Source organism: Lissotriton vulgaris, chromosome 6, assembly GCF_964263255.1.
Source record: "Lissotriton vulgaris chromosome 6, aLisVul1.2, whole genome shotgun sequence".
In the NCBI taxonomy this organism is placed as follows: domain Eukaryota; kingdom Metazoa; phylum Chordata; class Amphibia; order Caudata; family Salamandridae; genus Lissotriton; species Lissotriton vulgaris.
The window spans coordinates 1,257,394,264-1,257,682,621 of NC_141694.1; the positions used below are offsets into that span (position 1 = coordinate 1,257,394,264).

At 46.0% G+C, this 288,358-nt stretch overlaps 1 protein-coding gene across 1 annotated transcript; it reads left to right on the forward strand.

The window, feature by feature from the left end:
• Nucleotides 1-7,754: 7,754 nt before the first annotated feature.
• On the forward strand, nucleotides 7,755-223,538 carry LOC147708722 (uncharacterized). The gene is made up of 17 exons (XM_086925768.1): nucleotides 7,755-7,878; nucleotides 9,291-9,389; nucleotides 9,839-9,969; nucleotides 22,911-23,057; nucleotides 31,548-31,634; nucleotides 34,563-34,638; nucleotides 36,613-36,665; nucleotides 42,313-42,384; nucleotides 52,604-52,693; nucleotides 60,349-60,438; nucleotides 90,893-90,964; nucleotides 133,352-133,423; nucleotides 135,275-135,364; nucleotides 184,810-184,881; nucleotides 218,361-218,450; nucleotides 221,665-221,754; nucleotides 223,446-223,538. Exons 1-17 carry the CDS (start codon nucleotides 7,755-7,757, stop codon nucleotides 223,536-223,538), a joined length of 1,548 nt encoding a protein of 515 aa, XP_086781894.1.
• Nucleotides 223,539-288,358: the final 64,820 nt, after the last annotated feature.

Below are 288,358 nucleotides of genomic sequence, written 5' to 3' on the forward strand. Positions count from 1 at the left end.
TGGTGACGGAACGGTTCCGTCACGGCCTAGCCCGCTCAATAGAACGCGCCGCACAGGCGCGAAATCAGCGCAGCGCTGGCGCGGCGAGCGGGCCGTGTCGGAACGGTTCCGTCACCAGCACAGCCCACCCGAGGGGCGTGACGGAACGGTTCCGTCACAAGCGTGGGAGGGGTTAAATCACCATAAGGGTTGTCTGGAATGGTGCAGGGTGCCCACTTACATAAGTGGACATCATATACCAGGCCAGCTTCTCACACTGTGGGATTCTAGACATTGGCTGGAGTCCCTTGGGACCCTGCCCACCCTGTCTCCTCTGGTGAAAAATCTGGGCATTTTCAAGGATATTAAACTCCCCATGAAATCAGGACTAGAGTCACTCCTATGTGCTTTGCAGTTCTCAGATGGCTGAAAAAGATTCTTTGGCTGATCCCTTTAGCAGCGCAAAGAACCAATCCAGGCCCTATTCGTATCCAGACTATTGTAATATGTTGTACCTAGGCGCTAACATTATTTCTGGTTCAGCGACCTTCAGGTGGTGCAAAATGCTGCAGATAGGCTGCTCTTCCACTTACCAAAATCTGCCTCAGTCTCCCATCTGCTTCGGGAATTGCATTGGTTGAGGATCATCAAGCGCATTGAGTTTAAAGCATTGTGCTTTATGTTTAAAGCAAAACATGGCCAGGCCCGGACCGGGAACGCAAACCAGCCCTGGCAATTATGTCGGACCAGCCTGGGGTGGGGAGGGGGTGCTGGTGGGAAACACTGGTGCTGTGCTTTTGTTACAGGGGGTGATTTTGCAGCACTGCTGCAAAACTGGCTCCCAGTAACAAAAAAGACCCTCACCGGTCCAAAACCAGCCCAAACCTCTCCAGCTCACTAGGAAAATGGCCGCTACGGCTAGTCGGCCCTGGACATGGCTTAGGACCTCAATACATCCCTACCAGCCGACTCGTTCCTTAAGATCTTCAAATCAAACACTGTTCTCTGTACTGAGGTTTCGTCTAACCCACATGAAAGTCCGCTCCTTTGCATATCTAGGCCCTAAACCAGAGGTCTTCAACCTTTTGGATGCCGAGACCCCCCTGTCATAATTTTCAGGCGTAAGGACCCCCTCCTGACAAAACTTTCGAAACTTGTAGGCGGGGCTACTGGAAATATGAGGCAGGTGAGGACCATATTATGCAACAGGCTTGACGAAATTGTGTGGAATGGAAATGTAAATAATGTTCTATGATGCCGCGTATTTTGGGATAGCATTGCTTTATTATTTTGAAATTTTTTAAACACATTAACACTGAGGAAAGATTTTACCCCATCATTACCACTTTATAACCAAAATACAGCAATTAACATCAGAAAGATGTCAAGTCAACCTTTGTGAAGGGCCTCCCACTCCGCAAGGAATACGTGCTGCCACATTAGAAGCTCACCTGGCCCTGGCCAGGAGCAGCAAGGGTCCCTTCAAACCTTGGCGGTCTTATGCAGAGTTAAGCAGTTTACCCATGCCCCTTTCCTCTCACCCCCTACCCTCCATCCCTCTCTTCTCTCCTCTCCCAACCCCAGATCCCTCTCCCACTTTGCAGGCCATTTTCTTTCACCCCTTTTTACAACTTCTGAACTCTCCCCATTCAACCTCTCACTTCACCTTTTATCACCTCTTGCCATTCTGTTTTTTCACTGCCCTCATCTCTAACAGCCTTTCGCATTTATCTCATGGCCTCTCTAGCCCGTCACCTCCCATGCACCTCAGCACTTCTCATTCACCTCAAGTCTCTCCATTCAAATTTTTGTCTATTTGTATCTTACACCTCTCCAGTCCCCCCATTCATCTTTCACATCTCCCCTTTGTTCTTCCACACCTTCTTGAACCAATGTCCCTCTCCCCTGTTACCTCAGCACCAGTGCCTAATTTGAGCAGGTGGTTTCCAGTGCTCCACACACTGGCACACTGTGTGCTCCGCACACTGGCACTATGAAAGTCTTCCACTTGGTGGCTCTGTCTGTGTAATTTAGAGATGAGCAGAACAGCTGTTTATTAATTCAATATACACTAAAATTGATAAACTCCTGACACTCATGCTTAAGCTTTGGGGGCTTGAAATAGTCTCAATAGCCACACTTGTACAAGTGTTAGGGCTGGTAGTTTCATAGGTTTTGTCCTTGACTGTGCAGGCAAGGCACAGGGTGGGTGTTTAAAATGCAATGGCCTACTGGTGAGGGCCATGGTGTATGTTGTATTACAAATTAATCACTGCTCAGCTCCCACCCCAGTACTCCCTCTCTTCCCCTATCACTGCTGTCCCTCACCCATGTCGCATCAAATTATCTTTTTCGGTTACAGATCATCCCTCAGCTATCTTATCTCACAGTCTAACAGTAGCCCTTACCTTTTGCTCACACTCATTTCTTGCGTGTCCACACTTCCCTTCGGCACTTCACATTTCAACTCATCCCTGACCTCTTCAATCAAATTCTCTCACTCCCTTGCTGTCCTCTCATCTCTCCTCACTGAGCATACGGGTCGGACTCGTATACGGGACTCGTATGTTCCTCTCGGCCTGTGTCACTCTGCTCCTTGTTCCCTAATTCAGGAAGGCATGAATTGTCTATCTCGCAGTTTTGGTGAGGGCAACGCAGTTATGGAACTTGCACCCTCCTTGGCTTTGCTCCACCAAGAATCTATTATCTTTTAGGAAGATATAAAAACCTGGCTCTTTGCTCTGTAGGTTACCCAAATTGTCTGGCTCTCCTTCCCCTTCTGTGTGTTTCTCATTTGCCTTCTGCAGCAGATGGTTATTAGCCTCAGGACACCTTTTGGTAACAGTAGCGCATTACAAATGTAAATATTAATAGGCAGAAGAAAGGGATCCACTAGACCCGAACTGCGAGGGGGGGTGCTAACACTCCAGGCCAGGGCTGGCCCTAGCACTGGTCGCACACGGTGCCACAGGCTTTTTTGGTGCTCCCCCGTTTCCTCCTCGATGAATTCCCTCACTACTTTTCACCAACAATACACCTCATCTCTCTATAGCACCCTTCTGACCAACATTTCATTTTTTTTAGTGCTACTCATAGTTTACTCACACTCCATGTGAGCGCACGGTGAGCGATGCAACAGTGTGAAAGTAGGGTAAAAGGAGTGATTACGGGGTGAGTGAGGTGACCATATCAATTTGGGTGCGGATGTAAGTGCAGAGTGGGACGAATTAATGCATGGTTAGTGATGGCCTTGTTTGAGTGAGCTACAGATTGAGTAGTGAGGGGGTACAGGTGAGTAAAGTGTCACATGAGTGCAGCGTGAGTAGTCTGCTCGTGTGCCTGCAGGGTGAGGTACAGGGTGAACAACGCAAGCGCATTGCTAGTGCAGAGTGATCACTGTGAGTGCAGGGTGAGCGGGTGAATGGTGTGAGTGCATGGTGATCAGTGTGAGTACATTGTGATCGCTGTGAGTGCAGGATGAGCGTGAAAGTGAAGGGTGAGAATGAGGAGTGAGTTGTCTGAATGCAGGGTGCATTCCCAGACACCTGAAGCGTAGTGCTTCAGATGTAAGTTAAACTATTGCTATTATGGCATTAATCAGGGATCGAGGGTGGAGAAAATAAATAATGTGCTGATCCTGCAACAAACTTCCAGTCTTATGATTAAGGTTATCTGCTCATTATTTTGAAGGCCCAGACGGTACAAAAATAAGCAGTCACCTAAAGCTGTATTTTTAGCACTTATCTGTCCATACGTAGAACAGCACATATGAATAGAAAGCACTTTTAATTGTGTTCTAGGGCTGCCTGAATGATCCATGACTGATAATTAAAGTCTAGAAAGACAGAAAGTCACATTACAAATCAATACATACTCTATTTATAACCCTATTTGGTGCCAAGACTTTAAACAATACACAGCAGGCATTTTTCTTTTGGCAACCCAACTTTATATTCCTTTTCATTAAATGCATTCTCACACTACAGCAGTAAATGAAAAAATACAAATGCAAGGAATAGGCAGAGGGCCCAGGGGGTACTGGAACCAGAAAAAAAGCTAAGCCTCGGTAACAAGTTTACAAAGGCATGTAAATATGCAACTGGTCTTTAACCCCTTCGATGCGTGTGACAAGGTCAACTCGTCATGGGCGTTACCTGCGCTGTGCGTGTGACGAGTTGACCTTGTCACGTAACGTGGGATTTTTGAAATCGCTGCGCTCAGCTGGAAAACCGCTAGCGCGCATGCAGTTAAAGACCTGTGAACAACTCTGGCGTGCTGTAGATAAGACTCCTGAAACTGTCCAGCCGAGCCCCGAGCAGCTCGAGCTGCACTGCAGCAGCCCGGGCTGAGACACAAGAAGGGGGAGGAGGGGGGCTGAAGCCCCGTAGGCCTGGGCAGAAGTGTGACTGGGAATGCGTGACCCCCTTCACATCCCTCCATGGCCCCCTGGGGGTCGCGCCCCATAGTTTGAAGACTCCTGCCCTAAACTGCGGAGCTCTCTCCCCTCCACTTTAAGGAATTGTAATCCTCTCCTGAGCTTTCATAAGGGTCTGAAAACCTGGTTATTTTAGCTTATCACATCAGACCTGTGCATTATCCTGTGCCTGTAAACACTCTCGAGGTAGCTGCATGCATTACAAATTGCATAATAATAATAAGGATTGGAAGGATAATATAGGAAGATTCATTTAACCAAGTTTCTGTGATGAATGTGATGTCAGGGTTGTTGTTCAGGATGGTTTCTGCCAGCCCTGTGCATGCTTGATGGCCGATCTACAGTTTATGAGCATGCAGTTTGAATTGCTGCTGCTTTTGGGCTTCTGGGAGAGGGGTACCATAGGTATTTTGATGTACTGTGCTGATGGCCTGGCAAACTGAGGAGGGTTAAGGTCTCATTCTACACCAGAAATCACCTGTATCTTGAAGGTGGGGGTGTCCAGAGATGTTGTAGGGTTGTATGTTTTTGCTAGATCCATCGTCTCCCTTAGAAACATCATACGGCTTGATATTTCGGCCTGTGAAATTGGTTATTGAGGGGAATTGTGTGCCAGCTGTTCATCTGGGTCTGAGGTAAACATAGGGGTTGCCTGGTGATGTTGGAGAATGGTCGGTTTGATTGTCAATCATATGCAGGGTGGGTTTTAAGAATCTTACTGATGTTGTTGATACCCTTTGATACTGTAGCGAGTTGACTCTCCAAGTGAATTAAACGATCAGTTATGCCGATTGTGGATATATAGTTCGATGGAGATAGTATTTCGAGTTGACTTTCCATGCCGAGTTAGGCATTTTTTCATGTCTCTTGAGGGCGTACGTTTCAGTGGCGAGAGTAGGGAGCTGTTGAGGGTCGAATTGCCATCTCTGTGGGGATCTAGGCTCTAATTCCCTTAGAAGCACAAGGGGCAAGAGATAAGTGCTATTTTCAGATGTTTCAGAATATGGTTTGACCCCTACACTGATAACACATGTTTATCTGCATATAAGTTGGCAGGACTAGTTCTCCACCATATAATGTAATTATTTTTATGGAGTCAGAGAAGTAGATGCTTCTAAATAACACATTTGCAAACATTGTGATAGTCTCTACCCGATTATCTAAATTCTGGAACTTTCTGACTTTAAACATTCTTTTCAGAGATACGGGGCATTTAGCTCACCACAGGAGCACCATGAGTTAGACATGATTAGGACTACCTAGACGAGAGATGTGCGGCAGTTCTCATTAGTTTCAATTACGGTCGAAAGTTACTGCTGATTATTCATACATCCATGTTTCAGTGGTCAGAGCATTTATTAATGCATTGATAGGGTATAAAACATATCTAAAGTAGGCTAGCTGCATAAAAGATTGTATGAAATATTAACTACAGAAATATTTGCTACTAGAATATCATAGCAAAAATATAAAAAAAAGCAAATATTGTGGAAGTATAAATTGGTAAGTGCGGATTTACCATTAATTCAACATTCATGTACAGTAAAGATACAACTGTCATAGGTACGTGTATGTGGAGTTTAACAAAGCTGAAATAATCTATAGTTATACCTTTATATACTTGTGAATGTTCTGGCTGTCAATTCGTGCAACAAGTTTGCAATGCATAGAAATGGTCAGGTAGACGTTTTGCAGGCTCACCTACATCTAGACCTGTGTCAGCCACTTTGAGGTTCCCCTCGTCAAGGAAATTATAGATAATAAGCTTCACTGTCTAGGATAAGTGAACTAACTTACTACTCTTAAAAAGAGACAAACAAAAAACCCAGAAACAACTGCTCAAGTCGTTTCTGCAATCCTTCAGGTGACAAGATACCTTCCCCCAAAACTATCCCTCCTCCACACCCCAGACGCTGCAGTGGGCTCATTGATCACTTGTTTGACGAGCATCCCCTTTTCGAGGTGTAGCAAGGAGAGATGAGGAGTGAGGAGGAGTGTAGTGAGGAGTAGCAATCCTGACCATCTCAATCTTGTTTACAGGATTCTTTCCCTCATAAAGAATAAGCCCACTGAATTAGTAAAAAAGGCAAATGTCTTGATTCTCAGGTAGATTATATAATATTCCTAGATTTTATGATGTTCCTTCCTCACCACTCAGGCACATAGCATTTACTAAGTGATGTGTGAACACTTGATCTGAGTAATTTTGTGGTATGCTTTGAGTGCACCTGTGAAACATCTGATTAAATAATACCCTAAGTGCTCATCGCTGCAATGCGTTACTCCATGCAACATACACATAAATGGTATGTGCTTTGGTCTGCATAGACCATCTATCTTCAAAGACACACTGCACTCATTTCAGTATTGCAGTGCAGATACTCCATGCAGCACACACATGCATGCATTGGGCCTTGGGCTACTCAGGCCTTCTACCTTCTGACACTGTATTCAAGGTTTACTGATGATGGTCTCCCAACTGTAGTCATAGACATCATATTCAGGGATTTTTGGCACCGCAGTTAGGGAGAGATTTTTAAAAAGTCATGCAGCGCAGCCCCCAGCGAGGCTGTTCTACGTTGCGTGACAGAGAGGGAGCAGGAGAGGGGCTCTCTCCCCCCTTTCCCTTGTGCCGGCGCTAATTTCAGCAGCTGTGCACCATGCACACACCTTAGCGCTGCAGCGCTAGGGTGCGTGCATGAGTGTAGCATAGGTTTTGTACAGAAAGGGTACCCTTCCTGTACAAAATACTATGCTAGGCATGATGCAAAGCTTTTCCCACTTTGCATATGTGCAGCATGCATGGAAAGTTGGAAAAGCACAGAGAAATGAAAGCATGTCTCCTGTTAGCGCCTCCTTTGATGGGGTGTTAACTTTTGGTGCAAAACCATGTTTCCAAATCTTTGTAAATATGGTTTTGCATCAGAAGGCTTGAGTGGTTGCATGGGAATGCCCATGTACCACTCATGTAATGCCCCCTCAGTGCAAAGTAACGCAAAGCGGAGCTTTGCGCTGATTTGCGCTACTTATAGGGTGCTTTCCAGCACAAATCAAGTTTTGCGGTGGAAAGAAAATAGCAAAAAAAAGTATTCACGCTAGTTAGCACCTCTTTTGTGACGCAAAAGGTTTGAAATTCTCCCTCTTAGTATTTGACAACAGCTATGTTCCCAGCCTCAAGTTTAGATATTACATTCTACAGAATTAAAGATTATGGTCTGCCGGTTTGATACTAGGGATTGTTTTTTTTTAAAAAGTAGTCGGTCTTCATTGCTAACTGATCTCCCATAATCTTGAACAGCTGTCTGAGTTCACAGACGTGGAGAAAGTCGGATGCAGAGTGATGGTGGAGCTTGCTCGCTGGCTTCCCAGCGCGGTACTTAGGAACATCCTGGATCTTTTTGAGATGGAGGCCATCCCACATCCATATGTTGCGTTGTGCCTCAAACAAGTCATTCACGGTTACGGTAAGTTGCCTGGCATTTGAGAGATCCTTGCATCAGGGAAGACCATGCTAAGTGAAGTGGGAAATGGATTAAGTTCTGTTGGACACTATTGGTACAATGATCACACAATCCAAGATAGACAATATTCAAAGCACAATGGGGTAGTGATAGCTACAGACATGGGTCTCCGGTTAGGAGAGTACAGCACTGTGAAATTTCAACATCAGTAGTTCTGGCAGTTAAGCTTAGAACCATAGGGTTTAACAGCAGATAAAGACTGTTGGGCCGTCAGCCTGCTTACTGCCTGCTTCTCGGAAATGTATAATCCAATCTGGTTCTCAGCTTCAGCTTTTCCACTTAGTACTTTTCTTTACTTGTCTCACTTGAACATTTTAGATTAAGTTACTGATCCATACAATTTCTGGCAGAATTTTACTCCGCATATTTGGTACTCTCTCTGTGATATCATTGTTACTCGTCACCCCTCCCCCTTCCACTTCAGTTTTACTTTCTGACTCTAGTTTTGGGGAAATTGATGCTCCCAGGTTCAGGGCCTAGGGAATTCATGAGCAACCCTTCTAACAAGTATGGCCTCTTATACTTGAAATACTAGTAGCCAGATACTACTGTGAGATCACAGAATAAAAAGATACTCCTTTTAGACTTTGACTCTCAGGGAATTGGCTGTCTTTTTCCCAGAATCTCCTACAAGGAAACACAGCCAGTCTCCAGAAAGGACCTAAGCAAATACTCTTCTAAATCTTTGTGTGCCGCCTGTGTCAGATCAAAGGAAGCCCAAAGGCTGCACCGTCTCTCTGTTGGGCCACCCATCTCACTTCAATGTACACCCCAAGGCTCTCCCTTTATATTGTGCCACCCATGTCAGTTCAAAGTACATATATTGGATCCAAATGGGGAAGGACCGTAGCACTCCCATGTACTTATGTTATTTCAATTGGTGTTATGGTCGTTGGTGCAAATTGGTAAATCCTCCTGAGTATGAGGATGATTTCAATGAATGGTTGCCGTTGCTCCCTGGGCGGGAGGGGGTCACCAATTGCACTCCTTTGGGCATGATAAGGCATTAAAGTATAAAAAGAACACATCTTTGTATTACTGACGAAAGTAGTATGACACAATGGAATAAAAAGCAGCAAATAATAAAATTGATTTGGAAAATAATTTAAAAGAGTGAATAATTTATTGAAATGTAAAAGAGTGCAATTTGAGACTTCCTTCCGCCCAGGGAGCAACGCAAACCATTCAGTTCAAAGTACATCCCAGTCCTAAGGTCTATTTGTGGTATGTTTCAGTTTGAAGGGCACTACAGGACTCCCATCTCCGCTGTGGCACCTGTGTACACCCGGGCACCACCGGCTTTTGCCTCCTCTATGCAACCAGTCTGAGCTGTGTTTTTTGTTATCACCTCACAGTGTCCACAATGAAGTTTTCTGAGGGTTTAATCCTTGAACGCTTTCTACCCATCATGAAGAAAGCAAGAACTTTCACTCACTGTTGGTATTTCTGCCGTGGTAAGTATAAACTAGTATTAGGAAGCTTCTCAGAAACTGGATGGAGTGAGTACCCACTACAAGAATACTTGCAATTTTTCAGAAAAAGCCAGGGATAATTGTATATAATTGTATGTTTCATTTTAATCAACAGCTGCAGAGTTTGTCTGAGAATTTTTCCAAAATCTTCTGGGTGTTGAATTTATCTCTGAGAAATTATTTCGCTTTTCTTCATAAAATGAACAGATTCTGTACATTGTATGTAAAATTGATATGCTCTGTATTATTTTGAGCAACAGCTGAGGTATTAGAGTGTGTTAAAAGTCATTAAAAACTGCCCACCCTCCCCTTGATTTTTATGAACCACAAGCATGTATTCTGGGGAAGGGGAAAGTTGGTAGGGTTAAGGGTGTATATAGAGAGAGCATAAGTGGGCTTTTGGACAGAACTGGTTTGTATTTTCTCTGCAGCCTTTGAATCCTTAACTTGGGCATTTGCCCAGAGCACAGACGCAAAGCTTGTTCCACAATATTTGAAGGGCTATGTTATCTGCAAGGTCTATCTTGACATACCATGCATGAACACCAAGGAAAAGTGCAAGGTAAGTTTTCAAGTCAGAATGGATTCTTGAGAGAGACAAAGCATGCTACTATTATCTACTGAGACACCAGTACCACATACTTTACAAAAATATGCAAAAGTGCCAAATGTAATATTCCTTTTATCACTGTGGATCATTTGAGGAAGGGGCCATGATTCACAAAAGACTGAGCTATGTGAGGATCAAGATGCCCCTCTCTCTGCATGAACAGTGGTTATAAATGTTATGTAGCTGTCACTGAGTGAGCATCTATGGTACTTCACTGAGAAACACTAAACAGGTCTGGGCTGCTACTACTGGAAGATGGCTCAGACTGATACCATGCGGTTGGTTACTGTCTGTCTTTAGTAGTAAAGTCAACAAAAGACTTTGGACTTGAATTCAATCCCAATTAATTACCAATGGTTTAGATTAAACCTAGCACTCCATTCATCACTTTTTTTCTAAGTGAGACGGCCTAAGTGCTTATCATGATGGCTGCATAAAAATGGGGACGCCCTAGTCCATTGTGCCATAGGCCATATTCAGAGCGGCACTAATGAGGCCCAGTCAGTCATACATTGGTCTGAATTTTCATATACTGACATTCAGTGCAAACATACTAGCTTCAAATGAAATGTTCCTATTGTAGAAGGACCGAGAATGATTTGCAAACTGTTGATCATTATCTGTAGTGGCAAACTGAGCAAAAGAGTGATGGATTAGAATGCAACCAAAAGTACAAATGATTTAGGTTAATCCATTCTACCCATCACATCTGAATTTACTCATAGGCATATGCCATGCTGTCTTTCTTGTGTAGAAGTTGTCAAAATACTATTTAACCATACCAGAAAGTAAGACTTTAACTGGCACATGCATCAAGGTAGGCTTTTGCGATTCCTTAATTGCGATTATTAAGGAATCGCAATTAAGGAATCGCAAAAGCCTATGCATGTAGGAATTGCTATAAAAATAGCGATTCCTAAACATTCCTCAATTACTACTCGCAAATTGCGAGTCGCAATTAAGGAATGGTTTCCCATTCATTCCTATGGGCCTACAGGCCCATGGGAATGAATGGGAAATTGCGCATGCAATTACAAGGGTGCAAGGGTTTCAAAAGGACACGCTGTTGCACCCCTGAAGTTGATCTGTGCACACATGTTGCGCACACACATGCCCCAAGGACATGTGTGTGTGTAACCTACAACTTTGAAAAATGCACTTTAGTGCATTTTTCAAAGTTTTCGCTATTTACCATCTGGTATAATTTCTCTGTAACTAGCGGACCCAAATAGCTAAATCGCTATTTTGGGCCAAAAAGGGGGGCAGCATAGACCACAGACTAGCTTGTTGGTGTGAAAAAGGCCGCTTTATTGGAAACAGGTGCACCTTACATACAAGTTCCCTTGGCCTGTGCCGTACAAAACTAAACCTCACTTCCTACTTTACCCCCACCCACTCCCCTAAACATGTTCCCCCCTGCAACAATTATAAACATAACTTGCAATTTATTAACCTTTCTACAACTACCTAACTAGGTAAACATCTTATGTTCTTTGATAACTGTAACTATACATCATTACACCACAACTGACCTAGGAAAAACGCCCCAAAGAAACATAGCGCACCACACCAGCACCTGTTCCAGCGACAACCCCAATACAAACTTCCCCCGTTGCACCTGCTCCCAAGAAAACTACCTAGCTGAAAAAGTAATGAGCTATCCAACAACAAACCCTGCAAAAACCAGCTGGAAGCTCGTTCCCTAGGGAGGGAGGGCGGGACAAAGCTAAACTGCCCAGTGTCCTCCCTGACCGGCTGATGTGTCACAAAAACCAAAATGGAGGCTAGTGACACAAGATGGCCGGTTATAAAACTCCAAAGCCCAAAACTAGCCCAACCCAAGCCCAACAAGCCCAACGCCAGGTCAATGGAGCCCAACCAGCCCAATGGGCTCTGGCTGCCCCCCGGCCCAAAACCCCCCGGGGGGACAGGCCTCCCGCTGGTTGGACACCACCCCAAAGCCCTATTGGGCCAAAAAGGGGGGCAGCACAGACCACAGACCAGCTTGATGGTGTGAAAAATGCAGCTTTATTGGAAACAGGTGCACCTTACATACAAGTTCCCTTGGCCTGTGCCGTACAAACCTAAACCTAACTAAATATTGTCTTCCTACTTTATCCCCCACCCCCTCCCATAAACGTGTTCCCCCTGCAACAATTATAAACACAACTTGCAATTTCCTATCCTTTCTACAACTACCTAACTAGGTAAACTTCTTATGTTCTTTCATAACTGTAACTATACATCTTTATACCACAACTGACCAGAAAAAAAGCCACCCGGAAAGTCGACCCCGGCGGCTTTCCGACCCCCCCACTAGGACTCTGATGCTTCGGGTATCTGCACACCCCTATCGCTCTGTCCAAAGCCTTCTTCAACTGCACTATATACAATTCCATGCCATAGCGGGACATATGCAACCCATCTTCCTTGAAGAAATACACTGCCGCATAGCGCAGCTCTGGATGTTCCCTCCTTCCAAACCCTTCTTTGTCACAAAAAACTCTCATGACCTTATAAATCTTTCTTCACGCCCGTTCAGCCTCTCTCCAACATCTCTTCGGTATAAACTCAGACCATATCACATGGCAACCAGACCATTGCAGCTGAATCTCCAGCAAATCCTGCTTCATTTGTTTCAGCAACGCCAAGCCTTTTCCTCTAAATGAATAACCAGAACATACGGGCAAACTCCCCCCTTAACTACCTTACTCAGCGCTGGAATTAACTCATGCCACCTCATGCCCCTCTTCCCTTGCCAGTAACAACCAAAAGCCTAGGATCCAATGCTAGATTCAAATTCCTGGTCTTGTCCCATTCATATCGCTCCGCTTGTTTCATGAAAGAGTGTCCTAAGATGAGGATGGACAATCCTGCTATGGTCGGTCCCGCCTCCGCATCTGAAAAGACACATATGTGAGACAAGCAACAACAAATCAAGCCTTCTCCTCCCTGAAACCCCACATCCTGATGTATGTCTTATAATAGTCCGATTTCCAGCACCCCAGTTGCATCAAATCCTCCCTCCCCACCCCTTCTTTGCCGCGTCTGTTTCTATTTTCTATTTAGGGGGTTTTATAGAGCGCATGGTGACGCACAACGGCGTGTCCCCGCGCTAAGGAGCTAATACCTGCCAGAACTTACAAATACAGAAAAACTACTGTGTGAATAAAGCAGTCTTCAGCTTGGCTCTAAAGATTGTTTCTGAAGGTTCTAATCGCAGCGCCATAGGTAACTTGTTCCATCTGGATGCTGCGAGGTGCCTAAAAGATCTTCCACCCATCCGGGCTCTGGACACCTTAGGAATTGCCAGAAGTCCTGAGCCGGAAGATCTCAGAGAGCGAGACGGCTCATATGGTGTCAGCAATCCTTTCAAAGGGAGCGGAGCTCTCCCGTTGATAATCCGGTGGCACGTGCACAGGGCTTTGAATTCCACCCTGCTACGGATCGGGAGCCAGTGCAGAGACCGGAGGGCCGCTGTGGAGCCTGCTCTTCTGGGTAGTCTAAGCACTAGTCTGGCCGCGGCATTCTGGAGAACCTGAAGACGGCTCAAATTCTTCTCCAGGGTTCCCAAATAAAGGAGATTGCCGTAATCCATCTTAGACGTGACTAGTGCATGCACCAGGGTTTGGCGGGCTCTGATAGGTAAGAATTTTAATACCTTCCTGAGACTTTTGAGGGTCCCAAAGCAGGAACCAACCACCTGATTGATCTGGGGACCAAAGGTAAGGTCAGAATCAAACCAAATGCCCAAGTTCTTTGCTTTCTGGCAAGGGGTGGGTGCTGGACCCAAGCACGTCGGCCACCAAGCCGACGTCCACGCCGATTGGCCTCCCCCCACCACCAGTACCTCGGTCTTGCCTCCGTTGAGCTTGAGGCAATTGGCGGACATCCAGGCCGCGAGGTCTTGCATGCAAGCTCTGAAGATGTCCGCCGAGGGACCGGGCGCGCGTGATAGGGAGATGACCAACTGCGTGTCGTCGGCATATGACACCATTTGGAGGCCGTAGCTTTCTACCAAGGAAGCGATCGGGGCAACATAAAGATTAAAAAGAGTTGGGCTCAGGGACGAGCCCTGCGGCACCCCTTGATCCAATGAGATGCGCTCCGAATAATGATCGCCCTGCCTTACTTGGAAGCCTCGGCCATCAAGAAATGAGTGAATCCATTTCAGTGCTGCCCCTCTCACCCCACCTTTGCTCAGACACTGTAGCAGGATGGAGTGTGCTACAGTGTCGAACGCCGCACTGAGGTCCAGGAGGATTAAGGCCATGGTTTGTCCCTCATCAGCGCCTTGCCTGAGGATTTCGGTCGCCCTGAGGAGGGCAGACTCCGTAGAGTGACGCGGCCGGAACCCGAATTGCGTAGGGTGAAGGAGGTTGCTGTCTTCCACGAATTTCATTAGCTGCTTGTTTACCACCTTCTCCGCTACCTTAGAAAAGTAAGGCAGCAAGGAGATGGGGCGAAGATTATCTAACTTCTCAAAGCTAATGTTGGGCTTCTTACGTAGGGGGAGCACCACAGCCTGTTTCCAGTCCTCTGGTATGGAGCTGGATAAAAAAGAGATATCTAACAAGTGTCTAATATAGGGTTCTAGTGTTTCCAGACTGTTGTTGCGCCTATACAAAAGGAGTGCGCCCCAAACAGTCTGGTGTTCTCCCCCATAGCGCGAAGGGCATGCTGCAGAACCCAAAGCAGTTGCGCCGCTGACATTGGCACAATGGAAAGCTTGGGTCTCACACAAAGAGTCAGGGGCCCCACTCATCGTGCAGGCCACTTTCTTGACCTAATCTTTACTAGTAGTCCTAAAATTCATATGGAAGATCCCCTCCCCATGATCTGGACGGACCATTATCTCTTAAAGTTTAGCTTTTCATATAATATTTTAATTCCCCCCGTGAACAATGTCAGAGTGCGGATTCGTCCATGGCATAGACTTACACCGCAAGTATTCCAAGCCCATTTTAAACCTGAAGATTGCCCTTTTTCTTCTTTAGAGCAAATGGTAACTAAGTTGGAGTCCTCTATTCTACAAGCCTTAGACCAAGCCATTCCGGAAACTACTGTTAAAGTAAAATCGACAGCATCTCCATGGTTTACGGCCAGTTTAAAAAACGAAAAACTGGCTAGTAGAGCTGCTGAACGACACTGGCGGACTTCTAGAATGGAAACGGACAAAGCAAAGTACAAGCGGCTCCATCTTAGCTATATGAAAAATATAAAAATGGCGAAGAAGAATTACCTGACGCAGCGAATAAACACTGCGGCAAGTTCTAGTAAGGAGCTATATAAGATATTAAAGGAATTTACGTCCCCCCGCGTTGAGAATCTTCGTTTAGCCCTTCCATAGAATGGGTTGAGTCAATGGCGAATTTCTTCAAGAATAAAATCAAAAAAATATATTCTGCATTCCCTATTTCAGACTCGAATCAACCCCCGTTACATAGGAATCCAGTAACGTCCTCGCCGGAGGGGGCTTGCAGCCAAGCCTTCCATTTAACTGAATTTGCCCCCATCACCGTTGATGAAACCCTGAAAGGTTTAAGTAAAATAAAGTCAGGATCGCCTATGGACCCATTCCCTCCCGCCGTGGTACAAAAATAATGCCTCTGCTTGCAGAACCCCTTACAGCCATATTCAATGCTTCCCTTGAGCAAGCGCACGACCCCACTAAATGGAAGCACGCCCAAGTAAAGCCCATTTTGAAGAAACCCTCGGATGATCCCACTCTACCATCCCATTATTGGCCAATATCGCTGTTACCTTTCTTTGGCAAAGTGTTGGAGCTTCTTATTAACAACCGACTGACGGCCTATATAGAAGCGTGTGGTGCTCTTGACCCTTCTCAGTCCGGTTTTCGGGCCGCCCATAGTACTGAGACGGTTGTCGTTGAGATAGTGGATAACATCAGACTTGCGGTGGATGGGGGTGATTCGGCCATCCTCATCCTCCTGGATCTCTCTGCGGCCTTTGACACCATTTCCCACGGCATTTTGAAACATCGGCTCTGGGAGATAGGTGTCAGAGGGGGGGCCTTGGGGTGGATTGAGGACTACCTTACTGATCGCCTCACCACCGTTCGAGTCGATTCCCTGGTCTCCGGCAGTCGCTCTGTGACTGTGGGGGTGCCCCAAGGGTCGATTTTGAGCCCGCTGCTCTTCAACCTATACCTGACTCCTCTGGCTAAAATCATTAAATCATTTGGCTTTAAAACTGTGTCATATGCTTATGACACCCAGCTGCTGATCACGTGCGGTGCAGATTCTATAGACACCTGCACTCGCTTTAAAAACTGCATGGGTGAGATCAGCAGCTGGATGCGAGATAACAAGCTCCAACTAAACGTTGATAAGACAGAAATCATCCTGTTTGGCAAGGCTTAGAAGTGCTGGACCCGGGAATGGTGGCCCGCCGAATTGGGGATATGTCCCACCCCCAAGACGGCTGTCCGCAAACTGGGAATAATTATTGACAGCACTCTGTCTATGAAAAATCATGTAGCCAAGATGACGGGCACCTGCTAGGGAATAATGCGTCGCCTCAGGAAAATCTTTAGTTGGCTCCCCATTGAGGCAAGAAAACCTTTGGTGCAGGGCCTTATCATTAGTCGTCTTGACTATGGTAATGCCCTGTACCATGGCCTGAATGGGGATTTACTGGCAAAGCTGCAGATTCTGCAGAATACTGCCGCCAGACTAGTGTTGGACATGCCACCTAGGATGGCTTTTTCGCCGTGTCTGGAAAAATTGCACTGGCTTCCCATCCAGCAAAGAAGCCAATTTAAGATCTTTAGCTTGGCCCACAACGCACTATACAGTAAAGGGCCTCGCTACCTTAAAAAAAAACTTACTTGGTATGTTCCGAAAAGACCTTTAAGGTCTGGCAATAAGTTTCTTCTGACACAACCCCGTGTGCGCTCTTCCAGGTACGGCCAACGCTCGTTCTCCTACCTTGACCCCACACTCTGGAACAAACTGCCTACTCACCTACTTTCCATCGTGGAGCACCAGAAATTCCATAAAGCACTGAAAACCTGGCATTTCCCAAGTAGGACCCCCTGTGCTGTTTAATCTCTTTTTTCTTCTGTTTGTCATCTTCTTTCCGGTTCCTTGTGCTGCAAGCGCCTTGAGACCTTACGGTGATAAGCTGCGCTATATAAGAAACTCTGACATTGACATTGACATTGACACCCACCTACCCTCGGCCCATTCAAAAACCTCACCCGCCTCATCACTCGCCCTGGACGCCAGCATCTCACCCCGCACCGCGGGGCACACCGCCCGATCCGCCACACGTCCCATGACAACCCACTTCCCCACTCCCCGTTGATCAGTTTTCGAGCGCCGCAATTAAACCGCCACCTCCGTGGTCCGCAACTCCACCTCCCCCCACCGTACCCCCTGTTTCCCTCTTGTCCCCAGGGGCTTTGACACCCGAAAAGCCTCAAAATACATCCACAACATTAGCATGGAAAACAGAATAGCTTCCTCTCTGTTGCGGCAAATCTCCGGTATGAGCCTTATCAAGCTGACAAGAATCCCTGCCGTAACGGGCGGCGCTGTGAGGCATTAGCGCCTCGTTCCCGCGCCAATCCTTCCAATAAACATGCACCCAGTTCACCCGCCGACGGTGCATAGCCTCACCACAATTTTCCCATGAATGCTATGGCCGACTGCTTGCCCGCGATCGTCACCTTGGACATTCCTTTATCCATCATTGCCAAAATGAAGTGCACCACCTGCTCACCACTCACCCCATGACTGTCTAGCCGCGTCGCCCCACTGTCCAAAAAGTCCCGCCAAGCCTGCTCGTACGCCCTCCGCGTTGAAACGGCCACTGACCCTTTTACCAGTTGAGCAACTCTTTCTCTCCTACTGATAACATCCCTGTCGGCACCGGCATCTTGCATTCGTCCGCCTCCGTGGCTAGCCCATGGAACCTCTGCCACTGTGAACAAGACAAAGCATCCGCTATGTTATTGTCCCCCCCCGGCACATGCCGGGCTTGAATCAAAATGTCATATTCCAAACATTGCAGCACAAATACCCTAAACAACTTGAGCATCTGTGGGTCCCTGGCCGACTGCTTATTCACGACATGTACCACTGACATGTTATCCACCTTAAAAATCACCTTTTTGTGTGCCAGCTCCCCTGCCAACACCGTCACCGCCATTATCAGGGGAAACTGTTCCAAAAATGCAATGCTCCTTCCCCCGTTCTGCCACTGTGGGGGCCAAACCTCAGCGCACCACTTCCCCTGCCAATACAGTCCAAAACCACCCACCCCGCCGCATCCAAGGAGATGGTCGCGTCCGATTCCCACTCCTCTGGGGGGGCCAAGGGAATACCATTAAATCATTCCAAGAACTCACGCCACATGCGCAGGTCTTCCTTCATACCCACCGACAGGCGCAGATGATGGTGCGGTAGTGTCAAAGCAGACAGGGACACGCCTAGACGTCTGCAAAAGGTTTGCCCCGCTCGCACCACCCGGCAAGCAAAGTTCAAGTGCCCTAAGATAACCTGCACTTCCCGTACCGTTACCTTCTGCTTGGTCAACATGGTGTCAATCAACAACAGCATATGCACCTTCTTATCTCCCAGCAAACGGGTCTCCATGGCTACAGAGTCTAGTTCTATACCCAGAAATGACAGCCCCGTGCTTGGACCTTGAGTCTTCTCTGGTACCAGGGGCACACCCAGGTAGCCCATGAGCTCTGCAAAACTGTCCAGCTGCTGCTGGCAGTCCACCGAACCAGGCAGTCCCACCAGGAAAAGTCATCCAGGTAGTGCGTCACCGTCTCTTTGCCCATGTGCCACGAAAAAAGCCATAGGCATAGCCATTCTTGGGGAGCCGCCTCTCTCCCCATGTCCCCCCATACCCCCTCCCCTGCCCCTTCCCCCTCCTCCGTGCTGTCAATAAGCAAGGGGGAAAACCCCCCACTGTTCACCATGGCGGGCGCGTCCCCCCCACCGTTCCACCCCTGTTCTGGGACCACACCACCTCTCTTATTGCCACGTTTCCTCTTGTGGGAGCCACCCCCCCTCGCCCACTTCACCGCCGCGTCCCCTGCCTCTTCCTGGGCCGTGTCGCCCCCTCCCTAAACACCAAGGTAGGCCGCGCAACAGCGCCCCGCTTCCCACGCCGCGGGCATTTGACAGGCGATTGCCACCCGCTGTGCTCCTAGAGGGTCTCACCATCACGTCGGGCCGCAGCATGTCAGTGCGGTCCGCATCCTCTAAGAGGTGGATGGCCTCTAGGACACGTGGATCCTCCAAGCGCGCTATCCCTCTCTGTCAATGGGCCCCGTACAGAGACGCTCCTCAGATCTCCTAGCTGAAACCATTCACCGTCCCTCACAGCTGGTGACCAACGGCTCCCGCTGCCACCATCACGAGAAACGCACAACAAAACGCCACCACACCCACCACACCCACCACAAAGCTAAACAAAGCTAAAGTCAACAAAGCTAAACTGCCCAGTGTCCTCCGTGACCGGCTGTTCAATCAGTCATTTGTTACATGCATTACATACCCGCAAGGGTCTGAAAGGTGCTGGGGAGGAGGTGGGGGCCGCTACTGATTGAACAGCCAGGTCTTTAGTGTCCTCCTGAAGGTCAGAAGGTCTTGGGTCTGTCGTAGGCTCAGTGGGAGGGTGTTCCATGTCTTGGCGGCGAGGTGGGAGAAGGATCTCTCGCCGATGGTTGTTCTTCAGATGCGCGGGACAGTGGCGAGTGAGAGGTCGGCTGAGCGCAGCTGGCGGTTGAGGGTGTAGAAGGAGAGTCATCTGTTGAGGTAGGCTGGGCCGGTCTTGTGGAGGGCCTTGTGTGCGTGGATGAGGCGCTTGAAGGATATCCTCTTGTTGACAAGGATCCAGTGCAGGTTTCTCAGGTGGGGGTATGTGGTGAAGTGGCAACTACCCAACCATGCCCCCTCACTAAACCTTCACATTCACTCCGTATCATATCCTTACCACGGCATCACGCCTCACCACCTCTGCGTAGAATATTAGAACTTGGATCACCTGCACGTGCCATTCCTATCCTAAAGACTGCCGCCGCCAAAAAGCTGTTAAAACATTGAATGTTCACATAATGTTCATCTCTACAGCAGCATGATTCTCAAAAGGATTGCACAGAATGCCCACGCCTTATGGCTACACCTCTCACTGCGATTCCGAATACTGTAATTGAAAAGCGAGTGCTGACTATTACCTGCTTTATGTCTAAATTGACTACACGTATGTCTTTGTTTTCTCCCTTGCTTTTTTTCTAAACAGGCGTTTAAAAAGCTCTATTCAGGCAAAATTATTTTCAAGTCCTGAAGATGATCCCTTTATAACCGAGCTTGGGATCGAAACGTCGACTCCTTTTTGAGTAATTCATACATGTGACCCTACTATATTATTGTATGTATGAGTAACTCCAGGATACACTGCCAATTTAAATCCATATCAGTGACCTGCAAGCTCACTCTGTTTGCCTGATATTTCTTTCACTTACTGTCCCTTTCACTTCCTCCCCACGTACGGCACAGGACTGTGCCCTACTGTAACCCTATTGTTTTGTTTATGTGCTGTATCTTTACATCAAACAACCTACCAAATCAATAAAAATTCCCTGTCCGGCTGGACAAGGGATTGTGAACTATATAGTAGCCCATTGTGGTCTATACAATATCTTTGTTTTCTCTTATTCTTATATGCTAAGGACCACTTGTTACTTTGATAAATACGTTCAGGTCTCAGAGGAGGATGTAGTCGGTGGAGGTCAGGGTGGAGGTGGTTGAGGTCTTTCATGCCGGGTGGTTCGTTGGCTCTGTGGCTGGTGTAGCTGCAGTTCCGGCAGGTGAAGGGACCGTGTGTGCGTTTTGGGGCGGCCTTGAAGCAGTTGTGGGTCCGTCTGGGGTTGAGAGCGTGCAGAGTGCTGGCATCGTAGTGGTGGCGGTCGTCATGGCGGGTACGGGGGCCAGGGGTTCAGGCACTGGGCGCGGTCCAGGCACGAACAGGTGCAGCAAGTCAGTGGCATCTATGGAGAGGTGGAAGTGAAGCAGCTTGGAGGCAGGGCAGCGAATAGGCAGTCATGGGGGCGGAGCCGCAGGGGACGCAGCAGCGGGGCGGTGAGGGGTGACAAAGGAAACAGAAGGCAAAAGGGCACAACAAGTGAGGGGGAAACGAGTGGCACAGAGGGCAGAAAGGTCACAAAAAGGGCAAAAAGGTCACAAGAATACAGGGGGAAACGAGTGGCTCAGCAGGCAAAAGGTCACAAGAAGGGCAAAAAGGTCACAGAAAAAGAGGGGAAGCAAGTGGCACAGAAGGCAGAAAGGTCACAGAAATGCAGGGGTAGCTAAGCAACAGAAGGCAAAAACTGGCAGAGAGACACGGGGGCCGCGAGGGGAGCAGAAGGAAAAACCGGGCAGAGAGACACGGGGGCAGTGAGGGGAGCAGAAGGGAAACCAGGGAGAGAGACACCGGGGCAGCGAGGGGAACAGAGGGAGAGAATGGGCACAGACCACATACAGGCAGCGGGGGAGACAGACAACAGCAGTCACAGACAACAATGAAAATGCAGTCACTACAACGGGAGCAATGAAAGAAAATACAGGCAATACAATGGAGGATGAGCAAACCTTCGGCCTACCACTGGTCACCAGGGATCAGGCTCAAGTGGTAGCCTGCGGGTGGAGAAGGGCCTCAAACTTCTTCAGCAGCGGCAGCTGGGCAGGGAGGCACAAGCTGTGCTGTGCGGAGGGGGAGCGACCTACCTGGAAGGGTCAAGGGTCGCTCTCCTCACCGCGCAGCGGGCGGCCTATATTGGGAGGTTCGGAGGGAGGAGCAGCTGGGTGGCGGGAGGTGGAGACAGCGAATGGGCAGCTCGGGGGGAAGGGGGCCGCAGGGGATGCAGCTGCGAGGGGCGACAAAGGAAACAGAAGGCAAAAGGGGACAACAATTGAGGGGAAACGAGTGGCATAGAAGGCAAAAGCTCACAAAAAGGGCAAAAGGTCACAAATATACAGGGGGAAACGTGTGGCACAGAGGCACAAAGGTCACAACGAAAGGGCAGAAAGGTCAGAAAAATCGGGGGAAACGATTGACACAGAGGGTACAAAGGTCCCCAGAAAGGGCAGAAAGGTCACAAAAAACGGGGGAAACGAGTGGCACACAGGCACAAAGGTCACAAGAAAGGGCAGAAAGGTCACAAAAACGGGGGGAAACGAGTGGCACAGAGGCACAAAGGTCACAAGAGGGGCAAAAAGGTCACAGAAAAACGGGGGGAAACAAGTGGCACAGAAGGCATAAGGTCACAAGAAAGGGCAGAAAGGTCACAAAAAACGGGCGAAAAGAGTGGCACAGAAGGCAGAAAGGTCACAGAAATGCAGGGGCAGCTAAGCAACAGAAGGAAAAAACTGGCAGAGAGACACGGGGCAGCGAGGGGTGCAGAAGGGAAACCGGGGAGAGAGATGATGCATCCCAAATGCAAAAATAACGGGCGCAAAGGGGCAGATTCTGAGATCTGCCCGTTTGCAACCGGGTTTTCCTTTGATGGATGTGGGCCTAAATCCGGACATGGGAGCAAATCAAATTGCGTGGGTCTTGTAAGTATGGGGCAACCTGGCTTCCTCTGCAAAGTGATTGTAACATGGGATAAATAAAACAAGAAACTGTGACTTCTTCAATTAGGAAATAAATGTTACATTCTGACTATGGTAAGAACTTCCTGAATGCAGGCATATGAGTACAAGTTAACCCATGCCATGACTTTTTTTTAATGACAATGCATAAACATGCATCTCCACCACAAGTATTTTGCCATACAAAAACAATCAGTGTCCCCTTGCTTCACATATACAGAGGTCAGAGGCATGTACTCTCTTCTGTGTTACTTCCTGTAGATCCGTGAACAGGTGTTACTGACACTTGGCCCAATGGCGACTCTGCTTCCCCCAGACCAGCTGGCTTTGGAACTACCAGGGGTGTTCCGAGAGATATTATACCTCCAGGCAAGCCTGCCGAAAGAGAACACCTTTGGCCTGATAAAGGTACGTCTGGGGCAAATGTACCCCTCAGAAATAACTACTGTATGTTTGAATGAATTATGTCCATGGTGTATCGAAGAGAATCATAAGGGGGTGTCTAGTGAGAAAATGTTGTGTTTGGTCGTATTCTCTGCTTGTCTTTCAGATCTCTGCTGGATTTTTCTGTAGCTTTCAACACATCTGACCTAGAGCCCAGATCTGAGTGGTCATTATCTGGGTCTTCTCTTTTTTTCACCAGGGATATCATAGTTGGGCCTTCATTACAAGTGACACAATACTTCTGATGGTACAGGTCTCATTGGAATCATGACGTTTGGAGGAATATGGCAGCTCTGCTGTGTTTCCTCAAAAGCCCGGGGAAAAAAAAGTACAGTAAATGAAATGTGACGCCCATATGTTATTGCTCCCAAAATTTGAGTCCTTGTTATTTGCCCTTCCTGGACTCACAGTGAAATAGCAGATTATGATAGGTCACTCATAATGAGGGTCACAGTAATGCAGATGGAATATAAGGAACTACAGAAATTATTTACACTGGTGCATTATTTTTTAAAACCCTTTCATTTTCAATTTTCTTGGGAGAAACTGCCTTTTTGTGTGGTCAGTGCACCACTACATAGAAGAAAGTAATGCTTTTGGAGATTCATTGTGTCAAAAAAGTAAAACTTTGAATCAAGACCATGTCATTTTTTCTTCCTTCACTTTATTAACCTTCCTGCCTCACTAGGAGTTAAAAACAAACTTGTTCACAACTTTTTTTTTGTAAAATTTTTATTTTGCATACAGAGAAAAAAATAACAATTAACAAAAGACATCACAGTGGGCGCATGGAAGGTCCCACACAGTGGGAAGGCTGAAAAGGAAGATGAGGCAGGACATGAAAACAAAAGGTCATCAGTGCTGGTAATGTCGGCAGTCCCGCAGCAATCCCCCGCCAAGGGGTAGCTCAAATAGTGCAGCCAGCGAATAGTCCAAGAGCGCTCCAGTGTTCAAGTAAGCCTCATCTCGGCGATGTAACTGTCCCAATGTAACACCCCACCCCTCCCCCCAAGAACTCCCCCCCCCCCCCGTGACGGCGCCTCCCGCAAATCACATTCATTCACCAAGCACACTCTAAAGCTGAAATAAGTGTAAGTTCCTTAAAGATGCCGGGCACACAGCCGAGGGCAAGCCCGCAGAAAGAAAGGTTACCAAAGGGCCCCACTCGTGCTTGAAGTTTTTGTATTTGCCTATAAATATATCCGCCATTCTCTCGAGACTCAAAAGTCTCCACAGTCTGGAGTGCCAAAGGGAAACCGCCGGGGCCTCCTTACGTTTCCAGGCCGAGGCCAGCGTGAGCTTGGCCGCACCGAGGCACAGCCACAAGATCTTTTTGTCGGCTCGCGATTGGTGTTCCAGGCCAGGGTCTCTCAAACCCAGTAGAACGAATTCGGGGGAGTCATCGATAGGGTACTGCAGAATGTCCTTAATATGGGACAAGATCTCGGCCCAGAAGGGCTTAATGATCGGGCAATCCCACCAAATGTGGCGGAAATCCCCCAGAAGGCCACAACCCCTCCAACACCTGTCCGTGGCCGCCGGGAAAATGCGATGCAGTCGAGCCGGGACCATGTACCATTGCGTTAGAGTTTTGAAATGCGCTTCCCTCAGGAGTATGGAGTGGTTAAACTGCGTCATGTCCTTCCAAAGCGCCGACTATTCTCCGTCAGTGATATCCCTCCCCACCATCTCCTCCCATTGCTCCATGTAGCGCGGTCTAGGGGAAAGGGCCGAGCGGAGCAGCAGCCGATATAGAAAGGAGATAGCCCCCTTCATGGCAGAGGTCTTCAGGAGAAAGGCCTCAAAATCGGATAAAGGTCTCGTCGCCGCTTCTCGCACCGCGGGCGAAGTGGCCCAATGTAGCAGTTGCAAATGCCGGTACCTTTCCCCTGGCGGCACTTGATAGTCCCGCATGCAGTTCTCAAACGTCAAGGGGTCGGGGCCATGGAACAGGTGAAGCAATGCCCGGCATCCCCCCTCCCTCCAACCATCGAAGGGGCCCTCGGCGAGCGCCGGGGGAAACTCTGGATTAAAATGCAAAGGGGTGAATGGGGATGGAAAGGTCGTCCATCTCTCGTCGCCGGCCAGTGTGTCCCAAACTTTCAGCGTAGTCCCCGTGGGGGTACTAATGTACGCGTTTACCGGGCGGTCTCGCTTCGGCTTCCAAGCTAGGTCCCAGATGGACCGGCCTGCCACACTCCGGTCCATATGTAGCCAGTGTTTGTCAGAGAACTGCTGCGACCACTCTACCATAACTCTAAGTTGGGCCGCCTTGTAGTAGAGGTTGAAGTCCGGAAGGCCTACCCCCCCTTCATTCCGCAGGCGACGCAGGAGTGTGAACGAAAGCCGCGCCCGACCACCTTGCCAGACAAATTTCAACATCATCGATTTGAGGTGGCTAAAAAAGGCAGAGGGCAGTGGGATTGGTAGGGCCTGGAACAGGTATAGATATTTGGGGAGAATTACCATTTTGACAGCATGTACCCGTCCTAGCCAGGACAGGAATCTAGGCTTCCATTTCTCCAGGTCCGCGCGCGATCTGGCCATGAGGGACGGGAAATTGGCCGCATAGAGGCCGCCTACTGTAGGAGTGAGGTGAACCCCCAGGTATAGTAGGGAGCCCGAGGCCCAGGCCAACGGTGTCGTCGCCTTCACCCGAGCCACCTCGGCCTGAGATAGGGTCAGGTTCAGGACATGCGACTTGCCATAGTTAACCTTGAAGCCGGCCACCGCCTCAAATTCCAGCAATATATCACGCACACACGGGAGGGAGTTAGCGGGGTCGGCCACCGACAAGAGGACATCGTCGGCAAACAGGGTGATCTTGTGCTGTTCCCCAGTGAACGGGATGCCCTTCACCCCTTCATGCTCCCGGACTGCCAACGCCAGAGGTTCTATGCTGAGTGCAAACAGCAAGGGCGAGAGGGGACATCCCTGCCTAGTGCCCCGCGAGTGCTGGAAGAAGGCCGACAAATGGCCGTTCACCGCCACCCGGGATCGCGGGCTGCAGAAGTTAGCTCTCACCATCGCGATGAAGCGATCAGAAAAGCCAAATGCCCGTAACGTATGGAATAGAAAGCCCCAGTCCACTCGGTCGAAGGCCTTCTCCGCATCCAGCCCCACCAATACCGCCGGGATGCGGAACCTGTCCGCCTTCTCTATAAGGTGGATGACCCTCCTGGTGTTATCATGCGTCTGGTGGCCTTTGATGAAGCCCGATTGGTCCGCATGGATAATCGACGGCAGCAGGTCTTGCAGGCGGCTCGCTAATATAGCCGAGTAGAGCTTAGCGTCGATGTTGAGCAAGGCTATGGGGCGGTATGAGGCACACTGCTCTGGGTCCTTCCCCGGCTTCGGCAGGACCGTGATCACAGCCTCCGCAAGGGTCCCAGAATTCACCCCAGATCCAGCCATGTCGTTAAAGAGGGCGACCAGGAAGTCACACACCTCAGTTGCATAGGTCTGATAAAAGACAGCGGTGAACCCGTCGGGGCTGGGGGCTTTGTGTAGTTTCAGGTTTTTAATAGCAGAGAGGACCTCCTCCCTTGTGACCGGAGCCTCAAGTAAATCGTTCCAGGCCCCTGGTACCTGCGGAAGCGATAAGCGCTGTAGGAATGCACGCTGTGCAGCCGCGTCCAGCTCTTCCCCCGCGTACAACGCGGCGTAGAAGCGGCCAAAGATATCAGCCTTCGACCCGTCATTGTGCTGGAGCAATCCCGCCGAGTCTCTAATCCCACCTACGTATTCACGCTCCCTCCTATCTTTCAATTGCCGGGCAAGGTGTCTGCCAATCTTGTTACCCCCAGAGTAGGAGAGCCGGCCCAGCCGCAATAGGGTGATTTCAGCCCTATTCGTATAGTGCGCCTTCAATTTGCCCCGCACTGCCGTCAGGGGACGCAGTGTCACCCTCGAAGGATTAGCTTTGTGTTCCCTCTCGAGCGCGAGCACCTCTGCCTCCAGCGCTTCCCTCTCCTTCCTACGTAAGGCGTTCAATTGCGAGTTGAGGCCTAGGCATGTCCCCCTGATCGTCGCCTTGAAGGCGTCCCAGGTGGTCGTTAGGGACGTGTCCGAGGGGGGGTTGCTATCAAAAAAATCCCGGATGGCCTGACGCAAGGCCTGATGGGATACTTCATCCCGAACCACCGAGGCCGGGAAGTACCACTTCCGGTTCGCGGTGTCCGGAGGCGACCACCGAAGCGTGAGCACCAGGAGACTGTGATCCGAAACAGAAATCGGGAGAATGGCGGCATCTAAGACGTTCCCTCTAAGTGACTGGCTAAGGAAGACGTAGTCCAGACGGGAGTAGGAGTGATGTACATGGGAAAAGAACGTATAGTCCTTCACATCAGGGTGAAAAAACCTCCAACCATCAACCAGACCCATCTCTTCCACCCCCCTCTGCGTACTCCCCGAGAAGACCCCCGTGTCCGCCCTCCGTCCCCCCGAGCTATCCATCTCCCCATCCCAAACCAAGTTATAATCACCCATCATGAACACAAGCCCTTCCGCAAAGTCCCCCACCTTCTCCAGCAGCTCCTGCAAGTACTTATTTTGGCCCGAGTTAGGCAAGTAGAGCACCACAAATGTACATAACCTGCCCTGGACGTGCCCCTTGACCATCAACCACCGCCCTTCTCTATCGTTGCGGACCCCCACAGGCTGAAAATGCAACGCCGCCTTAAACATTAAAGCCACCCCCCGGTGTTTCGTGACAGCTGAGGACCTGTACACAATGGGGTACGCCCTGTGGCGGAGCCGCAGTTCATCCTTACGAGCTAAATGGGTTTCCTGCAGCCCCACAACATCAAGGTGATGGTCTACAAGATATTTCAGGACCTTCTGTCTCTTCTGAGGGGAGTTCAAGCCCTTAACATTCCAAGTGCCTATACTAATCGGCATAGTAGACACCACACAGAGAGCTTGCTATCAGAAATACAAATGGCGCCCAACCCTCATTCCACCCCTCCCCCCAACCACGTGCTCCCAAACGTTTCCAGAACAGTCGTAGGATCAGCCCCTCTACAGCATGGCGCGCATTCCACCACTCACTCCCTGCATTCATCCCCAAAGGCCCGCCGTCACGGCCCCCCCTCCCCCACCCCAACAGTCCCCCAACCAAAACCCCCCCGAACCAACACAGAACATTGTACAGAAATGGACAAAAAAGTGCAAAAACCATACTCAACAAGATCAGCAGGCCGAAGTCCGTAGGAAGCCCCTAATCAAGTGACAGGCTAGAGGAATGAAACCACTATTCCTCCTGGCCGTAATCGAGGTCGTCTCCCACCAGAGTACTTGCAAACCCTCGATCAGAAGGCCCGAGCCTTCCCGGCGCCGATCCGCCATTTTGGGGGTTACGCCGCCCCAGAGCTGAGCTGAGAAGCGGCTAACGTGGCCGAGGCCACCGAAGCGACTGCTGCCCCTCGTTCCTGCAGGCTGGTAGAAAGGTCCGGACGTTGTCTAGTAGGGGAACCGGCGGGGGAGCGCCCCACCCTGTGCCACGAGTTCGAACGGCGGCGCCGTCGAGATGGAGAGGCCGCCGTGGCCTGCGATGAAGGAACATCTGCCAATCCCAATAGTTCTTTTGCCGCCTGAAGTGTGCGCACTTGGGCCAGGCGGTTCTGCCATCTGAAAATTATTCTGAAAGGGTGCCCCCAGGAGTAGGCGATCCCCCTCTCTTTCAGGAACGCTGTGATAGGTCGGAAGTCCCTTCGTTTTTGTAATGTAGAGGCGGCCAAGTCCTGGAATAGCTGTGGCCGATGGCCCCGAAATTGCAAAGTGTCGATGGCCCTGGCCTTTCGCAGTATCCTCTCCTTGAGTTGAAAATCGTGGACGCACACCAATATGTCGGGGGGAGGGCCCCCCCCTCGCCGTGGCAGGCCCACCCGGTGCACTCTGTCCATCCGTATCTCCGTCGTGTCCGCCTCATCTAGGACCTGGAGAAACAGCTCCCGTACGTAACCCCGGAGGTCTCCCGCCTCACCGTCCCAGGGCACCGCCCGTATACGGATGTTGTTCCTACGGGAGCGGTTTTTAAGGTCTTCCGTATGCAGTTGGAGGTCCAAATTCTGCTCGGTGAGGCGGATTATATCTTGCTGGAGCATATGAACGTCCGTGGCCACGCTCAGGTCCCTGTCCTCCAGGGTCGCCACCCTCTCACCTATGCCGTCCACGTCCCTCCGCACTTCCCGTAGGTCGGAGGCGAGTTGCGTCCTGAGTTCCGAAATATCGTCTTTGATAGAGGCAAACAGCTCCGACATGAAGGCCTTCGTCGCCGGGGCGTCTTCATCAGAGTGCCTTGAGGACCCACTCGCTCCAGGGGAGGCCGGTTGTTGGGAGGCCTTGTCCTTCCCCTGGTTTCGTTTGCGCTGCACTGTAGACATGGCGGTACACCTCGCCCTGTGCCGGCTCCACGTGGCCAAGGAAAGTAGCGGGGCCTGCTGTGAGCGTCTCCTGTATCCCAGGCGGGAGTCCCCGGAAGCTGCCGATCTGCCGCCTCGGTCCTCCGAGCCTCCGCCACCACAAGCGATAAATTGTAAATTGTTGTAAATTGTTGTGTCTTGTAAAGCGCACTGCTACCCGCAGGCCTCGTAGCGCTATAGACCGCTGGGGAACCCGTCCTGGCTTTCCCTGTGAGATAGTCCCTCCTGGGGGTCTCCAAGGTGAAACCAGGCATCCCCGGCGTTTGTGTGGGGCCGTTGTGGAGATGAGGCAAGCTAATGCCCAGAGTTGCCGAGTGTGATCCCTGGTCAGAGTAGGCACCGATGCGAGAATTATCAGTCCGCTGACCCTGGTCCAAGACCCTGCCGCGTCGGGAATCGAACCCTGGTCCCGGGCCGTTCTCTGCTCTCGGGTCTGCCGCCTCTAACCAGTGAGCCACACCTCTCCTGAAAATCGTGGACGCACACCAATATGTCGGGGGGAGGGCCCCCCCCTCGCCGTGGCAGGCCCACCCGGTGCACTAGAGTCTCTCCTGTGCCCCGTCGCCGTCCGGCTCCGTGCAGCAGCCCGGCCTGAGGCCCCGAAAGTTCAAGCAGGCCGCTGGCGCCACCCGCGAGGGGAGGGCCAGTCGATGGCGGTAGCAAGGAGCCACCGGTTGTTCAAGTGTCACTGCTTGGCCAGGGGTCGGTGCCCCACCTCTCCCAGGCGCGGTGGGGTATGAGCCGGGTCCCGTCGATAGGACCTCCTTCGTCCAAGCTCCGGTCCGATCAGCCGTCCGTCTGCTCCAGTGCCTGCAGGCGGATCTAGGCCCTCGACCACGCCGGGCCGCGATGGCTGGAAAGCCCGGGGTCTCACAGGCCGCGGGTTGCGGACGCTCTCGCAGGTGCTCCGGGGGTCACACCGCTCCGGGGACCCCGCCAACGTCCGCCGCTCTGCTAGGTGAACGTCTCCGCCACCGTAGGGGCTCGTGTGCGCCCCCAAAATCGTGCTGTTAGATGCTATGTTGGATCAGCGCCGGAGCGGCACGAAAAGGCGTCCTACTCCGCCGCCATCTTGGCCACGCCCCCCGTTCACAACTTTTTAATGTATAACTTATTTTTACTTTTTCTATAACCCCCATATTCAGACAGAAACATTATACATCTGGTTTTATTGTTACAATTGTACTTGATACCACCCATAAGAATTGTAATCATTGGCCCCTTCTAGGGATCCGGATCACTTCTTCCCTTTAACCTCCATCGTTGGACCAACACCTACCTTATTTTTCATGAGTTGGTTTATATACTTTGGAAAAGGTTTTCACATTTTTTTTAAATCTGTCCTTGTATGTTTTCTTAATAGCTATAGTTCACATGTGCCTCATAAATGTCCTATAGAAAACATCTAAAAGCTTGGGAACTTACCATATACACTTTGTAACATCCAATGTCACCCTCCCCCCAAGAGCAGCCTCATCAACAACTTCTATCTTAAGATTCTTATCAACTCTCCCCTCTGAGAATTCTGATCACCTTTCCTCTCCCTTTTGGGTATTTGCATCAAATCTCTTGGGATCCTGAACTTCACTTGCAACAGAAGATAATACTCTCCTACCTCTTGAGGATTCTCACCCTGTAAAGCTTCTGATCACGTCTTCCTTTGTGGTGATAATGATCACCTCTCCCCAGTCAACCACTGACCCCCTTGAGAAAGTGGATCGCCTGTCCAACACAAGGATCTAGATCACTTCAATCCCCTTGACTGCCTTGAACTTCTTTGCTGAAGATGGATCTTGATCCTGTCCTCTAATTTTTAAAGTGATGCTTATTCATCACTAGGAAGGGCCATGTCCCAAGTGGTGTCAGATGGCTGTGATTTTGTTGCTTAGTTGGTCAAGATCTGTTGTTTATGTGCAGTAATCATTTAATATAGTTGGAAATGAATGTGATAAATGAAATTGAAAGCCATATGGATGAGTGATCTCTTTCTAAAGGCTTCTCCCTTACTAATTTCATGTTCTTTTCCATTCAGCCTCTCGAACATTTCCTTAGAGCTGGTGTCACAAAAGCTTGCAAGGAGGCTTCTTTACCGGAAGGGTTTGCAGCACTGCACAATATGGTAGGGGATTTTTTGAGTAGACTCTTCTATCATGAAAACACTGTATCTTCTGAACAATAAAGATGAGCAGTTGGTGTGATGGACACAAATCCTGATTAGATAGTAGAGATGTGGATTCCACTCCTGCCCATTCACTGACACCTCTCATGAGAGAGCACTAAAAAAAAGTACCCTGTTATCTTTATCACAGACGGCTGACAATGCCACCCATTGTCTTTAAAAACCAAAGGAAATGAAGGACGGAGCATTGACAATACAAGCACTCACCCCCAGTCAACAGATCTGGGTTTAATCCATCACCGTTCTTTAGCCCACTCTGCCACCCCAGTTCAGACATGGCCATGTGCAAATCAGTCTGACCCTGTGCCTCATGGGAACAGTCCAGCCCGAACTGCCAAACCATGCCTTCCCTGGACCGGAAACAAGCTTCCGAGGACGGGTTTCTGGCATTTCAGTCGTCTTCAGCCCGACTTGCTTGAATCCAGTGGCAAAGTGAGCAAGGTACTCACGTCTGAGCATACCCTGCCAACTTATGGCGAACAAAGCGGTACAAAAGGGGGTGGTGATGGACGGAGCATTGACAATACTCAGTCAACTGATCTGGGTTTAATCCATCACCGTTCTTTAGCCCACTCTGTCACCCCAGTTCAGAACTGGGGTGGCAGAGTGGGCTAAAGAACGGTGATGGATCAAACCCAGATCTGTGGACTGGGTGTGAGTGTTTGATTGGTTCAGATGCATGATTCAAGGGTACAACAGGGTGTCAATGTGACACCCTGCTACCCTTGAATATGCTCCCACTATTACAGGTCCATAGGAATGAATGGGAAGGTATTTCTTATTACCAAATCGGTATTACCGAATCAGTAATAAGAAATATTAGCAAATCGGTACATTTTACCGATTTATTACCTACATCATATTTACTGATTCCTAAATACCGAATCGGTAAAATTCTGTATTTAGGAATCGGTAAAATGAGATTACCTACATCTAGCCCTGAGTTCCCAATTTATAATCATAATATCCTGTACAGTCTTTGTAATGATTGCTGTCACTGTAATATTAATTGTTGACTTTCAATAAAGATCTATTCCTTTCTAACTGGAAAAAGGCCAGTATTATCATAAAGAAGGGGACGTGAGTACTGATACTTCTGGAAACACTGTTCACAATTTGCAGTCTGCGATTCACTCTCATAAGAAGTGATGGGTTAATATTGTGCTAATGGCTAGGATCTGAACACTCATCCACTTGCCAGATTTGTATGGCCATTACCATACTGTTCACAATCAATATCTGATCCCAATCACTATAAGATGATGACAAGAAGGGGAACTTAAAAAAGGCATGAACACATGAATATTTAAATTCTCAGTGTTCATATTGAAAGCTTTTGCCTAAAACCGGTTTGCCTACAAGTTTAAGGTTAGTTTTTTTTTATAGAAGTTGCAAACCCAAATGTGCTAATGAGACTGGGTCAACAGCTTGGTGTGCAGAAGGAAAGATCTTGATAATCATGTCATATAGTCTGCCTCGATGTCTTACTTGCTGAGGAAGTTGACAACAAGGGCAAAAACTCAATTTTGCTAGCAGAGGTGTTAGACTTCTGCATAAATTAGCTTTATCGGGGGATCGCCTATGTATGTTGCTGAGGAATGCTCCTAATGGTGGTCAAGTCACTCAGGGTAGAGACTGACCTGTGTTCTATGCCAAGCAGATGAACAATAGTTTGTACTGTGAAATGACAGATGGAGGGTAACTTACCGAGGTGAAAAAAGCAAGTGTTTACACAGAAAGGTAAGTGCACACCTGGCAGAGTTAGCACTCAGTCCACCCGTACGAGGAGGTTGATCATGGGCAGTCTCAGCAAAGAGGTAAAAATACTTTTTTTTCATATTCTGGGGCAGCTTGTCTGAACTCCTTGGGCTGTCGGGTATTTCCATGAATAGAAGGTCTGCAGCAGCATGGTAGAGCAGGAGAGCTCATCAGTTGGCCTCAGCTCTACATTCACAAAGGTACTAACACCAGGCGCGACCGGCACAGGTAAGTGCGGTGGGACGGGCAGGTAAGGGGGGAAGTGGGCAGATGATGGGATAGAGAAAATAAAATAAATAAATAAATAAAACCACCTCGACGAGGCGATGCGGCGAGCGCAAGGTAAGCAGTTTTATTTATTTATTTATTTATTAATTTTACTATCACTATCCCGTCGTCTGTCCACTTTCCCTCTCGACCACCTGCTTCCACACCACTGCCCCACCACCCCACCACGGTTAACTGTGCCGGCTGCACCTCAATAACACAGCCTTGTTGAGGTGCGACTCTTGAGATGGAGGGAGCCTCCATAATATAAGCACATTCAATGTCAATTGCACAGCAGCATTTGTAACATTAAAAGTATTTACTCTGCCATTGCCTGAGACCAGCTTTTAAAAAACAGTGGCACACACACATCAAACTCACAGATGTATTTTCACCAAAATGCTCAGGGGTAGTGTTTTTGATATCTCAAACCCTTTGATCGCCCAACGTAATGATTGGGTTGCTCATTTGTTTAAGCATCAGCCCTTCAGCTGCTTTCTATTTTCCACGGTGGCCTCATTATGAGCTGGCTGCAAATTGGTTTGAGGACACCGGGTCCTGGAATCTATAATTCTTGAATGTTATCCCGCTTCAAATGCTGTCTATCCTGAGTTTTCCCTAGAATGAGAATAACAACTTGGACCCAGAGTTACCAAAATATTTGGGATAATAAATACGCATTTCGGCTCCTGAAAGAGAGCTGGGATTGTGAGGAAGGTCTTAACTACACACAGCTCTGTTATCCACAGTATCAGAGATCCTCTTGCTCTGCCGATTACAGTATGTGAAATCATAAATGATAATCCCCCCCCTCACTAAATATTGTCTTCTTTTCTTTGGCAGATCTCTGCCCAGGAACCTCTATCTCACAAAGGGCAAGCAGCTAAACAGACAGCAAATGAGCTACTCCTTCTGCTTGGTGAGTACAGGATTGGTAAATCCTCAAACCCCAATTATTTTTTAGTCTAAAAATGTAACTGTAATTGAAAGAGTGAACTTGTTCATTGGTTATTGTCTATTACTATTCTCCTTTGCTTCTGGCTGTGCCCTCCCCACATATCTCTATATTGCCTCCTTTGCCAATGCTTGTGCATTGCTAGTTCCACCTATGCCCTTATCACTGCTATTGCCAGTTTCTATCCATGCCTTGCTGATAAATCACATGAATGCATCTCCACTGTCCATGGATCCTCTGAACATTACCTTTGCTCTTGTCTCCAGGCTCATTCTGTTACTCATAACTTTCCTCAGAACCTTGCAAATGCTTTCTCTGTCGATGCATCTTCTACTCACGCTGCTGTAGTTCCTTTCTGTCTCTGCTTCCTCTGCCATGCCTCATCAGTAAACACTAATCACCTCCTCACACCCTGTGGCCATACATATTCCTTTTTTCTCATCCCTTCTTTCCTCTTGCCTGCAAACTGTCCATGCTCCTACACAATCCCTACAACAATGGCTGTTTATAGACACCTCCTTTGTTCATGTCTCCTCTCCTCATGCATGTGCCCATACATTCTCTGCTATTGCCTCCACTGCCTTACTCTTTACTATATCTGTTCAGTTGTATTTTTTAACAAGTATGATTTCCATCACAACTAGATTTTGAGGCTAAACAGGAAAGAGATTGCCAAAATTCAGTGCAATACAAACAAGTAAATCTTTATTTGTAGTACTTTGTCAAATGTGATGATGGTGAACATATTCTCAAACACTTATGACAAGGGAGGGCTTTGGACTGCTATGGTTTATCAGCCTGCATTTAGAGACCAAAATCTGATCTTTTTTGGCAGTCTGGTATATATCTGGGAAGCCTAAATTTGCAATCTTTATTCTCTACCTCTAGCCTTGTCGATCCAGTCTTTGGATTCCTATTTACCTGCACCTCAGTTTAAATCTAGATTTTACCCTGCCAACGAGCATCCTGGTTACAGGCCTCAATATTCATGGTTTGCATCTTGGCAATATATTTGTGACCATCAAGCAATAGGCTTAGGCTATGTTATGTTAATATGATTTATTATCGCGCATAAGTCATCCCACGGCTTCATCATCATTGAATTATTCTTTCCATATTGAGTGCCCAATGTTTTTGAAACTTTTGGAACCATAGAATAGGCATAGACTACCAAGCAGGAAATGATCTAGATTTGAATACCAGAAAACTGACTAACAGCATGTTTTTCAGTTCCAACAGTTGCTAAAAAATTTCTGTAGGTCTAGGTCCAGTCGTCCTAGCGAGAGGTTGTCTCTAGAATGTACCTTAGGTTCTCGACTTTGAGAACTGAAAGAAATCTTGCTATGTATGGATATTCCCTTGCTGGTATGATGTTCCTGAAAGGATGGCTTCTTGTTTACAAACTGATTTCCGATGCAGTCTCTTGGCATGAAGACCACTCGGTGCCCTTGTGTTTCCAACTCCTGTTGGTTAGCATTCTGGCCCTCCTCTTTTCTTTTTGAGGGTTTCTTATCATGCTACTGATCTCTACCTCTAGGTTTGTTTGGCCAGCAAATATGCTCTTTATAATATTCCGACTGAGAATTGGGCTGTGATCTCCTTAAAAAGACTAGGGTGCAATAGGGAGAAGACACTTCTCTGGATGCATGCCGCATCTTTATGACACTCATCTTGCTGCACTGCTATTCCAGGTCCCAATAGCTACTGTGTCTTATAGTAAACACAGAAGACATTTATATAGTATGAATATTAAAGTTATTGTGAACAGGTGAGAAACATTTCCATGTATTGTTCATAGATTGTTTTACATTAAACCCTATAATTGGTGATGATCTGAAACCAAAGACAATAATTCAATCAAACAGTCTGATAGATGAAGGGCCTACCATCTGGTTAGAAAAGTAATTGCTAATTTTAAATATGTTTGCCTCTCTCTAGAGACAACTCAAAGTAAACTACTGGATGCAGGAGCTCAAGCGTCTGGTATTGAGGTAAGTAGCATAAGGCTGTGTCTCACCAGAGAGCCTTTGCCACAGGGAAGGGGCAGCAGTTTACAACATGTTTATCAGGATCTAAGATGCCTAATTTGTTTTATTTAGAGTGCTAATTTCCCGGTTAGCAGAAGGGTTATGTAGAGAGACAAACTGAATAGTTTGTTAGAGTTTCTATGGTGTATTAATGTTATGGAAAAAGCTCTAGAGCGTGAGTGTGAAATGCTTTTATGAGTACTCTCTTGACCATGCAGGTATTACAAGGCAGGTTTCTTTGTGTTTGAGATACCAACTGATACATGGACGAAAGCAGAAAGGAGTAACAATGTCAACACACCATGTGGCAACTAAAGAGGGATTCTGGGACTGCCCTTTGCCTGTGTGGGAGAGCTTCCTTTAAGTATTGGCCTGATGAAACACTTGTCATGTTTTGGTATCAGTCCAATGTATTTTGTGGTTATGTATATTTCTTGCTGTTCGAAATTGTTTTGGAGAGTGTTTAAAAAAAAAAAATCTTTTGTTTTGCTCCTTTACTGCTGCCATCATTATGGAGTGCATAAAGCTGCACTAGATCTTGTGAGTGATTGATTGAGGGGTAAAGTGTCAATTGCTTTGCTCAGTAATTTTTTTAAACTGCAAACACTTGCAGTGTTCAGAGTTTGGATTTTCTATTCTGACTTTATTATATGGCTTTTGAGAGCCCTCTTTTCAGGAGGGGCTGCTTTAGGGAACCTAAGGCCCCTCCATACATGACTGTGATGTTTCGGTGCAGAACCAAGCGCCTTTTTAATGCATTGCCAATGTTTCAACTTGGCCATGTGCCTATTGCATTATATTGTAACTGCATTTGTATAGCGCTTACTACCCTGATGAGGCGTCAAAGCGCTTTTTTGACGAGTAGCACGCTACTCCTGGACCCATAGGGGATTAGTGTTGAATTAGTATCGTGAAACATGCATGTAAATTTTAAGTGGTGGATAGGTTAAGCAGTTATTTGTTTTCGGAAGAATAGCAGAAGGATAGAAGAGGAAAAAGGGGTTTATATTTATATAGCGCTTGTTACCCCTGATGGGGTGTTGAAGCATGCTACTTCTGAAACCCATAAAGGATTAGTGGTGAATTAGTATTGTGAAATATGAAAGTAATTTGAGTGGTGGATATTACTCAGTTATTTGCTGTGTGAAGGATAGCTGAGGGATAGAAGGGGTAGAAAGGTTTTCATTCATATAGCACCTGTTACCCCTGATGCGGTTTTGAAGCACTTTTTTGGCAAGTGGCATGCTACTCTGGAACCCATAAGGATTAGTGTTGAAAGTTAGTATGGTGAAACAGGAAATTAATTTGAGTGGTGGATATGTTAGTCAGTTATTTGGATTGAGAAGGGTTGGGGAGGGGTTAAAAAGGGGAAAAGGTTTGCATTTTTATAGCACGTGTAACCCTGATGGGGTGATGATACGCCTTATTGCCAAGTAGCACACTATTCTAGAACCCATAAAGGATTAGTGGTGAATTAGTAAAGTGGATATGAAATTTGAGCAGTGAACATGTTAGTCTGTTATTTTGATTGAAAAGGATAGTGGAGGGATAGAAGAGTGAAGGATTTTTTTCTTTTTCTTTTGTTTTAGGTCATAGCAGTAGGAGGAGGCTTTGGGTTGAGTAAAAAGGGTTTTGGAGGGGAAGAGTCAGAGGGAAGAGTTTAGAAAGGTTTGTTTTGGGGATCGGTATAGTAAAAGAGGTGTCAGATGATGCAAGAAGGGGTAGAGTAGGAGAGAGTCTAGAAAGGGTTATTTTGGGGATCATAGTAGTGGTATGGGGTTTGGGATAAATGGGAGAGTGGATGTAGAGGATATATTGATAGATTTATAGGTTAGAGATAAGGTAGTGCATTGGAAAGAGTAGTAGAAAGAAGTTTGAGATGAGTCAGAAAGTTGGGCTAGAAGATATATTGAGAGAAGTGTAGGCTGAGATATAGGGTAGTGCATAGGAAATACTAAATTCGAAGAAAGTGATAAATATATAGATCCATAAGTACATTGAAAGTATATAGATGCATAAAGGAGGTAAGTATATGTAGATTAAAGCTATTGATAGAGGTACAGGATGAGAAATAGGGTAGTGCATTGGAGATGCTTTTTCAGGAGAAAAGTCAGACACACAGATCCAAGTACACGGAGGTACATCGATGCACAATTGAAGTAAGTACGTGTAGACCAAAGATAATTTTTTTAACAACAAAATTATTCTACATGTTTATACAGAACAATACACAAAGATAGGTACATACCTACAGTGAACATAAATGTTTATATACAGAGGGATATACTGTAAATTTCTGTTTGCTTATGGTGCTCATGTGGCTAAGACTCAATTCTTGAGTAGTTTTCTGAAGATAAGATGGTTGTGGGTGGATCTTATGTTGGGGGGTAATGAGTTCCATAGCTTGGCTGGTTAAACACAGAAGAATGTGCCACCTATGCTTTTTCTTTCTTGTATCTTGGGATTTTGAGGCGAGATGCCTCTTTAGAGAGGAGGTTCCTTTGTTGAAAGTGTTTGGTGATTATATTCCTGATGAAAAGTGGTCCCGTTCCATGTATTGCTTTGTGAGTGATACTAAGTAGCTTGAACATGGATCTTCGGGCAACTGGTAACCAATGCAGGTCTTTCAAGGCAGGTGAGATGTGGTCTCGCAGTTTGATATGCAAGAGTAGCCTGGCAGCCGAGTTCTGAATCAGTTGTAGTCTTTTCATGGTCGTTAAAGGTGATCCGTGGTAGAGGCTATTGGCTTAATCGAGTTTCCACAGAAAAAGGGAGACAGTAGCTCGGATTTTGTGTGGAAATCCCAAATGAGGGAAAATTTGTCGCAGGGTTTTTCTAGTGACAAAGCTTGATCTTGCTAGTTTGTCCACTTGGGCATTCATCGATAGTATAGAGTCCTTGGTAATTCCTAGGTTTCTTACTTCCTTTAATACTTTAGGCGGTGATCCTAGTTCATCAGGCCAGGCGACTATGTATTCTTCCAAGTCTTCATATACTTTTCAGACAGCACAGCTCAGAAACTGAAAGGTGTAACCTCTGCTCACTGCCAACTATAAATTATGCTGTGAGAAATGCTGAGTTATTGATATACATTGTACACAGTGCAAAATGCATATAAGCAGACACATGGTTCTCCGTTGTATTTTTATGACAACTATATTCATGTACAAACATAGCATAATTGGTTGTTCTACAGTGTTGAATTTCCTTTGATTCCCAACATGTATGATTCTGTTACATGACAACCCTGAAAAAACATGACATGGTATTTAAAAAGTTAACATATTTGTGTAGTGCCTATTTGCTTAGTAAAGTATATAACAAAACGTAACATAACATTACATTGGATTGACATTTAGGAGATATACACTCATGGGAGCTTACAACTTAGGGGGCTTAAAAACCACATGTTCTACCTGGCCCAGGGTGCTGATAGGTATGACTGCTGCATGCTTTATGGGGTCATATATTGCCTACGTGATGTAGCCATTATACTTCTCACATGTGCCACTGTCTCCAATAAGGCTGTTTGGGCCAAAAGGGGGGCAGCACAGACCACAGACTAGCTTGTTCGTGTGAAACAGGCTGCTTTATTGGAAACAGGCTCACCTAGCATACAAGTTCCCTTGGCCTGTGACGTACAAAACAAAACCTCACTAAATATTGTCTTCCTACTTTACCCCCCACCCCCTCCCCTAAACATGTTCCCCCTGCAACAATTATAAAAACAACTTGCAATTTCCTAACCTTTCTACAACTAACTAGGTAAACTTCTTATGTTCTTTCATAACTGTAACTATACATCATTATACCAAAACTGACCTAGGAAAAACGCCCCAAAGAAATATAGCGTACCAATCCAGCACTTGTTCCAGCGACAACACCAATACAAAATCCCCCCCCCCCCCGATGCACCTGCTCCCAAGAAAACTACCTTGCTGAAAAAGTAATGAGATTTCCAACAACAAACCCCGCAAAAACCAACCAGAAGTTCGTTCCCTAGGGAGGGGGGGCGGGACAAAGCTAAACTGTCCAGTGTCCTCCCTGACCGGCTATTGTGTCACAAACACCAAAATGGTGGCTTGTGACACAAGATGACCGGTTATAAAACCCCCAAGCGCAAAACTAGCCCAACCCAAGCCCAACATGCTGAAAGCAAGCCCAATGGAGCCCAACCAGCCCAATGGGCTCTGGCTGCCAAGCCCAAATCTAGCCCAGCCCCAAGCCCAACAAGCCCAACGCCAGCCCAATGGAGCCCAACCAACCCAGTGGGCTCTGGCAGCCCCCGCCCCAAAAACCCCTGGGTGGGGGGGGCAGGCCTCCCGCTGGTCGGCCACCCCCCCAAAGCCCAATTCTCTGATGTGGCTATTCATACTGGTCCTGCCTCCTTATAGCTGCATTGTTACATGCTGCTAACCGCACAAGGCCATTGTTTCCCTATGCTGCCTAAGTGTTGCCACTGCCACATTTCTGTCGTTGTTTGATTTGTGATGGACAACACAAAGCTCTGTTTACTGGCCATCTTCAGATACCGTATTGTTTTTAGACATTTCTTATCCTCATTTGTTTGAATTTGTATACATCTGTAAAATCTGCTTGACTCTCACATGTTTATCTCCCTGGATTTGCTTTCAGCACTTTAAATTGGCTGCTTGGAGCAAGCTCTTTTTATTAGGGAATGGTTGAAACTGCAGCTGTTTGTAATACCTATTATTACCAATGTTTCAAAATATACATAGAGCAGATGTTGGCTTCACCCAATAGAGTACTTCTCTTACACCTCAGAGTACAGTTGTTTAGTGTATTATTCTGCTTCCTATGCAGTGTTGAGTGTTTTACATATCAAACATGCACTATATCATGCAGTGGCAGCCGGCATGGATTGGGGGAAGAAGGAAGGGGAATGTAAAAAAATGTAAATAAAAACCAGTAACCTTATCGCCGCATCCCACCTCTCTGCTCTGTATCTGTCTGTTGGAACAGGAACCAGGAAGCACACCCAGGCTTTCCTGACCAATCAAAATGCAGCATTGCAGCATTGTGATTGGTAAGCACCCAGGCTCCCCTGACCAATCACAACGCTGCAATGCAGAGTTGCGATTGGTCTGAGTGCCGTGGTTCGGCACTCAGACAGGGACTGGTGGCCTGGGCATGTTCTCCGTCCAGGCTGTAATGCTTTTAAAAGCAGTGGGGTGGAACTCCTCTGCCTTGGCAGAGCAGCTCCCACTGAACTCATGATACATTGAATTCTTTATCACATAAATCCATTGAATATCAAAGCAGGCTTTTAAAAAATATTTTAGTCAGGATTCAAAATGCAAGCCAAACCTAATGGCTATATCATTGTTCGTTTAGCTTCCGTAACAAAACTATATTCAAATGGGCTGGAAAAATAAACATTGCTATTAAATGCATCATTCCTAATGACTATGATGAATATCCATAGTCTGTGATCAACTTAATCCTCGGGTAGAGTATCCATGGGACTCTAGAACAAGTATAAGAGATTAATTTTCTGTCTTGCGGAAGGGAGTGTGGTATATGGTGGTCCCTCGATTGAATCCGCCAGTGTTGAATGATTGACTGATGCCCTCTTTTGGTATCCTCACAGAAGCCGCTGGGATCTGCACAGGATAAAATCCAAAATAGATGTCTTGTACCTTATGGTGGCCAACCTGAAAGGGTAAGTGGAAGGGGGTGTGAGTAAATGGGGGATGCAAGTAATTAACAAACTGTCACTATTGTCCTCTGCTAGTAGACCCACTATAAGCACAATGTCATCCTTAGTCCCTGGGTCATGCTTCATAACAAAAGACCCTAGTTTCCAAAGTTATCATTTGCATGCATCGTCAACATGGCTTCAATGCCTTTTTATTATCAAATCAAATTTAAATTTAAAAAACATTCTTTTTCCCAGATCATCCTCCTATCTACTAGCACATTCCCTGCAGATGTCACATTGATCCTTCCTAACCATATAGGCGTGCTTCATACTTAGGCCATGCCTCCCACTGCTCCTTGTTAGCCAACTACTACCTTTTCCTGTTTTTTCTCGTCATTTCTGAATGTAAGGTACAGTTATCCCTCTCCAAATCCTCTCCCATCTACTGCGCCTTATTCCTCACATCTTCACCGAAATCGATATAGAATAGAACAGATTAATCAAACAGCAACTATTGGTGATGGTGACTCTGAGGTCCATTTTACCATCAAGAGAGGATATTTGTACCATAAATCTACAGAATGTATATTTGGAAAACTAGGCTCCTGAGCACTCAAGAGGATTTCTCAGATCTAGATTGGTCATAGAGCATTAATTGAAAGTTCTCTCTTTTGGCCTGTGATTGATGCTTACAGTCCTCTTGATAGAGACAGTGCATGTACTTGTGAAGGGATACCTTATCTACAATGTCAAAATGGCTGTCTATTTTGAGAAAGATCAAGCAAAACGTTCTAGTGCACCCTAATGTGCCTGGGTTGTCATTGACTTGTGATCTCTAATAATACCACCACCATTTGAAGCGCTGTTAAAGATGTTGATTTTGAAAACATTACAATTGCATATGAATCAACAGTTTAAAAGATAATGAAGCATAGTGCCATAGATATAATAACCCTCGTAGGACCCTATTAGAGAGAGGGCACTCTTTTCCTTTCAATAGGTGTGCCGTGCGCAAACAGGAAAAGTGTGCCCTTTTATGAAGGGACAACGGTGAACTTGTGGTGCAGTGGGGGTAGCACATTCAAGTGAAATACAGAGTAGCTGTTTAAATGTTGCTCCCTGTTTCACTATGCAGGTGGCAACCCACCTGCACTTTTAAGAGGGATTATATATCCCTTTGTAGAGAGCCCCTTAAAGGCGGGTGCCGTGAGGGGTTGACTGGGAGGGGCCCATAGGAGAGTGCGCCACTGTTTTGTGGCGTACTTTCAGTGTGCCTCCTGACAGCTTCTTTGCCTTTGCGTCTGTGTACATAATGCGGCATCGGTGCAAAGATAAAGAGATTCCCTCATTTGCATGGGGTCCACACCCCAAAACACATGAGGGATCGCCCTCTAGAGATAGCACTGCCGCTACATGTACGCAGGCACTATCGGTATTATGGAAGGAGCCGAACAAGCATCTGCACCCCCTTATGAAATACCAAATTGCCCTGGGGGTGCACAAAGTGTGTGAGCAAGCCTGTTGCACCAAGGGGCTGCTTTATGTAACACGGCTCATGGTAGCAATAATCCACAACCGATAAATATATATGCAGATAAGCATTTAGTTTCCCACAATTGAATTAAGCTGCTAAATTAAGTTAAAAAACACAGAGTAGTCAAATTCAGAGAGCATGGAACACAGCAAAGACCTGAGGTTGACAGAACAGCACAAACGAAATATAAGTATTTATTGCAAAGGCCCCAAAGTGTTTAACAATGAAAAATTCTGATTGAGCATATGTAAGTAAAGTATTAACAATTGTGGAGGAGAAAGAACTGTATCTTTGCCCAAAACTGAGGTAAAATGTTGGTAGGATGTATATGGGAGGACTATTGAGGGGGACAGGAGGGAAGGAAAGAAAAGGATAGAATAGGTGTGAACAGGGCTTCAAGTGGGACGAAAAAGCTGGGGGATCTCTCATAGAGGCGTGATTGCTGTAATTAAGGTTGTGGCTTAAAACACTTAAGCTAAAAATCTGTGCTCAGCATAGTGTGCTGCCCCACTGGTATTTTGCTGCTTCTGTCCATTCATCCAGATATATAACACAACAAGTAGCATTACACCTACAACAAGCCAGGACTATTGACATTGTCAATGGTTGTAAATTGCATAAGATAAATCACCAACAACTATGACTTTGTTGTATATAATATTGAAAATGCTACTGATCTTGTGTGTGAGGTTGTGGCGTAAGTCTAGAGCTGCCGACTTTAGAGCTGAGAAAGTGGGTTCGAGCCTGACATTGGCACAATATCCTTTGATTCAACAAATGAATATGTCCTTGTGTAATGTAACTGGTACTCATGTAAAGCGCCCCACGTTTGTGCTGTATACAACTGAAAACTTAGTTTCCTTGTAGTTACATTAAAAGCAGAGATGGCTAGTAATATTGCAGAGTTAAGTTATTTTTTTTCACCCTGAGGGTAAAAATGGAGAGCCCGATAGGGACCTGTCTTGGCACTTGCTATTAAGAACTGTCAGTGCTGAGCACTAGCAGGACCCAGCCCACTTAAAGTCCTGGGTGTGAAGGAGGGTGGGAGGAGTGATGTAGGAAGGCCAGGCGGTGGAGATGCGAATGGGTGGCAAGATCTTGTGGTAGCACATGCATCTCACTAGAGTTAGCAGTCGTGTTAGCAGTGGTGTTAGCTGTGGTGATTTTAATGTTAGCAATCACGGAGCCAGTGCTCTCTTCGACGCGTTTCGCTCCACAGGCGGAGCTTGGTCACATGACGCGCCAAAAGTAGGTGTTGCATTATAAAGTGTTTTAAAAGCACAATCACCCATAAAAAAGGATGAAATGCAAAAATAAACATAATGTCATAGTAGCCGCTGTACAAACAATCATGACAAGTTGTATAAAATACAGACAAGATAAAGTGCAAAACAGCAGTGAGAGCGAAGTGCTCCTATCTCAGTTTGATAGTGTGGCCAAAAAGAATTCTCGCATGATGGCAAGTGCACGATCGCAGAGATTAACAAAAGCGAAATTATCAATAACAGGTTAATAGCAGTACAAACAAATTATCACCAGAATACAGTGCAAGTGCATCATTCACTGAAAAAATATACAGAGGATACACTAAAAACAGAGTTCATAAAAAGGTAAAGTGCAAATGCATTCAATATGGCCACGAAACCTCAAATCTGAATTGCCAGATAGAGAACAATGCACAGAAGCTGCTACATGCCACTTCAATTAAAGTGCTAGTGTCTAATGGGTGAAAAAATAATTAACTATAAAAAAAAGTGACTTAGGCGGCTGAGACACAAAATTATTCGACCTACCAATTCGTAGCAGAATGTGTGCGCCTAACAATCAACAATTTCAAGGAACTTTCATTTTCAAGTAGGACCAACAAAAGGAAATTACACTACAGAAATATATATATATATTCCTCCAACAGTAAATAAAACGATCATTCCGACGTATTTAACGCCACCAGATGCCACAGCACGTTATATATGTGGATATATGTATAGGTATAGGTACCTATATATATACACACACACACACCCACACACACCCACACACACACACACACACATATATATATAATATATATATATATATATATATATATATATATATATATATATATATATATATATATATATATATATATTTATGAGGTACGTGGCGCTCCTTAGGCAACACACAGCAAATCAGCCGATTAGTACACACAGGAACCAGCAAGACCCGTAGTTTGGTGCAAATGTTTTTATTTTAGTTTGTAGCCCAGCACCAGTCCGCCATGACGCGTTTCGGCTAGAGATAGCATTGATCACATGATTGACACATGAGCTAGAGCCACTGGAGACCAGTCTTAGAAAGGTCACGTTGCCTTTCCCTCTCTAGCTCCTCAGGGTCTATTTCAGCATTTATAGAAGGGTCATAAGCAGAGAAAGGGAAAAGGAAAAGAGATAAAGGTTATGGAAAGAGCACAGACGGAAAGACTTTGGAGAGAAATTAAAGTGGGTGGGTACAGAGAAGACAAAAAAATGGAGATGGAAGGAAAGAGAGGAAGAGGAGAGGAACCGGGCTAGTCTGAAAATATTTGCCTGTGCAGCTTTTAATTTCCAATCCAATCATGCGACCGGTGCCAGTAAGCTGTGATATGTTAAGGATTGTGGCAGAGATCAAGAGAGCAAAATGTTCAATGGAGTAAATTGCTCCTATATTGGCCATACATTTTCCATCCTAGCAGTTCCACATGCATTGTTTGCTCCCTATAATCAAAACATGCTGATGAAACACAAGGGGAAAAGTTGTCTCTAACTCTATTGTCTCTCATCGCAGGGGCACGGTCCTTTGAACTATAGTTGTCTGGCATGAAGAGTGTGAAAAGTATAAGACAAGTAAAACAAGAGCAATATTAGGCATGATTGAAATGGAGAATTGTTATTATTGCATGCAAATAAGATAGTGCTCTAAACAGACTAGAAACCTATGGGATTAAAACCTGGACATTGTTCCTTGGTTAGTCATCCATCATATGCCTTAGGTGAGCAAACCCTTCCAAGATATTCGGGCATGGATTGGCAAATTTTGTGGCACAATCATGGAAATTGTTTGGCACATTTTGCAGCATCCTATTTTGTTATTCTGCATATAATAATACCCCCCTTGGCCTGTTGTTTGCCCCTTGGGTGGTGGGCCCTAGATTGCAATCGGTAAGTACTGAATTCTGCTCCATTTTAGATGTGATAATAAGGAATCTATCAAAAGTAGAGAGGGAGGACGAGGAATAACTAGATTCGCCGTCCTTAATTATACAATTTTAGCAAAACAAAGAACCCAGTAAATTCAGAAAGGATAGCGATGGACATACCCTCCACAATAAGAGAAAAACCCTGTTTTTCTTAAAGACCCCTCACCCACCAGGGTTGCTCCTTGGTGGCATGCTTCGTCCTTGGGGATCTTCCCGATCCGCTGCGGATCGAGGCGTGCTTCAACCAGACGGAATACGTAGGAAGCACTTTTTTGGTTTTTGTTTATGATGAAAACAATGTTGTGGGAGGGGAGGAGAGTGCAGGTGCTAAACAAATTTAAAAACACCTGACTAGTAGGGCACCATTATTTTATTCCCACCTCTAGTCGGTAAGATTTAAAATCAAGGGAAAAGAAAAAGAAGGAAACGGATATCAATGAATCTATTTCTTGCTTCTCTGGTCAACATGTTTCGAGCCTTGCCCCTATTGGCTCTTCATCAGGACCTAAGGAACCTAGTTATTATCGGTACCACAGCTCTAAAAGTTTCTTAATAGGAACGTATCAAGTTACAAAACCGGCAAATCACACAACCTACATATGATTTTATTCCCAGGATAATGTCACTGCATTACCATAAAAACGAGAAAGAGGGTAGAGTTTCAAAACATTAGCTGTGGCTGACACAAAATAAAGTTCAAAGCAGTGAATATACGAAACACCCAGGTGTATTTGTGCGTCCAAAATGCACAAAAATCAGTGGTTATACTGTAGGTAGTGCGGAACAACCTTTAGCCTAAATGACTAACGAAAATACTTAACATTAAGATGAACACACTGAAAAAACATATGAAAAAAACATACATTTTAAACGCCGTTCTCTGGCCTCATGATCCCACTGGGGAGGACGATGCCTGTAGTCAAACCCTGCAAGACAGGAGGTAAAATGGCATTGAAACATTTAACGTGTATTTCCAAACAAAGGAGGCTGGGTCTGTTTGAGCTGTTGACCCTGTTGTGCAGTGTCCTAACAGGGAGCTAACCTGCTACACTTCATCAAGGCTGCCCTTTGCCACTGCATCTGAATCGGCTCACCGGGGACCGCATCCTGCCGGTGTGCATTCCAGAAAGGGTGTTTTGTGCCGGCAGGTAGCTGAGGACTTCCACATACGTGTTTGAATTGCGGAACACTATACCGCTTGTGTTACTTTAAAACTGCACGTCAACTTTGGATCAGAATCAGAGCCATGTTGGAAAACTTAAGTGCTCATACACTTTTCTATATTCTCAAAAGCTACAAAACAGGCCATCTTGGGATAAATAATTGGCTACCAGCATTGCGAAAACATGAAAAAGATTCAGTGGACAAATAGTCAAAGAGTGAGATTTTGTGCATTAAAGAAATCTTCAAAACAAAAAGGGGGGCGGAAGGTTGGGGAGACAGTCCATGGGGGGGGGGGGGGGGGGGAGAGAATTGAATAAAAAAAAACCTTGTGAAAGTCTTATTACCAGGTTACAAAAAAGGTCTTTATTGATCTAAATAGAGGATATTTCATCAACGGTCTCAAAGAAGAAATGAGCTTATGGGTAAGGTGTTTAAAAAAAAAATTCTACTTTGGTTCTATGTATCTTCATTGTACACCAATAGCTTAGGGAAGGTAAAAGTTGAGCTACACTTCTAGAGGAATTGGCCCCATGAGATGTTATCGTTGAGGTGCCGGGTGTCTGTATTGAGTTTGAACATCCATCTCTGTTCCTTTTGGGGGAGTCTCCTTTCCAGAATGTCTGTGTCTTTTATACATTCCGTCACTATCCATTTCAAATCACTGGGTGTGTGTTTTAGTTCGAGATAGTGTGATTAGATTTTGGTAGTAATCCGTTGGCATCGTAAGTTGCTGCAGTGTTCGCAGATCCTTTTTCTGACTTTTTGAGTGGTCATGCCCAGGTAGTACAAATTGCAAGGGCAAGTAATCAGGTAGACCACCCTAGAAGTATGGCAATTTGTTAAGTTTCAGAGTTGCCCAATCATTATATTGTTAAAAGGTACTGTTTTAGTTGCCTCAGTGAAACAGCAAACAATGCAATTCCCATGGGTAATGGCCCATGGGTAACATCGAAGGGATGTTATTTACTGTACATTTATAGAGAAAGTCTTTGGCCCGCACTCCTTGTTTCTATTCCTTTTTATCAATGGTAATCTCTTTGGGGGAGCAATCCTGCTTTGCGCTACGTCCTGAAGCGCTGGGTAAACAACATCGCCATCGCTGATATGGGTAATATCAGTCCCAGGATGCATCTCGCCATGTAAGATGAAAGAATCATCGTAAGCCAATTTAATCAATGTTCCATGATTTTTATTGTTCGTGAGTTCAGTTGCAGAATGAGGTAATTTCAATTTTCAAATGCGTGAGTTGTGCTCAAGCGCCTTGAATACAGCATGTCGAAATTCCCAGTACATTTAGCAACTGTGAAAAAGCTTGACCCAATGCATTTCGGGCCTGACCGGCCCTTCGTCATGGGTTCTTTTCTAAAAATGTTAAACATCAAAAGAATTGTCATTAGTATGCTGTGAAGTTATTTCAACAGACAATGTTAAACACCTTCTATATCTGTCATGTTAAATGTCCCATAAACAACGCTTTCCCTCTAAAAGCGTAAAAGAACGCTTTCGAAATGTGCTACTAAGTAACCTGATCTACAATGACACTCTTGGGATTTTTTTAGATAATCCTCTGCCCAATAAGATATTCCACTATAAACACTGCCATTGCACTAAGGCAAAAAAACAGGAACTTTCATACCTCTGTTTTCCGTTCAAATGTGTGCATAGTGCTTCTCGCGTTTCTCCTCTAATGCTGGTTTTTCACCCTCCCATGTGCTAGGGGCCTTTATAACAACATGACCACTCCCACGTCATTATTCAATTGTTTAAACAATCATGTTTGAACTTCAACTCCCATAAATCTCCATTTTCTGACTATTAAACTCCGTCATGTTGCCTGACTGTTCCCCTGTTTGAACTGACGTGCCTCCCTTGGTAACTCAGAATACCCCGCCCTTCCCTAGATTGTATTAAATATGCGTCATTTACACAACACCTTATGAAACATGTCAATAGTTAAAATATATAAACCAGTGTAAAAACATACACTTGTTGTAAATAGATGCTCTGTCCGAGCACCCAAAACGAACAGTATCATGAAAATATGTGACAAAACACGGACATTAACCTTGTTAATTATTCAAAGTTTGGTTATATCTATTTACAGATAGGTTGTGATTCTTGATTTTTCTGTATAGAGTGTGTTTCCAGCAGCGCATCTCTATGGTTGTTTAATGCTAATTTTTTAGCTTGGGCCACAATTCATCTGAGTAGTTCCTGGCTATCAATTTTTCAGTTAGTTGTTCTGCTTGTTTCCTGCAGTCTTTTTGTTCGGTACAATACCTGATCCTCAGGAACTGTCCGAATGGTAGATTCTCTTTTAAATGCATGGGGTGAAAGCTATCAAATCAAAGGAAGCAGTTTTTTGTTGTGGTTTTCAAATGTGCATTGGTATTCAAATATTCAGCTCCAAAAATACCAACTCCTTTTTTTCCGATGGTGTGTGTGAACTTCAGAAAAGTATTTTGATCATTTAGCCATAATAGGAAAGCCTTGGCTGTAGTCGGGTTGCCTTCCCAAATTAGTAAAATGTCATCAATAAAGCTCTTCCAAAGTTTGATATGTTGAAGAAAGGGGTTGCTTGATTGAGGTTTCTATGAGTTTCGAGATGATGTACAAAGAGGCCTGCTACACTGGGGACGAAGATCTCCCCATACTGGTTCCATGCTGTTGGAGGAATAGAATATCCTTGAAACGAACTTATGAGAAAGATTCAACTAACTGCACCTTGTTATAACCTGTCAGTGGCATAACGCAAAATGAAGGGCCCCCTGCAGAATGTGATGAAGGGCCCGGAGTCTCCCTTATCCCACCAATATTAATTGCTCTTTGGCTGAATGGAGGAAGGCAGAAGGCCTGGGGCCTCCTGCATCGCATGGGCCGTCGGGGCCTGTGCTTTGGCCCTGGCTGTGGCTGAGAATGAATGAAAGTAGGAGTACACTTATGATGTCCACACTACAAAAACTGATCTCTTCGAGAAATTACTCCACACAGGTTAATGCAATTCTCACAACACTAATGATGCTTAGCAGTCAGCTCAGTGGTGGCCAACCAAATAAACCTCACTCGCTATGGCCACTAAACGAGGACTCTAAATTGTCCAGAGGACACCCAAATCACTCCTGGAGCCTTTAATCTCCACTTCCTGACTTCTAGCACATTAACTCTCTTCCCGAGATGCTGCTCATTTCACTTTCCCTTCGTTTTAATTCCTTTCTCTTTAAAAAAGTACGACCTACTGTTCACCTATGAACTTTATAATGGAAATATTTTGAAAACAATTACCATCCCTGGCCACAAGATGTCCTAGTTTCCAAAAAGTTGGGAATTGAGAGACGAAAATATCTGTAAGTTATGTTTTCACGACCCTTTCAATTATGTTTTCACAACCTTTTGTCAGCCTCTTCACTCAAAAAAAACATCAGATCACATTCCCCAAATGTAGTGGGCACTTTTGTAAAAAGAACAGCCTTTTTAAAAAACTGCAGATTTTGCGACTTTTTTGCGTAACACGAAATCCTGGAGGGTCTTGTTGAGTATTTCAAAAGTTTTTAAACTTCAAATATTCTTTCAGCAAGGAAGCAAAAGCCACTGCTCCATCCTTTACATAGAGGAATATTTACAAGCATATTTTACAAGATAGTCTTCCTATTAGAGGTCACTTCAGGAAGATCATTTGAAGAGATTGATTAGTGACAACATCAGAAACACAAATAGAGTGTGGACAGACTATTTTGTCAAAAATATTGAAGACAAGAATATCGAGTAGGTAAGTGCAAGTAGGTAAATGTAAATTTACTATTCTTAACTCCAGATCTACGTACCTTGAAGATTTATAGATATATCGTCAAGGTACATATATGAGGAGTTATATGTAGCAAAACTTTACTTACCCTTAGAAACTGATGTACATGATATTCTTGTCCTCTATATTTTTGACATGATATTCTGTCCCACAATATTTGTGTTTCCGATATTTTGTCCAAATACCGAAGAGATGCGAGCACTTTCTAGGGTCAGGCCTGTACAAAGAAGTGCCATATGAACATAACTCTGTGTATAGGTACCGTAGTGATATCTACATCTTAAAGGAGTGTAGGTGTTAGAATGATAATAAGTCATCCAAATTAAATGTTATATACTTAATTATCAATATTTTAGTTAATAGTTTTTCTACAATAATATGGTAGTGCAATATTAAAATTGTTATATTCTGACAAACAAAGTTAAGGGTGTTTCTTTGTGGGTATAGAGGAAGTGTGGGTCTCATTACTAAAGGCTGGGCTTGGCCTTGATCTTGTCTGACATCCTTTTTGTCTTCTTGTCAGCTTCCTGTATTGCCTTCTGGAACCACCATGAGACAGAGAAGCTTCTCACTGTTATACAACCCCACACACCATATTGCTGGGAGAAGATTGGTAAGAGTAAGGGTATTTTAATGGATATAAAGGAGCTGTGTATCTGAGCCTTTCAGTAGCCATCCTTGAATGTTATTTGCAGTTCTCTTACATTGAATCTTTATTTGTTTTTTAGATAACTTTATTTCGGTCAAAGACCATAAAAGTGCAAGTAAAATACATACAAAAGAGCACGAGTCAGTAAAACAATAAATAGAAGACAGGTCAATATTAAAAATAGATTAAACTAGATAGTTATCAAGACCTGAAAGTTTAAAATTCAAAATTGGACACAATTAAACACAAGAATTTATCCAAAACTTTTCCTTCTATGCCACATGCCAAATACAAAACGAGATACAGCAAAAACAATGGGGGGGGGGGGGCAGGGGGGGGGGTGAGTATCATACGTTAAGACCCTACATGCCTGAATACAATATCTGAACCCTGGATTCCTACATAACGGAATCAGCCAGCATTTCCTTATAGTTTCATATGAAGGGCAAAAAACATAACATGGCAAACATCTTCGCACTTATAATTACATGCCGGGCAGGCTATATTTTCCGATTTTGCCCATTTACAGGTGAATGCTCTGAGTGGTAGACTGCCATGCCTTAACTGGATGTAAAGCTTCCTCGCAAGGGGTGGATAGATTACATCTAAGAATTCCTCCGCTCACAATTCAGTTTTCACCAGGAGGAACTCTGCTGACAGTCTTCCTAGGGAACCTGATCTCTGTAAGGCTAATGAGTTCTGCTGCCTCAGCTGACTTTTGAGTTCCAATTTGGATATCCCCAGGCAACACACCTCTGGGGTCTCCCAGAGCTCAGACAGACCAATCTGGATGCTAAGTGTCTTGATGTGGTGCAGCCACAGAATCTTCTTGCCTTTTAGAAGAGCCCAGACCTCTAAAAATTCCTCTATATGGAGCCAGTTCAGGCACTGACCAAAGTCTCTTCCAGTAGAGCATGGGCCGTGCTGTTACTAGTTCTTCAATTGATTCCAGCCCCAGGTCAAGTTGTAGAGGAATGAGTGGTGTGCTTGGTGGCAAGCCCAAAAGGCTCCTCTTAAAGCACTGCTCGACCCTCAGGAGATTAGATGTATTTTTATGGCCCCAAAGTTCTGCATCATACAGGGCCTTGTTAGGTAATAGTCTTGCTGTTGCAGACTCAACCTCCTTCAGAGTAATTTCTTCAGGCCGTTCTAGATGATACACGTCCCCAACAAGCCTGGAATCCTGCCTCCGATCACCATCCTAGGACCCCACCAGTCGATACTCGTGGCTGGGCCCCGGGACGGCCAACAGGGGACATGCCACAGCTTCCCTTAAGACCAAATCTTTCGTCCCCACAGGTGTATGCTCCTGGAGAGGATCGGGATTGGGAGGGAGTATGGTCTCTTCGCCCGAATTGGCATATAGCGGACCGAAGTGCCATTCCCACACTGCGGGTGCTATATTCGGGGTTGTAGCCATTCCTCCCCCGCTCACACCAGAACTCACAATAGTCCAAAACGACTTGGAGTCCTTTCGTGAGAGTGCAGATCTAAGCTCCTCCCATCTGTTCTCCTCCCATTGCTTCTTTCCCCTGATAATGGCCTTTTTATTGTCCAGGCGGAATTTCTTAATGTTAATTCTATCTTTATTATTTATTGCAGAAAGCAAATCTTTTTTTGCTTTCCTACAGGGTGCGTCATACCAGGGATGCGTCCTGGCCTGGTGGGATTTTTCCCTTCCCACGGGAATAAACACATCTACAAGCCTGACAGCCAGCTGTTTGTGAATCTCCACAGCTCTACCCTGGGAGTCTAGATCCAAATTGTCAATGCCTATATCCCCATATCTGTTAGCAGCGGTATTGCTATCTGGTATATTTCAGCGAGTTTCATGGGGGAGTCCTGGAGGTAGGGCCATTTAACCCTCCGCCTGTTGTTAGAAATCAAAAGTGGCAACAGCGGACTGTTAGAATCAGGAGCATGGTTTGTTAGCCCAAAACTCCCAGGTTTGAGTGTTAAGACAAGGGCATTGTGGTCACTATCTTGTCGTGGGTAGACCCTAAATTCCAACAATTTATCCCAATGTCTGGCTTCCATCATTATATAGTCGATGATAGAAGTTTGCCCCAGTCTGTTAAACGTGACTGATCCCGGTCTGTCGGGCTCTAATCTCCCATTACACGCCCGCAGAGACGTTGAGAGGGAGAAAGACATAATTTGAAGGACCAATGGGGTCCATGCTCTGACAGTAGGGATCTGCAGATTGGGAACATGCCAGAACCGGTCTTCATCATCCAGCTCTCCCATATCTGAAATCACGAGGGGCTCAAACTGGCAGTTGAAGTCGCCTCCAACTATTAGGGCGACTAAAGGGTCGAGTGAATGTATAACCTGCTTTAATGTTTCAATAGTATCGGATTCTTGACCACTCTTAAGAGGTCTTGAATAGATGTTTAATATGGCCACCTGGGGCCTATCTTGAGGTGTTAAAGAATGCATTGGACATCAAGCGAGTTAGTTGATATTTGAACTGCCTGGACACCCAAATGCGTGCCCATCCACATTGACAGGCCACCCGAGGGTCTCCCCCTACCCCTAGTTGTCGCCAGGATATCAAAAGTGGCAAAGCCGGCCCTTACACTCTCCTCCAGTGCCCATGTTTCATGCATAAGGCAAATGTCGTGCATTGCCATAAAAGAGCCCATTCAGGTAAAGCCAGTTTCTTTTTCATACCGGCCACATTCCAGGACAATATTTATATACCTCTATCAACTGGCCTGATGTTAATTGATGGTTCACCCTTACTTTGGTCAGGCCCAGTACTACACAATAAGATCTTGGGCTCTGGTGTCTTTTCCCTTGCCTCACCTCTTAGCATTTCCTCGGAGGAAGGACAGACCCCCACATTTGTAGTACCTTCCCCCGATTCCATCCCACCCTCTGTGATGTTGTTATATGTTGTTAGGTTCTCAGGGATACTACTGTCACCATTACCCACCAATATCGCTGTTTGGATGCCCAGACTGCCACGTATTTGGGGTAAGGGACTCTGCCTCACAGGGCGTCAGTCGACCTGTTCCAACATGCTAAACCTATTTCTTTGAGGGAATAGTGAACGTAAGGGATATACGTCTGACAGCCCTCCCAGGATGTTATTCCCTGTTGGATTCTGGGTGGTAAGAGGTTCTGGCCCCCCTCTTGTCGCATACCTCTATTCTGTCCAGTTCTCCGCTGGGGAGTGGGATAGAAATAGGACAAGTGTAGGGGGAAAATGTGGGTGTTAGACCAGGATGGCGACCTGCTGCAGATGTATTCTACAGAGCGTGTGTTCCTAAAGTTAATCACAACACAGTTTCCCGCAATAGTTTTAGGTCCAGTCCCAATCCAGTCTACTCTTCTAACACACAATATTTCTCCAGAAACGTTAGGGGGGAGAGGCCTGTTGGAGTTAAGCCATTGTATACATTTGTTTTTTAATTCAAAATGATCCTCACTTTTTCCCTGGCTTAAAGGAGGAACCCCAGCAAGGACCACAACATATGGTAGAGACTCAGGAGGGAGATCAAGGGAGGGCAGGACAGCTGGAGGCCCCTCCTCTGAAGTATTTCTACTAGCTTGGGCTTGTTGGTCCAATAAGTTTGCTCTGACTTCAGTGGCCCCCCTCAGCACTGTTGTATTTCCAGTGTCTACTTTTCCAACCCTGGGCAGAGGTAGAATAGTGTCAGGGGTAGAATTGCCAGTTACCCGAGCTGGTACAGCTGGTATATTTTTACTGGCTGGTAGAATTTTAGGGTTGGAAGTGGAAGTGGGCTTAATAGTTCTAGGATTCTCCGATGGACTAATCGGCTGGGTTCTCCCTAGACCTATATTGTTGATGGTGGAAACTAATCTATCAAGCCTAGATGTCAGTGATTTAAAATGTGAACCAATAATCTGTTCCATATGAGCTTCGAAATTAGATAATAGATGAGTGACCCAAACAGGAGTTCCCACAGAGGACAGAGAAGGACCAGCAGCAACCTGTGCACAGTCCGGTAGGGTCGTCGATCTTTTAGCTAAGTTTTTTACAAGTTTAATTTTCTTACTTCTCAGGCGGGGTTTGGGGGCCTTTCTGGCTACAGGGTGTGGAAGGGAATTGGCAACCTCTGGGGTATCATTTACATCAATAACAATCTGTGCACAGGGCAGCTCTGCAAAAGAGCACATAAGGGAAGAACTGAAGTCAGGGGGATTAACAGTAACAGCTGAAAAATCCCCTACAGACTGGAGAGGGGGGATGGCCGGAGTAATTGATAATCGCCTCTCAGTATTCTCTATGGCAGATGCCACTACCCCTATCGTCTTCTGTAGCATCTTATCAATGGCAGTGAGGCTTGGGAGAGGTTGTGCCATGGCAGCCTGGTGCCTAGTCATGGGGCGAGAGGTAGCAGGATTAGTATTTTTACCCTTGTCGCTCATTCTTACAACCGGGTGAACAAATCCCACAATGCACAATACTTAATACTTCCGCCCCACGATATTCAAAAAGGACTGATAGCAAGAAAAAATATTTGCATTGACGGTCCTGCGGCAAAAAGTTTTAGAGTAATTAAATGAAACGTCCAAGATGGAGTGATTTTTAAAAGTACCTTTGGGTATGAATCAATTCCAGGGAAAATAGTAGAGATGTTAAGGGGGTGGCCCAGCCCAGCCTCCTCTGGCCTCTGACGGCCGCAGATGGCCCCGCCCTTATCTCGGGCTTCCCCCGGCGCGTCCCGAGCGCGTCTCCCGTGGCGAGGATCCAAATTCTCCTTTATACGCCTCCTGGCGCTTGGTACTGTCATTTTGAGAGATTGCTGGGAGGTGTAGTCAGAGTGTTTGGCGGAGCCAGGCCCGGCCAGTTGGACAGCGGAGCAAAGCCCGGCCCGGAATACAGCCCCAAACCAGGATGCAGTCACTCGGCGGAGCCAAGCCCAGCCAGGGAAGCAGCGGAGCGAGACCCAGCCCAGAGCACAATCCCCAAGCAGAATACAATGCACAGGGGACTCGGCGGAGCCAGGCCCTGCCAGAAGCAGTAGTGAAGCAGTGTCCAGCCCGCGGCTCAGCCCCAAAGAAAATAGCAGGTACACAGGGAACTCGCCCCCAAATTCTCCTTTATACGGCTCCTGGCGCTCGGTACTGGCGTTTTGCGAGATTGCTGGGAGGTGTAGTCAGAGTGTTTGGTGGAGCCAGGCCCGGCCAGTTGGAGAGCGGAGCAAAGCCCGGCCCGGAATACAGCCCCCAACCAGGATGCAGTCACTCAGCGGAGCCAAGCCCGGCCAGGGAAGCAGCGGAGCGAGACCCAGCCCAGAGCACAATCCCCAAGCAGAATACAATGCACATGGGGCTCGGCGGAGCCAGGCCCGGCCAGAGCAGTAGTGAAGCAGTGTCCAGCCCGCGGATCAGCCCCAAAGAAAATAGCAGGTACACAGGGAACTCGGCCCCAAATTCCCCTTTATACGCCTCCTGGCTCTTGGTACTAGCGTTTTGCGAGATTGCTGGGAGGTGTAGTCAGAGTGTTTGGCGGAGCCAGGCCCGGCCAGTTGGAGAGCGGAGCAAAGCCCGGCCTGGAATACAGCCCCCAACCAGGATGCAGTCACTCGGCGGAGCCAAGCCCGGCCAGGGAAGCAGCGGAGCGAGACCCAGCCCAGAGCACAATCCCCAAGCAGAATACAATGCACAGGGGACTCGGCGGAGCCAGGCCCGGCCAGAAGCAGTAGTGAAGAGGTGTCCAGCCCGCGGCTCAGCCCCAAAGAAAATAGCAGGTATACAGGGAACTCGGCCCCAAATTCTCCTTTATACACCTCCTGGTGCTTGGTACTGGCGTTTTGCGAGATTGCTGGGAGGTGTAGTCAGAGTGTTTGGCGGAGCCAGGCCCGGCCAGTTGGAGAGCGGAGCAAAGCCCGGCCCGGAATACAGCCCCCAACCAGGATGCAGTCACTCGGCGGAGCCAAGCCCGGCCAGGAAAGCAGCGGAGCGAGACCCAGCCCAAAGCACAATCCCCAAGCAGAATACAATGCACAGGGACTCGGCGGAGCCAGGCCTGGCCAGAAGCAGTAGTGAAGTAGTGTCCAGCCTGCGGCTAGCCCAAAGAAAATAGCAGGTACACCCCCTGCAGAATGTGATGAAGGGCCCCTGAGTCTCACTTATCCCACCAATAATAATTGCTCTTTGGCTGAATGGAGAAAGGCAGAAGGCCTGGGGCCTCCTGCACCGCATGGGCCGTCGGGCCTGTGTTTTGGCCCTGGCTATGGCTGAGAATGAATGAACGTGGGAGTACACTTATGATGTCCACACCTACAGAAAACTGATCTCTTCGAGAAATTACTCCACACAGGTTCATGCAAATCTCACAACACTAATGATGCTTAGCTCAGTGGTGGCCAAACAAATAAACCTCACTCGCTATGGCCACTAAATGAAGAGTGTAAATTGTCCAGAGGACACCCAAATCACTCCTGGAGCCTTTAATCTCCACTTCCTGACTTCTAGCACATCTCTTCCAGAGACGCATGCTCATTTCACTTTCCCTTCGTTTTGATTCCTTTCTCTTTAAAAAAGTACGACCTACTGTTCACCTTTGAACTTTATAATGGAGATATTTTGAAAACAATTACCATCCCTGGCCACAAGATGTCCTAGTTTCCAAAAAGTTGGGAATTGAGAGACGAAAATATCTGTAAGTTTTGTTTTCATGACCCTTTCAATTATGTTTTCACAACCTTTTGTCAGACTCTTCACTCAAAAAAAATATCAGATCACATTCCCCAAATGTATTGGGCACTTTTGTAATAAGAACAGCCTTTTTACAAAACTGCAGATTTTGCGACTTTTTTTCAAAACGCAAAATCCTGGAGGGTCTTGTTGAGTATTTCAAAAGTTTATAAACTTCAAATATTCTTTCAGCAAGGTAGCAAAAGCCACTGCTCCATCCTTTACATAGAGGAATATTTACAATGCATATTTTACAAAATAGTCTTCCTATTAGAAGTCACTTCAGGAAGAACATTTGAAGAGATTGATTAGTGACAAAATCAGAAACACAAATAGGGTGTGGACAGACTATTGTGTCAAAAATATCGAGGACAAGAATATAGAGTAGGTAAGTGCAACTAGGTAAATGTAAATTTACTGTTCTTAACTCCAGCTCTACGTACCTTGAAGATTTATAGATATATCGTCAAGGTACATATATGAGGAGTTATATGTAGCAAAACTTTACTTACCCCTAGAAACTGACATACATGATATTCTTGTCCTCTATATTTTTGACATGATTTTCTGTCCCACAATATTTGTGTTTCCGATATTTTGTCCAAATACCGAAGAGATGCGAGCACTTTCTAGGGTCAGGCCTGTACAAAGAAGTGCCATATGAACATAACTCCGTGTATAGGTACCGTAGTGATAGCTACATCTTAAAGGAGTGTAGATGTTAGAATAATAATAAGTCATCTAAATTAAATTTTATATACTTAATTATCAATATTTTAGTTAATAGTTTTTCTACAATAATATGGTAGCGCAATATTAAAATTGTTATATTCTGACAAACAAAGTTAAGGGTGTTTATTTGTGGGCATAGAGGAAGTGTGGGTCTCATTACTAAAGGCTGGGCTTGGCCTTGATCTTGTCTGAAATCCTTTTTGTCTTCTTGTCAGCTTCCTGTATTGCCTTCTGGAACCACCATGAGACAGAGAAGCTTCTCACTGTTATACAACCCCACACACCATATTGCTGGGAGAAGATTGGTAAGAGAACGGGTATTTTAATGGATATAAAGGAGCTGTGTATCTGAGCCTTTCAGTAGCCATCCTTGAATGTTATTTGCAGTTCTCTTACATTGAGTCTTTTTTTTTAGATAACTTTATTTCGGTCAAAGACCATAAAAGTGCAAGTAAAATACATACAAAAGAGCACAAGTCAATAAAACAATAAATAGAAGACAGGTCAATATTAAAAAGAGATTAAACTAGATAGTTATCAAGACCTGAAAGTTTAAAATTCATAATTGGACACAATTAAACACAAGAGTTTATCCCAAACATTTCCTTCTACGCCACATGCCAAATAGAAAACGAGATACAGCAAAAACAATGGGGGGGGTGGGGGGTGAGTATCATACGTTAAGACCCTACATGCCTGAATACAATACCTGAAAGCTGGATTCCTACATAACGGAATCAGCCAGCATTTCCTTATAGTTTCATATGCAGGGCAAAAAACATAACATGGCAAACATCTTTGCACTTATAGTTACATGCCGGGCAGGCTATATTTTCTGATTTTGCCGATTTACAGGTGAATGCTCTGAGTGGTAGACTGCCATGCCTTAACTGGATGTAAAGCTTCCTCGCAAGGGGTGGATAGATTACATCTAAGAATTCCTCCGCTCGCAATTCAGTTTTCACCAGGAGGAACTCTGCTGACAGTCTTCTTAGCGAACCTGATCTCTGTAAGGCTAATGAGTTCTGCTGCCTCAGCTGACTTTTGAGTTCCAATTTGGATACCCCTGGGCAACACACCTCTGGGGTCTCCCACAGCTCAGACAGACCAATCCGGATGCTAAGAGTCTTGATGTTGTTGTGTTTCTATCTAGGACCCTAATTCGATATTCCCGATTCATGCCCTTATGTGATTATAACAAATAATATCCTTATAAAGGCATAAGAATCATATCCATATTTAGTAATAGCCCATGCAGTCCAAATACGGCAAGGCTACTCCCATAGACTCCTAGAAAGTACAACGCGTTCTTTAAACAAACCAAGCCTCCAGCAGCCCGGGTAAACCCCTGCTTTTGTTTTGATTTGCACAAGAACTCCTGGAGTCCAGAAAGAACTGTTAGTTCTTAGTGACGTCTTATGTCCAAACCTTAGGTCAAACCCGGCACCTTTCAGGTATAAATATACCAACCTTGCCTTAAGCAAACACACAGTGGTTGGGAGCAGAGCGACGTTCTACTTGTCCGGGAGCACCAGCTGTTGCGAGAGCTGAAGGAAACCGCCCCTCCCTTTGACGCACTGAGAGAGACGCTGTCTTTTTCTCCAGCCGAGAAAATCCAGCTCCGGTGTTCCCAAGTCGCCCTCACGGATTGCTGGGAGATCGAGTCCTGAGAAATGAGATACAAGACCTCCTTCATTCTATAACCAAGGTACGGAGCTGATTAACACCTTAGAGAGAATTCTTGAATCAGATTCTTGGCAAAAAACCTAACTTAACTTAAAACTGAAACTTACTTACTCCTTCCCACGTATTAGGCTTAGGTCAGGTACACCGGGGTAGGCGTATCTTAGAAGCCCCAGTTGAGTTCGTTAGTCAATGTTTTTATGTATGTATATATTTTATCCATTTTAAAGTATCATATGGCTAAGAAACCATATCAATGCTTTTACAGTATTATTTCATAATACTACTTTTACTGTACGTACATTACTTTATGATAAGTATTGCAATTGTGGCAATTCATTTCTCTTGCATGAGAAAGAAGACTGCTCAATAAAATAACACCTTTTATTGAAAATGCCTGTCTCTCTATTTCTCTGCACTCTGGTGAAATTAAGCATGCACGATTGACTGAGCGAAATAGTTGTCTATTGTTTTTACACGACTCTGGAGATATACTCTTTATTCTGAGGGAGCAAAGTTGTCATGTTATATGGTTGTCAGAAGCTAATCCCTGCTTGTCTAAATCAGGCAAGTTAACTCCTCCCTAATTATTCGAGAAAGTTTCTAGTGACCTCTGAGCTAGCTTGCAAAACTAATTAAGTCTAACATAGTCAGTAGAGACCTAGATGACCTCAGTCCTACGTCTACACTGCTGTTTATGTTATTCCAATGCGCAGAGCCTATTGGGAATATAGGAACTACACTACAATGTGGTGCAGCCACGGAATGTTCTTGCCTTTTAGAAGAGCCCAGACCTCTAAAAATTCCTCTGTATGGAGCCAGTTCAGGCACTGACCAAAGTCTCTTCGAGTAGAGCATGGGTTGTGCTGCTACTAGTTCTTCTATTGATTCCAGCCCCAGGTCAAGTCGTAGAGGAATGAGTGGTGTGCTTGGTGGCAAGCCCAAAAGGCTCCTCATAAAGCCCTGCTTGACCCTCAGGAGATTGGATGTATTTTTATGGCCCCAAAGTTCTGCACCATATGTCGAGGCCATTCTAGCCTGGAGTCGATATATTTCAATGACCGGGGCTGCCGGCTTGAAATCCGAAAATTTGGGGACTTTGCTAATGCCCCTCATTACTTGGGATAACCTAAGAGCTGATTTGGAAATTTGGTAACCCCAGTCAAAATTTTCCTTCAAGGTAATGCCCAGATAGACAAAAGTCTTAACTCTTTCTAAGGCAGAACCATTGAGAATGGGGTTCGGCCGGGTCTGCTTTGGGGGATTCAAAATCATAAACTTGGTCTTGTCCAAGTTTATCTCCAATCCTCGTGAAGCACAGAATGCTGCAAAGCCGTCCAGGGTGCTCTGGATGCCCGATGATGTTTTAGATAGCAACAAGGTGTCAGCCTAGGGGCGTCATTGTCAATTACACCAATTAAATGGTCCACAAGGCCATTGATGTAAAGACAAAATAACGTTGGCGCCAAGACGCACCCCTGGCGTACACCCTTCGAAACGGGGAAACGTGCCGAGAGATCTCCGTGCCTCCCACACCGAACTTGGGCATAGTTTCTAGTGTGAAGCCTAATTAGGATGTTCAATAGATAGGATGGGAGACCCAGTTCTGCTAAGACTTTCCATAATTTTTCCCTTGGAACTAGGTCGAAAGCGGCCCGCAGGTCAACAAAGATGAGATAGAGGCTGCCACCCTCCACTCTCACCGTTTTCCAAAATAAGACCTGCAGCCAAAATATTTGATCCAAAGTTGAAATACCCGTCCTAAGCCCGGCCTGGAGTGTGGTCAGTATCTAATTTTCTTCCATCCACCCCTGGGTCCTCTCTAGATTGATCCTGCCCATTAGTTTCTGTGCGGTGTCTATGAGACTAATAGGCCTATAGTTTGATGGGGTTAATGGGCAGCCTTTCTTAAAGATAGGGGCGATCTCGGCTCCAAGCCAAGTATCTGGCGGGTCAATACCCCTAAGAATTGCATTATACAAAACCACCAGATACGGTGCTCATATTTTGGGTTGGGATCGGAATAAATCCCCGGGGATTTTATCTAGGCCGGGGGCCTTGTTAGGTAATAGTCTTGCTATTGCAGACTCAACCTCCTTCAGAGTAATTTCTTCAGGCCGTTCTAGATGATACACGTCCCCAACAAGCCGGGAATCCTGCCTCCGATCACCATCCAAGGACCCCACCAGTCGATACTTGTGACTGGGCCCCGGGACGGCCAACAGGGGACATGCCACAGTTTCCCTTAAGACCAAATCTTCCGTCCCCACCGGTGTATGCTCCTGGAGAGGATCAGGATTGGGAGGGAGTATGGTCTCTTCGCCCGAATTGGCATATAGCGCACCGAAGTGCGCTTCCCACACTGCGGGTGCTATATTCGGGGTTGTAGCCATTCCTCCCCCGCTCACATCAGAACTCACAATAGTCCAAAACGACTTGGAGTCCTTTCGTGAGATTGCAGATCTAAGCTCCTCCCATGTGTTCTCCTCCCATTGCTTCTTTCCCCTGATAATGGCCTTTTTATAGTCGAGGCTGAATTTCTTAATGTTAATTCTATCTTTATTATTTATTGCAGAAAGCAAATCTTTTTTTGCTTTCCTACAGGCGGCGTCATACCAGGGATGTGTCCTGGCCTGGTAGGATTTTTCCGTTCCTACAGGACTAAACCCATCCACAAGCCTGACAGCCAGCTGTTGGTGAATTTCCACAGCTCTACCCTGGGAGTCTAGATCCAAATTGTCAATGCCTATGTCCCCCATATCTGTTAGCAGCGGTATTGCTATCTGGTATATTTCAGCAAGTTTCATGGGGGAGTCCTGGAGGTAGGGCCATTTAACCCTCCGCCTGTGGCAACAGCGGACCGTTAGAATCAGGAGCAGGGTTTGTTAGCCCAAAACTCCCAGGTTTGAGTGTTAAGACAAGGGCATTGTGGTCACTATCTTGTCGTGGGTAGACCCTAAATTCCAACAATTTATCCCTATATTGAAGAAACCTAACGCAGATCCTTCAATACTCTGCAACTATAGGCCCATTTCTCTCCTACCTTACCTGGGAAAGATTTTGGAGACCTTTGTTACTCGCTGCTTGAGCTCTTTTATAGAGAAATCGTCCTTCCTAGACCCCCAACAAGCTGGATTTAGACCCCTCCACTCCACCGAGGCGGTCATAGTGGCTGTCATGGACACCCTTAGGAAAGGGGCGGACAAAAACACTTCTCAAGCCCTCGTCCTATTAGATCTTTCGGCGGCTTTCGACACGGTCGATCGTGCTCTTCTGATCGACCGTGTCCACAACGCCGGCATCCAGGGAGTGGCCCTTGACTGGCTTAGATCTTTTCTCCATCAACGTTCGCAGTCTGTTCATCTTTCCACCTTCTCCGCCTCTTACACTTCCCTTCCCTGCGGTGTTCCACAGGGCCCTGCACTTTCTCCTCTCCTTTTTAATTTGTACCTCCAACCTCTTTTAGCCTCCCTCCGCAACTCTCCGGTCACAATATACAATTACGCGGACGATCTTCAGTTAATTTTCCCCATCGACTCCCTCCCTTCCTCCCGTACCAATTTCCAGAGTATCATGCTGACCATTGCGGAGTGGATGCATCACAGCCATTTAAAGCTGAACCCTACAAAAACCGAGCTCGTTTTGATAGGAGGCCCCAATCATCCATGGAATGCCACGTTTTGGCCTACTTCCTTGGGGCTGGCTCCCTCTCCCGTGAGATCAGTCAAAAGCCTGGGGGTGATCATCTCTGAAGACCTATCAATGCGACCCCACATCAACGCGGTCACATCTGCCTGTTTCTTCCATCTCAGGCGGATCCGTAAGATCAGCAGGTATTTCAATAAAGAAGCCTTGACCCAAGTTGTCATTGCGCTAATCACCTCTAGACTTGATTATGCGAATATTCTCTATGCTGGCATTCCTGCATGCCATCTTCAACGACTGCAGCTGGTGCAGAACCAGGCTGCTCGCCTGATTTTCCACCAGCCCAAGATCAGCATGTCACTCCCCTTCTTCGCAGTCTACACTGGCTCCCGGTATCCAAACGCTGCATTTTCAAACTGGCATGCACCACCTTTAAGGCCCTATCAGACGCAGCTCCCGTTTTTATCTCTTCGGCCTTGTCCCGTCATATCCCCACAAGAGCTCTTCGCTCAGCTTCATTAAACTTCCTCGAGGTCCCTAGATTCAAAAGGAAAAAGCACGGTGGCTTGAGCTTTTCCGTCCTGGCCCCTTCTACGTGGAACTCCCTTCCACTTTCGCTCCGTCTCTGCCCTAAGTATGACTGCTTCCGCAGACTCCTAAAAACCCTGCTCTTCCAAGCCGCATACGACTAAACCTCCTGCTTCTGGGTCACGCCACCTGTCAATGAGCGCCAAGAAACCGATGGTGATAGTGCGCGTTATAAATGTTTTTTAAAGTAAAGTAAAGTAAAGTAAATGTCTGGCTTCCATCATTATATAGTCGATGATAGAAGTTTGCCCCAGTCTGTTAAAAGAGACTGATCCCGGCCTGTCAGGCTCCACTCTCCCATTACACGCCCGCAGAGACGTTGAGAGGGAGAAAGACTTAATTTGAATGACCAATGGGGTCCATGCTCTGACAGTAGGGATCTGCGGATCGGGAACATGCCAGAACCGGTCCTCATCATCCAGCTCTCCCATATCTGAAATCACGAGGGGCTCAAACTGGCAGTTGAAGTCGCCTCCAACTATTAGGGCGACTAAAGGGTTGAGTGAATGTATAACCTGCTTTAATGTTTCAATAGTATCGGATTCTTGACCACTCTTAAGAGGTCTTGAATAGATGTTTAATATGGCCACCTGGGGCCTATCTTGAGGTGTTAAAAGAACGCATTGGACATCAAGCGAGTTAGTTGATATTTGAACTGCCTGGACACCCAAATGCGTGCCCACCCATATTGACAGGCCACCCGAGGGTCTCCCCTACCCCTAGTTGTCGCCAGGATATCAAAAGTGGCAAAGCCGGCCCTTACACTCTCCTCCAGTGCCCATGTTTCATGCATCAGGCAAATGTCGTGCATTGAAATAAAAGAGCCCCATTCAGGTAAAGCCAGTTTCTTTTTCATCCCGGCCACATTCCAGGACAATATTTGTATATCTCTATCAACTGGCCTGATGTTAATTGATGGTTCACCCTTTGGTCAGGCCCAGAACTACACAATAAGACCTTGGGCTCTGGTGTCTTTTCCCTTGCCTCACCTCTTAGCATTTCCTCGGAGGAAGGACAGACCCCCACATGCATAGTACCTGCCCCCGATTCCATCCCACCCTCTGTGATGTTGTTATATGTTGTTAGGTTCTCAGGGATACTACTGTCACCATTACCCACCAATATCGCTGTTTGGATGCCCAGACTGCTACGTATTTGGGGTTAGGGACTCTGCCTCACATGGCGTCAGTCGACCTGTTCCAACATGCTAAACCTATTTCTTTGAGGGAATAGTTAAAAAAAGGGAATATCCGTCTGACAGCCCTCCCAGGATGTTATTCCCTGTTGGATTCTGGGTGGTAAGATGTTCTGGCCCCCCTCTTGTCGCATACCTCTATTCTGTCCAGTTCCCCGCTGGGGAGTGGGATAGAAATATGACAAGTGTAGGGGGAAAATTTGGGTGTTAGACCAGGATGGCGACCTACTGCAGATGTATTCTACAGAGCGTGTGTTCCTAAAGTTAATCACAACACAGTTTCCCGCAATAGTTTTTGGTCCAGTCCCAATCCAGTCTACTCTTCTAACACACAATATTTCTTCAGAGACATTAGGCGGGAGAGGCCTGTTAGAGTTAAGCCATTGTATACTGTAGGACAGTAGGGTCTGCTATCCTATGGTCACCCCAAATTTTTGCTTTTTGCTTCACTGGTATTCGCCTGCTAATCAGACCCACAGCCTGCTGTTCTCTCTCTAAATTCACATACATGTACTATAGGTACATAACCCAATTGGAACTGGACACCTTGTCAGCCCATGTACCATGCACTATAGGTGCTCAGGGCATAGGTGCCACCAAGGCCTACCAGGGGCTGCAGCATATCTTTTGCCACCCCTGGCTGGTACTTAAATCGACACAACTGGCTGATCACTCAGCTGGGGCAAGGTGGTGTAATCACCCCTTGCTTAGATATAGTATACCTATATCTAAACCTAAAACTGGACACATATATACCTATTAGTCACTCCTATGGCAGGCCTTAACAATCCTGGAGGCAGAGTGCTTGGTTTTATGTGAGATGGTGCTCTAGCATGAGCTGAGCCTGTCTGCAGCTGTCGGGACCAACTCCCTTAGCTGTTCCGGGATAATGCCATACCATATACTCTTAAGTGCATTATAATCCTCGCGGTTATGTGCTAACTTTGGTTTGGCTTTATCAAAACATGTCGTTTCGGTGTCATACAACTTGGAATCCTACCCCCTCGCCAGTCTTGGCGACGAGGGTAGCATTCCACCCTTCTAGAGGGAGAAGACATGTTACTTTACTAAAACGCGGTTAATCCTGACCAGAGCCCCAGCATCACAAAATGAATGCTGCTGCCACAGACATGAGTCTGACCTCCTGCTGCTGACCGAAACTTGACAGAGGAAGCCTGGACAAAGGGTTTCCTGTCACAGGGAGGTGTCACACCACCCCAGACAGGAGATAGTGGATTGTAGCAGGGAGGGTTAAAAGAAACTAGACACTGCCTGGGGAGCACAAGGCTTCCCCTTGCATAATCCGGTCAAACCGGTTCAGGGGCACACCAGCCCCAGTCCCAGCGCAACTCTGGACAAAGGGAAAGGGGTGTAACCCCCCCCCCCCCCTTCCTGGGTCCAACCCATAGGAGGGACCTAGCAGGTAATCCAGCCACCCAGTTTGGAATAAAGGTGGGAGCAGTGCCCAAGCACTCAGATTATCCTGACTGAAACTTATGAAACGAAACTCTGGACCCTTCGACATCCTACTCGACGTAGAAGACTGAAGAATCTCCCTTGTGGTCAAGGAGTGACCACCCTGTGCAAACAGGCACCATCCAGCACCTCAATGTTTGCTTTGTTGCAGTTCCCGCCAGAACTCGAGCAACAGAGATCAACAAAACCCAGTGTGCCTGCCTTCTAGCAGCTCGATCCACAGTCCCTGCAGAGCTGAGACCCGTGGAGGCGACCTGAAGCGTGGAGCCGGCAAACTTGGAAAAACTACGAAGCGCTGACCGTGCAGCTCCCGAGGCTCCCTTGAAGCTGTGCATTGAGGTTTGAGAAGCCCCAGCCCCGAGCAGCTCTTGCATCAAAGCTCACCCCTCCACACTCTCCGAGTGTTGCGTGGGGCCCTTCTGCATTTTCCTGCTCAACGCGTTGGTCCGGTCGCTTGCCCTTTGGCTTGTGGCCCCAGTACCAATGAACCTTTGAATTTACACTGCTAGTCTGGTTGCTCCAGACTGGCCCTCACTCCCCTGAAAAGGAGCACCCGCTCAGACCTTGCTGGTCCGAGTAAGAAGCGATCTTGGAATCCTGCGTGGGTTACTTTTGCCAAGGCTTGTTAGCTCCAATCCGGAAGCCGACACCGCCGACAGCGAGAGCCTTTGTGGGACAGCTCGTGATCTACTCCAAGACATCCTCGGTGCCCCAGAGTTCACGTGGCAGCGGAGACAAGCTTCTTGACAACCACCTGATTGCGCCCGACATCGCCTGGTTCCTTCTTGGTTCCTTCCTGGCCACTGGCTAGTGACCCAGACTCTGTCCCCTCTGCTTTCAGGTACTCTACATCTTCAATCCACCCTTGGATCACACCGGACACTTCCCTCCTAGACGCCTGCAGCATCTTCATCTCCAGGCACCATCGAACTGCGTGACGAAACCCGACACACTTTGGCATCTATGCACCCGCTTCCTGTGGGTGAGGTAACTTATGAACGCCGGTGTTCTTACACTGGTACACACCTCTAGTGTCTAAGTCTAAAGTTTGGTAATCCTAGTCCAGTCGGAAGACTCCTACAACAGTAACTTTATAACTTTCACGCGGTATACAACCGTTTCAACGCAACTTTTACAACGCATACGTTTTCAACGCACACCATTACAACGCAGGATCCTTTACAATGAATGCCTTTACAACGCAAGACATTACATAGCAGATGCTATTGCAACGCATGCCATTACAACGTAAGTATATCATTTTATTTAAACATTTTTTTCATTCCAAATTTTTTTTAATTAATTTTAAAAATATAAAAAATAAATTAAATACATTAATTTAAGTAATTTTATATATATAGTATTGGGTTATGGGGTACAGGGGTATTTTTAGGGTCCATGGCTGGGTGTGGGTTATGGGGTACAGGGGTATTTTTAGGGTTCAGGTCTGGGTTTGGGTTATGGGGTACAGGGGTATTTTTAGGGTTCAGGGCTGGGTTTGGGTTATGGGGTACAGGGGTATTTTTAGGGTTCAGGGCTAGGTTTGGGTTATGGGGTACAGGGGTATTTTTAGGGTTCAGGGCTAGGTTTGGGTCATGGGGTACAGGGGTATTTTTAGGGTTCAGGGCTGGGTGTGAGTTATGGGGTACAGGGGTATTTTTAGGGTTCAGGGCTAGGTTTGGGTTATGGGGTACAGGGGTATTTTTAGGGTTCAGGGCTGGGTGTGGGTTATGGGGTACAGGGGTATTTTTAGGGTTCAGGGCTAGGATTGGGTTATGGGGTACAGGGGTATTTTTAGGCTTCAGGGCTAGGTTTGGGTTATGGAGTACAGGGGTATTTTTAGGGTTCAGGGCTGGGTGTGGGTTATGGGGTACAGGGGTATTTTTAGGGTTCAGGGCTAGGTTTGGGTTATGGGGTACAGGGGTATTTTTAGGGTTCAGGGCTAGGTTTGGGTTATGGGGTACAGGGGTATTTTTAGGGTTCAGGGCCAGGTTTGGGTTATGGGGTACAGGGGTATTTTTAGGGTTCAGGGCTAGGTTTGGGTCATGGGGTACAGGGGTACTTTTAGGGTTCAGGGCTGGGTTTGGGTTTTACACTAACTGAATTTTGTATATTATTTGTAAACACCTACACTATTTTTAAAAAATATATAAATATATGAACAAATATATTAATAAAAAATGTATTTAATAAATAAAATTAAGTAAATATTTATTAATTATATTTGTTAAAAAAAATAATATACTTACCTAGACTTACGTTGTAATGACATGCGTTGTAATAGCATCTGCTATGTAATGTCATGCGTTGTAAAGGCTTTCGTTGTAAAGGATCCTGCGTTGTAAAAAATGCGTTGTAATGGTGTGCGTTGAAAAAGTATGCGTTGTAACGTCATACATCCCTTTTACGCACCATTGACTTTGCATTGGTGCATGCGTGTGCTTTTAGCGCTGCACCCGAGTCCCGCGGGCTTCTCCCGACTTCATCACTGCTAGTCCCGAGTAGTCCCAGCGATTCCCCAGGCCCTAGGCCTGACCACTGTTCGTAAAGGGGTACTTGTACCACTTTTTTGATATATGGTTTGAGTGGCCACCCGGCCTCATCCTTAATTGTGCAACTTTCATATGTTTTACTGTGCTTTTGTTTAAACACTTGTGCTTCTTTACTCATAAAGAGTACTGAGGATTATTCTGAGAATAAATACATATATTTTTTATAATATATAACTTGTGTGGTGTCCTTTCATTTAATATTACAGGATTGCATATGGTAAAACAGCTGGCTTCACATGCCCTCTTGAGTTAAGCCTATAAGGCTGCTTCTTCCATGCTACCCCTAGGATAGCTTGTCTATAAGGTTGACTTACAACCACCACCATAAGGGATTGTTTGGACTGATACAAGGTGCCCCCAGAATTGGAAACATCATACATCAAGCCAACTTCTCACATTGGTGTGCAGCGGTGCGGATTTGAGCTTGCTGTTGTTTTACCATTGCAATCTTTTTATCAAATTGAAAGATCACATTAAGTACCTAGGTACATATAAACAAAGCTTACATATTTAAGTTCAACTGAACTTAGTAGTTGTAGATCAAAGGGCTTAGCACACCCTGCCTACAACTCACTAGCAAGGTACAGTAGGAAAACACTTAGTGTAGGTAAGTGCACCACTTACACCTCACTAGCAGTCATGTCTGGCACAGGTGAAGCTTCCAGCTCTCTGCCTGTGTTAGTTGACCTTACCAAGGCACCTTCCAGCTATGACAACCTCAGCCATAAGGACTTGAGTGCCTTGTGCACTTCAAGGGGGCTGAGAAAGGGTCACAACCCTACCATTCCCATCCTGATAGCCATCCTGGAGAAGGATGATCTAGAGAAGGCGAGTGCAGCTCCCTTAGATACAGGAGATGGAGTGAACCCCCCAGATACTGAGAACACCCCAGAGATAGAGGAGGAACCTGAATCAGATGCTAATGAAGATTCAGATCAGGATCAAGGGACCAACCAGATACAAATCGGTAGGCATAACCAGGCCAACTTGGACCTACATGGGAATGGAGAGGGCCGGCACCTCCCCAGATCCTATAACATAATTCCACCCGGTAATAGAAGCGTGAGATCTCCCTCCAGGGACTCTCATATTTCTAGTGCATCAAGGTAATCTCAAAGGGGAATGACTTCCCCCCAGAGAAAAGAGCATAGGGCCAGAATGAGGGCTGTCCAACTCCAGATAGAGAGGGAAGAGGTAGCCCTGACTCAAGCTAAACTTGCTTTAGCAAGAGAAAAAAAGTTGTGTGGATTAGATTCCACTGTAGGTAGGCAGCAATATTCCTAGAGAGAAAGACAGGTCCTATGATACTAGAAACCTGACAAAGATTGTAGCCCCGTACAAGGGAGGGGACGACATCCACAAATGGATGACTGCTCTGGAGAGAGCCTGCATGGTACAGCAGGTTCTTCAAGAACAGTGGGCTGCAATTTTATGGTACTCCTTTTCTGAGAAAGGGAGGGATAGGCTCCTCACAGTTAGACCTGAGGATGCCAAAAACTACTTTATCCTGAAGAGTGCTCTTATTGAGGGGTTTGGCCTAACTACTGAGCAATACAGGTTGTTGTTCAGAGATACCCAAAAAGCTCATACTCAGGACTGGACTGATTTTGTTGATTGTGCCACTAAGGCTCTGGAGGGTTGGCTGCAGGGAAGTAAAGTCTCAGACTATACAGGATTGTACAATCTTATAATGAGAGAACAGATCCTTAATAATTGTCAGAACCAGCTATTGCATCAATACCTTATTGACTCAGATCTGACCTCTCCCCAAGAATTGGGAAAGAAGGCAGACAAGTGGGTCAGAACAAGGATTAAGCAGAAACCCCAGAACCATGGAGGTGATCAGAAGAAAGCAGGCCATAAGGGTGGGGATAAGAAAGAAAAAGAAAAAGACCAGAAGTCTTCAGGCCCCCAAAATAATTCTAATAAGGAGGGTGGTTCCCAAAATGGAAACAAGAAAAAGAAGAATGATAGCCCAAAGAAACCTCGGTGTAATACCTGCAAATCAGTTTCACACTGGGGCAGTGAATGCACTAAGAAAAATCCAGTCCCTACCACTGCAGCTCCTAAAGCAACTGCAGCCCCTAGTACAGTCAGCAGTGGTAATACACAGCCAAAGGGTTTAGTAGGGTTGACCCTGGGTACTGAGATGGAGTCTGGCTTAGTCAGAATCCCTATTCAGGCAGTTCTGCTCTATGATGTGGACATAGCCATGGCCACTACTAAAAGTCCCAATACTTTGGGCAAGTATAGGCAGACGCCTTTCATTAATGAGAAACTGGCTCAGGCCTACAGGGACACATGTGCCAGTGTCACTATGGTGACACCTAACTTTGTGGACCCTGGACAAATCATACTAGGTGAGAACTACCTAGTGACCAATGCTAGCAATGCCACTACTACACATAGTGTGGCTGTTGTTAAATTCTCCTGGGGAGGGGTAACTGGCCTCAAAAGAGTTGTTGTGAGTGCAGACCTCCCAGTTGACTGTCTTTTGGGCAATGATCTTGAGGAATCCTTATGGTCAGAAGTGGAGTACAGGACTCATGCAGAAATGCTTGGGATATCAGCACATGTCCTTGCTGTAACCAGGACACAGGCCAAGAAGTGCCTACCTGATCCTGTGGTGGATCTTGAAACAATAGACCAACCACAACCCAAGAAGAAAAGCAAGAGGGTTAAGGCAGTGCCTTCCCACTTGCCCAAGGTTGAGGATCAGATCTCACAGGAGGCTGATTCTGAGATCCAAGAGGAGACTGTCCTTGAAGAGCTTGAACCTAATCAGGTTGAGTTTCTGGGGACAGGGGGGCCCTCAAGGGCAGACCTGTGGCAGGCTCAGTTAACTTGCCCTTCTCTTGAACCCCTCAGATAGCAGGCTGCTGGGAATGCTCAAGGTACCCATAGAGTGTATTGGGATGATGGGCTCCTTAATTCAGAGGCTAGGTACCCCAAGCCTGGTGCTACCAGGAGGTTGGTCATACCTCTGCAATTTAGGGACTTCCTTCTTACCTTGGCCCATGATATTCCCCTTGCAGGACACTTAGGCCAGAACAAGACTTGGGACAGGCTTGTCCCTCACTTTCACTGGCCTCATATGTCAGAAGATACCAAGGAGTTTTGTCTCTCCTGCGTCACTTGCCAAGCCAGTGGTAAGTCAGGTGGCACAACAAAGGTCCCCCTGATACCACTACCTGTGGTGGGGGTACCCTTTGAGAGAGTTGGAATCGACATTGTGGGTCCCATGGATCCACAAACAGCATCTGGGCACAGATTTATACTGGTGGTAGTGGATCATGCCACCAGGTATCCAGAGGCAATTCCCCTGAGGACCACAACAACTCCTGTTGTGGCAAGGGCCCTTCTTGCAGTATTCTCAAGAGTGGGCTTTCCAAAGGAGGTTCTTTTAGACAGAGGCACCAACTTCATGTCTGGATACTTAAAAGCAAGGTGGAAGGAGTGTGGAGTAAACTACAAGTTTACCACACCCTATCATCCACAGTGCAATGGGCTTGTTGAAAGGTTCAACAAGACCCTAAAGGGAATGATAAAAGGGTTACCAGAAAAGCTTAGGTGAAGATGGGACATCCGTTTACCCTGCTTGCTCTTTGCCTACAGAGAGGTCCCACAGAAGGGGGTTGGCTACAGCCATTTTGAACTTTTGTTTGGCCACCCTGTAAGGGGTCCATTGTGTTTTGTGAAGGAAGGATGGGAGTTACCTCTCAAAAAGCCTAAGCTTGATATTGTGGACTATGTACTTGGTCTCCGCTCCAGGATGGCAGAGTACATGGAGAGAGCATCCAAAAACCTGGACGCCAGCCAAGAATTACAGAAAGCTTGGCATGACCAAAAGGCTGTTCTGGTTGAGTACCAGCCAGGGCAGAAGGTGTGGGTGTTGGAGCCAGTGGCCCCAGCAGCTCTCCAGGACAAATGGACTGGACCCTACCCTATTGTTGAGAAAAACGGAGAAGTCACCTATGTGGTTGCCTTTGGAACCCCTAGGAGCCCCCACAGGGTGCTCCATGTAAACAGATTGAAAGCATTTGTTGACAAGGAAGATATGGGTTTACTCATGGCTACAGATGGGGAACAGGAGGAAGAGAGTGACCCTCTCCCAGACCTGCTTTCCCCAAACCCTGATGATGGCTCAGTTGATAGAGTAGCCTTGGCAGGCAGCCTCACTGGCCAGCAACAGATGGACTGCAGACAGGTGTTGCAGGCCCATAGACACATGTTTTCACTCACACCCAGTCAAACTAACTGGTGCACCCATGAGATGGACACCGGTGACAGTCTGCCTGTGAAGAATAAAATCTACAGGCAACCTGACTATGTCAGGGATTGTATAAAGGCTGAGGTGCAGACAATGCTTGAACTTGGAGTTATTGAGCCATCAGAGAGCCAATGGGCCAGCCCAGTAGTCCTTGTGCCAAAACCCCATACCCAAGATGGAAAGAGAGAAATGAGGTTTTGTGTGGACTACAGAGGTCTCAATGCTGTCACTAGGACAGATGCTCATCCCATTCCAAGGGCAGGTGAGCTCATAGATAAATTGGCTTCTGCCAAGTTTCTGAGCACATTTGATTTGACAGCTGGCTATTGGCAAATCAGGTTAGCTGAGGAGTCTAAAGCCAAAACAGCATTCTCTACCCCCAGTGGGCATTATCAGTTTGTGGTGATGCCCTTTGGTTTGAAGAATGCACCTGCCACTTCCCAAAGGTTGGTGAATCAAGTCCTTGCTAGGTTGGATGACTTTTGTGCAGCATATCTAGATGGTATTGCTGTCTTTAGCTCCACCTGGGAGGATCACCTGTTCCACCTGAAGAAAGTTCTGGAGGCCCTGCAAAAGGCAGGCCTGACTATCAAGGCTACCACGTGCCAGATAGGGCAGAGCAAGGTTGTGTACCTGGGCCACCTAGTAGGTGGGGGTCAGGTTCAACCACTGGAGAGCAAGATCCAGACCATACAGGACTGGGCTCCTCCAACTACCCAGACACAAGTCAGAGCCTTCTTGGGCCTGACTGGGTATTACAGGAAATTTGTAAAGAACTATGGGTCCATTGTGACACCATAAAATGACTTGACATCCAAGAAGATGCTAAAAAAGGTTCAGTGGACAGTTAGCTGTCAAAAGGCATTTGATGACCTGAAGAAGGCCATGTGATCTCCACCTATCCTGAAGAGTCCTGACTACTCCAAACAGTTCATTGTTCAAACAGATGCTTCTGAGTTGGGGGTGGGAGCTGTGCTTTCACAACTTAATGTAGATGGTCAAGACCAGCCCATTGCTTTTATTAGCAGAAGGCTGACCCCCAGGGAGAAACGTTGGTCAGCTATTGAGAGAGAGGCCTTTGCTGTGGTTTGGGCCCTGAAGAAGTTGAGACCATACTTGTTTGCCACTCACTTCCTAATTCAGACAGACCATAAGCCCCTCTTGTGGCTAAATCAGATGAAGGGTGAAAATCCCAAACTGTTCAGGTGGCCCATTTCCCTACAGGGGATGGACTTTACAGTGGAGCACAGACCAGGGACTGACCATGGCAATGCAGATGGTCTCTCCAGGTATTTCCACTTAGAACATGAAGACTTATCTGGTCAAGGTTAAGTTTAATGTCCCTGCGTTGGGGGGGGGGGGGGGGGCATGTGTAGGAGAATAGGGTCTGCTATCCTATGGTCACCCCCAAATGTTTGCTTTTTGCTTCACTGGTTTTCGACTTAATGTGGCTGTGGGCCTGCTAATCAGACCCACAGCCTGCTGTTCTCTCTCTAAATTCACATACATGTACTATAGGTACATAACCCAATTGGAACTGGACACCTTGTCAGCCCCTGTACCATGCACTATAGGTGCTCAGGGCATAGGTGCCACCAAGGCCTACCAGGGCTGCAGCATATCTTTTGCCACCCCTGGCTGGTACTTAAATCGACACAACTGGCTGATCACTCAGCTGGGGCAAGGTAGTGTAATCACCCCTTGCTTAGATATAGTATACCTATATCTAAACCTAAAACTGGACACATATATAACTATCAGTCACTCCTATGGCAGGCCTTAACAATCCTGGAGGCAGAGTGCTTGGTTTTATGTGAGATGGTGCTCTAGCATGAGCTGAGCCTGTCTGCAGCTGTCGGGACCAACTCCTTTAGCTGTTCCGGGATAATGCCGTACCATATACTCTTAAGTGCATTATAATCCTCGCGGTTATGTGCTAACTTTGGTTTGGCTTTATCAAAACATGTCATGTTTGGTGTCATACAACTTGGAATACTACCCCCTCGCCAGTCCTTGTGACGGGGGTAGCATTCCACCCTTCTAGAGGGAGAAGACATGTTACTTTACTAAAACGTGGTTAATCCTAACCAGAGCCCCAGCATCACAAAATGGATGCTGCTGCCACAGACACGAGTCTGACCTCCTGCTGCTGACTGAAACTTGGCAGAGGAAGCCTGTACAAAGGGTTTCCTGTCACAGGGAGGTGTCACACCACCCCAGACAGGAGATAATGGATTGTAGCAGGGAGGGTTGAAAGAAACTAGACACTGCCTGGGGAGCACAAGGCTTCCCCTTGCATAATCCGGTCAAACCGGTTCTGGGGCACACCAGCCCCAGTCCCAGCGCGACTCTGGACAAAAGGAAAGGAGTGTAACCACCCCCTTCCTGGGTCCCACCCATAGGAGGGACCTAGCAGGTAATCCAGCCCCGCAGTTTGGAATAAAGGTGGGAGCAGTGCCCAAGCACTCAGATTATCCTGACTGAAACTTATGAAACAAAATTCTGGACCCTTTGACATCCTACTCGACATAGAAGGCTGAAGAATCTCCCTTGTGGTCAAGGTATGACGACCCTGTGCAAACAGGCACCATCCAGCACCTCAACGTTGCTTTGTTGCAGTTCCCGCCAGAACTCGAGCAACAGAGATCAACAAGACCCAGCGTGCCTGCCTTCTAACAGCCCGATCCACAGTCCCTGCAGAGCTGAGACCCGTGGAGGCGACCTGAAGTGTGGGGCCGGCCATCTTGGAAAAACTACGAAGCGCTGACCGTGCAGCTCCCAAGGCTCCCTCGAAGCTCTGCATTGAGGTTTGAGAAGCCCCAGCCCCGAGCAGCTTTTGCATCAAAGCTCACCCCTCCACACTCTCCGAGTGCTGCGTGGGGCCATTCTGTATTTTCCTGCTCGACGCGTTGGTCCGGTCGCTTGCCCGTTGGCTTGTGGCCCCAGTACCAACGAACCTTTGAATTTACACTGCTAGTCTGGTTGCTCCAGACTGGCCCTCACTCCCCTGAAAAGGAGCACCCGCTCAGACCTTGCTGGTCCGAGTAAGAAGCGATCTTTGAATCCTGCATGGGTTGCCTTTGCCAAGGCTTGTTAGCTCCAATCCGGAAGCCGACACCGTCGACAGCGAGAACCTTTGTGGGACAGCTCGTGATCCAACACAGGATATCCTCGGTGCTCCAGAGTCCACGTGGCAATGGAGACAAGCTTCTTGACAACCACCTGATTGCGCCTGACATCGCCTGGTTCCTTCCTGGTTCCTTCCTGGTCACTGGCTAGTGACCCAGACTCTGTCCCCTCTGCTTTCAGGTACTCTACATCTTTGATCCACCCTTGGATCACACCGGACACTTCCCTCCTGGACGCCTGCAGCATCTTCATCTCCAGGCACCATCGAACTGCGTGACGAAACCCGACACACTTTGGCACCTATGCACCCGCTTCCTGTGGGTGAGGTAACTTATGAATGCCGGTGTTCTTACACTGGTACACACCTCTAGTGTCTAAGTCTAAAGTTTGGTAATCCTAGTCCAGTCGGAAGACTCCTAAAACAGTAACTTTATAACTTTTACGCACCATTGACTTTGCATTGGTGCATGCTTGTGCTTTTAGCGCTGCACCCGAGCTTCTCCCGACTTCATCACTGCTAGTCCCGAGTAGTCCCAGCGACTCCCCAGGCCCTAGGCCTGACCACTGTTCGTAAAGGGGTACTTTTAACACTTTTTTGATATATGGTTTGAGTGGCCACCCGGCCTCATCCATAATTGTGCAACTTTCATATGTTTTACTGTGGTTTTCTTTAAACGCTTGTGCTTCTTTACTCATAAAGAGTACTGAGGATTATTCTGAGAATAAATACATATATTTGTATAATATATAACTTGTGTGGTGTCCTTTCATTTGATATTACAGGATTGCATATGGTAAAACAGCTGGCTTCACATGCCCTCTTGAGCTAAGCCTATAAGGCTGCTTAGACCATGCTACCTCTAGGATAGCTTCTCCATAAGGTTGACTTACAACCACCACCATAAGGGATTGTTTGGACTGATACAAGGTGCCCCCAGAATTGGAGACATCATATATCAGGCCAACTTCTCACATATACATTTATTTTTTAATTCAAAATGATCCTCACTTTTTCCCTGGCTTAAAGGAGGAACCCCAGCAAGGACCACAACATATAGTAGAGACTCAGGAGGGAGATCAAGAAAGGGCAGGACAGCTGGAGACCCTCCTCTGAAGTATTTTTGCTAGCTTGGGCTTGTTGGTCCAATAAGTTTGCTCTGACTTCAGTGGCCCCCCTCGGCACTGTTGTATTTCCAGAGTCTACTTTTCCAACCCTGGGCAGAGGTAGAATAGTGTCAGGGGTAGAATTGCCAGTTACCCGAGCCGGTACAGCTGGTATATTTTTACTGGCTGGTAGAATTTTAGGGTTGGAAGTGGAAGTGGGCTTAATAGTTCTAGGATTCTCCGATGGACTAATCGGCTGGGTTCTCCCTAGACCTATATTGTTGATGCTGGAAACTAATCTATCAAGCCTAGATGTCAGTGATTTAAAATGTGAACCAACAATCTGTTCCATATGAGCTTCGAAATCAGATAATAGATGAGTGACCCAAACAGGAGTTCCCACAGAGGACAGAGAAGGACCAGCAGCAACCTGTGCACAGTCAGGTAGGGTCGTGGATCTTTTAGCTAAGTTTTTTACAAGTTTAATTTTCTTACTTCTCAGGCGCGGTTTGGGGACTTTTCTGGCTACAGGGTGTGGAGGGGAACTGGCAACCTCTGGGGTATCATTTACACCAAGAACAATCTGTGCACAGGGCAGCTCTGCAAAAGAGCACATAAGGGAAGAACTGAAGTCAGGTGGATTAACAGCAACAGCTGAAAAATCCCCTACAGACTGGAGAGGGGGGATGGCCGGAGTAATTGATAATCGCCTCTCAGTATTCTCTATGGCAGATGCCACTACCCCGATCGTCTTCTGTAGCATCTTATCAAAGGCAGTGAGGCTTGGGAGAGGTTGTGCCATGGCAGCCTGGTGCTTAGTCATGGGGCGAGAGGTAGCAGGCTTAGTATTTTTACCCTTGTTGCTCATTCTTACAACCAGGTGGACAAATCCCACAATGCACAATACTTAATACTTCCGCCCCACAATATTCAAAAAGGACTGATAGCAAGAAAAAATATTTGCATTGACGCCCAGCCCAGCCCAGCCCAGCCTCCTCTGACGGCTACAGACGGCCCCGCCCTTGTCCCGGCGCGTCCCACGCGCGTCTCGTGTGGTGGGGATCCAAATTCTCCTTTATACGCCTCCTGGCGCTTGGTACTGCCGTTTTGTGAGATTGCTGGTAGGTGTAGTCAGAGTGTTTGGCGGAGCCAGGCCCGGCCAGTTGGAGAGCGGAGCAAAGCCCGGCCCGGAATACAGCCCCCAACCAGGATGCAGTCACTCGGCGGAGCCAAGCCCGGCCAGGGAAGCAGCGGAGCGAGACCCAGCCCAGAGCACAATCCCCAAGCAGAATACAATGCACAGGGGACTCGGCGGAGCCAGGCCCGGCCAGAAGCAGTAGTGAAGCAGTGTCCAGCCCGCGGCTCAGCCCCAAAGAAAATAGCAGGCACACAGGGAACTCAGCCCCAAATTCTCCTTTATACGCCTCCTGGCGCTCGGTAGTGGCATTTTGTGAGATTGCTGGGAGGTGTAGTCAGAGTGTTTGGTGGAGCCAGGCCCGGCCAGTTGGAGAGCGGAGCAAAGCCCGGCCCGGAATACAGCCCCCAACCAGGATGCAGTCACTCGGCAGAGCCAAGCCCGGCCACGGAAGCAGCAGAGCGAGACCCAGCCCAGAGCACAATCCCTAAGCAGAATACAATGCACAGGGGACTCGGCGGAGCCAGGCCCGGCCAGAAGCAGTAGTGAAGCAGTGTCCAGCCGGCGGATCAGCCCCAAAGAAAATAGCAGGTACACAGGGAACTCTGCCCCAAATTCCCCTTTATATGCCTCCTGGCTCTTGGTACTAGCGTTTTGCGAGGTTGCTGGGAGGTGTAGTCAGAGTGTTTGGAGGAGCCAGGCCCGGCCAGTTGTAGAGCGGAGCAAAGCCCGGCCCGGAATACAGCCCCCAACCAGGATGCAGTTACTCGGCGGAGCCAAGCCCGGCCAGGGAAGCAGCGGAGCGAGACCCAGCCCAGAGCACAATCCCCAAGCAGAATACAATGCACAGGGCACTCGGCGGAGCCCGGCCCGGCCACAAGCAGTAGTGAAGCAGTGTCCAGCCCGTGGCTCTGCCCCAAAGAAAATAGCAGGTACACCCCCCTGCAGAATGTGATGAAGGTCCCCTGAGTCTCCCTTATACCACCAATATTAATTGCTCTTTTCTCTGTACATCAACAGGGTTATCGACTACTACAGGGATTTTCCTACGGATGCACCCAAGCTCTGTGGTGAGTCTATACCCCTGTTGATGTTCGCAGATGACACTCTTTTAATATCCCAGACCCAACAAGGGCTCCAGAGAGCAATCGGGTGGTTTGAGACCTTCTGTAGCAACTATGGCCTTACCATCAATGTGTCTAAAACCAAATTTATGGTAATGCATAGGTATAAGCAAGTGAAAGGAAGAGCAATAATGAATGGGGAGTTGCTAGAGCAAACCCATTTGTTCTCATACTTGGGTATCACACTGGGTTCAAGGCTGGATTGGAAACCACACATTAATCAACTAGCTACTAGACATGCCCAGCTGGCGGGAGTTCTCTTGAGAGAACTGCGCTCTTCGGCCACCCAACCCATAGCTACGGCACTAAAAATCTATGACACAAAAATATGAGCATCTATATTGTATGGGGCCGAACTATGGGGGTCATGTAACATCTCTGAACTGACAAATGCCCAAGATAAATTTGTATGAGGAATAGCGAGGCTCCCACCATCTACCCCGCTTTTGCCGCTCTATATTGACCTGGGCTGCCAGAGAATAGAGGATGTAGCGCGCTTTAGACCCATAGCATACTGGCCGAGGATCTGGGTTACCCCAGAGCTCTCCCACTATGCCCAAGCACTCCTTGAAGTTAGGAACATGGACACAGCCAATAGAATAAAATGGTTTAGTGAAGCCATGGCTATTTATAATGCTATGGGCTTGGCTGAGCTATGGGATAACCCAGCGCACAATATTTTTCCATCACGCAAGATTCTTAAGGAACTATACTTGTCGATGGTCACAACACAAAAATTCCAAAGATGTTCCACCTCTTCACTACATAGGGAGTTTCTTGAGCTTAAACACTTACCAGCTTATGAACCATATTGGGATTTTATTACAATCCCTAAGGACCGGAAACGGTTCCATCAATATAGGGTGGGTACCCTGCCAATTAATACCTTTGCAAGTAAATGGTCCTCTGGTAAGGATGCCATGTGTCCCTTTTGTAGTTCACAACTGGAAAGTCTAGCTCATATATTGTTTATATGCCCTGTATACAAACTGCCGCGGCTTAGGTGGCTTAGGCCAGTATGTCTTCAAAAAGGTATCAAAAAAGGAACTGAGGCCCTACGGATTTTTAAAACAGACTGTTCGGAAAGCCTCATTATTGCTGTGTCTAAATTTCTCAATTGGATATGGTCAATTCGAAGGACCAAACTAAAATCAGTTGTTGCCCCAAATGTTTAAACGTCTCCTCCTTATTATGTAAAATGAATTGTCCTTTATTCATTTTTTATTTTTTAAAGATTTTTAGATAACATTTTGTCATATTTATTACTTTTAAATGGAGTTTCTACCTTTTTAATTATTGATAAAGAATAATCAAAGGACAGATTTAGCCAGTAGGTTTCGTGAAAAGCCCTTATTTATGTATAATTGTCAATGAATCAGCTGTGCTTAATGTACTTCTAAGGTATTGATGATATTTTTTATGTTGTCTTTTATGACATGATTTCGAAATAAAGACTTATCTGATACTAAAAAAAATTGCTCTTTGGCTGAATGGAGGAAGGCAGAAGGCCTGGGGCCTCCTGCACCGCATGGGCCGTCGGGGCCTGTGTTTTGGCCCTGGCTGTGGGTGAGAATGAATGAAAGTAGGAGTACACTTATGATGTCCACACCTACAAAAAACTGATCTCTTTGAGAAATTACTCCACACAGGTTCATGCAAATCTCACAACACTAATGATGCTTAGCTCAGTGATGGCCAACCAAATAAACCTCACTCGCTATGGCCACTAAATGAGGAGTGTAAATTGTCCAGAGGACACCCAAATCACTCCTGGAGCCTTTAATCTCCACTTCCTGACTTCTAGCACATTAACTCTCTTCCAGAGACGCGTGCTCATTTCCCTTTCCCTTCGTTTTAATTCCTTTCTCTTTAAAAAAGTACGACCTACTGTTCACCTTTGAACTTTATAATGGAGATATTTTTAAAACAATTACCATCCCTGGCCACAAGATATCCTAGTTTCCAAAAAGTTGGGAATTGAGAGACGAAAATATCTGTAAGTTATGTTTTCAAGACCCTTTCTATTATGTTTTCACAACCTTTTGTCAGCCCCTTCACTCAAAAAAAAATCAGATCACATTCCCCAAATGTAGTGGGCACTTTTGTAAAAAGAACAGCCTTTTTACAAAACTGCAGATTTTGCGATTGTTTGCAAAATGCAAAATCCTGGAGGGTCTGGTTGAGTATTTCAAACGTTTATAAACTTCAAATATTCTTTCAGCAAGGTAGCAAAAGCCACTGCTCCATCCTTTACATAGAGGAATATTTACAATGCATATTTTACAAGACACTCTTCCTATTAGAGGTCACTTCAGGAAGAACATTTGAAGAGATTGATTAGTGACAAAATCAGAAACTCAAATAGAGTGTGGACAGACTATTGTGTCAAAAATATTGAGCTGAAAAACCTATGGGTCTGACTTCTGATTCATGTATCAGGAAAGGAGCTGTGGTCTCAAATTAATGAGAGTACCTGCTCAAGGCGTCATCCAGAAGATGGTTGCCCCTGCCCGGGAATATGACCCTAGGCTTTCATCAGGGCCTCTGTTCTCCCAATAGGCCTCCCCCTGTCTCAGCTATTGCCAGAGACAACGCCGGACAGAGCGGGGTCTCACTACGCCTGAGCCAGGACCAGGACGAGGTGAGGTCTCTTCCCCGGGCACCCTGGATCTACTAAATTTACCAGGTGTCATGGAGGAGTGAAGCCACAGTATTTGGAGACTCATATCCTTTACTGGATTATCACATAATTAGTGTTTTGAGTTTTGCACCTACACATTTTTGCAGTCGCACTATTGGGAGAACAGAGGCCCTGATGAAAGCCTAGGGTCATATTCCCGCTTAGGCAGAAACATGTCGGCCCCTATGCAGATATTTGTTAAACTGCAGTAGTATAGTTTTGCGCTGTTCTTAGTTTTTAATTAGGAAGAGGTCTTGGTAGAATAAAGTTGGAATGAGATTCTCTATCCTATTTTAACTTTTCACACACTTTTCTTTGTTGCACTGCACCTACCCGTCTGACCAGATCCTTATGATTGTTCCTTGTGTTGGCATGTGTAAACCATGTGTCCACAGACGGTACTACCTGGTCTCAATGATCTAGAGACACTGTACCCAGGACGGAGGACCACATGAGAATATTGGTCATACATGATATTGATGGGAATCCAACACGGGTGTTTATTTTGCTAACACAGGGGCAACCATCTTCTGGATGACGCCTTGAGCAGGTACTCTCATTAATTTGAGACCACAGCTCCTTTCCTGATACATGAATCAGAAGTCAGACCCATAGGTTTTTCAGGTTGAGCATATTCTGGTATACAGGGGATACAACCTATGCGTGGTCTTTAAATATCCCTTAGGCCCTCCCCAATGATGTGTTTATAGAGGTCAAAAATATTGAGGACAAGAATATCGAGTAGGTAAGTGCAATTAGGTAAATGTAAATTTACTATTCTTAACTCCAGATCTACGTACCTTGAAGATTTATAGATATATCGTCAAGGTACATATATGAGGAGTTATAGGTAGCAAAACTTTACCTACCCTTAGAAACTGACATACATGATATTCTTGTCCTCTATATTTTAGACATTATATTCTGTCCCACAATATTTGTGTTTCCGATATTTTGTCCAAATACCGAAGAGATGCGAGCACTTTCTAGGGTCAGGCCTGTACAAAGAAGTGCCATATGAACATAACTCTGTGTATAGGTACCGTAGTGATATCTACATCTTAAAGGAGTGTAGGTGTTAGAATAATAATACGTCATCTAAATTAAATTTTATATACTTAATTATCAATATTTTAGTTAATAGTTTTTCTACAATATTATGGTAGCGCAATATTAAAATTTTTATATTCTGACAAACAAAGTTAAGGGTGTTTATTTGTGGGCATAGAGGAAGTGTAGGTCTCATTACTAAAGGCTGGGCTTGGCCTTGATCTTGTCTGAAATCCTTTTTGTCTTCTTGTCAGCTTCCTGTATTGCCTTCTGGAACCACCATGAGACAGAGAAGCTTCTCACTGTTATACAACCCCACACACCATATTGCTGGGAGAAGATTGGTAAGAGTAAGGGTATTTTAATGGATATAAAGGAGCTGTGTATCTGAGCCTTTCAGTAGCCATCCTTGAATGTTATTTGCAGTTCTCTTACATTGAATCTTTCCTAAGTACAATCTCATCTCCCAACCCTTGTTTCCAATCCATTACTTAACAGTCCAGTCTCTACACAATCCCTTTTCTATACTTTCTTGTCAGCCCATAATATCGCACCATGCCACTAAGATTTCCTACCAGTATTTACACTTTTCCTCTTTCGCATATTTGGTAGGTCAGAAACCGCTTCGTTTCTGCTTCCTTAATCATCTCTCCTATTGCATTCCTCACTTCCCCTACCTACCATTGTAGAGGGAATAAGTTTAGTAAAAGTGACCACTTCTGATGGTGATTTTACAATGCCTTCAAGGACAATCAAGTCAACAGGGTCATTATACAGGTTTGCAGTCGACCTTGCCATAAACCCCTCAAGGACATAGTAGGAGGGCTCGATATGTTTTGGCTAACTTAATTTACCAAATGAACATTTTATGATTTATATGCACATGCTCCTCATACTCTTCATGAGACTGTATTGGGTAGATAATATTGCCAGTTAAAAGACATTATGTTTGTGTTTGATCTCAATGACATCAACACTACCAACATCCTCGGCAGCATGAACAACATCCAACTCACCCAACTCGCTCATGACCCCATGCACACCGCAGGCCTCACACTAGACCCAATCTTCATCTCCAGTGACAACATCAGGTACAACCACACCACAGAACTCACCTGAACTGACCACTCCATCATTCACTTCAACATGACCAGCTCACGGACTTCTGCCCCCAGTCTACCCAATCCCCCCACTACAGCTGAAGCAAAGTCTTAAAGGACACATGGATCAATACCCTCAACACCACCCGCCTCATGTCCTCCCACAACCTAGACCAGAACATCAGAAACTGCACCAACAGCTTTGCTTCCATTGGCAACAACCCACAGAAAATTCCCTAAATAGGCTAGCTGGGACACTGAAGACCTCCGAACAACTAAACAGCACCGTAAACAACTGGAAAGGAGATGCGCACCAACAAGGACACAACCAACAAGACTAACTTCAACACAACCCTCAACCTCTGATTCAGACAGTTGAGAGAATTGAAGAAAAAGGCCTTACCCTCATGCATTGAATCAAGCTCTAATAACAGCAAACAACTCTTCAACAGCGTCAAAGAATTCTCCAACCCCTCAGCTGCAACTAACAACATTACCCCCGCACAGGAATTCTGCAACAACCTTGCAACGTCTACAGATACTTTAAACCCTAACCCAAGGCCACTGACTTCTTTAAGCAACACAACAATCCCGCTACCACCAGAGACATCCGACTAACTGAATGGGGACAGCTCCCCCCACAGGGCACTGCCTCCATCGTGAACTCGGTCCATTCAGGGACCCCAACTGGCTTTTGCCCTCACCTCATGTTTAACCTAGGCGAAGCCAGAATTGCGATTCTCCAATTAACATACAAGAAGAATTTTGATTCCATTAAAGACAATTGAGGTTTACATTATGCAATGACCTTCTATTGCTGCCGCAACATGCAGCCCTTTAAAGACCAATAAGCAATAGAATGTCCTGACAATATGTATATCCAGGGCACACAGTCATCATCATCTTTAAGCTGCGACAAAACAGGACAACATCTTCATTTTCTGTCAAGCTTTATAATAAGTTGTCTGCAAATAGAATTCAAGCAAAGTAAAAAACAAATCTTTATTTCAGCCCTTGAGGCCATAAAAGCACAAATAAAAAGTACTGACATTGTAATGCACATGCACTTTAAATCTGGGAAATTAAAATGCGTGAATTGTGTTGTACTTTTTTTGTGCAAAAAAAATTAATTCACAAGTACTTGATGCTACAACACTATCAATTATAAACCTGTTAACATACTTAAATAATACCTTTATCCTAGTCATTCTTTTTGTTTTTACATTTTTTTTATTTTCTCCTCGTAGGGTGAGGAGGAAGGGATAATGTTAGCCTCTGAAGGCTACCATTTTGCAAGTTTAAAGCCATCCAGTGGCCACAGGTCTTAAATAACATTTTGCAAAAGTATTTGTATTAGATCAATCTGCTACTTTTAAAATATTTGTTAGCAACCTACCTGCCCAGAATACCTTATTAACCTTTGCACTTCTGAGGAATAGGCACCTTATCTGGAAAGGTCTACTCTTACCTCACTTATTACTACTATCGCCCAACTAGCTAAAGTGGCTATGGAGACTGCCTTATAGGGTTTGACGTAACTCAGTAACAACTGTTCCTCACCATCTGCCTTAAACTCCAGCACCTTACTCTCATACATTTTACCACACATAGCTTTACACAGTCATGGAAAAAAAGGATACAAAACAGGCTCAGACATTATTTTAGTCCTTTTCAATATGTTACAATGTACCCCTTCAGGAGAATAGAATCTATTTGAAGTCTCCAACGCTTTAACGTCGGAAACCCTTCTAAAAGAAATTAGACAAAATAAAGTTGCTAACCTCAGAAAGAGGAGAGACCTCTTGGCAGCCTACGTAGTGGCTCCCACCACACACTTATCACAAGGCTGCACAACAGAGGCATCCAAAGAGCTGCTCTCAGATGGATCGCCTCTCCTCACCAGAATAATGCAAAAAGTAATTTTACCCTTCACCTTCGAACCAAAGAAATCATCTGTGGACTAGGATCCTCGTTCATCCCCACCCTTTTTAAAACTTATATGATACCTCTGCCCGGCATCATAAAAAAAACATGGACTGGTATCATATGCTATGCTGTAGACACACAACTCATTCTCTCCCTCTCCGAAGACACCACCAACACCAAAACCAACTTCAACATTGCCAAATAGATGAACGACAACTGCCTGAAGCTCAACACAGACAAGATAGAGGGACAGATCTTTGGCAACAAAAGCTCCCCCATGGATGCATCCTGGTGGCCCTCTTAACTCAGACCCCCAATGAGCATGCTACAAATCGACTACAGACCATGCAGAACACAGAAGGCAGACTCGCCATGGATCTCGTTAGACAAACCCACATCACCCCCTACCTCAGGGAAATCAACTGGCTCCCTGTACAGAAAAGATGCTGGGTATCAAGCTCCTGGCCCCCTTATACAAGGCCCTACACAACTGCGCACCCACCTACTTGAGCCATCACCTGACCTTCCATCAGCCCACCAGACATCTCCGCTCCTTCTTCCGTCTCTAACCTTCAACCACGCATCTGATGTAGCAGATGCAGAGGTCGCTCCTTCTCCCACCTAGCAAGGAAGACATGGATTGAGCTACCCCATTATCTCCGGACCGCCCCATCTGTTCCAGAGTTTTGAAGAGATGGGGAGCCCCTGAAGACCTGGCTATTCATCTAATCAACTGGACAGTGCCATCAGATGTATACCCTCACGGGTGACATTAGGTGCTCTACAAATCTACTGATTGATTGATGCTGAGAGTCCGTATGGAGTGAATGCCTGTTGTTCGTGGCAACACATTTGAAGGGAATCCATGTCTAGCTAATTTGAGGAACATCAAAGTAAATATATTGATGCACCCTGTATGAATGTTTGTTGTTTTTATTCCTTAGTATAGTCATTGAAAGAGCGTGCCTAGAAATAACCATTACCAAAAACCCATTTTCTATGCATGTTATCAAATTCTCAAGATTTTCATATTCAGCTATTGTTCCAGTGGCTGGACACTTTTTTGATTAATATAATTATTTGAATCCTCCCTGGAATACTGATACTGGCTCAGCTAGTCCAAGGCAGTAGAATGATCACACTAAGTATTCTTATTTGCCTGTGTTCCAGGTTCAGTGAAGGTCTGGAAGCCAGCAGTTGCAATTGGCCTTTTGGTCTTCCTATAGGGGTGCTTATAGATGTATTTGCCACATGCTCAGTAGTAAAAGCTATTAATTGCCTGTTTTCCTTGTCTTATCCCCTCACATACATAGTAGTCAATTAAATGGTTATGCTCTCAGTACATGGTATTAACTAATGTTAACAAACTTTACAGTGGGCAATAGTGGATAATTCCTTAAAATCAGCTCTAGAGAAGAACTCTCAGGACACTCTTAATCATTAGTGAACCCACGAATATGGGCAGTGAGATCATAGTGCAATTACAAAAAAGAAAATAAAGATGCACGAATGTAGTACCAATAAATAGCACACACTGCATAGCCAGACTAATGTTTAGGAAAACGTGCCTCACTTTGCACATGTCAAGATATACCTCACCTTTCTCTGCAAAATTATGTGACTTTCATTAATCTTACAAGTTTACAGTTGTTGTTTTGAATTAGTATATTTCACTAGGGTCCACCTCTTTCCATTGGCTATGAACCGGCCCAGTCCCTTACATACTAACAAGGTGAACATGTATCCTTGCTGCCAGAAAAATACTTTATACAGTCTATTTATACTCATGGAATGTCTATAGGCAAACTAGCCAAATACACTGCTCTGACACAGGTCTTTAAAGCCTTTAAACCCTTAAAGGTACCATGGCTAAAGATATGACTTGACAGCTAAATCATTTTGTCAGCTCCTATGTCACATGTTTTACTTGAAACTAGGTTGCTGGCAACAAACTCTGTGTGATCATGGTCCTACTTAAACTTGGGTGCCACTAAAAGGTTTAATGAGAGTCTTTCGTTGTGGTCATGGAGGGGGAGTTTGGAGTGGAAAGTGAAAATGGGTCTTAAAGTATATTTTGCCTAATGCAATTTTTACTTTTACAGCAGCCACAGTGGTTCCCCACAGGCACAATAATGAACGAGAGCCGAAGCCTCCTTCCTTATTCTGGCGAAAGGGTGAGACGGGACATCAAAGGCCACCATGTGTTTGAGCATTTCCTTCACCATGTGTTTGAGTATTTTCTTTGCATCAGTACATTTTATTTTTTGGTTTTCTTTCAATGTGTAGTCGTAAAAAACAGTAATTTCTTGCCATGGTTACAATCTGCTCTATCATACATTGCCTTATCTTACTGCCGCATCCCTCAATGGATTTTACCCAACAGTGATTACATCTTTATCTGCCACATGCATCAACATTTGGATTTGCAATCCCTAAATAGCGATTTTTAAGGAATTGCTATTTTGGAATCGCAAATCCCTATGCATGTAGAAATCTCAAAATAAATTGTGATTCCTTAACATCATCTAATAGCGATTTGCAAATTGTGAAATGCTATTAGGGAATGTTACTCCATCCATTCCTATGACCCTACAGGCCCATAGGAATGAATGGAAATGCATTCGCAAATTGCGATTACCAAATTGGTAATCGCAAATTGCGAATGCAATTCCAAGGGTGCCAGGGGGCTTAAGGCCCCCCTGATGCACCCCTCAAAAAAGGGAACAGTGCTCATGTGGCGCAAACACCCGCCCTAAGGGCATGTATGTGCACCACATCTCAATTTAAAAAAGGCACATTTGTGCATTTTTCAAAGAATGCGCAAATTACCATCAACTTGAAGTTGATGGTAATTAGCATTTCCTAAAGGCACACTTTGCAATTAAGAAAGAGCTGATGCATCGCCTTTAGGGAACTGCAAATTGACATTCCCTAAATGCATTGCTATTTAGGTAATCGCAAAAAAAAGTGCGATGACCTAATTTGCAAATGGGAATGACTTCATGCATCGGAAAAGGCCGGTTTCCGGTCGCAAATGGGCCGAATCGCAGAATCAAACCGTTTGCGACTGGAAAAAAGGTGGCACAGAGTTCTTTGAGTTTTGGCATAAAGTTTCCAAAGGTTTGTTAACTTCAAATGAATGATGTTTCATCAAGGTTAATAAAGGCCACTAATTGATTCTTTACATAGATGACTATTTACAATGTATATTTCTCAAGACAGCATAGTTTACGCAATAGTACTATATACACACAGCCAAAATGTATGAGGAAGGTTTTATGTTAATCACTTCTGCTTCTTTCTTTTTTGATTCCAACGTTACCAGCTAAACTAGGCATTCACACTCTCAATATAAAAGACTCCACGATCTTCTGGGTAAATTATATAAATTCCAAGCAAACCTTTGAAACTGTTTATCTCATCACCACCAGAAAGCAAGCTTTCTCTTACTGAAGTAGACCCAGACTGATGACTTGTACAAACTTCAACTCCTATTTACTTTAGCGCAGTTGAAGTTTGTAAAACTTATATGACACCTTCAACTGCGCTATAGTAAATAGGACCTTCCCTAGCTTTGTAAATACATATTTAATGGCAGTACCCATCTTAATGTCATTGACAAGTAGAAATATGGTGTCCTTTACGTATATTTTACAAACAAGTCTATGAGAATTATGATGCCTTTTGTGATACAATGTTTGGAATACAACATTTTCAAAAATATATGCAGTTAATTTCATGCCCTCTGCCAGAGCCACCAAACTCTACCATCACTATTACCAAGATCTACTGACTTAATTTTATTCTTTTTACTCCTTAATGTTAAGACCAGGACATGGTATTGAAAGACCAGAAATTATGGGCACACTACAAAAGTGCACACAAATTAAACCTCTAAAAGCTGAAAATACTAAACTAAAGATCGCAGCCTATGCAGACGATATCGCAGTCTATGCAATCAACCCAGAGGAAGCTGCAATTAGTATTAAGGTAGAAGCATACAGATTTTGCAAAGTTGCAGGGTACAAATTGAATGCTGACAAAACTCAGGTACTTACCACTGTCGGGATTCAGAACTCCATTATCGGATCTTGTGTCACTATAACTTACTTGGGTGTAAAGATAACGGGTAAGATTAATCAGATCATTGATTTAAATTATGTACCCTTGCTAAAAGAAACTATTAAATTGTTAAGAATTTGGCATAGGCTCCCTATAGGCCTGTTAGGCAGATGTAACTTGATCAAAATGAAAATATTGCCTACATTTCTATTTTTGTTTCGTTCTATTCCTTTGAAAGTCCCCAACATATTTTTTTAAAAATTATAGTTTTTTTTAGTAGTTTTATTTGGGGATATAAAAAACCGAGGAGGGCGATTGAGCTGCTTAAAGCTACGTATGATCACGGTGGGCTTGGATTCCCAGATTTCAAAGACTTTTTCAGGGCCACTTTTACGGGTCGTTTACGTAGTTTGGTCGGCCTAGATCAGACTGATTTTGTCTTCACATTTATGCTGGGGAACCAGAGGGATACATTTTTATATGGAATTAGAGATCCAAACTATTTTAAAAGGGTAAAATTTAAGACTGTTAAGGATATTGTATATATTTGGCAAGCAATGTCTACTAGGTGCAATCTACTGATATTCCATAAAAACTACCCATTGTGAGGGATCCCACTTTTCCTGAGGTATTTAGGGATCAAGCGGGTAAAATTTGGGCGAACTATGGAGTAAACTGCTTTGGCGATTTATATAATGATAGAGTTATTAAATCATTTGAAAATTTAAGACTGGCCTATAAACTTCCGGCCCATTTTTTACAAATATTTGCAGATTAAGGATTATCTTGCTTCTAATGAGGCCGTAAAAGAAATAAAACATTCAACAGTCTGGGATTGTATTTATAGGGAGAAGTCTAAATCTCTCATTGGCTCAATGTATGCTCTTCTACATAGTTTCAGACCATTGGGCAATGAGAAATTAGTGGAACGTTGGACTCAAACCTTGGGGATAATGGTCTCACCTAGAATGATAGAACAGGTATTAGGCTATGTTAAGGACTCTGCCCATTCTGTTAGCTTACAGCTCCAGCAAACATGTATTACTTGCATGATGTATTACACTCCGGCTAGAATAGCTAAATGGGAACAGGGAAATAAGATGGGGATAAGATAAAATGCCCAAAATGTGAACTGTATGCTGCTAACTGAAAATATATGTTTATGGAATGTCCAGAATTGAATAGGTACTGGAGTAAAATCGAGCAAATACTTTATTCTAAAATAGGATTGGATCACCCACTCACGGATCTTGAAATTATGTTGGGATATAAAGATGGTTATCCGGCAGTACCGCGTCTCTTTACGATTCTAATGGCTGCAGCTAGGCTGGCTATTGCCATGGCATGGGTCTCTACTACACCACCAGTGGCAGAGGATTGGTGGGCGATTATCAGAGATACTTATGGTGTAGAGGCAACTCTGGCAAAGGCAAGTGGCATCAAATTGTTAGTTAAATTAGAGGTGCTGTGGGGGCCATTGGCCCTGGATGGCTTAAGGTAGCTGGATTTGGCTAAATATGAAATAAGAAGTGTTTCCCCCCCAAAAAACATTTTGCTTACATATGATATGTTACTGTGAAATTTCTATTTGTTTCCTCTCTTTTGTTTCTCACTATTCTCTTGCCTATGTATTAATATGTTTGCTTATTCATATTAATTTATTTGTTTATCCCCTTCGCTGCGGGGGTAATTCCCCCGCTGTGCTGGGGGGGGGGGGGGGGGGAGGCGCGCACAGCGCTCCCATGCTCATGACGAGCTGAGCTCATCATGAGCTACAGTGTTCCTGTTCTCATGACGAGCTCAGCTCGTCACAGGTGCATTGGTTCCCGTGGAACGCTCAGCACAGCAGGGGAATTCTCCCCGCACCTGAGCGTTCCACGGCCCATGACGAGCTGAGCTCGTCATGAGCACCGGAGCACCGTGCCTCATGACGAGTTCAGCTCGTCATGAGCATGGAAAAGTTTATGTCAACTGTATGAACCTGCACTATCTGATGGAAAGTAAAAAGTTTATTTAAAAAAAAGGAATCATTTCAGAAGTGAAAGCAGAAAGACTGGGGCCCTGAATAGAAGGATCCAAGCCAAACCAAGTCAAAAACCATCAAAACACCAGAAAAAGTGGGGGCAACCATGTAGTCAGATTCCACCTTCCTACAGTAAGGAGTGGTGAACTAATAAGTTAATCCACACTACTGTCACAGGGACTTCATATACTTAGAAATGAAGTTTGTACCACGGTTTGACACCACCTCTCTGGTAAACCCCACATGGAAGAGAATCCCCATCAGTGCACGTCTCACCACAGGGGCCGTCAATGTCCTGAGAGGGATGGCTTCCGGGTACCGGGTAGCATGGTCCACCAAGACCAGGATAAAACTGTTGCCCATGGCTGTCTTGGGGTCCAGAGGCCCCACAATGTCAACACCCACCCTTCCAAAGGGGTTGCTGATCACAGGGAAGGGCTGGAGAGGAGCCTTGTGCTTCCTCCCACTCTTCCCACTTTCCCGGCATGTTTGACAAGTCCTAAAATGAGTATCTGAACTCTTGCACATCTGGGGCCAATAAAAGTGGGTGACAAGCTTTTCAACAGTCTTGTCCTGCCCCAGATGTCCAGCTAACGGTACATCATGAGCCAAACCCATGTGGAAGGCTCTGAAGCGCTGGGGTACCACCAGCACATGGGCTGACCCAGGCTCAGCAGCATTAGGTTCGCTATACAGTAGGTCATTCTGCCAGTAGATCCAATGTGATCCAGACTGATCACCTGCTGCCTGGCTTGAGGCCAACCCACAAGAGATGGGCACTTCTTCTGTTCTGCACAGAATTCCTCCCTGGAGGGTCCTCCTTCTTGCTGCCAATGGGTCAGCTCAGAAGGTCCCTCAGTTCTGCAACTTGCTCCCCTGTCGGTTCCAGGGCATCCCCCTCAAGGTATGCCTCCTCCTGGACCGTGGGAACAATGGGGGCTGGTTTCTCGCACCTCCTACCTCTTATTTTTTTTTTTATTTGTGCAATATATTTAGCGCGCAAATACCCTAAGGTGTCTCGGCGCTGAACAGATCATGTGCAAAAGGAAATCAAGATCTTATTGAATAAAAAGCCACGTTTTTAATTGTCTCCGGAAACTCATCAAGGAAGGACAGGATTTTATTTGGAGGGGAAGAGTGTTCCATAGCCTGGGGGCGGCAACAGGGAAGCGTCTATCCCCCCAATTCACTTTTTTAGTACGCGGAATTCGTAGCAGATTGGCTGTAGCTGAGCGCAATGCTCTTTTGGGCGTATTAACTGACAAGGCTTTTTTTAGAAATTCTGGCCCCATGCTGTTCCTGGCCTTGTAGGTGATGCATAACGCCTTGAATTTAATGCGGCTCCTAATTGGGAGGCAGTGCAGTTGTCAGATCATAAGGGAAATGGATGAATATTTTGGAGTATTGGTCAGGATTCTGGCGGCGGCGTTTTGGACAAGTTGTAGCTTGTTCAGTACTTGTTCTTGGGCATTTAGGAGTAATCCATTACAATAGTCAACCTTGGAAAGAACCAAGGTAGACATCAGGGTTTTGCCTGCACTGGCTGGCAAAAACAGAAGTAATTTCTTAATCATCTTTAAGGTATAAAAAGATGCTGAGACTACCACAGTGGCATGGCTTACAAATGACAACTTGTTGTCAAATAGAACTCCTAAATTCCTGACTTTATTGACCGGAGTTGGGGGAAGGCCTAAGTCAGAAGGCCACCATACTGGAGACCAAGGCGGGGTCAGCCTGCCAAATATCATGACCTCCGTCTTGTCTGAGTTTAATTTTAAACAATTATGGTCCATCCAGGAACTGATTGCCATCATACCATCCTGAAAGTTGGCCGCAACTGTTCCTCCGTTATTATGAACAGCCAGTACCAACTGGGTGTCATCAGCATAAGATGTTAACCCAATACCGCATGATTTAATGACCCTCGCCAAGTCCGACACATAGATGTTAAATAACGTCGGACTTAGCGAGGATCCCTGGGGAACACCACAGGGTAAAGTGAAAACAGGGGAGAAGAAGTCACCTAGTTTAACTGACTGCTCACGGCCAGAGAGAAAAGACGACAGCAGTGATTTGGCTTTGTTCTGAATGCCAATCTTTCCGACACGGTCGATCAGAATGTTATGATCGACCGCGTTGAAAGCCGCAGACAAGTCCAGTAATATTAGGACTGCTGCACCTCCTTGATCCATGATCACTCTGATCTCCTCTGCCGCCTTTATTAGGGCAGTTTCAGTTCCATGACCCTTCCTGAATCCGAATTGGGTCTCATCAAGAAGATTATTCTGGTCGATGTAATTGGCCAGCTGATGATTCATGATTTTTTCAAATATTTTTGATGGAAAAGGAAGGGAAGCGATTGGTTGGTAGCTTTTGGATTCTGAAGGGTCCAGACTTGTTTTTTTTAATAAAGGTTTGATAATTGCTTTCTTCCAAACCGAGGGGTAGGAACCTGAACAAAACATAGCATTACAAATGTTTGTTAGGATGGGAGCTATCAAATCAGTCACTGGTTTTATTATCATAGGAGGACATGGGTCCAGTGGTGATCCTGACTTGATAGTGGCCATAATTTACTTTATCTGAGAAGGGGTGGTTTGAGTAAATTCAGACATAACTGTGGGAGTAGGGGAGTGATTTGTGTTGGGACTAGGGGGTTCTGAGGTTAGTTTAGGTTTAAAGTATTTTATTCATGACAACATGTAAGGACGAACAAACATTTCAAGAGAATGCAGCAGGGCGGAAAAGCAAGTGTCCAAAAGTACCGTTAATAAATTGCCATCCGGTAACTCCGCCAGCGCTGTGATAGAAGGCACCAGTCGTCTCAACATGTTATGACATTACCCATGAAACCCCCCCACCCGACATGTCCCCCAAACACCCAAACTCCCATCCCCCCCTCCCACTCCCACCCCCGTCCAGTGCACAGTCCCCGAGCTCAACATACATCAGCGCTACAATACGATGTAGAGAAACTCACAGAAAGATCAAGGGGCAGACTCCACCTGGGCTGGAAGCCTCAAAAGGCGGAGATATTTGGGACAGGTAAGTTCCTTAAATTCAGTAAGCAATAGGGAGTGAAATGGTTGCCGGAGCTCCCTAAACTGGTCCACATCCCCCGCCACCGTGATGGACAGCTTCTCCATACCCAACACATGCCACAACCTGTGGAGCCAGCCAGTAATAGACGGGGCTGTAGCAGTGTGCCAATGAATCAGGATGTTCTGGACCGCGGAGCCCAGAGCTATAGCTATTTGTCTTCCTCTACGGGAACGAAGGGGATACATCAGATCATTCGGAAGTCCCAGCAGGGTATAGGCAGGGAAACGTGGCAGTTCAATTTCAAAAGCAGAATCAATTTCATCCAACACTTCCTTCCAGTAAAGTTCTAGGAGCGGGCAATCCCACAGTATATGCGTAAGAGTACCCTTATGTCCACACCCTCGCCAACATGCATCCGCTTTACTACGGTCAAACTCATGCACTCGTTCCGGTGTGTAATACCAATAGGTGGAGATTTTAGTCAAGGTATCAGTGAGTCCCATGTGGTAGGCAGAATGCCGCGCTCTATAAGCTATGTGTTCCCATTCCTTAGGGCTCAATGTCCTCCCCAGCTCCCTCTCCCAACGCTCTCGCCCAGGGTGATAAAAGTGTGTTGCCGGGGGCTGCAGCAGCTTGTACAAGTCAGTGATCAGTTTGGAGTCCGAAGTCCGTGTCATGAGCCAGTGTTCATAAGGGAGAAAAGGCCGGTCGGCCGTCTCTCTTACCTGCGGGTGGAGGGCCCAGTGGCGGGCCTGCATGTAATGAAGTCGCTCCGTTTCTGGAAGTGAAAACTCCTGGCGAAGTTGGGGAAAAGGAACCACCCCCTCCGGGCCATAAAGATGGCACAAGGCTCTGCACCCCGCCTGTCGCCACCTCGCAAACGCTCCCCTCTCCATCCCCGGGGCGAAGTCCGGATTATCCACCAGTGGAGTAAGCGGGGACGGGAACGTGGTGAGGTCACGTAGAACGCTCGTAGCGTCCCACACCCGCAGTGGCACCCTCGTAACAAAGGAGGCATAAAGATTTCGGGGCCGATGTGGGCGACGCAGGAAGGGGATTTCCTGCAGCGGTCTCCCAGCCACCGCCTGGTCCTGGAAGAGCCAGTGCTTATCAGACTCCCACCTACTCCATTCCACCAAGAATCGCAGCTGTGCTGCCTGGAAGTATTTGCGAAAGTCTGGTATACCCAGTCCACCTGCTTCAGGGGCCAGCAGCGAAAGGGCCCTACGCAATCTAGGCTTCTTCCCCTGCCAGACAAACCGAGAAACGTCGGCCTGTAATTGCGAGATCCATCCCCCGGGTGGTTGGAGCGGCAAGGCCCGAAAGAGGTATAACACCTGAGGCAGAATCGTCATTTTGACAGCAGCTATCCTGCCAAGCCAGGAAAAAGCGCCTCGATTCCATCGGCCCAATTCTTCCTTGATCTTGGCCCCCAGGGCTCGATAGTTTGTGGACACCATCGCCGCCACGGTAGGTGCAATCTGGATGCCCAAATAGGGCACTGCTCCCGAGGACCATACCATGGGAAACCGCTGCTGCAGACATGCCCTAGTGACCGGGTCAAGGGAGATATCCAGTGCCACTGATTTCCCCATGTTCATCCGAAATCCAGACACCGCGCCAAAAGAGGATATTTCCTCCATGCACGCCGGGAGAGCCACAGCGGGCCTGTCAATGGACAAGATAACATCGTCAGCGTAGAGGCTAACAGCGTGTGTGAAGGCCCCCATCCGGATGCCGGTCACTCGCGGGTTATCCCGCACCCGCTGGGCAAAGGGCTCCATGTAGAGTGCAAAAAGCAAAGGTGAAAGCGGGCAACCTTGCCTGGTGCCCCGTTCAATGTCGAAGGAGGTAGAAGCGTGCCCATTAACGCGGACCACTGCCGATGGACGAACGTAGCAATTAAGGATCATGGTGCGGAATTTCTCACCTATACCCGCTTTCATGAGCACCCGCTTCAGGTAAGGCCAGTGGACTCGGTCAAACGCCTTCTCTGCGTCCACTGCCAACATCAATCGCTACCCCGGAGTCCGAGAGGCCTTCTCTAGCAAATGAACAATTCGTTTCGTATTGTCCACCGTCTGTCGCCCCGGGACAAAACCCGCCTGGTCAGGATCGATAAGGCCGGGCAGGTGGAGAGCAAGTCTAGCAGCAAGGATCCCCGTATACAGTTTTAAATCAATATTCAGGAGGGAGATCGGCCGGTAGGATCCACATTGCTTTGGGTCCTTACCTGGCTTAGGGATAACCGAGATCGAGGCCCTGAGCAGATCAGGCGGAATGGCCCCTGCCTCCGCAAAGGAGTTGAAGAGACGCGTCAGGATGGGCGCCAGTGTCATGCAAAACGTTTTATAATACAGCGCAATATAGCCGTCTGGGCCCGGTGCCTTTCCGTGCTTGAGTCGGGCAATGGCAGAAACTACTTCTTCGATCCTAATGTCCCTGTCCAGGTAGTCCGCCTGCACGGGGTCCAGAGAGGGAAGCGTGATCGAGGCCAGATAAGTGTCCATCGCCTCCTCATCCGGAGGGTCCCCAGTATAGAGGTCTTTGTAAAAGCCCCGAAAAACTGCAGCTATCCGCTCGTCTTCAGTTTCTGGCATGCCCATCGGGCCAGTGATCTCCTTGACCAGCTGACTCTGCCGCGCCACGCGGAGCCTGTTCGCCAACAACTTGCCACAGCGGTCCCCTCCAGTATAAAAGGCGTGACGCGGCCGCAGAGCTGCATACTCCGCCCGGTCGAGGTCCAGGGCCGCCAGGAGCTTCCTGGCTTCCTTGAGCTGCCGCCAAATTCGGGGGGCCCCGGTCCTGCGATGGATCTGTTCCAGTTCCCGAACACGATCTGTAAGCTCATCTCTCTTGGCCTGCCGCTCCCTATTGTCCGCTGAGGAAATCGCTATAAATTCCCCTCTGATGACTGCCTTCAATGCCGCCCATTGCGTGGCTCGACTAGTGTCTGCATTATCGTTATGGGATTGAAATTCCTGAATCGACTTCTCAATGCGAGCCACCACTTCCGCCCTATGCAGCAGCGAATCCCGAAGGCGCCACGTCCGTGGGCGGAGCGCCGTCGGGGGCATAGTTAACAGGACCTCGACCGGGGCATGGTCCGATAGGGAGATCACTCCCATTTCAGATCCAGATGCTAACGTTTTCACTGGGGAGGTAACCAACAGATGATCTAACCGTGCGTACGTTTTGTGGGCATGGGAATAGTACGAGTAGTCCCTATCCGTCTGGTGCAAATGTCGCCATATATCAAGTAAGTCCACCTCGTCCAGCTGAGCCTTACGGTCCGCCGAGAGTTCTCCAACCTGGGGGGAGCGCTGCGCCGACCTATCCAGTGCAGAGTCGAAGACAATATTGAAGTCTCCCCCGAGTATGACATGTCTATCCTGGGAAGATGTGACCTCCTCGATCGCCGCCTGAAGAAAGCGGTCCTGACGGTCATTAGGACTATAGAGGGATCCTATCGTGAAGAAAAGACCCCCCATCCGAAATCGATAAGCCAGTAACCTACCCTTTTGTTCAGCAAATTTGTGGAGAACCTCCCCCTGGAAACGCCGCGCCACCAGAATCGCCACCCCAGCTGTTTTAGTGGTGCATGAGGAAAAGAATTGTGAGGGGAATTTGTGTGAGCGGAGTCTATGAGTGTCCTGTGACAGTAAGTGCGTCTCCTGGAGGAGACAGATATCTGCCTGTGTGTTCTCTAAAAGTGAAAGGACGGCCCGCCTCTTCACGGGATTATTCAGACCCCAGACATTCAGGGTCACTACCTTACAAGTGGTCGGAGGCATGAGTGGTGTTGTAGTAGAAAGCAACCAGGACCCTCCGCAAAAACAGGAGGACAAGAGCGTCATTCAGCCCGTGGTGCAGCAGAGTACCACGCCTGGAGCATTGACACAAAAAGCAGACAGTTCCAGGCAAACCATAAGGCAGGCCAACTAACCCGCAGCTCCCCGCCCTCAAGAAACATCCGGCAACCCCTCCTTCCTCTCCCCAACATCCATGCCAAGCAGAGAGGCAGATCGCCCCGTTGAAGCCATAGCCAAACAGAAGCAGATCAAGAAGCACAAACAATGTCAAAATGACCAGGAACCCTTGCGTGCACTGGACAACCCTCCCTCCCCATCCCAAACCCCCAAACCCCATTTCCCGCTCCATTCCCCAACTCCCCTCGCTCCCCCCAACTGTTCCCCGTCTGCCCCACCCCCCCTCTCGTTCCCGGCCCCCTCCCGCAACTGGGACCAGATCAACAACTCCAAACACCCCCTTCTCTACCCCCCAAAAAACTTGTAGACCCATTGTCCCAGTCCGGTCCTTATCGGACAAGCCTGCGGAAAGTCAGGAAAAGTGGACGTCCAGCCACCTCGCACCCCCCATTCCCCCACCCCCCCAGACCCTCAAACCTGCAGCTCCACCACGGCGATGTTGATCTCCCCCCCGGAGTTCACTTATGCTGTCAGCGCCACCACAGTCGCAACATCAGCTCCAGCTCTTCCCTGCACTGTGGCGTCCGACTCCGCCTGGGCCGTAGGAGAGTCCGGCCGTGACAAGGAAGTAGATGATCGCCGGCCGGGGGCTGTCTGCCAACCGTCTCTGGTAACACGGCTCCGGCGCGGAGTGTGAGCTCCGTCCTCAGTGGCTGTGATCCCCAGCACGCTACATGTGTCCTGAAGAGAACGCAGCTGGTGCAAAGTTCCGTTCCACCTGAAAATGAGCCGGAAGGGATGTCCCCATGAATATGGAGTGCCATGCTCCCTGAGAAAGTCAGTCGCAATTTTAAAAGCTTTGCGTTTTTGCAGAGTAGATGCGGCCAGGTCTTGATAGAGAGCTATCCGGTGGCCTCTGAATTCCAGGGAGGGCCTCCTCCGGGCCTCCCTCAGTATCCGCTCCTTAAGAGGATAGTCAGGCAGGAAGGCCAAGATGTCAGGAGGAGGCGCTGAATTTCGGCGTTGCGGGCCCACCCTGTGCGCCCTGTCAATCCGAATGGTGAAGTCAGCCGGTTCCCCCAGCACCTCTCTGAACAGCTCCCCGAGGTAAGTCGCCACATCTTCCCCCTCTTCCCGGGACGGCACACCCCGGACGCGGATGTTGTTTCTCCTGGAGCGATTCTCAAGGTCCTCAGTGTGTGACTGCAGGTCAAGGTGCTGTTCCCGGAGTCGGATGACCTCCTGTTGCAACTGTGTAATTTCTTCGTCCCTAGCGTGGCCCGCTTCTTCCACCGTGGACACTCTGTCACCGAGACCGTCCACCTCTCTCCGTATCTCACGGACCTCACCTGCGACCTCTTGCTTAAGCGTCTGAAAATCGTCCCTCAATGAACTGAAGAGGGACTCTAGGAAGGACCTCGTAACCGGGGGTTCACCTCCACTCGCTCCCTGGGCACCGCTCGAGTGGGGTGGGGATGGGTGACCTCGGTCCTGTCTCGCACTGCCCCGGCTCAGCATCTCTGGCAGTGTGCGGTCCCCCTTCCGGGTCCCCTTGTTGTTCGACATGTTGGCAGCCGAGGAGCTCTCCTGAAAGTCCAACAGCCCAGTCCTAGGTGAAACTTCGGAAGCGAGCTGCCGGACTCCCACCAGTGGTCGGTGTCCTCGATGACAGACCACCCCCCCGGGCCTCCAGCACCAGTCCGCCCGGCCCTGCTCTCCTCTCTCGCTGCACAAGCCTCGCGGCCTCGGGCACGGCGTCACTCACGGCACTGAGGGATCGTCCTCCAAGCTAGGCAACAGCAGGCCCTCAGGGGCCACGTGGGGGTTGCAGTAATGTCCGGGCGGACCTTCCCGTTTTCCACGATCAGGTTCAGAATGCCACCAGGGGTCCCCCTGAGGAAGGGGTCCGTCCCAGTTCCACCCCGGTGGCCAAGTGCAAAGGCGGGAAGAAACACAGGAGCCCAGTTCCCGGTCCCCCGAGTCCTCGAGGGGTGATGGCCGCCACAGTCCTCTCCGTCGTTCCTCAGCTGCCTAACTCACCACAGGGCACTGCTTCTGCCCAGGAGTGCCGCTCCGTGTTCCGCAATGTCTACCAGGGGGCCGAGGGGCCACAGCTGTGCAGCGTCTCTGAGGCATGGGGCGCAGGCCGAGGCCACGGCCACGCGCAGCAGGAGGCCCCAAGTCCGGCACCTCTCCTTCCGCACCCCCGTTCCACGCTCCGGCGGCGTGTCGCAAGACCAGGCAGGTCCAGGCCCCCGGCCTCTGCTGCAGTGAGAGGTTCAAGTATCCGGTGCAGGCGGGCTGGGTCAGTGATGCTGCAGCAATCACCCGGCCGACGGCTATGGCCGGGCAGGATCCGATTCTCCCTGTACAGCCTTTCCAGCGGGCCCCAAGCCGCTTCTCCGCATCAGCCACTGCCAGTTCTCAGGTCTTTCCCTGCAAACCCTCCGGGCAGGCAGTTGTGCCCCAGGCCTTGCCACTCCGCCCCTGATTGCCAATGTCTCTCTGTGGCGGCCCAGAGGGGCTTCCCCTTTGCTCAGCCCCCAGCCCCGATCTCCACCCCTGCGGCCGTCCTCCTGAATGCCACCCGGGTGGTCGCGATGGGCCTCCGCAGCTTCCGAGGGTCAGGCACTACTTCGGCCGGCGATGCTCGGGGGGGTCTCTCCGGCGCTCCTAAGGTGTGGGTGTTGCGCTTCGCCGCTCCCGGCGTCTCCCGTCAGTGAGCCGCTCTCCCAAGGGGCCCCGGTGTCTCCTCCGGGCGCCCGCGATGTCCCGCCCCCTGCCGGTTCCTGCGCACCGGAGCTGAAATGCTCCCCGGAGTCCCACCAACCAAGTCCGCTGCCTCGGGCCAAGGCCTGCACCCCTGCCGAGTGCACTGACCTGTGTCCAGCGAGCCCCTCCGTCAGTCCGCCTTCCCGCGGCCGGGCCTCGCGTCCCTCCTCAGCCCAGGCCAAAGCCGCAGATTCTGTTTGCCGCCAGTCCGGCCTCCGGGGGGGGGGGGGGGGGCGGGTGCCTCTCCGGTGCGGCGCGGTCCTGCTCCGGACACCGTCAATCGCCGCCACGGGCCGCCAGTTCAGTCCCGTGCAGCTCCACTCCGGCCCTTCCGGACCCTCGATCCTCCGCCTCCTCGCAGTGCGCTTCGGCGTCCGGCCCACGCAACTGCTCCGGCCCCGGACGCCTTTGCCCAGACAACCGGCTCCCCAATGTCGGCGTTTCCGCGCACTGTGAGCCTCAGTCACCGGCTGATAGCAATCCGGCCGCTTCCTCTGCTTTCCCCGCTCCCCACAGCAATTCCGGGGGGGAGAATTAGCTTATATCAGGGCTTGGGGCCTGGGTGGACACGGGAGCTCCGGAGAACACGTCCTCCTACCCCGCCATCTTGGCCACGCCCCCCCTGAGGTTAGTTTAGAGGAAAAGTTAGCATAGATGTAGTTGACCTTAAGTTTGAAAAAGTCTGCCAGTTCATTGCAGAGATTTTGAGATGATTCGATGGTAGTGCACATGGGTGGGGTGGACAGATTTGAAACCACCTGATAGCGTTGTTTAGTTGAGTTTTTTGCTAACTCTATTTGCTCCGTATAATATTTTTGTTTTTCTATAATTAGCAGCTTTCTGTAGGAGGCTAGGGTTTTTTGTAGGTATCTCTATCATTGTTATGATAGTGTTATCGCCAACGTCTTTCTAGATTTCGACAACGTTGCCTTTCCAATCTGAGAGTTTCGGAGAACCAAGGGGCTGAGGGTGTATTGCGATTTGGCCGTATGGATTTCAAAGGGGCCAATACTTTAAAGGCATTATTGAGCCAGGCCATATAATTTTCTGAGGCGATATGTGCATCCTTTGTTTCCTCTGGTTTCCTCTGGCCCACGCTGGTACCTGGGCCATACTTTCAGGCTCCAGGACCTCTTGAGCACCCCTACTGGCTGCCATAGACCGAGTGGTCACACACTCCCACTCAGGCAAACCCAACATCTCTAAATGAAACCTTCTCTCCACCTTAGCCTAAGGAGAGCTGTCTAAATCATTGCCCAACAGACAATCCACATGCACGGCTGGCCTTACAGCTACTTGGAGAGTACCTGAAACCCCCCCACTCAAAGGAAACCTGAGCCACCTTGCAGTGGCTCTCTGTGTTGTCAGCGGCAACAACTGGGTAACATGCACTTGGGACCACCTGCTCTTCATACACCAGCTGACTACTGACGGCTGTCAAACTGGCCCGGTGTCTCTCAGAGCCTCCACCCTATGACCATTGATGGTCACCCACTGCCTGTACTTTTTGGTGTTATCAGGCAGCTGGGTCCTGGGGACCACCTCACAATATTTTAAAGAGACAAGGGACATTTCTGCGGGACCCCACCCACATTGGGCACCCATCTCTTCCCCTCCCAGGGCTACACTCGCCACCTGATGGGGTGGTGCATTGTGATCCTTTTGGGGTCACTGGGGATCATACCAGCGGTGGCCCACTTGTTTACACTGAAAGCATGTAGGGGGGCCCCTGTGAACAGGTTTACCTGTCAGGGGCTCAACCTCTTCTCAGGTGGAGGCTGGGAACCCTTACCTTGGTTCCATTGGGAATTACTTTGGGGCCCTTTCTGGAACTTCCTCTGTTTACCCTTGTCCCACCCACTCTTCTGCTTGGGACACTTTACCAACCTTGGTGGAGTCTCCCACATGACCCTTATGGTCCCGGGTATTCACCCAACGGTCCGCCTCCTCAGCAAGCTTCCGAGGGTTAGTTAGCTTGCTATCAATAAGGTGCTGGCGTAGCTCTGGAAAACAATTACTAGACAAGTGCTCCCATGCAAATAAATCATAGAGTTCCTCAAAAGTACTCACTTTGCTACCCTTCCGCCAACCATCCATCGCTGTGCAAAATAAAGACACATATTCTACCCAGGTGGTAGCCTCCAGCTTGTTACAATTCCTGAACCTCTATTTATAGAGTTCTGGGCTCAATCCATACCTTGTCATCAAGGCTTCCTTCATGTGGGCATAAAGCATCCTACTCTCACTGGGCAGGTCTTACAATGTATCCCTCCCATCACTAACAAAGCGGCCCCACATTCCTGCTCCCCAATCCTTCTCAGGGACCCGGTGGCCCAACATTGCCATTTCATAGGCTGTAAACCACTGCCCAATATCTTCATGCTTATGGAAATCTTTGATGACATCCTTTGGGAAATATACCCTGCCTTCTGCAGGCACAGATGATGCGCTGCCACCAGAGGGACTCAATTTAAAACATTTAGCCTTAAGCTTCAATTCCCTCAAAAATCTTTCATGTGCTAATTTCTCTTTTTCCCTTTCAAACGCTATTCTGTTATTCTAAAGCTCCAACTTCTTACTCTCTAGGTCCTTTTGACTCTCCAACTTTAGCTTGGCCATCTCCATTCTATGCAATCTATTTCTCTCTCTGTCCTCCAGCTGTCCTGGGGACATGCCCTTGGAAGAAACACTGCTGCTTATGGGGGAATACACTCTCTCCCTGGCTGGACCCAATGGCCAATCCAGCTGCCGTTCTGCATTCTCAGCCTCCTCTGTAGGCTCTTCCAAATGCTCAGAGGCATTTCTTGCTTCTACCCAGGCCCTCAGCGCCTCTTGGAACTCATTCTTCTTGGTGAGGCCTGGAGTAGCAACTTTAAATTTTCTACAGAAGGCTTTCAGCTGTTTTACATTGTAGGCCTCCAACCTTTCTTCCTCAAAATCTATATCCATAGATGTGTTGGATGCTGCTTTACTCATGGCAATAGGAACTGGCAGTCTTTAGCAAAAATAACAGTTCCAAGGAAAAATAATTCTACCCAAAAAATGTATAGGGTTGCGTTTGGTCTGCACTCACTAGTAGTGCACACCAATCACTGTCACAAATGGAAGTCCAAATCATCACCGCTGACCACAAATGTTAGAACTGGGTGTCTTTAGTTGGCAATAGCTTATACCTTTGTCCAAATAGGGACTCTTGCTTCTAGTTAGAGTAAGGGGCTACACTCCTAAAATAACCCCTGCTCAACCCTGTGGTAGCTTGGCACGAGCAGGAAGGCTTATCTCAGAGGCAGTGTGTAAAGCATTTGTGAACACACACAGTAATACAGTGAAAATGCTACAGATGGACACAATACAGATTTTATAAGAATAAGTATTCTTTATATAGACATAACACAAGACCCAAACAACAAAAATCCACAGTACAGTAGTAAGAAAATGCCTTTAAGATGGTAGAAATAACTCAGTTTACTTTAGATGGTAAATGCGACACATTTCTCACAAAGCACCTTTGGATGCATCACGCAAGATAAACAAAAGGTTCGCAGGGAGAATGATGCATCTGTTCCTTGCTTCGAGGTAGGTGATGCGTCTGTTCCTCACTGTTTGCGCGAAGTAGGCGATGCGTCTGTTCCTTACCGGAGAGGTGGAGATGTGACGATCTCGTGGTGCGTCCCAGTTGCGATGCAACAAGATGGCACCTTGATGCGATGCAACGATCCGGTGCGATGTGAGAAGATGGTGCCCTTGATGCGATGCGACGACGTGAAGACGATGCGTGCATGCCCGACGGCCGTGAGGCGACCCTGTAACTTTTGGTAGCCGCGACAGGCCCTGCGACACGCTTCTCCGGTGATGCGACGGCGACCCTTGCGGTAGCGACACGCTTCTCCAGTGATGTGACGGTGACCCTTGTGGTGGCGGCATGCTTTTTTAATGATGCGACAGCTGTGGATGCGACACGCTTCTTCTCGTTGAGTCGCACTTCCAGCTCTCAACAACACGCAGGCTTCTGCAGACATAATTCCCAGCAAGTAAATTCAGGGGGGGAGCTGGTGGTGAAGTCTTGTATCCCTGAGACTTCAGCAGGAGGCAAGCACAGTTCAAGCCCTTGGAGATTCTTCTTCAAGATGATGAACGTTGCAAATAAAAGTCTTTCTCATTTCCTTGGCGATAAAGAAACCACTGCAGGCCACCCCCAGCAACTACATCTAAAGTTCGGGGTCTGGGCCCCCCTTTTTATACACACAAATCCTTTGTCTCTGAAGGCAGAGAGTGTCTGTACCTGGTCCAAACCAGTTCTGGGTGCATTCTGCCAGTCCACAACTTCTTCCTTTGTGGGCCAGGGTTATCAGACTCACCACAGGAGGTGGAGCCAGCATTGTGGAAGGCAGACACAGCCCAATTCAGGCCCAGGTGCTCCTCCTCCCACCACTCCCAATGCAGATAGGTCTATTCAGCCTTGTGCTGACTCACCCAGCCCCTGTCACTCACAAACCAGACATGGAATACACAACCTAGCAGAGGGAGGCTTGGATGGTTAGGCAAGAAAATACCTACTTTCTAAAAGTGCTATTTTCAAACACAAAATCAACTTCACTAAAAGATGTATTTTATCATTCTGAGTTCAGGTATACTAAATGTGTTTTTCTACCATGTTCCCTGGGACAGTTAGGATTATAAGATGTTATAATCAAACTGCCCATTCTGGCCTATGGGGACAGGTAGCCATGCAATAGTGAACACGAGATTGGCTATAATTCACTATCAGGACATGCCACACACATCAGGGCATGTCCTACCTTTCCCACATAATGCAACCTGCCCTAGGGCCTACCTTAGGGGAATCTAACATGTAGAAAAGGGAAGGGTTAGGGACTGGTTAGTGGGTGGACTTACCAAGTCGACATGGCAGTACTAGACTGCACACAGGCTCCGCAATGGCAGGCCTGAGACAAACTTTACAAGCTGTTTCTGTGGGTGGCACAATGAGTGCTGCAAGCTCACTAGCAGCATTTGATCTAAATGCCGTGGGCACACACGGTGCACTGTACTAGGGTCTGACAAGTAAATCAAATAAGCCAATCATGGAGTCACTAATACATTACAACAACAATTTACAATAGGGAGCACTTGCACTGTGGCACTGAATAGCAGTGACAGAGTGCCCAAAGCATCTAAAACCAGCAAAAACATATAGGGAGACTCACTCCAATAGTACCAGGTCTAACTATATATATATATTCGGTTTTGTCGCAAAAAATGAGGATTACATCTTGGCGTGCTCCGCCGAGAGTGTACGCCAATTCCCTCGGGGCCTTTCAGGCATAGAGTGACGCATAACAAAACACAATAGTTCTGCACTCCACACTAAGTAATAGTAAGTCAATTACTTTTGATGAATCCGCTTAGTAGGGCTTAAAATTATTTTATTCTGATTTCTTGATACATTTCTTGATGTATCAAGAAATCAGAATAAAAGAATTTTAAGCCCTACTAAGCGGATTCATCAAAAGTTATTGACTTACTATTACTTAGTGTGGAGTGCTGAACCATTGTGTTTTGTTGTGGAATTTGGGGTGAATACCCTGGGGAGCCTAGGGGTATGTGGCTTCAGGTTCTTGGCACCCATATTTAGTGTACACGGGGAACCTAATTGTAGATAGGTGCAGTCATATTGTCTTGTACCCTTGGAGCTTTTTTTTTTGTTGTTGATAGAGTGATGCATACATTATGCAAAAAAGAAGAGGTTTAGGTGGAAAGCAGCTCCTGTTAGAGCACTCTCAACACCAGCGACACTCTAGATCTGCTCACCTCAAATGTCTGTTTTTCTATCAAAGTTTTTAAGCATAGTATTAGCACAGTGCTATCCACGCCAAGATAGAAAATGACAAAGTCTTTTGCCATTTATACAGCAAAGTCTTTAAGCATAGGACTAGTACAGTGCTGTCCTTGCCGAGCTGTAAAATGACAAAAGCCATTTATCACTCCAGGTCCAATATTACAGCTTTGAATTGGTAAAATACCAACTCAAGCCAACCTGAAATGAGTAAAAGCAACCCCTGACACAGTGTTTCGCTCTAATTAGAGCTCTTCAGAGAAGTATAGCTTTGTCCGGGCACAAGGGAGTACCCAGTATTAAGTCAAAACAAAACCCTTTCAGGCATAGAGTGACGCATACATTATGCAAAAAAGAAGGAGAGAACTCTGGGTAGTTCCCAAGTTTAGGTGGAAAGCAGCTCCTGCTAGATCACTCTCAACACCAGCGACACTCTAGATCTGCTCACCTCAAATGTCTGTTTTTCTATCAAAGTTTTTAAGCATAGAGAGAGAGAGAGAGAGAAAAACTCTGTTTTATTTAGACCTTAGTCTTTAAAACCAAATCGAATAAAATTCAGGATAATATACATAATTGGTTATTAATAAAACAGTGTACAACTTTTGTTAAAATCTTTAAAAAAGTATAAAACATACAGAACATTCTACTTAAAATCCAAATTATTTTAGACTTTTAAAGTCAGGACTGTTCATTATCTTCATCAATCCACCATTGCTATAAGGAGATTAAAAGGTATTAAAACCCATTGGACTTATCCTGCCTGAGTTACTCTTCTTCATTTATTGTATACAGGGTAACTGGGGTTTCTCACTACGCTTCTTTGAGCTTTCCCCTGACCATTTGATTAATTTCTTTCAGGTAATAACCCAAAGCTATAGCTATTTCTAGATATTCCATTCTTAACACTAAATTGATTGCTTGGGCTCTCACTCTTGTGTTATATTTTATGAATATAGGTCGCAGAATCCGTTTTCTCACTTCAACATACCTGAGACAGTCAAGAAGAATGTGCATTATCTCACACTTAGACCCCATACCGCACTTGCAAAAACCATCTGGGTACATCATTTCTGCCGTGACTTTTTCCTCCACTCTCCAGGGGATAATGCCAATTCTCATTTTTAAAATATCCCACCTAAATCCATAGTTCGGGAGTGCTTCTAGGTATGGATATCCTATATCGGTTTCCCACACTTCTATCATGTTTTTTACCGTATTTTGTTTCTTAAATAACCTAGGTCCTGTGACCTCGAGTACTCCCTTCCTTTTTGTCTTAGTGTCACTTTTGTAAAGACTGCTTCTAAGGGGTTTTGGGTTGTACCCACATCTAGGCAACAAATTGTCCCTTTTATCTTCTTTTTTGCCTCAGCTGCCCATCTTAGATTGCTATGTTGTATTTCCCCACTACACCAAAGTGACACCTTTTGCGCTTCCTCTAGAGATTGCCGTTTCCAAAATCTAGCCACAGCCATGCTGGTCTGGGTATTCTATCCTATCAGTCCTGTTTCGAGTCTAATTGCCTGTAGCATGGCTGACTTTGGCAAGGACAGTAGCGTTTTTACCGCTTTACCTTCCTCCCGATTCCAATCCCCTTTACCACAGTGCTATCCACGCCAAGATAGAAAATGACAAAGTCTTTTGCCATTTATACAGCAAAGTCTTTAAGCATAGGACTAGTACAGTGCTGTCCTTGCCGAGCTGTAAAATGACAAAAGCCATTTATCACTCCAGGTCCAATATTACAGCTTTGAATTGGTAAAATACCAACTCAAGCCAACCTGAAATGAGTAAAAGCAACCCCTGACACAGTGTTTCGCTCTAATTAGAGCTCTTCAGAGAAGTATAGCTTTGTCCGGGCACAAGGGAGTACCCAGTATTAAGTCAAAACAAAACCCTTTCAGGCATAGATTGACGCATACATTATGCAAAAAAGAAGGAGAGAACTCTGGGTAGTTCCCAAGTTTAGGTGGAAAGCAGCTCCTGTTAGATCACTCTCAACACCAGCGACACTCTAGATCTGCTCACCTCAAATGTCTGTTTTTCTATCAAAGTTTTTAAGCATAGGATTAGCACAGTGCTATCCACGCCGAGATAGAAAACGACAAAGTCTTTTGCCATTTATACAGCAAAATCTTTAAGCATAGGACTAGTACAGTGCTGTCCTTGCCGAGCTGTAAAATGACAAAAGCCATTTATCACTCCAGGCACAATATTACATATTTGAATTGGTAAAATACCAACTCAAGCCAACCTGAAATGAGTAAAAGCAACCCCTGACACAGTGTTTCGCTCTAATTAGAGCTCTTCAGAGAGGTATAGCTGTGTCCAGACACAAGGGAGCACCCAGTATTAAGTCAAAACAAAACCCTTTCAGGCATAGAGTTACGCATACATTATGCAAAAAAGAAGGAAGAACTCTGGGTAGTTCCCAAGTTTAGGTGGAAAGCAGCTCCTGTTAGATCACTCTCAACACCAGCGACACTCTAGATCTGCTCACCTCAAATGTCTGTTTTTCTTTCAAAGTTTTTAAGCATAGGATTAGCACAGTGATATCCAAGAAACTCCTCCAAAAAGAAGAAGAGGCCACAGCAGGGGAAACGTGAGTTGCATCTTTATTCAAATCCACAAGCCATGGCGATTCAAAACACCCATTGTGGCGAATGCATTTCGGCGTCTGTGCCTTCTTCAGCGCCGAGGGTGTAGCTAAACAAGAAGCAGGCGTGTATCCCGGATTAAGTATCCAGCCCCCTCCTCATTGATGAAGAGCTGCTCCGCCCCCAAGGTAAGTACCAATCGCCTTATACCTCCTTCTAGCCACCTCGTGGATGGCGCCTACAGGTCCCAGCATGCAATGTTCAATACTGGCAGGTATTGTGGGGAGTGGATCACCGCTCAGATGTTGGTGAACCTCTAAAGTCCATGTGACCTTAAAACAAAGTGCCCCCTCGAGTCCCCAGACCGCATCAACCCCCATGCCACAGGAATCCTTTCGGCGGGGGCAAGGCAGGGAATCCACCTCGCCCAGCGTGATGTCGGGTGACTTCAACACCGCCCCATCTCCTCCCGGGCCTGGAGGTGGGCAACGGTCGTTCCAGTACCCTGGATTCCAACGACATTCCACCGAAGCGGAGGCCAGCAAGTCCAAGGCCTCTTGAAGATGCGGGGGCCTCTTAAGCACGACACTAGAGCTCGCTCTGCAAAATGTCCAAGAAACTCCTCCAAAAAGAAGAAGAGGCCACAGCAGGGGAAACGTGAGATGCATCTTTATTCAAAACCACAAGCCATGGCGATTCAAAACACCCACTGTGGCGAATGCATTTCGGCGTCTGTGCCTTCTTCAGCGCCGAGGGTGTAGCAAAACAAGAAGCAGGCGTGTATCCCGGATTAAGTATCCAGCCCCCTCCTGATTGATGAAGAGCTGCTCCACCCCATATATATATATAAATCAAGACAATAAAGATGCTCCGTCTTTCGTTGCGATTGCTTCTGCCAAACAGAAATTCACGAACCACCGGAGATGTAGGAAATGTATTCTTTTATTGTCCTCAAACAAAAAAAAGAGCGAGAGAGAGAAAGAGAGAGAGAGAAAGAGAGAGAGAGAGAGAGAGGATTGAGATCAATTTAGATATATCTCAAGCAAGAGATAGGCTGTAGTCTTCTCATTAGATTTTGTGGATATTCAAACTTCAGGAAATTATAAAAGCTGGCTTTTCTAGACAAATCACAATACAGGTAAAAACTATTTCCTTTTCTAACGCCCAGTGATTATCTTTCTACCTATCCAAGATTTGGGTCTCTACACTGATCTGAGAGGAGACAGGTTGTAATAATGTTTAGTGCAGTCAGCTTTTGAAGTCTTTTTTGCCTAATGCCTGTTTTTTGGTATCTTTCGCAGCTACCCATTTGGCCTGCCACAGGTGGAATGACACATGGGAGCACCCAAATGGTTACGCACATACATCATGCTGCTGGGGGAGTAATGGTAGGTGAGAGGAGATGCTAGTAATTGAGTTGGAGCTATGTCTTGAATGTTTCCCTTGTCCTCCCATGCTAGCGATGAAGAAATGGCCTTTAGAGCAGTTATTCAGCATGACACCTAACATTCACCTATTCCTTGTCTTTCTAATAATGTCTTGACCAAAAGTCACTCATTGCTATTCATGCTCACTTATCTTGGGACACGTTTTTCAAAGAAAATTTTTTCCAGTGACCTTGCAGTACTTTCTACCTGAAACATAATATTTGGCTTGATTGCTTGATTGTTCAACAACGTGGTGATTTTCATATCTGCAGCAGTGTCCCAAACAATAGAAATTTACATTGGATTCAATAAGCCTGTAAGAGTTCTGTTTTGCCTTGAACTTTATGTTGGCCGTTTTAAATGTTCCTGTCCCTAGTGACCCCACATAAAGGGGACAAATGGAATGCCATGTTTGTCCTGGTAATAGCCATACCTTCTAGGATGAACTGAAGATATGACTGCAAAGTGATAACCTTGTGCCCTCTGCATATTTTGCAAATTGGAGCTTCAGTAACATCTCCCTTGAAGGTACTGCTTTAAAGTGCAAAGGTCAACATAAGTGTGTTATATCTAGATGATCTGGGATTCTCTTCTAATGTTAAGATCTATTCAAAGTGAGTGAATCTTTAAAGATTCCTGATGCCAATAGCATTCCAGGTAAATGTTATTTCATCTACTATTCTGCATGAAATCATAAAGACAACCTTGATGATTATGTAGCCATTCCTTACTTAAGCTGAGTGATCTGGGAAGTGTGGTCTAGTGATAGGAGAGGGATAATTTGTGGAGGGCAGAGATGGCGGTTACTGAAGGTGGGCCTTGTACTGGGTTGTGCCTGGCTCTCTTTTTTGTGTATTTATAGCTAAGAGTCTGGACATTCCAAGCCCGAATTACACAGAGGAGCAGCTACATGATGTTCAGTGTCATACTATACAATTCTGAAGGAGACTGGGTAAGTAAGATGGGACGTCAGAGGGGGGAATTACTTATACATTTCTGTGTTTCCTTTATCCTCCATGGATGTATTTCTGTCACATGTTAGTTGTGTGAGACACATTTAAAGCTGAAATCTGAAGGACAATTGTCCAATTTTGATTATGCAATTCAGGATGCTGAGCTCCACTATGATGAAATATCTTGAAGCTGAACATTCATGAAGTAAACTGCTGCCACAACAATATAGAGATACGCAGAAATACTGAGATGCTTTGATGAGCGAAAAGTCCTGTAGCAGGATAGCCATTTACATCTTTGCTATGTGTATGCAGAAGAGTGGCAAGATGCTTGCTCTTCATGAATTAAAACACAAGCATGAATTGTCAATTTTAACTCAAAATAAATATATAAGATTCTCTTGTGAAAAAGGGTATCCTCTAAGCCGAGCAAAGAGTTGTAGCATGACCAGTCTACAGAGCTTCTTTTTTGGGCAGCACATCTGTATTCTGTCTAATTACTGGTGATACAAAATCAGTTGTAAATAAACAAACTCTGATTAGCATGAAATACAACTGATCCATCGTAAACAAAAGCAACATATTTCAATTGTATTCGCTAAAATACATGATTAGATTTAAATTTATTCATATGATCTGTCATAACGGGCAGGCTATAAGGAGTTATTTTAACTTTCCTTTTTTCTTTAAAAATTCAACATGAGTCAATCATAATCTTCCAACACGTGCTATAAATGTCCATTTTAGCATTGCCTTTCATTCAAGGGCCTCCTTGTGCCTCAGGGACATGGGGTGCATGCAGGGAGCACTACATGTGCCCCCCTGTGTGCATGCACCCCATTACCTGCACGTCATTGTCATTGCACGCCATACCGTGCAGGAACTGTTTTTGGCGTTCCCATTGTGGTTCCCACTTTCGGAGGAACTGCAATGAGAACGTCAAATAATAGTTTTATAATTTGAGAGTGACCCCTTAGCACACCAGGGGAATAGAGTACTTTAAACAGTAAAAATGGGGGATTTCTTCCCTTGGCGAGCAACTGAAGTTACACAGACATAATAGTTGTCTAGGTCAACTAAACACAGTAAATAGGTTTTGTACGCTATAATGCACCCACACAGTAACAGTATAGTTTTGTTATTTATTTAGTAAAAAATGTTTTATATATTACATTGCTTAAAAACAAGCCATTGCGCGCCTTTTGAGTCGTAAAAAGAGGAGCACACAAGATTCAAGGCTATCAGGAGTGGGAGACTTTTTGGACTGTTTATCATCAGAAAAACGAGACCCATGCCATAAGAAGAACCCACCCCGCGATAGTTTTACTCTTACCCTTATAGAATCATGAGATTGAGATTTGGCAAATAGTTATATTTTGGGGCAACTAATAAGGATTAACAGACAGCCTGTATACACAAAAGTTAAAGGAAGAATCACCGAGGGCAGTGTCCATTTAAAAAAATAAGTAATAAGGTGAAACCTACAGTCAAAGAAAGAGCGGCTTCTAGGAGAAGCGATTTTCAAATTAAGAAGGAACGCTTTAAGACTCAAAAGATGACGCGAGAGAAATCCTAGAGATACAACTTAGGGTGATGTAACCAGGAAATCTCTTTGCAAGTGGCAACCAACCAGTGCCCAGAAGCAGGAGAGACTGATCATTTAGGCCCACATGCATCAAGCATTTTTGGAGTCGCAAACGGTGCGATTCCTTAAAATCGGCCGTTTGCGATTCCAAAAATGCTTTTTGGAATGCATCAAGCATTTTTTGAAATCGCAACATTTTTGCGATTTCCAAAAATGCGATTGCTTTTAGGAAATCGCAAATTTGCGATTTCCTAAAAGCAATGCATGAATACTTTTGAAATTGCGAATTCGCAATTAGAGGGACAAATTTACCGAGTAGTTGAACTACTCGGTAAATTTGCAAAAAGTGTAATTAACACTTTTAACGCATTTTAAAAGCATTCATGTTACGGACACACATGTCCTTAGGACATGTGTGTGCGCAACATGATGCGAAAAATACATTTCAGGGGTGCAGGGGGGGTTCATTTGAACCCCCCTCACCACCCTTCAAATGCAATCAGGATTTGCGATTTTGAAATTGCGAATTCGCAATTCCCATTCATGCGATTTCGCAATTTCAAAATCGCATTTTTTATGCGATTCGGTAGAAATTGCGATTTCTACCGAATTGCATAAATATTTAAAAAATAATCATGCATAGGCTTTTGCGAATTCTAAATTGCGATTCGCTTTTTATCGCAATTTAGAAGTCGCAGAAGCCGAGATTGATGCATGTGGGCCTAAGTCTTGAAAAAGATGGCAGAGTATCAATAAAGGCCATCGAAACGCGTCAACGCCATTGTTGCACAATCAAGAAACCAAATCTATCCTGTAGACAAGATATACAACGGGTCCAGGTTTAGATTCTGTGAATACCAGGTTTCCAGATGTGCTAAATATAAAGACCTATAAGAAGTGTCTGTTTGTATTTCCCCCAATGTGTTTCTTGTTTCTCTTTAATCAATTCATGTTGATGAAAATTATTTGTGATTTAATGTGTTTTTAACTATTATGTGTATAAAATGATGTTAATGTAATTGTAAACTGTTTTTATAAAGGCGCGCAATGGCTTGTTTTTAAGCAATGTAATATATAGAAACATTTTTTACTAAATAAATAACAAAACTATACTGTTACTGTGTGGGTGCATTATAGCGTACAAAACCTATTTACTGTGTTCAGTTGACCTAGACAAATATTATGTCTGTGTAACTTCAGTTGCTCGCCAAGGGAAGAAATCCCCCTTTTTTAACCTCAAATAATAGCCCGCCAAACACAAGAAATACTTGTAATCGGGCGGGTGGCCTGACCACGGGTTTGGTGGTGCGGCTGCAGGGCAAAACCGACGCTGCACTGCCAAACTCGTATCTTGCCCCACAATGGGACATAAGAGCTTGGCTAGCAGGGAACATATATATCAGAGAAAAAGATTTACGAGAGGCAGGAAAATATGTAAACCCATGTTCTGCCATCTGAGAATATCGGCAGACATATCCACCAGAGCATAAGATCTCATTACATGCAACAAAACAGCCCTAGCTATTTCCTTTTAGCTACAGGTGCTTCTTGAAGAAGAAGAGTTTAGCTCTTGAATACTAAAAGATGAGTCTATCCACGGGTTAAGGATGATGTTGAAGTCCACGCAAATCATCAATGGTTCTGACCATTGATGTAGCTTAGAAAACTGACAATTAAAGACCACAGGATCATCAGTGTTGGCCCAGTTGAGTACACATTGCATAGTGCATAATAGGCCCCTGTTGTCTGTTGCTATGAGCCATCATCCACCTATCCTGAGCCAGTAGGGCAATCCCTCTCTGAGAGAAGTGAAGCAAGCTGAGGATAGAACTTCATCCCAGAAATCAATAAGAGGGGAGGCGTGTTTATTCAAGAACTGAGTTTACTGTAGGCCAACTAAATGTGGATGAAGATAGCGTAGAACCTCATTAATTAATTTTTGCTTATTAGATGCTTACATTTAATTGATATTCCACAAAAGAATATGAAGATGCTGGTCAGGACCACACCCCAGGCTAAACCTTGACATTCTAGATTGAATAACTTGCACACCCTGAAAGAGAACAACAGCACAGAATAATTCTTGGTCCTAACGTTACCATCCACAACCATAACGCCTCATTTTTTCCCCAACAACCTGACCAAACATTCCAACAAAAAAATCAGTATAAAGACAAAAGTGACCCAGACCCTGGCCCCGCCAACCACCCCGAACCCCAGCCTTCCCCCAACCCTATTTCTTCCATGCAAGTCCCAGAAAAAGGGCTGACCAACCCTGGTCAAAAGAATACCACTAGCACTGCAGTAGACATGAGTATATAAAGTCCCCTACCCCCCAGAGCACCGCAGACCAAGGATGGATGTGGGAAAAAGAACTAAAGGGGTAGGGCAGTGACCGCCCGAGACACCCGTGCAAAGGACTAAAAATGTTTTTACCCAGAGCCATAATTAATAAATGAAGAACCCTCATGAAACCTTCATGAAATCTAACCTAGGTGTCAGCTGACCCTGCAGACCTAAAGCTTCCATTAACAGAGAGAAATAAAAAAAGAAAAGAGGGAAGGCGTACCCGAGAAACTAAGTTAACCACTCTGTAACAACCTACAAGGAAAAAGAATCAAGAAGAAAAAGACAAACGAGAATCAACCAGATCCATTAGTCTCCTTATTTCCCTCCACTGACTTGGTCAAGAGCTCCTCACCCCAGGCTCTTTAATACATGAATACATTTGCTCCTCATATTGGATGCACAGGTTTGCTGGCTCCAGTAATGAAACCGAAGTTCCAAGCTTTTGAAGTTCCGGAATATGCTCTCTCAACTTCCAATGCCAAACTACACTCTCATGAGAGAAATCTGATCGAACAAAAAAGTCCAATCCAGCCGCTTCACTGGTGATCCTGGATGAGCATCCATGTTTATCTACTGAGGGAGGAGGAAGTTACCCACATATATCAGGATGGCTTGTGAATAACGAGGATATGAGAATGGATAGCGATGGGCTCTCTGAATCATGCTGTCCATGTCCAGCACTCCAGTGTCGAAAAGGCTTCCCTAAACAACCAAAATATATAGCCTCTAGGATTGGTCCTCTGATCCCTCGAGATCCTCAATATCTTGAGGTTATTCTGGTGAGACCTATTCTCCAAATCTTAAACGCTTGATTAGAGCATGGTCATTGGAACTACATGTCATGGGATCTGGCTCTTGACTGCTCTCAAGAGAGTTTTATGGCTTTTCTGAACCTTCTGAACTTGCACAAGTTGTGAGTTGAGGGTGTCCATATTTGCAGAGAGTTTCCATTAATCCTAGGGTTATATCAGATCACAATTCTTTATCGAAGAAATGGGCTGAGTGTTATCTTTCCGGTTCTGTTATAGTGCTAATGAAGCTGCAATTTCTGGGATCAAGGACTCTCAAGGGACTATTGTGAAAAATCCTGCCCTTATCCAAGAGGAGTTCCACAGCATTTATCAGAAGTTGTGTGACTAGGAATTGGTCCTTTCCACAGACCAGATCATCCAGTTTCTTCGGGTCCACCTTCATCGGAAACTGTCTGCTACAAAATAGCTTAAGCAAGAAGGTCAAATATCAGTCTATGAAGTGTAAAACGCTATTGGCTAGCTGGTGCGAGGTAAGGCCTATGGCACCGATCAACTTCCATTGAATTTCTATGTTAGATTGTCACATCTTATATTACCAGTTCTCCATGCTCTATTCAACTCTTTTGAATTACTTGCAAAATTTAAAAAAATAGACCCACATCGTCATCCTTCCTAAGACAGGGAAAGATCCCTTTCTCAGTGGTTCATATCAGCCTATTTCTTTGATTAATGCTGATCCCAAGATGTATACTTAAATTTTAGGAAACAAGCTTTAGCAATGGTTATTTCTGATCTTTTTGATGAAAATCAACATGGTTTTGTTCCGGGGAGGTAAAACACTGCCCATGTCAATATTGTTATCACTGCATTTGAGGCAGGCTGTGCTCAGGGAAATCAGGGCAGAGCAATCATGTTGGACCCTGAAAAGGCCTTTGACTGGGGTTCATGACCTTTTCTTAGGGCCATTATGGCTGTGTAAGGCTTTGGGCCGCGCTTTATTGCTTTGATTCAACAGCTTGACCAGAATCTTAAGGCTAGGGTTTAATGTTCAGGGTCTTCTACCAACCTAATTTAGATAAATCGTGGCACCCATAACTTAATGTCCACTTTCACCTTTGCTCTTTGTGCATTATATAGAACCTTAAATTCAAGCCCTCATGAGCCTGAGAAATACTGCTTTGCTGCGGATCAATGTGAGCTCAAAGTGCTTGCCTGTGCGGACGACATTACCACCATGACCTTTGCCCCAGAGGATTCTCAGGCAGCTTTTGAAAAATTGGCTAATGAGTGTGGGGCTAACTCTGGGTACAAACTAAACTTTGATAAGACCCTGCTCCTCACCATCACAGTCCCTTCTTGGGATGATAGGCGATTGATCAATTCGGTGACCTACCTGGGGACCGAAGTCTCTGTGAAAATGGAGGATGTATGGGAATCTAATTATGGCGTACTATCCGGCAGAACACAGGAGAGATTGAGTAAGTGGCATCATTTTCACATTGGTATAATCTGTCAATGCAACCTAATCACAATGATAATTCTCCCTTGCTACCTATACCTTTTTCTGGCATACCATTATATTTAGCCAAATAGTTTTTACACAGACAGAAGCTATCTGGCAAAAGTTCATTTGGGGGTATAAAAAGCCTAGGGCTAACATACATATGTTACAGCAACCATGACTGGAGGGTGGACTTTAATTACCAGATTTACGTTTCTACTTTCTAGCAGCATTCATGTCCAGACTAGTGAAAGCATTGTGGTGCGAACCAGCTAGGCGGATTGTTTCCAGAATTCCTCTCTTTCGGGGAACCAATATCACCCCACACTTTGGCATTATCGATAGTGTCTATTTGAAGCAAACTCGTTTTGAGATTGACTCTATTTGGGCCTATCCGAAAATGCAGATGTTGGTGATTACATTATTTAACACATTTTGTTATATAGGTTCTAATCCTAACTTTACCCGTCAACTGCACGGATATTGGATCGACTGCTGTCAGAAATCCTGCATACTTACTTTAGGCTCTTTCTTTGCGGGTGAGTGTCTTCTCTCTTTCGAGATAATATCACAGCGATTTCTCTTCCTTGCTTGCTGTATCAAGTTGCATTGTTGATGAACTAAGCCATGCTGATCATGAAGCTGTACTGATGAAAATCGAACAGGCGCTGGTAGAGGGGCGGTGTCAGGGCAGCAGTGGCGGGAACAGGGGAAGCGCGAGAGAGCAGGCACAGATGAGGAGGGAATTAGAATAATTAACAATAAAACAAAATAAAGATAAAAACAAAGACAGATGCTGGAGAGTGGCAGAAACAGATTAGCAACAAGTAAACAAACACAATTAGACCAGGATCGCAAAATCTCGGAGGCAGCAGCCTCGAACACACAGGGCCGGGGGCTCCGCAGGCAGCGACGAAGAGCAGGAGCTGCAGGGAGAGTGCAGGTCTATGACCGAAGTCAAGAAGAGTGCCAATGAGGGAGAAAAGGTTCCGTTTTGGGGAAAGAACACCGGTCTGCGTACCTGCTTAGCAGGAGCCCAGGGCACACTTAGTCAAGAAGCATCAAACATCAGGCAAAAAGTAGGGGGCACCCATTCAAAAAGGGGATATTTCCTACACAGCCCCCCAACAAAAGAGGAGGAGACTAACCTTTCATTAGAAAGCCTTAATTGTCACTAAAAGACACTAGTAAGACGTGCTTTCACTTTTTTTTTCTTTCACGCTTAAATATTTGTAAAGTATATTTCATTCCTGTGCACTTTTTAACTTTTTAAAACTATGATTGGGGGTTGATTGTTGCTCTTGATACTCGCTCCCACTGCAACTAGGGAGCATCTTACCTCCTATATTTTCTGCCTGACTCTCTGGTTCGCCACGGCTTCTTCCGTTTTTACAGAGAGAGTTCCTTTTTCTCTTCTCTTTGTTCCTTTGCTGGCAGCTATTTTGGGTGGGTGACGGTCTAGCATTTTTATTTTTTCCCGTACCTGGGGGCTTCTTAAGCAGATGCAGGGCCAGGCGCGCAGCTGGTGCGCTACTGGTGTGCCGTAGGTAAGCCCATCTGCACCCACCCAAGCTCGGACTGCACTCAGCGCCAGCCCCCTGTTAGTTTGGCCTCAGAATTAAGAGACCTATTATCTATTCCAGGGATTCCCTGTTTTCTTATCAATGCCTTATGTAGGCATTGCCTGGGTCTTCAGTTAGACCCTCACTGCTGCACAAGTGGCCCAAAATGCTTGGTTTGCGATTTCTTCCTCACTAACTTTCATTGTACCTCTTTAGCTTCTACTAAATTGCCAGAGGCACCCTCTAAACAATTTAAAATAAGTTGTAGTTGTACCCTTAGCAATACCAGATTGCTTGTTAGGCATGCACTAAATTTCGCGGTCTTTATGGAGAGTCAGAATATTGATCTGGCCTTTATCACTGAAACCTGGGCAGATTCATCATCTGATGAGACCGAATATCTGCATTACCCACGGAGTTCAGAATATTTAGACATGACGGCCCACTAAAAAAGGGCGGAGGGCTTCCAATCATATCCAGAGATAATTGAAAACTATTTTCAATATCATTCCTCATAGGTCACTCTGTGAATCTATACATTCTAAAATTGAACTTAATGGTCACTATTCTTTCAATGGACTTCTCAGTTATCGACCACCTGGGTCTAGAACAGCCTTTACAAAATCAATTGGTAGTCTCCTAGAATTAAAAGCTGACGCCAAAGATTTTACTATTCTAGGCGATTTTACTTTCCATATGGAAAACCCGTTTGATTCAGAGTCTCTGAACTTAATGGTTAATATTAAATTGTCCAGGGCTCCTCACACAAAGCTGGGCATCTTCTTGATGGCATTGTCATGGACAATCCACAGCTCATCTGGACATCTTCCCTTCCCCTTGACATGGGCTGACCATAAGGTGAGCATGTTTGAGCTAAATGGCCTATCTGAGGAAAAAAAAAATCATGCCCACAAATTGGAAGTTCTACTCGACGCCTATGGAGTACTATTGATGATGGTCAGTTTAATTCAGCTCTTATTCATTAAACTCCATTGGTCAGCCTATCATCAATGGCTGGACGTATCACTAACTCAGTTAGCTCCAGCAAAGAGCCTTCATAGCCATAAGACTAATCCCTCTGAACCCTGGTTTACCGGAGATACTAGATGGAAAAAGCAGGAAAGTAAGCGATCAGAACATAAATGGAGACTTGAGTATACACCAGAAGATAAAGAGAGATATAAAGTCAATTTACAGATCTACAAAAAAATGATTCTAATTGAGAAAAAGAAATTCTTTGAAGCAAAAATAGAAGGAAATGTGAACTCCTCTAAGGAATTATTCTCAAACAGTTAAAAAACTTCCAGATCCAAAGAATCCTAATAATAATCAACAATTCTGTAACAAACTAGCACTTCACTTCCAAGACAAAGTTAAATCTCTCTATAGATCTTTTCTAGATAATAGTCAAACTGTCAATTTAAACATACCAGCGAAGGACGAGCATAATGTGAGTACCCTATCCCATTTTGGGTCTCTGACGGTGGATCAGACACAAAAGACACTGATGCAGATTAAATTGGGCTCACCACAGGACCCATATCCGGCCAAGATACTTCACTTGGTCCCAGGGGTGATAGCTCACACCTCACGGCCATGTTAAACAACCTCTTTGAAGCAGGATATTTTCCAATAGACTGGAAGATAGGGTCTATTCTTCCTTTATTAAAAAAATATCTTAGATACTGCTGACCCCAACAATTATCGACCAATTACTCGATTACCTTTACCTGCCAAATTGGTTAAAAAAAATCGTCAACCAGGAATTAACTGCCTTTTTAGACAAAACAAAGAGTCTTGATATCACACAGTTCGGATTTCGTAGTTATCATAGTACCGAACTTGTGTTGATTTCAGCCACGGAAGAAATCAGGCAGATGATACATAGTGGAGGAAATGCGGCTCTGCTCCTCTTGGATCTTTCAGCCGCATATGATAAGGTTAATCCCTATTTTAATTGATCACCTTGAATCAATTAGGATCAAAGACAATGCATTCAAGTTCATCACCTCTTTTCTGGCTGACCGTATCCAGACAGTCTCTCACTGTGATTTTAACTCATCAACCTTCTCTTTGCCCTGTGGGGTCCCTCAGGCCTAACCCCTGAGCCCCACTCTATTTAAAGTCTATGTTACCCCATTTGCAACTCCAATCAGCTCATTTGGTTTCTCTCTGGTTTCACATGCAGATGACACACAGATTGTTGTATCTGTCACTGATAATCCTGAAGCCACAGCAGTTCAGTTTCACAACTGTATGCTTCATATCAGGAAGTGGATGAGCAGCAACTGCCTAAAATTAAATTCCTCAAAGACTGGTATCCTGTTGTTTGGTAATAACCCCTCTTTTTCGTCGAACACCTGATGGCCCCAGGATCCCCAGTGGTAAAGTAAAAAACCTTGGAGTAATTATTGAAACTTAGCTATCTTTTGAGGGACAAATCAATCACATTACTTCCTTGTCTTTTTTCATTTTGAAAACTCTAAGGAAAGTGTTGCCTTTCATTCCATTGAGCTTTCAAAAGATGTTCGTTACAACTCTTATTTCATCCAAAGTAGACTACTGCAACAAGCTTTTTATTATTATTCAAAATCAATTTTTACATAAGTTACAAACGCTGCAGAATGCCGCAGCACGGTTACATCTCAAGCATTGATCCAATTAGACTGGCTCCTAATAGGTAAACCAATCGAGTTTAAGACACTCTGTATTGCCTTCAATTCACAAAAAGGTGTAGGCCCTCAATATTTGATACAGCGTTTTCAACGCTATATCCCAGCACGCTCCCTATGCTCATCCACCAGTAGAAACCTTGTAATCCACAGATTTAAAAAAGCCCATTGGGATGGTAGCAGATTCATCTCATGCACAATAAGGCTGTGGAACTCACTCCCGACTAAACTATTAAGACAGATCTACTGGCATTCAGGCAGAATCTAAAAACTTGGCTATTTAGAAAATAATTTTGATATCTTCCAGATTTTTATCCTGTCTGTGTCTGCTAGTGCCTAGGTAGCCCTAGGAAATTGTGTCGCTTTATAAATTTTATTTTAATTTCATAAGTGGAAGAACCTGGAAAGTCCATCTGCATTGGAATGGGCAGTCCCAGGTCAGTGTTCAACTGTAAAGTCTGTTCCCTGTAGGAAGATGGACCACCTCAAAAGTTTGGGATTCTCATCATTCATTTGCATTATTCATTTGAGAGGTCTGTGGTCAGTTTGAACTGTGAAGTGAGATCCAAACAGGTATGGTCTCAACTTCTTTAGGTACAAAACCAGAGCATAGGCCTCCCTCTCAATGACACTTCAAAGCTGCTCCTTGATGAGTAACCTCCTGCTAATAAAAGCAACAGGCTGGTCTTGGCCATCATCATTGGTCTGGGATAGAACTGCTCCTATCCCTAGCTCAGAGGCATCAGTCTGCACAATGAACTGCTTGGTGTAGTCTGGAGCTTTGAGAATTGGTGCTGAGCACATTGCCTCTTTCAGGGTGTCAAAAGCGTTTTGACATAACTGTCGAGTTTACTTTCTGGGGAATTTTCTAGAAGGTGAGTTCTGTGAGTGGTGCCAAAATGAATCCATACCCTTTCAAAAACCTCCTATGGTGCACAGTCAAGCCAAGGAATGCCTTGACTTTGTTCTAGGTTGTTGGACCCTCCCAGTCCAGAATAGCTTAGATCTTAGGTTGTAAGAGTTGCACTTGTCCTCCACCAACACTGCCAGGCAACCTGCCTGAAATCTCCAATTGTGGTTTTCTAGTCATCTTTTACATTCAAATACTTACCTGATCTCAGACCCGAAGCTTCTGCAATCGCCCCCCTCCCAAAGCAGGGAAAAATGGCAGTGTGAATTGCTGTGGGCCATTAACCGCACTGAGGAGCAAGTGGTGTTACAGCTCGAAAGCCGGCACTGAAATAGAAGCAGTCTGACCATTGGCGAAGAAGCCGATCAGGGACCAAGAGGCCGGATAATGCATGCTGGGCCCTCGTGTTACACGACGAATATACTCAGCCAAATGGCCAGCGATCTTTCGACCAGGAATTGACACAAGTCAAACAACTATTGACACAATATTACACAGAGGTTAAACTAAGTTCCCTAAAATCTTACCAGGCTAAACTATAAATTGGAAGGGCAGTCCCAAGCTATGACTAAAGACTAGATATGATCTTTAACAGCAATCAATACATAGCAACAATCAATCAATCATTGTATTTGTAAAGCGCACTACTTACCTGTGAGGGTCTCAAGGCGCTGGGGAGGGAAATGCTGCTACTGCTTGAAAAGCCAGATCTTGAGGAGTCTTCTGAAGGTTAGCAGGTCTTGGGTCTGCCGTAGGAGGGTGGGTAGTGTGTTCCAGGTCTTGTCGGCAAGGTGGGTGAATGATTTGCCACCTGAGGTCGCTCTTCAGATGCGGGGGACTGTGGCGAGGGCGAGGTCAGCGGAGAGGAGCTGGCGGTGTAGAAGCTGAGTCGGCTGTTGAGGTACTCTGGTCTGGTGTTGTGGAGTGTCTTGTGTGTGTGGATGAGGAGCTTGAAGGTTATCCTATTGTTGACAGGGAGCCAGTGCAGGTCTCTCAGGTGGGATGTGACGTGGCTGCGGCGAGTGATGTCAAGGACCAGGCGTGCAGAGGCTTTCTGGATGCGTTGGAGCCGTTTCAGGAGTCTGGCCGAGGCTCCTGCGTAGAGGGCGTTTCGGTAGTCCACCCTGCTGCTGATGAGGGCCTGGGTGACCGTTCTTCTCAATTCAGTGGGGATTCACTTGTAGACCTTGCGAAGCATGCAGAGGGTGTTGAAGCAGGAGGAAGAAACAGCATTGATCTGCTTGGTCATGGAGAGGGTGGAGTCGAGGATGACCCCCGTGTTGTGTTCGTGGCGGTGGGTGTTGGAGCTGTTCCCAATGCGGTTGGCCACCAGGAGTCGTTCCAGGCTGAAGAGGTGGATCCGAGAATGAGGACCTACGTCTTGTCCGAGTTCAGTTTCAGTCGGCTGTTCCTTCTCTATTCGGCAACGGCCTTCATTCCTTCATGGAGGTTGGTTTTGGCGGTGTGGGGGTCCTTGGTGATAGAGAGGATCAGCTGGGTGTCGTCGTCGTTGGAGATGATGTGGAGGTCGTGCAGTCGGACGACGTGGGCTAGAGGTGCCATGTAGATTTTGAACAGCGTAGGGAAGGGGGATGAGCCCTGGGGTACGCCGCAGATGATCTCGGAGGCTTTGGAGCCGAAGGGGGGTGTGGGGGGCGCTCTGTGTTCTACTGGAGAGGAAGGAGGTGGTCCAGTCCAGGGCCTTCTCTTGGATCCCGGCGTCGTGGAGGCATGTTCGTAGTGTGCAGTGGCAGACAGTGTCGAAGGCGGTTGACAGGTCCAGGAGATGAGGGCCATGGTTGCTGTCTCGAAGGAGATGTTGATGGCTTTCCGGAGGTGGGTTGCGATGTTGGTGCTGGCTCTGTTGAAGATGTGGTGTGGGCATGGGTCTGACGGAGATCTGGAGTGGACAGTGTTCATGATCTTGATGGTGTCATTGTCATTGATGTTGTCCAGGAGAGCAGGCTATTGGTGCAAATTGTGGTCATGGGGGCGGCGGTATCAGTGGTTGTCGGGGCGGTCATGGCATTGAAGCTGTCGTGGATGTCTGCGATCTTGCGATGGAAGAAGGTGGCGAGCGAGTCGCACAGGTTTTGTGAAGGTGGGATGTCGTTGGTGTTGGTGTTGGAGCTGGGGTTGGAGAGTTCCTTCACGATGTTGAAGAGCTCTTTGCTGTTGTGTGCGTTGTTGTCTAGGCGGTCTTTGAAGGAGGCCCTTTTGGCGGATCTGATGAGGTGATGGTGTCTGCGGGTGGCGTTCTTGTGGACTGCGTAGCTGTCCGGTGTTCGTACACGGAGCCACTTTTTCTCCAACTTTCGGCTGGTTTGCTTGGAGGCCTGGAGGTCTTCAGTGAACCAGCTGGCTCTCTTGCTGTTGTCTGTTGTTGTTGTCTAGGTGGTCTTTGAAGGAGGCCCTTTTGGCGGATCTGATGAGGTGATGGTGTCTGCGGGTGGCGTTCTTGTGGACTGCGTAGCTGTCCGGTGTTCGTTCACGGAGCCACTTCTTCTCCAGCTTTCGGCTGGTTTGCTTGGAGGCCTGGAGGTCTTCAGTGAACCAGCTTGCTTTCTTGCTGGTGTGACTGTTGGAGGATTTCTTGACCGGGGCGAGGGTGATGGCTCAGTCGTCGATCCACTGTCTGAGAATGTGGGCGGCGATGTCGGCGTCGGTGGGGTCGGTGGGTAAGCTGTGGGCAAGGGTGGTGGTTAGCTGGTCTTCGGTGACTTTATTCCAGCAGCGGCGAGGCATCAGTTGGGTGCGGTGGTGCATGGTGGGTTTCCGGAAGGTTAAGTGGATGCAGTGATGGCCGGTCCAGTGGAGTTCGGTGGTGTGGTTGAAGGAGACGTGGGGGCTTGTGGCGAAGATGGGGTCAAGCGTGTGGCCGGCGGAGTGAGTGGGTGTAGTGATGAGTTGTCTGAGTCCGAGTTTGGCTAGGTTGTCGATCAGGGTGGTGGAGTTGTTGTCGTTGTTCTCGAGGTAGAAGTTCAGGTCCTCAAGGAGGATGTAGTCTATGGAGGCGAGCGCGTGTGAGCTGATGAAGTCGGAGATGGAGTCGCTGAACTGTGGTCGGGGTCCAGGGGGTCTGTAGATGAGGGTTCCTCTGAGGGTGGTGTTGGGGTCGGTGTGGATCTGGAAGTGTAGGTGTTCGGCGATGTTGAGGGTGTCGTCGGTGCTGGTCTAGGCTCTGAGGGTGTTCCTGTGGACAATGGCGATTACTACTCCTACTCCGTTGGTGCGGTCCCTGCGGGAAATTTTATAGCCGTCCGGGATAGCTATAGCGATGTCGGGTGCCGAGTAGGGGTTCAGCCAGGTCTCTGTCAGGAAGGTGACGTCTGGGGAGGTTGAGTAGAGAAGGTCCCAGAGTACAACGGCGTGTTTGCGTGCGGAGCGAGTGTTGAGAAGAATGCATCTGAGGTAGTTGGGTTCTTTCCTGGTGGGTGGGCTGGCGGGTCGTGTGCTGGTGAAGCTGCAGTTCCGGCAGGAAGAGGGCCCTTGGATGCGCTTTGGGGTGGCCAGGCAGTATGTGAGTTCTTGTCCGGTGTTGAGTGCGTGGATGGGGTTGGCGTCGTATCGGTGTTGGGACTCGCGGGGGCCAGGGGTTCAGGTGCTGAGCGCGGTCCAGGCATGGACGGGTGCAGATGGGCTTGCCTTTGGAAGGAGAGGTGGGAGGGAGGAGCAGCTGGGAGGTGGGAGCGGGCGAATGGGAGAGCAGGGGGGCGGGGCGCAGGGGACGCAGCGGCAGGAACTGGGGGGCAGAACAGCAGGGATACCGAAAGGAAAAGGGACACAGTAATGGCACAGCTGGGAAGGGGGCACAAGGGCAAAAACACACAGTGAGCTGACAAATAATACAATTTACAATGAAAATAAAAATACCAGAAACAGGGGCAAGAGCAGGGAGGGCCTCGAATCCCAGACAGCAGCAGCGGCAGCTGGGCTAAGGCAAGGGCACACAGGCAGTGCTGTGCAGTGTGGGGAGCGACCTACCAAGGACAAAACACAGAAGTACTTATCTGTAATGAAGGAGCAAATAAAAGAGGATGATGACTCTGGACATGCATATTGTCTGGACATTCTATTGCTTTATGATGTATTATTGTTCTTTAAAGGGCTGAATGTCGGGGCTGCCAAAAAAGGTTATTGTAAATGGTAGCATCCGGTCTTGTAATAAAATCAGCCACCTTCTCATTGCCTTGTTCAACATCTCAATAGCAACAGCCACCTGCCTCAAAGACTGGAAACAGGCAAAAGTCAATCCCCTACTAAAGAAACCATTAGCAGATCCCAGTGAATTCCAGAACTGACAACCGATCTCCCTGCTCCCATTCCCTGCCAAAGTATTAGAAAAAGTAATCAACCAATAACTCTCCTCACAACTGGAACAGAACTACTCGATTCCTCTCAATCTGGATTCCGCAGCAACCACAACACAAAGACAGTCATCATGGCAGGTACCGATGACATCTAAGACCTACACGACTGCGGAGAGACTGTGGCTCTGATTCTCATAGACCTCTTGGCAGCCTATGATACGGCTGCCACCCCACATTCATCACAAGGCTGCACAACAGAGGCATCCAAGGAGCTGCTCTCAGATGGATCGCCTCTCCTCACCAGAAGAATGCAAAAAGTCAGTCTACCCTCACTTCGAACCAAAGAAAATCATCTGCATTACAGACATTGCCAACTGGATGAGGGACAACTGCCTGAAACTCAACCCAGACAAGACAGAGGTACTGCACTTCAGAAACAAAAGCTCTCCCTTGGACGCATCTTGGCAGCCCTCTTAACTCAGACCCCCACTGACCAAGCCTACGAGCCGACTACAGACAATACAGAACACAGCAGTCAGACTCGCCCTGGAACTCCCTAGACTAATTCGCATCACCCCCTACCTCAGGGAAATTAACGTGTCTCCCTGTACAGAAAAGCTCCTGGCCCACGCATACAAGGTCCTACATAACTGCGGACCGCCTACTTTAACCATCGACTGCACTTGCATCAGCCCACCATACATCTCTGCTCCACTTCCGTCTCTAACCTTCACCCCCGCATCTGACATAGCAGATGCAGAGGTCGTTCCTTCTACCTAGCAACAAAAACATGGAATGAGCTACCCCCTTATCTCCGTACATCCCCATCTCTTCCAGAGTTCTGAAAGTCCCGGAAGACTTAGATGTTTGGCTTATCAACTGGACTCTGCCATCGCCTGTAAACCTTCACGTGTGACATGAAGTGCTATACAAATCTACTGATTGATTGATGCTGAGAGGCAGAATTGAGTGAATGATTGTTGTTCATGGCAACACATTTGAAGGGAATCTATTTCTAGCTAATTAAAGGAACATAGAAGTAGAGCTTTTTGTGCACCCTGTATGAATGTTGGTTGTTTTTATTCCTTAGTATAATCAGTGAAAGAGAGTTCATAGATATTAAACTTACCAAAAATACATTTTCTATGTGTTGTATCAAATGCTCAAGATTTTCATATTCAGATATTGTTCCAAAGTATGGCCATTTTTTGATTATTATACTTATTAGAATGATCTCTGAAATCGTGAAACTGGCTCAGCTAGTCCAAGGCAGTAGAATGATCACACTAAGTATTCTTATTTACCTGTGTTCCAGGTTCAATGAAGGTCTGGAAGCCAGCAGGTGCAATTGGCTTTTTTGGCCTTCCTATAAGGGTGTTCATAGATGTATTCTCCACATGCTCAGTAGTAAAAGCTCTTAATTGCCTGTTCTTCTTGTCATATCCACTCACATACATGGTAGTCAATTAATGGGTTATGCTCTCAGAACATGGTATTAACTAATCATAACACACTTTGCAGTTGGCAATAGTGGATAATACCTTACAATCAGCTCTAGATGAGAACTCTCAGGACACTCTTCATCATTAGTGAACACATGCCTATGGGCAGTGAGATCAGAGTGCAATTACAAAAAATAATAAGGATGTATCAGTGTAGTACCAATAAATAGCACAGACTGCATAGGCAGGCTGATGTTTAGGAAAACATCACTTGCACATGTAACGATAATCCTCACCTTTCTCTGCAAAATTATGTAACTTTCATTAATCTTATGAATTTACGTTTGTTGTTTTGAATTAGTATATTTTACTAAGATTCACCTCTTTCCATTGGCTATGAACTTGTCCACTCCCTTACATCCTAACAAGGTGAACATGCATCCTTGCTGTTATTTCTCTTTAAACATATTTGCGTGTATTATTTGTCTGCCAGAAAAAATACTTCATGCAGTCTATTTATACTCATGGAATGTTTATAGGCAAACTAGCCAAATACACTGCTCTGACACATATCTTTAAAGCCTTTAAACCCTTAAGGGTACCATGGCTAAAGATATGACTTTACAGCAAAATAATATTGTCATCTCCTACTCCGCATGATTTACTAGAAACAAGGTTGCTGGCAACAAACTGTGTGTGATCATGGTCCTACTTAAACCTCGGTGCCAATGAAAAGTTTGATGAGAGTCTTTCATTGTAGTCATGGAGGTGGAGTTTGGTGTGGAAAGTGAAAGTTGGCCTTAAAGTATGTTTTGCCTAAAGCAATTTTTACTTTTACAGCAGCCACAGTGGTTCCCGGCAGACACAATAATTAGAGGGAGCCGAAGCCTCCTACCTTATTCTGGCGAAAGGGTAAGACGGGGCACCAAAGGCCACCATGTGTTTAGACATTTCCTTCACCATGTTTTTGAGTATTTCCTTTGCCTCAGAACATTTTATTTTTTGGTTTCTATGAATACGTAGTAAAAAAAACAGTCATTTCTTGCCACCTGTCCCTCTCTATAACTGGCTAAACAATCTGCTCTATCATACATTGTCTTATCTTACTGCCTCACCCTTCAAAGGATTTTACCCAACAGTGATTACATTATTATGTTCTTTGAGTTTTGACAATAATGTTTCCGAAGGTTTGTTGACTTAAAATGAATGCTGTTTCATCAAGGTTAATAAAGGCTACGAATTTATTCTTTAAATAGATGACTGTTTACAATGTATGTTTCTCAAGACAGCGTAGTTTTTACAATACTACCATATACACATAGCCAAAATGTATGAGGAAGATTTTATGTGAATCAGTGCTGTTTCTTTCTTTTTTGATTCCAACATTACCAGCTGAACTAGCCATTCAAACTCTAAATATAAAAGACACCAGGATCTTCTGGATAAATTATAAATTCCACGCAAACCTTTGAAACTGTTTATCTCATCACCACCTGAAAGCAAACTTTCTCTTAATGAAGTAGACCCAGACTGATGGCTTGTACAAACTTCAACTGTGCAAAAGTAAATAAGACTTTCCCCGGTTTTGTAAATGCATATTTAATGGTAGCACCCATCTTAATGTCACTCACAAGTAGAAGCATGGTGTCCTTTACATATATTTTAAAAAGAAGTCTAGGAGAATTATGATGCCTTTTATGATACAAGATTTGGAATACAACTTTTTCAGAAATATCTGCAGTTAATTCGATACCCTCTGCCAGAGCCACCAAACTCTTTCCTCACTCTTACCATGATCTACTGACTTCATTTTAATCTTTGTACTCCTTAATGATAAGACCAGGACATGGTATTGACAAACCTGAAATGTGTCACAGACTCGATTGGTAGGAAGGTCGAGAATCAAGATTGCATTGTTGAAGCTTAGCAGCCAAAGCTGCCATAATAAATGGAACTACTCAGCCAGAGTAACTTTTAATGCATGATAAATATTCCTTGGTACATAAGAAGCCTCCTCCAGCTCTGCTGACTTAGGCCCAGTCACTCAAGGAGCTTGTGGAATCCTGCAAGCTTCACAAGCTGTCGCTGGACTACCAAGGTCTTAGAGGAATGGTAGAGACATCTTAGGGAAAAAAACACATGCACACACCATGCAGTGTATATCTAGTCTGTGGACTTTTGAAAACTCTTACATTATCATATTCAGAGGACTTTAGTAACTGTTTTAACTTCACAAATTCTGAATACACATTCAGGTGCAAGAGAACACCTGACATGGGATTCAGTGAGCTTCTGTACTCTGTAGCTCACTACCTATGACCTTCCCCCAACGCAATGTCGACTCATCAAAATCTGCAAAACTAAAAACTTTATGTGGACTTCATTATTTCCCAGGGAAGTTTTCAAAAAATGTCTTTTGAACAGAAGGATACACAACTCAAAAGAAAGGGCCATACTGAGTGAATATTTGGCTAGCCGCTGCATCCGCATGTACCAAGGCATAAATAAATATATTTCAAAATATTTCTATATATAAATGTATATATACATATATATGTGTGTATGTGTGTGTGTGTATAACTTGATGATATACACATACTATATATATATTCAAGCATGTTTCTGTTATAAAATGGTAGGAAAATATTATTATTTTGATATCCTCAAATACAAAGTAGTGGGCTGAGAAGGAACGTGAGCCTCATTAGTGTAGGCTGGAGTTGGCCGTAATCTTTGCTGAAGTCATTTTTGGATTCTTTACAGCTTCCTGTATGCCTTTCAAGACACCGCATGGGACAGAGGAATTTTCCATTGATTCTGCGCATCCCACTTCATATTGCTGGAAGAGTATGGGTAAGTGAAAAATCATTTTAATGGAGGAATAGGTGCCAGGTATTTGGGTGTTTCATTTGCCCTCCATGCATGTTCTTTAACAATGGATCCACTATAAATGTTATTTCACACACCCTACTCCCAATCCATAACTAACTTGACCTTCTTCTAAACAAAGCTGTTCCTAGCATTCTCGCCAAACAATAATACCTCTAAACCTTAGACTATCTTCACTTGTTGCACTGTCATTAAGCCCACTTCACTATTCCACTATGCCACTTTTCTGGCAAATTCTTTCCCCTTTCCTCTTCGTTCCCCATATGTCTGGATTAGACATCACTCTACTTTTAGCTTCCCCATTTCATTCTCTGGCACTTCCTCCCTCACCTACACACCCAACAATAAAGTTTAATTAAATTCAACAGGTATAGATCTTCAGACACATTGGATATTTTTTGGCTCGCTAGTTTTAACCACATCCATATTTCTACATTTAGATGCTTTTCATGCAATTTATGAGATTGCATCAGGTAGATAAACTCACCTTCTTAAATGTGGGTGGTGCTAAACACTTTGATGAGGGTTTTTCAAATGGTGTTGTGTGGATAATGGAAGTGGGCTTTGGAGTATTTTTTGCCTCATGCTATTTCTTACCTCTTCAACAGCCACGTTGGCCCACCACAGAAGCAATGATGAGGCTGAACAACAGCTTAATACTTTACACTGGTGAAAGGGTAAGTGACAGATGATTTCAAAGGCACCATGTTTTTTAGTATTGTCTTTGTCCCAGTACATTTTATCTAGTTGGCTTCTAGCAATGGTGGATGGTCTACAAAGCCAATCTCATCCCTTGCACTCTGCCCCCGTCCAAAGCAAAACCGTTCACTCTCTTCTTTACAGCATCCTACTCTTATTGGCCTCTGGGTTTTGAAATGACTGTTTCTTTAAGTTTATCAATGCCAAATTAACGCTGTTTTTGCAAGGATTAATAAAGGCCAACAATTAATTCTTTACATATATGAATATTTACAATGCACAATTTGCAAAGCAGTCTATCTCTCATCCTTTCTTCCACTCCTCCAAACTACCCCACACTCCCTTCACATCCCTTTTCATACCTACACAGAGTAAACATATTTTTCAAATCACAACCACTTTTCAAGGTTATTGGCTAGATCTGCAGACCGTGTATGTCCACATCACCATTTACAAGTGCCTAAGACCTCATCTGACAGTTGGCTCTCTTAAATACTTTACGAACAGACTCCAAGTCGTACAGAATGCAGCTGCATGGCTGCTGTTGAATATACCCAAACATCAATCAGCCAGATCCTCCTTGAGGGAGCTTCATTGGCTCCCAGTCCAAGCCAGGATCAAATTTAAGTCCATAAGCTTGGCTCACAGAGCCATGTATAGGAGAGGCCCCACCATGATACAAAAGTTGGTCCCACATTATTCTCCCCTTCGCCACCTCAGGTCAAGCTCTAACTTTCTGATAAATCCCACCAGCTTCAAGAGAGCCAGGTGGGGTCGAAGGTCTTTCGCCCACCAGGTACCTAAACTGTGGAACAGTATGGATCCGAAACTCCGAATGATTTAAAACAAAGCGTCCTTCAAAAAAAGACTCAAAACATGGCTTTTCCCCTAAATTCATGCGCAAACAACTGCCTGTACTATCTCACCTCAGCGCTGGGATGCCCAAGGGTAGCTATGCGCTTTCAAAATCCCCTAAACCTAAATCGACTGTTCACAATCCATTACAAAATAAAAGTATTCCCTTTTTGTTTTTTGTAAATAGTGACAGCACTTTTGACATAACAGGGACACCATATTTTCCAGTCCAGTGGGGAGTGGCAATCCAATTTCAGACTCAAACTCATTGTTTGGTGTTTGCAGAGCATTTTCCCTCCCTCCCTTCTTCGTATATGACGTCACCAGAACTCCTCTATAGCCAGTGGACCATATTACAGGTTACCTTTTATGTATTTTCTTATTTTACATACTTACTTTGGGGTAATAAACTTGAAAAGATTGATTTCAAACAGACAAATGTTATTGGCAATAGTAAGCAAAATATTGGATCATACCGTTTAGTTGCCTGCAGTGAAATAAAAAGTAATGCTTGATATTGCTGAATATGGAATTTTAGAAAACACATTCTTCTTATACGAGTAAGGGATTGTCCAAGCTGTTCTCTCAAAGGGTCAGCTAGCAATGACATTTATTGGATTTAGAATATTTACCTTTTTCAACTCTCCTCTTAACTTTTTTGTCCTGTACAGAACTGTACACAGTTTGGCATGGTGGAAATTATCATGCCAAATTTGTTGCAGAGTCCAAGGTCTTGGTGGAATCTAAAAAAGATTTTTCAATGGAGCATTTGCCTAAACTGCTCCATTTTGTAACTACATAATTGTGACTGCATTGTGTGCTATACATGTGTGTGCGTGTATATGAACATATATACATATATTTTTTTATATATATATATATATATATATATATATATATATATATATATATATATATATATATATATATATATATATATATATATATATATATATATATATATATATATATATATATATATATAGAGAGAGAGAGAGAGATAGAGATTGAGATAAATTTGGATATATCTTGAGCGAGCAAGTGATAGGCTGTAGTTTTCTCCAGACATTTGTGCATATTCAAACAACAAGAAATGAAAAAAACGCCTTTTCTAGACAAATCACATTACAGGTAAAAACAATTCAGTTTTCTAACGTCCTGTGATTATCTTTCCACCTATCTGAGAGTTGGGTCTGTAGACTGATCTGAGAGGAGAGGGGTTGTAATAATGTTTAGTGCAGTCAGCTTCTGAAGTCTTTTTGCCTGATGCCTTTTTTTTATATGTTTCCCAGCTACCCATTTGGCCTACCACAGGTGTAATGGCACATTGGAGCACCCAAAAGGTTACGACCCTTCATCATAATGCTGGAAGAGAAATGGTAGGTGATAAGGGATGCTAGTAAGTGAGTTGGAACCTTGTATTGAATGTTTCCCTTGTCTTTCCATGCTAGCAATGTCGAAATGGTCTCTAGTGTAGTTATTCAGCATGACACCAAAGATTGCCCTATTCCTTGTCTTTCTAATAATGCCTTGACCAAGAGTCACTCATTGCTATTCATGCTCACTTATCTTAGGGCGAGAAAGCAAAAGACACACAATTGATGGACGGAGTGCAGAACAAATCAAAACACTCACCCCCAGTCAAGAGATCTGGGTTAAATCCATCATTCTTTTGCTCACCATTCCACCCCAGTTTAAACCTGGCCATATGCAAATCAGTCTTGACCATGTGCCTCATGGGAACAGTCCACCCCGAACTGCCAAGCCAGGTCCTCACTGGACCAGAAACAAGCATCCTAGGACCGGTTTCGGGGTTTCCCCCTCTTCAGCCAGGATAGCTTGATTCCAATGGCACAGTGAGCCCAGGACGCACATCTGGGCATACCTGGTGCACTTAGGATGAGAACGCAAAAGACACACAATTGATAGACAGAATGCCGAACAAATCAAAACATTCAGCCCCAGTCAAGAGAACTGGGTTAAATCCATCATTCTTTTGCTCACCATGCCATCCCAGTTTAGACCTGGCCGTATGCAAATCAGTCTTAACCCTGTGCCTCATTGGAACAGTCCAGCCTGAACTGCCAAGCCAGGTCCTCTCTGGCCCGGAAATAAGCATCCTAGGACCGGTTTCGGGATTTCACCCGTCTTCAGCCAGGATAGCTTGATTCCAGTGGCACAGTGAGCCCAGGACACATGTCTGGGCATACCTGGGGTAAAAAGGACGAGAAAGCAAAAGACACATAATTGATAGATGGACTGCAGAACAAATCAAAACATTCACCCCCAGTCAAGAGATCTGGGTTAAATCCATCATTCTTTTGCACACCATGCCAACCCAGTTTATAGCTGGCCATATGCATATCAGTCTTGACCCTGTGCCTCATGGGAACAGTCCAGCCCGAACTGCCAAGCCAGGTCCTCCCTGGACCGGAAACAAGCATCCTAGGACTGGTTTAGGGGTTTCACCCCTCTTCAGCCAGGGTAGCTTGATTCCAGTGGCACAGTGAGCCCAGGACTCACATCTGGGCATACCTGGCGCACTTTGGGTGAGAAAGCAAAATACACATAATTGATAGACGGAATGCAGAACAAATCAAAACATTCACCCCCAGTCAAGAGATCTGGGTTAAATCCATCATTCTTTTGCACACCATGCCAACCCAGTTTATAGCTGGCTAAATGCAAATCAGTCTTGACCCTGTGCCTCATGGGAACAGTCCAGCCCGAACTGCCAAGCCAGGTCCTCCCTGGACCGGAAACAAGCATCCTAGGACTGGTTTAGGGGTTTCACCCCTCTTCAGACAGGGTAGCTTGATTCCAGTGGCACAGTGAGCCCAGGACTCACGTCCGGGCATACCTGAAGCACTTTTGGTGAGAAAGTAAAAGACACACAATTGATGGATGGAATGCAGAACAAATCAAAACATTCCCCCCAGTCAAGAGATCTGGGTTAAATCCAACATTCTTTTGTTCACTATGCCACCCCAGTTTAGACCTGGCCATTTGCAAATTAGTCTTGACCCTGTGCCTGAATTGGCATGGTGAGTACAAAAACTATGGATTTAGGTCCAGATCTCTGTACTTGGGTGAATGTATGACATTGTTCTGTGTTCTGTCCATCAATTTTTCTTTTTGCATTTGTCCCCCCGAGTGAGACAGGTATGCTCAGACGTGAGGCCCTTGCTCTACATGCCTCTGCAGTCAAGCTATCCTAGGTGATGAGGGCTGAAATCCCGAAACCGGTCGTAGGTTGCTTGTTCCCAGTCCAGTGTGAACCAAGCCTGGCAGTTCAGGCTGGACTGTTCCCATTGGGCACAGGGTCAGGACTGATTTGCATATGGCTGGGTCCAAACTGCAATGGCATGGTGAGCAAAAAAACAACGAATTTAGGTCCAGATGTCTGTACTGGCCTGAATGTATGACATTGTTCTGCATTCTGTCCATCAATTGTTCTTTTTGCATTTGTCACGGGTCGGGTATGCTCAGACCTGAGTCCCGTGCTCTCCGTGCCCTTGGAGTCAAGCTATCCTGGCTGAAAACCCAAAACTGGTCATAGGATGCTTGTTTCCAGTCCAGGGAGGACCTGGGCTGGCAATTCGGGCTGGCCTGATCCCATTGGGCACAAGGTGCATGACTGATTTGCATATGGCTGGGTCCAAACGGGAATGGCATGGTGAGCAAAAAAACGATGGATTCAGGCCCAGATCTCTGTACTGGGGTTAATGTATGACATTGTTCTGCATTCTGTCCATCAATTGTTCTTTTTGCACTTATCTTGGTACACATTTTTCAAACAACATTTTTTCAGTTACCTTGCAATACTTTTACCTGAAACATAACATTTGGCTTGATTGCTTAATTTTTCAACAAAGTCGATATTTTCATATCACCTGCAGCAGTGCCCCACCCAATAGAAATTTGTGTTAAATTCGATAAGCTTCTAAGAATTCTGTTTGGCCTTGAACTTTATGTTGGCCGTTTTAAACGTACCTGTCCCTAGTGACACCACATATAAGGGGACAAATGGAATGCTTTGTTTGTCCTGGTAATATCCATACCCTCTAGGATACTCTTACCACATGGCAATTCCTGGAAAGTCCTAGTCCTACCTTTAACATCTACATAATAGACATCATAACAAATATAAAATAGACATTTTTCAGAACATACTAAAGAACATGTTTAGCCAATCCCTCTCAGTCACATTCTAGTTCAATTTTCTATGGCAGACCCATCAGACCATGGCACTTCTCAATATGTCAAGAATATCCAGCATTCTCTAAGACTATTGTTATGCTAGAGATTTGCACCATCACGGATGCCCAAGAATTTCCAAGATTTATTGTCCCAGGGCCATTATATCACTAGGGGATAGACCACTACAAGTTGCAAAGAAATATTGCCATTATGGTAGGTCCAGTATTTTACCATGGGTGGGCAATGTGAATCCTCTAATGAAAGTAACTGGTAGCCAAGAATCATCAACACCAGTGCCTCCGACACATTGATTTTTTGCCCCATGCAATACATATTAGCTGTAGGAACACTTTTTTAACCAATTTATGTTCAGGGAGCATGTTTCTTTCATCTCCCTAAAAAGAGCCCCCAAAAAAGTCAAATGTAAATAAGCAGGATTAATCTGCACAAAAAAAATCATACACAAGCATGCACACTCACACACATGCACACATTAAAGTAGAATGAAACCCAGAAGGAAAACAAGTAGAAAACATATACCTCCTGATTTCTTTTTAACTAAAAAGCCATACTTATTTTCCAGTTGTGGGCATCTTTCTCCACCGATGTAGCATCGCCCTACAGACATAGAAAGTACAATGGTCTTTTGAAGGCTTTTGAACTGTTCAGCACCACATTTGGTTTGCTCAAATCTATTCTGTAGATTAGGGTCTTGTAGAAGGTTGACATAAATCGGTCGGCTAAACTATGAAGAAATAAGCAAGAGCCTTCATTCCCTACAGCATTCCTTTCATCTTCCTGAATGATTGGTGGCATGTACCAAAATACTTGAATCTAACTCTGTGGATTGGTGGATCTCATGGGTCAAAATAAAGATTCAACCAGGGGTAATAACAGATCACTTTCTCCATAGACTTAATGGTCTATTTGAACTGCCTTCAATGGCTTCTCCATCTAATGCATACTGAATGCTCCATTAAGAATCCTTAAGGATAGCAGTAATTGTGCTAGGAGTTCTGATACATGCCAGTGTGTACGGAGAAGAAGGAACCTCCGAATGTTGCAGAACTGAAGATATAGCTGCAAAGTGATAACCTTGTGCTCTCTGCATATTTTGCAACTTGTAGCTTCAGTAACATCTCCCTTGAAGGTACTGCTATGAAGTACAAAGACCAACATACTCTTCTAATGTTCAGATCTATTCAAAGTGAGTGAATCTTTAAAGATTACTGATGCCAATAGCATTCCAGGTAAATGCTATTTCATCCTCCATTCCACATGATATCATAAAGACTATTTTGATGATTATGTAGCCATTACTTACTTAAGCTTAGTGATTTGGGAAGTGTGGCCTAGTGATATGAGAGGGTCATTTGTGGAGGGCAGAGATGTCGGTTACTGAAGGTGGGCCTTGTACTGGGTTGTGCCTGGCTCTCTTTTTGTGTATTTACGGCTATCAGTCTGGCCATTCCGAGACAGAATTACACAGTGGAGCAGCTCTGTGATGTTCAGTGTCGTACTGCACAATGATGAGGGAGACTGCGTAAGTAAGAGGGGATGTCAGTGAGGGGAATTATTTATACATTTTTGTGTTTCCTTTATCCTCCATTGATGTATTTGTGTGAGACACATTTAAAGCTGAAATCTGAAGGAAAATCGAACAATTTATATTATGCAATTCAGGATGCTGAGCTCTGCTATGATGAAATATCTTCAAGCTAAACCTTCACAAAGTAACTGCTGCCACAACAATTTAGAGATACGCAGAAATAATGAGATCCATTGATGAACGAAAAGTCCTGAAGCAGGATAGCCATTCACATCTTTGCTATGTGCATGCAGAAGAGTGGCAAGATCCTTGCTCTTTATAAATTAAGCCGAAGCATGCATTGACAATTTTAACTCAAAATAAATATATAAGATTCTCTCATGAAAAAATGTATCCTGTAAGCCGGGCAAAGAGCCCGAGCATGACCAGTCTACAGAGCTTCTTATTTGAGCAGCACATCTGTATTCAGTCTGATTACTGGAGATTCCAAATCAGTTGTAAATAAACAGACTCTGATTAACTATGAATTGCAACTGATCAATCGTAAACAAAAGCAATATATTTAAATTTTATTCTCTAAAATACTTCAACATGTTTAGATTTAAATTTATTCAGATGATCTGTCATAACTGGCAGGCTATAAGGAGTAATTTCAACTTTCCATTTTTCTCTAAAAATACAATATGAACCAATCATAATCTTCCAACACATGTGCCATAAATGTCCATTTTAGCATTTCATTTTATGTAAGTCAGGGTGTGTTTTGTACTGAATTTCAAAATGGATTACTATGCTACTTTCATTCCTCGACCACTAGATACTGACATTTTTTCAAATAGATGAGGGATTCATTATCTTCCTTCTATAACAAATGATGGCAAAACTAATGACTAACTGGGTGTCACTAACTTTGAAGTTTCCAATACTGACCATCAAAATATTGGCATGAACTGGTCTGCACTAATGACAACAAAGCTCACCAACTTATATCTTCAATGTCAAATTCCCTATGCTGGAGATGCTTACATTTGTTTATATCCCAATTTGTCAGGATGGACAAAAGAGTGAAGAAACCAAGAACTGTGATCAGGTATAACCCCAGGGTTAAAGGAGATACCAAGGGGCTTATTAAAAGTCTGGCGGTCCACGGATCGCCAGACTCGCAGGGATGCAGTGGTCTTCCGAGCGCCCTGTTACAATTATAGTGGTCAGACCGCCAATGGCCTCCAGCAGCAGCCAGGGAACCGCTGTTCCATGGCAGTGCTGCGATGGTCTTGAGGCCACAATATGCCTAAAGGAACCGCTGCAGTCCTGCCAAGCATATTGCAAGTTTCTTCTCTGCCACATTGTTCATGGTGGTTCCTCCTCCTTGAAAACTGTGCTGGAGGGGAAACAAAGCAGGCCCTATATAGGGACTCCTTTTGCCTCAGGGCCATGGTGTGCATGCAGGGGGCACTACATGTGCCCCCCGTGTGCATGCACCCCAGTTCCTGCACAACATGGTCAATACATGCCATACCGCGCAGGAACTGTTTTTGCCGTTCCCATTGTTGTGCTCATTTTCTGAGGCACTGCCATGAGTACGTCAAATAAAAGCCCGCCAGACACAAGAATTACTCGCAATCTGGCGAGTGACCTGACCACGGGATTGGCGGTGCGGCTGCAGGGCAGAACAGGCACTCTTGTAATCAGGACCCAGAATGTGACATAAGACCTTCGCTAGCAAGGAACATATCTATCTGAGATTTTTTTTACGAGAGGAGGGAAAATATGTAAACCCATGTTCTGTCATCTGAGAATATCGCCAGACATTCACCAGAGCATAAGATTCCATTACTTGTATTACAAAGCAGCCCTAGCCATTTCATTTGAGCTGTAGGTGCTTCTCAAAGAAGAATTTAGCCCTCGCCAACTAAAAGAGGAGTCTATCCATGGGTTAAGGACGATGTTGAAGTCCCCTCAAATAATCAATTGTTTTGACCGCTGATGTAGCTCTGAAAGCAGACTATTAAAGACCACAGGATAATCATGTCATAATGCGTAATTGGCCCCTCTTGACTGTTGCTATGAGCCATCGTCCACCCAAATCTATATAGTGGTTGATGAGTGTCTAGCTCTTATCCCGAGCCAGTAGGGCAATCCCTCTCTGAGAGAAGTGAAACAAGCTGAGGATAGGACTTGATCCCAGCAATCATCCAGAAGAGAGGCCTGTTTATTCAAGAGCTAAGTTTCCTGTAGGCCAACTAAATGTGGATGAAGATAGTGTAGCACCTCTTCAAATAATTTTCGCTTATAAGAAGCCTATATTTCATTGATATTCCATGAAATAATATGAAGATGCTGGTCAGTACCACACCCCAGGCGAAACCTTGGCATTCTTGATCGAATAACTAGCACACATTGAAAGAGAACAACAGCACAGAATAATTATTGGTCCTAACTTTACCGTCCACAACCATAAGACATTCTTTTTTCCAACAACCCGACCCCCAGCCTTCCCCTAACCCTATCCCTTCCATGCAAGGCCCAGAAAAAGGCTTGACTACCCCCGGTCAAAAGAATACCATTAGCACTGTAATATACATGAGCACATAAACTCCCCTCCCCCCGGAGCACCCCAGACCGAGGATGGATGTGGGAAAAAGAACTAAAGGGGCAGGGCAGAGACCTCACAAGACAACCGCTCAAAGGACCCAAAATGTTTTCCCCCAGAGCCATAATTAATTAATAAAGAACCCTAATGAAACCTTCGTGAAATCAAATCTAAGTGTCAGCTGACCCTGCAGACCTTAAGCTTCCATTAGCAGAGAGAAAGAAAAAAAGAAAAAAGGGAAGGCATGCCCAAGAAACTAAGTAAACCACTCTGTAACAACCTACCAGGAAAAAGAATCAAGAAGAAAAAGACAAAACAGAATCAGCCAGATCCATTAGTCTCCTGATTTTCCACCACCGACTTGGTCAAGAGCTACTCAACCTCAGGGTGTTCAAAACATGAATACATATGCTCCTTATATTGGATGCACAGGATTGAATTGCTAGCTCCAGTAATGAAACCGAAGCTCCAAGCTTTTGAAGTGCCGGGATATGCTCTCTCAGCTGCCAACGCCGAACTACAGTCTTATGAGAGAACTCTGATTGAACAAAAAAAGTCTACTCCAGCCTCTTTCACTGGTGATCTTGGAGGAGCCGCCCTGTTATCTCCTAACGGAGGAGGACGTTACCCAAATATATATCAGGATGGCCCGTGAATGCAGAGGAAGAGAGAATGGATAGCAATGGGTTCTCTGAATCATGCTCTTCCATGTCCCAGCCCCACAGTGTAAGAAAGGCTTCCCTAAACAACAAAACTATATAGTGTCTAGTATTGTTCCTCTGACCCCTCGGGGATCCCCAATATCCTAAGGTTATTCCTGCGAGATCTATTTGCCAAATATCAGACCCTTGATGAGAGAATGGTCATGAGATCTGGGTCTTGAGAAGACAGTTTGAAGGCTTTCCTGAACCTTCTCAACTTGCATAAGTTGTGAGTTTGGGGTGTCCATATTTGTTGAGAGCTTCCTTTAATCCTAGGGTTATATCAGATCACAATTCTTTATCAAAGAAATGGGCTGTTGCCTTACTGGGTCCACGATAGATCTAATGCATCTGCTATTTCTGGGATTAAGAACACTCACTGTGCTATTGTGATCAATCCTGCCCTTATGCAAGAGGAGTTCCACAGCATTCATCATAAGTGGTATGACTAGGTATTGGTCCCTCCCACAGACCAGATCATTCAGTTTCTTTGGGTCCACCATCATCGGAAACTGTCTACTACTCAGTAGCACAAGCAAGAAGGACAAATATCGGCCTCCAAAGTGTAAGACACAATTGGCTAGCTGGCACGAGGCTAGGCCTGTGGCACCGATCAACTTCCATTGGATTTCTATGTTAGTTTGTCACATCTTGTACTACCGGTTCTCCGTGATCTATTCAACTCTTTTGAATTACTTGGGCAGCTTCCTGGATCATGGACTGAGACCAACATCGTCATCTTTCCCAAGAAAAGGAAAGATCCCTTTCTCGGTGGTTCATATCAGTCTATTTCTTTGATTAATGCTGATTCCAAGATTTATACTTAGATTTTAGTAAACAGGCTTGCTACGGTTATTTCTGATCTTGCTGATGAGAATTAAGCAGGGGTGAATTTTGCGAATCTGGCGTTCGCGAATTTGCGTATTTGCGAACTCGCAATCTGAAAAATTTGCGGATTTTTTTTTGTGTTCGCAAGGGTTTCTGCCAGTTCGCGAGGATTTTGTACCAGTTCGCAATTGCGATCTTACTTGTCGGCTCTCAACGGTCGCGACTATGTTGTTTCTACGTCTGGTTCATCATCACACGTTCCCAGCACCCTCTGTTTCACCACTGCCACCCTCTGTTTCACCCATGCCACCCTCTGGTACATCAATGCCACCCTCTGGTTCATCATCACTGTAGATTATGGGGGGGAAAAGAAAGCACACCTGCGCTGCTTCAACTGACATGAATTAATTTGGGGTTGGTTTATTAATGTGTCACTGTTTTAAAATTCCAGTCTGGCTCCTGCTTCCTTATCTGTAATTTGCTTTCTGTTGCAGTGCAATTTTTTTCCAGGACCTTTGTGGCCTACTTGTAGCTATTCTATGAGCCTGCTGTGAGGGTCAGAGCAGGGTCATACAATTGTTGCAACTAGCAACTGAACTCTGGAGGGGCCCCATTCAGGAAGCACTACAGGGAATGGTTACTATTACTAATGATGAGTTTGAACTTTTGCACCTGCTGAACAGAAAGTAATGCCCCAAACAAACATAGGCAACTGAACTCTGGAGGGGGCCCTCAGGAAGTACTACAGGGAATGGTTACTAATGATGAGTGAACTTTTGCATCTGCTGAGTGCTTTCTGCAGAACAGCAACTGTAATGCCCCATAAAAACTTACTTATGAAAGTTGATTTCTAATCCAAAAGTGATCCAAAGAGAGGCAAAAGGCCTCAAATCCAAAAAAGTGCAGGCAAATGTCAACCTGAGGAGGTATTCTGATAAAAATCATGATTTTCAGAAGGTCTATGCTGCTTGCTAGTGGATTTTTTGTGCAGAATTGCAAATTTTGTAATTTCGCGAGTGCGAGATTGTTGCTGCCCGCCGCACCTACTTGTTCGCAATTGCGAACTCTCGCGATGCGTCGCCAAACTCCCGCGGGATCTCGCAGCAAGATCCAAAATGGCGCAGCACTCGCAAAATATTGAGAAAAACAACTCGGCAAACGCTGAATGACGGTAAGTGAACGCCGCACGATGCAAAATTGTATCACCAAGAAAAAAAAATCTGCTGCGTGCGAATATGCGGTTTTTCGGTAAATTCGCGAGCGCTCGCGGATTGCGAATTTACCAAAAATCCACGAGCGGAACGGATTTTTCGCCCATGCTTAATGAGAATCAACATGGTTTTATTTCACAGCGGGATAAAACCGCCAATCTCAATATTGTTATCACTGCTCTTGAGGCAGACTATTCTCGAGGAAATCTGGTTAGAGCAATAACGTTAGACTCTGAAAAGGCCTTCAAAAGGGGCTCATGACCTTTTCCTAGGGCCATAATGGCTGTGTAAGAGATTGGGCCGCGCTTTATTGCTTTTCATTCAACAGCTTTACCAGAATCTTAAGGCTAGCGTTTTATGTTCAGGGTCTTCTACCAACCTAATTAAGATACGTTGTGCACCTGTAAAGTGATGTCCACTTTCACCTTTGATCTTTGCGCACTATATAGAACCTTAAATTCAAGCCCTCAAGAGCCTGAGGAATACTGCTTTGCTGCAGATCCATCAACTTGAGCTCAAACTGCTTGCCTGTGCAGCAACCATCACCATCATGACCTCTGCCCCAGAGGATTCTCTGGCAGCTATTGAAAAATTAGCTAATGAGTGTGAGTCTATCTCTGTGTACAAACTAAACCTTGATAAGACCCTAGTCCTTACCAGCACTGTCCCTTCTTGGGATGATAGGCGATTAGTCAATTCGGTGACCGACCTGGGGATCTAAGTCTCTGTGAAAATGGAGGATGTAAGGGAATCTAATTATGGCATACTATCTGGCAGGACGCAGGAGATATTTAGTAAGTTGTTGTATTTGAATTTTGGACCCTAGTGTAATTTTCCCGATTCATGCCCATATATAGGTATAAATCACCCTATCCTTATATAGGCATAGAGCGATTTCTTGGAAAAACCCGCCTTCAGCAGACAGGGACTTCCCCTTTCTTGAATATTGATTTATCTAAGACCTCATGGAGTTTTCAAAAGAACTGAGTCTTTGATGACGTTATTATGTCCAACCTTACGTCAAACTTGGCACCTTCAAGGTATAAATATGCCCACACTTGCCCAGGCAAACACACTGTGGTTTGGAGCAGTTCGACTATCTACTTGCCTGACGCAGCTCGCTGCAGCAGGTGCAGAAGGAAGCCGACCCTCCAGCAGATGCACTGAAAGAGACGCTGTCTTTTCTCTTGCCGAGAAATCCAGCTCCAGTGTTTCCAAGCTACCCTTGTGGGTTGTTGGGAAATCGAGTCCTGAGAGAGAGATACCAGACCTCTTTAATTCTAAAACCAAGGTACGGAGCTGATTAGACCCTTAGAGAAATCTTGGATAGGTTCTTAGCAAAAGAATACTGAAACTAGGCTACACCTCACTTACTTCTTCCTTGTACTAGACCTAGGTTAGGTACACCGGGGTAGGCATATTTTAGAAGCACCAGTTGAGTACTTTTAGTCTTTATTTATTAATGTACATATTCTATGTATCTTATGGTTTAGAAACCATATCATGTTTTTAGAGTATTATTTTATAATACTCTTCGTACTGTAGGCATTGTACTTTGTAACCAGTATTACAATTGTAGCAGTTCATTTCCTCTGCATGAGAAATAAGACTGTTCGTTTTATTGAAAACGCCCGTCTCTCTATTTCTCTGTACCTCTGGTGAAACAAAGCATGCACGATTGACTGAGTGAAATAACTATCTATTGTTTCCGCGACTCTGAAGATAAGTTTTTATCTCGGGAAACAAAGTTGTCATGTTTTAAGCGGTTGTCAGAAACGAATCCCTTCTTGTTTATTTGAGAAAGTTTCTAGTGACCTCCGAGCTAACTGGCACTCACAATTAAGTCTAATATATTCGATAGAGACCCAGTCGACCTCAGTCCTACGTCTAATCTATAGTAAATGTTTTTCCAATGAGCAGAGCCTATTGGGAATATAGGAACTACACTACAAAGCGGCATAATTTCACAATGGTCTAATCTGTCAATGCAAGTTAATCAAGATGATTATTCTCCCTTGCTACCTATACATCTTTCTGGTATACTTTTGTTTTTAGCCAAAGGTTTTTTTACACAAACAGAGGCTGTCTAGCAAATATTTATCTGAGGTATAAAAAGCCTAGGGCTTATATCCTTCTGTTACAGCAAACACAACTGGAGGGTGGACTTTAATTACCACATTTACGTTTCTACTTTCTAGCAGCATGTACGTCCAAACTAGTAAAAGCATTGGGATACAAACCAAGGGGGCTTGTTTCCAGAATTCCTCTCTTGGGGAAACCAATATCTCCCCAAACCTTGGAATTATCGATACTGTCTGTAAGAAGTTGGCCTGGTATATACTGTCCACAAATTAAAGTGGGCACCTTGAACCAGTCCAAACGACCCTTATGATGTATGAGGTCAAAGAAAACCTTTTGTAAGTTATCCCAGTAGTAGCTGTGAAGAGCAGCCTTCAGGCTTAATCGTGAAGGAATGTAAAGCAGCTTATTTTACCAGAATGTCACCTTTAGTATTAATTAAATGAAAGGGAACCACACAGTAGTTATAGAAATATGTATTTCTTTATATAACACTCTCTAGTATCCTCTACACAAGGATACAGCACAAAGAACATAATACTGTAGCACAGAATCAATGGTAAGTAGCAATAATGCACAGTGGGCCCAGAGGGGGACCAAACCATGTACTAAAATAGGGGTATAAGAACCACGACTCAAGTCAAGATCAAGTCCAGAAGGTGTATAATCTCTGGGACCCTAAGGAACCACCCAAAGTGAGTACTTAGTGACCCCACGGAGGACGGGTGCATTGTGCGTACACAACCGCTTGTGCCGGACAATTCAATAGGAGAGTTGTGGTTGCACTTTTACAGTTTACAGTTTAAGGACCCTTCCGAAAGCACTAGGAAGAAACCCCGTGGAAGTTAGGAGGCTGGAGAGCTACACCACCTGTGGATATTGTCGTACCCGAGTTACCTATCCCAGGGGAGCAGGGTGGGTAGGTCTGAAGTGGCGTCGGAAACCGCAGTCGATCTCCATGGAAGTCTTCCATAAACAGTCACTGCAGGGAAGGAGAAAAGTGTCCGGTGTAATCCAAATGTGGCTTCAGGATGAAAAGAACCTAAAAGCGGAGGGGACAGAGTCTGGGTCATTGGGAGTGACCAGGGGCTCCTAAGCAGATGCCCACCAATGTGAGATGAAGGTTTTCTTGACTCTGCAGCCAGGGGGACCTGACAATGTTGAAGACAACCAGGAGCTGGATGCGAGCTGTCCCACGAAGGATGTTGAGTGCTGAGGGTTGGTGTCCGGCGGGAGCACCAACAAGCCTTGGCACCTGCAACCCACGCAGAAGGTCAAGAAAGGTTGCGGAGTGAACCAGCAAGGTCCAGGGGACTCACCAATTGAAGTGGAATCAGGGTAATCATGGAGCAACTAGGTAGGCCACAAGAAAGTAAAATTGACCTTCACAGAGACCCACGGGCCGGAGCCATAGAAGTCGCGAGGTGGCCTCGGGCAGTTTCAAAGAACAACAGCTTGCAGGGCACAGAGTCAATGGAGGCCTGAGTTCTTGATAGGAAATGTGCACAGAGGTGGGGGCGATCAACAGCCCAGTGCACAAAGTTCGGGAACTCCAACAAGCATATGCACTCGCAAAAGTACGCGGTGCACATGGGTTCCAAGTTATGCAGTCCCCATGAGGAATACGGGCCTCAAACTTGGTGAGATGGCAGCTGAGCCTCAAGGAACGTCGGGACCCACCTCCAGTGTTGCTGGAATCTTTGGAGTACTCAGGAGCTCTGGAGCAGCAAACCAGTCAGATGCGGTGCCTGCAGATGCTGGGGAGTGAGTCCTGCACTCCAAGGGAGATACTTTTGTTGTCTTTGATGCTCCACAAGTCATGCACGGAGCCTGTATGGTGTACAGGTACAGACCAAGCTTTGGTCGGAATGGGAGATAAAGTCGGTCCTAGCCGAAGTCCAGCTAAGTCCAGAGTGTCCAGACTGTTGAAGGTCAGTGGTTTCTTCTTGTTGAATCTTGTCCACATCGAATCTAATGTCTCAAGGTCAGGTAAGACCTTTTGTACTCACGGGAGAGGGTTGGACAGATCCAGGGGACCCACCCAGAGGAGGGTCTGGACAATGGAGAGGATACTCCCCTGTCCTTTGTCCCGTTTTGCGCCAGAGCAGGAGCCAACGGCTCCCAGAACTGGTTTGAACTGGACTATGCACAAGGACACCAAGTGGGCCCCTCGTGCAGCCTTTCAGGCACTTTGGAAGTGCACCCACCTAGTCCCAATACACTACATCCTGTCTCGGAGGTGATCACTCCTCCCTGTGACAGGATGCTTAGTGTACTGCCTTCCCCTGCTCGAGCTTGGCTCAGCAGCAGGAGGGCAGAAATATGTCTCTGGTCGGCTGCATCCATTTTGTGCTGACCGGGTCAAGAAGGCTGGTACCGAGAAGACCAGGGACGCCACGAAGCTTGTTTCAGAAGGGTGGAATATTACCTCCCACACCAGTTAAGAATGTGTAGGTATGATTCCAAGGTGTTTTATACCAGACAGACACAACATGTTTTGTTTCAGCCGTTTTCAAGATAGCATTTACTGCGAGGTTATAATTAGGGCTTCCGGTTTTATGGTATTTATCTTTTTTAACATTTCCGTCTGTATTTATCCATATTTCTTTTTTACCCATCTTATTGGAATTTGTCCATATTTAGTTTGTGAATTGCGAATATATGGAGTCAGTAAATGGGATGGTTCCTCATTTATTTAACTGATAAACATGCACTCATATTTTTGCTGCCTGTCGCGTTGTAGCAATTTAAGCAGCCAAATATAGTGCAAAACACTACACCTTTAGGTAAATATGAGCATTATAATAGAAATATATGTTACCATACACCTGCATTTTGGGAAATCTCAACCTATTTTTAGCTTCTCATGTTGCTTATCTGCTCAGCTGTTATCTTAGAAATCACGAAAAATAGCATGGAGACTCACCCACAAAAAGCCCACTTTTCTGCATATATCCGCTTTTACAAATAAATACAGACAGTAAACACTTTGTTTTCTGTCTGTAATTATCTGTAAACATCCATAAAAACTTAAAAGCAGGAGCCTTAGTTATAATGCACCTCTACCTATAAGTCTGGCTGTGTCACAGACAACCTGGGAGAATGGTCCCCGAAGTATTCAGAAGGGTTCTGATCATGCAGGAGCACCCTCTCCCTTAAAACCTAGCACCTTGCCTTCAGGATTGTTAAGGCTGCTATAGGGGGGACTTATAAGTTTTAAGTGTAGTGACCTGTAGATATAGTGAACCTATATCTTTCGTAAGTGGTGCAAGCACCAACTTACAGAGGCTACAGTAGCTAGCCTCTAGGTCCATTTTGCATGGTATCTCATGGGTTGTATAATACATGCTTAAGCCCATGGGAGGCCTCTGGGGTATCTATGCCCTGGGTAAATGTGTACCACATACTAGGGTCTGACAAGAGTACCTCGGTATCCAATCTGTAGTGTACCTAGTGCACACCATAACCAATTTAAGGAGAAAGCAGGTGGACTGGGGTCCTGGGTAGCAGGAATCTAGTCAGGCTATTCAAAACAGTGTAACATGTTATGTTATGTTATGTTAAAGGGGTTGCTTATATAGCGCACAGCTACTCCAAGGAGTGTCCCGGCGCTTTCTAAACCGCAACTGAAAAGAAGAAACAGAACATAACAGCTTACTGATTATAGAGCCATGTTTTCAGAGCTTTTCTGAAGGCAAAGAGATTGGAGGTACGACGGAGATCAACAGGAAGGGAGTTCCAAAGTTTAGGGGGAAGATGTTTAAAGGAGCGTCCTCTTATCCTGGCCCTCCTAATGGGAGGAACCGTTGCCAGGCCAAGACTTTCCGATCGGAGGGATCTGGTGGGTTTGTAAAAAACGAGCCGTTTTTGAATGTACGAGGCCCCAACCGAATGGAGTGCCTTGTGCGTCAATGTGAGAGCCTTGAAAGTAATCCGCTTCTTGACAGGAAGCCAATGAAGGGAAGAAAGCAGCTCTGATGCCCTAGCTTGCCGAGGTAGGCCAAAAATAGCCCTAGCCGCGGAGTTTTGAACTACCTGAAGTTTATGCAGGAGATAATCCGGTAAACCCAGGTAGAGAACATTCGAGTAGTCAATCCTCGAACAAATCAAAGCCTGTACTGTCAGCTTCCTGTGAACTAGAGGAAGCAGAGGAAGGAATTTTCGCAGCATTTTTAGCAGACCAAAACAGGTACTGGTGAGACCTGTGATCTGTACTTTCAGTGAAAGGGTGTTGTCGATTTTGATCCCCAAGTTTTTCGCGACCACAGAGGAAGAAGAAGGTGGAGACATGCTCACCGGCCACCATTCCTGCCAAGGCGGATCTGCCTGACAGCCGAAGAAGAGCACCTCAGATTTATCAGGGTTGCACTTGAGGCTGCTTCGCTGAAACCAGTCGAAGACAGCCCCAAGGCAACCACGGATGCTCTCCCCGTCAAACTCCATGCCCCTCTTGCAGGTGAAGAGAAGCTGGGTGTCGTCAGCATATGATATGATCTGGGCACCCATGGACTCCGCAAGTACCGCCAGTGGAGTCATGAAGATGTTAAAAAGGGTCGGGCTCAGCACCGACCCTTGTGGGACTCCGACATCCATAGGCGGCACCTCTGCGGAGTAAGGAGGGGCCCAGACCACTTGTCGACGACCAGCTAGGTACGATCTCAACCAGCTAAACACCGTCCCACGTAGACCAATCTCATGAAGTCTTCTCAAGAGGGCCTCATGTGGGACGGTGTCGAAGGCCGCCGACAGATCCAACATCACCAGCATTACTCTTCCACCTGCGTCGAGAACTTCCTTAATGGCTTCATTAACCTCCAATAGAGCGGTCTCAGTGCTCAAATTGGAGCGGAAACCAGATTGGGTAGAGTGGAGTAACCCGTGATCTTCTAGAAAGGAAGAAAGCACAGAATGGACGTGCTTCTCGACGATCTTAGCTAAACTGGGCAGGAGAGATATGGGCCTATAGTTAGCATGAATCTCTGAATCGAGGCCTGGTTTTTTTAGGAGGGGAACAACCATTGCCTTCTTCCAGGCAGGGGGAACATTGCCGCTAGACAGGGATAGGTTCAAGACCGGGTAGATCAGGGAATTTAGAATCTTAGCATTGCTAGCAAGAAAACTCGCCGGGCAGGGGTCAAGTGGAGAACCTGATTTAATCCTGAGTAAGAGATCCAGAGAGGTAGATTCTGATAAAGATGGAAATTCCGATAATATGGGGCATGTGTCAGATGGAAAAGACATCAGATTAGAGTCAGTCATAGATACATAGGGAGCAGCTGGAGGCAAGGATTCCTGGATCAATTTAATTTTTGTATAAAGAAGATGGCTAGCTCCTTTACCCAAGGTTCAGAAAAGTTATGCTGGGCAGAACAGGATTTGGGAGACACAAACTCTTTGACGATGGTAAAAATTTCTTTACAAGAGTTTGACAAAGATTCAATTCTATTGGCGAAATAATTCTTTTTAGCCTCAAGGATAGCAGCGTGATAAGATTTAATCAATAGTTTGTAAGCAGACTTAGCTTCCTGATCGTACTGTTTCCGCCATAGTCTTTCAGCTGACTTACAATTTCGCCGGACAAGAGCAAGTGACTTAGAAAACCAGGGAGCCGAGCTGCGCTTGCTAGATGAACGAGGCGTAGAAAGAGGGGCGAGATCATCAAGCCTTTCAGTCAGCCATTTCTGAAGAGTTTCAAGGTCTCTCTCCAGATGGCCGGATAAGGTACAGGGATGTTCGTGATATGCTTGAGCCAGATTCTCAGGGGTAATTTTGTGAAAGGGTCTACTAGGGTGCCTAAGTTGGTTCGAGTTAATACAGGAAGTTTTACTTCTACCTTGAATAAGAAAGCTGATCAAAGAATGGTCAGGCCATAAGACAGGAGTGGGGCGGGACATCGTAAGGGGGAAGGTGGAAAATACCTGGTCAAGAGTGTGACCCTTATCATGAGTTGCACTAGAGATGAAGGGTGTTAGGCCGATAGGAGCAGTGATGTCCATGATTTTGATAGCCTCACTATCCGACTATACATCCATGTGGATGTTGAAATCCCTAAGCATTATACAATGTTCCACCTTTAGACAAAGAGTAGTGATAGCTGATTGCAGCTCGTCAAAGAAAGAGCCTCGCAGACCAGGAGGCCTATAGACTAGGAGCCCTGAGAATGATTGGTGCGGGGAAAGTGCAATGGAAAAGGCAAGGGATTCGCAGCCAGAAATGGGCGAAGATGGAATGATTGCACAAGCAAAGGATCTTAGGACTACAAGAGCCACACCTCCACCTTTACCCAGTGCCCTATCCTGTCTATAGACTATATAGTCAGGTGGAATGGCTGCCGTGATGTCGGGGTTAGAGGACTCATTTAACCAAGTTTCTGTGAGCATAAGACAGAGTGGTTTCTCAGCAGTCAGTAACTCATAAATGTCCAAAGCGTGCTTATGCAATGAGCGGGTGTTTAATAATAAGCACTTAAAGTTATTAACGGGGAGTATGTGAGGATCCTCAGAAGCCCTATATATAGTAGGATACCAACCACAACCAGGACAGCGGCATTTTCCTTTATAACGGCCTGGAAAAATGAATCGACAGGACGCAGTATGTGATCAAGCAAAAAATGATGGTAACCATAAGTAGCAGATCCTACTTTCCTATACAACCGCCCCCCTCCACCCCCCAATGTAAGGAGATGAGACTAATCTTGCCCAGTTGAGTCTTCATTTTCTAAGTTGAAATATCTGGAGAGTCCATCTGCATTGGCATGGTTAATCCCAGGCCTATGTTCCACTGTATAGTCCATCCCCTGTAGGGAAATGGACACCTCAAAAGTTTGGGGTTTTCACTCTTCATCTGTTTTATCCATAAGAGGGGCTTTTGGCCTGCCTGAACAATGAAGTGAGTGCCAAACAGGAATGGCCTCAACTTCTTCAGAGCCCAAACCACAGCAAAGGCTTCCCTCTGTATGGCTGACCAACGTTTCTCTGTGGGGTCAACCTTCTGCTAATAAAAGCTACTGGTTGATCCTGATCCTCTGCATTAAGTTGTGACAACACAGCCCCTACCCCAACTCAGAAGCATCTGTTTGGACAATTAATTGTTTAGAAAAGTCAGGACTTTGTAGAATGGGAGGAGTGCACATGGCCTGCTTAAGGTAATCAAATGCCTTCTGACAGCTAACTGTCCACCGAACTTTCTTGGGCATTCTTTTTGATGTGTGATCCTTCAAGGGAGTCACTATAGACCCATTTCCTTTAACAAATCTCCCCAGTCAAGCCCAAGAAAGCTTTGATCTGAGTCTGCATAGTGGTAGCAACCCAGTCCATGATGGTCTGAATTTTCTCTGTAATGGTTGAAGTTGACCTCCACCCACAAGGTGGCCCAGGTACACAACCTTACTCAGCCCTATCTGGCACTTAGTAGCCTTGATAGTGAGGCCTGCTTTTTTCAGAGCCTCCAAAACATTCTTTAGGTGGACCAGGTGATCCTCCCATGTGGAGCTAAAGAAAGCTATACCATCTAGATATGCTGCACTATAGGCTTCCAGGCCTGTGGGAACTTTATTCACCAACCTTTGGAATGTGGCAGGTGCATTTGTCAACCCAAAGGGCATTACCAAAAATTGATAGTGCCCACTAGGGGCTGACAATGCTGTTTGGGGTTTGACATCCTCAGCTAGTCTGATTTGCCAATAACCAGCAGTGAGGTCAAATGTGCTTAAGAACTTGGCTGAGGCCAAACTATAAATAAGCTCATCTGCCCTAGGAATAGGGTGAGCATCAGTCCTAGTGACTGCATTGAGTCCCCTGTAGTAAACACAAAACCTAATTTCTCTCTTACCACCCTACGTATGAGGTTTTGGTACCAGGACCACTGGACTAGCCCAAGGGTTATCTGAGGGCTCAATCACTCCCAATTCCAGCATCTTTTGGACCTCAGTCCTGATGCAATCTATGACATTGTCAGGCTGCCTGTACATTTTGTTCTTCACAGGTAAGCTCTCCCCTTTGTCCACTTCATGGGTATACCAGGTGGTCTGACTGGGAGTCGAAGAGAACATGTGCCTGTATTGATTGAGCACCTTCCTACAATCAGTCTGTTGCTGCTCAGTGAGGCTGCCTGCCAAAGCTACGCCATCAACTAAGCCATTGTCAGGCTTCTGTGAGAGGAGGTCAGGGAGTGGGTCACTCTCCTCCTCCTGCCCCTCATCAGTAGCCATGAGCAAGCCCATGTCCTGCCTGCCCTGTCTAAATATGACTTGAGCTTGTTCAAATGGAGCACCCTGTGGGGCTCCTGGGAGTTCCCAGGTCCACTAAGTAAGTGACCTCTCCCTTCTGCTCAAGAATGGTATGGGGTCCAGTCCACTTGTCCTGGAGAGCTGCTGGGACCACAGGCACCAACACCCATACCTTCTATCCTGGCTGATAAACAGCCAGTACAGCCTTTTGGTCATGCCAAGCTTTCTGTAATTCTTGACTTGCCTCAAGGTTTTTACTTGCCTTCTACATGTATTCAGCCATCCAGAAGCGGAGACGTAGTACATAGTCCACTATGTCTTGCTTACGTGGATAGAGAGGTAACTCCCATCCCTCCTTCACTAAACACAAGGGACCTCTAACAGGATACCAAAATAGAAGTTCAAAAGGCTGTAGCCAACACCCTTCTGTGGGACCTCTCTGTGGGCAAAGAGAAGACAGGGCAACAGAACATCCCATTTTCGCCTGAGCTTTTCTAGCAGTCCAATTATAATTCGCTTCAGGGTTTTTTTTAACCTTTCAACTAACCCATTGCATTGTGGGTGATAGGGTGTGGTGAACTTGTAGTTCACTCCACACTCCTTCCACATTGCAGTAAAATAACTGGACATTAAGTTTGTACCTCTGTCAGTTAAGACCTCCTTAGGGATACCCACCCTGGAAAAGATTCCCAGGAGGGCCCTTGCCACCACGGGAGCTGTGGTGGTCCTAAGGGGACTTGCTTATGGGTATCTAGTGGCATGGTCCACCACCACTAGAATAAAACTGTGCCCAAAGGTAGTTGGAGGGTTCATGGGACCAATGATATAAATCCCATCCCTTTCAAAGGGGACCCCAAACACTGAAAGTGGAATCAAGCGGGCCTTTGTGGTTCTACCTGCCTTACCACTGGCATGACGGGTAAGACAGGAGCGACAATACTCCTTGGTGTCCCCTGACATGTGAGGCCAGTGAAAGTGAGGGATAAGTCTGTCCCAAGTTTTACTTTGGCCTAGGTGTCCTGCCAAGGGAATGTCATATGCAAGGGGGGGTAGGAAGCCCCAAAACTTCAGAGGCATAACCAACCTCCTGGTGGTACCAGGTTTGGGGTCTCTACCCTCCAAATACAGGAGTCCCTCCTCCCAGTAGGTCCTGTGGGACCCACTGACACGCCCAGCAGCCTCAGCTGCAGCTTGCTGTCTGAGGGGTTCAAGAGAAGGGCAGGTTTGCTGTTCCAAACTCAGGTCTGCCCTAGAAGGGCCCCCTGCCCCCAAGAACTCAACCTGCTCTGGTTCAAGCTCATGAGGGGTAGTTCCTTCACAGGGACTAGGATTATCTCAATCTGGAGAATGATCCTCACTCTTTGTTTGGGGGGCAGACACAGCCTTGCCCCTCCTGTTCCTTCTCTTGGAAAGCACCTGGCCCATTGTTCCAGGATCCAGGGCCTGTTCAGTCTTTGTCTTCTTGGCCTGTGACCTGGACACAGCAAACACACCTGCAGTGATGCCCAGCATTGCTGCATGAGTCCTTAATTCCACATCAGCCCAAGCTGATGTTTCCAAATCATTGCCCAACAAGCATTTCACAGGAAGGTCTGAGCTAACCACAACTTTTCTTTGGGCCAGTTACCCCTCCCCAGCTGAAATTAACAACTGCCAAGGAATGGTTTGTCCTGACATTGTTGGCATTGGACACTTGGTAATTTTCACCAAGTATGATCTGGTCAGGGTCCACAAGATCTTTTCTCACCATAGGGACACTTGCTCCTGCGTCCCAGTATGGCATGGCCTCCATACCATTAATTAAAGGCTGCTGCCTGTATTTGCCCAGGTTCCTGGGACTGACAAATAAGGTGGCAAGATCCCTGCCACCATCACAGACAAGTACAGCCTGAGCTGGAGTTCTGACTAGGCCAGACCCCACCTCAAATCCCAAGCTTAACCCTATTAATCCCTTGTTCTCTGTACCACCACTTGAAACTGTACTGGGGGGCGCAGTTGCCTTAGGGACAGTAGTGGTTGGAGTTGAATCCTTGGCCTTGGGACAATTGGCATATTTTGTCCAATGGGTCTTTTCCTTATATAAATAGCACCAAGGTTTATGTTTGCTTTTACCCTTGTTGGACCGTGACTCCTCCCCAGATGCAGGTTTTTAGGACCCTGATGAAGACTTTGATCTTTACCCTTGTCCCCACCCTTATCTGAAGTTTTAGCATCTTGCTTCTTAGGATCACCACCAGTGTTCTGCTTGTTCTGCTTGACTCTGATTCTGACCCACTTATCTGCCTTCTTTCACAATTCTTGGGGAGAATGCAGATCAGAGTCAACCAGATATTGATGCAACAATTGAGTTTGGCAATTATTAGGGATCTGCTCCCTCATAATCAAATTGTACAATCCCTTGAAATCATTCACTTTGATGTCAAGTAACCAGCCTTCCAGAGCCTTGATAGCACAGTCCACAAAGTATACCCAGTCCTGATTCTAAGCCTTCTGAGTGTCTCTGAACTTAAACCTGTATTGTTCAGTGGTTAAGCCAAACCCATCAATGAGATCACTCTTCAGGAATGAATACTTATCACCATCCTCTTCTCTAACAGTGAGGAGCTTAGCACTACCTTTGTCAGCAAAGGAGAGCCAAAAGATAGCTGCCCACTGCTCCTGAGGGTCCCTCTGAACTTTGCAGGCCCTCTCTAAAGCAGTTATTCATTTTTGGATGTCATCCCCAACATGGTAGGGAGGTAAAATCTTGTTCAGGTTCCTATTGTCAAAAGAATGTTCCTTAACTCTAGAGACACTTTTGCTGCCACCGTGGGACTTGAGTCCCAATTTCTTCCTAGCCTTCTGGACTTCCAGGGACTCCTTATCAAAGGCCAACTGCTCTTGCCTGAGGCTAAAACTGACTTTCTTAAGCTCAAGTAGTTGGTATTCCCTATCGAAGGAGTGGTCCCTCTTACTTGATGCAGGAGTCCCTAGTGACTGTCCTGAATGGTTAGACTCTGCAGCGGGAGATCTAGATCTCCTGGGTAAACTCTACACTCTTCTAGTAGGGGGAAAGAGGAGGCCATCTTGGCCCTTATCTTCATTCTTTTCCTGAGCATCTGAGTTGTCCAGGGGGGACCCATCTTGGTCCTCCTGGACAGGGTTTGAATCTAAGTCATAGAAAGTTTCCTGTCCTGACTTGTCCTCATTCCCTGTCCCACCCACTCTATCCAATTCCTCTGACCCAGGGTTCTTCCTGAGGTAATCTAGGATGAACACCTCTATCAGGCTTTGAGTGTTGGCATTTCTCCCTGCCTTTAGCTTTCTAGAGGCACAGGGCATTCTAGTTCTTGGAATGAAAGCTTGCTGTATCTAGAGGGCAGAGAGCTACTGACATATCCTTTATAAGACATACTAAGTAATGTGTGGTGTGTGCACCTACCTAACCTAGTGCGAAGCTAAACTCTATTAGGTTGAAGAAAGGGTGTGCTCAACCCTTGATTTACCCAACCCCAAGTTCAGTAGAACTTACTTATCCAAGCTAGTATTATTTGTACCTATATACTAGTGGTTTTCAGTTAATCAATACAAAGTTTTATCTTGTAAAACAATGCAGGCTTGAATCCCAGCCGCTGCACACCAATGTGAGAAGTTGGCCTGGTATATGCTGTCCACTAATTAAAGTGGACACCTTGCACCAGTCCAAACGACCCTTATGATGTATGAGGTCAAAGATAACCTTTAGAAAGCTATCCTAGTGGTAGCTGTCGAGAGCATCCTTCAGGCTCAAGCTTGTTTTACCAGAATGTCACCGTTAATATTAATTAAATGAAAGTAGATTCACACACTAGTTATATAAATATGTATTTATTTATATAACACTCTATAGTATCCTCTACACAAGGATACAAAGCACACAATACTGTAGCACAGAATCAATCGTAAGTAGCAATAATACACAGTGGGCCCAGAGGGGGACCAAACCATAAACCAAAATAGTCGTATAAGAACCACGACTCTAGTCAAGACCAAGTCTAGAAGGTGTGTAATCGCTGGGACCCCAAGGAACCACCCAAGGTGAGTACATAGGGACCCGACGGTGGACGGGTCCAGTGTGAGTACACGACCGTGTGCACCGTACAATTCAATGGGAGAGTTGTGATTTCACTTTTACAGTTTAAGGACGCTTCCCAAAGGACTAGGAAGAAGCCCTGTGGAAGTTAGGAGGTTAGAGAGCCACCGCACTCGTGGATACTATGGTACCCAAGTAACCTATCCCTGGGGAGCCGGGTGCATAGGTCTGAAGTAGCGTTGGACACCGCCGTCGATCTCAATTGGAGTCTTCAATCAACAGTCACTGCAGGGAAGGAGAAAAGCATCCAGTGGAATCAAATGTGGATTCAGGATGAAGAGAACCTGAAAGCAGAGGGACAGAGTGTGTGTCACCAGGAGTGACAGGGCTCAGTAAGCAGATGACCACCAATGTTGGATGTTTCAGGTGAGATGAAGGGTTTCTTGACTCAGCAGCCACGGGGACCAGGCAATGTTGAAGATGACCAGGAGCCAGGTGCGAGCTGTCCCACGGAGGATGTCGAGTGCTGAGGGGTTGGAGTCCGGCGGGAGCATCAGCAAGCCTTGGCAATGGCAACCCACGCAAAAGGTCAAAAAAGGTTGCGGAGTAGACCAGCAAGGTCCAGGCGACTCACCAACTGCAGGGGAGTCAGGGCAAGCCTAGACCAACCAAGGAAGCCACAAGAAAGTAAAGTTGACTCACACAGGGATTCACAGGCCGGAGCCACAGGAGTCGTGAGGGGACCTCAGGCAGTTTCAAAGAACAACAGCTTGCAGGGCACAGAGTGCATGGAGGCCAGAGTTCTTGGTAGTAAATGTGCTCAGAGGTGGAGGCTATTGACAGCCCAGTGCACAAAGTTGGAGAACGCCAACAAGCATATGCACTTGTAAACGTACACGGTGCACAGGGGTTCGGATTATGTAGTCCCCACGAGAAATACTGGCCTCAAACTTGGTGAGAAGTCAGCTCAGGCTCAAGGAACATCGTAACCCACCTCCTGTGTTGCTGGAATCTTTTGGAGACCTCAGGACATCAGGAGCAGCAAACCAGTCAGATGCATTGCAGTGCCTACAGATGCAGGGGAGTGACTCCTTTACTCCAAGGTAGACACTTCTGTTGTCTTTGATGCTCCACAGGCCCTGCATGGAGCCTGTATGGTGCATGGGCACAGACCAAGCTTAGGACAGAGAAGGAGACAAAGTCGGGCCCAGTCGAAGACCAGCGAAGTCCAGAGTGTCCAGACGGTTGGTCAGTGGTTAAATCTTGTCATTGTCAAATCTAATGTCTCACAGCCAGGTAAGACCTTTTGTACCCACGGAAGAGGGTTGGACAGATTCAGGGGATCCACCCAGAGGAGGGTCTGGACAATGGGGAGGATACTCCCCTGTCATTTGTCCAGTTTCACACCAGAGCAGGATCCAACGGCTTACAGAACTGGTTTGAACTGGACTATGCACAAGAACACCAAGTAGGCCCCTCGTGCAGACTCTCAGGCACTTTGGAAGTGCACCCATCCAGCCCCAATACACTAATTCCTGCCTGGGAGGTGGTCACAGCTCCCTGTGACAGGATGCCTATTGTTCTGCCTTTCCCTGCTGCTCGAACTTGGCTCAGCATCAGGAGAGCAGAAATGTGTCTCTGGTTGGCAGCATCCATTTTGTGCTAACCGGGTCGAGAAGGCTGGCACTGAGAAGACCAGGGACCCCACGTAGCTTGCTTCAGAAGGGTGGAATCAAACCTCCCACACCGGTTACCAGGTTGAGCTTTGATTTCAAGGTGTTTGATAGCAAACATGATATGTTTTGCTGCAGCCGTTCTCGAGATAGCATTTACCGCAAGTCTGGCTGCGTCACAGACAACCCGGGAGAATGGTCTCCGAAGGCCGCAGAAGGGCTCTGTTCTTGCAGGAGCATCCTCTCACTTAAAACTCTGCACACTGCCTTCAGGATTGTTAAGGGCTGCTATAGGGGTGAGATACGTTTTAAGTGTAGTGGCCCATAAATATAGTCATCCTATATCTTTCGTAAGTGGTGCAAGCACCAACTTATACAGACTGCAGTAGCAGGCTGTAGTTCCATTTTGCATGGCCTCTCCTGGGTGGCATAATACATGTTTCAGGCCATGGGAGTCCTCTGGGGTACTTATGTCCTGGGTACATGTGTACCATATACTAGGGACTGACAAGAGTAATTCAGTATCCAATCTAGAGTGTAGCTACTACACGACATAACCAATTTAAGAAGAAAGCAGATAGACTGGGGTCCTGATTAACAGGATCCCAGTCAGACTAGTCAAAACAGTGTAACATCAAGCAAAAAGTGGGGGTAACCATAAGAAGCAGATCCTACTTTCCTACACTGTTTATTTGAAGCAGACCCGTTTTAAGACTCTGGGGGTTCTTAGACTCTCTTTGGGCCTATCCGAAAATGCAGATGTCGGGGATTACATTATTTAATGCATATTCTTATATAGGTTATAATCCTAACTTTTCCCGTCAACTGCACGAACATTTGATCAACTGCTGGCAGGCATCCTGCATACTTACTTTAGGGGCTCTTTCTTTGAGGGTGACTGTCTTCTCTCTTTCGAGATAATATCACAGCGATTTTCTCTTCCATGCTTGTTTTCTTCTCGAGGGTGGAAGACGTTAATTGTTCCTTTAACGACTTTTTAGAATACTTGAGGCAGGTCCTACCTAAGAAGGGTATTAGTTGGGTGTATCAAATGATCCTGCCAACAGAGATCCAACAACGGGCTGACATTTTTCAGACATTAATGAACAATCGATTGGCAACCAGGCATAGAAAAAGAGAACGGGCGCTCAGCAAACGGTATTTGGAGATAGTTGTACTGCTGAAGCTGTATTTATAAAAATCGAATATGGATTGAATCATGTCCCTGAACTGATGTCTAAGGATTAAAAGTGGACTAGAATATTGGATACTTTGAGACTCTTATTGATCATCTATTACTTAATGTGTGCTGGGAGAGGAGTTGTATATATTTTTCAAACATTGGATGATAAGTGAAGCCGAAATCTTGGGGTCAAAGTTATTCCTGATGAAATGAGACATACAAATATTTTATCAAATTCAGTTCTGAATGTCTCCCGGGTTAAAACTCATCAGTTCAAATGTATCAATGACTTCAATTATACTCCTTATTATTTATTTATTATGAATTTGAGGCAGGACTCAAAGTGTTTTCGATGTTCTGGGGATTGGGCAGACTCAGTTCATATCTTTGTCACTTGTCTTGCTTTTTTTCACTACTGGCAGACCGTATTTGTTAAGCTGAATATGCTTTGAATAACTATCACGAGGTGGGACCCTAAATTAATTTTATTGGGTCATTCATCTTGTGTACCAGCCCACCTAAGTAGTATTTGTTTCTGTGCTATCTCTGTTGCTCAACTGAATCTGGCCTGACATTGGTTGCTGGCCCAGGCTCCAACCCTATGCTCTGGTGGCATGAATTGACCAATATAGGCCTCTTGGAGAGCCTGATTATCCCTAATGATGACGGCGTGCTTGCCTTAGGGAGATATGGGCACTGTTTAGGGGCAGTTTAGTGATATTGCAGGCAGTTAGTGACCACCAATCTCCACAGCTTATACTTTCCTTGGGGCATATTATCAAGAACAGCATTAAAATATTGCCGGTTTAGCGGTAGCAAACTGCTGCTATAGCGGCGATAATGGGCTTGATAATATGCCCTGGAGAATTCCAATAGAAGTACATGTTCACACCAGAACATGGACTTCTATTGGAATTCTCAAGGGCATATTATCAAGCCCTTTATCTCAGTTTTAGCGGCTAAACCGGGGATAATTTTTAACGCCGTTCTTGATAATTTGCCCCTTCGTTTTTTCTGTCCTTCATCGTACTCCTTTTTTTATGTGACCAGCTACATTGTCTCTATGATTGTTCGATTGTTATGTCCAACAACTTTCGTACCACCAACTGATGGATTTGTTTTGTAATGTGTTATTTTGTGTCTTACTTATGACCTCAATAAAAATATCTAAAAAAAAAACAAAAGAGTGTGCTTGGGTTTTGCTGCTGGTAAATGAGTGGCAACAGATTTTCTGCTGCTTTGAAATAATGGCACAAGCGTCTTTGCTTTGACGAATGTAGCCTGATAAGTCATTGCGAGAGCCATGAAAAATACTCCGGCCCCAATAAAAATGGAATTTCTGCCTAAAATAGACACAGTGGAACAGTTGAAGTACTCTATTGCCATGCACATAGAAAAATCAAAATGCTAGAATATGCAGTTGAGTTTTTCGGAATGTCTGAGCTCAAGAACATAATTGTTAACTCTTTCTTTCAAGCGTAACTTCAAAACTGGGAGTACACTCTCTAGATTATCAGTTACAACATCTCAAGTAGGTTCACTCCATCCTTGTTCAACGGATGAACTCCTTTTTAAAAAATAATTGTTCTAGTTATTTCTTGTGTTTGTTCATATCCTGGTATTTGTTTAATTCTTTTCAACTCTGTTGGAGATAGCAAAGTAGAGCTCATAGAGTGAATAAAAGAAAGGAAGATACAACAAATCATGGGTGCCTCTCCAGCTCAGTGATGTTATCAAATGTCAACAGTTTGGATGTTGCCATTACCTCTTTCATAAATCCGAGTTATTCTGTGCAAATTAAAAGTCCTCTCCTCAGACCTTCAGCACATTCAGAGAAATCGAGGAGTGACAGCACATTTGAATGACCAAGAATGTCTGCCCATATTTAGATGACTGAATTTTTTATTCACGTGACCATCAGATATGATCAGTCAGACTGATTTTCTCTACACTGTATCAAGGTCCCAAGAACTGACTATTCTCTGTTGTTTGAACACGTAGATATATTTATGCAGAGGGCCCAATCGGGGTTAATGACAGATACTACAAATAGTAAGATAGTTTGTCACCCTACAGGAGTTGTTCAGGTATTATATTACATTAATACTATACCATTGAGCCTGAAAAAAATCTCTGCAGGAAGTTTGAACCTTCAATTGACAAAAGGACCTGGTCAGCAGGGCGAGAGATTAACACTCATACAACATTCCAAAAATGTGTTAAAGTGTAGTGTACTAGCAATAGGTTTGTGCTGGTGGTGATCACCAGCATTTCTGGGACCCAGGACTCTGTTTTTTCATGATCAGACTTTCGCTCGGAGTGAGAGAGGGGGAAAGGAGGAAGAGAATGATAGGAAACTGCAACAAGGAGAAAAGGAATAGATGGAAAAAACCTGCAGAGTGATGTAAAGATAGAAGAAGCAAAGGTTCAGTTTTTGGGAAAGAACATAGGTCCTGGGTACCTGATTAGCAGGAGGCCAGGGCACACTTAGTCAAGAAGCATCAAACATCAGGCAAAAAGTGGGGGGCAACCACGCAAAAAGGGGCACTTTCCTTACACAACCCCCAAACGAAAGAGGATGAGGCTAACCTTTCCCTAGAGAGCCTTAATTGTCACTAATAGACACTAGTAAGATGCACTTTCACTTTTTCTGTGCACTTTGTAAAACTATCATTGGGGGTTGGTTGTTGCTCTTGATACTCACTCCCACTGCAACTAGGGAGCATCTTACCTCCTATATTTTCTGCCTGACTCTCTGGGCCGCTGTAGGTTCTCCCTTTTGCATGTGCAGTGAGAGTTCCTCTTTCTCTTCTCTTTGTTCCTTTGCTGGCCACCATTTCGGGTGTGTGACAGTCTAGCATTTGTATATTTCTGGTACCTGGGGGCTTCTAAAACCGATGGAGCACAGAAAGCAAGCCCGTCTGCGCCCATCCAAGCTCGGACCACGCTCAGCTCCAGGCCCCTGTTTGACCTTAGAAATTAAGGGACCTATCACCTATTCTAGTGATTCCCTGTTTTTTTTATCAACGCCTCATGTAAGCCTTGTCTGGGTCCCCAGTTAGACGCTCACTGCTACACAAATGGCTCAAAATGCTGGGTTTGTGATTTCTTCCTCACTAACTTTCATTGTATCTCTTTTGCTGCTACTAAATTGCCAGAGGCAACCCCTAAACAATTTAAAATAGGTTGTAGTTGTATCCTTAGCAATGCCAGATTGCTTGTTAAGCATGTACTAGAGTTTGCGGTGTTCACGGAGTCTCAGAATATTGATCTGGCCTTTATCACTGAAACCTGGGCAGATTCATCATCTGACCCAGACCTATTATCGGCATTACTCATGGGATTCAGGATATTTAGACATGACCACCCACTAAAAAAGGGTGGAGGGCTTGCATTCATATCCAGAGATCATCATAAAACTATTTTCAATATCTTTCCTAAGAGGTCACTCTGTGAAACTATACATTCTAAAATTGAACTTAATAGTCACTATTCTTCTAAAGGACTTCTCATTTATCGCCAGCCTGGGTCTAGAAAAGCCTTTACCGAATCCATTGGTAGTCGCATAGAATTAAAAGCTGACGCTGCAGATTTTGCTATTCTAGATGATTTTACTTTCCATATGGCTAACCCGTTTGATCCAGAGTCTATTAACTTAATGGATCATATGGATGGTGCAGGTCTAACACAAATTATACAGGGCTCCTCACACAAAGCTGGGCATCTTCTTGATGGTATTTTCACAGACAATCCACAGCTCATCTGGACATCCTCGCTCCCCTCTGACCATAAGGGGATCATGTTCGAGATAAATGGCTATCTGAGGCAATAAAATCATGCCCACAAATTGGAAGTACTACTAGACGCCTATGAAGTACTATTGATGCTGGTCAGTTTAGTTCATCTCTTATTCATTCAACTCCATTGGTCCGCCCTGATTCGGATACAGCTGTTCGTAACTACCATCAATGGCTGGACGTATCACTAACTCAGTTAGCTCCAGATAAGAACCTTCATAGCCATAAGACTAATATCTCTGAACCTGGTTTTACCGATGATCTTAGATGGAAAAAGCAGGAATGTAGGGGATCAGAACGTAAATGGAGACTTGAGTAGAAACCAGAAGATAAAGAGAAATATAAAATCAATTTTCAGAGCTACAAAAAATTAGTCTAATTGAGAAAAATAAACAAATTTGAGGCAAAAATAGAAGGATCTGTGAAAACCTCTAAGGAATTATCGCAACAGTCTTTTCTAGATATTAGTCAAACTGTTGATTTAAACAACAGACTGGCGAAGGACACACATAATGTCAGTCCCCTATCCTATTTTGCGCCTCTTATGGTGGATCAGACACAAAAGACACTGATGGAGATTAAATGGGGCTCACCACAGGACCCATGTCTGGGCAAGATACTGCACTTGGTCCCAGAGGTGATAGCCACACACCTCACAGCCATGTTCAACAACCTATTTGAAGCAGGATATTTTCCAATAGACTAGAAGATAGGGTCTATTCTTCCATTATTAAAAACAAAACTTAGATACTGCGGACCCTAACAATTATTGACCAATTAATCGATTGCCTTTTCCTGCCAAATTGGTCACAAAAATCATCAACCAGGACTTAACTACCTTTCTAGATAAAACAAAGAGTCTTGATTCTACACAGTTCGGATTTCGGAGTCATCATAGTACTGAACTGGTGTTGATTACAGCCACAGAAGAAATCAGGCAAATGATAGATAGTGGAGTGAATGCAGCTCTGATCCTCTTGGATCTTTGAGCCGCATTTGATACGATTATTCACACTCTTTTAAATGGTCACCTTGAATCAATTGGGATCAAAGACATGGCACTCAAGTTTATCACCTCTTTTCTGGCTGCCCGTATCCAGACAGTCTCTCTATGTGATTTTATCTCACCAGCCTTCTCTTTGCCGTCTGGGGTCCCTCAGGGCTCATATCTGAGCCCCCCTCTATTTAATCTCTGTGTTACCCCATTCGCAGCTCTACTCAGATCATTCGGCTTTTCTCTGGTTTCGTTTGCGGATGACATGCAAGACTGACATCCTGTTGTTTGGTAATAACCCCTCTTTTTGGTCGAACAACTGGTGGCCCCAGGAACTGGGGATTATACCGATCCCCAGTAGTAAAGTAAAAAACTTTGGAGTAATTATTGATAGTAAGCTATCTTGTGAGGGACAAATGAATCACATCACTTCCTCGTGTTTTTTCATTTTGAAAACTCTAAGGAAAGTGTTGCCTTTCATTCCACTGAGCCTACAAAAGATGGTATTTACGACTCTTATTTCATCCAAAGTGGACTACTGCAACAAGCTTTTTATTAATATTCAAAAGCAATATTTACATAAGTTACAAACGCTGCAGAATGCAGCAGTACAGTTACTGCTAGGCATCCCAAAATATAAATCCACATCTCAAGCATTGATCCAATTACACTGGCTCCTAATAAGTAAACACATCCAGTTTAAGACACTCTCTATTGCCTTCAGGTCACAGAAAGGCGCTGGCCCTGAATATCCCAACATGCTCTCTACGCTCATCCACCAGTGGAAACCTTGTAATCCCCAGATTTAAGAAAGCCAACTGGGGTGGTAGAGGATTCATCTCAAGCACTGCAAGGCTGTGGAACTCACTCCTGACAGAACTAAAACTTTAGACAGATCTACTGGAATTCAGGAAGAATCTAAAAATGTGGCTATTTAGTAAATAATCTTGATATCTGCTAGATTTTTAGCGTGTCCGTGTCTGCTAGTGCCTAGATACCCCTGGGTGATTGTCACGCTTTATACATTTTATTTTAATTTTTATAAGTGGAAGAACTTGGAAAGTCAATGTGCATTGGCATGGGCAGTCCCAGGTCGGTTTTCTACTGTAAAGTCTGTTCCCCCTTTTTTGTTTTTTTTAAATGTATTTTTATAAATTTTCATAACCCAGTTCACATTGGTACACAGAGCAGAATATACATTACAAACGTGCCTTCATGTGGCTGGCAACAATTGCTGTCACATAACACAATAGCATTATAGCATTATAATCTTACAGTCAGGGTGTGCACAGTGGTATAAAATACTCTAGAACCATACTATGACAGTCTGCAGAGTTCACTATTCTGAGTGCAAGCGAATACATGTAGGATATTAAGCTGTCATAATCTGTTAATACGAGACTCATATGGCTTATTATTATTCTTTTTTTGGGGGGGCAACCTCATACAACATACATTCAGTCATTATCCCCAATATCAGCTTGTGTCGACAACAAATATTGCGCATATAGACCCCAAAACCTTATAAAAGAGTAGACCCATTCAGACCAGTCTTCTGACTTTCTTATTCAGAGTATTTGTGTACCCCAAAAGCATTAGTAAAGGATCAGGTGAGAGGGATTGAACTGTAATCCCATGTAATATATGAAAAATGTGTTTCCAAAAGTCCGCCAATGGTTGTCATAACCATGCCACATGCAACAAGCCTGCCTTTGCCTCCCCACACCATTTGCAGCAGTCTGTATCCCTAAGCCCATATCGAAATAATCTCAGCAGCGTATAGTGTACCCTATTGAGATACTTGAAATGGACCAGTCTGTGCCGTCCATTAAGTGAAATCTTTGAAGGCTTCACAGCAGTAACGCCAGATATCATCAGTGAGGTCAACCCCTATATCATGTTGCCACTCTAGTCTAGCCTTGGCTTATTGCATATGCTTAAATGCTTGTGACTTGGCATAAACGTTCAAAACTAGCTTGAGGGGGGATTCTGAGCGTTTCACCAGCGAGCGAGAGGCTAACTCCAGAGGTTATTGCAGTTTGTCTCCAAGTAAGGCTCTCAATGCATGACGAACTCTAAAAACATGAAATTGTGTGAGAGGGGTAAGGTCAGGTATGCCTTCTTCTGCCTCCTCCCAAGTGCACATTCTTCCTTCCACAAACAAATTGCCCATCACGAGTATCCGTAAACCTCCCAGCGAGTGGCGCTCCCCTCTCTCAGCTCTAATGCTAAGCCAATGGCACCATTCCACCGGCATTAGTTGGGAAATAGTAAGTCACCTGCCTGTTTCTTAGAGAGACGTGCCAGACGTGAATAGTAGAGTTAACTGAGTCCAGCACACTGCAGGGCCTAATTGGTGCCTGAAAAAGACAACGAGGGAGGTGGTCAGGGCTTGCAGCTACCTTCTCTATTTGAAGATGTGGCAAGTTATGTGGGCCATGGATCCAAATGTGAGATAATATAGCTCCAAGTCTGGTGCCCCCAGGCCCCCCGCAGAATAAGGCAAAGTAAGTAGATCCAGTTTAACACGTGGAGTTTTACCAGCCAAAGATAATTTACTCAACAGGGTCCTTAGTGTTTTAAAAATTGTTTGGGGTACCACCACCAGAATATTAACAAAAAGAAAAAGGAATCTGGGTAGTATTATCATTCTCATCAGCGACACAAACCCCACAAGTGAGAGAGGAGGGCGGATCCATCTGTCTATATCTTCCTCCAATTTAGTGATTGCCCGGCCATAATTTGCCCTAAGTACTTGTTCTGCATCGGATTGGACCTGTATACCCAGGTATCGGACCAGGTCCGACTTCCATTGAAGGGGCTAATCTAAGGCCATCTGCACTGTGGCCCAGGTCAAAGAAAAGATAATACATTTATCCCAATACATTTTTAGACCCGATATGCTGCCAAATCGCAACACCTCTCGGATAACTGGACAAAGATTAGTGTCCGGATGCCGTACGTACAGTAGCATGTCGTCCATGTAAGCAGAGACAATAAGATTATAGTTGGGGAAACGAATGCCCCTATTGCCGTGATACTCACGAAAAGCGCAGATCAAGGGCTCCTCAGCCACGGCGAACAGCAATGGTGACAAGGGGCACCCTTGTCTTGTGCCTCTAGAAATATGTATGGGGAGGAAACAATATCTCCCAAACGCACACGAGCTGTGGGGGTGGGGGGTTATAAAGCAATGAAATTAATCTTCAAAAAATGTACTCAACTCCCAAATGCCTTAGCACCACCAGCATGTACTTCCACTCAACCAAATCAAAGGCTTTTTCAGCTGCTGCCGCCTTGACACCCGGTTTAACATGCTATAGAGCCGCAAAAACTGTTATCAGATTGTAGGCTACTGTACAGCCAGGTACAAAGCCGGCCTGCTCATGATCCACCGAAATAGCCAAAAGCGGGGTCAGTTTGTTGGCCAATATTTTAGCAAAAATGTTAGTGTCGACATTTATCAATGATAGTGGTATATAATATGAGCACTTTTGGGGAGCCTTGTCAGGTTTCAATATGGTTGCGATAAGTGCCTCACGCATGGAGGGGGGCATTATTCCAGGTTTTCCATCTCCTGGAAGAGTGATCAAGTATGGGCCTTATAAAAGGCCACAGTGAGCCCATCTTGACCAAGTGCACTTCCATCCCGCATGGAGTTGAGTGCCATACGGATCTCAACAGCATCAAGAGGTCTCATGAGATACTCTCTGTGGCTATCCATCATCCAGGGTACTTGTATGTATTTCAGGTAGTTCACTATGTTTTCTTTGTCTGGGGTAACTTTGGAACTGTCCAGGTTCTGATAATATTGGCCAAATCTATTTACTATTTACGCCTGCTCTTTCAGGGCAGTTCCCTTCTCATCCAATAATTCTTGGGTGACTCCAGATTCCTACCGTCAGTGTGCAATCGCCGCCAGCACTGAGCCCGGCCTGTCTCCCTCACCATAGGATCTGGCCAATGTGTATGCCCCCATTTGCTTGATTTCGCTGTCGGCTTCCCCGTGGTACTCTTCCAACATTATTTTCAATGGTTCTAAAATCTGAGGGTCTCTTCAATCGATCAAGCGCCGGATCCAACACGCAGTGAAGATCCCCACCCCAAATTAGTGGCAATGGGTGGCAGCCCCTAATGTATGTTAAAAGTGAATGGTAGAACTGAGGGTCATCATAGTCAGGCCTGTATGTATATAGAATTTGAAAGTCAGCCCCCCTACGATGACATCTTGAGATTACAAATCTACCAGCAGGATCAGTCTTGCATTCTTCAAGTTGTATGCCTGACTTGGGATTAACCAAGGTAATTACACTCCTGGAGTGTGAGATGAAGCCGCCTGCATGGAATGGCCCTGCTAGGTTACACCTCGTGAGCGCTATTAGGGGCAAGATGCGTCTCTTGCAGCAGCGCAATGTCTACCTCCTTTCTGTTCAAGGACGCCAGAATTTTGCACAATTTTCTATGGTCATTTAAGCCCCTCATGTTCCATGTCATTAATCGCAGGCTTCTTCTATATCCCTGCCCATGTCCACTGTGAGTCATTCTTCCCTTTCACATGTTCTGACAATCCTAGCTGCTATAACAAATGCTTTGCCGTAATCACTCACGCCCAGTGTGACCATGTGAACTGTAACAAAAGTACCCCCCACCTACGCACGCCATGCCAACCCCAACTAGGCACAAGCGGCTCACTTCCCCCTCACTAGCAATTACTTACTAGTACATATAGCAAGAAAACTACAATTGTTTAGTAATAAGCACTATTTAACTTGTGGCGGTTGAGCGTAAAACGCATTGGGGCAGATGTTACCGGCCATCACTTCTGTTGGGTCCCAATGCCACACAATAAGAGACTTCCACTGGAGGTACTAAGTCTCTCAGAGAGCCTCGTAAACAACTATTGATGGATAGCATCTCTCACACAATAGGATGCTGACTTCTCGTACCAATAAGCCTGGCCTATGCGAGTAAGGGTCAGCAGAATCATACATTTCAGCATAAAGTTATATTTCACAGTAAGGAGGCACTCCCTGAAAGCTAAAGGTCCAATCACCCCAATCCTGCACAGATTTTGTACTCACGGGGAAAATCATCATATAAGTCTGTTGTGCAGTGTTTCTCATCAGTCATTTTCATCAAGTCCTCCATCCGCTCCGTCAGCCCGATCGTCCGCCATCTTGTCTTTCCTGCGCTTTCCGGTCAAAACCCAATCTTTGAGGGATTTTTGCAGGGACTGGGGGGTCAGAGAATATCCTTGCCTTACCATAGAACATCACTCGCATCCGCGCCAGAGACAGCATCGCTTATTCTACTTTTTGCTCTCGCAGCTTGTGTTTCAGAGGTGCAAATTGCTTACTGGCTTCCTGGCCTCCTGGACTCTGATAGTAAAGTCCGGGAATAAAGAGAGGGAAGAGCACTCATGTTGCAAATCTCCCAGTTCTCTTGCCCTCCTCAGTGCCACATCCCGGTCTCTGAAGTTAAGTAACTTCCCTATTACAGGTCGAGGAGGGGCTCCCGGGGCGGCTTATGTCCCAGCGACTTGTGCACCCGCTCCACAACAAACATAGGAGAAAAGGTGGCAGCGCCAAGCAGCATAGTAAGCAATTTTGCTATAAAGGTCTCCATGTTTCCTGCCGCGGTGGACTCAGGCAGGCTTATAATGCGCAGGTTACTGCGCCGTGATCTGGCCTCCAAATCCTCTGCCCTGTCCAGCAAAAAAAACAGAGTTTGTTCCATCTTTTTCTGCGCACTATTAGAGTTGGTTTGCGCCGCATCAAATTTAGAAATTCTGCGTTCGGCCATGTCAGGACACTCCCTGTGGTTGTCAACTCTCTTGGTCATATGGTCCATCTTGTAGGACAAGGTGTCTATTTTTGCATCAATCGCCGACAAGCCTTTCTGCATAGACACAAGGATTGTTTTGTCTCCAATTGGGTCGTCAGACAACATGTGTGGTTCTGATGTAGCAGACTCCGTGGCGTCATCTCTATGCCTGGATTTGCGCTGCTCGAAGTCCAGCTTATGCTGTGTTTTGTCTAGTTTTCCCATGCTGGCGCCGATCAGGATCAATGCAAGGAGTGCAGGGATGGTGTTATCTGTTGTGTCAGCTGCTGGACCTGTGAGTGCGATCGTCCACATACGCTGGATGTAGGCCACGCAAAGGAGAGTCAATGAGGGTTTCACACTATGCAGCTTAATAGTTCGCCATGAAGACAGGCTCAGCTCCACCATGCCCCTCTAGGAGTGTGGCCCCTGCTTTGTTGCCATGTAATGTGTCACTGCTTGTCCATGCACAGCTACCAGGGCCCAATACAGTAGCAGTCCTATTATGGGATATAAATCCGCTCCCGCCAGGTGATGAGGCAAATGGTGTAATGCTCGCAACGAATCCAGGCCCCCTGCACTCGCCTAATGCCAAAGAATCCACTCCGGAGGTAGTCTGCCAGCAGGCCTGCCCGCCAGGTCGGTGCCAGTCAGGCCGCACATCATAGATCATCTCCGCAGCTTCGCCTCGACCTCCGTATCACCAAACACGCCACAGAGCTCAGCAGCCCGGTCGCCGGCAGAGTCACCACTCACTCCGCAGAAGGATCGCCACCAACCATGGGGTCCAGCCGTCACTACACCTCGATGGTCGCGAGGGCCGGGTGAACGCTCGCACCTGCCTCAGCAGGAATCGACGCCGTCTTCAGCAGCCGCATTACGCGGCTCAGGGGAAGTAGCGTCTGGTCCGAGAACTGCAGCCTGGCCGAGCCGAAGTACTCCGTTCCTACAGCCTCCAGAGCGTTTTCGATAGGGCACAGCACGCTCAGGATCTCGAGCGAGTAACCAGGATAATTATAGCTAATAGCTGACGGATCGATGTAGCAGTTAGCGGAGCTCACGTAGCAAGCAGCCATCTTTGGGCCAGGCAAGCGCCACCCCCCCTGTAAAGTCTGTTCCCTGTAGGAAGACGGATCACCTCAAAAGTTTGGCATTCTCAAATTTTATTTGCATTAGCCATTTGAGAGGTCTGTGGTCAGTTTGAACTGTGAAGTGAGTACCAAACAGGTATTGTCTCATCTTCTTCAGGTACAAAACCAAATGCCTCCCTCTCAATGGCACTCCAAAGCTGCTCCTTGATGATGTCAACTCTGATAGCTTCACACGGAAATCGTTTGATACCTCGGAGTTGGTTTAATGCAAAAAAAGGCGTTCAACCTCTTGAACTTCTCAATTCTGGAAGCTATTACAGCACAGAATGTTGATCTGATCAAGTGAGGGAAGGAAAGGATCGGGACAGCAGGGAGGGAGACCTATGAAAGAAAGCAAACAATTAGATACCATTAGCTAAACACAATTCTATCACTTTCGAACTGTTATAGGTAATGCGTTACACTCTCTATTACCTGTAAAAGAAAACAACAGCACAATGGTCTTCATTATAATCATGAAATGCATATGGCTCTATCTTTGTTGTCTATGTTTTTGCAATTCATTCGCCTTTTAAGACATAGAGGAAAATGAATATACAAAAAAGAGTAAACAGTACATCAGCATGTAGTGTGTGTCCAGGAATAAAGAGGAGTGATCTCTTATCCTTGTACCCACCCTTTCAATCAGGGTATTCCACTTCACAGGGGAGCTTCTCACTACGTACTTCAAATGCCCCCTGTTACTCAAAACATAATAGTAAAGACAAAGAATCAAAAGCAAACAAGGATTCCAAATAACACACAACCCAGTATATGGGAATTTGCTGGTTAATAAGAACCAAAACAATATTCACTGTTTTTATCCACTGTTTCTCAACGCAGCTTTGTCATACCATTCCAATGTAGCACTATACAATTGCCATTTGTAAACACGGCTTCTGCTAGTAGTGCATACCAAGTACACTTTTACAGATGTTTTCACTGTGGATAATGAACACACTACAATGCAAGAGTTGGGCCGTTTCCGTCACGGCTGTTTAAACAAAAAACAATACACAGCACACTAGAACTCAGAAATGCCGCTACGTTGCACGTTTATGGTAGTGGCACAAAATGAATACACCCAAACTGGTTCCATTGTGGGATGTAGTAGCGCTGCCCTTTTGAACCCATAACCCTTTTGGTTACACGACAACTGTTTAATATGCTGGAAAATTACACCCAAGCCGTTTCCATCACGGCCGCGTGTGAAATGTTTTAAATAGCGAAACTCACCAAGAACAGTTCGTAAATGAAAGTCGGTGCTAAGTCACCCTTACCACACAATAACGAGTCCAAGAATGGGAACCGGCAACCAGCATCACGACTGGATCCAAGAAGAATAATCAGCATCGCTTGTTCACCCGTACTTCCTTTAATGCCGCCTTGACGTCGAATATACCTCAGGACGTATCTCTGCGCATCACACTGCCCAATGGGAAATAGAGTCCAAAACCTTCGGGCTGTAACAGGACAACCTGACAACTTCCTAAATGGGTTTCCGTAACAGATGAGTAACCTCCTACTTATAAAAGCAACAGGGTGGTCAATGCTCTCAGATAGGACCGCTCCTATCCCTAGCTCAGAGGCATCTGTATGCACATTAACTGCTTGGTGTAGTCTGGAGTTTTGAGAATGGGTGCTGAGCACATTGCCTCTTTCAGGGTGTCAAAAGCCTTTTGACAGCTAACTGGTGAATTTACTTTCTTGGGCATTTTCTTGGATGTGAGTTCTGTGAAGGTGTCACAATGGATCCATACCCCCTTCACAAACCTCCTATAATACACAGTGAAACCAAGGAATGCCTTGATTTGATTCTACGTTGTTGGACCCTCCCAGTCCAGAATAGCTTGGATCTTAGTTCTAAGGGTTGCACTTGGCCTCCACCAACTCTGCCAGGCAACCTGCCTGAAATCTCCAATTGAGGATTTCATCTTTGATATTCAAATACTTGCCCGATTACAAACCCAAAGCTTCCGCAATCGCTCCCTTCCCTAAGTAGTGGAAAGCGGAGGTGTGAGATTGCTGTGGACCAATGATCACACTGAGGAGCAAGTGGTGTTACTGCTTGAAAGCTGCCACTGAAATAGACGCAGTTTGACTATTGGCAATGCGAAGAAGCCAATAAGGGACCAAGAGGCCGGATGTTGCAGGCTGAACCCTCGTGTTACACAAATATACTCAGCCAAATGACTAGCGGTCTTTCAAGCAGGTATTGACACAAGTCAAGCAGTAGCATTGACACAATATTAACAAAGGTTAAACTCAATTCCCTAAAAACTTATCAGGCCCAGCTATTAATTGGAAGGGCGACCTAAACTATGACTAAAGACTAGATATGATCTTTAACAGCAATCAATAAGTAGCAACAGACAAGCAAATAGCTGAAGTACTTATCTGTAATGGAGCAACGAATAAAAGAGGATGATGACTCTGGACATACACATTGTTTGGACATTCTATTGCTTTATAATGTATTATTGTTCTTTAAAGAACTGAATGTTGGGGCAGCAATAAAAGGTTATTGCATAATGGTAGCCTCCGGTCTTGTAATGAAATCAGCCACCTTTTCATTGCCTTGTTTAACACATCAATAGCCACAGCCCCCTTCTCCAAAGACTGGAAACACGCAAAAGTCAACCCCCTACTAAAGAAACCATTAGCAGAGACCAATGAATTCCACAACTGACAACCGATCTCCCTGCTCCCAATCCCGGTCAAAGTATTAGAAAAAGTTGTCAACCAACAATTCTCCTCACATCTGGAACCGAACTTCCTACTGGATTGCTCTCAGTCTGGATTCCGCAGCAACCACAACACCAAGACAGCCCTCATGGTGGCTACCTACGACATCCAATCCCTACTCGACTGAGGAGAGACTGTGACTCTGATCCTCATAGACCTCTTAGAAGGCTACGATACGGCTCCCACCACACACTCATCACATGGCTGCCCAACAGGGGCATCCAAGGAGCTGCTCTCGGATGGATGGCCTCTCCTCACCAGAAGAATGCAAAATGTCATTTTACCCTTCACCTTTGAACCAAAGGAAATCATCTGTGGAGTGCCCTTAGGCTCCTCACTCATCCCCACCCTCTTTAACACTTATATGATACCTCTGTCCAGCATCATCAAAAGCCATGGACTGGCCTTATATCCTACGCCGATGTCACACAACTCATCCTCTCTCTCTATGAAGACACCACCAACACCAAGAACAACTTCCACAACTGCAGTACAGACGTTGCCAACTTTATGAAGGACAACTGCCTGAAGCTCAACACAGACAAGACAGGAGTACTGACCTTCAGAAACAAAATCTCCCCCTCAGATGCATCATGGTGGCCCTCTTCACTCAGACCCCCACTGACCACAATACGAACCAACTACAGACCATACAGAACACAGCAGCCAGACTCGCCCTAGAACTCCCTACACAAACCCACATCTCCCCCTACCTCAGGGAAATGAACTGGCTCCCTGTACATAAAAGATGCTAGGTATCAAGCTCCTGGCCGACGCATACAAGGCCCTACACAACTGCGGACCCACCTACTTGAACCATCGACTGTACTTAAATCGCCCACCATACATCTCCGCTCCACTTCCATCTCTAACTTTCACCCTGCATCTGACTTAGCAGATGCAGATGTCGTGCCTTCTCCTACCTAGCAACAAAGACATGGAAGGAGCTACCCCCTTACCTCCGGACTTCCCTACTTCTTCCAGAGTTCTGAAAGTCCTGAAAACCTGACTATTTGGCTAATCAACTGGACCCTGCCATCGCCTGTATACCCTCACGCATGACAAGAAGGTCTATACAAACCTACTGATTGATTGATGCTGAGAGGCCATATGGATTGAATGCCTGTTGTTCATGGCAACACATTTGAAGGGAATCTATGTCTAGCTAATTTGAGGAACATCGAAATAAAGATTTTTGTGTACCATGTCTGAATTTTCGTTGTTTTTATTTGTTAGTATAGTCAGTGAAAGAGCATTCTTAGAAATAAACAATACCAAAAATACATTTTCTGTGCGTGGTATTAAATTCTTAAGATTTTCATCTTCAGCTATTGTTCCAGTGGATGGACATTTTTTGATTAATATAATTATTAAAATGCTCTCTGGAATACTGACACTGGCTCAGCAAGTCCAAGGCAGTAGAATGATCACACTAAGTATTCTTATTTGCCTGTGTTCCAGGTTCAGTGAAGGTCTGGAAGCCAGCAGTTGCAATCGGCTTTTTGGCCTTCCTATAGGGGTGCTAATAGATGTATTCTCCACATGCTCAGTAGTAAAAGTTCCTAATTGCCTGTTCTTCTTGTCATATCCCCTCACATATATGGTAGCCAATTAATGGGTTATGCTCTCAGCACATGGTATTACCTAATGTTAACACACTTTTCAGTGGGCAGTTGTGGATAATACCTTACAATCAGCTCTAGATGAGAACTCTTAGGACACTCTTCATCATTAGTGAACACATGCATATGGGCAGTGAGATCAGAGTGCAATTACAAAAAAGAATAAGGATGCATGAGTGTAGTACAGATAAATAGCACAGACTGCATAGGCAGGCTGATGTTTAGGAAAACATCACTTGCATATGTAAAGATAATACTCACCTTTATCTGCAAAATTATATAACTTTCATTAATCTTATCAGTTTACGTTTGTTGTTTTGAATTAGTATATTTTACTAGGATCCATCTCTTTCCATTGGCTATGAACTTGTCCACTCCCTTACATCCTAACAAGGTGAACATGCATCCTTGCTGTTATTTCTCTTTAAACATATTTGCGTGTATTATTTGTCTGCCAGAAAAATACTTCATGCAGTCTATTTATACTCATGGAATGTCTATAGGCAAACTAGCCAAATACACTGCTCTGACACTGGAGATCTTTAAAACCTTTAAACCCTTAAGGGTGCCGTGGCTATAGATACTTACAGCTTAATAATATTGTCATCTCCTACTTCACATGATTTACTAGAAACTAGTTGCTTACAACAAACTCTGTGTGTTTGATGAGAGTCTTTCATTGTGGTCATGGAAGGGGAGTTTGATGTGGAAAGTGAAAATGGACCTTAAAGTATGTTTTGCCTAATACAATTTTTATCTTTACAGCAGCCACAGTGGTTCCCGGCAGACACAATAATTAGAGGGAGCCGAAGCCTCCTACCTTATTCTGGCGAAAGGGTAAGACGGGGCACCAAAGGCCACCATGTGTTTGGGCATTTCCTTCACCATGTGTTTGAGCATTTCCTGTGCCTCAGAACATTTAATCTTTTGGTTTCTATGAATGTGTAGTCGACAAAACCAGTCATTTCTTGCCACCTGTCTCTCTGTATAACTAACTACACAATCTGCTCTATCATACATTGTCTTATCTTACTGCCTACTGAAGTTTGTTAACTTCAAATGAATGCTGTTTCATCAAGGTTAATAAAGGCTTCTAATGGATTCTTTAAATAGATGACTATTTACAAAGTACATTTCTCAAGACAGCGTAGTTTATGCAATACTACCATATACTCATAGCCAAAATGTATAAGGAAGATTGTATGTGAATCACTGCTGTTTCTTTCGTTTTTGATTCCAACATTACCAGCGGAAATCGCCATTCACACTCTCGATATAGAAGACACCGCAATCTTCTAGATAAATTATAAATTCCAAGCAAACCTTTGAAACTGTTTATCTCATCACCACCAGAAAGCAAACTTTCTCTTAATGAAGTTGACCCAGACTGATGGCTTGTACAAACTTCAACTCAGCAAAAGTAAATAGGACTTTCCCTGGCTTTGTAAATGCATATTTAATGGCAGAACACATCTTAACCGCATCGCTGCGGCGGTTATTTTCGCGCTACGCGGCTTTTTTCTAAAAGCCGCGTTAGATGACGAGCTCAGCTCGTCATCCGCACACGCCCCCAGCATCGAAGGGGTTAATGTCATTCGCAAGTAGAAATATGGTGTCCTTTACATATATTTCACAAACAAGTCTAAGAGAATTATGATGCCTTTTATAATACAAGATTTGGAATACAACATTTTCAGAAATATCTGCAGTTAATTTAATGCCCTCTGCCAGAGCCACCAAACTCTTTCATCACTCTTACCAGGATCTACTGACTTCATTTTAATCTTTGTACTCCTTAATGATAAGACCAGGACATGGTATTGACAGACCAGAAATGTGTCACAGACTAGTTTGATAGGAAGGTCGAGAATCAAGATTGCATTGTTGAAGCTTAGCACCCAAAGCCGCCATAATACATGGAACCACTCTGCCAGAGTAACTTTAATGCATGATAAATATTCCTTGGTACATAAGAATCCTCCTCCAGCTCTGCTCACTTAGGCCCAGTCACTCAAGGAGCTTGTGGAATCCTGCAAGCGTCATAAGATGTTGCTGGACTACTAAGGTCTTAGAGGAATGCTAGAGACATCTTAGGGAAAACACACACATGCGCACACCATGCAATGTGTATCTAGTCTGTATTCTTTTGAAACGCTTAGATTATCATATTCAGAAGACTTTAGTGACTGTTGCAGCTTCACACATTCTGAATACACATTCAGGTGCAAGAAAACAGATGACATGAGATTCACTGAGCTTCGACTCATCACAACCTGCACAACTAAAAAGGTTTATGTGGACTTCATTATTTCCCTGGGGAGTTTTCCAAAGATGTATTTTGAACAGAGGGATACACAACCCACACGAAAAAGGGCCATACTGAGTGAATATTTGGCTAGCTGCTGTACCCGCATGTACCCAGGTATATAGAAATATATTTCAAAATATATCTATATATAAATGTATATATGTTATATACATTTATGTACGTGTCTGTGTGTGTATAACTTGATGATATACTCATAATACATATATATTCAAGCATGTTTTTGTTATAAAATGGTAAGACAATATTAATAATTTTACATCCTCAAATACAAAGTTGTAGGCAGAGCAGGAACGTGAGCCTCATTAGTGGAGACTGGGGTTGGCCTTAATCTTTGCTGAAATAATTTTTGGTTTCTTTACAGCTTCCTGTACGCCTTTCCAGACACCGCATGGGACAGAGGAGTTTTCCATTGATTTTGCGCATCCCACATCATATTGCTGGAGGAGTATGCGTAAGTTAAAAAAAGTATTTTTATGGAGGAATAGTAGCCAGGTATTTGGGTGTTTCACTTGCCCTCCATGCCTGTTCTCTAACATTGGATCCACAATAAATGTTATTTCCCACATCCTGCTCTCAATCTATAACTAACCTGACCAGCCTCTAAACAAAGCTGTTCCTAGCATTTCTCACCAACCAATAATACCTCTACAATTTGGACCATCTTCTTAGTATCTCCACTTGTTGTGCTGTCATTAAGCCCACTTCACTATTCCACTATGCTTCTTTTCTGGCAAATTCTTTCCCCTTTCCTCTTCTTTCCCCTTATGGCTGGATTAGACTTCACTCTTCTTTTAGCTTCCCCATTCGATTCTCTGGCACTTCCTCCCTCACCTACCAAACCTACAAATAAATTGTAAATAAGTTCAATAGGCATAGATCTTCATACACATTAGATATTTGTTGGCTCGCCAGTTTTAACCACAACCATATTTCTACATTTACATGCACTTGCTTGTCATACAATTTATGAGATTGCATCCAGTAGATAAAATCACCTTCTTAAACGTGGGCGCTGCTAAACAATTTGATGAGGGTTTTTCTTTATGGGCATGGTGTTGTGTAGATAATGGAAGTGGGCCTTGGAGAATGTTTTGCCTCATGCGATTTTTTACCACTTTAGCAGCCACGCTGGCCCACCACAGAGGCAATGATGAGGCAGAATAACAGCTTGATACTTTACTCTGGCGAAAGGGTAAGTAACAAAGGATTTCAAAGGCCACAATGTTTTTGTGTATTTTCTTTGTCCTAGTACATTTTATCTAGTTTGCTTCTAGCAATGGTGGATGGTCTAAAAAGCCAATCTCATCCCTTGCACTCGGCCCCCACCTAAAGCAAAACTGTACAACCTCTTCTTTACAGCATCCTAATCTTATTGGCCTCTGTGTTTTGAAGGTTTATCAATGGCAAATCAATGGCAAATAAATGCTGTTTTTGCAAGGATTAATACAGGTCACCAATCAATTCTTTACTTGAATGAATATTTACAATGCACAGTTTGCAAGGCAGTCTGTCTCTCATCCTTTCTTTCACTCCTCCAAACTATCCCACACTCCCTTCACATCCCTTTTCTGTACCTAGGCAGAGTAAACATATGTATGTAATCACAACGACTTTTCAAGGTAAGCTTGGAACTATTCTGCCATTGATACAGAGATTATATTTATTTTTACTTGCTAGATCTACACAACGTGAATATCCACATCACCATTTACAAGTGCCTAAGACATCTGACTGTTGTACTGTTCACAATCCAGTACACTCTTTTTCTTTTTTGTAAATAATGACAGCACTTTTGACATAACAGAGACACCATGTTTTCCAGTCCAATTGGGAGTGGCAATCCAATTTCAGGCACAAACTTATTTTTGATGTTTGCAGAGCACTTGCCCCCCCCCCCCCACCCTTCTTGGTATATGACGTCAAAGGAACCCCTCTATAACCTAGTGGGCCATATTGCCATATTCAATGTTACCTTTGATGTATTTTTTATTTTACATACTTACTTTGGGTTAATAAACTTGAAAATATTGATTTCAAACAGACAAATATTTATTGACAATAGTAAGTAAAATATTGGATTATCCTATTTAGTTGCCTCCAGTGAAAGAAAAAGTAGTGCTTGATTATGTTGAATATGGAATTTTAGAAAAAAACACTGGGGCATATTATCAAGGACGGCGTTAAAATTATCGCCGGTTTAGCTTGATATTATGGCCTGGAGAATTCCAATAGAAGCCCAGGTTCACACCAGAACATGGACTTCAATTGGAAATCTCAAGGGCATATTATCAAGCCCATTATCGTCGCTTTAGCGGCAGTTTTCTGCCACTAAACCAGCGATCATTTTTAACGTCCTCCTTGATAATGTGCCCCAGAGTCTGTTAATAAACACATTCTTCTTATACAAGTAAGGGATTGTCCAAGCTGTTCTCTCAAATGGTCAGCTAACAATGACATTTATTGGATTTAGAATATTTAAGTTTTTCAACTCGCCTCTTAACTTTTTTCCCTTTACAGAACTGTACACATTTTGGCATGGTGGAAAGTATCTTTTCCAATTTGTTGCAGGGTCCAAGGTCTTGGTGCAATCTGAGAAAGCCTTTTCAATGGAGCATTTGACTAAACCATAACTACATAATGGTGATTGCTATTCATGCTCACTTATCTTGGGACACATTTTTCAAACAACTTTTTTTCCAGTAACCTTGCAGTACTTTCTACCTGAAACATAATATTTGGCTTGATTGATCAACAACATAATTATTTTCATATCACCTGCAGCAGTGCCCCAAACGATAGACATTTGTGTTGGATTCAATAAGCTTCTAAGATTTCTGTTTTGCCTTGAACTTTATGTTGGCCGTTTTAAACGTTCCTGTCCCTACTGACACCACACATAAGTGGACAAATGGAATGCCTTGTTTGTCCTGGTAATATCCATACCCTCTGGAATACTCTGACCACATGGCAAATCCTGGAAACTCATAGTCCTACCTTTAACATCTACAGAATAGACATCTTAACAAACATAAGATAGAAATACTTAAGAACATACTAAAGAACATTTTTAACCAATCCCTCTCAGCCACATAGTGGTTTCATTTTCTATGGCAGACCCCTCAGACCATGGCACTTTTCAATATGTCAAGAATACCCAGCATTCTCTAAGGACTATCGTTAAACCAGAGATTTGCACCATCACAGATGCCCAAAACATGCCAGTGTTGATTGTCCCAGGGCTGTTATGTTACTAGGGGGTAGACCATTATTGGTGGGCAGTATTTTACCATGGGTGGCAATGTGAATTCTCTAATGGAAGTAATAGGTTTGCCGAGAATCATCAACACCAGTGCCTCAGACAGATTGATTCCCCCCATGCTATAAATGCCAGCTCTAGAAACACTTTTTTAACCATTTGCTGTTCAGGCAGCATGTTTCTTTCATCTACCAGTGTTAAAAAATGCAAATGTAAATAAGCTGGATTAATGAGCAAAAAATAAAAACTCACATTAATACAGAAGCATGCACACTCACACACAAGCACACATTAAAGTACAATGAAATACAGAAGGAAAACAAGTAGAAAACATGTAACTCCTGTTTTTTTAAAACTAAAATTCCTACTAATTCTCCAGTTGTGGGCATCTTTCTCCAACAACATAGCATCGCCCTAGTGACATAGAAAGTACATTTGTCTTTTAAAGTTTCTTAAACTGTTAAGCACCGCATTTGAATTGCTCAAATCTACTCTGCAGAGGCTGACAAAAATTGATCCAATAAACTATAAAGAAATACGCAAAACCCTTCCCTCCAGCATTCCTTGCATCTCTCTGAATGATACGAGGCATGTATCAAAATACTTAAATCTACCTCAGTGGATTGGTTGATCTCATGGGTCAAAAGAAAGACTCGACCAGGAGTAATACCAGATCACTTTCTCCGTAGACGTATTGGTCTATTTGAACTGACTTTAATGGCTTCTCAATCTAATACATACTGAAAGCTCCATTAAATATTCTTAAGTATAACAGTAATTGTATGGGGGGTTCAGATACATGCCAGTGTGTAGGGGTGAGATGGAACCTCTGAATGCTGCAGAACTGCAGGAATGGCTGCAAAGTGATAACACTGTGCCCGCTGCATGTTTTGCCACTTGTAGCTTCAGTGAGAACTCCCTTGAAGGGAATTCTATTAAGTGCAAAGGTCAACATAGGTGTGCCATCTCTAGGTGGAATAGGATTCTCTTCTAATGTTAAGTTCTATTCAAAGCGAGTGAATCTTTAAAGATTGCTGATGCCAATGGTAAACGCTATTTCATCTGTTATTCCACACACTGTCTTAAAGACTACTTTAGTGATTATGTAGCCACTTCTTACTTGAGCTCAGTGATTTGGGAAGTGTGGTCTAGTGATAGGAGAGGGATCATTTGTGGGGAGCAGAGATGGCGGTTACTGAAGGTGGGCCTTGTACTGGGTTGTGCCTGGCTCTCTTTTTTTGTGTATTTAGGGCTATCAGTCTGGCCATTCCTAGACAGAATTACACAGGGGAACAGAACTGCGATGTTCAGTGTCACCCTGTACAATGCTGAGGGAGACTGGGTAAGTAAGAGGGGATGTCAGTGGGTGGGGGGATTATTGGATTATTTCTAAATGTGTGTATTTCCTTTAACCTCCATGGATGTATTTCTGTTACATTTTATTTGTGTGAGACACCTCCAAAGCCTCCAATTTAGATTATCCAATTCAGGATGCCGTGCCCCGCAATGGTGAAATATTTTTAAGCTAAACATTCACAAAGCAAACTGCTTCCACAACAATTTAGAGATACACAGAAATAATGAGATGCTTTGATGAGCGAAAAGTCCTGTAGCAGGATAGCCATTCACATCTTTGCTATGCATATGCAGAAGGGTGGCAATATGCTTGCTCTTCATAAATTAAAAAACAAGCATGAATTGACAATTTGAACTCAAAATAAATATATATAAGATTTTCTTGTGGAAAAACATATCCTCTAAGCCGGGCAAGGAGGCCTAGTATGGCCAGTCTGCAGAGCTTCTTTTTTGGGCAGCACATCTGTATTCTTTCTAATTACTGGTGATATTGCATCAGTTGTGAGTAAACAAACTCTGATTAACTATGAAATGCCACTGATTCATCATAAACAAAAGCAATATATTAAAAAAAATATCTAAATTACTTCAATATGATTAGATGTACATTTATTCAGATGATTTATCATAAATGACTGGCTATATGAGTAATTTCAACGTTCCTTGTTCCTCTACAAATACAATATGAGCCAATCATAATCTTCCAACACAAGGGGGGGCGTGGCTTGAGCGCCGATGGGGAGGGTGGTGTAAGCCGACAGCTCTGCACCTAAACCCCGATTTTATCCTGATAATTGCTCCTAGGAGCGGCTCACAGCAGACGAGCGCTCTTCGGAAGGCTGGGGGCACACCCCGGTATCGATGTTGCCACCAGAGAGGGTACCGTGGATCAGCGAGGGCAGTCTGAAGTGCTGGAGGAGAGACTGGCAGCCCGACAAGATAGCGAAAGTGATCGGGAGCCAGGACTGAGCCGCTGATAGGGGGCTAACTGGTGACGATTAGGTGCTTGGAGGCTACGACCGGACCGGCACTTTTGGTGGAGTGTGTCTACTAGTTTGCTCGCCCCGACTGGAGCGATGCTGGGGGCGAGCGGGAGACATCGGCCGGACCCGATAGCAGGACGCCTGCTTGGAGGTCTAAGATGACGCCAGCTAGGTGAACAAAAGGAACTGCATAGCCTCATAGTGCCGGGGTAGGCGAATCAGGACCGAGCTGTGGCATGAACGGACAACGGGGTGCAGCACCGGCGTGGCGCTCCGGCAGTGGCCCCTGGGCAAATAACTTGACCTGAACCCCAGCCCCGGAGGGCTCTGCGGCTGGCGGCGGCGGGGTGCGACTCCTGCAGTGCAAATGCGGTGGCTGTGCTGCTGAGAGGGCTGAATCACTGCCCGGGGGCCGATAGAAACCACGTCATCGCCCTGGGCTTCCTGCAGCGACCCAAAGTTGAGGGGAAGCGCTGCGAAGCGTGATGATACCAACGAACGGCAATATCATATGAGGCTCCTGTGACCCCGGTGGGCGAGCCGGTGGGGCCCTGAATATGGGGTACTACCAGGCCTATCCCCTGAACGGGCTGCTGAGGTACGAGGGGCACCGTGGTGTGACGGCCGCAAAAGTGACTGTGGAGGGGCTGCCGGCCATCTGATGCCCGCCGCGCTCGTGCAGGCAGCGCTTTGAGACCTCTGCGGTTGCGCGACTGGTGGCGAACAGCGTGGTGGAGAGTCGCACGGTTGAGTAAACGCTGGGAGACGGACAATTTGCGTGGTGGAGTTGTCCTGGGACTGCCTCTGAACGCTAAAGAACGTGGGGCTCGCTAGGAAGTAGCAGGGGTCGCACAAATTGAGGGCTGCTGGTGGAATCTGTCTTGTGCTCCTTGTGACTTCGCTGGGCCCGTTTGCGCTATAGAGCGCTGCTGATTATGAACCTCAATTGTGGGATGTAGCAACGGAAGTTGAGGGAGGCCACTGGTGGCTGGAGTGGGCCCAGGGAGTCAGCTGGGACCTGGGCGACTTGCTGATAGGGTGCAGGTGGCCGAAGGGGACCTGGAGATTCCCTGCCCCTGGACCTGAACAGAGGCGAGACTCCTGAGGGCCTTGCGAGCTGAAAGGACACCCGAACTGATGTGGCGGATAATTGTTGGATGCGGGATTGTGAGCGCCAACGGAAGCTGGAGGTTGCTGAGGACTGTACAGACCCGGGCAGTCGCAGAGCGCCCCTGAGGGTGTGAAGGGCTCTTTCCTGTTGGGAGGATGGGTTCTGTGGTCCACAATGAAGCCGAAAGCTGGGGCCGGGGACTCTGGCGCAAAGGCTGATGCACAAAATGGCGGTGGAAGTGAGGACGGCTCCGGGTTGGAACGTAGCCTGAATGAACGGCTGGATAAAATTCTGGAGGCAATCACGGCGTCAAAGGAATCCTTACATAATGACATCTTGCAGGTCGCGACAGGGCTGGGACTACTGAAGGCCGACCACTCGAAGTTGGTAGACAGGGTGAAAGAGACGGAGTCGGTGATTCATGACCTGAAGCCCGCAGTGGTGATGGTGGAACGTAAGCTGGAGGATGCCCTGCAGCGCCTGATGACATTAGAAAGGAGGACCGAGGATGCGGAAAGTCGTAATCGACGGAACAATGTGAGAGTGGTCGGCTTGCCGGAGAAAGTGGAGGGGACGGACATGGTGGCATATCTGAAGGCATGGTTCCGAACGCAGGTTGCCCCAGAGGGCCTTTCCCCCTTTTTTACGATGGAACGGGCCCACAGGGTCCCGACCAGGCCGCCCTTACCGGGACGACCGCCTTGACCTGTGCTCGCTAGCATCCTCCACTTTAGGGATAGGGACTTGTTGATTCAGAACGCACGTTCGACGGGGCCCTGTAAGGTGGAAAATGGCACTGTTACGCTTTTCCTGGATTATACGCGGGACGTACAGCGTCATAGGGCCTCTTTCTTAGCCGTCAAGAAGGAACTGAGAGGAGAAGGGATTCAGTACTCGCTGTTGTTCCCAGTTAAACTGCGAGTCATCCTGGATGGGTCGACCCACTTCTTCCTGACACCTGACGACGCCTGGACGTGGCTGGACTCGTACAGGGTGGGCACTGATCGCAGGGGCAGAGGGGAACAAAATCACCCGAAACCACAGAGGGTACGCAAATCGCAACGTCTCCGAAAGGTAAACAGGACTCAGCAGGCCCTTCTGCAGGCGCGGCTGACGGCTGACAAACAGGGTGCGTTGGCAGCCACGGCAGCAATAACAGGGTCGCAGAATGAGGACTCGACCAAGGACTCCGACTCAGAAGAAGGCAAACGACGTTTCGGGTGCTGAGGTGTCGGATGTTGACAGTACCATGGGGCCGGAGGTGACACCGAGGTAAGCGGATGATCTGTAGGCGACCAATCCTACCATATGCCTATTGACTGCGTTCTGAGGGGTATGAGCCCCTGGTAATGTATCAGATTGCTATAGCTGTACATGCTGCTGTATGGGGTTGTAGGGCTGGAGGTTGGGGCAGGAGCTGCCGACCGTCGGGGTTGAGCCACATACCCACTGCCCTTAAGGCAACCTGTAGTAACTACTACAGGGTAATACGGGGTGTTTGTGGTGATTGTTTGGATGGGGTCTGATTCTTTGGGTCCTGTCCTGGGGGGCTGGGAAGAAAGGGAGTTATGGGTTGTTGAGTTTCTGGGGGTTGGCATTGGTGTGGGCGCTGCTATTGTGGTGAGGAGGGGGAGCAGAACTACAGTGATGGGGACGTTACGTGAGTTGAAATGCATCACTTGGAATGTGAGAGGCCTACATACTATGTCTAGGCGGCATAAAGTCCATGCTTATTTACTGCGGAGGGGGGTGCACATAGCTCTTTTGCAGGAAAGCCATCTTACCAGGGCAGAGAACCAGGCATTACAAAAGAGGTGGAGGGATCAGGTCTACAGCACAGCTTACTCTGCATTTGCAAGGGGGGTGCTTATATGGGTACGGGTGGGGGTCCCGTTCCAGGCCACCGGACCGATGCTGGATAAGGAGGGACGCTACGTAGCTGTAGAGGGCAAGTTATACGGGAGAGATGTTGTTTTGTGCAGTGTATATGCCCCAAATACTGAGCAGGTTCGCTTCCTGGCTACACTGTCTGGGAAGCTGGCGCCCCTACTGGCCGGGCCGGCCATTGTGGGAGGGGATTTTAATGCTATCTCGGATGTGGACATGGATACGTCGCACCCTCCACTGCGACTGCTCTGGCTAGGAAATTGGCTAAAGCTAGATCAGATTGGCAGGACCATTGGGAATTTATTGATGTGTGGCGAGCTCAGCACCCTCATGATAGGGACTACTCGTTTTTCTTGTCTGTCCATGACCTACATGTACCGTTAGACGCTATACTGTGTTCCCCCCTGTTGGCTTCTATGGCAACACGCACCGAATACCTGGCTCGAACTATCTCAGACCACAACCCGCCGCTCTTGTTGTCAATGGACTGGCAGAGGGCGAGAACGGCGATCCGGACCTGGCGCCTTCGCCCTGAGACTCTGGAAGACCAGGTGTTTCGGGCGGAGGTGGGTGAGGGTGTTGGCAACTACTATCGGGAGAATTGGGGCACGGCAAGCTCGAGAGCAGTAGAATGGGACGCCTTTAAGGTGGTTATCAGGGGGATATGCATCAGTAAGTATTCGGGAGCCAGGAAGTCGGTAGGGGATGACGTGGCAAGGGCGGAGGAGGCCTTGAGAGACCTAGAGCGGAGTAGGCCTGAGTTGCCATCCCTACATGTGCAACTGATGGAGGCCAAGGAGAAAGTGGCTGCTGCAACAGAGCGGCTGAGATGTTTTGATCAGAAAAAGTACCAGGCGAGAGTGCACGCGGAGGGGGATAAAGTTGGCACACTGTTGGCTAGACTGGCGGACCCGGTGCAGCGAAGTGGGCCAGTTATGCAGATAGTGGTGGATGATGGTGCCCTGACCCATTCACAGGAGATGGTTCTATCCCGCTTTGCTACTTATTATGCAGCGCTGTACAGCAGTAGGAGGGGGGACGCAGTTAAGGATATAGAGGAGTATCTGGCGGAACTGCACCTGCCGCGCTTGGAGGAAGCAGATGCTGATGGACTAGGTCGGGGCATCACACTATCTGAAATACGGGTGGCAATTAAACATATGGCCCGGAATAAAACACGGGCCGGATGGGCTGCCCATAGAATTCTATGCTCATTACATTGATGTTCTGGCCCCCGCCTTGCTGGAGGTTTATCAGGAGGCGATGACAGTTGGTCACCTGCCGGGCTTGATGCGCGAGGCCCTGATAGTCCCACTTCTGAAGCCTGGACGACCGGAGTCGGATGAGGCTTCATACCGGCCCTTATCCATGCTATCGGTGGATTACAAAATCCTGAGCCGTATCCTGGCGTCCCGGTTATTACCACACATGACGTCGCTGGTCAACGAAGACCAGGCGGGCCTTATCCCTACGAGGTGCACGGCGTCTAATATTCGTCGACTTCTTAGGGTCATGGAGGATAATCAAACCGATGAGAGTTTGGCGGCGGTGCTCTCGGTGGATATAGAGAAAGCGTTTGACAGCCTGGAATGGGCTTTCCTTAGTAAAGTCTTGGATAGATTTGGACTGGGTGTGAGGGATTTGTGAGGTGGACAAAGGTGCTATGCGCCTCGGCCACGGCTAGGGTAAGACTGGGCGAGGTAATATCGGGCCAATACTCGATTCAAAGGGGCACCAGACAGGGATGCTCATTGTCACCCCTGTTGTTTGCATTGGCGATCGAACCCTTGGCGGCAAAGGCGAGGCTGGGACAACTTTTTGGCGGACTACTGCATCGGGGCGACCCGCACTACATCTCCTTATATGCTGATGATCTGCTCCTGTTTCTCCGGGAGGCCGAGGGGGACTTAGGCGGGGCGACCTCTATGCTGTCCAGATTTGGGAGGGTCTCAGGTCTTCAGGTGAACTGGTCCAAGACATGCCTCTTTCCGGTGCGGCGGAATCTCTCGCCCCCCGCTGAGCTGGGCACCGTTAAATGGGAACCGGCATGCATCACTTATTTGGGGGTCCGGATTTACCATGTAGACCAGGACCTCCTGGAGGGCAATGTGGGCCGAGCTATTAGAGCTCTGAAGAAGTGTATGGAGTTCTGGGCGACGCTTCCTCTGTCGGTCATGGGGAGAATTGCACTGCTTAAAATGGTGGCGCTCCCCAGACTCCTGTACTATTTTCGCACACTGCCAATATGGATACCAACAAGAATCTTCAGGGAACTGAAGTCGTTGATGGGGGGTTTCATCTGGGGCAGCGGTAGGCGGCGCATAACCCTGGCAACACTGATGAGGCCCAGATCGGACGGAGGACTGGCGGTGCCGGACTTTGAACGCTATTATTTGGCGGCCCAACTGCAGGTATTAACGCAGAATGTAGCGAAGGAATATCGGGGTTTGGAGAATAGTTGGGGAAAGGGAATCCCTCGTCATGTGCAGGCCTACATAGTTTTGCAACAAAAGCTGGACCTGAGGGACTTGACAGGGGAAGAACGGACCCTCAGACTTTGCTGGAATAGAATGCAAAAACTAGCAGGGAATCCCCACCCGTACGCACCGGAGATACCGTTGGGCATGCTGACAGCATTTCCACATGGGCGGGACTGGACCCCGTTGGCGGACTGGGAGCGGATGGGGGTTCAGGTGGTGGGAGACCTGTATGTGAACCAGTAGTTGGTGCCTTTCTCTGTGCTGCAGGATGCGTTTGGGCTGCCGGATGGGGACTTTTTGCTGCATGCTGCGGTCATGACTGCCGTACAAAAGCACTGGAAAACCAGGAAAATGGAACCGGTGGAAAACCTTGCTTGCCAATATGTAGTGATGGCGGCGGGGATGGTTAAGGCAGTGACCTGCATCCCATCCCGGCTGATCCGCAAGGGCATGCGTCCTCTGGTTGCCCTTAAAACGAAATGGGAGGAAACTATAGGTCGGCAGATACCAGATACCGCTTGGGCCCAAATCCTTCAACGTGCATGGAAATGCATGAGAAACGCGCGTTTCCAGTTCATTCAGTACTGTGTGTTACATAGGGCCTATCTGACTCCGGGGAAGGTTGGGAGATACTTCCGGGTCCAGGATGCAGCGTGCCTGAGATGTTTGGAAGAAGATGCTGAGCTAGAGCACATGCTATGGCTTTGCCAATGGATGGGGGACTACTGGAAAGATGTGGGGGAGCTGCTGACCATGATTACAGATCGACAAATGGAGTATGACATGGCCACCTGCTTGCTGCACTGGCTCCCACATACGGCTAAGACCAAGGTAACCAGCAAATTTATCAACTTAGGGCTTTTGCTGGCGAAACGTGAAGTTACATGGCATTGGAAAGCGAAGGAGGGCCCGTCCTTTGAGAGATGGAGAAGGGAGTTCTGTAAGTGGGCCAGCTGCGAGAGTGTGGTGCGGCTCCAACAGGCCACCCGCTCGAGTAACAAGAAAGCTCTGGAAGTAGCTCGGTCTTGGGAGGCATTGGTCCAATCCTTGAGGAACAGCCAGTTGACAGAAGAGGAGGAGTAGGCTCCGCGTCCACGTGATGGCTACAAATATAGCGTAGTTTTGCTGACCTAGCGATCACTCAGTTGAGGTACACCAAGCCAAGCAGTAAGCGCCCACACCACCACACATGTCCGGGGGGTGGGCACCGGGGGGAGGAGGGAGCTGGAGAGTGTGACGGAGAACTATTGTTAATGCTGGCTCCAGGGTTAGTTATAGTTTGTTTAATGGGATTTTGGAGGGAGAAAAGAAAAGCGGATGCAGGACTCCTTTTGTTGGCCAGACAAGGATTTATTATTGTGAAACATGCGCGCGTGTTTAGACTTTGGAAATTGCCGCCCGACCCTCGGGATGTGGGCTAAATGGCTGTGTAATTCGACTAGCACTGTTTCACAGATGTCTAACGCTGATTACAAAGTTGTTAACTGGCTTAAACGTGTAACAAATATATCTGCAATAAAAATATATTTTCAAAAAAAAATAATCTTCAAACACAAGCGCCATAAATGTCCATTTTAGCATTTCATTTAAATAAGTCAGGATGTGTTTTTACAGAATTTCAAAATGGATTACTATGCTATTTTCATTCCTCAACCACTGGATACTGGCATTTTTCCAACTAAATAGATGAGAAATTCATTATCTTCCTTCTATAACAAATTATGGCAACACTAATAGTTAACTGGGTGTCACTAACTTTGAAGTTTCTAACACTGACGATCAAAATATTGGCATCAAATGGTGTACACTAAGGAGTACATTTAGGAATGACAGCAAAGCTCACCAACGTATATCTTCAATTCCTATGATGGACATGCTTACATTTGTTTACGTCCCAATTTGTCAGGATGGACGAAAGAGAGAAGAGAAAAAGAATTGTGATCTGATATAACCCTAGGGTACAAGGAGATACCAAGGGGCTTATTAAGAGTCTGGCAGTTCACAGACCGCCAGACTCGCCGGGATGCGGCGGTCTTCCGACCACCTTATTACAATTAGGGTGGGCAGACTGCCAATGCCCCTGTTCCCTGGCAGTGTTGTGGTGGTCTTGAGGCTGCAATATGCTTGGAGGAACCGCTGCGATCCCACCAAACATATTACAAGTTTCCTCTCTGCCACATTTTTCATGGTGGTTCCTCCTCCATGAAAACTGTGGTGGAGAGAAAACAAAGGGGGCCCGATAAGGCCCCCTTGTGTCTCAGGGCCATGGGGTGCATGCAGGGGGGCACTATATGTGCCCCCCTGTGTGCATGCACCCCAGTTCCTGCACAGCATGGTCATTACATACCATACCGTGCAGGAACTGTTTTTGGCGTTCCCATTGTGGTGCCCATTTTCTGAGTCACTGCCTTGAGAACATCGAATAATAGCCCGCCAAACACAAGAAATACTAGTTATCTGACAGGCGACCTGACCATGGGGTTCGCGCTGCGGCAGCAGGGCAGAACCAGCGACGCACTGCCAAACTCGTATCAGGCCCCAAGATGGGGCATAAGAGCTTTGTAGGAAGGAACATGTCTATCCGAGAAAAAGATTTACGAGAGGCGAAAAAATGTGTAAACCCATGTTTTGTCATCAGAGAATATCGTCAGACATCCACCAAATCATAAGATTCCATTACTTGCAACAAAGCTACCCTAGCCATTTCCTTTGAGCTATAGGAGGTTCTCGAAGAAGAGTTTAGCCCTCAACTACTAAAAGAGGATTCTATCGATGGGTTAAGGACGATGTTAAAGTCCCCGCAAATAATGAATGGTTCTGACCATTGATCTAGCTCAGAAATCAGACTATTAACGACCACAGGATCATCAGTGTTGGCCCCATAGAGCACACATGGTATAATGCTTAGTTGGCCCCTCTTGACTGTTGCTCTGAGCCAACATCTACCCACATCTGTACAGTGGTTGGTGAGTGTCTAGCTCTTATACCGAGCCAATAGGGTAATCCCTCTCTGAGAGAAGTGAAACAAGCTGAGGATAGGACTTGATATGAGAAATCATCCAGAAGAGAGGCCGATTTATTCAAGAACTGAGTTTCCTGTAGGCCAACTAAATGTAGATGAAGATAGTGTAGCACCTCTTTAATTAATTTTTGCTTGTAAGGTGCCTACATTCCATTGATATTCCACAAAAGACAATGAAGACCCTGGTCACTGGACCACACCCCTGGCTAAATCTTGACATTCTTGACCGAATAACCAGCACACAGTGGAAGAGAACAACAGCACAGAATCATTCTTGGTCCCAACTTTATCGTCCACAACCATAGGGCCTCAATTTATGTCCAGCAACCTGCCTAAACATGCTACAATACAAAATCATTATAGAGACAAAGTGACCCCAAACCCTGACCCCACCACCCGCCCCACCCCCAGCCTTCCCCCAACGTGTTCATTTCATGCAAGGCCCAGAAAAAGGGCCTACCACCTCCTGGCCAAAATAATATCACTAGCAAGGGCAGTAGACTTGAGTACATTAACTTCCTGCCCCCCCCCCCGTAGCACCCCAGACCAAGGATGATTTTGGGGAAAAGAGCTAAAGTGGCAGGGCAGACACCACGCGAGACACCCGCCCAAAATGACCCAAAATGTTTTCCCCCAGACCAATAATTAATAAGTGAAAAACCCTCATGAAACATTCATGAAATCAAAGCTAGGTGCCTGCTGGCCCTGCAGATCTAAAACTTCCATTCGCAAAGAGAAATAAAAAAAGAAAAGAGGTAAGGAGTACCCAAGAGACTGAGTAAACAACTCTGTAAAAACCTATAAGGAAAAAGAATCAAGAAGAAAAAGACAAAAAAAATCAGGCAGATCAAATAACCTCCTTATTACCCCCCCCCCGCCCCCACCAACTTGGTTAAGCGCTCCTCACTCTCAGGCTGTTCAAAACATTAATACATTTGTTCCTCGTATTGGATGCACAGGATTTCTGGCTCCTGTAATAAAACCAAAGCTCCAAGCTTTTGAAGTGACAGGACTACATTCTCATGAGAGAAATCTGATTGAACAAAAAAGTCCAGGCAGCCGCTTTCACTGGTGATCCTGGACTAGCAGCCCTGTTTATCTCCCAACGGAGGAGGAAGTAACCCACATATATCGGGTTTGCCCATGAATAACGAGGATGTTAGCCCTCACGGGAGACCGAAATGGATAGCAATGGGTTCTCTGAATTATGCTGTCCATGTCCCAGCCCTGCAGTGTAGTAAAGGCTTAACTAAACAACCAAACTATATAGCATCTAGGATTGTTCCTCCGACCCCTCTGGGATCCCCAATACCCTGAGGTTATTCCGGCGAGACCTATTCTCCAAATCTTTGACTCTTGATGAGAGCATGGTCATCTGAACTTCCTGTCATGAGATCTGGGTCATGACTGCTCCCACAGCAGTTTGAAGGCTTTCCTGAACCTTCTCGACTTGTACAAGTTGTGGGTTCAGGGTGTCCATATTTGTAGAGAGATTCCTTAAATCCTAGGGTTATATCAGATCACAATTCTTTATCGAAGAAATGGGCTGAGTGTTATCTTTCTGGGTCCCTGATAGCGCTAATGCATCTGCTATTGTTGGGATTAATAACTCTCAAGGGGTTATTGTGACCAATCCTGCCCTCATGCAAGAGGAGTTCCACAGCTTTTATCAGAAGTTTTATGACAAAGAACTGGTCCCTTCCACTGACCAGATCTATCAGTTTCTTCGGGTCCACCATCATTGGAAACTGTCTACTACACAATAGCATAAGATAGAAGGTCAAAAATTACCATCCGAAGTGTAAGACGCTGTTGGCTAGCTGGCACGAGGCAAGGCCTGTGGCACCGATCAACTTCCATTGGAATTCTATGTTAGTTTGTCACATCTTGTAGTGCCGGTTCTCCATGATCTATTCAACTCTTTTGAATTACTTGGGGAGGTTCCTGTGTCATGGACTGAGACCAACATGGTTTTGTTCCAGGGCGGGATAACACCGCTCATGTCAATGTTGTTATCACTGCTCTTGAGGCAGGCTGTGCTCAGGGATATCCGGTCGGAGCAATAATGTTAGACGCTGAAAAGGCCTTCGACTGGAGCTCAAGGCCTTTTCTTAGGGCATAATGGCTGTGCAAGAGTTTGGGCCGTGTTTTATTGCTTTGAATCAAAAGCTTTACCAGAATCTTAAGGCATGGGTTTTATGTTCAGGGTCTTCTACCGACCTAATTTAGATAAATCGTGGGAATCCGTAAAGGGATGTCCACTTTCACCTTGCTCTTTGCCCACTAAATTGAACCTTAAATTCAAGCCCTCAAGACCTTGAGCAATATTGCTTTGCTGAGGATCCATCAACTTGAGCTCAAAGTGCTTGTGTATACAGACGACATTACCATCATGACCTCTGCCACAGAGGATTCTCTGGCAGCTATTGAAAAATTGGCTAATGAGTGTGGGGCATTCTCTGGGTACAAACTAAACCTTGATAAGACTCTAGTCCTCACCAGCATAGTCCTTTCTTGGGATGATAGGCGATGAGTCAAATGGGCACCTACCTGGGGATCGAAGTCTCTGTAAAAATGGAGGATGTAAGGGAATCTAATGATGGCGTACTATACAGTAGAACGCAGGCGATAGTGATTAAGTGGCATTATTTTCACATTGGTCTAATCGTTCCATGCAACTTAATCAAGATGATTATTCTCCCTTTCTACCTATACCTCTTGCGGGCATACCTTTGCATTTAGCTAAAGACTTTTTTCCACAGACTGAGGCTATGTGGAAAAAAATCATCTGGGGATATAAAAAGCCTAAGGTTAACATACATATGTTACAATTAACCGTGGGCGGAGAACTCTGCTCCGCCCGCAGAGTGTGCAGAAATTTGCCTACTCCACGTTCCGCGGAGAACGCGAAGTAGGGAAATCTCCACCCACTCTGCGGCGGAGCAGAGATGGCCAGCCCCAGCCACACACCGCCCTATTAACAATTGGTAAAAATGTTTTAAAAAAGAGTTAAAAGTAAATAAAAACTGCTACCTCAGCTGCTGCGTCTCCAGGCTGCCCTCTTCCTCTTCATCACGTTCTTGGTGAAAACTGCACATGCCCAGGCAGCCGCGGATGCGCTGTTTTTACCAAGAACGTGATGAAGAGGAAGAGGGCAGTCCGGGGATGGCGCAGCTAAGGTAAGGCGTTTTTATTTACTTATAACTCTTTAAAAAAAAGTTTTTACCAATTGTTAATAGGGCAGGTGGGAGGCGGGTGGCGTAGCGGAGCTACGCAGACTTTCATGAAGCTTGTTCTCAACTCCGTGGCGCTCAGCATAGCCACACTCCGCCCACTACATCCAGGGTTAGTTACAGTGACCATGACTGGAGAACGTAATTTAATTACTAGATTTACGTATCTACTTTCTAGCAACATTTATGTCCCGACTAGTAAAAGTATTGGGATGCAAACCATGTGGGGCTAGGTGTTTTGTTTCCGGAATTCCTCTGTTGGGGAGCCGAGATCAGCCCACACTTTGGCATTATCGATACTGTCTATTTCGAGAATACTCATTTTAAGGCTCTGGGGGATCTTTGACTCTCTTTTGGCCTATCCAAAAACAGAGATATCGGGGATTACATTATTCAATGGATATTCTTATATAGGTCATAATCTCCGACATCACGGCTACCACAGATTTCTTCCATCACTGCCTGCAAAGCAGATTCGGTGCTATGGCGAGATCTGAAACCGTTTTGCGAGGAATATAAGATTTCAGTTCGCTCTATAAACTCTGTAAGCATAGTATTTACATGAGATTCTACCGCCGTTGCCAGGAATGGCAGCTGGGATATAGGACTTGTAATTACCCAGCTCAGATGGATCTAGTGACCGTTTCTTCAGGAGAGGTTTAACTTTAGTGCACTTTGACGCAGATGGTGTGGACGCTGTGGTTAAAGATAGATTAACCAAATCCCTACTCACTGGTGTGATGAGGGTATGAAACTGACGAAAGTGAATGGGTTTCAAAGGGTCGGTAGAGGAGCCTGATTTAATATTCAGACAGAGGAACTCAAATTCAGTGAGAGACAGCAGGGGAAAAGACGAAAGTGCTCTGACCACAGTGGATCCAATATCCCCATGCCTTTCCTTAAGGTCAGTGATGCCAGTGACCGGTGGGAAACTCTAATATATCTTTTTCACCTAATTCAAAAAGTAACTGGCCAGGTCGTCACACTGGTGATTTCAGATGACAGGTGAGTCAACCTTCAACCCAGAACTCTTCATAAGCTTGAGCAGGGTGAAGATTGTTTTAGAGGGGTTATTGCTTGCCGATTTGTTACCAGCCATAAACTCTGCTCTGGCTCTCCGGGCCAGTTTATGATAGAGCTTCATAGATGCTCGGTTTTATTTTTTGCTTCAACATCATAACCGTGCCTCCTGGTGCACTCAAGTTGTTTGCAGTGTTTTTTAGCTTTAATCAGTGATTCATTAAACCAGGGATTAGACTGACCTCTTTTTTTAACACTCAGTTTGGCAGGGATACAACTGTCCAAAACTTGAGTCAGCCAATCCCGAAAAAGCCTATTTGCATCATCAATATCAGGTGGAAGCTGAGGCTTCTGGCTTAACAGTAAATCAAGAAATGATTTATGTCTAACTTGTGCCAAGGATGTTTTAAAACTGGTAAGGAGCAGTTCAATGTAGGCTTTCCTTGCCACTGCAGGGAAAAAGTTATGAGAAAATGATCTGTCCAGACCACAGGGATTAGCGACATAACCTTTAAGGAACTTAAGTTCTAAAATATAGGGTCCAACAGGTGGCCTTTTACATGTGTGCTATTAGAGACACATTGAGCCAATTGACAGGCCTCTAAATCTGCCAGGAAACTGTCGATCTCCAATTTGCCATTGTTTTCAAGATGTAAATTGAGGTCATCTAAAATAGTAAAATTCGCCGATTTTCTGGCGAAGAAGATACATTTATTCAGTAGTTCTTCCCTAAACACTTTAAATGGCCCTGGACGTTGATAAATAAGAAGACCAGTAACAGTGAGATTGTGGTTTAATGTTATTTTGAAAAGGGCGCTTTTGCAGTCAGGGATGTCCTCCTTTATAAAATTGCAGTGATAAGACTCCTTGTGAATTACTGCAATGCCACCCCCCATTACCTGATCTGTTAACTTGGTTCATGATAACGCCTTGAGGGAGAGCCAACCAAGATTAAGAATAATACATCTAGAGACTCCTCTATTAGTAAGGCGAAGACCTCAGCATGGTGCTTAGTCAGCGATCGGCAATTAAGGCTTATAAACTTAAACTCAACTAAATACGGAGGGAGTGAGCCTAACTTATCTATTTGGAGTTGAAAGAGGCATTGCTTGCACATAAAGGAACCAGCTGGGGAAATCCAGGCAGGAGTAGAGCATTTAGTGTCGAAAGACAAAAGCACAGCGTGTGAATATTTGTGTGGGGCAACTGTAGATTGAGCAGAGTGTCTGGCATCTGGCGGCTGTGTGGACGGGCGCAGACGGGCTTGCCTTCCCCCTGCGTGTGTCCGCTGCGCATTCGTCTTACCACGTACGTATGTAGTGTCAGGGGTTGAAAACGAGTCCGCTGACCTACACTAACCCCAAGATAATGGTGGTCCTGCTCCAAACAAACACAGAGAGTACCGCGGACTTCCCTCCCCTCCCAAAGCCCCCCCCCAAGGAACAGCCTCTAATACAACATGAGCAGGTTGAAATACGAGTAGATTGCAAAAGAGCAAAGACGCTGTGTTCCGCTCCCAGCTCAAGCCTCAGGAGTCTATGGTATCAGTGTGGGTTTAATGGGCTGAGAAGTTTGATACTAAACTTCTCAGTCTTCATTAAAGCCATCATGGAGCTGTGGAGTCCGGGTTGCCAAACTCCTAGCCCATGGTCTAAAATGGCTTCACTGCACTTACAAACACCTTAAATGGCACAGGTACTGTAGGGGCAGAGGGCTCATGCAACTGTGCCCTCACTTGTGGTATAGTGCACCCTGCCTAAGGGCTGTAATGCCTACTAGAGGCAGTGTTTTGGTGGGTCTGGCACACATCGATTTGTGTCATGTCGACCTGTAGTTTTAGGCTCTCCCCCTGGCACACAGACTGCAGTGGCAGTGTGTATGGATCAGGGGAGGAGTTCCTGAGGGTGGCAAAATATATTATTAAGCCCTGTGAGACTATCTCAGGTTCCAAGGCCCTTGGAGCCCCTGGCACCTTTTACTTGGGACTTAGATGTAGGCCAGCGGAGTGCCAATGTGGGATCAAGGGTCCAGTTTTGGAGAAAGAACATAGGCACTGGGTACCTGACTAGTAGGTACCCAGGGCACACTTAGTCAAGAAGCATCAAACATCAGGCAAAAAGTGGGGGGCAACCATGCAAAAAGGGACACTTTCCTACACCTATCATACAGGAGTGGGAGGAAGGCATGAATTAGTGTATGGGAGCAGAAAAACTGGTGTACCAGGCAAGAGGGTGCCGATGCAAATTCGTGAAGATCAGTGATCCCTGGAGAAAAGTGAGGAAAAGTGGGAGATTCTTAGCTGACGGAGGGTGGAACGGGCTTGATCCACAAGTTGAACTGGTGGGTTTTCATGTTGATGCGAACAATGAAAGGAAAAAGACTGCGTTGGCATTATGTTCCGGCCCAGGCCTCAGGAAGACCTATGTAATAATTGATGCATGTTCCGCTCAAAGTCCTTGACAGTTGGGCGATATGTTACCTTGTTTGTTTGCCTCTGTGAAAATTGAATGAAGAGATATAAAAAAAAGAATAGTAAGTTCACAGTATATGGTCTATAGTGGTATCCTGCACTCGATGTTGCAGATTGATATTTTGTCGCTTAACAATGTGATATAGATCACATCAACAGGCAATCAATACCTAGTAGGATAAAGGTCACCTTTAGCTCAAACTTTGGAACTGTTTATCTTATTTGGCTCTGCAAACAAAAGACAGGCCAGCTCTGAATAAAGTATAGAGAAATGGGCAATAAGGCTGAACACTCCTTGAGAGGGAAAGTAAATATAGCATAATATAAACAATAACACACCTGGTTGCAACATGTGAAAGTGTTCATATGGTGGTCTGTGTGTACATTGTTGTGTAACTTACAGTGCCCTGATGCAGTAATGTGAAAACGGCATGCTGACTATATGCAGTTCCTCAAACCTCCAAACCCACCTTTCAAACACCATGCCTTCCTTCAGTATTTGAAGCGATTAAAAACAACAATGCTTAAAGAATACATGTAGAACTGCACTTCTATAATATTATCAGCCGTAGCAGCATTATATTTCATGCACCTTCTTTAACCTGGAAGCTGATATACCCTTTGGTAGCCTATGACCTGCCTTATGGCAATAGCAACCATTGCAGAGCATAATTCTGGATCTCGCTGGGAAGAAAAGGGAGTGGGGTAGATTGTGTCTGTACACAATGATGCAATGAGAACAAAGTGTGGCCACTTTGGTTTAAAGAAGCTAAGAAGAGACATGAAAGCACACTTTCTTTGACTGAGTACCATAAGATTCCATTGCAGGGGACACCGCTTATATAATGACTAAGGGCTGGCGGTTAACTCTGCTCCACCAAAGAAGTTTGCAGAGTTTTAGTAAGTCTGCACTTCCTTTGGCGTGCTACATTTTCCAAAACGCCGCAATCGCAGCGGAGCAGAGTTCACTGGTGCAGGGAGACTTACCTTACTCTCAAATCATTGCCCTGCTCCTACTGCTGTGCCTGGCTCCACTTCCGCTGCCCCGGTTGAATTACAGGAAGGACTGTAGTGCGCATGGCGTACTAAGTGAAGGCATGGCTGACCCTATCAAATCCTAGGATAGGGTCAGACATATCTTCACTCAGTACGCCATGCACATTGCAGTTCTTCCTGTAATTCAACCAGAGCAGCGGAAGCAGAGTGGATCCAGGCCCTGTAGCAGGAGCAGGACACTGATTTGGGAGGAAGGTAGGTCTCTACTCTTTTTCATCTTTTAGGCCTTACTACGTAGGAGGAAGGGCGGGGCGGGGGTTTAGCGGGAGGGATGCAGGGGGCCTGGGTGTTTAGCGGGAGGGAGAGCTGGGGGTTTAGAGGGAGTGGAGGGCCGGGGGGGCTTTAGCGGGAGGAGGGCGGTTGGCCCGGGCTTGAGCGGGGGTGCAGGGGGGCACTCTGCCAGGCCACAGAACTCAGCCAAATTTCACAGAATTTTCCAGCAACTCTGTGAAATTCCGTAGAGTACCACTACGCGAGCTCCGCCTACCCCTGATAATGACATAGAATCATTAACCATTATTATCATGGAGTGGATCTTACTCAGGGCCTCTGGAATGGGGTGTGAAGCTCGTGGTGGGAAACACTTGTTCACCTCTCACCTCTCTTATCTCATGCCCCAATTACCTACAGCAAGAACTAATGTGCTATAGATGTCTCACCTCTCAACGCCTCAAAGCATGGTTCTAAGTAGTTAGAAGGTAGACTAGTCTATCCTCCAAAGCCTACTCTCACTAGCCACTAGGATATCATTCCAGCCATATGCTGAACCTATTCCATCCACAAGAGTAAAAATAAAGCCTAGTGAGTTGTGCTTAATTTGCAAACGAATAAATACAGGGACCCAAAGTTTTTCTTTGAATCCCACCAACAGCGCTACCAATTGATTTGTAGTCTTGATTCGACTTTATGCCTTTTTCATCCACTGCCATCTATTCCCTGCCCTTTTATCTAAAGCTTGCTGGTTCTTTTTCATCCCTGATTTCTTAATTTATCAGTTGTTCACCGTTATGTTTCCTCCTTACTCCCCTTTTCTGTTTCTCTCTCTTATTCTGGGTCAGTTTGATGAGAATAAACAAGTGCCAGTCCCAAAATATGAGTGCCATTGGGCCCCACATGTAACTATCGGCTCAAATTAAGCACTGCCTGTGAGGGAGCAAAGTATGAGCTTTTGAGTGAATTGCAGTGGTATGCCTGATTCATCCATTGCTGCAGGTGCACTGAACTTACTATAGGTTTCACGAGCCCTGAATGAGGACCTCTAGAAACCAAGAATAGGCTTTGCCTATTAAATTTAGTCAGCAACTACCCAAGGGCCAGGTAGGAGGTTACCCAAGGTTCTATATCACAGCAAGAGGATTTCTAGCCCACTGCAGTGGACTGAAGACACCAACCACTAACTGTAACACTTCCCATATTTGTTACATTCATTTGCTCAATGGAGCTCAGTTAGCTTGCCCTGCTCCACCCACACTTCACTGGCTGCCAATACGTAAAAGAAAACAATTCAAAGCACTTTGCATTCTACATCGTACAAAACACAAGACTAGTCTGCATTTCCCTCAGCACCTTATTAATACCTACAGTGCCAACAGAGAATTGAGATCCAACAATTTATCCTCACCGTCCCCAGAATCAAGGGAGCCAGAGCCGGTGGTCGCTCGTTTGACTATCTTGTTCCAAAACTCTGGAATTCTCTACCCATCAGCCTTAGGACAAACGTCAAGTGGGTGGGCACTCAAAACCCATTTATTTGCCTGAACAGCCCACTATCCTGCATAGCCTGTCAGTGCTGGAAAGCCTGTCTTTGGTAGCCATATGCTCTATAAAAACCCTTGAAACTAATTGAATTGGATCCTAGGTTATTTCTGTGGCAGTGTGGAACCAGTCCTTAGCAGCAGACCATCTGTTATCAACTAAGATACACTGAGTGCCGACCAATTGACAATACTACTGTAGCAGTTACCAGTGTCAGCTCTCCTCCCTTTGCACACTTCATCCCATTCCTCTAAGAGTGAGTCAAACTTCCAAAACACTCTCTGATCAGGCAGATCTTACTCATTACTAGACAATATCACTTGTACTTCGTACATGCTGATAGTCAGTCCCTCCGAGGCTCTAAGGCAATATGTACTCCCCTTTTTTCAATTGAATTCCTGCAATTATCCCTCCATCTGCAGGCAAGTAGAGCACTGATCTAAATGGTACCATTAGGGGCCAGGCCTACAGGACACTTTCTTCTTCTCCTAACCAAGATCGCTTTTCAAAAGAGAACAATAGCACTTGCAAAGAAATGTATGTATACTTTATGCAGTTTACTTACTTTGTTAATGTCTGCCTCACTTGCTGTGCCTCACACCATCTAAAATGGCCTCTGTAGCGTCAGTGATATGACTGCTCACATAAGGCGACATTGATGGACTACTAAAGTAAACTCTGATGTCAGTTCATATATGGTGCATGGTCTTTGTCTGATAATAGGGGATATTCAAAGCAGGTCAATCTGTGAAAGATACTGATGTTTTAGAATAGTGCATATAATTAACCCTTTCGATGCTCATGACAGAATGGTTCTGTCATGAGCACCAGTGCTCCTGTGCCCATGACGGGACCATTCCGTAACGTGCACAGGCACACTAAATCTCTCTGCTGCAAACAGCAGAGGGATTTCCTTCTTTTTTGGGGCCTCGGGAGGTGAGGAAGAGCTTCTCCAACCTCCTGAGGCCTGTTTTTTATATTCAATGTGATGACAATCGCGCGCATGGCGCGCTGACGTCATTACATTGAAAAAGAAAACTGAAACTTAGTTTCAGTTTCATTGTTTCAGTGCTCCTGGTGCTATATCAGCCCCCCGAGCACCGAAACACTTGGGAGAGGTATTGTTGGAAAGGGGAGAATCTCCCCTTTCCAATGGTACCCATCCCTAGTGAAACCCTGCGTGTGGGATTGCCCCAGGAGGGTATCCCCAAGCAGGGTTCCACCCACTAGCCACCAGGGAGGGGGGAGCGGCCCATTGGGCATGGGCCTTTGCTCTCCACATTTTATTTTGCCCTAACCACTCTTTCTGCCCAGGGATTTCTTTTCTTCAAAGTTCAGGTTGGGGCTGCCCAGAACAGGCATGTCAATGCCCCCCCCCCCCCAAAAAAAAGCCACAGTCATTCTACGCCCCCCCAGAGGAAGATGGGGCAGTAGCCCCTGATCTGCCCCCTGGGGGGACCGAAAGCCCACTAGGCACCAGGGAATTTTTTTATTACATAGGGGTGGGGGCTGCACAGAATGGGCATGCCAATACCCCTACCCCAAAACAAATTGGAACAGTCTTTCTGCCCCCTGGGATGCAGGTGGGGGCAATAGCCCCTTATCTGCCTCCATGGGCGGGGCTGGAAACCCACCAGGCAATGCAATGTTTTTTTCAATGGTCAGGGGTGTGGGGCTGTCCAGAATGGGGTCAATAGCCCTTGATCTTCTCCCCAGGCACCAGGGATTACGCTGGCATTTTGTATGTAGGGGTGGGGGTCGCACAGAATTGGCATGCCAATGCCCCCTCTAAATTTGAAGTTTGCAGGGGATTTTGGATAGGAAATCGTTGGGGTGTCCATACAAGCCATATACCTCCATGAACTCCCACAGGTGTCTAGTTTCAAAGATGCCTGGGTTTGGTAGGATTCCCTCGATGGCCACAGAGTGTGGGGCCAAAAACCCAGGTGAGCCCCTGTCCAAAACCATGTGTTTCGTGATAGGTAATTTTGAAATCTCCACAATACCCTTCACTGCAGCAGGTACTTGGCCCACCCACACAAGTAAGGTACCATTATGTATCGGAAGAATTTAAAGAATGCAGGGTGGGTGGAAGTTAGTGGCACCACGTAGATTCCAGCACTTTTCATCAAAGAAATGTGGAGAGAATTAGTTTTTTTTTGCAAAGTTTGAGGTTTGCAAGGGATTTTTGGTAATAGAATCTGGTGAGAGCCACACAAGTCAACCCATCCTGGATTCTCCTGGGTGTCTAGCTTTTAAAAAAGTATAGGGTTGGTAGGTTTCCCTAGGTGCCAGCAGAGCTAAGGTTCACAATCCACAGGGACTTTGCCAAAAAATTGTCAGTTTTCACTGTAAAAATGTGGTGTGTCCACTTTGCGTTTTGGCCATTTTCTTGTCTCAGGCACTCACAAGTTTGGTACCATTTTTATTGGGAGACATTGGGAAATGCGGGGTGGGTGGAATTTTTTGGAGCCACACAAATTCCAAAACTTTCCATCACAGAAATGTGAGTAAAATGTGTTTTTTTTTTACATAATTTCAATCAATCAATCAATCAGGGGTTTATATAGCGTGCCACTCACCCATGAGGGTCTCAAGCCGCTGGGCAGTCAAAGAGCCAAGTCTTGAAGTTCATCCTGAACGTGTGCAGGGTCGGGGAGCGTCTGATGTTCACCGGGAGCTTGTTCCAGGTCTTGGCTGCGATGTAGGAGAAGGCTCTTCCTCCGGTTTTGTTTCTGTGGATGCGGGGGACCTCTGCCAGGGCGAGGTTGGTGAAGCGAAGATTTCTCTTGGGTGCGTGGAAGGAGGCTCTCTTGTTGAGGTATTTGGGTCGGATGTTGTTGTAGGAGTGAGTGATGAGTTTGAAAGTGACTCTCTTCTTGATAGGGAGCCAGTGGAGGGTGCGTAGGTGTTGGGACATGTGCTTGAGCCGTGGAGTTCGGAGGAGGAGTCTGGCTGTGGCGTTCTGGATGGTTTGGAGTTTGTGTAGAAGAGTTCTGTTGATTCCGGCATATAGGGCGATGCCGTAGTCAAATCTGCTGGTTATGAGTGAGTGGGTGGCGGTCCTTTTGCAGTCAGAGGGGATCCATTTGAAGGACTTATGGAGGATGCGAAGGCAGTTGAAACTGGTGGAGGCAACGGCGTTGATCTGGCGGTTCATGGACAGGGAGGATTCGAGGATGATGCTGAGGTTCTGGGCGTGGTCAGTGGGGGTGAGTGGGATCCCAAGGACAGGCAGCCACCAGGTGTTGTCCCAGTCGGTGGAGCAGGGTCCAAGGATGAGGACCTCAGTTGTCTCTGAGTTGAGCTTCAGACAGCTGTCCTTCATCCAGGTTGCCACGTTCTTCATTCCTTCCTGAAAGCAGAGGCTGGTGTCTTCGGGATTTTTCATGAGGGACAGGATGAGAGTGTGTTGTCGGTGTAGGATGCGATGCTGAGCCCATGCTGTCTGTCGATGGTGGCGAGGGGGGCCATGTAGATGTTGAAGAGTGTAGGGCTGAGAGATGATCCCTGGGATACCCTGCAGGTGATATCGGTGGGTTCGGAGCGGAAGGGTGGGAGTCTGATCCTCTGGGTTCAGCCGGAGAAGGAGGATTGAATCCAGTCTAGGCGGCTCCTTGTATCCCTGAGCCGTGAAGTCTGGCTGTGAGTGTGCGGTGTGACATGGTGTCGAAGGCCACGGAGTGGTCTAGCAGGATGAGGGCCGCCGTGTGTCCCAGGTCCAGTAGCATGCGGATGTCATCAGTGGTGGCTAGAAGGGTGGTCTCAGTGCTGTGGTTGCTGCGGAATTCAGACTGGGAGGCATCTAGGGTGGAGTTATATTCGACAAAGGCGGTCAGTTGGGTGTTCACGAGTCTGTCTGTGACTTTGGCAGCGAAGGGGAGGAGCGAGATGGGTCGGTAGTTTTTCAGGTCTGCAAGGGATTCTGGGTAACAGAACTTGGTGACAGCCACACAAGTCACCCCCTCCTGTGTTCCCTTGTGTGTCTAGTTTAAAAAAATTTATAGGTTTGCTAGGTTTCCCTAGGTACCTGCAGAGCTAGGGTTCAAAATCCACAGCTAGGCACTTTGCAAAAAAAAATGGGTCAGTTTTTACAGTAAAAATGTAGTATGTCCAAGTTTTGTTTTGGGCCGTTTCCTGTCGCGAGAACTAGGCCGACCCACACAAGTGAGGTACTATTTTTATTGGGAGACTTTCAGGAATGCGGGGTGGGTGGAATTTTCTGGGCCCAACTAGATTCCAGCACTTTCCAGGAACATGTGTTTTATGTGACAAAGTTTGAGGTTTGCAAGGGATTCTGAGTTCCAGGACCTGGGGCCATATGTATCAACACATTTTACCATAGACACAGAATGGGTAAAACCCTTTGATACATCTGGCCCCTGGTGAGAGCCACGCAAGCCACCCTCTCCTGAATTCCCCTGGGTGTCTTGTTTTAAAAAATGTATAGGTTTACCACTTTTCCCCAGGTTAAAAATCCACAGCTAGGCACTTTGAAAAAAAAGAGCCAGTTTTCACTGTAAAAATGGGGTGTGTCCACGTTACTTTTTGGCATGTTTCCTGTCGTGGCACTAGGCCTACCCACACAAGTGAGGTATGATTTCTATCAGAAGACTTTGGGGAATGTGTGGTGGGTGGAATTTTGTGGATCCACGTAGATTCCAGGAATTTTCCACACAGAAATGTGCGGAAATTTTATTTTGTGCGACAAATTTTGAGGTTTGCAAGAGATTCTGGGTAACAAAACCTGGTGATAGCCACACAAGTCAACCCTCCTAGATTTCCCTGGGTGTCTAGTTTTAAAAAATGTATAGGTTTGCTAGGTTTCCCTAGGTCTCGGCAGGCCTAGGGGTCAAAATTCACAGCTAAGCACTTTGAGAAAAAAGGGTCGTTTTCACTCTAAAAATTTGATGTGTTTCTACGTTACATTTTGACCTGTTTCCTGTGGCGGGCACTAGGCCTACCCACATGAGTGAGGTACCATTTTTATTGGAAGGCTTTGGGGAATTCGGGGTGCATGGAATTTTGTAGATCCATGTAGATTCCACAACTTCCCATCACAGAAATGTGAGGAAATGTGTTTTTTTTCAAAGTGTGAGGTTTGGAAGGGATACTGGGTAACCGAACCTGGTGAGAGCTGCACAAGTCTCCCCTTCATGGATTCCACTGGGTGTCTACTTTTTAAAACTGTACAGGTATGCTAGATTTCCCTAGGTTCCAGCAGAGCTAGGGTTCAAAATCCACAGCTAAACACTGTAAAAAAAGGGTCCATTTTTTCTGTAAAAATGTGGTGTGTCCACATTGCATTTTGGCCCGTTTCCTGACACGGGCACTAATCCTACCCCCACAAGTGAGGTCCCATTTTTATGGGGAAACTTAGAGGAACACAAATTTGAAGATCAACTGATATTCCGTATTGAGTTAGCATGCATTTCTGCCTTTCAAATGTAAGACAATGTCACTTTGAAAAATGTCCTATAATTCACATGCTAGTATGGGTTTCCACAATTTCGGAGATGTGCAAATGGCTACTGCTTCTAAACTCTATATTTTGTTCCCATTTTGGAAATACATAGGTGTCCTTGATACCTATTTTTCACTCTTCATATTTTACCAAATGAATTGCTATATACCCGGTACACAATGAAAAACCATTCAAAGACACAGCTCAATTATTGGCTCTGGGTTCCTCTGGTTCTTGGTGAATGTTGGAACTGGCCCTTTTTGCAGGGTTATCCCCAAACCTTTTGCTTCTTCCTCCCTTATTTTTCCTGACCTGTGGATTTTGGCAATAGGACTCTGGGCACTTTACCACTGCCGATCAGTGCTAAAGTGCAAATGCTCTCTGTGTAAAATTGTTATTGCGATTGGATATAGATGATTGGCATATTTGTATTACCAAGAAGTCCCAAGTAAAGTGCACTGAGTGTGCCAGGGCTGGTGATGACAAATGCTACTTGTGGGCCTGCAGCACTGATTGTGCCACCCACATAAGTAGCCCTAAAATGGTGTCTCAGGCCTGCTACCGCAGTGCCTGTGTGCAGTCTGTGAACTGCCATGTCCTCCTGGTCAGTGTCCCCACTGACCAGGCCTAACCCTTCCCTTTCTGTGCACATTGGTCACTCTTATGGAAGGCCCAAGGTACCCCCTTGGGCAGGGTGAAGTGTATGAGAAAGGTAGAGCATGTACTTGTGCAGGTGACATGCTCTGGTAGTGAATTACAGCCATTTTCGTTTTTCACAGCTGCAAGGCTATCTTGCTCCATAGGCTATCATGGGGGATGCTGGCTACCAGCATATCTTCCCATAGGAACAAGATAGGACATAAAAGTCTAGTATCCCTGAACTCAGAATTTAATAACACATCTTTTAGGAAAGGTTGTTTTTAAATCCTGTTTTTGAGAACAGCACTTTTAGAAAGTTGCTGATCTCTTGTCTGACCTTTCTGTGTGCCTTGGCCTGTTTGTGAATTGACTGTCTGGTTTGAGAGTGACAGGGGCTGGGGATTCCCCAGGAGGCTGGCTGAGTCAGCCCTAGGCTGAATGACTGCATTTGGAACTTGAGTGGTGGGAGCAGATAGCACCTGGGCCTGAATAGGGCTGTGCCTACCTTCCACAATGCTGGCTCCACCTCCTGCTGGGCGGCTGGCGACCCTGCCCCTCACTCTGAAAGGAAAGGAGAAGCCAGGAAAACAAAGTGCTCGAGGAACACCCAGAACTGTTTCAGACCGGCTCAGGGCCCACTTGCACAAAGAGAACAAAGACTTTTAGGGGTATAAGTACAGGACCCCTGACAACAGAAAATTATATCATCCTGGAATCAAGAAGGAACTTCCGCCAAGGAAAAAGCTGAAACTGAAGAAGGAAGACTGTCCTGCTGTTGCTCTTCTGGACTGACCTGCTGTTGCGTTGCTGCCAAGGAGAGGGGAAGGACTTTGCTTTGTGCTGTGTCCCCTGTCTTGAAGGAATCTCCAAGGGCCTGAGAAGAGCTGGCTCCCTGTTCTGAAGTCCCAGGAACAAAAGGACTTCACCCCCAGCTTCCCCGAACTCTACTGAGAGAGTTCTGTCCTTCCTTGAGTGTGTGGCCCATGTGTGGTGCCTCTAGAAGTTGTACCTGTGTTGGGAAGCTGGAAACCAAGCTTTTGAAGACTTTCTGCAAGTTTTGTTGCATCGTTAGCTTGCAGAGCACATCCCCGACAGTGCGAGGAAATTCCCACTGCTACGAAGGTCGAGATCGTCGCAGCGCCTGTTGCAGGTGCGGGAAGATTACCATCGCTGTGAGTGTCATCGCGGAGCCTGTCGTCGTTGGGTGAGATTGACGCACCGCTTGCTTGCGGACCGCATCACGTCGCTGGGAGTGTTGTCGCAGAAGCCATCGCATCGAGGAGCTGCGAGAGAGAGATCACCGCTGGTCCGTGCATCATCGCCCCGGAGATCATCGCAACTCCAAAGATCATCGCACCGTGCCTTTGCGAGAGAAAACTTCCCACGGAACCTACGCACCGGAATCCATACAAGTCTGCCTACCTCCCCATACAGACCGGATTCGTAGCAACCCGCCCGCTGCTGCAGGGGGGTTGTCGCATCGCCTCCCCAGGGTCTCAGGAGCAACGCATTACTTGTTTTCCACTGCACCAGCTTCTGCTTTGGAACTTTGTCGTATTCAAAAGGTACTATTGGCTAAACATGACGCAACTGTGAACTTTTCATGCAACTGTGGATTGTTTTATCGCAACCTTAAGAACTCTTTTGCAACCATATTTTCGAACTGGGTATGTTAGATTTTTGTTGTTTTGGTCTTGTGTAGTTCAGATTAAATACCTTTATTTTTCTAAACTGTTGTGGAGTCAGTTTGTGGTGTTTTCACTGTGTTACTGTGAGTGTTGGTACAAATACTTTACACATTGCTTTTGGATAAGCCTGACTGCTTGTGCCAAGCTACCAAGGGGGTGAGCAGAGGTTATCTAAAGAGTGTTTCCTCCTTACCTTGACTAGAAGCATGGGTCCCTATTTGGACAGTGGTACCAACCTCTGCCAACTAGAGACCCCCAGTTCTAACAGTGAACCTACAAGTCCTATATATCCCCACAACCAGAAGGGTCCAGTGGATTTAACGTTATATTGCTGTAAAGAAATCTGAAATACATAGAAGATGTTACAGGTGAAAACGTTGGCACAAATAGCTGTTTTTTTAATCTCATTTTCCATTTTTCTTATTTTCAACTATTAGTTTCTATTAAAAAAAACCTTGAAGGATCTACATAAATGACCCCTAGCTGAATTCAGAAATGTGTCTACTTCAGAAATATATAGTTTTCCAGGATCCATTATTGCTTCCAATTCTATTTTTACCACTAACTGGAAGAAGCTTGGTGCACAAAAAGTAGCAAAAATAAGCTATGTCCCAGTAAAATGCCCAAACTGTTAAAACATATGGGGTTTCTGACAAAATTCTGTCTGTTCCTCAAAGCTGGGAAGATGGAGATTTGAGTAACACAATCTCTTTGATGATACCATGTGCAGGGGAAAAACTGATGTTTTCTTCGGCAGCACTTTACCCCCACTTTTCCACAAAAAAAAATAAGAAATGTGCTTTGCTGTCTTTTGGCTAATTTTTGGGACCCCTCCAGGGGAACCCACAAACCCTGGGTATCTTTAAAATTCCAATGATGTTTGAAGAAAAGGACGCAAGTTTGGTGTGGATACCTTATGTTGACAAAAAGTTACAGGGGCCTAAGCGTGAGCTACCCCAAATAGTCAAAAAAGGCTTATAAGCAGGGGGATGGTGGGGTAGACCTAAGAGGTTAAGGCTTTTGTCTGCCATCACTTGCGATTTCCTCAAAACAATATTGATGGTACTGGAGCATTTATGATCACCTTTTGACTTAGGCAGAGTGCCATGGGTGACTGAAGAGGTTTGAAATAGAATGCAAATGCTGCTGTGGGCTGAAATTAAAATGTTACAACTGCATTGCACCACATGGATGCCTTACTGTCCAGGCATTTTCAAAGGAAGAACATTTTAAGTGAATTAATGCACATATCAGTAGAGCAAAAAGCTGCAAAGTACACCCTCAGCACCCCTCTTTCTCACTTGCCATCAATATTTTTATGTTACCTACGTCCTCCAAAGAGCTAGGCTTTTCTTCTTCACAGCATGAATCTCACTACCCACGAACCCTTTCCTAGTCTTTACCTTTATTTCTGGCTCAATTGGCTTCTCACATACCATCAGTATATTTTCTATTCTAAATCTATTCACAGTAAACAAATTAATTAGGCTGCTTTTTACTCAAAATATTTATTTAGACTGCCAGACTTGCTATAAGTAATCACTGGTTTTCTCCTCCAAAAATAGTCAGGTGTCCTCTTACACATGGATCATTACTTCTTTACTCTAGATCCTTGTTTGTGTACCAAAGGAAATGATAAAGCTAAAGGAAAAAGACATGTACATCAGCTAAAAAATTTTTAAAAATCATTGATCATCTCACAAAGTGGTCAGACTTAAACATAAGCGGTCTTCCCACTTAGACGATCACCTGTAGGCTGCACACCAGTAAAAAGTAAAATGTCTTTAATTGTGGAGCTAAAGAGACTGTATGTGTGTGGATAGAGGAGATTGCCCTTGAACTGAATCTTGCCTAATGCTTGTTCGGTATCTTCACAGCAAGAACCCAGCCCTACCACACTTGAAGTGGAATAGACCAGGGACAAGATGTATGACCTTTTTTAGCGGCCCCAAACGCGGAATCGGCCCGTTTGTGACTTCAAAAAAAGGGGGTGGTGTACAAACGCTATTTTGCGAGTCATTGACTCGCAAAATAGTGTTTGCAAGTTGCTATTAGGAAGGGGCATGCCAAGGGCGTCCCTCCCTAATAGCGAGTCATAATGGTATGTACCATTGTTTTCCAACCGCATTTGTGTTTGCAAAACACTTGCAGTTTACAGCCTACTTCAAGTAGGTGGTAAGCCACTCCCAAATGGAATGAATTTGGAAAAAAAAATTGCTTATTAAAAATTCAAACACAGACATTGGGGTCTGGTGTCCCCAACAGGCCACCATCCCTGTGTTTGCAGACCATACCCAATAATTCACTAATTGCGACCTGCCTCTTGAATATTAATGAGGCAGGTACCTTGCGACCCAATTGAAAATCGCAAATAGTTTCACAGACACTGTCTACTTTGTGAGTCGCAAAACATCGCAATTTGCGATTCGCTAAAGAGAATGGTCGTACATCTGGCCCCACAAGCCTTGTCCCTTATGATAGTGAAAGTCAAAGAATAAGTGAGAGGTAATCAGTGGATAGGGAATTAGCTTGTTTTTTAAATGTTTCCATGCTAGCTGTAATGGAATGGCCTAGATCAATATTTATTTACAATATTTCACCACTGGATATTATAAAACCGAATTATCCCTCATCCCATCTTTTTTCCTTAAGGGTAACTATAGAGTGATCAAAGAAGCCAGTTTTAGGCACCCAGATCAGATTCCAAATCCATTGCCAACTTAAGCCACCTACAGTTGCCACATTGATGTCATCTCCATCCCTCCTAGCCCACTCTGGGTGCTTCATGTTTATGCCATGATTGCAAATGGTCAGGAATCACCTCTTTTGTGTCTTTTCATCTTAACTCCTGCATCTTCTTGATGGCTCTCTGCACAGAAGGAAACAGTTTCTGAGTTTTCCTTACAAATAGCAAAGACGTATTTTGCATGACCACTCCGCAGAAACTTCAAAAACGCAATTTTCAGGTTTTATTCGATAGATGGGCTTTCTAAAGCTTTCTTGCCATGCATTAAAGCATCAGCCCTATGCACAGAAAACAGCTTTACGAAACTGAATTCCGTTTTCTACGTAATTATTCATTCCTCTCTGATAGTTTTAAGAATATGCTTTGGTCCCGAAGTACATCTGTAGGTTGCTATTTCGAAAGTAGATAACATGACAATAGGAGAACTACAGCTAGGTAAAATAAAGGGCTCTGTTTTAGCTGTTGGGAGTTATCTTGCCTGATTCTTTTTTCGGACTCTTCACAGTTGCCAGACTTACGCACCTCAGATGGAAAACAAGAGAGCAGCATCGCATTGGTGTGTCGCCTTATAAATCACACTTCAGGAAGGCAGAGGGTAAGTGATCAGTGGACATGCCCATGTGTGAGTGTTTCCTTTTTCCCCACCCAGTGGATGCTGTTACAATTCTCTATCAGTGAAATGTCTTTAACCCCTTGTATGCTGATGACGGAACCGCTCCGCCATCAGCTGCGGTGGCGCTGTGCTGATGACGGAGCGGTTCCATCATGGCCCGCCCGCCGCTCATGCGCGGCGGGAATTCCGCGCCTGCGCTGAGCGTTCTATTGAGTGGGCGGGGCCATGACGGAACCGCTCCGTCATAAGCACAGCGCAACCGACGCTGGTGACGGAGCGGTTCCGTCACCAGGATGCTCCCGCCGCTCTTCCGCCCCGCCCCCTTAGCACTGCGGCGGAATAGCCGCCCCAGTGAAGGGGTTAAATCTTCTGCAAACTTTTATACCCTCCCCCCCAAATGATCAAATCTCTAAACTATTGCTTTCTCATTCTGAAAATGCCATTAGGCTCTAAGGGGAAAATCTACTTTTCATGCAGCGCAGAGCGACAAGCAAAGTTACTGTGGTGTGTTGCGTGGAAGGGAGAGAGCTGGACAGTGTCACAACTACACAGATAGTGCACTGCTGCCATTTTCCCAAGTTCTTGTTCTCCTTAAGGTTGCCTAGCGCCATGCAGAAACTTTTGTACCAGAAGGTTTTGTACCGAAATGATAACCCTCCAGTACAAAATACTTTGCTTAGACTTACTTCTAAACTTTGCCACTTTGTACATGTTCTTTATACACGTGCAATGAGTGAACAGTTTGGAGAAAAAAGTATTTCTCCTACTTTGTGCCTTTCTCATGGAGGCATATTTTTTCAGTGTAAACCCCTGTCTACCTCAGTTAGTAGATGGGGCTCTGTGTTAACTTCCTTGGGTAATTACATGGGAACGCCCCTGTACCACCCATGGAACACCCCTTGACATAAAGTAATGCAAAGTAACACAAACAGCTACTTTGCCTTAGTCTTAGTCAACCTTCCTCACAAATAAACGTTTGCACGAAAATTGAAAACTTTATCAAGACTTTGCACCAGTGCTCATCTCTTTTTGTGACTTTGCACCAACACAAAGCCTTGATAAATCTGACCCCACATTCTTATTTTATCTAACTCAGACCGATGTCGTCTCCATCCAGCTAGCCCTAGATAACCACTTAATGCTGACACCATGATTCTTGACAAACTTTTATGTTTATTTGTTTAGTTAAGCACTCACTTCATGTCAACTGTTTCTAGGCTTCCGCAAGACACATGTTGTATAGGGATGACTGTTATTTCATGACATTCTTATTGTTTCTAATTGTATTGATAAGTAGTTGTGCAAGCAATAATTTGATCATGTTAGTTTTGATTCCTGAAGGTCAGGTTACTAGTAGTATTATTAGTGTGTGGGCGGAGGATATTGAAAAATTGAAAGCCAGTGACTCTGAAGTGTGTTCTACAATTGGCTCCAGTAACCACTAAACGGTTGATTGCTTTGAATCTTAGATGGAAAGCTGGTGGTGTATGATTTTATTCTGTAGGTATAAGGGTGTTGAACCTTAACCCTTTCCTTGCTGCCATCGGCCATTGGCCGACCGCAGCACTACCTTCCCAGTGCTGCCGTCGGCCAATGGCTGACACGGCTCCGCCCGCGCACGGAAACGTCTGCACCGCGGCGGAATTACCGCAGCGGTTAACGGGTTAAAGGCAGTTGAAGGTTAGGCAAAGTGAGACTATTTTATTGGTCTATGCTTTTGAATGTGGAAAAAGTGTGAATGGTAAACGTTGAACGTCAAGTTTCCGTTTTCCATAGTACTTTGGTTTGGCAGGGGGAGTGATGTACAGGAAATAGCCGTAGTCACATTTACTGATGTTTCTACCTCCAGAGGTGGTATTTTTCGGGATGAGGGGCAAGATTTTTTTGAGGAGCTATATTTAGTAGAAAGTGGTATTGGCCACTGCTTCTGTCACTTGAGACTGGGGTTTGTGGCTATATAAAGGCTATGACCCTGACTTTGGTTTTCATGGAACAATGTCTCCAAAGAAGGTTGGGAATCAGAGTGCCAGTATTTTGTAAGGGAGATGTGGTGTCTCAGCACCTGGATTTCTATTTTGGAGCCAGGGAGTGTCAGGCTGCTCGGAGTCATCCACATCTGTATTGCTTTGAGGTCTTCTTTCAAATTCATGAGTTGCTTCCTGTGACCTGCAAGTAAATCTACAAGTCATCATCTTAGGAGTGAAAGGTAAGGCTGTGTCTTTTAGGTCAGTAGGAAGGATGATGCAGTACTCTTCATGTGACCTCGCAAGGTGGGAGATTTCAAACAACTGGAGCGGAGTGGTCAATGATATATGCAGCTGAATCTCACAAGCTGACCCAGATATCCACTGGTGAAGTTTCTGTTCCATGTTTTAAGCAGATTTATTGTAATGGAAAAATGAATTCCTTATTCATTTTAAATAATGGGAAAGGTTGTCAGTTTTTGCCCTCATATTTTGTTGCAGAGGGTGTTGCATTAACGAGCCCCCGGTTACTGAATGAGTCTTAATTTTCCTTGTTAGTGTGATTGCTTATGAATTATGTAAGGTAATATCGCTCTTGCATCAGAATGATCATTTCTGAAGGAGAAAAATCAATGGAAAGAGGTGTAAACACTAAACATTGAAGGAAAACATGCAATTGCTTCTGAGTGGGGCTTCCATTGCCTGTAAGGAAGAATACCATTCTACAGTGGTTCATTAGTGCCTAGGGTCTTATAAGTTTCAGTGTGAGCATGTAATTGGTTGGTGACTGATTGTCCAGCAATGGTATCTTCCACCCCTTTAATTTCCAACTACTGGCCTACCCACATGGCTGGGTCCAAGCTCGGGTGGTGTGGTGAACAAAATAACGATCGCTATAACACAGATCTTTGTGACTGGGGGTGAATGTTTGCATTGTTCAGCATTCCGTCCAACATTTGTTCCTTTTGCCTACCCAATTAGGCAGTCATATGAATGCTTATGTGCTAGAAACTCAACTTGCATTGTGCGGGTTTACTTCACTACATACAATCTAAAGTGGGTTCTGGAAACAAAATGGTAACAGAGAGTCTACGGGAGCTTACAATTCTTCTGCAGCTTATGCAGAGCAAACCGGGGAGACTAGAGAAAAGAACGTGATGTTTGGGGTGGGTAACATGCTTATTGACAGGGGCACAATACTTCACTCATTCTCTTTTTTTGTGTCTTCGCAGCACTCACTGTGGCATGGCACATCGGGAATGTTTCAGAGGAGCAGCCCTATTCTTTTAAACCAGATCTGTTACGTTTCTGAACGAGAAAGGGTAAGCAACAGGGAATATCAATGGAGGGGTGAGAGCCATTTAAGCAACAGGGAATATCAATGGAGGGGTGTGAGCCATTTAAGCAACAGGGAATATCAATGGAGGGGTGTGAGCCATCTAAGCAACACGGAATATCAATGGAGGGGTGTGAGCCATTTAAGCAACAGGGAATATCAATGGAGGGGTGTGAGCCATTTAAGCAACAGGGAATATCAATGGAGGGGTGAGAGCCATTTAAGCAACAGGGAACATCAATGGAGGGGTGAGAGCCATTTAAGCAACAGGGAATATCAATGGAGGGGTGAGGGCCATTTAAGCAACAGGGAATATCAATGGAGGGGTGTGAGCCATTTAAGCAACAGGGAATGTCAATGGAGGAGTGTGAGCCATTTAAGCAACAGGGAATATCAATGGAGGGGTGTGAGCCATTTAAGCAACAGGGATTATCAATGGAGGGGTGTGAGCCATATGGTTGAGTATTTATTTGACCCCCACATGCATAGTTTGTTGTTGTCCTTCAAAATGGGTGGCCAATATCCATCTGCATCTTATACTGCCTGCCCCTCCCCCTACAGAACTGATGTGTCTAAACTCTAAGCGAAAATGGCTCCATGACAATCCTGTTAACCTCATTGACATCTCCTCCATCCTTCCAAGCCCTGTGTTGTTAGCTCATCTTTACATCAGTTCTCGCCTTCCAGCGCCCACTTCTTCCCCATAATCCCACATGATAGACAGATTTACTGACTTTGCAGGTTATGTTGAGGTTTGTTTCCATATTACAGATGGATGGTGAAACCTTATTTTACAAATGTATTGTTTATACATCATTTAAAAAGCACCAGAGAAAGTTCAACTAATCTTAATCCATAATTGGCTTTTTGGAGAAAAAAAAATATTTCTACACTATGTCTCAAACATACTGCGATAATTTCCATTAAAAAAGTTGTGATAACATATGATCTTTACAAAGTGAAAAATTGTGTGGAATCAGTTTTCACTAGTGCAAATTTCTGTGGCATGGCACTAAATCTTTAGCACTTTCTGAGATTAGAAAAGTAAGCTGCTGAATCGTGAGATCGGGTATCTCCGCCCATCCCAAACCTTTCAGGCCCTTCACACCCTGCCATTTCCTTGTAACTACCAAGAATCCTGGTTTCAGGCTTGACTAGCTACTCCAGTACAGGGTTTAGTCTTTGACTTCTGGGAAGCGTATTCCTGGTTTTATGTGGATAAACAAGAACTACAAATCCCAGAGTGGAAAGTCAAAAACCCACACCATTGCAGTTAGTTATGCATGGATCTGGGAAACTTGGCAAGGAGCCCAGAAGCCTGGGGAGCTCGGCTGTGCAGGGTGTACACTGTGATAGCGTAAACTTTGGTCCTGAGCTACTGTGCAACTGAGCACCTCATAACAATCATAAGAATTCAGGACACATGTTAACACTTATCCTTTTTTTACTTGTGCTGGAGGTGTACTGCGAGCCACATTAGTTATAATACCTGTATGTATTGAAACTTAGATAATGCAATTGTTCAATGCAGTAAGTTTATGAATCACTATTGCTGTTTGGTCATGATTAGCTTATGTTTAGGGTTCAAGTTACCTATAAATGTAAAAATGTTTTCCAATTTTCTTTAACTCCCAACTGAAATGTATATTTATATATGTGTATCTCTTTCTTTTCCAGGCAACACAGCCTTTTCTCCCCAAACTAGTCAACTTCTTGAAAAAGAATGCTACACAGATAACTAACACTATTGCAAATATTCTTTTCAGATAATAAAAATAAGACTGCCAAGTGCATATTGTAAAATAAGAAAGAATGTCAAGGACCTTATTGAAAAATAAAATAGTTTGTTGCTGTCTACATGTGATTTGTGCAGCAGATTCAATTTGGTCTATGACTTCATCTTGTGTCTTGTTGCCCACCCTAGCTGTGCACTGTACATACACTTACTGACAAAGTATTTGAATAACAGAGGAATTTGATGAAAGTTGTTTATGCTTTTGAAGAACACTTTTGGTTAAACTATTGTTCCTGATATTTGCCAGATCCAGTAAGTGGAATGACAGCCAAAAGGCTGGGCATAGTTCCTTCTAAAATGACATATATTGTGTACAAACTGTGCTAGTACAACAGAAGGTGGCTATCATTTGTGTGTGTGGCTATGTGCAGTCTACGGCTACTTCAAGTGTAGTACTCTTGCCTGAACCATGCTAACAAAATACCTTCACCAGGTTTTTTATCAATTTCAGGCATGTCAGACTTTTTTGTGGGGCCTGATTAACACGTTCCATGCATCAGACGGCCCCCGGCTGTCACGTTGGGTGTGTGCGTCGGATGGCTGTGGGGGCGTCCAATTACTGCACGCGTACAATACGCCTGCACAGTGGGGAAATTTGCACCGCAGCGAACAGATTAAGCAAAATGAAAAGGAGCCCTTAGGACTAAGTTCAAAATTTTTCAAAAGTTTTACAAATCTGTACTACATAGATAGAACAAACCCCGGGATTGAAAGTAAATTGGGAGAAATTATTGATATATTTCACTCACAACATCCACCACGCCTACACAAACAGAATTCCCTTTAGTGTAGACCAATGAACCTAAGGATTCAGATACATACATACCCTGAAGTTGTAATAAGAGAGAATTATGGGAAAGCAGTGCAGCTTTTGACAGAGGTGATAGAGAGCTGGATACGGTTACCCCTCTCATTGATGGGCCGAATAGCTCTCATGAAATTTATTTTCTTGTTTGTCAATATACCAACACTATTATCAAAAAACGTGTTTTGCACTTTGCACACACTTATGACTCACTTGGCCAGGGCTGGGAAATAACCATGCGTGGGATGGGGAACATTAACCCTCCCTTATATGATGGGTGGGCTAGATGTACCAGACCTTGAAACATACTATAGGGCATCGCAGATCATACATACATATTATTGGATTCACGGGCCACCAACTCTCCCACACTTGTACTGGGAGAGGGAAGCAGCTGACCCGTTATCGCTCCCATGCTATTTGCTAAGCATAGCACAGCGTAACTTCAGCACAATTGACCCTATAGGCTACGTGTTACCTACTTCTATCAATCAATCAATCAGTCAATTTATAAAGCGTGCTACATACCCGTGAGGATCTCAAGGCGCTGGGGGGGAGGGGGGCCGCTACTGATGGAAGAGCCAGGTCTTGAGGAGTTTTCTGAAGGCCAGCAGGTCCTGAGTCTGTTGTAGGCTGGTGGGGAGAGCGTTCCAGGTCTCGGCAGCGAGGTAGGAGAAGGATCTGCCGCCGGTTGTGGTTTTCCAGGTACGAGGAACTGTGGCGAGGGCGAGGTTGGCTGAGCGGAGGCTTTGGGTGGGGGTGTGAAAGCTGAGGTATGTAGGTCTGGTATTGTGTAGGGCTTTGTGTGCGTGGATGAGGAGTTTGAAGTGATCCTCTTGTTAACGGGGAGCCAGTGCAGGCCTCTCAGGTGGGGTGTGATGTGGCTGCGTCGGGGGACGTTGAGGATCAGTCGTGCCGAGGCGTTCTGGATTCGTTGTAGTCATCTCAGGAGCATGGTTGTTGTTCCTGAGTAGAGGGCGTTCCCGTAGTCGAGTCTGCTGGTGATGAGGGCCTGGGTGATGGTTTTCCTCGTGTCGGGAGGGATCCATTTGAAGATCCTTACTTAAGAAACGGCATATGAAAGGTGGATTCCGCTACTATATTTGCCAAAGCTACAAATAGAGTAGTGCACATAGTTGCCCTTAAGTGCAGATGGGGCAATAACGCGGACACTGCAAAGGGTAAAAATACACAACATGGGAGACTTCTTCAAAGATGGAATCCTGATAACCTGGGAAGTGGTCCAAGACTCGATACCCGAGGCAACTCTGATCACCAGATATAATTACCATGGAACATGTCAGTCACTGCAGGCGCTGTTGGGGTCAGACAGAGCAGAACTGCCTGAAAAAAAACCCTGACATATTTGCTCCAGGCAACCTCCGCGAGATTTCAACACTATATAAACGTATGCGACTTAGTGGTGATCCACCAAATAGAAAGGCACGGCGGGAATGGCAGGAAGACTTGGGCGAAATAATAACAGACAAGCAATGGATATGCTGGTGCTCAATCACTAAGAGCATATCGCAAAATAGCAGACATCACCTGGTGCACTTTAAATATCTCAAAAGAGATACAGCCTGAGAGGTGATGAGAAATGTGTAAGATGCGGTGCTGAGAATGCTGGGTTTGGCCATCTTGCTTGGTCCTGTCCTGAGATACAAGCATTCTGGTTAAAAATGGCAAATGAGCTCCAGGGGATGGGGAGGCAACCAGTTCCAGACTCTCCAATGCTAGCCTTACTGGGTCTAGACTGCGACGTACCAAAACAATATAGAAGGTTAGTGGCAACAGGTCTGCTGCTGGCAAACAGACGAGTTGCTATGCACTGGATGAGAGGCCCGGTGCTGACGATCCCGGAATGTTACACCGATATGACCTATTGTGATACCAATGCAGACATTTTTAACGCCTTGATGCTAATTCGTAGCAGACCACGTGACATATGGGTACGATTTAAGACTTACCTACACAGGAGAGCAGGAACCCAGAACAATACGAATGTCCAGCAATCAGAAGAATAGGAATGGGATGGGGGAGGCGAGGATAATAGATAAGGTAATTGGGGGGGCATGCATGCTGCAATAGCAAGGCCACAGCAGTACTAAGGCCAGATGTTTTATCCCATTAAACAGATAGTTTTAGAGACCCAGGCATGCACTGATGATGTACAATAACTGATATAGTTACGAGATGTATATGTCACGATTGGAGTAGCAACCCTAACAATGATTTTTCATAGATGCCTGTTTATGTCCCCATGGAGAAATGTGCTACCCCTATGCCTCATGTAAATATATGCTTTATATTTATACTGTAAATGGTGTCAACAGCAATGAACTGTACTTTATTTGAAAATGATAAATATTTTTTATTTTTTTTTAAAAACATAGATAGTGCTAATAAACAAAGCAAATACATCTTGTTTTATAAGGTAATTATTCAGCAACTTGCTTTGCAACTGCTGGTTTGTAAAGAATAGTTTCAAAAAGTAAAAGAAATGTTATGTTATGGATATTTGTAGAGCGCATGGCTACCTGAAGGTGTCCCAGCACTAGCCGAGAGAGAGGCAGGTCACAGCAGCTTCGTAGTAGGGGTTTTGAAAAAAACAAGTTATCAGATGTTCATTGAAGGGAAGGAGATTTGGTTCAGATCGCAGGTGTGGAGAAAGCGTGTTCCAGAGCTTGGCGGACGTAAAGCAGAAGGAACGACTACTACTTCTCAACCTGTTGATTTTTGGGACCGCAGCTAGGTAGGGACTGGATGAACCAAGGAGTCTATTAGGGTGGTAAGGGAGACAATGACTTGGAGGATGGGGGGCCTTTCTTACAGAAAGATTTGTGGGCGATACATAAAGACTTGAATTTTATTCTGTCCGCAACCGGGAGCCAGTGCAGCGTTTTCAGAGCAGGCCTTGAGGCTTGGCTGTTGGGATTCACAAAAAGCATTCGTGCTTCACAATTCTAGATGGCTTGCAGTTTATTTTTGGTAGCCCTAGAATCTCCTAAATACAGAGCATTTCCATAGTTGAGGCGAGAGAGGATTAAAGTCTGGACCATAAGGCTTCTTCCTGAAAAAGGGAGGTGCGGAAGGACTTTACTGATCATCTGCAGGATGCCAAAGCAAGAGGCTGCCAGTTTAGTTGCCTGATGATCAAAAGTGAGTGACAGATCCAGCCACATGCCTACACTTTTCATCTGAGTTTTGGGTGTGGGTGGAGGGCCAAGAGAGCTTGGTCAAGCTAGGCCGATGCCAGAGATGGGTGAGTTGCCCAGCATCATAAGCTCTGTTTTATCTCCATTTAGTTAAAGGAAGGAGAGTGCCATCCATTTGGCGACTCTCTCCAGGCAAGGGCTTAGACTAGACAAGGTGGGTCCTGGGTAGTTTAGGCCACCACTAACTTGGTGTCAACGTCTATCCTGAAGGGGAGGACAATCTATGCCAGTGGGCTCTTGTAGAACTTGAACAACATCGGGTTCAGGGATTAGCCCTTAGCGACGCCTCAGCCAAGTGGGTTTTGATCTGACGAGTTATCCCTTTCAAATACTTGAAAGCTCCTGTCCTTGAGGAAGGACTGTAGCCAGGTGATGGCACTACCTGATAGACTAACATTCTTCAATCTGTGGATCAGTATGTCGTAGTTAACAGTGTTGAAGGCGGCACTGAGGTCCAAGAGGATGATGGCCGTTGATTCTCCTTTGCTAGGATCATTTTGGCCTTTTCAATCACTGGGAGTGATGCAGTTTCAGTCCTGTGTTGGGGGCGAAATCCTGTTTGAGACGGTGGAGTATATTATTAGATTCAAGAAAAGCAGAGATAACTGAGTTAACGTGCTTTTCTAGCATTTTGATGGGCCCGGGAAGAAGAGAAATAGGGCAATAATTTCCAAGTGTATCAGGGTCAAGACGGGTTTCTTCAACAGTGCCCTAACCATGGCATGTTTCCAGGGTGGGGGTACTAATCTAGTTGAAATGGAGGAGTTTATCAGCTTCCGCAACACACGGACGATTGTATCCCCAGCTTTACTAAAAAATTGTGAGGTGCTGGGTCATTGTGAGAGCCAGATTTTACTGAGGCACATGTATTTACTAGGGTGTCCATGTCTATAAGGGGAATTTCCCTGGGAGAGTGCTCACTGGATATTGAGTGCTCCGTAAGCTGATGATTGATGGATGGGCCGGGGGGAGAAGGAACTGTAGATATCCTTGATCTTATTAGAGAGGAACTCTGCAAGCTTGTCACAGCGTGCATTTGAGCTATCTGGTAAAATATCCCTGACTGTTAGTTTTAGAAGGTGCTTGCGATCTTAAAAATTTCACGTGGGGCGTTTGAGGTGGAGTTGATTCTTTCCTCATAGTATAGTGCTTGTGCCTCCTTCACTTTGGATTGGTACATTTTAATGGAGTGCATGTAGATCTGTTTGCTTGTTGTACCGTAATTTCTTCTCCATTTCCTCTCGAGTTTTTTGCAGATTTGTTTATAATCATGCAGTGTAGAGGAGTACCATGGAGAGGGGTTGTTCCTGTTTTTTTTTTATGAATAGGTTTCTTAGGTATAACTAGGTCAAGGGAGGAGTTGATCCATTGGTTAAATTGGTCATTCGTAACCGTGGGGCAGGGATCTAGAGTAGGTATGTAATTTATCAGAGCTGAATTCCAGGAGTCCAATGGGATGTTGGAACAGGAACGTTTCCCGCTACTGGTCGTGCCAGTATTAAGGGGGGGGGGGTTGATATATCCCAAGAGAAGGGGACCAGAAAGTGGTCGGACCATTGTACTGGGACTGGGTCTGCGACTGACAGTTCATTGCAGTTGGAGAAAATGGGATCTCTAAGATGCCCTTTTACATGGGTGAGGATCGTAACATTTTGCTTTATCCAGAGAGCCAACAGATTTTGGATTAGTTCAGTCGCTATTGGGTCTGAGGGGTCATCGAAATGTAAACTGAGATCCCCCAGTATAGTAAAGTTAGAAGGGGAGCTTACCAGGTTAGCACCAGCTTCTGGCATGATTCTAAACAGTTGTCAATGGGGACTGGAGGCGGTATATAAGGATACCTGAGAAGGGATATATGATGTTACAACGCGGACTTTTACAACGCATACCGTTACAACGCGGATTTTACAACGCGGATACTGTAACAACGCATGTATTTACAACGCATTTTTTTACAACGCAGGTACCTTTACAACGCAGACCATTACAACGTAAGTATTGGTAAGTATATATTAATATTAACATTATAATGGTAAATTAATTATTAAAAAAATAATATAATGTAATTTTATTAAATTTAAATACAATTAATTAATGTAATTTTAAATTAATATTACTTTATTTTTACCCTGTACCCCTGCACCCCAGAAACTCAAAACTGACCCTCAACCCCAAAAATAAATTAAACTGATTTAATGTAATTTAATACCAATTAATTAATTTAATTTAAAATAAAATTTAATTTATTTTTACCCTGTACCCCAATACCTGAAAACTGACCCTGAACCCTAAAAATACCCCTTTACCCAAAAACTGAAAACTGACCCTGAACCCTAAAAATACCCTTTTACCCAAAAACTGAAAACTGACCCTGAACCCTAAAAATACCCCTTTACCCAAAAACTGAAAACTGACCCTGAACCCTAAAAATACCCCTTTACCCAAAAACTGAAAACTGACCCTGAACCCTAAAAATACCCCTTTACCTGAAAACTGAAAACTGACCCTGAACCCTAAAAATACCCCTTTACCCAAAAACTGAAAACTGACCCTGAACCCTAAAAATACCCCTTTACCCAAAAACTGAAAACTGACCCTGAACCCTAAAAATACCCCTTGACCCAAAAACTGAAAACTGACTCTGAACCCTAAAAATACCCCTTTACCCAAAAACTGAAAACTGACCCTGAACCCTAAAAATACCCCTTTACCCAAAAACTGAAAACTGACCCTAAACCCTAAAAATACCCCTTTACCCAAAAACTGAAAACTGACCCTGAACCCTAAAAATACCCCTTTACCCAAAAACTGAAAACTGACCCTGAACCCTAAAAATACCCCTTTACCCAAAAACTGAAAACTGACCCTGAACCCTAAAAATACCCCTTTACCCAAAAACTAAAAACTGACCCTGAACCCTAAAAATACCCCTTTACCCAAAAACCCAAAACTGTCCCTAAACCCTAAAAATACCCCTTTACCCAAAAACCCAAAACTGTCCCTAAACCCTAAAAATACCCCTTTACCCCAAACATATAACATTTAAAATATAACCATATACTTACCAATACTTACGTTGTAATGGTATGCGTTGTAAAGGTACCTGCGTTGTAAAAAAATGTGTTGTAAAAACATGAGTTGTAACAGTATCTGCGTTGTAATGGATGCGTTGTAACAGTAGTGCGTTGTAAAAAATGCGTTGTAACAGGTGCACACCCCTGAGAAGGTATGAGTTGAAGAAAGTGAGATGGAGAAGGAGAAGTTCTCACAGTCAAGAAGGATATTGGGGATAATGCTGAATTTATAACCTTCTTTTAGAATAATGGCAATGCCTCCTCCCCTCCCCTGTTCCTGATCTTTCATCTGGATATGATAAACCGGTAAGAGACATTGGACTAGATCAGGTTCTGACTCAGTGTTGAGCCAGGTTTCCGTGAGAAATAGCGCGTCAGGAAATTTCTCTTGGAGCAAGATAGAGATTTGCTTGGCATGTTTGGATAAGGATCTGCAATTTAGAGACAATATTTTGTAGACTAAGGAGGAGACAGGGACCCAGCGGGGCTAAGGTGCAGGAGATAAAGAATAAGAACATTGAGGACAAGTCAAGATGTCCATAAGTGAACGAATGGCGTGAAGGCAATTCTTACTGGGAGACATCCTCAATCTCATAAGTAACTCTGAGGAGTATATGTGGCAGTGAGGACTGAAACCGGCAGGGGGGGGGGGTGGCCCCTGGCCCCAGCTGGATGAGGACAGGTGCAGACGGGCCTGCCTTTGTCGTGCCTTCGGCGCACCCGCTGTGCACGTTTGCTGTGCATCAGCGCCATCGGCTAAGTTTATGCCAAGAAGCCCTGATGGGAGTTGGAGGAAGACTAGAGCATCTCACCTCCAAAATGGCCTCCATGTAGTGGCCCAAGGGAAGTGGGCGAAACCCACTTCCTGGAAAGAAAGAGAGAACAACCCCCTCCACTCAAACAGCAGCCTAGCTGCTGCGGTGGATCGGAGAGTGGAGCAACAGGGGACCGACGAAAGAGGTGAGCAGGTTAAAGTGCATGCGGCAGGGAAACAAAAAGATACAATTTAAACAAAGCTAAAAGTTACATCCAGTAATTGTTAGAAAGACAAGGTAAAAACAGGGTAAAATAAGTTTTGAGCGCGTTTAAAACCGGAGCAAATGACACCAGCAGCACTCTGGGCACCACCTTCTCTGAGCTTATTCTGACAGTGGGAGAGCGAGAGAGGGTTGGTGGGTTGTTTGAGATGTACGCTTTGAATGGGAATGGAATGCTGTTTCAATCAGATGTCTCTCTGTTTTGTTTCCTTGATTGAGTGTGCCATACTGCATACTCTAGTGCTGCTTTAATCTTACCTCTGAACGATGAGAGTTGCATTAATATACATACCGATTGTACTGCGCATTTTGGGTTCCTTGTAATCAAAATAAAAAGAATTTAAACAAAATAAATGAAAACATAAAACATTGGAGGAAAAGCTCATTCTTATCTTAAGGTATCTCAGAACTGAATTAATTATTTAAAATCTGTATAAATGTCATGGTTTATTTTTAGAATTCCACACAAAAAAATCAACACAATTCAAAAGCTTACTGCATGTGACCAGCTTCAAGGAAAAGTTAAATCAATCAATCAATCATCAGGGCTTTGTATAGCATGGCTATTCTCCGACGAGGGTCTCATGGCGCTGGGGTAGTGGGGCTGCTAGTCGGATAGGTGGAGGATCATTCGAAGAGCCAGGTCTTCAGGGCACTCTGGAATTTAGTCAGCGACGCAGATTTCCTGAGGTGTAGGGGCAAGGTGTTCCAGGTCTTGGCAGTGAGGTAGAAGGACAACCTTCCTCTGGTTCTGGTGTTGTGGATCATGGGGACAGAGGCATGGGCGAGTTGGGAGGATCTGATTTGTCTGGCAGGTATTTGGAATGTGAGGCTGTAGTTCAGGTATGCTGGTCTTTCGTCGTGTAGAGCTTTGTAGGTGTGAGTAAGGAGCTTTAAAGTGGTTCTCTTGTTGACTGGGAGCCAGTGCAGTTGCCAGAGGTGTTGCGTGATTTAGCTGTGGAGGGGGATATCGAGTACCAGTCTGGCTGTGACATTTTGACGTTCTGCAGTTTCTTGTGCGGTTTCTGGGCGACGCCTGCGTAGAGTGCGTTTCCATAGTCAAGTCTGCTGGTGATGAGTGCGTGGGGGACTATCTTTCTGGATTCTGTGGTGATCCATCTGAATGTTTTTCGTGTAGAAGCAGGCTAAGGAGACTGCGTTGAATTGGCGGTTCATGGTGAGCGATGAGTCCAGTATGATGCTGAGGTTGCGTGTATGGTCTGTCAGGTGGGGGGAATTCCCAGAGCGGGTGGCCACCAGGAGTCATCCCTAGCTGAAGGGGTGGGTCCCAGGATGAGTACTTTGCCTTGGCTGAGTTGAGCTTGAGGCAGTTATCTTTCATCCAGGTAGCAGCTGCCTTCATTCCACGGTGGAAGTTTGTTTTGGCAGTTGTGGTTTTGTTGGTGAGGGACAGGGTCAGCTGGGAGTGATTGGCGTGTGAGACGATGTTGAGTCTGTGGCTTCTGACGATGGCTTAAGTAGATGTTGAAGAGGGTGGGGCTCAGGGACAAACCCTGAGGCATCCACAGCTGAACTTAGTTGGTTCTGAGAGGAACGGTTGTAGTCTGACTCACTGAGTCCAGCCGGTGAGGAAGGAGTGGATCCAGCCTTGTCACGGATGTCGGCGCTGTGGAGTCTCTCGATTAGGGTGCGGAGGGAAAAGGTGTTAAAGACTGCCAAGAGATCTAGTAGGATGAAGGCTGAGGTCTCGCCCCGGTCGAGGAGGGAGCAGATGTCATCATTGGCGGCGAGGAGTGCAGTCTCCGTCCCTTGATTGCTTCAGAAGCCAGATTGGGAGGTGTCCGGGATGTGACTCACTTCAAAGAACGCCACAGTTAGGTGTTGATGGACTTCTCGATCACCTTTGCTGGGAAGGGGACGAGAGTGATGAGTCTGAAGTTCTTGAAGTCTGTAGGGTCAGAGGACGGCTTCTTCAGCAGGTGGTTTATCTCGGCGTGTTTCCAGTCATCAGGGAAGGTGGTGGTTTTGCTGGTTGATGGTGCTGCAAAGCTTGGGGGAGATGCGGTGGCTGCTCTGTGAAAGATGTGGTAGTTCAAGTTCAAGTTCAGAAATTTGTATAGTGCACTACTCACCCAGAGGGTCTCAAGGCGCTAGAGGGAGGGAGGGTGCTTTCATTATCGAATAGCCAGGTTTTTAGCTGCTTTCTGAAGGATAAGTGGTTCTGTGTGAGGCGGAGGTGAGTGGGGAGAAAATTCCAGGTTTTGGCCGCTAAGTAGGAGAAGGATCTTCCTCCCATGGTGGATCTATGGATGCGCGGAATTGCGGTGAGGGCTTGATTGGATGATCACAGTTGGCGGGTGGGTGTGTAGAAGGACAGTCGATTGTTGAGGCATTCGGGTGCTTGGTCGTAGAGGGCCTTGTGTGCGTAGGTGAGGAGACGGAATGTTATTCTCTTATTGACGGGGAGCCAGTGGAGGTCTTTCAGGTGACCGGAAATGTGAGCTTGACGGGGGATGTCCAGTATGAGTCTGCCTGAGGCATTTTGGATGCGTTGGAGTTTATTCTGTAGTTTGGCTGTGGTTCCGGCGTAAAGGGTATTTCCGTAATCCAGTCGGCTGGTGACCAGTGCGTGGGTGACCGTTTTTCTTGTTTCGGTGGGAATCCAACGGAAGATTTTTTTGAGCATGTGTAGGATGTTGAAGCATGAAGATTAGACTGAGTTGACTTGTCTGGTCATCGAGAGGGAGGAGTCTAGGATGAAGCCCAGGTTGCGTGCGTGATCTGTAGGTATGAGGGCCGGTGGCCACCATGAGTCGTCCCAGGCAGAGGGGGATGATCCTAAGATGAGGACTTCCGTTTTGTCCGAGTTTAGTTTTAAACGGCTGTTCTTCATCCATACGACTACTTCTTTCATTCCTTCGTGTAGATTGGTTTTGGCAGTGTTTGGGTCTTTGGTGAGGGAGAGGATCAGCTGGGTGTCGTCTGCATAAGAGATGATGTTGAGGTTGTGTTGTCGCGCAATGGATGCGAGGGGACTCATGTAAACGTTGAAGAGGGTGGGACTGAGTGAAGATCCTTGTGGTATACCGCAGATGACTTCGGTGGCCTCTGATTTGAATGAGGGGAGGCGGACTCTCTGGGTTCTTCCGGCGAGGAACAAGATGATCTAGTCCAGAGCTTTTCCTTGTATTCCGACGTTGCTGAGGCGTTGTATGAGGGTGCTATGACGGACTGTGTCAAAGGCGGCGGAGAGGTCAAGTAGGATGAGGGCAGCAGTTTCTCCGTTGTCCAGTAGTGTTCGGATGTCGTCTGTAGCTGCGATGAGGGCGGTTTCGGTGCTGTGTTTGGCTCGGAAGCCGGACTGTGAGGGGTCGAGGGATTTGTTGGATTCAAGGAAGGCGGCAAGCTGATTGTTGACGGCTTTCTCAATGACTTTGGCAGGAAATGGGAGGAGCGAGATGGGGCGGTAGTTCTTAAGTTCAGAGGGGTCTGCTGTGGGTTTCTTCAGAAGGGTGCTGAGTTCGGCATGTTTCCAGATTTCCGGGAAGGTAGCGGAATTGAAGGAGCAGTTGATGACATCGCTGAGATGGGGTGCGATGATGGAGTCTGCTCTGTTGAAAATGTGGTGGGGGCATGGGTCGGTTGGCGATCCTGAGTGGATGGAGTTCATCAGTCGGATGGTGTCTTCAGTGGTGATTGGGTTCCAGGTGCAAAGGTTGTTAGAGTGCTGTTTTGGTTCGGAGGTGGGTGGAGTGGACTGTTCTTCGGACTGGTTTTCAAAGCTGTTATGTATGTCGGCGATTTTGTTGTGGAAGAAAGAGGATAAGCAGTCGCAGAGTTCTTGGGAGGGAGTGATGTCGTTGGTGCCGACGGTGGGGTTGGTAAATTCTTTTACGATGTTGAATAGTTCCTTGCTGTTTTGGGCATTGTTGTCGAGTCGATCTTTGAATGCTGATTTCTTGGTGGATCGGATCAGTTGGTGGTGTTTGCGGGTGGCGTTCTTGAAGGTGGCCAGGTTGTCAGTGGTAGGGCTTTTTCTCCAGGCTTTCTCGAGGGTGCGGCAGAGCTTCTTGGATTTCTTAAGGTCATTGTTGAACCAGGGGGCTTTTTTGGTGCCTTGCTTGATTTGATGGTTTTTCAAGGGTGCTAGTTCGTCGGCGCTGAGGGTGATCCATTGAGTGAGGTTGGTGGCTGCTTGGTTTGGGTCCGATGATTTGGCAGGGGGGTTTAGGTGAAGCGAAGAGGAGAGCTGGGCGGTGGTGATTTTGTTCCAATTTCTTCAGGGAATGGGTTGTGGGGGGATGTGGGTCGTGGTCTTTTTGTAGGTGAAGTGAACGCAGCTGTGGTCCGTCCAATGAAGGGCTGTGGTGTGATCGAAGGAGATGTGTTTTGCTGGAGGTGAAAATTGGGTCGAGCGTGTGCCCGGCAAGGTGGGTGGGGGTGTCAACAAGTTGTTTGAGTCCGAGATTGGCCAGGTTGTCCAGAAGGGTGGTGGTGTTGTTGTCGTTATTCTTTTCCAGGTGGAAGTTGAGGTCTCCCAGTAGCATGTAGTTCTCGGAGGGGAGGGCATGTGGGCTGATGAAGTTGGTGATGTCTTCGCTGAATTGTGTGCGGGGTCCTGGAGGTCTGTACATGAGGGTGACTCTGAGTGTGTTCTTGGGGTCGGTGTGGATCTGGAAGTGAAGGTGTTCGGCGGTAGCGAGGTTATCGTCGGAGCTGGTCGTGATACGGATGGTGTTCTTGTGAATGATGGCTAGGCCTCCTCCAGTTTTGTTGATGCAGTCCTTTCGAATGATCTTGTAGCCGTCCGGGATAGCAATGGCGATGTTGGGCGCTGATGAGGCGTTCATCCAGGTTTCTGTAAGGAAGGCTTGGTAGCAGTATGGGAGTCGGCTGAGGTTAAGTGCTGAGAGGGAAGAGGCGTCATATGTTATACGGGTGGAGTGGGATTTGCGAGGACCAGGGGGTCTGGCGCTGGGCGCGGTCCAGGCGCGGACGGGCGTAGACGGGCTTACCTTTGGCGCACCTTCAGCGCGCATGGGACGCGTCCGCTGTGCGTGAACGCTGCGCGCAAAAGCATCTGTCATAAGTGGATAGTGGAGGGGGGAGGGGCGTGGGAGGAGCAGCTGGAGGCGGTAGCGGGGTGGAGGTCTGGGCAGGGAGGCACAACAACAAACAACAAAATGGCTGCAGGCCAAAAGCGAAACTGGATCGGGGCACAAGGTAAAATAAACGCTATGCACAAAACAAAATCCAACCTTCTATTAACGCTATGCACAAAGGAAATTATTCAGTCTAAGGCACCCAATCACAATACAATGCTGTTGGAAGCGCGCTTTTGGAAATATAGTGCTACGATAAATGTTTAAAGAGAGCGGCAGACAGGCACTAATGCGCGTTTTACAAATAAAGTGCTACGATAGAGTAATTATTAGCAAGCAGGCAACAATGGCACTGTGACTAAGGTAGTCTGGCAGTGCAAAGCGCTACAATACCGCAACAGTGCTGGGAGCTGCGTGGGGAGCGACCGCTTCTGAAGGCTTCAGGACGGTCACAGCGTGAATGCAGGCAAGTAAAGCCTACAGTATCAGTGGGAGGGAGGAGCAGCTGGGAGGCGGTAGCGGGGTGGAGGTCCGGGCAGGGAGGCACAACAACAAACAACAAAATGGCTGCAGGCCAAAAGCGAAACTGGATTGGGCGCAAGGTAAAATAAACGCTATGCACAAAACAAAATCCAACCTTCTATTAACGCTATGCACAAAGGAAATTATTCAGTCTAAGGCAGCCATTCACAATACAATGCTGTTGGAAGCGTGCTTTTGGAAATATAGTGCTACGATAAATGTTTAAAGAGAGCGGCAGACAGGGACTAATGCGCGTTTTACAAATAAAGCGCTACGATAGAGTAATTATTAGCAAGCAGGCAACAATGGCACTGTGACTAAGGTAGTCTGGCAGTGCAAAGCGCTACGATACCGCAACAGTGCTGGGAGCTGCGTGGGGAGCGACCGCTTCTGAAGGCTTCAGGACGGTCACAGCGTGAATGCAGGCAAGTAAAGCCTACAGTATCAAAGGGAGGGAGGAGCAGCTGGGAGGCGGTAGCGGGGTGGAGGTCCGGGCAGGGAGGCACAACAACAAACAACAAAATGGCTGCAGGCCAAAAGCGAAACTAGATTGGGCAAGGTGGGGCAAGGATCCATCAGGGCTCCTGAGTAGATGCTCTTCATGGTCTTGAGCGTGTCCTCTGTTGTGAGGGGGGTCCAGCACGGTCTGATGCGGTGCTGCTTGGTTGTATGCAATGGTGGTGGGTGTAGGGCCAGGGTCTAGGGTGTGAAAGCTGTTGTAGATCTTCCTAATCTTGTAGTGGAAGAAGGTGCCTGTTTGTTGCAGAGGCCTTGGGATGAGAGAACGTCTGTGGTTTCACTTTTGGGCATGGTGAACTCTTTAACGATGGCAAAGAGTTCTTTGCTGTTGTGTGCATTGGCAATGGGCCTGTCTTGGAGGACCGTTTTCTTTGTGGTTTTCAGGAGGCGATGGTGTGTGTTGATGAAGGGTTTGAAGGTTGCATGAGTTTCTGGGGTTTTGTTGTTTCTTCATCTCTTCTCAAGTCATCTGATGGTGCGTCTGAACTCATGAAGGGTTGGTGTGAACCAGATGGCCTTCCTGAAGTGTTGCTTACCTGGTCTTTTCTTGAGGGATGCCAGGGTGTCAGCGGTGGAGGTTGCGTGCCGCCGAGTTGGCGTCCGTTGGTGGAATGGTTGTGCTGAGGGAGTTTTTGAGAAGTTCTTCGGTGGCCTTAATCCAACTGTGGCGGAGGGGTGATGATGATTGTGGTGTGTGGTTGGCATGGTGAAGGCGAGATGCACGCAGTGATGTTCAGTCCTGGAGAGTTTGGTTGTGTGGCTGTAGCTGATATTCTCACAGGTGGAGAAGACGGGGCGAGGTGTGTCCAGCTGTGTGGGTCGGTGCAGTGACTACCTGCTTAGGTCAAATATTGTGGAGTTTCTCCATTAGGGAGGCGGTGGTCTGGTCACTGAGGTTGTCAATGTGGAAGTTGAGGTCTCCGAGTAGGATGCAGTCTGTGTATGCGAGAGCCTGGGGTGCTGATGAGGTCTACGATAGCGTTGGTGAAGCGGGGTCAGGGGGCCTGTAGACAAGGGTGCAGTGGAGGGTGGTGTTGTGGTTGGTCTGGATATGGAAGTGGAGGTGTTCCATGGTCGATGTTGTGTTGTTGGAGTGCGTGGTCCTTGTGGGTGATTTTGTAGCCTTTGGGGATGGCAATGGCGATGTCTGGTCCGGAGCAGCGGTTGGTCCAGATTTCCGTGAAGAAAGTGATGTCAGGAGGTCCCAGATTTTTGTGGTGTATTTATGGAGGGTCCCCACATTGAGAAGGATGTAGTTGAGCCGGACAGTGCGCTGTTGGTTGGCTGAGTGGCGAGAGGCGCTGGCATGTTGGCATTCCTGAAGGTGTGGTTTCAGTTCCAACAGGAGAAGGGTCCAAAGGTCTTCTTCGGTGATGTTAGATTGTGAGTGGAGTGGCGTCCCGGGTTGAGGTCAAGGAGGGCCCTGGCTTTGTAGCGGTGGAATGCCAGAGAAGCAGGGTCCATGTAGCTGGGCACGTTCCAGGCCCAGACGGGCCTAGAATGGCTTGCCGTTGGCACGCCAAAGCGGCAAGCCTGCTGCATAGCTGCGCAGAAGCAGCCATTAAGTAGTGCTACTCGGCGGTCTAGACAGCTGGGAGGCAGGAAGGAACACTAGAGGGAGGCTGGGACGCGGGGGATCGCAGCAGCAGGGGACAGAAATAAGGAGCATAAAAGGAAAAGCAAAAAGGCAGAGGCAGTAAAACAAAAAGAGAAAAGCAGAAAGAGGGACAGAAACAGCAGCAAAAGAGACAAAAGGGCAGTCAAGCAGCAGAGCAGTGATGCTCTATCAATGGACCACCAGAGATGAGGGGCAGTCAGGAGCCTGGGGGTAGAGGAAGGCCTTGAACTCCTGGCCTCTGGGTCAGTAGCAGTAGATGGGGACAGCAGCAGCTGCTACCAGACGGCTTTGCGCTGTGGAAGGAGCAAGCCCACTAAAGGATAGTTGCAGGTAATTCATCGAAAATAACAGCTGTTTGGGGAAGTGTCAGTATTTTAAAAAAAATTCTTGCCATTAATGACTAGGAAATGGAACAAATGCTTCAGCCATTTTATGATGTGCAACAATCTGAAAAACATACATAATGGCCTCTGGCAGAAGACTATAGTCACTTGTCTGCCTAAAACATTGCTGAATGGGTGCAGCTGTCTCACCCTCCACATAGCCATAATTCTGCATGTGTGTGCTATGGCCCTTGATGCAACATTTGAAAGGTGAGAGATAAAAGAAAAACTAGTATCATAATGTCTGCCCTGTAACCAAACCTGGCAAAAATATACCTGTTGCTGTGCTTTTACAAACGAGGAGAGTGGTGGATAGCAACATGGGGAGTCCCAGGGAGCAGGGATGTGAGGGGGAGACGGCACGTGGGGAGAGAAGAAAAAAATATGTAATTCTATGAGTGTCAGGAGCTTTTAATTGTTCTGCTTGTGTCTCCAATTGCACTTCTTCATTCAATTATATATGCACATTTCTCATGATAAATGCATATTTCAATAGGTATCATTTATACATGTTGTGTTCTAGATGGTGACAGTACCCCCATTATTGACATATGATGTGAGTTATAACGCAGAAAGTTTCAGTGTGTGTTAAGCAGAATTTATTTGCCAATTCAATTTTAAATCACTGTTCATGGTGTCTGACTTATCATGACAACAACAAAAGTGTATCTAAGTATGATGCAAAAGCATCTTTCCTGAGTAACATGTAAAGACTTTTCTGGGTGCTCTGAGCAGACAACACTGTATGATGTAGATATCTTGAGCTGATGGGCAAATGCTGATATTGGGAGATTTATCTGTATTTTCACAGCATGGAACAACCAAAACTCAGACAAGTTCCAATCTCGTTGCACCGTAGCAGACGTGTTGAAAACAATGTTATCATGCAGCGGTATGCAAAGAAGGCCCTTTGAAACTCCTCTTCGCATTTGGTGCCAACAAGATTTAACCAGAGACTAAAAGGGAAGCACGGTTCACCATAGGATAGTTCGGTCAAACAATTTAATGAACATCATCTGATTTGTGGCCATTATCTTTTATCTACAGTATACATTTTTATAGCCATTATGTTTGTCTTTATAATAGTATATTTTCTTAAAATCTACAGAGGTTTAAGGCATTCATTTTAGTAAAGCTTTTCTAATATGAATACATACAACCGACCTTTAGCACATGATGACGACTTGCCTTCTATTTCACTGCTGGGGGGCTTTGCCGCGTGTAGCGCCATGCAACATTCCGATAACACCAGTGGCCGCGATGCACCAGACTGACATATATATATACATATATATGGAGAGAATATATGGAGAGAAGCACGCCCCCATGGCAACCCCTCTCAGTTGTCGGTACAGAGTTTTGTCAAATAAGAAAACGTTGTTTAGGCACAGATCAATCATTTTGAAGAAGCATGCAGTTGTGGTCATATAGATTGATGGCACGAGAGTTAAGGAAGTGTTTGACGGTTTCCAAACCTTGTGTATGTAGGATGCTAGTGTATAAGGAGGCTATATCGACGGTAACCAATATGTAGCTAGGTTTCCACTCTATACCTTGCATTTTATTTTAAAAAAATCACCTGTTTACTTAATAAAAGATGGCAGGGACATCATGTGTGGCTGGAGAAAGTAGTCAACGTATTTAGACATAGCCTCTAAAGATTATTCTTAGCTGATATTATGGGTTTACCAGGTACACAAGAGATACCCTTATGAATCTTAGGAATAAAGTACATGACAGCTGTTGTAGGGAAGTCATTCTTTAGAAAGAGAAATTCGTTTTTGGACAAAAGACCCTTTCTTTTCCATTGAAGCAGGTGACTCATTACAGTGGATTTAACCTGGCTCGAATAATCATGTAACACAGAAAAAAGAAGACCAGGTCAATGTATGGTGTGCTGTCCTAAATGGTGTGTGGGAATCACACGGATAGACATGTGGAAGGATGTGCTAGGTTTCACTGGGCTGAAAAAGTCCCATCAGACCACCCTCTCGGCGGTATATCATCATTTGGGGATGGCAGTTATTCCATACCCCGCCTATTTGACAGTGCGGGCAAGGAAATCAACCGTATTCTGCCAACGTAGTGCCCAAAATGAAATGTGTAAAGAAAAGCAGTGCTGTGAAATAGGTGATACTTAAAAATGACTACCTAGACTGCGGGGATAGCTTGACAGCAAAAGTGTAGGTGTCATGATTAAAAACACGCCTAGTAGCGAGAGAGTAAAGCTACATTATGGCGCTGTGTGGAATGGTCGACTAGTTTCAGCTGATGTGAGTAGTGCTCCAGCTTTCATCAGGACCTTAAATAAAGTGCTACTGCCAGATTTAACTAAAGGGTGTACAAGTATGGGGAGGCATAGATTGCATCGAAATACTATATAAATGTAGATGTATCACCCAGACTTTGAAACTCTGTGTCCTCTGCAGACAGTAAAGGAATGTTCCACCTGTCGAATAAGCAGAAGATAACAAATCCATGTTACCACACAGTTAGCCACATAACTCCACACACACAATAAAGACAATCAACACCATTGCATGAACAATTTGCGTCCTGCATTTGTAGATATGCATATTAGCTATATCTAAGTAAGCATATTAGCTATATCACAAGGAGGCATTTCCTCTCAGTGATACTTACCCAGCTTTGTGTGGGTAATAGCCTCACCTTAACCGGCAACCGCTCGGGAAATTGAGGCCCCGCTCTAATGTGTAGAAAGAAGGAAAGGGGGAAGGACTCAATTAGCAACAGTTCAAAAGTGTCCAGCCCACTAACTCTACACACAAACCCAAAAAGCATGTGAAAGACTCCTAACTGTCCAAACCTTACCCTACTCTGTCAGTGTGCCAGCACCAATCGTTCATTGGTGCATAAGAGAATGACCCTAAACAAACTAGGCTGATAGTCATACCAATAGTGACCATATAATACACTGTAAGTTGTTAGCACTCTGAAGTTGTTGCAAGGGAATGCTGCCAGATCAAGAAGTGTCCAAGCCTAAAGTGCAACCCCCGAGTCTAAATCTAATATACAAGTGTATTAGCCATCAGAGCAATCATTGGTATACTCATCCACTCCCAAGACAGCCACTGCCTATCTTAGGTGTAAAAGACTAAACCTAAACTTACAGCCGCTTGACTGTTTGGTCAGCTCTTTCCAAAACTCACCTGTCCGTCGGTGCCTCGGCTCGAAGTCGAGCGGAAGTGAAGGGACCGAAGGAGGTGCCTGTTGGGTTTTAAATATTGAGGCTACTTGTTGTATCAGCCAATGACAGCCAAAGTAAGGGCCAAATTCAAGGTATTACTAGTACCGAAGGAAAAAACTCTCCCGCGTTGGTCGGGAAAGGAACCAGATCTAGCGCGTCCGGCACTACTCTAACCGAGCATGCGCATAAGTATGCAGCCTCAATTCAAGGAGCCATCTGCTAATGCGCATGCGTGGAGCTGTTCCACAACGGCAAGAGTATCGTAGCAGTCGATATGTAAATCGACAGTGAGCAGCGTAGTATGCTGTGGAATATGAACTCAGTGGGCCATTAATCTTAGAACCTCAGGACAGTATACGTATATATATCCCACGGATAGAACAATGGGAAAGAGCTCGCTAGTGTCATGGTGGGCAGTAAAAGGTTAGTGTGCTGCTCCAAACTTATAGGCAGCTAGGAATAGCGAGGCATGCAATGTATGTCTATGAAGCAAGGTCTAACCGGAGAGGCTGTTCACATACAGTCACTAATTAATTAGGAACCATGGCTCTGGATAATGTTCCAAGTGCCTAAACTGGAGGGTCCAAGTAGGACAAGTGTAGTGGCAAAAATAGGAGGGGGCAGGAGGAGTCACACACAGTACAGTTTAGGTGAGCTTATATGATGCAAACAGTAAGTCCGTTGCATCTAGGAAAAAAGACCCGCAACTGGAAAGTTGCTCTGAATACTGAAAAACACAAGTGGGGAGGGTCAAAGGGGATATAATTTAGTGACCTGTCAACTTATGCCCCAAACATACATATAACACAGAAAAAAGAAGACCAGGTCAATGTATGGTGTGCTGTCCTAAATGGTGTGTGGGAATCACACGGATAGACATGTGGAAGGATGTGCTAGGTTTCACTGGGCTGAAAAAGTCCCATCAGACCACCCTCTCGGCGGTATATCATCATTTGGGGATGGCAGTTATTCCATACCCCGCCTATTTGACAGTGCGGGCAAGGAAATCAACCGTATTCTGCCAACGTAGTGCCCAAAATGAAATGTGTAAAGAAAAGCAGTGCTGTGAAATAGGTGATACTTAAAAATGACTACCTAGACTGCGGGGATAGCTTGACAGCAAAAGTGTAGGTGTCATGATTAAAAACACGCCTAGTAGCGAGAGAGTAAAGCTACATTATGGCGCTGTGTGGAATGGTCGACTAGTTTCAGCTGATGTGAGTAGTGCTCCAGCTTTCATCAGGACCTTAAATAAAGTGCTACTGCCAGATTTAACTAAAGGGTGTACAAGTATGGGGAGGCATAGATTGCATCGAAATACTATATAAATGTAGATGTATCACCCAGACTTTGAAACTCTGTGTCCTCTGCAGACAGTAAAGGAATGTTCCACCTGTCGAATAAGCAGTAGATAACAAATCCATGTTACCACACAGTTAGCCACATAACTCCACACACACAATAAAGACAATCAACACCATTGCATGAACAATTTGCGTCCTGCATTTGTAGATATGCATATTAGCTATATCTAAGTAAGCATATTAGCTATATCACAAGGAGGCATTTCCTCTCAGTGATACTTACCCAGCTTTGTGTGGGTAATAGCCTCACCTTAACCGGCAACCGCTCGGGAAATTGAGGCCCCGCTCTAATGTGTAGAAAGAAGGAAAGGGGGAAGGACTCAATTAGCAACAGTTCAAAAGTGTCCAGCCCACTAACTCTATACACAAACCCAAAAAGCATGTGAAAGACTCCTAACTGTCCAAACCTTACCCTACTCTGTCAGTGTGCCAGCACCAATCGTTCATTGGTGCATAAGAGAATGACCCTAAACAAACTAGGCTGATAGTCATACCAATAGTGACCATATAATACACTGTAAGTTGTTAGCACTCTGAAGTTGTTGCAAGGGAATGCTGCCAGATCAAGAAGTGTCCAAGCCTAAAGTGCAACCCCCGAGTCTAAATCTAATATACAAGTGTATTAGCCATCAGAGCAATCATTGGTATACTCATCCACTCCCAAGACAGCCACTGCCTATCTTAGGTGTAAAAGACTAAACCTAAACTTACAGCCGCTTGACTGTTTGGTCAGCTCTTTCCAAAACTCACCTGTCCGTCGGTGCCTCGGCGCGAAGTCGAGCGGAAGTGAAGGGACCGAAGGAGGTGCCTGTTGGGTTTTAAATATTGAGGCTACTTGTTGTATCAGCCAATGACAGCCAAAGTAAGGGCCAAATTCAAGGTATTACTAGTACCGAAGGAAAAAACTCTCCCGCGTTGGTCGGGAAAGGAACCAGATCTAGCGCGTCCGGCACTACTCTAACCGAGCATGCGCATAAGTATGCAGCCTCAATTCAAGGAGCCATCTGCTAATGCGCATGCGTGGAGCTGTTCCACAACGGCAAGAGTATCGTAGCAGTCGATATGTAAATCGACAGTGAGCAGCGTAGTATGCTGTGGAATATGAACTCAGTGGGCCATTAATCTTAGAACCTCAGGACAGTATACGTATATATATCCCACGGATAGAACAATGGGAAAGAGCTCGCTAGTGTCATGGTGGGCAGTAAAAGGTTAGTGTGCTGCTCCAAACTTATAGGCAGCTAGGAATAGCGAGGCATGCAATGTATGTCTATGAAGCAAGGTCTAACCGGAGAGGCTGTTCACATACAGTCACTAATTAATTAGGAACCATGGCTCTGGATAATGTTCCAAGTGCCTAAACTGGAGGGTCCAAGTAGGACAAGTGTAGTGGCAAAAATAGGAGGGGGCAGGAGGAGTCACACACAGTACAGTTTAGGTGAGCTTATATGATGCAAACAGTAAGTCCGTTGCATCTAGGAAAAAAGACCCGCAACTGGAAAGTTGCTCTGAATACTGAAAAACACAAGTGGGGAGGGTCAAAGGGGATATAATTTAGTGACCTGTCAACTTATGCCCCAAACATACATATAACACAGAAAAAAGAAGACCAGGTCAATGTATGGTGTGCTGTCCTAAATGGTGTGTGGGAATCACACGGATAGACATGTGGAAGGATGTGCTAGGTTTCACTGGGCTGAAAAAGTCCCATCAGACCACCCTCTCGGCGGTATATCATCATTTGGGGATGGCAGTTATTCCATACCCCGCCTATTTGACAGTGCGGGCAAGGAAATCAACCGTATTCTGCCAACGTAGTGCCCAAAATGAAATGTGTAAAGAAAAGCAGTGCTGTGAAATAGGTGATACTTAAAAATGACTACCTAGACTGCGGGGATAGCTTGACAGCAAAAGTGTAGGTGTCATGATTAAAAACACGCCTAGTAGCGAGAGAGTAAAGCTACATTATGGCGCTGTGTGGAATGGTCGACTAGTTTCAGCTGATGTGAGTAGTGCTCCAGCTTTCATCAGGACCTTAAATAAAGTGCTACTGCCAGATTTAACTAAAGGGTGTACAAGTATGGGGAGGCATAGATTGCATCGAAATACTATATAAATGTAGATGTATCACCCAGACTTTGAAACTCTGTGTCCTCTGCAGACAGTAAAGGAATGTTCCACCTGTCGAATAAGCAGAAGATAACAAATCCATGTTACCACACAGTTAGCCACATAACTCCACACACACAATAAAGACAATCAACACCATTGCATGAACAATTTGCGTCCTGCATTTGTAGATATGCATATTAGCTATATCTAAGTAAGCATATTAGCTATATCACAAGGAGGCATTTCCTCTCAGTGATACTTACCCAGCTTTGTGTGGGTAATAGCCTCACCTTAACCGGCAACCGCTCGGGAAATTGAGGCCCCGCTCTAATGTGTAGAAAGAAGGAAAGGGGGAAGGACTCAATTAGCAACAGTTCAAAAGTGTCCAGCCCACTAACTCTATACACAAACCCAAAAAGCATGTGAAAGACTCCTAACTGTCCAAACCTTACCCTACTCTGTCAGTGTGCCAGCACCAATCGTTCATTGGTGCATAAGAGAATGACCCTAAACAAACTAGGCTGATAGTCATACCAATAGTGACCATATAATACACTGTAAGTTGTTAGCACTCTGAAGTTGTTGCAAGGGAATGCTGCCAGATCAAGAAGTGTCCAAGCCTTAAGTGCAACCCCCGAGTCTAAATCTAATATACAAGTGTATTAGCCATCAGAGCAATCATTGGTATACTCATCCACTCCCAAGACAGCCACTGCCTATCTTAGGTGTAAAAGACTAAACCTAAACTTACAGCCGCTTGACTGTTTGGTCAGCTCTTTCCAAAACTCACCTGTCCGTCGGTGCCTCGGCTCGAAGTCGAGCGGAAGTGAAGGGACCGAAGGAGGTGCCTGTTGGGTTTTAAATATTGAGGCTACTTGTTGTATCAGCCAATGACAGCCAAAGTAAGGGCCAAATTCAAGGTATTACTAGTACCGAAGGAAAAAACTCTCCCGCGTTGGTCGGGAAAGGAACCAGATCTAGCGCGTCCGGCACTACTCTAACCGAGCATGCGCATAAGTATGCAGCCTCAATTCAAGGAGCCATCTGCTAATGCGCATGCGTGGAGCTGTTCCACAACGGCAAGAGTATCGTAGCAGTCGATATGTAAATCGACAGTGAGCAGCGTAGTATGCTGTGGAATATGAACTCAGTGGGCCATTAATCTTAGAACCTCAGGACAGTATACATATATATATCCCACGGATAGAACAATGGGAAAGAGCTCGCTAGTGTCATGGTGGGCAGTAAAAGGTTAGTGTGCTGCTCCAAACTTATAGGCAGCTAGGAATAGCGAGGCATGCAATGTATGTCTATGAAGCAAGGTCTAACCGGAGAGGCTGTTCACATACAGTCACTAATTAATTAGGAACCATGGCTCTGGATAATGTTCCAAGTGCCTAAACTGGAGGGTCCAAGTAGGACAAGTGTAGTGGCAAAAATAGGAGCGGGCAGGAGGAGTCACACACAGTACAGTTTAGGTGAGCTTATATGATGCAAACAGTAAGTCCGTTGCATCTAGGAAAAAAGTCCCGCAACTGGAAAGTTGCTCTGAATACTGAAAAACACAAGTGGGGAGGGTCAAAGGGGATATAATTTAGTGACCTGTCAACTTATGCCCCAAACATACATATAACACAGAAAAAAGAAGACCAGGTCAATGTATGGTGTGCTGTCCTAAATGGTGTGTGGGAATCACACGGATAGACATGTGGAAGGATGTGCTAGGTTTCACTGGGCTGAAAAAGTCCCATCAGACCACCCTCTCGGCGGTATATCATCATTTGGGGATTGAAGTTATTCCATACCCCGCCTATTTGACAGTGCGGGCAAGGAACATTATCCAGAGCCATGGTTCCTAATTAATTAGTGACTGTATGTGAACAGCCTCTCCGGTTAGACCTTGCTTCATAGACATACATTGCATGCCTCGCTATTCCTAGCTGCCTATAAGTTTGGAGCAGCACACTAACCTTTTACTGCCCACCATGACACTAGCGAGCTCTTTCCCATTGTTCTATCCGTGGGATATATATACGTATACTGTCCTGAGGTTCTAAGATTAATGGCCCACTGAGTTCATATTCCACAGCATACTACGCTGCTCACTGTCGATTTACATATCGACTGCTACGATACTCTTGCCGTTGTGGAACAGCTCCACGCATGCGCATTAGCAGATGGCTCCTTGAATTGAGGCTGCATACTTATGCGCATGCTCGGTTAGAGTAGTGCCGGACGCGCTAGATCTGGTTCCTTTCCCGACCAACGCGGGAGAGTTTTTTCCTTCGGTACTAGTAATACCTTGAATTTGGCCCTTACTTTGGCTGTCATTGGCTGATACAACAAGTAGCCTCAATATTTAAAACCCAACAGGCACCTCCTTCGGTCCCTTCACTTCCGCTCGACTTCGAGCCGAGGCACCGACGGACAGGTGAGTTTTGGAAAGAGCTGACCAAACAGTCAAGCGGCTGTAAGTTTAGGTTTAGTCTTTTACACCTAAGGTAGGCAGTGGCTGTCTTGGGAGTGGATGAGTATACCAATGATTGCTCTGATGGCTAATACACTTGTATATTAGATTTAGACTCGGGGGTTGCACTTTAGGCTTGGACACATCTTGATCTGGCAGCATTCCCTTGCAACAACTTCAGAGTGCTAACAACTTACAGTGTATTATATGGTCACTATTGGTATGACTATCAGCCTAGTTTGTTTAGGGTCATTCTCTTATGCACCAATGAACGATTGGTGCTGGCACACTGACAGAGTAGGGTAAGGTTTGGACAGTTAGGAGTCTTTCACATGCTTTTTGGGTTTGTGTATAGAGTTAGTGGGCTGGACACTTTTGAACTGTTGCTAAGTGAGTCCTTCCCCCTTTCCTTCTTTCTACACATTAGAGCGGGGCCTCAATTTCCCGAGCGGTTGCCGGTTAAGGTGAGGCTATTACCCACACAAAGCTGGGTAAGTATCACTGAGAGGAAATGCCTCCTTGTGATATAGCTAATATGCTTACTTAGATATAGCTAATATGCATATCTACAAATGCAGGACGCAAATTGTTCATGCAATGGTGTTGATTGTCTTTATTGTGTGTGTGGAGTTATGTGGCTAACTGTGTGGTAACATGGATTTGTTATCTTCTGCTTATTCGACAGGTGGAACATTCCTTTACTGTCTGCAGAGGACACAGAGTTTCAAAGTCTGGGTGATACATCTACATTTATATAGTATTTCGATGCAATCTATGCCTCCCCATACTTGTACACCCTTTAGTTAAATCTGGCAGTAGCACTTTATTTAAGGTCCTGATGAAAGCTGGAGCACTACTCACATCAGCTGAAACTAGTCGACCATTCCACACAGCGCCATAATGTAGCTTTACTCTCTCGCTACTAGGCGTGTTTTTAATCATGACACCTACACTTTTGCTGTCAAGCTATCCCCGCAGTCTAGGTAGTCATTTTTAAGTATCACCTATTTCACAGCACTGCTTTTCTTTACACATTACATTTTGGGCACTACGTTGGCAGAATACGGTTGATTTCCTTGCCCGCACTGTCAAATAGGCGGGGTATGGAATAACTGCCATCCCCAAATGATGATATACCGCCGAGAGGGTGGTCTGATGGGACTTTTTCAGCCCAGTGAAACCTAGCACATCCTTCCACATGTCTATCCGTGTGATTCCCACACACCATTTAGGACAGCACACCATACATTGACCTGGTCTTCTTTTTTCTGTGTTATATGTATGTTTGGGGCATAAGTTGACAGGTCACTAAATTATATCCCCTTTGACCCTCCCCACTTGTGTTTTTCAGTATTCAGAGCAACTTTCCAGTTGCGGGTCTTTTTTCCTAGATGCAACGGACTTACTGTTTGCATCATATAAGCTCACCTAAACTGTACTGTGTGTGACTCCTCCTGCCCCCTCCTATTTTTGCCACTACACTTGTCCTACTTGGACCCTCCAGTTTAGGCACTTGGAACATTATCCAGAGCCATGGTTCCTAATTAATTAGTGACTGTATGTGAACAGCCTCTCCGGTTAGACCTTGCTTCATAGACATACATTGCATGCCTCGCTATTCCTAGCTGCCTATAAGTTTGGAGCAGCACACTAACCTTTTACTGCCCACCATGACACTAGCGAGCTCTTTCCCATTGTTCTATCCGTGGGATATATATACGTATACTGTCCTGAGGTTCTAAGATTAATGGCCCACTGAGTTCATATTCCACAGCATACTACGCTGCTCACTGTCGATTTACATATCGACTGCTACGATACTCTTGCCGTTGTGGAACAGCTCCACGCATGCGCATTAGCAGATGGCTCCTTGAATTGAGGCTGCATACTTATGCGCATGCTCGGTTAGAGTAGTGCCGGACGCGCTAGATCTGGTTCCTTTCCCGACCAACGCGGGAGAGTTTTTTCCTTCGGTACTAGTAATACCTTGAATTTGGCCCTTACTTTGGCTGTCATTGGCTGATACAACAAGTAGCCTCAATATTTAAAACCCAACAGGCACCTCCTTCGGTCCCTTCACTTCCGCTCGACTTCGAGCCGAGGCACCGACGGACAGGTGAGTTTTGGAAAGAGCTGACCAAACAGTCAAGCGGCTGTAAGTTTAGGTTTAGCCTTTTACACCTAAGATAGGCAGTGGCTGTCTTGGGAGTGGATGAGTATACCAATGATTGCTCTGATGGCTAATACACTTGTATATTAGATTTAGACTCGGGGGTTGCACTTTAGGCTTGGACACTTCTTGATCTGGCAGCATTCCCTTGCAACAACTTCAGAGTGCTAACAACTTACAGTGTATTATATGGTCACTATTGGTATGACTATCAGCCTAGTTTGTTTAGGGTCATTCTCTTATGCACCAATGAACGATTGGTGCTGGCACACTGACAGAGTAGGGTAAGGTTTGGACAGTTAGGAGTCTTTCACATGCTTTTTGGGTTTGTGTATAGAGTTAGTGGGCTGGACACTTTTGAACTGTTGCTAATTGAGTCCTTCCCCCTTTCCTTCTTTCTACACATTAGAGCGGGGCCTCAATTTCCCGAGCGGTTGCCGGTTAAGGTGAGGCTATTACCCACACAAAGCTGGGTATCACTGAGAGGAAATGCCTCCTTGTGATATAGCTAATATGCTTACTTAGATATAGCTAATATGCATATCTACAAATGCAGGACGCAAATTGTTCATGCAATGGTGTTGATTGTCTTTATTGTGTGTGTGGAGTTATGTGGCTAACTGTGTGGTAACATGGATTTGTTATCTTCTGCTTATTCGACAGGTGGAACATTCCTTTACTGTCTGCAGAGGACACAGAGTTTCAAAGTCTGGGTGATACATCTACATTTATATAGTATTTCGATGCAATCTATGCCTCCCCATACTTGTACACCCTTTAGTTAAATCTGGCAGTAGCACTTTATTTAAGGTCCTGATGAAAGCTGGAGCACTACTCACATCAGCTGAAACTAGTCGACCATTCCACACAGCGCCATAATGTAACTTTACTCTCTCGCTACTAGGCGTGTTTTTAATCATGACACCTACACTTTTGCTGTCAAGCTATCCCCGCAGTCTAGGTAGTCATTTTTAAGTATCACCTATTTCACAGCACTGCTTTTCTTTACACATTTCATTTTGGGCACTACGTTGGCAGAATACGGTTGATTTCCTTGCCCGCACTGTCAAATAGGCGGGGTATGGAATAACTACCATCCCCAAATGATGATATACCGCCGAGAGGGTGGTCTGATGGGACTTTTTCAGCCCAGTGAAACCTAGCACATCCTTCCACATGTCTATCCGTGTGATTCCCACACACCATTTAGGACAGCACACCATACATTGACCTGGTCTTCTTTTTTCTGTGTTATATGTATGTTTGGGGCATAAGTTGACAGGTCACTAAATTATATCCCCTTTGACCCTCCCCACTTGTGTTTTTCAGTATTCGAATAATCATGACCAACTGTACAATAGCAAGCGGGATCTGTAAGATGGCATTGAGCCTCTTGAAGATACTCACACTTTGGCCACAAAACTATGTTTCCACCCTTATCAGCACTCATGATTACAATATAGTTTTTTTCACGCAGTTTTTTAATCAATGTCCAATAGCTTCTCATTCTGTGATTCTGTCTATGACCTTGGGACTTAACAGATACATTTAATTTCGTTAAATCCTCAGTGACCATTTCATTAAACACATCCATAAAGTCTTTTGGCATAACTGGATAAAATGAAGAGGGGGGACGAAATGGACTGGCAGCCGCCATGCCCATATTAATTCCTTCAAGAGCCCCAGAAACAGTGTCTGATACATCACAGTCCAGACTTTCTTTAGCCAGTGAATGCATGGTATGTAGCACATCAAGACCACAAACTTGTAAACTATCAAGTGTGGTTCTTTCAATGTTAGTGACATTTGTTGATTTATTTAATTGGAAAAACTTTCTGAGCTCAATCTTTCGTATACATTTGTATATGTCAATGCGCGACTGTTCATAGGAAAAATTGGACTCAGGGCAAAAAGACAAACCTAAAGCTAATAGTTGATTTTCAGCTTTGGTTAGTACTGTGTCAGTTAAATTAATAATGGTATTGTCCTGTGTGTAACGATTCCATCTTCGCCTCCCTTTTCCTCTGTTTGATGAGTTTGAGCCGCTGTCTACGCCTTTCCCTCCGGCGCTGACTGGTGCTGTGCTCATTTGGATTTTAGGGTTTCTGGGGCGGAGAGTTGCGCGCTTCTCCATGGTTAAAAAATGTAGCTCCTCTCCCAAGGTGTGTTTGGTCATCACCCTGGTTTGATTTACTGCTGAGGGGCCCCTTCCATCATCCGAATCGCCACTTGTTAATGAATTCAAATCAGAATCCTCCTGAATTGTACTTGTGCTAGCGCCATCAGTTGTTACAATGGGTGGTAGTTGGCTGGTTAGAGCTTTTCTTTTGACGTTGTCATACTTTCGTGAAAAGGTAAATACCCTTCCTGCTGCATAGTCATCGCGATCTCTGGCGAATTTAAAAGCTTTACGATTTTTGATAGTCTCTTCATGCTGTTTCAATTTGATCAGAATGTCTGCTCACCCCTTAGAAACAAGATCTTTTTGATCACTGGGGTCGAGAATGCAATTAAGTTCATCAATCTCCTTAAGAATTCCGTCTCTATCAATATCAGAGTATTTGATGAGGATGTTGACCATATTCATGGACGCTTGAAGAATATTGGTGGCCCATTCTGAAAGCATATCAGGATGAGGATTTTCATAGGAAGATGCAATCATTACTCTCAAGCAGCGAGGCACCCTTCCTACATCCCGATATTGTTCCAGGGATTTCCATTCCCACCACTTGGTTAGCTAATTTTTTTGTAGTTTTTCCAATTTTCTTAGTGTGCCCCTGATATCATTGGTATTGGTGTCATTAGGTTGCTTGTTGACTTCTGTATTAGCGATAGGCAAATTGTCAAACAGTGCCTCATCTGCAGCTTCCCGGTCACGCGGCGCGTCTTGGGCTGACATAATGGACGGTGAAAGATTGTGAAGTACGTGGAAACCCACTAATCAAAAATGAAATAAAAGTCTCTGGAATCAACTCAATCACCCCACCCGCACTAATGCTCCTTGTGTAACTGCGGGCAGTCGTCGCTCCTTACCGGCGGTTGATGGCGAAATCTGGGGTCCTCCGAATCCAAACTACGACAGCCTCCAGCTCGATACACGGAGAAACAGGCACCCTTATATACAGTGCTTAGTTTGTAAAATATTAAGTGCAGGTGCTCCCATTTTTTCAAAAGTCCACGCCCACTTGAGGCTTATGGCCCACGCCCATAAGCCTCAACACATCAGAGCTACCTCCTCAGTTCTTGAGTTCCGCAAGAAGCTGAAACCGTGGCTCTTCACATAAGCACCTCGGCGGCCTTGCACATACATACCTGCCCAAGCATCTGGATACCCTCTTGAGTGATTAGTTTTCTATACAAATCAATATGACATAACATAATATAACATATAGGAAGCCTATGACAACAACTTAAAAATAAACTCAAATAGTGCGAAAATCGAAGTGAACAATGTGTAATGGATGAATTGAAAGAAGAAAGAAATGGAGGAAGAACAGCAGAAGGAAGGGTTAAGGATAAGAAAGGAAGAAATGAAAGGAGGAGTAGGGAAAAAAAGTAAGGAATAAATGGAGGAAAAAATGCACCAAGGGAGGAAGTATGGGGAATGAATGAGGATATATGGAACCAAGAATGGAAAGAAGAAAGGAGGTATGGCTGGAGGTGCGGAGGATGAGAAAAAGGAAAAAGATGGGACGAAGGAAAGAAAGGAGGTCAAGGAAATGGTTGCAAGTTTGAAAGGTACTGGATGAAGCAGGGACAGAGGGAATAATGACAGTGTAATATTGCAAAGAAATTGAAAAAAAAAGATTAAAATACATTTCTGTGTCCTTAACACACCATGTATGTTTGTAAAGCACATATTCAGCAGAGGGGGCCTTGACACCAAATTAAAAATGTTGCTATCCAGCTCAATGGCACTCATTTTATTGACCCCAGAAAGATGAAAGACTGAGTGGCCACACCAAGATTTAAATGTATGAACCTGAAATCAAACACAGATTCCTGGAGTGGGTATAAAGATATGTTCAAGAAGGAAAAACATAAAAGGGAAAGGGAGGAAGAAGGAGAGGTCTGAAGACAAGAATAGATACAAAGATACAAAGGTAGACAAAGAATGTGGAAAGAAGAGGGAAAGCAGAGATTGGGAGTGCAAGATTAGAGTGAAACATGATGTCAATGAAAAGTGAAAAGAGGAGAAAGGCAAGGGAAGAAGGTGCAGACAGCGGGGAGCGCTTGAAAGGAGAGTGGTAATGAAAGATGAGAAATTAAAAGCAGTTAAAGAGGGGAGGCAGAGATTAAGGGGAAAGGCGGACGTAGGGCAGAAAGAGAAGGAAGAATGGAGAGAAGCAAAGGAGTGAGGTGTGAATGGGAGAAGAAAAGCAGATACTGAGGGAGATCCCCCTTTTCCGCTGCACCTCCACAGTGCTGGTGTAGCTTTCCTGTGACTGCTCCACTAGGAGAGGACTAAGTGGACATGGAGTTATGTGCTTCTCCCTTTTTGGATTTAACCTTAAAGAAGGATCATATAGAGGTGGTGATCTTTATACCTTTTGTTGGTTTACTTACTTCCTTTCCTCCAAAAATCCTGAGAGTTATAATTATCGCCAGACCAATTGGGTGGGGGCAGATACTATACCTTGCGGGGTCAGGGATGGAAGCGCTGTAACCTTTCCCTTTCTGAGTTTATCTTCCTCTGTTCCACAAATGTTTTGAAAAGAAGGGGGGGCCTGGGTTGGCTCTACCCAACTCGAGACCCTAGGCTTCTTTGTGGGACACCAGCGGCACAAATTAAGCACTCAAAAGGGTGGAAGTAAATTGGCAGGGCTCTTGGGAGGGGCAGACATAAGACGGAAAAGGAAAACCATTGAATAAGAAGCAGGCAAAAGAGAATGGCAGGAAAGCCATTCAGTGACGATCAATGGGAGGGCTCTAAGCTCCTGTATGTTCTTACAAAAGCCCACAATATGCCTCACAACAGCGCATGCACTGTTTGGTAGGCTCTACCTACAACGGACAAGGACACAGACCTGGAGGCATAGAAACAAACAATTAAGCTGACCCATGGCCTTGTAGATAAGAAGAAAGGCTAACACATATACAGAGAGACCACTGGATGTACGGAGAGCTAATATAGGCCCTTAAAGATTTATACTTTGGAATGTATTACTTTAAAGCAAAAACTGAAAGAATGACAGGCCAGCGAACTTAGTGAAGAGTGTGGAGGAATTCCATTACAGATGTCTTAATTTCACAATTATAAACCATGGTCCTTGTTCTGGCAGCCTTCTCTCCTTAATTAAGTGAAATGCATTTATTTAGTGTTGCTTGCCGAATCTCTAAAAAGCATATTCTCTCTGGTGTGCCACGCTAGAAAGGATTTCATATGCAATTGCTGAGTGATGACATACATTTTTTGTCTTTGTTTGTTAAGGCTGATCAGATATTTCAAAAGTAGACTTTAAAACATATGTACATGATCACAAAGGAAAAGAGCTCATCGGAGAACATTTGGCTTTTCACGGATTCATTTTTCCCGCTATCATGCATTGCGTTGTGTTGTGTCTGGACTGGCTGATTGTGACACAGTACTAAAAATGTATGTAAAACCAACTGCGCCTGGGGCAATTCTTATCACCAGGTTTGTGTAGTTGTCATATGTTAACAAGTATTTAGATTCAAGAAGATAAGACTGCAAACATTGCAGTATAGCTGAATGTTCCGGAAGCCAGCTGGCTTTTGTAAAGGTTGGTTTTATCAAGGCATATAGCGGCTTGACACGCTGGGCATATTCGGGGATGTATGTTCAATCGAAGTTAAAAAATCCCAGCAAAGATTGTCATTTTTTCAAGGTTGTTGGAGAACGCATACGTGCACATTTCTCTAAGAAGTGAGGCGCCAAGCCTCTACCTTCATTGTTGAGCTCATTGCCCAGAAACGACACTGTGTACTCTGCAATATGTGATTTTGCAAAGTTAAATTTGTAACCGTAGTCGGCAAACAAAACTATGATGGGGTCCACGTGACAGTGATACGGCCATAATTCGTCGCCGTGAGATAAATATCATCTACGTACGAGTACACATCAGGGTCTATGCCGTCTAACGAAGAGACGACACGTGCGGCAAAAACGCCTGGGCTGTTCTTGTAGCCCATGGCCAATGTTTTGACTTGTTTTTGTTTGCCGCCAGAAGTAAAGGCTGTCCATTGACTACTTATAGAGGACAGGTTATGACTAAAAAAGCCAATGGAAATGTTGAGTGTGGTTTTAAACCTGTAAAGTCTGTCTACGATTGCAGAACTATGGGTATTTTGTGCCGCACATGTTCGACAATGTGTGTTTAAATGTCGATAATCCAAAACTAAGCGGTACGACCCATCGGGGTTGGTTACAGTAAAAAGAGGATTATTCATCGATGACACACATGTCTCAATCACTCCTTGATACTCTAATTGTTCTAGAATTTCAGAAACGGGAGCCTTTGCCTCCCGCCAGGGGGGATATTAGGGTTGTGGCTGTGGCATAGACCGTAATGGAATGTCATGTTTGGGTGAAAGTTTATCCCACCTAACCTGAGTATGGTACGAAGCCGGTGCAAGCACCAAAGCCCACTCTTCCACGAAGTTCATAGCTTGTACTTTGGGCACTGTGTGTGAAAAACTAGGGAGGATTACCTCCCACCATCGGAGTGGCCAAAACGAAAGGCGGGGGTCAATCTGTCTCAGCTAACAAGATGTCATATGAAGAAGTCATATTCTCCCAAAAAAAACCTTTACCAACACGTTGGATATCACCTTCAATTAATAATACTATGTCAGATAGGCTGTCAGGGGGAGCCACTAGGGTGTTTAGCAGTTTCAACTGTGATTTAAGTGTCTGTTGCTGTCGCCTTCAGAAATGGACGCAGTGCTTGCAGCACTATTGTAACCTCCACTGCACTGTCTAGCAGCATTACTGCCCATGTTAGGTTCCAAAGTTGAGTTCTCCTCGTCCGTGGCATATCTTGCTGTTAAAGCAGCAACTTTATTTTTCTGAAACAAAGGGCGTTGACAAGGGAAATCGTCCTGCTTGCCTTTACCGTCAGTCTGACGAAGTTGCTTGCGTCCTTGCGGGGCACCTCAACATCTGCAGCGATCCTGGCGATCTCCTCCACCGGCTTGAGAGCCTGATGTTTCCTGTGAAGAATGAGGAGAACGCTGATCAGGGACCTGAAATCTATCAGGAGACCTAATTCTAGCGTGGTTGCGCAAATCATAAGTGCGCTCATTAGCAGGGACGGGCTGGGAACTGAAACAGCCCTGGCAAATTTTGACAGACCAGCCCCCGTCCGGCATGAAGCAAGCGAGCTCAGTGAGCGAGCCAACCGCTACTATGGAGGTTTGGGGGGGTTCTCCCTCAAAGAAAATTTTGGAAAAAGGCAGCCCAAAAGGAAGAATTGTACAGCACATTTTTCATTACATATTCAATTGTATCAACTTTCAAGACACAATAAATAGTAGATGATGACCTTAAAGATCATCAGGCTACTTGCCCAGTCATATGTACCCAGAGACATTCTTTCAGAGCACCAAAAATAGACAAGTAGTGAATCAGAGAGAACAAAGTAAAAGTGAGACCAGCCCCCACATGGTGTGTAGCGAGCAAGCGCAGTGAGCAACCACTACTAGGGGGAGCTTGGGGGGTTTTCCCCACAAGAAAAGTTTGGAGACAGAAAGGCCAAAACAAAGCATTTACCAACACATTTTCTCTCCTAAACCGCACTGATGACATCACCATGTCTGCAACGAATGAAGCAATTTCAATAATTGATCACGTCATCCATGTACTACTGAGCCAGTTCATAGGTATAATGAATGATTCCATCACAATGCCCTTGAGCCAGAGAATAATTAAAGACGTCATCTTTGTGCCATGGTCTCTCCTGGGCTGGGTGCTTGTAGTCACTGCAGGGGTGAAGTGCTGCCAGAATCACACATGCCATGACAATAGGCGCTAGTCTTATTTCATAGACATTACCTTGCATTCTAGGACATGTAGTTTTGTTTTTCCAGTTATGGGCCTGGTTCTAGATTTTCATGCAAAGTGCTGAGGCTAAAAGGTCACGATGGGGTGAAAGCATCACACAGTGGCCAGGAGTCATTTTACAGTCTGTTTTTCAAAGCGAATCACAATTTCATCAAACAGTGGTGAGAAAAATGAAGACAATAAATGTTTTTGACACAGTGTTTTGGCCTCCTCATTAGCTACAACTCACTACACCTAATCTCTGAATGTGTGCCCACATACTTGGGTTTAAAGGGTACTACTGACATGATGCCAGTTACCAAGTGGCTTTTCCTGGTGCTACCAACTTTCTTTCCCATCTCCCTCCAGCAGCAGTGTGCCCCTGAACCAGCCGGCATCCCATGGTGGTACACACATTAGACTGCCCGTGCATGTGTGAGCACCCCTTAATATGTGGGTACACCTCTCGCAGCACCCACTCCAAGCATCTTCGGTCACAAGGTTTGCTGGACTGGCAGTTTTTGCGCACCAACCCAATGCCAACTGCTCTTCATCGTGGGGCATGTAGCATGCAGGGTGCCTAGTATGTTAAACCACTGAGACGTGCATAACCCCCAGCACCTAATCTGCACAGACTACATACAAGTCAATCATGGCCAGGACCCTGTATGTGCTAAACATACGAAGGAAAACAGCTTTCCACACACAGACATGGGAGGACACAATACAAGCATCATCTGTGGTTTGAATTCTCATTATAAATGCTTCGCTTTAAAATACCCTAACAGAACACCATTATAAAAATAGGTGGGGTAATCTTCTAATCGGGTCTCTCTTGTTTTCCCCAGCTGTTGTCCACTGCACAACCCAGAGTCTACAGCCACAAGCCTCCTGTCATTCCTCCTTTTTTGGCTCCCTTCCCTGGGTCCATATACTCACTGCTGGGTATTACTTTCTGCACGGGGTCAGGTGGGTACAGGGGCGGTAGCTCTTGTCGTCTCTGCGGAACCACTTCACAAGCAAAGGTAAGCCTTGTGGGGCACCTGACAGAATCCAAAGCCCACGTTTCTTATTCCGCCCAGACGACATGAGCGACCCAGAGGTGTCCCTTCAGGATATAGCAGCCCTACTGGCTAACATGCAGGCAGAGAACCTTAGCCTACGCCATGATATAACCACCTTGCAGGGTCAGATAGCCACAGGGGCAACCAGCCCTTGGGGAACCACCCCGAGTCCCAGAGTCCGTCAAGATGGGTTGTTAAGGCCACCTACATTCACATTTGGTGGAGCATCCTCTGCATCCAATCAAGACACAGCTATACAAGTCATCACACCCCATCCGGTGCAGTTGGCACCCCCCGAACGCTTCTATGGGGATAGCACTAAGTACAGTGTCTTCTTCCATCAGTGCCACTTGCACTTCATGGCCAGGGCCCTGGCGTTCCCGGATGACGCATACAAAATCCCGTTTATCCTCTCCTACATGTCCTACATGGGTGGAGACGCCGCCCAGTGGTCCATAGCTCTCATGGAAATGATGATCCTATGCTATACAACTTACCGGTGTTCAAAGAAACCATGCAGTGGATGTTCGCCCGACACACGTTTGTGCAGGCTGACGAAAACGAACTCCTTAGTCTAAAGCAAGGCAACAACGATTTGCTTCATTACATTACTAAGTTCAGTAGGCTTGTCATCGAGGCACACTGGCCTGAATCCAAAAAAGTGTCTGTTTTCTATCAGGGTTTGCGTGATGACCTCAAGGACCTGATTTCACAAATGCCTAACCCTCCTGACGAAATAGGCCCGTTCATTGACCTGGTGGTTAAAGTGAACTACCGAATACAATAAAGAAAAAACGAAAAAAGGGAAAGGAAGTGACATCCGCTTTCTGCCGTTCGGAGATAAAGCCACAGACAAAGGCAGGGAAGAAGCTGCACCTCCTAGCGATTCCGCAGAACCTATGCAGGTAGGCGGAGTAGGAGGCTCTCTAACCAGCCAGGAAAGAGAAAAGAGGAGGAAACAGAACCAGTGCCTGTATTGCGGCAAAGCGGTCATTTCGTCAGGGAATGCCCTGTGAAACCCACACGCACCCGGAGCGGAAGACCCTTCGCGTTACCTGTTTCCAAGGGGGACAAGCCGGGAAATGAGACAACCCAGTAGACACAGTGGTCCGTCCACTGGGTTTATCATCCTGCAAAACAGCGATCCCTGCGGTTTTTGATGGTAGTCATCACGTGGGTGTAGAGGTTACCTTGCGAAACATGACTGGGAAAACATGGCTGGTAACCGCTCTGATAGATTCCGGAGCTACAGGCACCTTTATTGACACTCAGTATTAACACGCCTTGGGAATGACCACAGTGCCCAAAGCTAAACCAGAGACAGTCAAGGCAGTGGATGGAACAGACTTGACTTCCGGCCTTATTCGGTATCAAACAGAAGACATGGTCATGTCCTTCGTGACTCATCATACAGAGACCATTGGGTTTGATGTGATTGACGCTCCACAATTTAAAATAATACCGGGTCTTCCTTGGTTGGTAAACCACAATCCCCGGATCGATTGGATGTCCAGAGTCATCACTTTGGATTCGGACCACTGCAGTGCTTCTTGTTACACAGATGGTGGCTCCTTTGGTGTTCGTGCTATACAAGCACAGTCGTTACCCCTGCTGGGCATGGGGATGGTTACTCAAGCAGACGTCCCAGAGGCGTATCTGGACTTGGCGGACGTATTTGTCAAAAAGGGAGCCAATACGCTGCCGCCACATCGATCTTTTGACTGCAGGATAGACCTGGTAGTGGTACCCGGTTCAACGCTCCCTTGTAGGCGAATCTACTCCCTTACGCACAAATAGGACGACCATCTACGCTCCTACCTTGATGAGTATCTGAGCAATGGGTTCATACGCCATTCCAGGTCTCCAGTGTCCTCTCCCCTTTTCTTCATGGCTAAGAAGGAAGGAGATCTGAGGACCTGCATCGACTTCAGGGCTATGAACACCATCACTGTGAAGAACCGGTACCCATTGCCGTTGAACACCAGCCTTTTGGATCAGGTGAAAAACGCCTCCCTCTACACGAAGCTGGACCTACGGGATGCTTACCACCATGTCAGAGTTCGGAAAGGTGACGAATGGAAGACCGCCTTCCGGACTAAGTTCGGCCTCTTTGAATACCAGGTCATGCCTTTCGGACTCTGCAACGCCCCCGCAGCATTCCAGTTCTTCATGGACGAGGTATTGAGGGACTACATCGATGTCTTCTGTATCGTCTGTATAGACGACATACTGATCTATTCGAAAAACATCACGGAGCACGTCCACCATGTACGTGCTGTCCTCCAGCAGTTGAGAAAACATCGTTTATATGTGAAGTTGGAGAAAAGCGTCTTTCACTTAACCAAAGTCGAATTCCTGGGTCATATAATCACTCCTGCTGGTATACAGATGGACAGCAAAAAGGTGGAGGTCGTTAAGCTATAGCCTACTCCAACTACCTTGAAGGATATCCAGAGATTCTTAGGGTTTTTTTAACTACTACCGTCGCTTCATCACAGGATTCTCTATGGTGGTGGCTCCTATCACTCGTCTCCTACGTAAAGGAGTACCCTTTTGTCGGGATACAAAAGCAGAAGAGGCTTTCCGAGTACTGAAAAGACGGTTCACCACAGCCCCTGTACTTGTGCACCCCGATACCGAGTTACCCTTCATAGTTGAGGCGGATGCCTCATAAGACGCATTAGGGGGCATGCTGTCACAGAGGGACGCTAGTACAGGACTTCTACACCCCGTGGCATTGTACTCTAAGAAACTCCAACCCGCTGAACGCAATTACACTGTGTCCGATAGGGAGCTGTTGGTGATCAAGATGGCATTCGAAGAATGGCGTCATTATCTGAAAGACGCAAACCACTCAGTAACCATCTACACCGACCACAGGAACCTACAGTTCCTACGTTCAGCACGTGCCTTGACAGCCAGACAACTTCGTTGGACCCTGTTCCTAAATTAATACAACTTCACGATTATGTTTCAACCCGCAAAAGAGAATGCCAAGGCAGATGCCCTTTCACGATTGGAAGAAACCATTGATGCAACCCCTACCACCGGGCCCGTTCCTATCATCCCAGAACATCACTTCCAAGGGGCCATTGTGTCCTCAAGATTCCTAGCTCAGTTACAAAAGGATGTAAGCCTGACCTGTTCGGCCGTTCTAGCCGATGGGCTTAAGGGTGTAACGTACACCAACGGTTTCCTGTACAAGGACGACAAATACTACCTGCCAACGGTGGCTCGACATTAGCAAGCACTGCACATGTGCCATGATCATGTTCTCTCCAATCCCTCCGGATATCACAAAACACTCGACCTGATACAGATACATTTCTGGTGGCCCACGTTGGACACAGACACTAGGAACTACATACATCGTTGTTCCATCTGCCTGCAAGGCAAAAACAGATCAGAACCTCCTACAGGACTGTTGCGTCCCATTCCTGTTCCGCCATACCCGTGGCACACCATATCCATGGTTTTCGTGGTGGAGTTACCAATCACCAAAACCGGGTATACCACTGTTCCCACCGTGGTGGATCATCTCACTAAAATCGCTCATTTCGTGCTGCTGAAGAAAATACCCATGGCAACCGAACTGGCTCTGGTCTTCATGCAGGAAGTGGTTCGCCTTCACGGAATCCCGTCGGTGGTTATAACAGACCGAGGGTCGCAATTCGTGTCCCGCTTCTGGAAGGAAGTATGCAGGATTCTGGACATGGATGCATGTCTTTCTTCCGCATACCACCCCCAGACGGATGGTCAGGCTGAGAGGACCAGCCACACCATGGAGCAGTACCTCCGCTGTTTACTGCTCGTCGTCGAAGGGGAATGGGCTGACGTACTATGGTTGGCAGTGTATGCTTACGTTATGTTATGTTAATAAAGCATTTGTTAAGCGCACTATCACCAATTGGTTTCTTGGCGCTGAGATCAACAGTAACATATTGTGGATGAGGGGTGAAGAGTTATTGAAATGCTTGTCTGTAGAGCCAGGTCTTCAGGACTTTCCGAAATGAGAGGAGGTCCTGACAGGTCCGGATCTCAAGAGGGAAGGTGTTCCACAAGCAGGGGGCAAGTATTGCAAACCTACGGCCTCCAGAGCGCTTGAGTTTGAAAGGGAGCGTCTGGAGGAGGCCCTGGTGGGATTAGCGGAGGTTGTGAGATGATACGTACTTATTAATTAGTTGATCAATGAATTTGGGACTTTTGCAGTACAAGGATTTCAAGATCATACAGCCTGTTTTAAAGGCACAGCGTTGGGTGACAGGAAGCCAATGCAGTTTCATGAGTAGGGGAGTGGCTGCATGCCACCTCGGTTGATTCAAAATCAACCTAGCGGCATACCATCTGGAGACGTTTAGACAGGTAGATGGGGAGACCTAGATAAATGGAATTCGCGTAGTCCAGATGGGACAGAACGGTGGCGATCACGACCTGGGTAATTGCCTCCAAGGTGAGAAGGCGCCGGACCTTCCGAATTTTTTTTAACTGGAAAAAGCATTTGGAGACCACCTGGCCCACTTGTGCTTTTAATGAAAGATCGCAGTCCAATGTGACCCCAAGTGTTTTAGCCGATGGAGAAGGGGTCGGGGCTTGACCTAAATCCGATGGCCAGTAGTGGGGGCCCCAGTTCTTGGTGCTATCCCCAGTCAGGACCAACTCGGTTTTCCCCGGGTTTAATTTCAGCTGGTTTTGGTCCATCCAAGCTTTGATGAACCTCATGGTCGATTGGAAGTGTAAGATGGAGTTTTCAGAGTTGTCGATTGTGAGGAGCAGCTGTAAATCATCTGCATAGTTGAAAACCTTCACCTGCTCGTCTCTAAGGGTCTGAATCAAAGGGAGGATGTATAGATTGAACAGGTGGGGTGACAGGGAGGAGCCCTGTGGCACTCCACATGTGATGGACTGTTTGGTACCAGCTAGGTCTCCAAGGCGTACCGCTTGAGTGCGGTTCTCCAAAAAGGACCTCAGCCAGCAGGCCGCCGTGTCTCGTATGCCGGCCTGTTCAACACGGTCGATCAAGATGTTGTGATCAACCGTGTCGAACGCGGCCGACAACAACAATAAGCATTCCGCTATCGGTATGTCTCCTTTTTTCTGCCTCCAAGGATGGCATCCCCGTACCACTGCTTGGGAGGAACCTCTTTGCAGTCCATTGTACACTGTGGGGGCGTACAATGGAACACTGTGTACCCTCTGGCAACAAGCCCCGGTTCGAGCCTACCAAGGCGAAGGAAACCTACAAAGTAAACGCCGATGCTCATCGGCAGAAGGAACCAGACTATCACAAAGGTGACAAGGTGTGGCTCTCCATGCGCCACCTCAACGTACATGGCTCCAAGAAACTGTTGCCTCGCTATGTGGGACTGTACGTCATCGAGAAGGTTGTTAATCCGGTGGCCATGAAACTCTCTCTGCCTCCTCACATGAAGATACACCTGGTCTTCCACGTCTCCCTTCTGTGTGCAGTCCATCCTTATTGCACCACTGCCACTCCTCCCACTCCGGTGCAGGTTGAGGACCATGTGGAGTACGAGGTCAGGGCCATATTGGGTTCTCGTCGTACCAGGGGTAAGCTCTACTACCTGGTGGACTGGAAGGGCTATGGTCCTGATGAACGTTCCTTGGAACCCCTGTCACATGTACACCATTCTACCCAGCTGATCCGCGCTTTACATCTACATCACCCTCTTAGCCCCCAACCTGCCTCTTCTCTTTCATCTCCCGGTTGTGGGTTGGGGGTTCTGTTTTAGTGGGGGTACTGTCACGTTCCGGTGTTTGAAGATACCGGGGGTTCCGCCAATCCATATACAGAAGACCGAGAGCCTCACTTCCGGGCAGAAGCAGAGTCCCGGTCTAGGCTTTCTGGAGACTGCCTTTTGCCCTGTAGCTCTTCCGGGGGATTCGCTTAAACTCAGCGTTTCCCGCCGGTTCGGCGCTTTGTATACTTTGTGTTCCTGGTTCGCGTCTCCATGCGAACGTTTCCCGAGCTGAATCCCGAAAGCTGAGGACGCCTCTCCTTCGGCATTCCTACCTTCATTCCGGTTCTGCCGGAACTCTGCCTTTTTCCTTTCCGCCTTGGTGAGCGCTGATAAGGAGTACCAGTTGGGTGACATCCAAGCGCAGGAGCGCTTGAGGTACAGTTCTGGTCCCGTGCAGGAGCGCTTCCGTTTGTTATAGCTTTATCCGCGCTGGAGCGCATTGTAGGTTTCTACGTGCAAAGCGCTGGGGCACTGTTGTTCTTTCTTTTGCATCAACGCGCAGGAGCGCTTGTTCTTGGCTAATTTATACAGCGCTGGGGAACTACTCTTTTCTTGATTACCAGCACTCCCAAGAGTGCCAGGTCTTGGCTACTTTGTATAGCGCAGGCGCGCTATTTATGGGGTCATAAGCATTGCGCTGAGGTAATGCTGACCTTTGCACAGGATTCATTGTGCTTGCTGAACTACTAATCTGAAAAACTGTACGTGTATACTTACGAGCGCAGGAGCGCTTACATTATTTTCCTTTCCTTGATGGGAGCTATTCTTATCCTTCTTCAGTTTGGACATTATAAGCCTTGGTGAGTTGCCCAATGGTACATTCTTCTGTATGTGATTGGATAGTGGGAATAGGACGTGGGAGGTGCGGGAATCTTCTAATCGGGTTTCTCTTGTTTTACCCAGCTGTTGTCCACTGCACAACCCAGAGTCCACAGCCACAAGCCTCCTGTCATTCCTCCTTTTTTGGCTCCCTGCCCTGGGTCCATCTACTCCCTGCCGGGTATTACTTTCTGCACGGGGTCAGGTGGGTACAGGGTGTGGTAGCTCTTGTCGTCTCTGCGGAACCGCTTCACAAGCAAAGGTAAGCCTTGTGGGGTACCGGACAATCAGGGCAAATAGCAAAATGAATGGACCACATAAAATTTGGTGATTCCAGATGATATATAGTCAAATCAGATGAAGACAAGTAGAGTCCAATTTCAAAACAGCGTCTTAACGAAGTTGCAGAAAGTCTATTTCATAGGTTGTAATAAGTTACTCCAGGTTGATCGACTCAAGATTAATATATGGATATCAGCAAAAATTGACCCACGTCTGAAAATCAGAACATTCAGTATATTTGTAGATGTCCATATGTGTCCAATACGCAGGTCAAGTAGTCTGCAATCATGTATAACACATTGGTTAATGGTATAAGATGCCCATCTTCCAACAAGTGTGGAGCAGGAAAATAGAGGAGGCTATGGTAAGCCACCAACGTTCAAATCAAGTCAGCCAGTGTAGTAGACCTGGAGGAATTGAGTCCGTACCTGTAATAAGGAACAAACACCCACTGTTATTTTGATTTTCTTTTTACAAATGCAGGACTGCAGCTACCAGAATGCAATATCGAATAGACAAGAAGAACACAAGCTGCTTGTGTAGTTTAGATTGTCCTCCTATGAACGCAGGTTACAAGTATCAGCACACAAACTGGGAAACAGGGCAAGAAAGGTTGTTGTAAATACAAGTGAGGTGGTAAATCGCAAATCTCTAGTCACTCACTGACCTGCTAAAAAAGGAGGGATGCTATCTCACTCAATTAGCACTCCCAGGACCTAAGCTCCTTACTAGCCAAGCGCCTAGGAAGCATCACGTGGTTCTTGGTAGCGCTATGCTCATCACACAGACCCAGCTTCAGATAGTGGTGTGACGCAAACTCCCCTCCCCCAGCAATATGAGCTGAGAGGCCACTGAAACTCTCATATCTCACACACTTTTTTTTAGTATGGAGGCTGAACTGGGCGCCCTTAAAGGTGGAACGACACCACCGCAAGGGCCTGCGCTGGGCCCCTTGATGCAGAGAGACATAAAGGCATCAAGCCAGCGCTATGTAAATCATTAAAATAAATGAAAACATATACAAAAGCTTTTTTAAAATTCATTAATATGCGTGAAATTTTGCATACATTGAATATATTGATGTGACGCACATCCATTCATAACTGAACACCTCTTTGCCAAGTAGTCCTTTAATTGTGCTCTGCAGGTAGGGCCATGCTGACCTGTTACAAAGCCAGCATAACAAAACACGGCAAGCCACAACAATGACACTGTTTGTCTCAACAGGATGCCTGTGCCGGTCTCATCGCCTCCAGCATGGCTTGGGGCGGCATAAACGCTATACTGGATTGCATATGCATTGCATGCAATTTAAATGGCTGGCGTCCAGTCGTAATTAAATAGACTCACCTGCGGTTCTCTCTTTCCCAGCCCTGTCTCTGGCCTCTGAGATGCCTGCCTTAGAGTCACGCGCACGTTTTAATGCGCGTCACCAGGCCGCAGAGACCCCACCCTAAGGTAGAACTAACTGTTTAACCCCGGCGCACAGACGTGGAGGCAGAGACATCTGTGCGCTGTGCCCTTCCACGACTATACGAACGTCATCATGGTCAGGTCAGGTGTTTTTTAATCAGTGGTGAAAGTGGGGGGATAAAAAGTAGGGGAACTGTGGGTGGAGACTCCGAGGGCGGGGATAACCCAAGGATTGGATCAGTGGGCGGAGTCAGAGTTGTGGCCTGAATGTGCCAAACATCCCAATTTTTATTATTTGCATGGCATTTCACCGACCAGTTACAGCTTATTGTGTTATTTAATTCAACCAATGTATACACTTGATTATTTAGGGTTTAATATGAGTTATTGGCATTTCAATATATTCACAAAGTGGGATTTATTTCCAATCACATGAATGTCCCAAATACGCTTAAAAGTGGAATCACAAGCCATTTGTCTCCAAGCCATGCAGTTTCTCTCATTAGTACTTCTCCTCCCTTCTTCCACAAGAGCAGTTTAAACATAAATGGCAAAATATCCTAGTTTGCAATTGTTTTCTATATAATTATGGCTCTGCCATATTTGCCACATAATACATCACCCACTGCATAATCTTACAGTTTTAACTAATCATTTTTGTAGCTCAAATGGATAAAAGGTTACTAAAAATCTTGACTTGAGTTGCTGCAAAGTGGATGGCTCTTTGCAAAGGTTGACTGATAACCTTTCTCACTGCTGTATTTGTATGTTATACTGATACTAATGAGGCAGAATCTTTGCAGAAACTTAATATGTGTAAATTGTCTAAATGATAAAGTATAAGAAAATATATTGCATTACGCTGCAGCCTTTTTTTTGTTGCATAATTCAGTCAACACTGCGGCATCATTTTGTCCCACATTGCTGCATAATTCCAGTGGCTCCAGAGCAGGTAGCACATGTTAAAAGTGCTTGTGCATGAGTAGAGAGACTGTAAAGTTTGCAAACTTAGTTTGGTGTGCGTATAAATCCTGCATTGCTGATCCTTGGTGAGTTGCAGCTACTACTGCTGAAACAAGACCAATGGAAATGTTATATAAGACAAAGGACTACAAGTTGTAGAAGCCACATGACAACTATACTAGTCAGACCTTCCAGGATATCGCGATTTCGCGGTTTACCGCGAAATCGGCACTTTTGTAAAAATGCTGCGATTTTTACAAAAGTGCCTGCGAAATCTGCACTTTTGTAGAAATCACAGCATTTGTACAAAAGATAATGCATGACGCTATATCCTGGGGGATCTGCCAGAGCGATTAGCAAGCGAGATAATGCGCAGACGTGTGTTTATCTTCACCTGTCTCGTTTCTCACCTGATAGGTTATCTTCTACCAGCCCTGGGGGCTCATTGGCTGGTGACGGCTCTGATGGGGTGTTGTCTCACTTCCAAGCGGGGGTACCGTGAACCAGTCTGCGCCTGTATGTTACCTAGTTCTTATTGGTCACAAAGTTCGAGGAAGTGAAAGGTCAAAGGCTATTGGCCAGGAAAACTTAAAGCTGAAAGTACCGAAAAAACAGAGGTGGGTTTGGGGCACGAAAAGACGGCTGAAAATCTCTGTTCATATTCCCGCAGCACAGTCTGAGACAGAGACAGATGCTGGAGTTTTGTGAAAGAAAGGTTGCATTTAATGGTGGAAAACACAGGGGCTACAAACAAAACCTCCCTCCATTAAACACCTGAACGCCCTCCCACTCCCACGCTTAGGATTCAGAGCCCCTCACCCCTCCAGCTCCAACAAAACCCCAGACCTCAGTCTCCATTTGAAATTTCTCGGACCTTGTGGTCCCTCATTCAACCTCACTGATCAATTTCCCACTCAACCCCAGTGCTTCATTTGCGAAAAAATATGTGCAGAGGCGCTCGTCAGTAGGCTACTCCAGTTTGCACCCACATTGCCCTCCCAGGCAGGACTAACACAATTACTAACACTCCTACAATTGTGACAATTCAGTCTATTCCAGGCCGCCACTAGGGTGACCAACTGGCTTGGGTGCAAATTCAGGACAGTGAGTGCAAAAATTCAGGATAAAGGGTCAAAATTCAGGACAAAATGTCAGGAGAAAAGGTCAGAATTCAGGATGAAAATTCGGGACAAAAGGTACGTTTTGCATACACATCAGAGGAAGTCGCGCAATAGTGCATAAGTAAATAGACAACCCACACAAGCACAAGTGAAAATACTTTTATATTAGGTTGAGAGAACCTTGCACTCACTGCGTCTGTTGTGTATGCGAGTGTGTCACACCTACTGCCTGTAATGCTGTTTTGCTGCCCTGGGCAGCTGACGGGCAGTCTTTTCCTTTTCGAGGGAAACAAAGTGTCTACATTGTAAATAAACCAAATATACATAGCTTCAAGTTTTTAAATAACTAAAAAAACTAAGATATCTGTGTTTGTTGTAGGAAAAATGGCCAAATAAAATGCCGCAAAATTGCCGCTAAATTTCCATATTTGTGCCGCTAAATTTCCATTTTTGTGCCGCTAAATTTGCTAATCCATGCTCACTATTCTATGTTAGGATTTTAACTTATAAACTGCAAATAACAAAGGGATCTCTCTGACAAAAGCAGTAACCTACTAACCTAGTTAACATTGTGTGCACTTTGTGATCTGCATGTTCTGTGCAACAGGCACATTAACCCTCTGTGCTACCTTTCTAGGAGTCAACCCTTCCACTAGAAAAAACTCTAATCACCGAAGTTATCATGACATTTTTATTGTTGCTGAAAATTGCTGGAGGCAAGGAAGGAGGCAGCAAGTTTTTTTAAACCATAATATACTTGCAAACACTACGCACCCACCCGAAATAGGAACCCAGTGCAGTCACACAGTTTGCACCGCCCGAACCTGCTCAAGGTTCGTGTGACCTCAGTGACAGAGTCACAGTGACTGAATCACTGTTGCTCTAGGGTGTGCTGCTTCGTAGGCCTGCCCGCAAGACTGGAGATAAACTTCAGCATGGATTGTGGTGGACAGGCCTTCAAGGTTAACCCACAATTGACACCACTAGAGCATCTGCTTGTGCTAAGACATCAGGCCTTCTCAGATCTAGTGGGGCCTTCTAAGGTCTAGCATGGGAATGTGCTCCCTCAGTAGAGTGGTCTGGTGGACTGGTCATGAAGGCTGAACCCGGTTCCCCAGTGCCAAATTGGACAGCTCTGGCCATAGTGCCACATCCTCTTCCCCACTGAACACCATACTGCCTCACTGAGAGAAACTCGCACTGCCTTCAGCTACAACCTAATTGTGCTGCGCTATAAACACTTGGATGTGGCTCAATTCAAATTAAACACTTGATAAGAGTAATAGGCTGCCTAAAAAAAAAAGTAAAAGCACACACTCATAGGGAATGAAAGATTAAGTAAAGCATGTGAAATGTAAGCGGAAACAACATGGTTACCTTAACGATCTCTCATCCACTATTCAGAAATCAGTGAGTGGTTTTACCTGAAAATTTAAGGACATGACTACAGGGCCCTGAAGGGAACTGTTTTAATGTCCATTGCTTATATCCTTACAAAACTTAAGCAGTCTGTATTAAAAAGACCACATCCATAAACACAGAGTCATGGCACACATTTTGTTTTCCAATCCACCCATCAACCAGGTATTGCAATACATCCAGGAATGGTGCACTTCCCCACCTGGGGACAACAATGCTGTTCAAAGAAAGACGAGAAAACAAAAGTAGCGCTTCACTGCAAAGTCTGTAAAGTGAGGCTGATGTGAATGAAACCAATCTGGCTACTTTGCAACCACGCTGTCTTACTTAATTTAGTTATGTATTAATTTTTCATATTTAAAACCTTTTATTTCTCTCCTTCCGAATCCCGAGGCTGCACTTTGGACTAGAAAAATGTCAGAAAAAGGGCATTTCCTCAAGTGTTTTTCTTTTTTGGATCCATTTCACAGAGAAATGAAAGAAGGAAAAAGAGGTTGTGAACCGTTTCTCAATGTCACAGTTTTCAGTTAGTGAGGAGCAAGACAGAAAGAGAGGGAATAACAGGAAGAGAGGGGGCAGCTGCCAGCACGGAAAACAGAACCGGCCCCCTGTCCCAAAACCGGCCCAACCCCATCCAGCCTACCGGGGGATTGCCCGGTGCCCGGACTTACCAGTCAGGCCCTGCTCATTAGGTTCGGGTATTGCTGATGCAGCAGGCGTCCTTTGTTTCTGTTGTTGCTTTCCCTGCTATTTATTATTCCATTTCTTTTTTGGAAAAACTGGACGGTCGTCCTTATTAGACTGCGCAGTCTGAGTTTGCGGTTGTGCTGCTGTTTTAGCAAAAGGCTTAAAACCCAAACTATTGTGGCCAATGGTTTTACATGCCTCTGCAATAATCTTCAGTAACTCATGGGGTTTTGCTGCATCTGGGGCAAGGCGCAAAGCATTAGACACCTGAAAGTTAACCGCATCTCCCTTCACATTCGAAAGGATGAGATCAGCAACTACGTCAAACACTCCAACAAGCCTCCTTCCCAACTCAACTACCGCCTCCAGACCGTCTTCATCCTGAACATGTTTGATCACGGAGGGCAGGACAGTCATGGAAGGTATGCCGAAGCACTTTGCATACACAGCTGCAAAGACTTTACCCCAATTTTCACAATCTGTTACCTCTGGTATTAAGTCTTTCTGCAAACTAATAGTGAGTATCTTGTGTTTCTCCAAAGGCGTACTATTAGGAAATACTGCTTCCTGCTGGTCAAATTTCTCTGCAAGCCAAAGAGGTAAATCATCCTTATTCTGGGGTCCCTTGCCCATAACCGAATTAACCATGACGGGACTAATTGACATCCTGACAGGGCCAGCTGGTTGCGCTGCAACCCCAGGTGCCCCCACCTGGAGATTGCGAGAAACGTATTGGACGTATTGGACTAAAGCCTGATACATCCCTACTAAGGAGGGCCGCAAAATACCCAATTCATCCACCGTGACATTAGGAAAACGTGGAGGTGGTGTGTACCCGGCCAAAACTGGTCAAGTGGCCCCTGCGATCGATAAAGGGCCTAAACGGAACAGAGTCAATGAGTGGGGGAGGGCACCATGAAACCAAATACAATGTTGCCATGCCAAAATCGGAACTTCAAATTTCGTATACGGCTGATATGATACAGGTATGGCTGTGGGAGTATATGAATGGAATAAGTTATCATCTCCATCCACTGCCTCAAAGGTAACCCAAGAGTAGAAAATTTCAAATTGAAACTCTGCGCCCCAACCACAAAAATACGAGCCATACCTGCTTCAGGAACGCCATATTGTGTCAAATGATGATGGAGTGCCGCGCGACTATGCTGTGAAATTTCGACTGCAATAACAACTAAGAAAGAAAAACTACTTATATCTGTGGTAGCACAAAGAGGGTTAGTAATTCAACATAATATTGTGAACTATTTTAAAATTGTAAGCTTGAATGAACCTATAATTAATTTATAGTGGTAGGTTATGCGGTCACAACTGTTTTCCGGAAACAGGAGTGAGGGTATTGTGGACAAGTATAAGCACTGCTAAAGTGTCTCGAAAATAAGACTAAACAATAGGTGTGCCATGTTGCAGGGATTCTTCTCATGCACAGAACTATGCACAGGAAACCAGGACCTCAGTGTTTTGTGGTGTTCCAAAAACCCACCTCAGTGCCCAGAACCCTAATCAAACTAGCAATAGTGTCTCATTCATTCTCCGTACTCCAGCGAAGCTACCAATGATTAGACAACCTAGAACATGCGACTTAAGAAACTCTCCGGAATAAGGGGAATCAAGAACACTTTTACGTTCCAGCTCTCATACTAGTTCACAACATGAGTAATCAGAGACACAGTATAATTTAAAATGTTTATTTTAAGTAACGTGCTCTAAGATGCTGTACTTTCGCCAAAACTAACAAACAGATGCATAAGAATAATACGATCAGCATTGTTACAATTCCGTAAAACACAAAATGGGAATCATTTTACAAAAGACAGTGGAAACACGATTATAGTGCCGTTACCACCCTCCCCATGCTTGGAGCTAGTTTTAATTAATAGTAGAAGAAGACCTCTAGGCTTTGACGGAGGGCCCCCATACCTCCAAGAACAGATGCAGTGAATCACATCCCAGGACAAGCCCAGCTCTTTGTAGATGGAAATATTTTCTCCAAGTGCCTCCTCATACATGCAATTTAAAAGCATCCGAGCTTGAGTTTGAGCAGCTGAGTTTTCTGTTCTGTCTAGTGTGCCTGGGACTGATCAACATGAATTAACAGCATACATTGTTGGGGACCCTCGATGGAGGAAACTGACCTGGGTGTTGCCGGTCTGCTGGTTGCTGGTTGCTGCTCAACGCGCCTCCCCTTATCCCTGGAGGGATCCGCCTGCCGACTGTCAACAACTTGCAGCACCCGCTTCGCGGGTGCCGCTGCGCGGCGTGTGGCGAGGGGTCGAGGCTGCTGGATTGTTTGCCGGTAGAGGAAGGAGGAGGGAGCATCGCGAGTCTGCCGAGGGAGCGCGCAGCAGGGACTCTCAAGACCAGGATCCCCTGCGCTGCACAGGTGTGCACGGCCGCGCCCCCCAGCAAGACACGCCCCCCTGGCTGCAACGCCCCCTTATCATCAACGGACTTTCGCTCAGCGGGACGTGAGCTGGACGCCGAGCGAAGCCCGAGCAAAGGGCGGGCAGTCTGTGGCAGTCAGGGGCTGACAGAGGCTGGGCTGAGCCATCCCTCTTTCATTTATCACTTATTGTCCAAGACCTCGGAGTCTATCTGTGGGTCTCGAGGCCAACATGTCAACCTGCTCTGGTAAAGCCTTGAGGGGTGGGGGAGAAAGTACTACGGCGAGTACCATGATTGGCACAATGGACAAATTCATCACAAGGGTAGCTGCTGTCATCGAAAAGGAGATTGCAATGACTGAACGTCGCCTCTCACAAGACTCCTTTCCCTCCAAACGCTCCTCCTTGGGAGCTGTTGCACATGCCCTGTCCGCAATCTCTACCCACCCTACCTCTCCCTTGCCCGTGATCCTGTCCGGAGAGCCACATATTGTAGCTATAGAGGCAGGTATCGATAGGATAGAAAGCCTCATAACTAATCCCCTTCCCTCCAGCCCTAGCCCAGTTGCTGCAGAGCCCTGCCCCGTTCCATCTATAGCTACCTCATCTGGTCACAAGTCCCAATCCTGTTCTGAGGTTCCCACACTAGGTCAACAACCGTTGCCCCAGACACAAACAGGCCGGGTACACAAGAAAAGAAAAAGTATCCGGAAGGGTAGTTACTCCTCGCTTTATAAGCGTCCTAGGAGACAGTCCCAAAAGGGTTCTACGCATCCAGAATCTGGTGGGCCAGAACCATCTGGGAGCTTTACCCCACTAGTGCCTGTCGCTGAAACCCCACTGCCTCACTACCCGGTCCCGGCATTACTTACACCTTCAAACAAGGGTTCTTCCCTCGAGCCCTTCGAGAAACTGGTCAAGTCTTTGCTGGTACCGCTTATCGACCAACTAAAGAGTCTGGGGGATAGGCTAGACAGATTCGAACAGACCACCCAGGACAATTTTTTCTCCCTGAAAACCCTGTTTAAACTACAGTCAAGGCTCAGGGAGGATAATGCAGACGGGAACGTAGGGAAAAGGGATTCCGTGGGCCCATCACAGGGACACCAATCGGCATTGCCTACTCAGGCACAAGCGATTGGGAATGTAACAACATCAGCACCCCTAGCTGGTGCAAAACAGGCAAAGCCGACTCCTACTACTCATGTCGTTCAGGTCCATGCTAGTCCCCCCTCAGCAGTGAGAACACCCAAGCCTAACCCTGCCCAAAAGAAGCGCCAAGAAGGAGGGGCTGGTCCTAACTCCAAACCATCGGCCGCTCCGCCCACTAAAGCCAGTGGAGTAGCCACGACTCCAAAGGCAAATCCATCCACTTGTCCACCTAAAAACACGACCCCAGTGGCTATTCCACAAAAGGTGATACTCAAGTGCCCCCCAGTTAATCTCCCGCCTGAGTGCCAACCATACGTTGTTGTCCTAATCAAGGTTCCCCCCCTGAAGGATACCCAGCAGGAAACCCACCAGGCACTGAAGAATAAGGTCATCCACTGGTTGCAAGTCAACAGACCCCTTCCTTTGGGCGTGGAAGGTCTGATTCTTGCTGTACGCAGGGTGGGTTGGATTGGGCAGGGGAAAAAACTATTCGAGGGGGATTGTGTGGTGGTCAATTTCCAAGATATAAGAGCTGCCCACTCAATATGTAGTCTAGGGCGGGCCATGGCCGGTCCCGGAGTCGAAGCAGTCGATCTAACATTCTTCTACCCGCGGCCGGCCTCGAACTCCCTAGCCAACCATCCCGTGTTCCCAACCCAAAATAGTGCTTACGGCCAATGGCACCCAGCAATAACTGTAGCGCAGTCGCATACAGCTTTCCCAATACCGAGCTGGGGCACTTGGGGCTATTGACTTCGCGACTCCCCTGAGGAGGCTCGGGTGGTCCGGTGCTCCGACGCCCAGTCCCCTCCTACTTCTAAAAATAAAGATCCCTTGACCCCACCAGATGAACAGGCTACCCTAGTGATCACAGGGGAACTAAGGGAGGTGATGGTGCCACTTGAGCCTTCAGTTGTTTGTCCTACCGTGGGTGTTGTGGACTTATCTGGCCCTGTCGAGCCCTGTAACATTGCGGCTGTGGCGGACCCACCTATTAGGGTTCTCAGCTGGAATGTGGCTGGTCTGGACAGGAAGTTGGCCCTGCCCGACTGGAACTCGCTGGTGGAGCAGTACTCCATATGCCTGTTCCAGGAAACCTCGAGTAAGGAGCCCTTACACAAGGCAGGATATTCTACTCATCACTCACCAGCCGTCCACTCAGAAACTGGTAGGGGTCGCCCTTCGGGTGGCCTCCTCATCTGGGTGGCTTCTGCACTTAATTGTAGGGTGGAGGAGCAGGACACTAAACGCCCGGACCTCCTTAACATCTCCCTGAAAAACTCAAAGGGACGTGTTATTCTAAACATCTTTAACATCTATGCCCGAGGTATGAAGGGGGGTAGAGAATCCCCAACCATAGCCTGCCTGGAGGCTCTGCTCCGTTCCTCACCACATAAGCACTGTACTTTGGTTGCTGGTGACCTCAACTGCACCTTTGAGCCCCTCAGCCCCGAAATCACACAAGATCAAGAGGAAAATGACAATAGGTGGGGGATACCAGCTTTAGAGCTCAGCCCAATCAAAAAATGGACAGAAGTGGTGCTCCAGATTAACTCCCTAACAATGGAGTTTGACCTGAGGGCCGTTAATGGCAGGACTGGTTCTGACAAAACGGGAGCCCATACATACAATAGGCCTGGGCACACGTCAAGAATTGATTATTTTCTTCTTGACGTAAACCTATGGAGCATGGTAAAAGATATGGTGATCATACCCTCTGTCGAGAGTGACCACAACCTCCTCTTGCTTACCCTGTCCCATAGGTAGTTAGCTGGTACAGGGAGCAGAACCGCTTGTACCCCCGCCCCGGATATGACATCGGTCTCTAACTGCGGACGACGGTTAAAATGGGCTAAGCTGTCGCTCTCAGTGGAGAAAACTTCCACCATAACGCAGCTTCTAGCTGCAGCTTTAGAAAATCTCGACTCTCCTGAGGTTGGGTTGATGGAGGTGCCTGCAAGGTTCTGTAGCCTAACCCAGGCCATTAGTGACCTTTTTGTTGTCCCAGTCAGTGCCAATAGGAGGAAACTCTGTCCACGGGCTAGCAAGGCTGGTTTAATCGTAAGTGCAGGGAGGCGAAGACACTGCTCGTCGAAGCAGTTAAGTCCAAATCACAAACTAGGACCAGGGAGGCAAGAAGGCTATACTCTCACTGTCAAGAAAATGCCAAGAAGGAGTGGGAGGACAATTACTGGCAGGACCTCTTAGCTGCTAGTCGAGGGAGAGACGCCAAAGGGTTTTGGGACCTGGTGGCCAGTAGGAATCGTCCTGATGACACACTGAGGACCTGCACTATTACTGCCCAGACGTGGTTTAACCATTTTAAGACACTCTATTCCGCCGTCGAAGGCTCACTTAATGATCCTTTTATCCTTCCCCCATATACCCTGGATAGAGATATGGATCTTTTCTCCGCACGGGAGGTCACGAACCTAATTAAAACTCTGACGCCACTAAAAGCGGCTGTCCCGGATGGGTTACCAGGGGACCTTCTTCGAGCCTATCCAAGCGAATGGGGGGTACTGATCTCGGCCCTTCTTAATGCCATTATTGAGGGAGGATCTGTGCCTGAGTCCTGGAAAGGGGCAGAGGTAGTCCCAATTTTTAAAAAGGGTTGCCGGGATCTACCAGGGAATTACAGGCCAATAAGCCTTATAGACTCAACCCAGAAGGTGGCGGGGAAAGCAATTTTGGGGAGGATCCTCCAATGGGTGGATGATAACCATATACTGTCTGATATGCAAGCTGGGTTTCGCTCAGGCACAGGAACCATCGAACAAGAGTTTAGGCTCCTGTTACTTTACTGGAAGGTGGTGGAGCTGGCAAAGGCAGTCTTTATTTGGCCTTTATAGATCTGAAGACTGCCTTTGACCTGGTTCCTAGGGAGGAACTCTGGAGGGTGTTGTATGGTCTCGGGATGCCCCCTTACATCTTAAACCTCCTTATCAAATTGAATAATGCCAACTATGCCCAGGTCAGATGGGGGCTGAATGGGGAAAAGACCGATAAGATCCGGGTCGTGAGGGGTGTCCGGCAGGGCTGTGTTCTAGCTCCCACCCTATTCTCCCTCTATGTGAATGGGGTGGTAGAGCACCTGCTTGGTGAGCCAGCAGACGCCCCCAAATTGGGTGGCATAAAAATCCCAACACTGTTGTTTGCGGACGACACCCTTCTCATTCGAAAACCCCCCAAGGCCTCCAGAAGCTCCTGAACCGCTTCCAGGATTTTTGCACCTTCAGAGGACTTGTCATCAATGTGGACAAAACGAAGTACCTAATCATGCACCCCCCCCCCGTAAACTTGGCCGCCCCCCGATTTTGAACTCCATCCCCCTTGAAAGAGTGGCAGAATTTGACTATCTGGGAATCCGTTTGAGCGATGCTATGAGCTGGACTCCCCACATCAACAAAATGACTGTTGGACATAAAAGGGTGGGGGGGCCCTCCTCAAGGAGTACAGCAACTCATCAAAACACTGTGTAGCCCCGATAATAGACATCTATAAAGCCCGAGCTGTATCTGCATCACTCTACGGAGCCGAACTATGGGGCCTAGGCAACATGGAGTCTCTGACCAAGGCAGAGAATAAATTCATTAAGGACCTCCTTGCCATTCCGACGAGCACCCCGACAGTCCCGGTGCTAATGGATGCGGATTGCAAATCAACCAAGGACCAGGCCCGCCTACGACCTCTTCTGCTTTGGGCTCGCCTGTGGAGGGTCCCTGAGTTAAAATCTTATGCAGACAGGCTGGCAGAGGTGATGTGTTCGGACGGTTGGCAAAAGATCAAATGGCTTAGGGACATTAAACACTTGCTAGGGGACCTAGGATTGGGGTCTTGCTGGTCCAACCATTCAGCTCCCCCAAAGGAGTCCCTAAAAAAACTATATTGGGAATGGGTTTCTGCCAAGCTCATCAGCAATCAGCGTCACTGCAACTCCACCGCAGCTTATCTGAAAATAAAATACGTTGTTGCCTTTGAACCCTATCTGGACATTATTACCATTGCCATGGACCGGGCTCTCTATATTAAATTCAGACTAGGGATTTTACCCCTTGCCGACCTCCTTTCTAGGTGGAATATGCCTGAGCAGGCATCTCGCCATTGTGCCTTATGTACTGATATACCGGAAACTGTGACACACTTTCTTTTTGAATGCCCGGATTACGCGCGCCCTAGATCACATTGGCTTAAACCACTCTGCAGAGAACTGGGCACTCGTCAGTACTTGGTGGCCCTTCGGATTTTACTAACTGATACAGCCCCTCCCATTGTTTGTGCCGTATCTAAATTTTTAAAATGGGCCTGGTTGATCCGACTAAAAAGACTGTCTATATCAATTTAATTCTCTTTTAATTTATTTATTCTGATTAACTGCTGCTTTTATCTCTCTATTTTAAATGTACAGTCTTTTTTACGATGTGCTGTTTTTATATTTTTTGTAATGCTTTTATGATATATGCATATCGAAATAAAGCAATCAACCAACCAACATTGTTGTTCAACCTTGGATGCACTGTGCAGACCCAGGGCACAGAACGTGTCTAGATTTGTTATGTTATGTTAAATAAATTTTTTGAGCGCAACTATCACCATTAGGTTCCTTGGCGCTTTAACGGAGAGAGCAGGAAGAGAAACATGAAATAGCAGCTAATTATAGGACTCAGTGAAGAGGAAAGTTTTAAGGCAGGATCTGAACTTGGAGTAAGGAGAGGACAACCTAAGAGGAAGGGGTAGGGAATTCCAAAAGGTCGGGGCTAGGAATGAGAACCTGAGGCCACCATGTTTCTTCCTCTTGAATCTAGGAACTGATAACAGGGCCATCTGGGATGACCGGAGAGTGCGGGAAGGAACATACGGGTGGAGAAGGGAAGAGATGAAAAGGGGACTGTGACCTGCAAGGGATTTGGAAATAATGCAGCCAAGCTTAAATTTGCAGCGGGCAGATACCGGAAGCCAATGGAGACTTCTTAAAAGAGGACGGACATGTTGATCTCTAGGTTGATGATAAATCAGGCGGGCGGCCTGATTTTGGATCAGCTGAAGTCTCCTAAGTTGATAAGCAGGAATGCCTACATATAATGCGTTGGCATAGTCAAGCCTAGACATGACTAGCGCAAGCAGGGCCAAGATTAGGGCCTCGGGTGTGAGTAGGCGAGAGATCTTACGTATTTTCCTGAGTTGGAAGTGGCTAGAGGATACTACCGCGCTTATCTGGGGCGTCATAGAAAGGTCACTGCTAATGACAACTCCCAAACTTTTGGCAGAATTAACAGGGCAGGGAGGGCTGCCAAGGCTAGAAGGCCAGAAAGAGGGGTGCCAGGGATTGGAGGGTCCCCCGACAAGAACCAGCTCGGTCTTGTCGGGGTTGAGCTTCAGATGATTTGAGCTCATCCAATTGCTGATGAAGCAAAGAGTGTTTTGAAAAGTGGAAATAGATTCATCGGAGGAGTCGATGGTAAAAACTAATTGTATGTCATCCGCGTAATTGAACGCGGTGACATTAAACCGACGAAGGGTGCGGATTAGCGGGGACAGGCACAAATTAAAAAGAAGGGGGGATAAGGAAGAGCCCTGTGGGACACCGCAGGTCAATTCGACCTGAGTAGGGGAGAACTGGGACAGCCTGACTGCTTGATGGCGTTGGGTCAAGAAAGACCGAACCCAGTCCAGGGCGGTGCCCTAGATGCCAGCGTCCCCGACACAGTCGACCAAGATATCATGGTCGACCGTGTCAAAGGCGGCCGACAAATCCAGGAGGACCAGAGCCTGGCAGATGTTAGCATCGGCCCCCCTGCGCAATTCCTCCATCACAGAAAGGATGACTGCTTCTGTGGAGTGCGCAGGTCTGAACCCAGCCTGCTGGGGGTCCAAAACACTCGAGTCTTCCACAAAAGTGCAAAGAATTTGAGTGATGTGCGACTCATGCGATTTGTGAAAAACAGACAGTTCTCATGTGAAAGAGCACAAGCAGGTTATTTACGAGAGCCATATAGTGTCATGTGCAAAAGCAGCAAAATGGCCCTTAAGCATATACTTCACTTATGCTAACGTTGCCATGTCTGCAGTTGATTCCATATCGTCACTACAGTCCTAGGATGCTTGTTTTCAGTCCAGGGAGGTACAGCCCTATTGGGCACAGGGTCAAGACTGATTTGCATATGGCTGGGTTCAAACTGAAATGGCATGATGAGTAAAAAAGCAATGGATTTAGGTCCAGATCTCTGTACTGGAGTGAAGGTATGACATTGTTCTGCATTCTGTCTATCAATTGTTGTTTTTGCATTTGCCAACCCGAGTGGGACGTGTATGACCAGACGTGGGTCCTGTGCTCTCGATGCCACTGGACTCAAGCTATCTTGGCTGATGAGGGGTGAAACCCAGAAACTGGTCCTAGGATGCTTGTTTGCAGTCCAGGGAGGACCTGGCCTGGCTGTTCGGGCTAGTCTGTTCCCATTGGGCACAGGGCCAAGACTGATTTACATATTGCTGGGTTCAACCTGGAATAGCATGGTGAGCAAAAAAATGATTGATTTAGGCCCAGATCTCTGTACTCGGGTTAATATACGACATTGTTCTGCATTCTGTCCATCAATTGTTGTTTTTGCATTTGTCACCCCGAGTAGGACTGGTATGCCCAGACGTGGGTCCCGTGCTCTCCATGCCACTGGACTCAAGCTATCCTGGCTGATGATGGGTGAAACCCCGAAACCGGTCGTAGGATGCTTGTTTCCAGTCCAGGGAGGACATGGCCTGGCAATTCAGGCTGGACTGTTATCACTGGGCTCAGCGTCAAGACTGATTTGCATATGGCTAGGTTCAAACTGGAATGGCATGGTGAGCAAAAAAAGATGGATTTAGGACCAGATATTTGTACTGGGATGAATGTATGACATTGTTCTGAATTCTGTCCACCAATTGTTATCTTTGCATTTGTCACCCTGAGTGAGACGGTTATGCCGAGATGTTGGTCCCGTGCTCGCCATGCCACTGGACTCAAGCTATCCTGGCTGATGAGTGATGAAACCCCAAAACCGGTCCTAGGATGCTTGTTTCTGGGCCAGGGAGGACGTTGCTTCGCAGTTTGGGTTGTACTGTTCCCATTGGGCACTGGATCAAGACTGATTTACATATGGCTGGGTTCAAACTGGAATGGAATGGTGATCAAAAAAAATATGGATTTAGGCCCAGATCTCTGTACTGGGGTGAATGTATGACATTCTTCTGCATTCTGTCCATCAATTGTTGTTTTTGCATTTGTCATCCTGAGTGGAACGGATATGTCCAGACGTGGGTCCTGGGCTCTCCATGCTACTGGACTCAAGCTATCCTGGCTGATGAGGGGTGAAACCCCGAAAGCGCCCCTAGGATACTTGTTTCCAATCCAGGGATGACATAGCCTGGCAGTTCAGGCTGGACTGTTCCCAATGGGCTCAGGGTCAAGACTGATTTGCATATTGCTGTGTTCAAACTGGAATGGTATGGTGAGCAACAAAACAATGGATTTAGGCCCAGATCTCTGTACTGGGGTGAATGTAATACATTGTTGTGCATTCGGTCCATCAATTGTTTTTGCATTCGTCACCCCGAGTGGGACGGGTATGCCAGACATGGGTCCTGTGCTCTCCTGCCAATGTATTCAAGCTATCCTGGCTGATAAGGGGTGAAACCCCGAAACTGGTGCTAGGATGCTTGTTTCTGCTCTAGGGAGGAGCTGGCCTGGCAGTGCGGGCTGGACCGTTCCCATTGGGAACAGGGTGAAGACTGATTTGCTTATGGCTGTGTACAAACTGGAATGGCATGGTGGGATTTAGGCCCAGATCTCTGTACTGGGATGAATGTATGATATTGTTCTGCCTTCTGTCTGTCAATTATTACTTTTAAATTTTGTCTCCCCAAGTGGGACAGCTATGCCCTGACTTAGGTCCAGTGCCCTCCATTCCTCTGGACTCAAGCTATCATGGCTGATGAGAGGTGAATCCCCAAAACTTGTCCTAGGATGCTTGTTTCCAGACCAGGGATGACCTGGACTGGCAGTTCGGGCTGGACCGTTCCCATTGGACTCAGGGTCAAGATTGATTTGCATATGGCTGGGTTCAAACCGGAATGGTATGGCAAGCAAAATAACAATGGATTTAGGCCCAGATCTCTGTGCTAGGGTGAATGTATGACAATGTTCTAAATTTTGTCCATCAATTGTTGTTTTTGCATTTGTCATCCCAAGTGTGACGGGTATGCCCAGATGTGGGTCCGGTGCTATCCAAGCCACTGGACTCAAGCTATCCTTGTTGATGAGGAGTGGAACCCTGATACCAGTCCTAGGATGCTTGTTTACAGTCCATGGAAGACCTGGCCTGTAAGATCAGGCTGGACTGATCCCATCTGGTTTGGGTTTAAGACTGATTTGCATATGGCTGGGTACAAACTGGAATGGAACGGTGTATAAAAAAACCAATGGATTTAGGCCCAGATCTCTGTACTGGGGTGAATGTATTACATTGTTCTGCATTCGGTCCATCAATTTGTTGTTTTTGTATTTGTCACCTCGAGTGGGACGGGTATACCCCGAAACACGTGTCCAGGGATGGCGAAGAAGGATACATCGCGGAATACTAAACTACACTGACCATAGTCCTTAGGGGCGATCCCGCTGGTGAGTGAGTGGTGTGCGACCCCACCCCCTTTTGAAATGTTTAAAGCTCCCTCGAGCTGTTGGGCTGACGAGCCTGGGACCCCGCACCTGCGCGCCTGTGTGGTATTAGACCTGGCAATATTTGGCAGCCACCGGCAACCCCAGAAGATAAGAAGATGGCCTATTCCCTGCTGATGAGGGGTAAATACCCCGAAACACGTGTCCAGGGATGGCGAAGAAGGATACATCGCGGAATACTAAACTACACTGACCATAGTCCTTAGGGGCGATCCCGCTGGTGAGTGAGTGGTGTGCGACCCCACCCCCTTTTGAAATGTTTAAAGCTCCCTCGAGCTGTTGGGCTGACGAGCCTGGGACCCCGCACCTGCGCGCCTGTGTGGTACTAGACCTGGCAATATTTGGCAGCCACCGGCAACCCCAGAAGATAAGAAGATGGCCTATTCCCTGCTGATGAGGGGTAAATACCCCGAAACACGTGTCCAGGGATGGCGAAGAAGGATACATCGCGGAATACTAAACTACACTGACCATAGTCCTTAGGGGCGATCCCGCTGGTGAGTGAGTGGTGTGCGACCCCACCCCCTTTTGAAATGTTTAAAGCTCCCTCGAGCTGTTGGGCTGACGAGCCTGGGACCCCGCACCTGCGCGCCTGTGTGGTACTAGACCTGGCAATATTTGGCAGCCACCGGCAACCCCAGAAGATAAGAAGATGGCCTATTCCCTGCTGATGAGGGGTAAATACCCCGAAACACGTGTCCAGGGATGGCGAAGAAGGATACATCGCGGAATACTAAACTACACTGACCATAGTCCTTAGGGGCGATCCCGCTGGTGAGTGAGTGGTGTGCGACCCCACCCCCTTTTGAAATGTTTAAAGCTCCCTCGAGCTGTTGGGCTGACGAGCCTGGGACCCCGCACCTGCGCGCCTGTGTGGTACTAGACCTGGCAATATTTGGCAGCCACCGGCAACCCCAGAAGATAAGAAGATGGCCTATTCCCTGCTGATGAGGGGTAAATACCCCGAAACACGTGTCCAGGGATGGCGAAGAAGGATACATCGCGGAATACTAAACTACACTGACCATAGTCCTTAGGGGCGATCCCGCTGGTGAGTGAGTGGTGTGCGACCCCACCCCCTTTTGAAATGTTTAAAGCTCCCTCGAGCTGTTGGGCTGACGAGCCTGGGACCCTGCACCTGCGCGCCTGTGTGGTACTAGACCTGGCAATATTTGGCAGCCACCGGCAACCCCAGAAGATAAGAAGATGGCCTATTCCCTGCTGATGAGGGGTAAATACCCCGAAACACGTGTCCAGGGATGGCGAAGAAGGATACATCGCGGAATACTAAACTACACTGACCATAGTCCTTAGGGGCGATCCCGCTGGTGAGTGAGTGGTGTGCGACCCCACCCCCTTTTGAAATGTTTAAAGCTCCCTCGAGCTGTTGGGCTGACGAGCCTGGGACCCCGCACCTGCGCGCCTGTGTGGTACTAGACCTGGCAATATTTGGCAGCCACCGGCAACCACAGAAGATAAGAAGATGGCCTATTCCCTGCTGATGAGGGGTAAATACCCCGAAACACGTGTCCAGGGATGGCGAAGAAGGATACATCGCGGAATACTAAACTACACTGACCATAGTCCTTAGGGGCGATCCCGCTGGTGAGTGAGTGGTGTGCGACCCCACCCCCTTTTGAAATGTTTAAAGCTCCCTCGAGCTGTTGGGCTGACGAGCCTGGGACCCCGCACCTGCGCGCCTGTGTGGTACTAGACCTGGCAATATTTGGCAGCCACCGGCAACCCCAGAAGATAAGAAGATGGCCTATTCCCTGCTGATGAGGGGTAAATACCCCGAAACACGTGTCCAGGGATGGCGAAGAAGGATACATCGCGGAATACTAAACTACACTGACCATAGTCCTTAGGGGCGATCCCGCTGGTGAGTGAGTGGTGTGCGACCCCACCCCCTTTTGAAATGTTTAAAGCTCCCTCGAGCTGTTGGGCTGACGAGCCTGGGACCCCGCACCTGCGCGCCTGTGTGGTACTAGACCTGGCAATATTTGGCAGCCACCGGCAACCCCAGAAGATAAGAAGATGGCCTATTCCCTGCTGATGAGGGGTAAATACCCCGAAACACGTGTCCAGGGATGGCGAAGAAGGATACATCGCGGAATACTAAACTACACTGACCATAGTCCTTAGGGGCGATCCCGCTGGTGAGTGAGTGGTGTGCGACCCCACCCCCTTTTGAAATGTTTAAAGCTCCCTCGAGCTGTTGGGCTGACGAGCCTGGGACCCCGCACCTGCGCCCCTGTGTGGTACTAGACCTGGCAATATTTGGCAGCCACCGGCAACCCCAGAAGATAAGAAGATGGCCTATTCCCTGCTGATGAGGGGTAAATACCCCGAAACACGTGTCCAGGGATGGCGAAGAAGGATACATCGCGGAATACTAAACTACACTGACCATAGTCCTTAGGGGCGATCCCGCTGGTGAGTGAGTGGTGTGCGACCCCACCCCCTTTTGAAATGTTTAAAGCTCCCTCGAGCTGTTGGGCTGACGAGCCTGGGACCCCGCACCTGCGCGCCTGTGTGGTACTAGACCTGGCAATATTTGGCAGCCACCGGCAACCCCAGAAGATAAGAAGATGGCCTATTCCCTGCTGATGAGGGGTAAATACCCCGAAACACGTGTCCAGGGATGGCGAAGAAGGATACATCGCGGAATACTAAACTACACTGACCATAGTCCTTAGGGGCGATCCCGCTGGTGAGTGAGTGGTGTGCGACCCCACCCCCTTTTGAAATGTTTAAAGCTCCCTCGAGCTGTTGGGCTGACGAGCCTGGGACCCAGCACCTGCGCGCCTGTGTGGTACTAGACCTGGCAATATTTGGCAGCCACCGGCAACCCCAGAAGATAAGAAGATGGCCTATTCCCTGCTGATGAGGGGTAAATACCCCGAAACACGTGTCCAGGGATGGCGAAGAAGGATACATCGCGGAATACTAAACTACACTGACCATAGTCCTTAGGGGCGATCCCGCTGGTGAGTTAGTGGTGTGCGACCCCACCCCCTTTTGAAATGTTTAAAGCTCCCTCGAGCTGTTGGGCTGACGAGCCTGGGACCCCGCACCTGCGCGCCTGTGTGGTACTAGACCTGGCAATATTTGGCAGCCACCGGCAACCCCAGAAGATAAGAAGATGGCCTATTCCCTGCTGATGAGGGGTAAATACCCCGAAACACGTGTCCAGGGATGGCGAAGAAGGATACATCGCGGAATACTAAACTACACTGACCATAGTCCTTAGGGGCGATCCCACTGGTGAGTGAGTGGTGTGCAACCCCACCCCCTTTTGAAATGTATAAAGCTCCCTCGAGCTGTTGGGCTGACGAGCCTGGGACCCCGCACCTGCGCGCCTGTGTGGTACTAGACCTGGCAATATTTGGCAGCCACCGGCAACCCCAGAAGATAAGAAGATGGCCTATTCCCTGCTGAT

Excerpts from the sequence above, each read along its gene's own strand:
- LOC147708722 (XM_086925768.1), top strand. The coding sequence starts at position 7,755 with ATGGTGGAGCTTGCTCGCTGGCTTCCCAGCGCGGTACTTAGGAACATC. Across the intron at positions 23,058-31,547 it reads ACACCTTTGGCCTGATAAAG|CCTCTCGAACATTTCCTTAG; the intron begins GTACGTCTGGGG and ends TTTTCCATTCAG. Across the intron at positions 31,635-34,562 it reads TTGCAGCACTGCACAATATG|ATCTCTGCCCAGGAACCTCT; the intron begins GTAGGGGATTTT and ends TTTCTTTGGCAG.